We start from the raw sequence: 231,715 nt of genomic DNA, 5'->3' as shown, positions 1-231,715 counted from the left end.
GTCAGTTAATGTAGGAAAAGACATATATTTAGAATATCAAAGCTTATTCTACGTTAAAATAGAACTGTACGTATAAATTCATCAATGATCAAAGGCTTATTGTTTGGTACGACAGACCCGAGTTTCTTTAACAGAAGACTCATCTGGGGTGCTTGCATCAAACCAATTTGAAGGCCTGAACAAATATGAAGTAAAATCGCATTAAGAAACCGAAAATAACAAAAGTTTGCTAAATAAGGCTTTGTATAAAATCTGTTCCATGGGATAGAAAATCCTTAGTGTCATTTTGGTCTCTTGTGGACAGTTGTCTCATTGGCAATCATATCACTTCTTTTTTATATCAATATTTTTGCTGACGACTGGGTTTGTGATATCAGTATCATGAAAACTAGGCATTTTCTTTTCTAAATTTAACCTGATAAGACTATGTTTCAATTAACGTAAGATATGTAAATATCTACATATACTTTATATGAATTTCTCAATATGATAAACCTTTTCCCGTTGCTACCAAAGACTAATGCCTTGGTTGTTGGTGAATTGATAGCATATCGTTTCTGTTGAATGTAAATGTTAGGTTTGGAATTTCTAAAATGAAATGTCGATACAATGTTCATTGAACTTCAATAAAGAAAAATATATATGTTTTTTCACGAATATAGAAATTCAGGCCTAACGTTTATGAACTCTTGTCATTAACTCTTTTTTGTAAGTAATGAGAAAATATATATAAGTACTAATGGTTAATTATAAAGTACCTATGAGTGAGAGGAGACTTGTAAATATAGACCCAATGAGAGCTGTGTATGCATTGTCTTCCTCAAACCTCTGTAGTAGAGCCACGTGGACAACACCAGCCCCGTAGATAAGTAATCCGTTTATGATACCAGCAACACATGCTGCTACCATAATAACCCACGCCCATCCTTGATCTAAATCTTTGTTCTTCTCTTCGTTGTATTTTGGATTCATTGTAGCTATAAAAATAAAAAAAAGAGAAACACTGAGAGGCAATGTGACAGTACAGGGCTAAGAGAGAAGAATTGAAGGTAACTATATAAATTCATCTCAAATTTGTCCCAACAATGTTAGATCTTGAATTTGCGTTAGCCACGTTTATACGATGCAAAATGTCTGTCTTAAAGTTGTCACATGTTTAGACGTATATAAAAAAAACTAAGTAAAATTCAATTATGAAATCACTGACTCTAAGATCACATTTCTTGATACTACTACCATGGCTACGCAAGTAAAGGAAAGGATAATGTATGTATCGCAAGCCCACAGACAAACATCGATATCGTTCTCGATTGAGCTGTCATCCTAAACATTCCTTATAGCCAGGTCATACGAATAAAACGGATTTGCATCATCAATGATACTGCAAAAAGGCGACTAAATATCGGGGCTATAGAAGAAAGGACATGTTTCTCTCGTGCCAACAACATCAACCGAGATGAACTTATACATATAAAGACAAAATGTTCAACAAAAACCTAAAATATGCTATGACATTTATATCTGCAATGTTACAACTAAAATAGTTCCCTGACATTGAAAACGAAACAGTTTACTTTTGCCTAAACACAAATTACTCTCAACATATCATAACAAACCAACATGTGCTCATAAGCACAAACACATTGAAATAAAGTCATTATATAAGATATGACCCAGTTGAATAGGTACTAATATTAAGCCTTTTGACAGGCCACCTACGGACTTTGTATCTTTGTTCTAGTCAATTCTTGCATTCTCCTAACACTGACCTATCGACTTTTAAAAACAACAAACTCTTCTTGCCGGATAAACTGTGTTGATTTTTAAAAGTACTCCGTGGTTTCCTTTTTTGTACACGTGATACGAGCGTGATACCGATAAAAGTAACTATGTTTTCAACATTTAAAAAGGTCAATACAAGTCTTGATTTATAATGCAATGCACAAATTCTAAGTTTAGATATAAAAATCGAAAGATCGGCTTAAAATTCTTTTTACAAAACTCTTATCTAAGTAAATTTAAATACCGAAGAAACGGTTCCGAGCTATTTATTGCTTTGTTGGCAATATTTAAACATGACATGTTGTTAAAACCAAATACCATGTTGATTATGTAAATGTGTTCTTTGTATGATAGTTTTAGATGACACATTTGCATCCAAACATGAACAGAATGCTCACCCCCCCCCCCCCCCTTTTCCCTTTTTCTCGGTAAAACTAATCAAAAGAGAGCACTAGGAAAGATGGAAATCATATTAAGAAAATAATTGTATGTCCTGGTATCGGCGTTCCTCAAATTTGCGCGTTGTGATTTCGTAAAGCATATATATAATTATAGGTCCAAAATTAATTACAGCGATATTGTTTCCTCTTTACTACCTACTCATAACATTGTCATTACTATGCATTATATCGTTTTTTCCTAAATGTAATGATGTTCAGGCGAAAAATCTGAATAATAAAAAACGAAATAAAATGTTTTGAAGGTCGACCGGTTTGTGTTTTATACACAATTAACTCATTAATTCTCAGATATTTAAAGAAAAAAACAGATACAGCTACTATGTGTATCTTTGCACGGCGAATCAGACCATAATCACTGTTGGTGTATGTCAACATCGGAAGCATGAAATAAAGTTATTGTTCTTACCTTATATTGTCTTTTATTGCAAACCACTGGTGTGAGTGCACACACATGTATGTTTATCACGTGACCATTATGAACTTTAAAATGTTGTATTGAAATACATATATCCGTTATATAAAAATTAATGCTGTATATTAAGGTAATTTAGGTTATTAATTTTATACATGTGTACAGTAACAAAAGACCATATATATTCTAGATAGAAACCATTATGTAAAAAGCGTTACTTTCAAATTTTCAAATTTTTATAGTATTGGTCAATAACTATGGTTTGGAAATTGGCAATTTAGAGAAACCGATATTCTCTGCAGTATCTTCACTTTAAAGTTGATAGAGATACATTAATTGGATGATGGCACTGAGTAACAAATTCTATCAAATATTTATAATATTGACCTCAACTATACTAAGTGTATATTCTGAAAGAAAATTTGATATAGAAAGGATATTGATATGTTTTTTTCTTCGTAAGTCACTTGAAATGTTTTATGTAATAATTGTTTCACATGAGCTAAAGAAATAAACTGTTGCTAGGGATACATCTTAGATCATATTAATTATAGAAACCATCGACGAACTGTCTGTCTACCAGAATAGTAATTCTTCATATACATAATGTCAGTTCAAAATTCATAAGTCACGTGTGTTTGTGTGTTCAATCATCACTGCAGTCACCTACTTTAGGGACGACATAAAAAAATAAAGGAAGGACAAAAAAAAAACTTAATTCCAATAGTTAGGGGGTGGGGTGGGGGTCAAAATTGCTGCAAGTTTTGTTTAATTGATATTGATTTTATATATATATCCTTATTGGTCAATCATTTTTTTTCCCAAATAAAGTTAAGAGGGGGTAGGGGGCAATGAAAAACTATCTGAATTAAGTTTTTCATTCTACATTGAACTTTTGATGTATTCATTAGTTAAGAAATGAAAAAGGGGGAACTCTAATTTGTTTCGAGTAAAAAAGACGAGAGTGGTGTCCCCTAGCTAGCTTACACTCTATACCTTAGCTCGTCGATCACAATCGTTATATAATAATCAACTCAAATCATATAACGCTTTGATAAAATTTACAATACCGGTAACCGTACACAACTCTATTTACCAATAATATTCCATTTACACATAAATCACACTACAAAAATCGTTAACTTGATGCGGATGTATTTATAGCTATATGTCTTTGTCAGTGCTTTGTCATTCTTATTCACAATGTATATATATATATATTGTAAATGTGTATTATTAAATAACAATGACTTACTGTTTAAGTAATTGCAGCTTAATCTCCATTTGTTTCAGTTTCAAACATAAAATTATTATTTATAATTATGTCATAAATGCGGTTTCATTTTGTTTCTGTTCTGTATTGGCAAAATCGATACGTGTCAATGCGCAGCCTCAATGACTTGATAGGTTAGTTTCCTATTTCCTTGTTCTTTGTTCATTATCTTTTTTAATCATTTTTTAAAATCATTCTTGACTTAGCTTTTGTCTGTGTTTTGTGGATTTTACAGCATATCAATAGCCTCGTGAATATAACTGTTTATTCGACAGCCATCAAAAGCTAGTTTTTGTATCAAAACAAGCATTATACATTGCTATCGAGCAAAATATAAGAAAACGAATGTATATTCCGTTCATCTGTTATAAATGATTTAAAAATATTTAAACGAGAACTTGTCTTATTGTCCATTAAAATACATTACTAGAACTATTGAAAGTTACAGATTTTTGCTATAACAAATCGTATAATAAAAAAAAATGAAAATCCGTTATCTTTGTAGCATGCCGCCAATATACGGAGCCCTCCGTTTGATAGAAAAGGCCTTGGTGTTATGGTAGCAGCACTCCCAGGAGAAGTTAAACAACGCGGACTTTACAGTGCATATATGGATTTAACATCGATATGCCGATCTATTCCAAGGGCATTTGTATACAATTCCTATGTGCATCTTGCCGCGTGCAAGTGACCAAGCTCATTCTCAGTACAAGTAAACACAATTTTTAGTGAACTATTCTTTTTTTTCTAGGATTGCGATTGTATTTATATAATGATGAACTGTGGTGATCATTATAAATTTCTAAGTAACAAACATTTTTTTTCAGAAGGGTCTTGACGGTTTGTCCAAAAAAAAAATACCTTTTGTTTTATTTCGCATATATATTCTAATTTTTTTTTTTCTATATTTCAAACGAATTTGCCTGTTTCATTTCTGCCGGTCACTCAATATGTCTCAAATTCCTCCACTATGCCACAGAATTTGCCATTTGGATATTTCTTTTTTACCCTTGCGAGCCTCTTCCCGCCAAAATTTTCGGAACCTTTCTTACTTTATTCGATTATTAATGATTGAGCAATAGTGATTGAACTGTAAACAAATATGACTGCACCAATCTTGTGGTAGTATATTGAAGAATGCGTTGTGTATGTAATGTGGGAAATCTATTTATGATCTTTAATGATGGCATGACAATGACGTTTACACATATAAACCATGATGTTACAAAAAGACAGCTGTACAGAGATCTACAGAGAGTTTCAATAAAAATCTATTCAGTCAAAATTAATGCTGCAGCCAGTGTCACTCCTCCATACATTAAATATCCGTTCAATATAGAGAGCGTAAGCAGCAGTGGCGGATCCAGAAATTTTCATAAGTGGGGGGCCCGCTCCAGTCACGCTTCAGTGATTCCCTATATAAACAACCAATTTTTTTCCCAAAAAGGGGGGGGGGCGGGCCCCCTGGGCCCACCCCCTAAATCCGCCTATGAGCAGTTCGTAGTCCAAGACTTTGTACAATATTTTTGATTCATTTCTGGCGTTTTATGCTGTTTTTCTTTCATTTTGCGGAATCGCGGCGGCACATTTATAATTTATTGACAACAAATATGACTATAGTTACTGTAACTTTAGTAAAACGAAATAATATCTCCAACTATATAGAAAAGACCCCTTTTAGACAATATGGATCTGTTCCTATAAGGTATGCCGATAAGTGTTTATATAATTCCGACGACATAGTATCAGTGACTATATGTTATTGAAGATTAGTAACGATAACCTCCCTTTTATTTGGATATTTGACTTGATGTAAACATTTTTAATTTTACTTTAAATTGATAAATTATACAGTTAAGTTAGCAGACTAATTTTTTATACATACTTGAAATTAATGAACTTGTTTATTAAAGAATGAAAGTTATATCAAAAGAAGCAAGTATTTGCAACAAGTTCTTCTTATTTGGTTTCATTTCAATACCATTGCAAAGAATTTATATTATTAATACATAAACTGAATTTTTCATTGTCGATGTTACTCTGGTTTCTCTTCAAACCACGAATAAATCTTTCGCCTTTTACTAAAGATTTCCGTGGAGAGGAACAATTTAATGAGTCTATAGACAATTTTTCTCAACCCTGTTAACTCAGGGTAATATTAAACAAATAAAGACTTCCCACCCAAACAAAGATAATCACATTTACAGGTGTAACTTTTCAAATTATGTTTAGTCGTGCAAATATACCAGTAATATCTGTGTAGAACTCTATCAAACCATCTTACCCTTTAAACAAAATAATATTTATATATTTTTCTGTCAGATATCATTACCTAGATATAGGAAGATGTGGTGTGAGTGCCAATGAGACAACTCTCCATCCAAATAACAATTTATAAAAGTAAACCATTATAGGTCAATGTACGACCTTCAACACGGAGCCTTGACTCGCACCGAACAAAAAGCTATAAAGGGCCCGAAAATTTCTAGTGCAAAACTAAGATGTTTTACTTTGTTTCAAATGTTTTCTTTAAAGCCTCAATCTTCAAGGATGGTTGTATGTAGGATATGACATTTTATACGTGCTTATAATATCAAAATGACACCATGCTGCAATAATTTATGAACTTAAATGTCCCGAATATAGCTTCCTATTCATTGTAAGAATGCCAGTCCACAGATCGTTCCTAGCTAGGTTTCAATTTAAAATAAGACAATACAATTAAAACGTAAAGATAGTTATCTGAAGTCGATTCCACACAAAAAACTAAGGGCTTAGACTGGTCGTAAGTATTCTGAATTTATCATGACTTACGATCAATCTTAGTCGTAAGTATTTTTGTGAAATGAACTCCTGATTCTTAAACTGATTTATATTTTTTGTAAATCAAAATTAAAATTTATCGATGACGTTTTATCCGCTTAGCACACTGAAAGGCGTCAGGGAAAACACCTCCCAATGATGTGCACGGCCAAACATGTTTCAAGTTTTGAACGTCTTGTTATGTCGTTCCTCCATTTCGAGAACCATTATATACATTGACGACATTAAAAACAGTAGTTAAATATTCATAGAATCAGCAGTGATTCGTGTAGGTGCATTTCCTCTAAACTTTTGTTAGAATTCTCAATAAAGACAACAGTAGTTTACCGCTGTTCAAAATATGATATATCAAAATCGACTTTGTACTTTATTTGGTCGTTTTATTCTTTTGATTCGAGCGTCACTTTTTAGAAGCGACACAATTTTGTATAATAGAGAAATCCGAGTTGTCTTTCTTCCAGTGATAAATCTTACGAATGCTGAACCGATCATACGATTTATGTTTTTTTTTTCTTTCCAAAGCTCTCCCACTGTTTGTATGTTTTGCCTCTGAAACCTTCGTCTACCAACGTATCTTACGAAACACGTTACCAAAGCCAGTTCAATACGTATGTAATTCATACAATAAGATTTGTACATCTTTTACAACTTTTATTCAATTAATCAAGGTAAACTCAAGGAACCACCCGACCTTTTTTTTTCTATTTGTGAGTAGCCATGAAGCAGACCTTCACTCATTGTCATATATATGGTATTAAGTTTCCTTCTTTTCAAACAATCGCCGCGATATAGCCTTTTTGTGCTCATGCGGCGTAAAGCAACCAACAATCAATCAATCAATCTTTTCAAACAAAGAAAATCAAGTTAGCATCCGTAAATTGAATATGACTTTTAACCTATTGAGGGTTACCCAAATAATAATCCGGATGCAAATTATTTTGGACTCACAGACTGCAGGACAACGCAATTTCGTAGTGGTGTAGTTTCCGTTGAGGCAATTGAGGAAGCTTCCTCGATAAATGTTATCCATAAAAAAGAAGACAAAAAGTACTTATAACCTCATGTGTTTTAAACAACTTTTTCTAATGAAACAAAGTATAGCAAGACATGAAGCTCATACTCATTGCAAAGAGCTACATACAGAATCATTGTTTTTGAAATCCTTTTGAAGTGTTTATTCAATTACAATCAGGTACAAGAATTTTACTCAGATAAGAAGCAAAATTTAGCGAAGTCTCCAAAACATTTTAACTGATGAACCAGGGAACATTGAAAACTAAAGACTCAGCAACATGGCCTCCGTCAAAAACTGTGGGTGATGCTCATGTAAGTACAAACCCGGTAGTTAGTCTATCTGAAGATACAATTCGGGAAAAGGGATGGGATTGTAGTTAGGACATTTGGATATATCCGCTATCATTTGTGAATGAAATCATCAAAGATACCAGTATTAAAATTTTATATTTACGCCAGACGCACGTTTCGTCTACAAAAGACTAATTAGTTACGTGAATATTCTATAACGGTCAACCAACTCGTGATGGCGTCTTTAAAATTTACTAAAGGGTGATGTCAACTTCACTTGGAACTCTTGTATTAATAGCTTTATTGTGAACAGCAAGCCTCTACCATTAACATAATTTTAGGAAATATAAGCCCTCGAACTTCGTATCAGATCGGAGATATATACTCCGTATACATGCGCTGCTTGAATCTGGGTACATGGAAAGCTAAAATCATCTCTTATGTCGTCATTTTTTCGATTGACCCCCATTTTCAAGTTAAAGATGTAAGTTAAGATATGACGCATACTTTACTGTAAATGTATAAGTTGGATATGATAGATGCGTTCAACGTTGTCGCCAAATTCTGAACTATTCAGTGAGAGAACGTCATTTATGTATCGGAAAGTAAGGTTAAAGAGTATTTCCTTACTTTATTTCTTAGAATATCTCGACTGAAGTCAGCCTCATATGAATGCAAGAACAAGTCGACAGGAAGAGGAGCACAGTCTAAAGCGAATCTAAAAACCCATATTATCACGTTTAAAGAATTACCGACCCATTTTTCAGGAAAGGTGCCGGCAAAATATTTTACATTATGCCATTGCTAAGTATTCATAACTTTTTCTATAGGGAATTACAACCTCCTGCTACATTAAATGATGTGGATTTACTTTAATTTCTAATTAACAATACTATTGTCACTAGTGAAGCAGAGTCTGTTTTTCCAGCCGGAGCACATGAGATCACCTCTATTTTCTATTGGGATTCGTGTTACTTTAAGTTTTCTTAGTATTCGTCTTTAGTTTTTGTCAATGCGTGTAAGGTCCATCTTTGGAGTTTTGAATGTCCCCCTTATGTCGTCAGTCTCTCTTTTTTTAAACGTAGCCCTGCTGTGTATACATTTAGGGGAATTTGCTCCCACCTCTTTGTAAAATTATTTCAATATTTTGATATTATACATAAATCATATGCATGCATACTTTACGTTATTCGAAGCCACTAAAATTTTCTACTCTTATATAATAGTACCTGTCGTTCATATCTAGTTTAAAATCTCTCGGTCTGTTAACTTTTCTTTGTAAACCAAATACATCGGATTTCATTCGTTTTGTCTTTTTGGTGAACTTTTGTTGAACTGTTTGGTTTGTTACATTTATTCCATCTCTCGATATGTTTATATTTTTTTCTTCTGTGACAATTTCTGTTGCATTTTTTTTGTATTTTTTAAACGATTTTTTTATTGTTTTTTTAGAAGTAATTACATATAACGTTAACTGTGCAATTTCCAAACTGTTCTGCTTTGAATTATCATATTATATGATTCTTTGACAAGTTGATTCTCGTTGTGTTCTTTAGAAGTCGCTACAATTGGTCGCTAGCTTGATTGGTCGCTAGGATTGGTCGCTAGCTTGAGTCTGGTTATTATATGTCTCTGGTATTATTTTATATTCTCTATCAATAATTAATTTGGGTGATACAGAAACAGTTTCATGGATACTTCATTTTACATACATACTTTGCTAAAAATGTTTTTTCTAAACATTTCATATGGCAGAACCATGGGAACTGTTAAAGAAATGTGTTATTTTAAGATTATCTATATTTACATTACAATGGGAATGGTCCACCACGGACGTGTGTGCATAGTCATTGCAGCAACATTTTATACTGTTTCTGATACATCAGACCCTCTCGTCAGAAGAAATTGAATCAAACCAGTTTGAAGGCCAAGTTAATTACGAATTTGAAGAGCAATTGTGCCAATTACGGAAAAAGCAATCTATTCCTTGAGGAAAAAAATTAGTATTTATAATAATCCAACTTTTCATAAACACTACATTTAAAGGAAAACATATCAATGAAATTTCCTATCAAAACGAAAGTTCTGACTACTGAGCTGGGGATAAATGTGTTACACTAAACATTGTCATAAATGAAGGCCGTAATGTGACCTATATGTTTAGCTGCTGGAATATACGTCATATTCATGGGGATATTTAAATTATTGGAACTTATACCACATCTCCTTTTGTGTAAAAGGAAAGAGGAATAGTAAAGAAACTCAACATATTTTATGAGATTTTAACCCTATGCCTTTAGTCAATGCAGAATAAACAAACACACAACAAGTGTTTGTGTGACGAACAGTTCGTGGTTCTGTTGTGCTGTTTTTGTGTGCTATCCTAGGTTGTTATACGTGTTCGCTGTTATTATGTGGTTAGCATGTCGAAATGTACTACTGTATTGTTTATTTGTGTATTTCCCTGTCCTGAATTTTCTTGCATTTATCTGTACTGAGTTCCTGTCATGTAATGTTGTAATGTTAGTGGTATATTTAAATTGCAATAAAAGCGCGATGATTGGCTAGCCACATAACCAGGTTCAATCCACCACTTTTTTTTAAAAATGCCATTTAATAGACAATGTTTAAGATTCTCATAGACGATAGTTATAGTAATTACTAATATTTCCTAGTGAAACATTACTTCTTAAGAGTTTCTACTATTTTCTTTTCAGGGGCATGCCTTTTGCTTTAAACAATGGTCAACAATGCATAGAAATACAATTTCGACTAAGTAAGAAGACAACTCTGAGATTCTGACATTTCTGTAGATGCAAACATTGATAACAAAAAGCAAAATTTAATCACAAAAATACCGAACGCCGAGGAAAATTCAAAACAGCAAGTCCCTATAATCATATGGAAAAATCAAAAGCTCTCACTTGTAAGACAGTCGCATAAAATTCCATTATATGGACAATGATGTGTGTAGAAAAACAAACAGGCATAAGAGGTACAAAATGTTAAGAATTAGGGTTAAGCCGTACACATTGTGTTATAATCCTAATCACTATAAAAACAGCAGAATGTGTAACAAAGGAACACAACAAAGGCATATAGACAAAGCACATTAGTAAAAATGACAGACAAGAATAGAAAAATTTAACATTGCACAATAACACAATAACGGGATGTATAAGTACAGAGCCACATGAAATTGATATAACCAAAACAGAATAAAAAGTAAAAGTAATACTTTTATAAACACCCTTTATGCCATATGCACTTTGAAGTTTCGTAAAAAAAATATATCCTAGAATAGACTGCACTTTTTATTTAATTCAAAGGACAAAACATAGGGCTGTGCGACATATTTTTAACATTAATATGTCCCTAACTTCTATGAATTTGAACTAAAGTGCTGTACTACCTCTCCCTTTACTTTGGGTTTTCCTCAGAATTCAATTGTAACAGGAGGGTTGGGTGGCTATGCGTCACCGTTCCCTCTTGTCGATTCAAGGTTCGTTCTTGGTATGACTGAGCTCTGGCAAATGAGACCAAATACAGATGTTCAGAAATTTATTAAATTGTTCCACATAATGTACATGTGAACAGTGAAACTAAAACATATAATTAGTTAGGTAAGGCAGAATATGTTGATCGGATTAATGATAAATCCTTGTAGTAATAAATGTATGGTAGATGGTAGCTTATTGGTAAGTTCAGGTGGTTTATTTGACGTCAAGTTTAAATATTTCTGTAATAAGTCTATACTTTTTACATGTCTAGTTAACAAGGTATAATTCCTCCAGAAGAATGACAAAATCTTCTTTTAAATATCCAGTAAGTTGGATAAAACGTTTACCAAATTATTACCATATAATCTATCTAAAATATACACTTTGTTTTTTCTTTCTCTGACAGTGAAATAGTTCATTTTGCGTTATCCCACATTTAGCAAAGGGAGATTATTCCACAGCATCTCCGTTACACAATATTCGCCGCTGCCATATGTAATTATGCTGGTAACATTCCCATGTTATGTCTCTCTATAAGATGAACCAAAAAGATCATATCTGGGAACCGTAAACAAAATACTAAACACCCATTAATCAATCAATCAATCGAATAAACGAGTTCATGTGTTTGTTCATGGATGCTTAAAGAATAAATTACCTGGAGTTCAAAGAAATGATTATGTACATGTGTTGATTGTACTTTTCTCAACATCCAGTTGCAAATTTTCGAGGATATTCAGGACGCATATAAATAAAAAGTTTAAACAATGATAAGTGGACAGTGCAAAGTAGGTTGGTCGAGTTGAGGGACAGTAAACTTAAACAACCACTGGTGTGTTGAAAAGGAGCAGCTGTTTTCCATACAACAGGAATCTTACAGACCACTCACCATGCTAAAGAGTCGGAGAGCTGTTGCAAGGGTTCCTAAACGTACAGAAAGCGTGACATTCACGCTAAACGATGCACAAGCTTTAATGTTTAATTTTAACATTGATGATCTACATATCTTAAATTGTATATAAAGATGTAAAAAAGCTATTACAATGTGTGTTACTGTTAATTTATCATGATGAGTGGATGCAATTCAACACTCGTGACAATTTAAGAGGGTGGTGAGTAATATATTTGTTTCCTTCAATGTGACTTGCAGAGGAAAATTACTCATTCTGTTAAGGTAAAACGGTTTCTCTTTTTACGGTTAAAGCGAAATTAGATATTTAATTTAGACAATTATAGTTACAAATATAGAAAGTATTAAATGTCCATATACATTTCATGAGTTGTCGACAAATGAAGGTCATCTTTTTAATCAATAATTGCTTGAATGAAAGAGGTAGGTTCAATTTTCCTTAATTTATTAGTATTACAAACAACTATTTTGAAAAGAATTTCATTTTTTACTTTAAGTTACTGTATCAGTAATTCAAGTGTGTTCTATGTGGTTCTAGTTATTTCCTTATCAGCAGTTTTGTATAATTTTGGCAAATTGTGCGTACTGATATTTTTATGCCCCACCTACGATAATAGATGGGCATTATGTTTTCTGGTCTGTGCCTCCGTTCGTCCGTCCGTCCCACTTCAGGTTAAAGTTTTTGGTTAAGGTAGTTTTTGATAAAGTTGAAGTCCAATCAACTTGAAACTTAGTACACATGTCCCCCATGATATGATCTTCCTTATTTTAATGCCAAATATAGTTTTGACCCCATTTTCATGGTCCACTGAACATAGAAAATGATAATGCGAAGTTCAGATTAAAGTTTGGTTAAAGTTTTTGGTCAAGGTAGTTTTTGATGAAGTTAAAGTCACATCAACTTGAAACTTAGTACACATGTTTCCTTTGATATAATCTTTTTAATTTTAATGCCGTATTAAAGTTTTGATCCCAATTTCACGGTCCACTGAACATAGAAAATGATAGTGTGAAGTTCAGGTTAAAGTTTTGGTTAAAAGTTTTTGGTCAAGGTAGTTTTTGATGAAGTTAAAGTCACTTCAACTTAGTACACATGTCCCCCATGATATGATCTTCCTTATTTTAATGCCAAATTATAGTTTTGACCCCAATTTCATGGTCCACTGAACATAGAAAATGATAATGCGAAGTTCAGATTAAAGTTTGGTTAAAGTTTTTGGTCAAGGTAGTTTTTGATGAAGTTTTAAAGTCACATCAACTTGAAACTTAGTACACATGTTCCCTATGATATTATCTTTTTAATTTTAATGCCAAATTAAAGTTTTGATCCCAATTTCACGGTTCACTGAACATGGAAAATTATAGCGCGAGTGGGGCATTCGTGTACTATGGACACATTCTTGTTCTTAATTAAATAAAAGAGAAGGACATTCTTAACCAAAACCAAAACTATTTTGGTTGTAAAGCGTTATTTTGTTTTTCGGATTCAAATCAATTTATTTTTGTTCAGTGACGTTCATCTAAATGCTCTTTGGTCGGATTGTTGTCTCTTTGACACATTCCCCATTGTTGTCTCTTTGACACATTCCCCTTTTCCCACTTGTATCTATCCACAATTTAACAAAAACATGTTCAATGTGTTAATTTGTATATCAAAATGCCTTTAACAGGAAAATCATAAATCGTTGAATAAAATTATTATTTTATGGAAACGTGCTGAATTGTTGAAAAAAAATATTCCAAGTATACAGTATAAACTCTAATATATTCAAATTCCAGTTGGATTTGGAAACTTTAAAATTTTTACAATGTCAATGTGAGTGATGCTGATGCCTCGGAAATAGTCCCTACTTCTTTGTTTATGGTATTGTATGTATAACCTTTAACCGCTGATCTATTATTATGTAAACTCAAAGTTGATCAACCTTTATGTTTTGAAGTCATTTTATAGATTAAATGATTTAAAACTTGGCTACGAAGGTATTACAGAATGACGTCTAAATAGAGGGCTGTCTTCTTAAGGTAAGAATATATTTAAATGTTAACAAAGGTTGAAATAAAATTTTAAAACTTTAAGATCCACAATTTGTGTTCCGTAAAGAAAGTCAGATAAGGTTAATAAAGACATTGTGCTAAATAAGTAATGTAATTAGTCAACAAATAAATATGGGCTGACCGCTAACAATCTTTTTAACCCATGCAAACTTTTTTCATATTTCAAGTGAGAATCTCGTAAGCAATGGTCTTTGAATGTTACTTTTCATGTTTGTCTACCTTTTGCTAATTGTAGCGAACCAATGAATATGATGTCTCAGGTCAGGTTGGGTTGAACGTTAGCGATCATGTTTAACTCTAAGACATTGTGTATACCTCAAGTAAGGTGCCCGTTAATAATTTTCGTTGGATGCTATGTTTCATGTTTGTCTTTCGTTTGCTAATTTAGGCGAACAAATGAATATGCTGTCCCAGGTTAGGTTGGGTTTGTCGTTTTAAAACGATCATGTTGAACCCTGCGATTTTTTATCTTAAGTAAGGTGCTCGTTACTATTTGTCGTTGTATGCTACTTGTCATGTTTGTCTTTCGATTGCTAATTTGAGCGAACAAATGAATATGATGTCTAAGGTTAGGTTGCGTTGATCGTTAGCGATCATGTTTAACTCTGAGACATTGTGTATACCCCAAGTAAGGTGCCCGTTAGTAATTGTCGTTGTATGCTTCTTGTCATGTTTGTTTTCCTTTTGCTAAATGAATATGCTGTCCCATGTTAGGGTGGTTGATCGTTAATGATCCGTGCAGTAGTACCATATAGTTGTTCCGATTCTAGTATTTTGGGTCTTTGTTTGGGAGGGGATGTCTCATATTGGCTCAAAGTTAGTATCAATCAAATAATATAATGAGTATACGAAATTTCAAAATAACGAAAAAATGAGAAACGAACGTTCATTCGAGATTACACATTCATACCATAATTCAATTAAGCATATCGTCAGAGACAAATGCCATTATGTTTCTTTGATAGATATCATATTGATCTTTTATCAACATCCACCATCAATCGATTTATACGGTAAAGATATATCTGAAAAAATTCCTAATATAAATAGTTCATCCAGAGACGTATATATGTTTATATATCTGATCCATCTTAACGAAACATTTACAAACCAAGAGAAACATCACAGCTACGGTACCTAATGAAAACTATTTTCCTTAACAATTAATATAGAAAGATATTACATATTAGAATGTAGCAGGTGTTCTTCCGGTGTCATAGGTCAACAACATTATAAGGTAAATATTTTCCGTTTGATTAGTATATTATTGAATTTATTGGTGATAATAGGTACATTCATTCAGATTAAGCCAATATATTCGATTTACCGAACGTATTCTTTATTATTGATGATGTGTTGCACTGTGTTTGTGTTTTTTTAAAGTAACCTATTATATGTTGTAAGGTATGTTATGATTAATCTTGTCTTCTCTAATAACAATATTTATTTCTTCTTTTTCTATTTCTTCGGGTGTTTCAATAGTTAAAATTGTTTTAAATAAAGTCAAAACACTAATATACGTTAACTTATAATTTTATATGAAAAGTTTGAAGTGTTTAGTCGTTTAACTTAATTTGTTTATTTATTTTTTGTTTGTTAAATCTAGTTTGTGTTTATTGTTGTCTCAGTATTGAACGAGGTGTTTCAATGTTTTGATTGGCTTAACTCTTTCGCTTCGAATCCATGCACCGTTTCAATCTTTATTACTTATCAAATTATAAAAATAATATCTTACTTTTTGATAAATTGTAAACATAAAATACCTTAATACCATATTATAATAACATTCGGTATCCACCTCCCTTTTTCGCATATGCAGGTTGTCAGTACACTGTCTTTGAACTTTGTCGGATAGTTGTCTCATTAATAATCATACCACATCTCCTTTTTTTTAATAAAGTAATTTTCATACAATCGATTATGTATTAATTTGTTTATCATGTATATCACTCCGACGTACTGCCTTGACATTTTGAACTTCAGTTATAAATGAGACAATTACTGGTCAACTACGTCAAATGTATACATGTATGATGGGTCAAAAGCGGTAACATATGAAATGCAAAACACGGTGCTTCTGTGAAGGACGATATTTAACCTTAGCGGATGAATATTTGGAACGTTTTTTTCTTTATCATAAGTTAGCTAACCTTGATGTGCTGTTTGTAGTTAAAAATAAATCATATCTACGGTAGTAAGTGGTAATGATAACAGCAACAAAGCATGCATACATGTAATGTCATCACCTGCTATGAATTAGCATTATCTGTCTGTTGTAAACAAATATTAATCAAGCTTTCTTAAAGCATATTACTCTTCATATGGAAGCTAGGTAAAAACATTATACGTCTGTATATTTTAAAAGAGTAACATTATCAACAAAGACACGTTGTATGAACTATTGTCTTTTTATATAATCACTCGCAAATATTAACAAAAATAAACCATAAGCCTGCATGACAACAACCTGGATTGCCCTCTCTATAGGTCTGACGCTTGCCACTTATGAAAAATACATATCTAGACAACAACTGGCTACTCAAACATATCAGTTGATTACATCCCTTTACTCTTAAAACCCACTACCATATTTATATAATAGTTCTTGTAAAACTGTTCATTATCGTGATATATGGACTGCCCACAGGACGGTGGTATTGACTAAGATAGTGATAATGACTGAGCCGAAGGCGAGGTCATTATCGCTGTCGCGTTCAATACCACTGTCCTACGGGCAGTCCATGTATCACAATAATGACCAGTTTCTCAAGAACTATTATGTTTATTTCATTGAGAAACCATGTTTTGGCAAATTCGCATAATTTCAAAACGCCTAAAGCAAACTCGATTAGTTGTATATTTTTTATGGCAAAGAGTGAAGACCAGTCGTAGTAATACTGCCATTAATTTTAGTTCAATTTTTCAGTATATATAAATACTTAATCAAGTTCTGTATAATGTTATAATTAACGAAAACATATAATAAACAATTCAACAACTTAAATATAGTATTGAAAACAGGAAAATGTTTTATTTAAGGGACATCTCTCTTCTAAACAGAGAAACCACGCCCCACCGGTCATTAACAGAGAAACCACGCCCCAACGGTAATTATCAGACGTAAACTACGCCCCAACGGTCATTTTCAGACGGAAACCACGCCCCAACGGTCATTATCATGTCAAAGTTGGTTAACGACCGGTTTTCTGGTCCGTTTTGTTCTGTTAATGACCAATTGAATTTAATATTAAAGATTATGAATGTCATGTGGCCCCTTTTTATCCAATAATAAAAGCTTATTCTTAACCGATATGAAATAATAAAAAATATTCTCTAATAAAAATAATGATGCTTTCAATAATATTAACTCACAAGTCCTAAAAACACAAGTCAATACTCTTACAGTTCGCCAACTAAATAATCAAAAGTCCTATAGAATCATTTTTATATTTTACATCTCACTGCTTTAGATTATGTATTACCCATCTTTCAACTCGCAAGCTATTTTATTTGTATTTTTTTTATAATTCTATTCGAACAATTGTCTTGTCATTTTATCGCCCATATGTTCGTTGTACGCATTATGAAATTTTGACATGTTTTTTTTTTATGTTCCTTGCGTCGTACTTGCCATTTAATGTGACTGAAAAGTCTAGAGACGAGACTTTAGAGAAAAGACTGACCCTTTCGACACACCTTGTCTCGCTACGTTTGAAGTTCTTTTGCTACCGATTCTCCCCACCACATTCATATAGAAATAAAGAGATTTGGTATGATTTAAAGAAAACTATCAACAAGAGATCTACGCAATAAAGGTCCCTGTATTGCCTTCAACAATAAGAAACATCCATATATATATATATAACTGAATTGGCAGCAATATAAGGCGCAGACATAAAAAAAAAAAAAAAAAAAAAAAAAAAAAGAAAAAAGAAAACAATTTAAAGGAGAAAACCAGTGGGCAAAAAGTAAAGCGAATAGAAAATAAGGGTCAAAAAGTGTGAATAATAGAATAAAATGGCATAAAAATGGCATAAAAAATTAAAGAATACAGAAATGAAGTTCTTCCCATCCAGACCCTCCATCAAATGCTCTTTTGTAGGCTGCAATTTTATGCTCATGTTGGAAGAGCTAGAGTTGTGGTGTACTGTCTTTTTTTAACCTTATCTTTATCCTCTTTCATTTAAGGTGCCACACAATGAGAGATGTTGACGAGGGACACGCTTGGTTGTGTTTAATTGGAGCTATTGGAGCACAGTTTCTAAATGGAGCCATGACTTATGGTTCGGGGATAATTCACGTCGGTCTCCTAGATTATTTCAAAGAAGATGTGGCAAAAACAGCTTTAATAGGATCTCTTTTTGCAAATATACTATGCTTACTTGGTACGAATATAGTTTACTTCAAAAATTGTATTCCTACTCGATTTAATGTACTTTATGCGCAAAGATAGTTGACATATAGCAATACTATTTTTCGCATTTGTACATCTAAATTGAAAGAAAATAACTACTAAATATCTCATTTATAATATCAAGAATTCTTACAATGAATGGTTTACTTTTCTTTCAAAATTTATAATAATTTATTATACTTTTAAGATGTATGAAAAACATAAGATAAACTTAAAATGTTCGACAAAAGGTGATTAATATTTATATATAAAATTTCACTAGTAAAAATCACGAAATGATTATGTAATGAGCTCTAAACATAAGTATGCAGACACTTTTAATAAGAAAGTATAAAGTTCATCCGTTTCTTATGAAAAATGAGGTAATTTATCGTTTTCACAACTCCTTTGTAAAGATATTTTCAAAAGATTCATTTTCAATGATATCTCTTCCGAGTCTGGCTGGCGTATATATAAACCACCTCTCCCTTTATTCAATTTGATACACACATATGTTTTCCATTTTCCTCTTTTAAAAGCCGTTATGCAGTTTATATAGACAATAACTGTTTAGTGTCTTTAAATATCAGCTGTATTTGTACGAGGCTAGGAAACAAGGTGTATGCGAGCTTTTAGCGAGCTACTACACCTGTTTCGAGCCGAGTACAAATACAGCTGATATCTAAAGACACTAAACAGTTATTGTCTTTATCCTGCAATTAGTTCTGTATATTGTTTGTGTTTTGAAAGACACAAAAACTAACATATTTAGCATTTATTTTCGATTTGTAATCCCTTGAGGCCCGCGTAGTAATATATAAATCACACATTACGCTGAAGACGGGTTCGCAAAAAACAATCTCGAATGGTCAACAATTATACATCGCTCAAGGTGAATAATTATCTATTTTAACATAACAACTAATTTCAACAGTAAAAACAAATAACAAAACATTGTCAAATTTGAAACAGAAGTGTACGAGTTGTCCTACGCTTCAGACTTGACATTCACTAAACATGCATGCTGAAATTGACATGGGTGATTTTGTAACACAATCATACACATTCAAGTTTTGAAATCGACAACTGGAATACATATTCTGAGGTCACACAGGTTCAAACAATACTCAGTCCGGCAGTGGGCGGAGCTTTAAAGCGATATCTGTATAGTATACAGATACAGCATAGCGATATCTGTAGGGCTGTATCTGTATAGTAGGACACCCAATTGCAGGATAAATATATATTATTTAAGAAGATATGTTGACTACTAAATGTAGGGTTTTTTTTTTGTTTGGGTGTCCACAACTGTTAATCTGGTGTACGTTTAATTTCGTTAATTCCAACACGGACCGTAGTCTTATATTTGTTCCTTTTTAATTAAGGGGTTTTATTTTGAACTATATATATAGAAATGCATTCAGGACTAAGTGATTATTACGAAAATAAGGAGATGTGATAGAATGAAATTCAAAACAGTGTGGCTGTGGCCATTGATTGACACATTAAATTCATCCATTGACTGGGACAATTTACGTGAACGTTTGTCTGTAACGACCACTGTTCACGACGTACCTACGATAGACATTTAAACTGTGGGGTCACCAAAGGTTTCTTAACGCCTTTAATTATAAAATAATTCGAAAAATTAATCAGGAATAACCTTTATGTTTTGATTTATATAATTGATATAAATAAAAAAACATCGTGTTATTTCTGATTAATTTTTCGAATTACTTTATTAAGGTGTTGAGAACCTTTGGTGACCCCATAGTTTAAGTGTCTTTAAAAAGTACATAATGAGCAGTGGTCGTTACATACAAACGTTCACCTAAATTGTCCCAGTCAATGGATGAATTTAATGTGTCAATCAATGGCCACAGCCACACTGTTTTGAATTTCATTCTATGTTTTTACAATGATACAATATGTTCATAAAAAACAAAGATATGAACAATAACATGTTATCGTATGAATGAGCAAACCCATACCGTAAATATTTTTGTTGCAGTTTCTAGAAGTTTGTAAATATTGTTACTTTGTCAAAAAGCAAATACAAATTTATGATTTCAGGGCCACTTGCAAGTATAGCTATCAATTTGACAAGCTGTAGAGTTTCTATAATGATTGGCAGTTCTTTAATCATCATAGGATTTGGTGCCAGTTTCTTTGCCAAAAATTTGAATGTATTATTAGTAACCTACGGCATCATTGCAGGTAAAGCTTAAATGTATTTATCTGCCCAGTATGCATATATAATTGATTAACAGAGTAAAGAGTGCATTTTCTTTTCATATTTTTTTTTTCATTTCAGTTTAGATTTTTAAAGTTGTCTATTAGGTGCTAATTATTTCTCATTTACATTTAAATTTCAGTGCATGTCAAACTACTTGATTGAAACAGAAACTAGTCAATATTGAACAAAATTACAATTATAGTACACGTGTTTCGTTATTTCGATCGTCATATCGAATTTTAAAGAATATTACATTTATTTTGTAAGTGTTTCGTTATTTTGGATATTATATTGAATACTGAGACAACAGCTCATTTACAGAATATGCATTGCGATCAATCTGTGAGGTTTCGTCTCCTGTTATATACTTTTGAATTAAGGCATAATAATAAAACAGTTAAGAATTTTATTTCATTTCTCTGTGCATTATTAGTTAAAGAGAAACAAGAGAGATTTCAAACCACCAAACGTGTATTGACGGAAGAACTGTTGTCAATAATTGCTAACATTCACTTCATTTAAGGTGTCAGACCACCAATTACTCCCTCCAGTTTAGAACGTAAATGTAGGAGTCCTACTCAGACACAAAATAGTCCTTAAGGTGTCATTGTTAACTTAAACTAACCTACAAATTTGCAGAAATGTAACTTTTGGTGAAAGAGAAATATATTTAGACCATTTAGAGCCAAAATTTACGTGTATATGAGTTTGCATTAAAAAACAATCAGGATTAATGCGCCCCATAGTATACTAGTTTAAGATTTCCAGAAAAATTATAGAGTTATATTTGTAGTACCAGATGAGTTCCTAAGATCAGATTTTTTTTATAAGTGTTTAAAGTAGGTTGAAAATTGGCCTGTATAAAGGTGGTACGTGTACAATTCATGATATTTCTGGTTACTATGAAGTTAAACTTAAGGTAAAATATTTAGAAAGCTGTAAAAATTGCTTAAATTTGGTTGCATAGATAGGATTTTTAATTGGTGGTCTGACACCTTAAACTTTTGTAGATAGTTGTGTTAATGGTCATTGTTTATAGAAACCGTTATAAATGACATCTTCTAAGTGACAGATTGATAGCTGTCAATATCAACACATATGCTGTTAAAAGAATCGATTAAATACTCCCACAAAAATCTTTATTTTGTCTTTCAAATGATATAAGTTTCTCACGAACATCAAACTATTGAATTACTCTGGTGGTGTATACGCTCGCAGAAAAGTAGTTCTTGAGTAGAGCAAGTATCTTGTGATACAAATCCTTGAGTAGAGGCATCTAACAATACGAATCAATAAATTGAATTATTCTTTATTAGAAGCATTACAGTGGGCCCAAGACCACAATTAATGACCCCGCTTTTCGTTGTCTACGAATATAGTTCCTTTTAATTAGAGTGTATTTTTCCTTATTTTTTTTTCTTTCCCTTCCTCACTCATTTCTTAGATTTTTTGGGGTGGAAATGAAAGAAGAGAGGTGAAATAAATTTTTGGATGTTGTATTTAAACTGATTTTGATATGGAATGAGTGATTAGGCCAAGTGCAAAAAGGTCATATTTACAGTTTTCGGAACATCTCTTGACTTGTCAATAGGGGTATGGATGTGTATTGGCTAAATTTGTAAAAGTGATTGTTTCAATCTTTCTGAATTTTGGATATATATTTGGACTAGGGCTATACATTACACACACAAAAAATTTGACAAAAGTGCATGGTGCAATTTTTTTAATGATACAAAACGTTATAAAGAACTGATAGAGGAATTAATTGTGGTCTGTGGCCAGTGTACGGATCGATTTTCAAGAATTTTGAGAATTACTACTCAAATACTCTATTTTAAGAGGGTAGTACAATAAGCAACAATGAAGCTAATATTCCATGTGCAGTTTTTGAAATAAAATGGTTCAATCATATTATTTTATTGGAATATCGTATGGATAAACTGAAGAATACACTACATAAAGATAACTATTCAAGTTGAAATATTAAAGAATATTAACTCAAAAAAGTAAAACAAAACAAATAAGAAATTGATTACATCCACTTCATTTGATCTTTGGTCTCTTGTGGAGAGTTGTCTCTTTGGCAATCATACCACATCTCCTTATTTTTATATAAATGAACAATTGTTGGTCCATATTAAAAAAAAAATATACCTATCTAAAAAAAAAGCAAGTTCTAATCACTGCAGAATATAAACACCTAAGAAGGTTGCATGCTGAAGCGAAAAAATATGCATTCTCCTGATATTCCTATGTCATAATGCATTTAGTGATTTAAAAACGGTTTAGAATAAATCAATTAATTCATCTCGAAATCTACCATTTAACTTTGTGCAGTTATTCCCAATGACTCCGATTGTCTTCTTTTGCATTGACGGAAGATGTCATGACATGATGAGTTTAAAAGTGACGTTCTATATCGCATTGCCTTAGAAAAAAAACTCTTCATAAATTGCCAATCTTGATTTTTTTTTTATCAATTGTAGGTACTGGCTTTTCATTTACTGTTACAACATCGATAGTGATTCTAGGATATGCATTTGAAAAATACAGAAGTGCGACTGTTGGTTTAAGTATGGCGTTTGCTGGTGCCGGAATGTTTGTATGTGGACCGTTAATCCAGTCTCTTATCGACCATTATTCTGTACTTGGAGCTTTCCTTCTCCTTGGTGGAATTGCGAGTAACTTTTTTGTATGTGGTGCTTTGATGAAGCCATCTGGACTTGAGGAATGGCATGCATATTTCTTAAAACAAAATAAGCAGAAAGCAGGTGCAAGTAGTATTTTGAAAAGGTTTCTTCATTTTGGAGTTTTTAAAAATGTATCATTTGTATTTATACTATTAGGTGCTATATTTGTAGGACTTCCATATAGTCTAGTACTTTTACATTTACCAAATTACTCTGTGACTGAAGGTTATACACATGAGGATGGTGCCTTTCTTATGGCCATGATAGGACTTGGTAGCACAGTGAATCGAATACTTGTCGGTATTGCCAGCGGAGACGGTGGACTTGATGTTTTATTGTTATATTTTGGATCACTTGGTTTAACCGGTGCCAGCACTTTGATATTTCCGTTGTTTTCTGGATATTATATCGGTCAGTGTATTTATTCTTTTATATTTGGATTATACAGTGGTGCTTTCTGTGCCCTGACGAACCCTATATGTTTTGAAATGGTAGGATTAGATAATCTTCCTACCGCCATAGGACTTTATTTCTGTGCCATTGGTGTAGGTGGATTAATTGGACCCCCATTAGCAGGTATTTATACAAAATCATAATTATGGCTATTTATCAAAATGCATATACCCATGGTTTTAAAAGATAAGTTCATAAATACAATATCTAACCTACTTAAATGAAACTTTTCACATAAATAAATTGACATTATCATTCTTGAGAACTTTTATTGAACTCTACCCTTTTCAAACCAATAGATAAATTGGACCGTGAAATTATGTATAGTTATTTTAAGCTACTTAACCTGTCATCTTCCTGGTGTCTACTGTTGTGAGAATATTTCCACATATTTTTTATACTTCAGTGCATCCCCTTCTGATTTATTTTATCTTAGCTGTAATAACTGAAGTTCAAAGTAGACCTATAGCTGTTTATATTGAGAAACCATAGAGTGTGTGTTGATGTGTACTGAAAACAGCGTCTATATATATTTTTGTATATTTGTTTCTATTAGGTATAATAATTGATAATGGTGGTACATATGAGCACAGTTTTTATATCTCAGGTAATAGAAATAAAAATGTTGTAGCAATTCACACAAGGTTCTCCATAATGATTCAAACATCTTCAGATACGCTTAAAACCAGAAGTTGAATTGTCATCTCCACACAATATACATAGCAGAATAATAAAAAGAACACGCCGAAAGGTGACCTATAGTTGTTAATGTCTGTGTCATTTTAGTCTCTTGTGGACAGTTGTCTCATTGGCAATCATACCACATCTTCTTTTTATATATAATGAATAGAAAAAAAACAAAAAATAAAAAAAGAAGTTATAAAGGAGTTCACCAAACGGTTTGATAAAGGTTAGAACATTATATTATTGAAGAGAAAAGAAAAATAACTAAAATACCGAACTCAAAACGGAAAGTTCCTTATCAAACGGTAAAATCAAAAGCTCAAACACACCAAACGAATGGAAAAAAAAACTGTCATATTCCTCGCTTGGTAAAGACATTTCCTTATGCGGAACATATGAAAGACCGGTGTTTCTGTATAAACAAATCATTTCAAAAAAATTGTTCGTAGATAATACTTCTAAAGCAATGTTTTTTCTATCTACATAAGCTCATAGTGCTTGTACTTTGTGTTGGTGTGGTTTTCTTTAATACTTTCTACGAATAATCTTTTAAATTTTATATTTTAGGTGCATCCTTTATATTAGCAGCACTTTTGACACTAATGGCCACAATAAATAAGCCAAACATTCCAACAAACCTTATACAGAATGGAAATATCTCATTGAGCATAGATTCCAATGTTGGAGAGTCAGCAGCGCCCGCCATGCAAGGTTCGGGCTTCCTTAAAGGCTCTGGATTCTTCCGCGGATCCGGATTCATGACAGCACCAGAAATATTTGGTGGTTCAATATCACTGCGCGGATCTGGGTTTCTTTCACTAAGTCAATTTTCAGATTCTAAAGATAACATTAGACAAGCAAAAGTAGTGGAAATAACCCCTCTAACAGAGTAACTTGGTTGGTTAAATGTTGGCCAGGAAATAATAAGAAATAGACCGATATAGTATACACCGCAAATTGAAAAGTTTGTGTTAATAATAAGGTTCAGTTGTATTTATTCAAGACTTCAAGACGAAAATGCGCATTGTCAATGAAGCAACTTTGCTGTGATTGCCAAAAAGTCAAAGGAGAAAATATACAGATGACCTCACTGTCTTAAATGACTACTAAAGACTTAGCATATGGTAACATTTTAAAAAGGCTTCTGGAACGCATTCAACAGACCATTAATCAAAATATTAAACCGAATAAAATGGCTGTCGTCATTAACTCGCTCGTCTTCCTCTTGAAAGGGTAGCAGGTTGTTACTAAGAGAAAACAAGGCAATTGTTATTTAATTTTTTATACTGCATGTTTTGTTAATAATGTTATCCATAAAAAAATAATCAACTTCTTCTTTTGTGGGCAGTACTGATATTCCAAAAAGTTTAATTTTCAGATTCTAAAGATAACACTATACAAGCAAAAGTAGTGGAAATAACCCCTCTGACATTCCAAAAAGTTTTATTATTTGTTATATAAAAACTTTGAGTTTGCATATTGTCACAGGAAGTGATTTGACACCTTGTTGGAATATATAAAAATACAATTATAGTATGACTTAGGAATAGAAATATTCATGACTATCTGGTAAACTCTCGTCCGACAATACTAGTGCAGACTGGGTGTTGTGTTTAGCTCCTGGAGATAGAAACAAGGAAACACTTTCAGTCGCATAAATTCAGGCAACAAAAGTTGACCGATGTTTATATTTCACAAATCAATTGCGCGAATAAAAATTAATAAATAAATACGGAGGGAATTGCACGAACTCCAAATTGAGCGAGTGGAGGTGCGTCGACAGTGTAAGTGTATATCAAAATGTCATATCGGGAGTAAAACTAAATTGGTAAAATCACAGATGGTAAAACTCTTAAAAAAAAACAACAAAAAATAACAAAAAAAAAAAAAACAAACTGAAACATTTCGCTAGCGAGTTGAGACACAACAAACATATCGTATCGGCCAAACGATTCGTGATAGTGACCAGAAAAACTTGCGTAGTGTCATTTTCTGTTGAAACAGTTTACATGTAAGCCCATTCTGTTGATAAGGTGTGAATGATGAGAACATTCACGCGTGTAATTGACTCGTTATAGATACCAGGATTGAAATTTTGTATTTGCGCCAGATGCGTGTTTCGTCCACATAAGACTCATCAGTAACGCTCGAATAAAAAAGAAGTCAAACCTTGAAAGCCAAATAAGTATGAAGTTGGAAGATCATTGAGGACTTATAATTCCTAAACGTTTTGCCAAATACACAACCATACACTCAGTAAATGCCAATATGCATGGCGCATAAACCGGGTAAATTAAAGACAACTGTTTGGCTGTTTGAAAATATGTGCTTAATGTGCTTAACTGTAACTTTACCGGTTTACTAATATTTCAAAGAGATACAAATCCAGGAAACTAACAAAAATGAGGGAATTGCATGAACTACAACAGGAGGCATATCACGTGATTTGACAGGGAAAGCGTTTCCTGATATACATGCATTACCTGTAATTTGAATTCACACTCAGTGAACAAATTGTCATCGGTAAAAATAAAGATCAGACTTTTCATGTATCTATGAGGGCCCTCATGGGGTTTTTGATTATGTGATTACTTGGCCGTTTTTTTAATGATTATTTGATTATTAAGCCAAATATTTCATGATTATTTGATTACCTAGGACTGTATTTTTAGTTTATGATTATTTGATTACTAAAGATAAGCAAATATTTAATGATTATGTGATTATATTGGCAAAAAAATGGTGATTATGTGATTACTAGGACCCCCCCCATGAGGGGCCTCATCTATGTCTGCGGAACATGCCCCTATTGAGTTTAGAAACTGACACCTCGGTCAACAAATGGTGGTGACCGTATAACGTATATATTGTCCATTTCAGTCCTTTTTTCCATTGGAGCAGGGTTTTTGTATGCCGATAAAGTATATGTTGCCCGAATAGATTTTTTTTTTTCATAAATCTGTTGCCATGGTCCAAAATTTTAAAAAGTAAATAGAATTCCTTTGACACCTGTACTTAAAGATATACATCTTAGTAAATCATTTGCACGATTATCGTTCAGTTAATGCAGTGCCTTGTACATTCAAACTTTTGAAAAAGTATAATTGAATCATTCAAAGCATGCAGGAGAAAGATGACAATATTTGAACATTTCTCCCACTTTGAAAACTGATACTATAGTTTTAGAAACCAGGTACAGATCCTAAACAGTGCGTTGATTTTGATAGAAGATTGATTTATTTTTCAATAAGTAACGGGATATAAAAGAGATTGAACATAAATACTTATCTCGCATCTTTAGGAAAAAAGATTTAAAAGATATTCTGGTAAGGATCAAATATCATAAAAACAACACATCGTTGCTAGGTCAAAACAAAGAAATACGTACCGATTATCAGGTTATCTGCATGTTGATATCGTAAAATATCAGCTGCGAGACATAATATGAAGCTTTTTGTCGAGTGAGCGTAGCGAACGAGATCAAAAAGCCTTCATATAATGTCAAGCAGCTGATATTTTACAATATCAATATGCAGATAATCTGATAATCGATTTATCGGGCTATATTTGCGTGTTTCAGAAGTGTTTTCGTTGTTTCACCAGCACACAAAAGATGACTTGATAAGTTCGGGTCAAAGTTATTAACGTCGGTTCAAACATTATGACGTCGCTGATATGTCCGGGTCAAAGTTATTAAGGCCGGGTCAACGTATTTGACGTCACAAAGACATGATACGGAATAATATTTAGAGCTGAACAGAGTGATATAGACAGTGGGACGACCGATAAGTTCATATATAACTAAATGTAACAGAATGTTAGCGTTCAAGCATTTCGATTTTGTAGAATGTGATTATGTGTGACGAAATATACAAAAAAGTATAAAATTCACATTATGAATATATTTGTTAATTAGCATTCGAGGTAATAATCATCACATTACTATAACATTTTTCGACTCCAAATGATATTTGTTCCTAAAGCTATGACTACCTTTGTCGTGACTTCTTTCGAATACTTACAGTGGCATTTGTGTGTATCAATTTATAAACATAGGCAACAGTAGTATACCGCTGTTCGAAGCCTGGTGTATCAAATTATAAGCCTGGTACCGTTGATAACTATTTACACCACTGGGTACCACTGCTGGTAGACGTTTCATCCCCAAGAGTATCACCAGCACGGTAGTGAGCACTTCGATGTGGATATGATTATCAATTACATGGTCTTTTTTTTTTATAAATAAACTGTTACAAAAGTATGAATTGTTCGAAATACTAAAGATTTTCTTATCCCGGGCATAGATTACCTTAGCCGTCTTGGTACAACTGTTTGGAATTTAAGGTCCTTAATGCTCTTCACTTTTATACTTGTTTGGCTTTATACCTATTTTTGATCTGTGCGTCACTGATGAGTCTTATGTAGACGAAACGCGCATCTGGCGTATCAAATTATAAGCCTGGTACCTTTGATAAGTATCTGCCTAGGTATAGACTTAAAGGTTATTTCCCATTTTATTCAAGTTTGACATTTGTGTGATTATTGGAGATATATTAATTCTCGATGCTGCTTTTATGTACCTTTTCCAATTCAGCCTACACTTATATCTCAACGATAAAGAGTTTCCTGGGATATTTATAGATTATCGCTATTTTGTGCATTTTTCCTCTATCTTTTTTTTGTGATAATTTTTCATATCATGCTACTCGCTTGAGTTGGGAAGTTATCGCTAGAAACTAAGGAGGCACGTGGCGTTGCTAACGAAATTGACATGAAATTGACAACGTCGTCATAGGTAAAATAGCGATAAACAGATTAGCATTGGTCATCTCAACTCGATTGCATTTCTCGCTTTCGCCGTCCCGGCTCAAGCGAGAAAATCAATCTCGTTGAGATGATTAATGAATGGCTATTATCTATTTTGATTTTATTGAACCATAAAACTAATTTTTGACTCTTCACATTGAATAATCCGCGAAGCGGATTATGTAAAATGTGAAGAGTCAAAAATTAGTTTTATGGTTCAATAAAATCAAAATAAATTATTGCCATTCATTATAAATAAATTTATATCAAAAATAAGGCTCAAAGAACTTTTTATATTATTCATATTATCAATAACAACGTACACACATGTTGGCGTATGAATACACAACGTCAGAGTGGGCGTGTCGCCATCAAAATTGACAACATTGAAAATAAAACTAATAATTTTAACCAATCAGAAGACAGTAAAAACACCAAATTTATTTATTCAACGATAATCTATAATTATCTCAAACAGATTGATTTTCTAGTTTGAGCCGGGACAGCGAAAGCGAGAAAAGCAATTGAGTTGAGATGACCAATGATAATCTGTTTTTGTTTTCTATTAATTGGTTTACGACTTTTGAACAGCGGTTAACTACTGTTGCCTTTATAAAACAAAAATTTTCAATCGCCAGTAAATTTTTATCTCAAAATGTCAACTGAAGTAATTTCCTTTCAATCTATATCCTGTTATTCATAAAATTTTGTAACTTTTCAACAGCTTAAGTTCATGTTTGAACCACTTTTTATGAAATTTTCACCAGTAAGCTCGATAATATTGTTTTGATAGTGTGCATGTCATTAATTTTGTTTGAATATTGTCAGGTGTAAAAAGTTATATTTGAAAACTACAAAGAAAAGTGTGAACTTAATAACATAAAATTTTCCGTTCTCTTTATCTCGGTCGACTTAACCCCTTTGAGAAAATCATAGGCATTGTTAATTTGTTTTCCTTTCGAATATGCATGATGTGTACATCCGTGTGTTAAAAAGTCATGTTAAAGCTAACTCATGTTTTTCAGTCCGAGATTACTGTGACGTCCATACGAGGTCAGACGTGAGAGCAATCTTTGAGAAAATAATGTTTGGTGTTCACATATCTTATCCTCGTTAGAGATTATTTTTTTTAATGAAATTGTATTTTAATACAAAGTTATTTACCATCATCAATTCTCAGTTATTCTCATTATGTCACCACACAAACGGAATCCTCAACTAAAATTGAAAGTTATTCGCATGGTTACTGAAGATATCCACAGTCCTAGTTTTATTTACTCACAGTGAAAATGAAAATATGGCGATTAGGAGGTTAATAATTTATAATGGTAAACTATTTCCTTACAAAATTTCACGACACTTTGACATACTGTATTTGATTGCAAACCATTAATTCTGAGTAAAAGAACAGAATATGGCGCAAATATAGGAGGATATGTATTACTCTTTGTGATATAACTATAGCCTGACGCACCAAGAAAAGCTTCACCACAAGTGCAGACATAAAAAAAATATAATTCTCATTTTCCAGAAGTCAGAGTCTTTATTTAGAGTGATAGTTTCTAGATTTAAGAACCGACACTTTCATTAATGAATAAATCTAAGATACCTATTCAAATAGGTAAAAAAAAATCTAAAATAGAGGTGAAAAATACCAAAGGAGTTTTCAAAACTGTTTTTGAAACAACGGAATGATTTAAAAACAACAACAACAACAGACTACAAAACACTACAAAAAATACGAAAGAATGAGCAACACAAACCATGGATGATCTCATGTGATCCAGAAGGATTAAAAAATCCTCCTTCAGACATGGCATCCGTTGGGCAAGTAAACATTCGGTGATTAGTCTCGTTTGATAACGTAAGAGTCGACAACATTTGAAACTAAATCTTAGACTACTAGTTATGTTAACATATAATGACAGAATTCGAACTGGACATAGGAGTTGAGAGTCACAATCTGAAAAGATTATAGGGAAAAGTGCATATCCTAAAATTTCATCGGAAAATATATCGGTTAGTATAGTACTCAATACCTGTTGATACTGAGACAAAAATAGGACACTGACAACGTCTTTATTTCGCATATTTCGCATATTAAACAACAAATGATATATACTACAGTTTCAAAAGGAACAAGATTTTAGACTTACAATACTAAACCTCATTCTCAAACAGGAACAAGACCCCTTAGCTAGGTTGGAGAGGCATTTGTGTGCAATTTATTATATAGACTTGATAGTATAAAAATAAACAACATTTTCACCGAGAACCAGCACTGGATATGAAAATTTAGAGATTAAAGCACTAAAATAGGAGCTTTCTACTCTCTGAAAGCATGAATTAAATGGCGCTGATCATGAAACTGAAAATGACAAAGATAAAGAAGCCCGAGATGAATTATATCTGAGAAAACAGACACAGAAAGTGCGGGAATTGACGCACAGATTCTGATTAAAGGTTTTCAGAAAAAGCATTAATTTTGAGAATAAGATAAAAAAAAAATCTCATTCCCAAGAAGTGTAGGAATATTCTCGTATAAAATTTTGAAAAAGATCCACAAACAAGAAAATATGGACAGAAAGATTTTATTGATTTTATCTGTCCGAGCGTTCTGGTATTCAAGACAAATATCTTCGATTAAACAATCGTCCAATGTGCAGTATATACCTGGATAACCTTTTAATGAAGACAACATGAACTGTGGTTTGGGATATAAAGGAAGTGTTTTAAACTGTAACAAATTGTTCCAGACAAAACGTACTTCCCGAAATAAGCGGAAAATAGTCATATGAAAAAATACACGTTAAAGCTCTGATGGATTTTCTATCTTAGGAATAGATTACCTTCGCTGTAATTGGCAAAACTTTCAGGAATTTTGGTCCTCAATGCTCTTCAACTTCGTACTTTTAACTTAATATTCGAGCTAATGAGTCTTTTGTAGACGAAATGCGCGTCTGACGCAAATACAAAATTTCAATCCTGGTATCTATGATGAGTTTATTTATAGACGTAACATGTGGTAAAAATGTCATTAACTAGTTTGGACAAAGACACATCGTATGGATCAACCAATGCGTGATGGTGTCCGTAAAATTTACGGAGTGTCAATTTTAATCTGTCCTCCTCATAACTTTGTTGGAGCAGTTTCTGCGTAAGGAGCACACTCCTGTATATCGTCGTCCATCTGCATCAATATTGAGGAAAAGATTCTTCTAGTATCGGTAGTATCCTTAATTTCAAGTTCACGGGATATACGAGATGTAAGTATTGGCTGCCTCATACGAGTACAAAAACAAATCGGCCAGTAGGGGTGCACAATTAGTACCCATTGGAATACCGACTGTCTGTTGAAATATAAATCCTTTAAACTCAACAAATATATTGTCGATCAAAAAGTCCAGCATTTTGATAATATCATCTTCAGTATATTTTTTGGTAGATTTAGTGTGATTCTTCACAAAATGTGAGGATTATTGTAACCCAAAACAAGAAATTATATCTACGATTTCCATTTTTATAGAAAAAGCTCTGTTTAATAAGATGGTGAAGTCGATCTTTCAACTGAGCATGTGGAATAGTAGTGTAAAGTGTAGAAAAATCAAAAGTCTTTATGTTGCTGCAATATTGTAAAGATTGTGATCGAAGATTAAGCAGAAGATCTTTCGAATCTTTGAGAATCCACATCTGGTAAACACCACTGGTAGAATATGTCTCATCACAATATTTTTAAAGCCCATCTTTAACTGTAGAAGGAATAGTAGTCAGTACTTTAGAAAGATGTTTAGTCGAACATTTTGAAGACCCAGCTATGTATCGTTCTTTATATGGAGTTTTGTGTAATTTGGGTATCCAGTATAATGATGGTAAATTTTCTTCGTTTTCTTTAATGTTGATACCAAAAGAAAGAAGGACAGATTGATGATTTTGTAAAATTTCGTCCTTGGTAAATGATGTTAAAGAATATGTAGGGTTACCAGTTGTTTTGTTTATTCCAAGACATTGCAAATAATGGTTTTTACATATGAAAACAATATTATTGGAGGCTTTATCTGCTGGAACAACGACATATTTGTCATGCAAAGAGGATTAAGCATCCACAACATCCAGATTCTTGAAAGGATTAGTAACTCTAGTACTCATATTGCATCGTAGTTTTTGAATGCGCTTCTGCATGCATGATCGAATAGCTTTGATCCATTCAGACAAAGTGTCCAGTTATAGTTCGTCTAGTTCGCGCGTTACCCATTTTCTTGCAAAGTTCTCAACTGCATCCATCAATAACTTGAAGTTTTTTTCCAGTTGATGGGCTGGGGGATTCTATATTTTGGTCCCTTGGCTAACAACTCTCTTAGTTGTTCATTGGTAACGATGCCAAGGTCACCAGTAATAACATGACCAGCTGGACTATAATTGTATAATTAGTAACATTGGAAATAAACTCATCATAGATACCAGGATTACATTATTGTATTTGCGCCAGACGCACGTTACGTCTACAAAAGACTGATCATTGACGCTCGAATAAAAAATGTTCAAAAACGCCAAATAAAGTATGAAGTTGAGGAGCATTGAGGACAAATTCCTAAAAGTTTGGTATATTCCTGAGGTAGATAAGCCTGATTATCCCCGTCTTAGTATATTTCTAGGATTTTACGTCGTTACAAAACCCATAACACCTGAGTGTTGCTAACCCATATCCCCGGACGTTGCTACCCATTACATCAGGAAAATTCACGCGCGTTTTCCTTAGTTCCATGGTTGTTCCTGATGAAATATCGAATTTTGTAGATTATCCATGATGTCTGTATAATTAGATACTAAAATACACTAACGACTTTATCTTATCATGTCGATTATTTGCACTCATTTTAGTAAATGCATCACTATTCTGCCACATTGTCAATGCATGGGACTACTGACCTAACTATGCAAATTACCCACCTTGACGTCACTATGTCTATGATGTTACTCTCACAAGTTTAAGCGCCATATTCGACCCATTTCACTTTCTCTGTCTTTTAGATTAAAAACGTCTTATATTTGTCTACCTGTAGGGTTTTACCAAAGGTAGTACCCTACATCCCGTTTTAAATATGCCAAAATCCGAAATTTCAATAAAAGATTTTTAAAAAATGAAAAAAAAAGTTACTTTCACGTTAGACTTTGTGTTTGAATTTCTCTAAAAATCACCAGCTTTAGACTAAGACCGGGAACAAATTCGTTATCTACGTTCATAGCCGTAGATATTTTAACACTCTTGAAGTATCCAAGCACACCCTGAGGCGCAAGCCTTGTTATTTCAAACATACCCAGCACAATGCTTTAAATTCCGTATATTAACAGCATTTGAAGATTCAGATGGTATGTGGTTGCTGAGAAATGGGAAGTTGCCAATTGAGAATATAAAACTTTGTCATTGTTTGACGACGTCCACGTATGAATTAACTTGTTTGATCATCTAAACATTTACAAAAAGACATGCACACATCTTCAATACTAAAAAAACCCAAACATTTTATTCTAGTTTGAAATATTTAAACACAATATGTTTACCTTCCTTAGTGAATGTTGCTAACATTGTTTCGCCATTTGGATATTCTATTAAATTTCAGTTTTTACCCAAAGTGAGATGCACATCTCATATGTGTATCATTTTTATTCAAAAACATGAATACTCTGGAATGAAATGTGTAGGATTTGATCACATAAAACAAGTATCCCTTATTCCAAAATCTCAAATTGTCCTGCCTATCCCAACATTTACTAAACATGTAATAAATATCAGATTTGCACTTAATGCAACCCTTTAAAAAATAAAACTCATATAATATCTATGTATTCTCGTCATTCGATTATATACTAGTAATAAGTGTATGCAAGAACGGGGAGAAACTATTTGCTTTCATAACATTCTTAAAGTCTGATAGTCAGAATTAAGTCAAAAGTAGGTTACATACTCATGTTATTTTTACCACATATCCTTGAATCAACTAAAGACTGCAAATGCCAGTCTTGTCACTAAATGTATTCGTGTTGGCGGCAACACAGCAGGAGGAGCAAGAACTACTTTTCTTTCTTAAGCACCTTGGTTCAACTCTGCTGATTATGGTTGGGTTCATATTGCCCCATCTTTATTTTTATGAACATTATGTTGTGGACTGTTGGAGGTTTTTATTCAATTGTTCAGTTTTGTCCGTCTTTCTTCACCATGTAGTTTTAGATTTTCACTTAAGTATCTTCTGATATTTACCACTGGGTCAATGCCACTGCTGGTGGACGTTTTGTCCCCGAGGGTATCACAAGCACGTATCAGCACTTCGGTGTTACATGAATATAATTATCATGATTATGTGGCCATTTTTATAAATTTCCTTTTTACAAAACTGAATTTTTCGAAAAACTAAGGATTTTCTTATCCCAGGCATAGATTACCTTAGTCGTATTTGGCACAACTTTTTGGAATTTTGAACCTCAATGTTCTTCAACTTTGTACTTGTTTGGCTTTATAAATATTTGATCTGAGCGTCACTGATGAGTCTTATGTAGACAAAACATGTGTCTGGGATACTAATTTATAATCCTGGTACATTGATACTATTTGTGCTTAAATATTAATTTTCTGATCAGGTAAGTTTAAAAGCACTATGTCACTGATATGGACTAGTATATGTATACAATTATTTGGCACATAAACAAAAACTTTATTTTTTTGTTCATGGTTTGAATAAAAACAAAGACATACATATACTTGTAAAAATAGATTTATGTAACATAATAAATAGTCATACATAAATTGTAAAATAAATAAATATTTCAGACATATAAATTACAACCATATCATTATAAAAGCTCCAATTTCATTATGCCTTTATGGAAAAGTTAATTAATGCCTTATTCAATTTCATTTCAAAGCAAAATGTGTACAAAAATATCCAAATCTTTTCAGAGTTAAAAATTGGCAGTCTTTACTTTGAACTAAAAATTCATTAAATAAAACTTCTCATAAGCAGTATCAATTGTAGTTTTTTTAGATTTTTACTACTACAAATTTGGAATCATTACACAAATTGATATGAATTATCTATTAAGATACAATCACTAATCATTCTTCTTGTACAGATCTTTAAAATGAATATGTAAAATTTCTTCATCATTTCCATGCATTCTTTCCTTTATTTTGAATGTGTCTATTAGGGCCAACAGATGCTACTTTTCTTTCTATTTTCTTTGACTGCCCTTGAGATTTGCCATTTTGACCCTGACTGGTATCCGGTCTTGATTGAGCACTATCTGATACCTGAAATAAATAATTTAAAAATACAGATTTTCTTATGACTTTTTAGAAGACCAGATTTATGAATTATACAAGTTTACTTAATACAATGGACTACATACTCTCAGTGGATGATTGATGAATGATGGTTATATACTGTCAGCACAAATCAACCTGTCAATGACTTAGAGACAGATAGTTTAATTACTTTAAACTTTGAGGACACATTTAGCACTTCTTTTCTATTTCAACATTTTTTCATCTTTGTAAGCCTTGTTCTAATATTTTGAAAAACAATATGATATTAAAATTAGATTATACAGTAGAAATAAATAGTTGCTCTTTCTCCCTCTCCTTATGTTGGGCTTATCCATCTATCATAGAAGTAGTAAAGGCACATTTACAAAATATATAAGACCTCCTTTCTAGCTCTTTTGGAAAGTTTGGTGATATATGCCATACATATATTCTTAATCATTTTTGTTTAATTCTTTTGTTCTTAATATGAATTTCAACAGTTTTTTCATCATTATAGATACTCACATTTGTTTTAAGCATTTACATTGTGATACAACACATAATGTTTACAAATCTTTTCCACAAATTTTCCCTGAAAAAGGGATGCAGAAGGCTTTCTTTATATACAGAAAAAAGTTTTGGATTTTAGTGATTTATATTTTTCTGCAAATCCACGGGGTTTGTTGGGATTTATTATGATTATATTTCAATACTAAGGTTAGTTTTCTCACCTTTGACATCTGACCTCTCAAATTTTTCTTCACTTTATCCCTTGGCGACCTTGGTGATTCAACTTGTTGTCTAAAATTTACTGTTTTTTGTGGATTTCTAAAATATATATTTTCTAAAGTATTATAATAGCTAATGTCTGTAATCTAATATAGCAATAACAGTGTACACTTAATAAAAAATCACAAATTATTTCAATATTTTTATCAATGCTAAAAATCTGACAGGAAAATCTGGTAGTCATTTGTTATCAAAATTCTACCTCATCATATTTTCTAACTTTAATTATCAATCTTGCATTATTGTTAGTTGTCAAAGATTTGTTTTAAAATAAATCATAATTTCATAGGTTTGTTGATTTTTTTTTTATAATTTGGTATCTTATACGAAGTAGTCAAATTTACAGAAACAATCAAAACTTATGCATGCCAACATATATTGTCCATAATATACAGTGATATATGTTTTGCAAATCAAATGAATATTATACATATGGGAGAAAAAGCTTTTGTCATTTACTTCATTCATTCATTAAATAAGAATGTGTCTATGGGGCCTTTTATCTTGTGGTGATTTGTGTAGGGGTCTGTTGTTTAGGGCCTTATGTATTAGACCCTTAACATATTTTCTATCCACATGATATAATACATACTGTATCTGCATATTTCTAAGTAAGCTGACAATTTCTACTAAATGTTCATCCTCATTAGTTTTTCCTGATAATTGATCCTTATGTTTCTCAAGGTATTTTGAGATTTCTGCCAAATGTTCTGGCTGTAGTACTCCTTGGAAAGAATTGCCTGAAAGAATAATAATTCCAATACATTGTATCTCAAATCGAATAGCTAAACTTAAGTAAACAAGTAAATTGTGATTTAAATTTAATTAAGAAGTAATCATGTTTACTCCATTGAAACATAACTTATATCATGGAAGGCTACAATTTTACTGATTTACCACAAACTAATCCCCAAACACAAAGAGGGCTGAAATAATTTGCACATGGATAACCAAGTTTAAAATTAAAAAAAGTTATTTCACCACAATTTTCCCTTTATGCTGATCTTCTTGTCATGTTACACACCTTCTAGCAGTGAGTAATAATGCTTAATTTCATGATCTAACTCCAAGAGAAAGGAAACAATGTGTGACAGACCATCAAGCTGTTTACTATAGGTCTTCCCCCAATTAATTAGTGGGCCCTAATAATTCATGATATACATACCAACAGCTTTACTGCCCTGTGCCATGGGTACTTTAACAGCTCTCCTGTCTGTTTCGTCATGCAATGCTGGTTTCTCCCGTAATTCTTGTATCCGTGACAATTCTCTCTGTATCTGTGCTGCTTGTGCTGTATCATTTAAATCTAATTCTTCTACAGTTAAATAAACAAATATAAGTTATGATAAACACATCAACACTATACTAGATCAAAATCTCCTTGAAAAGACCAGGATTAAAATAAAAAAATAACTAATGAAATAACTGAAATACCTTGTACTAAATTTTGTTTTTAAATTTAATTATTATGCACACCACCTTTTGATAATAAAATAATTATTTATGCATTATAGTTGTTAATTTAAAAAAAAATAATTAATTAATAATTAAGTTTTATACTTGAAAAATGGTTGTATTGAAAATGAAAATTGTTGAATGTTTAATAACCTTGATTAGTAAATTGTCCTATATCTATTATACTACTAAGAAATATACAATACATACCTGTTTGATCATGAGAAAATATTGATGCATGTTCATCTTGATCTATTACTGGATCACCAGGGGGTTTCTGTAAAAGCTGTAAAGAATGATAACAGTTTCATTTTGTGATCATCACTTTTAAGCACCTCATTTGGGCTATTTCTTGGCAGCAAGTTTTTATTGGTGCAGGAAGCCAAAGTTCCAGAGAAAACCATTGACCTTCGATAGGAAAACTGACAGTCCTAGTCAATTAAGATTGAAGTCGAGTTCACCTGCACCAACAGTATTTGAACTCACAACCTCAGTGTTGACTGGCTGGTGATTACAGTAGTAACTACTTAGACCACTCGGCCACGAAGGCCTTTCTAAACTTTAACCTTGATAATGAACATTCAATCTCCTGTTTTAATTAGCTAAGAAGGAGTCAACCAGCTATTATAGCCATGTTGAAACTGTAGATTTTGTCCTGTTGATAAATCTTGCTAATTTAAAAGTTTTTTTTGCATATTATAGTTTTTAATCTAATAAATAAAAACACAAAAAAAATAAAAATCTATAGATAATAAACAACCCTGTTTTAAGCCATGATGGCCATGTTGGTTGACATTTAAGAGATTCACAAAGCAGAGCATCCCCTTAATAAGTCAACATAAATTACTACCTACCATATGTATATAATGTTGTAACTCTCCCTGTCTGTACTCATGCTCTTCAACTTTATCTGAGATCTCATTGTATTCATTGGCAAGTCTGAAAGTTAGGAAAAGAAATTAAGACATGATGTATTTTTCTAAAGCTTAATTTAAGATCATTTAAGCCATCTATTTACAACTTTTTTATACTATTTTAAGTATAAAAATATACGTTTAGTGTTGTTAAAATGTAAATGGTGGCAATTAAAAGGTAAAATATAACGTATTTGACTAACCAGTAACTTTAAGTTCAGATCATTTTGGCTATCTTTATAATATGTTGGGGCCTTTTATAGTGTACAGTATAGGTTTTCTCATTGTTGAACGCTGTACAGTGACCATGTTTATCTATGTTATTTGAGCTTTGGTAGTTATTTATCCAATTGGCAATCTCACCACATCTTTTTATTTTTTTTCATATACATTTAAAACGTGGTTAAAATATAGATGGTGGCAATTGAACAGTTATAATGTATTTTTTTAAACCTCAATTTAAGATCATTCTAGTCATCTGTATACATCACTTATATTATAAAGTGTAAAAATATCCTTAAAATGTAGTTAAATGGCACAAATAGTTTTCGCTCTAATCCAAAATAGTGAATGCCCTTGCAAGAGGCTTATATTTCTTATTCTAATAATACAAGACATATTACACCATTTTGATCTGATGACATGTAAGGCTAATTCAGGGTTTATGGAAAAAAATGTAAACTTTTGGCATAAAATCATCAAAAAAAAATTTGCCTTACACCACTCTGCTTCATTTTCAATAAAAACAGACAATAACACTCCCTCCTTTTGTAATATTTCTGTTCCACCTCTAACATCTGCCATCAAATCTACAAATACAGTCATTGACAACAGTGTCACACTAATTTCTTTTTTCAAAGTAAATAATTACCTGACAGATTCATTGAGTAAAGGGTCATGGTCCTGTTGTAAAGCTTGCGTTCTTGTCTGTTTGGTTGGTGGGGAGTAACATGCTGAGGGAGGTTGCTGATGAAGATGGGACATATCTGTAATCAAATACATAAAAGATAAACAAACATGACACAAAAGTAACAGAATATTGAACAATATATTGTACTGTCACTGAACTCTACACAGTTTAGCAAAAATTATTAACAAATATGAAAAAAGAAACTGAGGAATCCAAAGCTTGATTTATTTTTAGATGTTTATTAGGTCTTTCCACTTTTCTGTGGAAAGACCTATTGTTTTTCTTCTGATTATTTTTTTTTTCTTCCGCCTAATTTTGTTCTTGCGATAAACATTTGTTTCGCAATATGTCGCTTAGATATTTTGTATATGATATCGAACAGTTTATGCGCTTTTGAAATTTACCCTGCGTAAACGAATACTTTTCTTTGTAGGAGTTATCTCCCCAAACACTGTTTTCCTTGTTATGGCATCTCCTTCGCAACCGTTAAAGATTATGACAAATTTATTTTACAAAATTGTTCGGTACATCCTCAGTAATTTTTGGCGTATTTGGATCGAAGCGATTCGAAGAAATTTTATAGGAGTTATCTATCTTTTCGGAATAAATTTGTCGGTATGTTTTTTTAACTCATAAACCGTTAACCGTATAACCCTGGAATGTTTTTATTTGAGTCCCCTGATTCCTAACTTAGAAAATTAGGTCAAGGTCAGAGGTCAAGGTCATATTTTAGATTTTCATATGTCTTTGATTTCCCTATAACTCTTGAACGGTTATAGATACAAAAAAATTAAGCAGTGAAAAATGCTTGGTACTTCAAGGGGCAACTTTTTTTACATTATGACTATATTGATTTTACCATCATGTAAGGGACATAACTCCCATCGATGGTTTTTAAAAGGCCATTTTTAGGCAAAACTCTTAAACAAACGGTCCTTGACCCATAGGGTCTTTTGCAATGACCTTGTGGAGCAATGACCTTGACGAAGGTTACAAGGTCAAAGGTCAAGGTCATCAAATTATGTGGTTTTGGCACTATTTAAACAGTTTTATGTGTGTTTGAATTTCAACCAACCAACCAACATACCAACCAACCAACCAACCAACCAACCAATCAATCAATCAATCAATCAATCAATCAATCAATCAATCAATCATGATCATGACCAATCAACCAATAATGATCATGATCAATCAATCAATCATGTTTCCGTCTCATGTGTTTCTTATAGGGTTCAACCAACCAACCAACCAATCAACCAATCAATCAATCAATCAATCATGATCATGATCAACCAATCATGTTTCCGTCTCATGTGTTTAATATAGGGTCCAAGATCTTCTTTGTGTCTTTTTCCGTGTTTCAATTGACCCTATCCAATGTGTTTAACCAACCAACCAACCAACCAACCAACCAATCAATCAATCAATCAATCAATCAATCAATCAATCAATCATGATCATGATCAATCAATCATGTTTCCGTCTCATGTGTTTAATATAGGGTCCAAGATCTTCTTTGTTTCTTTTTCTGTGTTTCAATTGACCCTATCCAACGTGTTTAACCAACCAACCAACCAACCAACCAACCAACCAACCAACTAATCAATTAATCAATCAATCAATCAATCAACCAATCAATCAATCATGATCATGATCAATCAATCATGTTTCCGTCTCATGTGTTTAATATAGGGTCCAAGATCTTCTTTGTTTCTTTTTCCGTGTTTCAATTGACCCTATCCAACGTGTTTAACCAACCAACCAACCAACTAATCAATTAATCAATCAATCAACTAATCAATCAATCATGATCATGATCAATCAATCATGTTTCCGTCTCATGTGTTTAATATAGGGTCCAAGATCTTCTTTGTTTCTTTTTCCGTGTTTCAATTGACCCTATCCAACGTGTTTAACCAACCAACCAATCAACCAACCAACCAACCAACCAACTAACCAACTTATCAATCAATCAATCAATCAATCAATCAATCAATCAATCAATCTGTATGACTGTTTAATCATGACAGTTTATTGAAGGAACAAACTCTCAATTATTCAAGAAAAATTGAAATTTAATATTGTTCTTACGTCACTTCTGAAAAAAAAATCCACATGTTCTCTGAAACTACAAGTACAATCGACCTCAAAATTTGCAGTCAGCAGGGCATACATGTACTAAACGTTTATAAAAAAACTTGGTGCAGATATCTCTCAAAGCTTTTCCTAGAGAAAAGAAATGGCAATGCCGTAAAAATAGCTTGCTAGGTCCGTAAATCTCAGTAAAAACCTACAATAAAATGTCCGCTCCGAGTTTGAAATACTAATCTGTGTTACAAACAGGTGCTGAAAAATGTACATTATCAGAAAATAATCAATAAATGTGTTTTAAAGTTACACCGGATCAATTAAATCCAAAACATGCACTACTTGTGAACTGTCATCAAAATGTCAATTTCCTACAATGACAAAAGAAATTACATTGTGTACATTCCATCTCTATAGATGTTGTCTGTTTAACGTCCCCACCTAAAAAGAAATAAAAAGACTATCTTTTCGTTATTATAAACCCGTGTCACGTGATGTGGCGCGCGCGCTGTACCTAAAATAAAAGAAAAACTTTCCAAACTAAACATGAAACTTCTCCGGTAACAATAATATAGACCCCATACAGAAACAAACAAACAAACAAACAAACAAACACCCCCCAATTCAATTAATTTTACAGGGGGAAAGACCCCCTACAATTGCTTTTTTAAAGCAATTGATTTATATTTTGTAATAGTGTTTTTTTTTTATTTACATTAACCTACACAGCTTCTATCTTGTAAGCTACAAAATTTTCAAATTGAGAGATCCCAAAATAATATAAATGCAAAATTTACTATATGCACTTTACTATAGGTAAATAACAAAAAATAAGTTTACAATATGAAGTCTTGAAAACTGATTTCAGGATATCAATCTTCCTTTGATAGTCATACTAAAATTAAATTTACCTGGGTGATGACTAGATAGCTCAGAATCTGGTGGAGCTATAAAACTCTCTTGTTGTTGTGGTGGACGGATAGGCACAGCCATTCCCATTTGGCCAATGTAATCATCCTGATGACTACTCACATGACTAGCATGTGACTTGTTTAAATCATGTGACTGATTGTCCTGTGACCTCAATGATTGTCTAAGCCAATGATCAACAGATTCACTATAAGTTTGTCTATGAGGGTGTTGTTGAACTTGACATGCATTTGATTGAACATGTCCATAGTTTTGTGAATCGTTTTTTGATCCAACCACAGAAGACATCTGGCTCATATTAAGAGCATGTCCTTGATTAACAGAATCATTCCTTGACCCTGTAAAAACTGGAGGGTCAGGTCTGTTGGCATTTAGTAACATTTGTAGATGATTATTAAATTCATCTGTTTCATCTACAGGATAACTAAGAGGAGGATGTGAATCCATAGCAGGAATCTGAGGTGCATGACCTTGAGAAATATTTCCTTCAGGATAACTTTCAGATACATTTTCTTGTTGATAACCTTGAGATATATTTCCTTGGTGATGACTTTGAGATAAATGTCCTTGGTGATGACCTTGAGATACATTTCCTTGGTGATGACCTTGAGATACATTTCCTTGGTGATGACCTTGAGATATGTTTCCTTGATGATGACCTTGAGATACATTTCCTTTGTTATAACCTTGCTTTGAGTTGGGTGAGGATGGATAAGATGCAGGTTTAGTCTCCTCATGGGTACTGTATGACATTTCAGGTCTCAGAGGAAGGGTCTGGTGAGGATCATGGTAAACATCATTGTTCTGTTGGTTAGCAGGTTGTCCATTACCATAGGCAGGGAAAGGTTGTGTTGTGAAGTTTGACAGACTGAAATAAAGAAACAATACTATTCAAACAGTTTGGTGAATAAAGCATGTATGTATATTTTAGCAGACTTTGAGAATCCTCAATATAAAAGCAATAAAGCAATGCAAGGAGGGAAGCTAAAAGAGAAAGAATAATTGAAGCATGTTTTCAAGATCAGATGTGTAAACATTATTTATATACAATAAAAAGAGTCTAGTACTTTCAATAACATACAAATTAAGTTGAATAAATTTACAGAGATTACTTGAATCTAAATACAACACTGTAGATATTTTCTGACTCAAGAATTGTGAGATTGGCATACTGGTAATTATGTAGTTCAAAGATTTTCTGAAATTTTCTTTGCAATAACTTTTAAATTACAAGAACAACCCTCATTTCATATGTGGTCACTTTAAATATCTATTTATTAATTAGGCAGCAAGTCAACAACAAAGTGTAGCTTACCTTTGTAAAAGTTGTTGCATATGCAAAGATGTCTGAAAATCTGTTAGATTTACTTCAGTGGAAACAGGAACTTCATCTCTTGTTATACGAGAGTTATTTCCCCTTTGTGCAGCAGATGGTGCCGGTTCTCTGCTACTAAGGTCAGAGAGTTGAAGTGAGTTGTCATCTCTAGCTCTAGAATCAGTTTCATTTTGAGATAGGCTAAGCTGAGCAACTTTTGATGGACCATTGAACTGTCCTCTCTGTAACATATACATACATCCAAATAAAGTACTGTTTATATAGGATGGACACTTTTTTATAGAAATTATGTGTAAACTTGATCTATTCTCTAACAAATAAATGTAAAAGTCCAGGGAAATGATGCATTTAATCCTATCAATTCTTTTACTATTTTGTTTTTTCCAACATCCTTTATTACCACGTTTTCATTTTTTCATATGTAACTAAAATTAAAATGGTCAACTTGTTTTTATTGGAAACAAAAATAGTCCTGTGAACAGTCTGTCCGAAACAAAATCCAAAAAAAAAATCATTATACCAGAGTGCTTGTAATCCATCATAGTTAAGGAATCTTAATTATGAAAAACATATAAGAATAAAAAGGTAATAACTTTTTCTTCATTTTCATCACTATGCAAGACTTTTTTCGGTGCTATAATTCCTCTTATAAAACTGTGTAAGCTAATTCATATTTTCCATCTTTTAAAATAACTTTTAAATTAACATGCATATGACAAAATTAATGTGAGTAGAGAATTGTAACTATGTTTTATATCTAATAAAGTACCTTTCTCTGAGGAGTAGTAGCCAGCAGACTGAGAGCTTCATTCCATTGTGACTGCATCATTTGTTGAAGTTTCAGCAATATATCAGTTCTAAAATTAAACACAGAGTACGTCAGTGGATAAGCATTGTAAGAGTAGACTGATTTCTGATTACTATCTCTGGTGACAAGTACAAGTGTTAAACAAAAAAATGATTTGCAGATTCAAGAAAAGTGTTGTACTTGCATGAACATTTTTTATCACCACCATGGCAACATAAGGTTGTTTTTACATAAATTACGCTGTTAGTTTTCTGGTTTGAATGTTTTACATTTGTCATTTCAGGGCCTTTTATAGCTGACAATGTGGTATGGGCTTTGCTCATTGTTGAAGGCCTTACATTGACCTACAAGTATTAATTTCTGTGTCATCTGGTCTCTTGTGAAGAGTTGTCTCATTAGCAGTCATACCACATCCTCTTTACTATACTGACTTACAAATCTGCTCAAATGTAATTTTTGATTGATTGTTAGGTGCTTAACATCCAGTGGCAAATATTTCATGCATATTCAGGACGAGAACAAGTTAACAATAAATACAATAGGAAGATCTTGTAATAGAAGCCATCTGAGATGAAGGTGCAGGAAAAAATTAGGGTATATTGGATAGGGACAGGCAACCTACGTAATCCCTCAAAGAGTGGTTGCAAGGGTTCGTAACATGCAAAGACTGGACGTGGCTACAAACTTGATACATCCCTCACAGCCAAACGGACGACCCACTTAGGCAAGCGTTTTACTGCTGGTTTGAAGAATACTGAGTGATCAAATTTCTATTCGAGTCACCCTTGGGAATAGCAAATGTAATCATCTTTTTAATTAATCATAAACCTATTAAAATATAAAGGATTTTTTTCTACTTATGTGCCAGTCTTTGTAAGAATCAGGCAATTTAGGTAAAAATTAAAACATGATTAGAAAAAACCCACCGAGCTAATCATGCTATTTAATACTAACCATCATCCTGAGTTAAAAAGTATTAGTCTTTTGTTTATGTATGTCTGGTAATATCAAATAACTTGGTTAGAAAATTGGTTAGAATGATAGCAAATTACAGAGTTATCTCCCCTTATTTGTTAATTTCTAGTGCATTTCAACCAAATTGTATCTTCTATTACCAGAACAGAAAATGAATGTTATTTTTGTGCATAACTTCATTAGTTGTGTACAATGAATTAACATTCTTTATTTACCTCTGTTTCTCTAGTTTTTGTTTAGTATCCTGTAAATTACTGATTTCTGCTCTGTATGCTTGTAGCCTAAAAATACAAAACTCTTCAAGTTAAGACTTAAGTAACTGAGATCAACATTTTTTATACTTAATCATTCAGTTGCATTTCAAAGTTTGAGTCAAGCTGATAAATTCATATCATTTAAGACAGGCAAAAAGTCTAAGGCTTGTGAAATGATAGAGGTTAATAGTTTATGCATTGGATATGTCAGTGGATTTTGTGGATAAAATGTATTCAATTTTCAAAGTAAAATCAATATTCTTTTGGCTTGTATGCAATACACAACTTTTTCTCAATCCATGAAAATAAATGAATTTGCATTAACCAGTCATTGTTCTCCCCACTGAGCTATATAATGTATTCAAAACAAGTTATCTATAAAAATAATATATGCCTTTAAATAAAGACCTACTTTTCTTCATATTCTTGTATTTGTCTACGATTTTCATCATCCCTGTCTTTTAGCTGTCTATGAAAGTTTGCCAAGTGTTTCTCTAAATCTTCTTTATGACGTTGGTTTAATTCCTTTGTATGTTCATAATGTTTCTCTCTCATCTCACTGTCATTTTTTTCAACACGTTTTTGAAGGTCTGACATCTGATCTGAAATCTAAAATGAACAAAGTTAATAATAAACACTGTTGTATAATACTAAGCAGGTAAGATTTCATGAATATTTTTATATTACCATATTGCAAAATTCAATGTGTAATTAAAACAATATCACTGAGTGGAAATGTAGACATTTGTCTAACCCCGTGTGAACTGGTACCAATATTGTGAAAATTCTAGATGCTGCATGCATATAGCAGGAGATGCTTACACTTTCAAAGCTGATGAACCCACTCAACTTTTAGGCAATATGCATTCATTTCCACTCTGATGTTTGTATTCTTGTTAGCTTAACTTTTGATATATACTGAATACCTGTATACTATATTTATATTTGCTTAAGCTAAATGTAATAAGAAACGACTAAGAAATATAATAAATATTGTAAAACATTAATACATAGAATAAAATTCTAATTGAAGAAAAAAAAATGTAATTTTTCTCAGCATTTTGTTCTTTCTTTTTCTGATTAAATAATAGAGAGAGAATTAAATGCAATACATGTAGTAATTGTCTTTGAAAAAAGTCATAATCTCTCATCTAAGTATCTGCTATCAGCTTTAATTTTCTGTTGTTTGAGTGAAATCACTCAATTACATCAAAAATCTTCTACTTCGACAAATATATGTATCTCTTTTTAAATTTTAACAAATGCAGAATTTTTGTTTTTACCTCTTTTTCCATCTGTGAAGCTAGCTCTGCCTCTAATGTTCTCTGTGAACTTTCAAACTTTGCTTCCATTATACCCATCTCTACTTTGAGGCTTTCCTAAAACAAACAATCGATAACAATAAATGTATAAGGGTTCTTTTCTTTAACTAACTAATGCATCACACACCCAACTAGGAGTAACTACCACCTTGGCAGCTAGATCAGCTAGTAATATGACTATCTATATAACAACCCTTTATCAGAATTTCAATCTTTGCTTTGATTTTTTTTAGTTCTTTGTAAGAGGATAGTGGCATTATCCATATAAGCAATACTTTTTCCTGGCATCAATAACAGCCAACCATCATGTAATTGGATTAGTATGTGGTCTGATCAAGCTTATTAAATTATTTATCAATAATGTGTATTGATTGTTAGTTAGCCGTCTTGGTGAAAATTACCCCATATCTCCTTTTAATCATATTACAAAATCCTCCAATACGAGGTAGAAGGTACAGTTTAAGGCTTACGTTCTGTGCAAGTATTATTATGGCCATTATTATTTCTACACTACAACTCATTTCACAAAAAAATCTTTTGAGAAAAGATACTTGTAAATCATGAACACATCAGTATATTTTACAAATTATTTCAGTTGTAAGATTTTTTGTAAAAAAAAACCAAGGGATGGGTCAAATAGTAAAGATTTAAGTATTATTTTAATTTCACTTTTTCATGGTTGGGTAAATTGTAATGAAAATGTTTTATTCAAAAACAGTTATGTTTTCTTGATCTGCATAGATTTAACATTCAATTTTAAATATTAGAGAAGTTTCAAAACACTTCTGATTTTAGATCATATATAATATACCTTTTCTCTCAGAACAGCATCATGTTCCATTTCCATTTTCTTTATAATTTTCTGTATTTCATGTATTTCTTCTTCCATCACTCTGTTGCGATTTGACAATTCTTCATTTTTGTCCTGATATTAAATATAAATTAGAAAATTACACTTATTTTGTATAACTTTCCAAAATGTAATGAGGTAGTCCAATTACTCACTCACAAAGATGGTGAAGGTTAATATGCCAACTAAGATATATTCATAATATTTTGGATACACAGCAAATTATCCTTTGTAGCCCAGTTTATTAGCATTTTTCTGAACAGTTTTTTTTAAACTGCAAAGCAAGTGAAGATAAAATTTCTATATATTCTAAATCAAGTTAAGAAATTCATAATTTTAAACCAAAATAATAGTTTTTCTGATAGTTTTAAGGACAGAAATTAATTCCAGCAAGTCTTGTATCTTTCTACATGTATTTAAGCAAGCTTCAAATGTAAAAAAAAATATTCTACAATCTATTATAATCATACACATGTACCAACCTTTTCTTGTTGAACAACTTTAACATTAGATTCAGACACCTGGTCTATCTTGTTCAACAGTTCCTGTTCTCTTTTGAACCAATTATCTTGTTCCTAAGAAAAAGAATTAATGGTTGAATATGAGAGAATAGAATTTAGAATAAAAGTCAACATGTCAGGAGTGAATATCCAACTATCCTTGCATGTTTATTAATTCTAATATGATGATCAATCCAAAGTGTTCATGTAAATGAAGCTACACGAAACAACATCAAAGATAAGTGACATAAATCAAAATAGCAATAAACAAAGCTTTCCCTTTTCTACAATAACTTTTTTTAATATTTACAATACATATATGTTTCATAAGAATCCATACTTTCCAGTGACTGACAACAATTGACAGGCATTCGAAAAATATATTTTATTTCTTAAAATCATTTTACATTCCTGACAGTGCATGCCTCCAGTGACAATGTCACAACAATGCATAGGAAAACCAAAAAAAATGTGACATTACTCGTAATTTCACAGCTGTAGCATACAAAAGAAATGAAAAGAAATGAATGCTTCTTGTTAATATAACTATAGGTTGTAAAAGTGTTGATTGTGGACAAATTTTTGTATGAAGCGCAGAAACCTAAAAACAGTACCTGATACATCCGGTCTTGTAGCTGCTGGAATTTTTTATCCATCTGTTCTCTGTTATCCTTTATCATATCTAACTCCTGTTTTATCAAACTTGACTTCTCTCTCTCTGTGTCTAACATCTCCTCAGCATGTCTTCTATTCCTTTCCTTTTCTTCAAACTGCAAGATAAATTACATTAAAAAAAGAATGCAAAGCACTAGACAAATATGTAAAATGTGTGTCAATATTGTTAATATGTATAAAGAATATAATTTATCTTTCCCCTTTATGACAAGAGAAATAAAGAAAAAAATCCACAAAATCCCACCATTTCTTCTTTCTGATTAATTAAAGATACATGTGTATTCTATTCATTCAGTGAACTGCCAATCTGAGGAAAACCCTAATATGGCATATATATTTTTTTTATAATCCACATAATTATTAATAGGTGTACTAAGTGTCAACTTGATGTGAACCACAACAGACTGGAGACAACCTGAAACTAAAATTTGAACCTGACAGTAAGGATGCATGGACAAATAAACTTATGGACAGACAGACCAGACTGGAAACAATATTCACCACTACTAATGAGGTCAAGGCAAACCAGATGCTCCGCAGGGCCCAGCTTTATACAACCGCAGAGGTTGAACCCTGAACGGTTGGGGCAAGTATGGACACAACATTCAAGCTGGATTCAGCTCTAAATTTGGATTGTGATTAAATAGTTGACACAGCATAGGTTTCTGACACAGAATGAATGTGGTCTAATAAACTTAAAATTTGTTTTTTGCCTTTGAGCAATTCACTATGCTGTTGAATATTAATCCTCTCAAAAAAAATGTTTGAAGAAATTTTCTTTTTATTTATGAAATCTGAAATGAGAAAAATTGACCCCCCCCCCCCTAATTTTTTTTTCACATCCCCTTTACCTTATTCCAAAACTGATCTCAATTCAAATTACTAATGGAGTTTTCAGCAATAACTACTCATTTAAATACATCCTAAAATATTAAAATTAAAAAAAGTGCTTGTTATCACTGAATGGTAAAGATTTTTTTAATTTATCAGTTGGTAGTAAAAGTGAATATACATTGTATATTGTATAAGTTGATTCAACTACTATTCTGGACAAAGAAAGATAAGTCCAATTGAAAATCTCTTGCTATTGTGCAATATTGTGCAATTAGATATTTCTTGCTATTGTGCAATACTGTGCAATTGAAAATACTTGCTATTGCACAATACTGTGCAATTGAAAATTTCTTGCTATTACACAATACTTAATATAATAATTTTGAATCCTGATTTGGACCAACTTGAAAACTGGGCCCATAATCAAAAATCTAAGTACATGTTTAGATTCAGCATATCAAAGAAGCCCAAGAATTCAATTTTTGTTAAAATCAAACTTAGTTTAATTTTGGACCCTTTGGACTTTAATGTAGACTAATTTCAAAAGGGGACCAAAAATTAAGAATCTACATACACAGTTAGATTTGGCATATCAAAGGACCCCAATTATTCAATTTTTGATGAAATCAAACAAAGTTTAATTTTGGACCCCGATTTGGACCAACTTGAAAACTGGGCCAATAATAAGAAATCTAAGTACATTTTTAGATTCAGCATATCAAAGAACCCCAAGGATTCAATTTTTGTTAAAATCAAACTAAGTTTAATTTTGGACCCTTTGGACTTTAATGTAGACTAATTTCAAAAGGGGACCAAAAATTAAGAATCTACATACACAGTTAGATTTGGCATATCAAAGGACCACAATTATTCAATTTTTGATGAAATCAAACAAAGTTTAATTTTGGACCCCGATTTGGACCAACTTGAAAACTGGGCCAATAATAAGAAATCTATGTACATTTTTAGATTCAGCATATCAAAGAACCCCAAGGATTCAATTTTTGTTAAAATCAAACTAAGTTTAATTTTGGACCCTTTGGACCTTAATGTAGACCAATTTGAAAAACTGGACCCAAAATTAAAAATCTACATGCACAGTTAGATTCGGCATATCAAAGAACCTAAATTATTCAATTTTTTGATGAAATAAACAAAGTTTAATTTTGGACCCTTTGGGCCCCTCATTCCTAAACTGTTGGGACCAAAACTCCCAAAATCAATCCCAACCTTCCTTTTGTGGTCATAAGCCTTGTGTCAAAATTTCACAGATTTCTATTTAATTATACTAAAGTTATGGTGCGAAAACCAAGAAAAATGCTTATTTGGGCCCCTTTTTGGCCCCTAATTCCTAAACTGTTGGGATCTCAACTTCCAAAATCAATCCCAACCTTCCTTATGTGTTCATAAACCTTGTGTTTAAATTTCATTGATTTCTATTTTCTTATACTAAAGTTATTGTGTGAAAACCAAGAATAATGCTTATTTGGGCACTTTTTTGGCCCCTAATTCCTTAACAGTTTGAACAAAAACTCCCAAAATCAATCCCAACCTTCCTTTTGTGGTAATAAACCTTGTGTCAAAATTTCATAGATTTCTATTTACTTGAACTTAAGTTATAGTGCGAAAACCAAGAAAATGCTTATTTGGGCCCTTTTTTGGCCCCTAATTCCTAAACTGTTGGGACCAAAACTTCCAAAATCGATCCCAACCTTCCTTTTGTAGTCATAAACCTTGTGTTTAAATTTCATAGATTTCTATTTACTTAAATTAAAGTTATAGTGCGAAAACCAAAAGTATTCAGACGACAACGACGCTGACACCAATGTGATACCAATATACGACCAAAAAATTTTCAATTATTGCAGTTGTATAAAAAGCTACTCTTCCTTAATGTCTATACTAACATGATACTGACTTTATTAGGTGAGCAACACATACCTGTGATCTAAGTTCCTCTACAGTGGTTTCTGCTTCATCTCGTTCCACTCTCACCACTTCTAAAGCTTGAGCCATGTCTTGTTCAAAGGAATCTATCACCTGTAATGCAATATAAAATTCACATTAAACTTGAAGTGTTTCATATTAGTTCACTTTAATATAAAATCTTATGGCCAAAATCCATACCCTATCCCTCTTTCAAAATAGTCCATTGTTTTCCAGTAACAATTGACCCATCAAAGCATCTTGCTATCATCAATATCTAAATAACAGTATAATAATGAAATGATATATTGACAAGTTGCAATCAGTCCTGAAATCCTTGAGTCTTAATATTTCCAGTGCCAATTTTTTTTTTTTTTTTTTATAATTCAGACTTCAAATGTCACAAAAAAAAAGTATTAAATGTCAAATATATTTTAACCCATAGACTGGACAAAAAAATTAAAATTATTGCTATTCAAACTTCCTTTTTTATACTGTCAAAAATATCATTATTGAAGAGCATTTAGACTCTCTAAACTTAATGTTCTGTATGTGCCTGTCCAAAATCAGGAGCCTAAAATTCAGTGGTTGTCATTTGTTGCTGTGTTACATATTTTTTGTTCATTATTTTGTACATTTGCTCATTGTTGAAGGCTGTACAGTCTACTATAGGAGTGAATCTATGTGTCTTTTTTTCTATTAAAACTTGATAGGCTATAAAACTGCAGCAGTCATTGATTTATTACTGTTTAAAAAAAATAAAACTATACTTTGTTTTTTAATTTACTGAATCAATAAGAGGACACTCATAAAAATGCCTTGCTTGCAGCAATTTATTTTTTAAAAATCTGCATAATGTAAAAATATAAAGAAACAAGTTTAAAAGAATACCGTAGAAAGGCGTGTAAAGTCCACGGTTTTTTACCCTGGGAATGAAATTGATGGAAGGGGTGCGGACTATGCAGTACTATAGGATTTCATGACATTTTTTTCCAGAGTTGGGATATGATGTTGAACGAGGTTTGGCCAAGTAAACAGAAACATCATGTGTTGTCAACGTTATAATGTATTCTTGACAACTCTTTGTATTATTTAGAAATAAAATAAACAATCTAACTCTATTCTTGACTACTCTTTGTTATTTTTGTTAAATAAAATAAACAATTTAACAGTGTTGACTTAGTAATTTGCATAAAAATCAGCCTTTGATCGAATGTCCGCTTTGTTTTGGATTTGGTCAAATTTGTGTCATTGCATCTTAACAGTGTACCTGAATACTGAATATCAATGAAAGATCGATCTCGGCAAAAAAATATATATAAAAAATACCCCAAATTCGGCATTTTCTGTCATTGTTCGCGGACCTGATCTTGTCAAAAGTTGCCGTGGACTATACAGGCGAACTAGACTTTTTCTTCGATATTTGGGGATGAAGAGGGGGTGTGGACTATACACAAATGCGGACAATACAAGGCTGTATACGGTACCTTCTGTTGTTTGTTTATTGTTTCCTCTAATTTCATTTTCTCCTGTCTATTTTTCTCCAGTGATATTGTCTTCTCATGATCTTGTACCTTCCATCCTTCCAATACTTTACCTAATTGCTAGAAAAAAAGAAAAAAAAAGTCATTTAGTTTATGTCACATACAGATTCATATAGATAATCAGTAACTCAACTAACTAATACTTTATTTAATTTGTGAATTTGTTAAAATCATCTTTTTTTACATGTGAAATAATCAACTTAAATATATTTTTCCATTAGCTTTCAGTTATCATGGTTACTGCGTTTTGTTAGATGTCTTTAAGGGGTGAGGTAAGGGGGATGGGTTGAGAGATCTCAAAAATATTTAACCCGGCCACATTCTTTATGTGTCTGTCCAAAATCAGATGCCTCTCGTTCAGTGTGATGTTGGCTCAAGTCTGTCATAATTGTTTTTTCATAAATTGTTACGTTAAAATTAGTATTCAGAATTGAATTGTTTTAAATTTTTCATGCCAGGACTTTTTATAGCAGACTATACTGTATGACTTTCCTCAATGTTGAAGTTTGTATGGTTACCTAATTTTGTGGACAGTTTCCTCATTGGCAATCATACCTCATCTCCTTATTTTTATACTATTCAAAAGTCTATTTGGTGATTTACCTTGTCTAACTGTTCAATCATTATATCTTTCCGTTTATCTGTGGACACAGCAACTGCTAACTGTTGTTGTGTTTCTAAATGCTGTGAAAAGAAGTATGAATTGTATTAAAATGTACTGTATATCCATGAAAGGGGAGATAATTCAAATTGTCAGTGTTACCTACATATCATGCATATGGAAGGCATAAAACATATATATAATAAAATATCAAAACTGCCTGATATTGTTTTATAAATACTTGATCATAAATACATATATGGCAAAATATAAACATTTGTATAAAATAAGCCTTTTTTGGTTCATTTGTCATTTTTGATTTTATGAGAAACTAGCCAAAGATATCAAAATTTAAAATACAGTGAAAGTAGTCCTTATTATCCAAATGACATGCATATATGCAAAGTTATTTTAAACATCAGTACAAAAACTCTACACATGAAAATTTAAATTCAGAAACATAAATATTTTTACATAACATGAAGCAACTTACATCACTGTTACCTAGAACTAACCTTTATATTCAGCTTCTGTATTTGTTGTTCACAATGCTGAAACAAAACAAGATATGATTTTATACATATGTGGATGACATTAATTAACAAATAATAATTCATACTCTGCATTATACACAATGTCCTTACATATTAATTCCTTGATTGGGACATCCCAAATGTGACTGATCACTAGATGTGTACTTGCCATGAGAAACATGACAGGTGAAACTAGTGGAGTAGGAACTGTCTACCCTACCAGACTCAAATCTCAAACCTATTTTCTTCTGGTCATGAGGTTGTGATTTTGTTCTACTTAAAAGTTTTTGAATACCCCTTGGTAACTTTTATATAATATTTAAAAACATTATACCTTTCTTCTATATCTTTCTTTTTCTAAAATTTCTCTCAGTCTTGTATTTTCATTCTGTACAGATACATCATTTCTATTTATAGAAGAGTTATCTGTCCACATACAGGCTGTGATACTTGGAAAATTCTCCAGTAACTCGGATACATTGTCCTGACCATTTCCACTAAAAGAACAATGGGGATAAAATGATATTTAACTATCAAGAAAAAGAATTAGATATATTAATCAATAACAGAAATAGGTTATTTTTGGCTATACTCATTTCCCCTCATTGTGAGGTCCATATCGCTTCACTATATACTCAGTCATCCTGCTAGTGAGATTTATAAGCATTCAAATCAAAAAAAAATTTAATGCTTTAGTATTTTTTTGTTAAAGGAGTGTTTTTCAGATGCTTTTTAAGTGTATAAATAGGAAAGGTAAATTCATAAGACAGCCCTGAATAACCCATTAAAAAATTTAAAAAGTCTTTTCAAATATGAATGACACATTAGACTATGTGCAATTGGAATTAGAATTAGATGTGACTACCAATTGTCCTTTTGAATGGATTTTGCAGTCATTCCCTGCAATAGATGCCTTTGATTTAATATAAAACAGTAAATATGTTACCGCATTACTGAATATTCCACATTTCCTGGATATTGTTCAATTTGAACTTCCTCATGCTCGTCATTGAAGTCAAATGATTTTGCTCCTACAAATAAGAAAGAAAATTAAGTTAGTCAACTCACCATTTTCAAATTTTATTGTGTATTGAATTGTTTCCAACCCATTAAAATGTATTTCATTAAAAAAATAATGTCTACTGTTTAAATTGTATTCAAAGGATAAGTAATGATGACATTTTTTTTTTATAAAAAAGCCGGCTTGTTTACTATATTCTAACATAACAATACATTTTAAATACCAAAATGCAGCTATTTTACTCTGTTCAGCTGTTATATTTGCTGGCACATGAAATGCAACCATATAATAAAATTGAGAATGAAATGGGGAAACTACTGGCAACAAGAGGATTAAATAATAAATATCATATTTCATTCTTTACTTAATCACACATTTGACTGACCTTCTGGTATCTTTCGTCCCTCTCTTCTTTAACAAGTTCATAAATTACATCAAACATTTTGTGACTTACCCATTATAGAATTAGATTCACTAGTGGATAATTTCAACATATTCTTCAACTGACTACGAACATCTTCCATTCCCTGTACATCTAAACTACTATCCTACAATGGAAGTTAAAAATATATAAAATAAGATACCTGTAAATTGATTCAGTTATTTTTCTTGACAAGTTTGTGTCGCTAGATAATCTCTAAAATATTTTTATTTCCTTACCAATATTTCTAATTCAATTCAACTATGATTGCATTATTCTTACATGAACCAGAAAAAAAAGGCTGACAAAATTTTACCTTTAATATTTGTTTTTAATCTCACAGAGTAACAAACCTACGTTAGAGATTAATTCAAAAAATCGTAATTTTTAAGTTAAAAAATAATTTTGCCAAATCATTTTCTACGCATGATAATCTAAATCCAAGCCATCAGAAAATCAACTCAAAACTGTAACATAGCTTGCTTTAAATCCAATTCTTATGAACATGAAAACTTACATGTGCTTCAGAATAATGTTCCATTTGTGAGACAGGTGAGTAATCTTCCTTTGTCTTGTGTTGCTCTGAAGTCCTACCACGGTCTACTTTGTTTCCTCCTTTATTCACTGGCACACCACCATATCTACTTTGTTCATCTGTAGGCTGACCAATATTACCTCTAGTTACTGGTACACTATTAACTCTACTCTGGCCCTGTACAGCCTGTCTAGTATTCCTGCTTGCTGGAAAAGAATCTCCAACTTTGTTTATTCTTTCAGTTGACTGTCCACTACCCATTCTCACATTTCCTTTAGCTTTGACAGGTGGCTGAGAAGTCTTTTCCTGTGCTCTTCCCTTTGGTTCCTCTCTTACTAATCTAGATTTTGCATGCTGGGCAAGAACTTCCCTCTTCTGTGCTCCTTTTTCCAAGTAGGATTGTTGATCTCTGTTTCCTTGCCCTTTTGCATAATTCCATGGTTTTTTATCGACAGGCTTTCCCTCTGGTTTGTTGCTTGCTGGCATCTGAGACCTACTTGTGTCCTTCATCTGTACATCATGTGTTGTTGAGGTCATTGCCTGCTCTCTTCCACCACTGGGTGCATGCTGATTTACTACTGCTGACATTTGAGCCATGCTCTGTACTTGCTGGTTCCTATTGACTGGTACCTTATTTTGATGAGGGTTATAAACTCTATCCTGACCTGAGTGAATACTGGCAGTATTTGATTGAAGATTTTGTTGTGAAGGAAGAAACCTTTGGGTTTGTGGTTCATCAAGGTCAATTAGTTTCTGGCTGAATCCTCCACTCTGATTTAAACTATCAGGAGTCAGAGGACTATGACCAAACTGATTTTGTTGTGGAACTGACACAAATATTTCTCTCGTTTCAAACAGCTGTGAATGCTGTAGACTTGGACTTATACTGTGATGGTGGGGAGACTGTCCATGACTTGGTGAATACTTTGGTGACCTTCTATCCCCACCAAATGTTGGAATAGATTGTTGTGGTGAATTTCTAACCACTTTCTGTATATTCTGTCCTTGTGTTTGGTAATTATCTTTAAATGGAGAAATATCTGTTTCATTAAGTGTTTGTTGAGTAAGTTCAAAGTTTTCATGTGTGTTTTCATAGTTAACGTTCGAAGAGACTTTTGGTCTCATTTGTTGTCTTGACAAGGACGGAGATTTCATACCTGAATCAAAATGCTCTTCTTGATAATTATTTAGATCATGTAAAGGGGAGAAAATAACCTTACTATCCAGTTCCTCTTCTGGATCACTTTGATTTGGGGAAGTTTTCAACTCATAAAAATTTCCATCAGGGGAGTCATTACGGTTCATTCCTGAATTTTCAATAAACTGTTCTCTAGTGATCATTGAAATACTTCTGTTATTATGTTCAGGAGTTGATGCAGATCTATTGATTCCTCTTGGCAGAATAACATCAGTCATAGCAGTTTCATCAAGAGCAGAGAAATCTAGCTGTTTGATTGGACGAAATACCACTGATTCACTATCACCAGCCACAAAACCTGAGCTCTGTGAAAACATTGGGCTTCCATCTGGACGAGATCGCTGATAAGCTGCATTATTTCCTGTTTGCTCTTGTTGGTTATTACCTATTTGAATGAGCTCTTCATCTCTTAGCATACTTTCATTTTGAGAATTCAATCCATCTCCTTTACTCATAAATGACTGTCCTGGGAAATCACTAGGATCCATGTCTTCAAAATTTTGCCCAAGAAATTGAGAATTTGGCTCTAAATATCTTTGAAAGTCAACTGCATTGTCCTCATCCATATAAAGCTGTTGATCATTTTCATATGGTCCATCCTGGCCTGTTTGTTGCAAGCCATGTATTAAACGGTTAGTAAGTTCCTGGTTAAATTGGCCTTCCATCTTTGACCCTCAGTAGCTAAAAAAATAAAATAAGAATAGTGTCAAACTTCTTGTACTAAATATATATACATTTTGTACATTAAAATTAAATATCAATGATTTTTATTTATAAATATTTTTTATATTGGGGCCTGCAAAGTTTTTTTTCAGTCCACCTTTCATATTATTATAAAATTCATAAACATTTATAAACTACACTGAATTCATATATACACGATATACATGTATTTATTTTTATTCCTTATAAATATTTTTCATATTGGGCCGACCCACTTTGCACAGATCAACATGAATGCAATGTTGACAACACTAATGCCTGACAACTAGCATGTCTAGGATAACTTTTTCTTGCTTTTGCGACAAACACAATGCACACTTGAAAAAACAAATCTCTGTTCAAGGCACTTGCTTCAGGCAATGATGAAGGCAAAATGAGATTTGAGACCTTTAACAATGCTTGAAACAAGAGCCTGTGATCTCTGTACTTCCAATTCTACAACATATTTTAAAGTAACACTTCAAGGTATAACCTTGTCGCTTTTGAAATTGGTGCCACTTGTATATCATGAACACTTGATGTCTTACAACAATCAGTTTTCCTATGAGGCTTCAGACATTTACTATTGTTACAGGGATCTCCATGACCTGTTTTATGATGGAGGCCCGCCACATTTAAAATATCAACTGCCATTGCAAAAGATCCCTGCGATCGTTAAACTATCTTCCTCCATCGTCAAATGATACATGTACACACCATTGTCAGAATTTGTTTTTCGTTATTCTAGCAGCAGTCATTTTTGTAAGCAATTATAATGAGGTCCAAGTGAAAGTCTTGGGGTTGTATAGAAGTGGACCTGTGAATAACTCGGATGGATGGTATACAGTTTGAAAAAAGGGGGAAAAGTGTTGCACATGTTGTAGACCTGGAGATATAAAGGTAGTCCAAATAATTATGACGTCTGTCAAGGCAGACGTCATAATTATTTGGACTAACATAAAGATAGCCTAACGAGGAAAATATTCTTTGGCTTAATTGATTAGAGCACTGCTTTTAGATCCTGAGATTGAGGGTTTGTATCCTGCTTGTACAATTCATGGATTTTCACAACTTAATAAAGTTAATATTATAAAATTTTAAAAATGATATCATTGTCATTGATCCAGTAGTCAGTACTGACACAACTGAGAAAGACTTCTGTAGACTCCCTATGTACCTGGACTCAGCTGGTGTTAATCTATTGCGAACCCTGAAAGTTGATGAAATTTAAATTTCGAACACCAAGTTTGTTAAAATTACATGTTAAATGTTTACAGATCGTGTAGAAACACGACTAATTATTCAAAAATCGACAAAAATGTTTAACGGTTTTTATATATATTTGCAGTGTAAGGGGAGGTACGTGATATGTTTCTGTCTTACTTTAAAGTGTTGTCAATAGTGGTTGAATATCATTCTAATCTGAGGATGGTAAGATGGAAGAAACTGTCAAACAAAAATTCATAAACAACTTTCCATGTTTGTTCATGCGCAATGAAAGCTGTTCGGTGGTTTCTGACTTTTTCTTGGGTGCGAAGGAAACAGTCAGAGATGAAATAATAAAATAAAAACACAAACGGGACAGTCAAACACTTCCGTGTTTGTTTCTAAATTAATTTTAAAACTCTTCAAAAGTAGAAGTGAACCACTGTGAAGTGAACCGACCGTGCTATTTATAGTAATACCGACTGTGCAAGGGTTGTATAGCCAGGTATAAACTGTTTGATTCTGAAATGTCTTGATTATTTTTTTTATTTCAGAAGTGATGTTTGTTACCATTGAAAACAGACGGAACATGTATTCGAAGTTAGGGTTTTCAAGTAAAAAGTTCTTGCTACAGTTTAAAAAAAAATTCCTTATCCATCGGGGGAGGGGGCACAATCCTATATAGATCAATATAAAATGTGATAGGACGTGCCGCTGAAATGATCCTGAAATAGGTCGCATTATCCAGCTTGAATATATATAAGTAAATACTGAGGTTGGGAAACTATAACACATATATGATAAAGTAAATAAAGTTTTCATTACTTGGTATATGCCGGAAAAGCCCTGTACCTTGTAATCTTGGTCTTATTGCTGTGTTTTTATCCACAAACTTCTCCTCTCTTGACACTTTGGTATTCCACTTTTCCAACACACCGCACACAAAACAAAATCAATATAGATACAGGTTACATTTTTAATACGCAATATATAAAAAAGACATACATTAAAAAAATCTAATTATATGAAAAAGGGTTGGTCAACAGAACCCCAACGACTCTTCAGTAAACTCTTGATGTGCCCCATTCCCCCCCCCCCCACCTCTTCGACCCCCCCCCCCACCCCCCCCCCCCCCCACCCCACCCCAGCCCTTCAGCCTTTTCCCCAACCTTTTTTGCCGCTTAGTTCTGAATAATGTTTTCAAGGGGACTCCCAAAATATCATTGTGACTTGATGGATCTGACTGGGGTTCTCTACAATAATAGCATGTATTAGAATGCTACCATAAAAACCGCACTGAAAAGGTTAAGAAAATGGATAAGGGTATATCTTTGAGAAGGTTTTGTATGAATTCTGCTTCATATGAGTATTAAAGCAAATCGACAGTAAGGGTTATGATTAGTACCCATTTGAAAGGAGTATTTCTTTTGAACTATATATCCACCAAACTCAGCAATTATGTTGTCGATTTAAAAAAAAAAAAGCTCACCACTTTGCTTGTATCGTCTTTGTTGTTAAAATCAGTGTGGTTCTTTGCAAAGTAAGAATTGTCATGATTCAAAGTAAAGAATTTGCATCTTTCACATTTTTGTATAAAAGACGATTCGATCTTTTCATTTAGCATTCAAAATAGTTGTTGAAAGTGAGAAAAATCAAAAGTTTTGATAAATGTTAATTGTAAAGATTGTAATTGAAGAATATGAAGACACCGCATGTTGAATAAACCTCATCGCAATATTACTGAAGGCCATCTTTTGAAAAAAAAGTCAACTTCTCAAAGGCTTATTATTTTATAAAGCAATTTTATTCTTTATCGTCCTGAACATGCATGAAATATTTGCCACTGAATGTTAAGCAATATACAATCAATCAATATATTCTTTCTCGCTATTGATGCGAACAGCCATAACTTCTAATTTACAAATTTGAAGAGACAATATGTTTATAGGCAAAAACTAGATCGATGTTTACGAAAACATAGTCGTTAAAAATCGATATATTTCAGGAAAACTAATCACGATTTTAACATTGATATATCTAAAGAACTCTGGATTCCGTAAATGTTTATGTTATCCAGATTATTACAGATTAACAATTTTCTGGTCAGTGAGGGATCCAGAAGGGGGCTCCGGGGTTGGAACCCCCTTTTTTGGACGATCAATGCATTTGAGGCAAAAACTAAGGCATTTCTACCTCAGGAATAGATCACCTTAGCTGTATTTGACACTACTTTTAGGAACTTTAAGTCCTCAATGCTCTTCAACTTCGTACTTTATTTGGCCCTTTAAACATCTTTTGATTCGAGCGTCACTGATGAGTCTTTTGTAGACGAAACGCGCGTCTGGCGTTAATATAAAATTTTAATCCTGGTATCTATGATGAGTTTATTTGAACGGGGACATATAGTTGGACGTGTTGCCCCCCTTTTCAAAATAACAGAATCCGTCCCTGCTTTCTGTAATTCGTTCAACCATTATCAGATTACTAGGTTAAACGGATACTTTTAGTAAATATATACCTCACAGTAGTTTACCTTCAAACACTTTATCAAAGAAAACACATCGTTGACTTTTGTTTACCAGTATCACAAGATGGTGTAACTAAATCTTGTCTATTGTTCCAGATTCACCAATATTAACTAAGTCTACAGATCGTATCAATTCGTAATCTGATCAAATTCACATCCAGCCAAAGTAAATGTAACGCAAGTTTGAATTATTTTGGAAAAGCACTTTTTTATTTATTTATTATAGAAATAGGACTAATTCAATTGAAATTAGAAAACATTGCATTGTTTAACGGCAATGTTTATTAAAGATAATGAAATTTCTGCTTTCAACTGCATATTTGCAATTTTAAAAATCATTTACACTGACATATTGAAATTGATTTAGGTCTACTTCATCAATTATTGGGACAAAATCACAAAGCCTCCGCACAGCTGTTGTTAGAAAGGATGAGAAATATTGACGTATTGCCACGTTCTTTTTAGTTACGTCAAAATACATATAGTACAGGACAAAATAGTAATGGGTAGAAAATAAAGATGACTTTATCATGAAGTGATTGGTTGACTGGTTTAATATTAAAAAAATGCAAAGACGAAGGGGTCGAGATCCTATGGACAATCTTGAACTTGGAAATCAAATAAATTTTTCAGGATCGATTCCAATGAGGAAATTAACCAGAATGAAAATTGTAAAATACTTGATTTTGATATTAGCAGCAGTACTTATTCACACAACTTACAGATTTTTTTGGAAGGTAAGTAATTAAACCACTGTAGAAGATTTACTTACAGGACGTGCGAATTTTTAACCTGCAAGGCAAAACCAGTGTGCGAAGAATATACTTACTTCGTACAATAAAATTAGGGCAGTTTTTGAAACGTTACCGATTTCCCTTGAAATTTCTCGACAAATGCGAGGATTTGAAACACATATTGTCTGATATTCAATACGTTGATATAACAGATTATTATTGTCGAACCGTGGAACTTTAATTGTTGTTGTCTAGTTTTGCATAGCTAATTTTCACGGGAAGATTCCCGATATTGCCTTGCGTTGAATGTTGAAAAGAAAATAATAAGGGGGGGGGGGGGCATTAAAAATAATTATAGAGGAGTCAATGACCAGACCAAAAGAGGTAGCCGTATCTTTAACGGGCATACGTCAGTTGATTCTGTTTTGGTGGCAATTAGAGGTAAATGCGATATTATGGATTATCATCAATTCAATTTGAAATCAAAGTTCTTGGGATATTGGACTTGCATTTTAAAATAATAAAAATTGATGAACTAAAAAAAAAATATATATATACAGCAACAAACGACAACCACTGATTTACAGGCTACTGACTTGGGACAGGCACATGCAGAATGTGACGGGGTTAAACTAGCTTTAAGGCATCAACCCACCCCTAAGCTGTAACAAAAATCACAGAGTGGACGTTGCAGGGTACTTTTACGTCCCAACAACAAAAAAGACACAAAGAACAGACATGGGAGTACTCGCAGTTACTGGTAATATTAAAACCATTCCTCTAATACTAAAATATCAATCAGTGGACATCCAACATTCACTGCATGGATTGAGAGTATATTTGACGTCATTACAAATCAGAGAAAAACATGAATGTCTACTTATGCATACCAAATAAACAATATACCTTCCTTTTTAGAGTGATGACAATTTTAAAGATGTACCTCAAAGTATACCAACAATAAAAGATAATCAAGATAAGAAAGTAAACGAAGAAATTGATTCGTTCAAAGCTAGATCGGGAAACAATGAAAATGTATATAAGGATTCGTTGATGGAGGAAAAACAAATACTATCTAGATTAAAAGAAAAAAGAAAAAGATATGAAAGTTTTAAAAAATCAATAGACAAAGCTAAAAATGAAATTCATATTGAACAAGCCGTTGATACCAACGACATTATGGACCTAGACCAATCAGACCAGTCCAAGTATGAGATTAAGCAAGAAAACAAAGATGGTATAAAACAAGAAACTGAATACGATATAAAACAAGAAAACAAAGGAGACATAAGACAAGACAATAGAGACGATATAAGACGAGAAAATAAAGACGATATAAGACGAGAAAATAAAGACGATATAATACACTTAGAACAATTAGAAATTGTTGAAGATAAACAACAAGAGGCCAAAGCATTAGAACGGGAACACAATATTGAAAGCAAAATAGCAGAAATTTTAGATGAAGTTAAAATAGTGTCAGAGGAAAAGGTAGAGGACGAAATGAAGGTAGATCTCGTCGCACTACAGAGAGAAGAGGAAGAGTTGAAGAAAGCAGAGAAATTCATAGACGACAAACCAGCCGTAATACCATCAGCAAATCCTGTTTTCTTGGAGAAAGCAAATAAAGTAGTCGAAAAGATGGAGGTTGAAATTAAAGGTACTATGGATGTACACGAGGAACACGGAATCCCAGAAATAGTCACTGCGGCGAATAGCAAAGATTTCGAAGCAGTAAAACAATTGGTCGTATCTCTCCAGAAGTTCTATCCAGATAAGAAAATCTATATTTTTGACCTTGACCTTACAGATAGACAGAGAAGACATGTAAGATTTAGACTATTACATAGAAATTATAAAGGTTAAAGAAAACAAATTTCAAAAGCAGCACAACTGCAATTACTGCTCGTGTGGTATTCTCTATTCGTAAACACCAAAACATTAATTTGTTGGAGTTTCTTTGATTGAAATGTAGTAACAGTTATGCTGTCAGTATGTTGAATATTGGAACTTTAATTTGATTTATTCAAGAAAAATAAACAAATTTGATTGAAAGCATAAAACATCAGTGGTATGTCCCACTTTCACGTTTGGAACGGTTAAATCGGGATCGGAACTTCTGAATGTCTAGTTAGTATGAATGGAGTTGGTATAAGAAAACACGATCCTATATAGAAAATGGAAAGAACGACTAAGTCAAACATAATTAGGAGAAAAAACAGATTTTCATGATACATGTATGTCAATTTCCAAAATATAGCCATGCATCACATTCAGAAAGATATACTAGTAATCCAATGAAAATTTTCACCACTTTTAGCGCAGTCAGTTATTAAAACATATAATTATTCAGTCTGATTATTTGATGCGATATGTTAATATTTTATAGTTGATGGCAGCATGCAACGTGAGGATACGAGAGTTTTGGTCCAATTTGTTCCCCGACTTCGTTTCCGTTTGGAATCATTATCACTGGAAGCCACTTATTATTCAGGTGAGTAGCTGTTGGAAAACATGCCTTTGTTTACATGAAATAAAGGGTGGTGAATTCATGCACAAACGGCCGTATAGTTCCAAAAAAAAATAATTCAAGTTACTCAAAGGTATAGACGTAAGTAAGCACCTGCAAGGTATCATACATCCTTCAGCAAACGAAAAAACAAGTACTGTATACTGGTATAGTTAGCCTTAAAAGGCACAAATCTATTAAACAAAGAAAAATATTTATGACCAAGCATTAAACGAAAAACAAAATGACAGACAAAATTCCAACACAACCACCGAATAACAAATATTTTATAGGCTTACGATTGAATACTCCATATTTATAGAAAATTCAGTCAATTTTAGATTTCTCGGGTGTAGACCTTTTAGGACTAGTGGCAAATATTTCATGCAAATTCCGTTACTGAAGATAGTGCTTGAAAAAAATGAAACAACATTTCCAAAGTATTTTAAGAGTTCTTAATATTTTACCATAACGACATTCATCTTAACCACGTCTTTACTTACGACTTAAGGGTACAAAAAAAAAAACCAGTGGAGCTTGACAACATGCATGGAAATGTAGTGCATCGTTTTACTTTAAAGGTATTCGAACATGTATTATGCCTAGTTAGTTTGTTTTTCTGTTTTCTTTTGTTTATTATTTTAATGTTTTGTGTATTATTTCAGACTGCTTTGGCGGAGTTTGGTCATATAATGTGGATAAATCCTGGTTTCGTGGCAATTTCTCCAGCTATAATGGATGTTTTTAAAACATCGGCCGATCTTCAAGTGAGAGTTCTTGGCCAAAATTCGCCACACACGACACACGCCGTAACCCATCGTCAGATGTACAAATACTTACCAACAGATAGAAAGAAATTGTATCACACGCCACATATGGAAATATTTGCCTTAATTCTTCATAATTCCGACAATGTCATTAATAAATTTATGAAATTACTGGTTGCCTGTGCGATGGAACCAAAGTGTTTAGCTCCACAATCAGCCAAATGGAAGTGTGATTTCGACTTTTCAGGAAAAGAGTATGCAGACTGTCATAGATACGATGAATCTGCTATGAATATTCTCCTTAAAAACTGGTTTGAATTTGACAACTCGAAAATACTAAAATCTGGGACCATCTTTAGACCATTTGACCGGGATGATAGAATGCATTTGAAAATGTGTAGGGACGAACATGATATGAAATAGAATAAGGAGCAAAAAACTTAGCCGAGCAGTTCTACTTAAATCACTCTTCAGTTGCTGTTTATACATTATAGACAATCGTTTATGTTTGAACAACATTTTCATAGGAATATTAACATGATATTTCTGTAATATAAACTGTCTAAACAACTGTTCACATGTTCATATATGTATGCAGACCAATATTTACTTTGAACGTTTAAAGGACTATACTACTGTTCGCGGATATAGTTGACATAGTGGTAAAACATTTTGATATTTTCTCCGTGAGAAAAAAAAAAACACTGTTGAAGAATTCAACAACCATTCAGTGGGTTCAGCTTCATAGTGTGCAAAATCTTTCATTTCTAAGCAAAGAGTGACAAATCCTTCTATAAAATGACAGGCCTTTTTTCTGCATTTTAAAAGAATTTTTTTCAAAGGTCCATAGTAGTGTGTATACTGTGGCAATAGAGTTTTTTTCAAATATCTTGTCCTCTACCACTTAGATGGGACAAAAGCTATACCTTATCAAAACTTTGTGTTTGCGATCACGATAATATCGATCATTCCATCATGGAATTGGAGCTACTGGTTGTTTTCAGGGTGCAAATAATATATATATATATATCGTTTTTATATGTAGGACTATGTATTTACTTGACTTTTGTATGCCTCATATCAACGGACCTCTTGTACAAAGTGTTTAATAAAATGACCTTCTTATAATCACCTGGAGCCACCTAGCTCCTGTTTAAAATCAATGTTACCTGATCTGTTGGGTTTTCTACATATTATTTTGTAATTGTCCGCTGTTTGTTCAGTTCTTTCTGTAATTTGCAACATTGACGCTTCTGTTCTCTGGTCTATATAATGCACAATAGCAAGTTACAAGTCAATGGCGGATTTAACGGCAATAGGGGATTAATCAACAGCAATTTGAAAATTGAAGATTTTTGTATTTAAGTAAAAGTTTACGTTTATAATACAAGCCAACGTGTTTTTATTTTTCGTCCCCTACTACTTGTGACAAAATTAGGCATCAAAACTACCTCTTCCTATTGATCTGCCCGTCGCCTCTACATTACAAGTACAAACATTACTTTTTTCAATTTTGAATTTCTACATCAGAATGTTCATGTTTTATCTATTATACAATCATATATAAAATTATAACTCCCAGACAAGTAAATGAAAAATTATCAACAAACACAAATAGCATATCCAAATGATGATTTTATATGAAATGATGTGCCTTACATCTTATACTATAGTCTCAGCTTACATGGATAATTTTTCGGAATCTATTATATAAAAAAAGAATATGAAGATGCAAAACTATCATAAATATGATACAATTTTGACACTCATCGTCTGTAACATATATGACGTAAATATAAGTATTTTGAATTAATAGGAAAATATCCTCCAGTTCCATGTCTCCACTAATATTTGGGGTTTGTCTCAGGAGGTCCATCTAAAACTTTCTTGATGAAATCTGAAAGTGTATGATTACAATTTACTAGTATATTAATATTATTAATACATGTAACTGACATAAGAATAAATCGAAAACATCGATTCACTATTTGAAACAGCAATATGCTTATCTATTTTTTTAAAGAATCTACTGAGGCTTTTTATGTGATTTGCCAACACAAAACACAGGCGGTGACATATTGTCTTTGGCACAGAGGGCAATTAAATAGTGCTTAGGCTATTGTAAAGTTGAAATAATACGATGTTGGATGTTCTATGATTTAGGTTCTTCTGGTTGTTATGTTATCAACATTATTTTTGTCTTTCAAATTGTAAGTGCGACGAGTGAGTCTGACGAAGATCATTCCAAAATCGTGGGTTTTGAGCATGAACATCATTTCATTTGGTTTTTTTTCCCAAATATATGTAAAGATATTTTTTTAAATAAAAAGATAACGAAAAACTTTGTTGATTTTTTTTCTTGAATCCGTATTCCTGCAACAGAACACCATAAAAATTTCAGAATCCGTGTTTGCCATACTGGTATTACCTTCAAATTTAATGTTACCATCTAAATCCGCTTGAACATCAGTTTCTTGCAAAATTTCGTCTATTTCCTCGTCTTTTAACTTATCTCCTGTAAGATCAAAGAGTAAACACTTTATGTTACAGTGTAAGAGCCGGCGGAACATACTTTTGGGGAGCGCGGAGATAAAAAAAAAAATTCAAGTCAAATAACGTTATAAGTGAGTTTCAGAGTACAATTTAAAATATTTCTAGAATGAAATTCAAAACAGTGTAGCTGTGGCCATTGATTGACACATTAAAATCATCCATTGACTGGGACAATTTACGCGAACGTTTGTCTGTAACGACCACTGTTCACGACGTACCTACGATAGACATTTAAACTGTGGGGTCACCAAAGGTTTCTTAACGCCTTTAATTATAAAATAATTCGAAAAATTAATCAGGAATAACCTCTGTGTTTTGATTTATATAATTGATATAAATCAAAATATCGTGTTATTTCTGATTAATTTTTCGAATTACTTTATTTAGGTGTTGAGAACCTTTGGTGACCCCATAGTTTAAGTGTCTTTAAAAAGTACACAGTGAGCATTGGTCGTTACATACAAACGTTCACCTAAATTGTCCCAGTCAATGGATGATTTTAATGTGTCAATCAATGGCCACAGCTACACTGTTTTGAATTTCATTCTAAATTTAAAGATATAGTCCATCTTCTTTCATACATAAGTCATAAATGTTCAACTTAAACCGCAAATAATTAAGATATCCTCTTTTCTACAAACAGAATTTCTATTAATTCAGTCAACAATTTTTCAATGGATATTTTTTAACATTTATAACGGATGTCAATTTTTTAATAAGTTCTATGAAAATCAAGACCTAATTGACCATGCACTATGTGAAATTCGAATAGGTTATAAAATTCAAATATACCCATTACTGTTAACATATGTCTCATTTCACCAAGGGAGATAAATCCCATGCCTTCCCTGTCAAACGACTTGAATGCCTCCATGAAATCTTGTATAGTTCCAGTGTCTTTTTCTTTTTCTATTGCTTTAACTATTGGAATAAATTCTTCGAACGAAAATTGTTTTTCTCCTGTAAATACATGTTATATGCTTAATTGAATAAAATGGACAGATAATATTATTAATATAAAAGCAACCAAGTTTTGGGAGTAACCCTCGGAATCTTTCATTTAGGTTCTATATGAAGATAAAGAGACGTAGTTTGGTTGCCAATGAGACAACTATCATTAAAGACGAAATTAATTCTCAGTTAACAACTAAAGATCAACATACAACCTTCATGCGCAGTGTGCTCCCATAAAATGGAACAAGGATGAAACAGCAAACTGTAAATATCAGATTGACATGAAACATTTATACTTTTAATTACTGTTTTTATTCTTTTCGTTTATTAAAAGTTTGAAACAAGACTTGAATTTTGACATTCAAATTCCGTAAAGATCTTCTTCAGGAAGAGCACTCTATATTACTGTTCATAACGTTGCAGTATTCATTCGGAGTTTAGTATGACGTCCATTATCACTGAACTAGTACATATTTTTAAGGGGCCAGATGAAGGACGCCCCCGGGTGCGGGAGTTTCTCGCTACATTGAAGACCAATTGGTGGCCTTCTGCTGTTGTCTGCTCTAGCCTCTATGGTTGGGTTGTTGTCGCTTTGACACATTCCCCATTTCCTTTCTCAATTTTACTCCAAATTATAGCCGCCGACATGTAACATTGGTTCTCTTATGTCGATTTTTTTGTATATATTTTTCTTCTATTTTACCCATTTATTTGTTTACCTATTTTGTCCGATAAGAAGAGGAAATAAAATGACATTGAGTGTTGTTCTTTTTTCATCTCCGCAAACTTAAACCAATTTCATTCAGAGTTGAAAGATTGATGGATGTATAAAACACTCAAATGAACGTTGGGTACTGCAAGTGTCTATATTTTTGCGATATAAATAGAATAAAACATACCAGCCTTTTGGGTTCCTCCAACTTTCTTAACAAATGATTCTGTTGGGTAATATCCACAACACCGTAAAAGGTCACCAACCTTTTCAGCGTCTATCAAACCATCACGACCGTCCCAAAAATCGTACAAATCAAATACTTCTCTCACTTCTGTAAAAAAATAAAAGAATACAAAGCATTTTGCTTAACATATCAAAGTCAATATAACACTCGTTTCTTAAAGTCATTTTGCACCGTATTTTTCCTCAAAGAATATACATGCTGATATATTTTGCACCCGTCGCCGATGTAAAGACGTACCCACTATGTGCAAGATTTGTCCAGGGATAAAAAAAAACAAGCTTACACACAATAGCGTTATTGCCTACTCTTATATAATATGTATGCGTGGAATCCCACATTCTATTTTGTTATTTTGTCAGCTCAAAATTTTAACGTTTGCTCCGTTTTGAGTAGTTTTCTGCCTTGGAAAGACATTTGATATTCATTTTTGTCCCTCTAATATCTATGAACTAAATATAAATTGACGTGTCACTCAGTAAAGATTGCAGATTGACACTTAAATTATTCCCGGGCTTGTATTTCCTATCATGATTTTTCTTGATAGAGGATTGCTAGAAGCTATTAAACCAAGAGTTCCAAATGGTGAACTCGAAATCATCCCTTCGTAAAATTTTACGGACGCCATTACGAGTTGGTTGACCGTTACGGAATAACGGTCTTTTTATTTTTAGCCATGGCGTCATCAGTTTATTTTCAATCTAAGAGTTTGACTGTCCCTCTGGTATCTTTCGTCCCTCTTTAAATTAAAACCCCACATACATGTAACTCTAAAAATATTTATTTATGCACCAACTTAATAAAATCCATATTAACCAAACTGGTTTGAAAATAAAAAAAAAAGAAGATGTGGTATGATTGCCAATGAGACAACTCTCCACAAGGGACCAAATGACACAGGAGTTAACAATTATAGGTCACCGTACGGCCTTCAACAATGAGCAAAGCCCATACCACAAAGTCAGCTATAATATGCCCCGAAATGACAATGTAAAACAATTCAAACGAGAAAACTAACTGTATAATTTATGTACCAAAAAATGAACGGAAAACAAATATGTAACACAACTAGAGGCTCTAAAGAGCCTGTGTCGCTCACCTTGGTCTATGTGAATATTAAACAAACGAAGCAGATGGATTCGTGACAAAATTGTGTTTTGGTGATGGTGATGTGTTTGTACATCTTACTTTACTAAACAGTCTTGCTGCTTACAATTATCTCTATCTATAATGAACTTGGCCCAGTAGTTAGTTTCAGTGGAAAATGTTAATAAAAATTTACAAATTTTATGAAAATTGTTAAAAATTGACTATAAAGGACAATAACTCCTTAGGGGGTCAATTGACCATTTCGGTCATGTTGACTTATTTGTAAATCTTACTTTGCTGAACATTATTACTGTTTACAGTTTATCTCTATCTATAATAATATTCAAGATAATAACCCAAAACAGCAAAATTTCCTTAAAATTACCGATTCAGGGGCAGCAACCCAACAACGGGTAGTCCGATTCATCTGAAAATTTCAGGGCAGATAGATCTTGACCTGATAAACAATTTTACTCCGTCAGATTTGCTCTAAATTCTTTGGTTTTTGAGTTATAAGCCAAAAACTGCATTTTACCCCTATGTTCTATGTTTAGCCGTGGCGGCCATCTTGATTTGATGACCGGGTCATCGGACACATTTTTAAAACTAGATACCCTAAAGATGATTGTGGCCAAGTTTGGATTAATTTGGCACAGTAGTTTCAGAGGAGAAGATTTTTGTAAAAGATAACTACGATTTACGAAAAATGATTAAAAATTGACTATAAAGGGCAATAACTCCTAAAGGGGTCAATTGACCATTTCGGTCATGTTGACTTATTTGTAAATCTTACTTTGCTGAACATTATTGCTTTTTACAGTTTATCTCTATCTATAATAATATTCAAGATAATAACCAAAAACAGTAAAATTTCCTTAAAATTATCATTTTAGGGGCAGCAACCCAACAACGGGTTGTCCGATTCATCTGAAAATTTAAGGGCAGATAGATCTTGACCTGATAAACAATTTTACCCCTGTCAGATTTGCTCTAAATGCTTTGGTTTTTGAGTTATAAGCCAAAAACTGCATTTAACCCCTATGTTCTATTTTTAGACATGGCGGCCATCTTGGTTGGTTGGCCGGGTCACCGGACACATTTTTTAAACAAGATACCCCAATGATGATTGTGGCCAAGTTTGGTTTAATTTGACCCAGTAGTTTCAGAGGAGAAGATTTTTGTAAAAGTTAACGACGACGGACGACGGACGACGGACGCAAAGTGATGGGAAAAGCTCACTTGGCCCTTTTGGGCCAGGTGAGCTAAAAAAACAAACGAAAACCACTGAATTACAGACTCCTGACTTGGGACAGGCACATACATACAGAATGTGACGGGGTTAAACATGTTGGCGGATTCCTAACCTGGGACAATATGGTATAGCAGTACAACATAACTAGAGTCTCTAAAGAGCCTGTGTCGCTCACCTTGGTCTATGTGAATATTAAACAATGGACACAGATGGATTCATGACAAAATTGTGTTTTGGTGATGGTGATGTGTTTGTAGATCTTACTTTACTAAACATTATGCTGCTTACAATTATCTCTATCTATAACAGTACTTTCTGTGGAAAATGTTATTGAAAATCTTCAAATTTTAAGAAAATTGTTAAAAATTGACTATGAAGGGCAATAACTCCTTAGGGGGTCAATTGACTATTTTGGTCATAGTGACTTATTTTTAGTTCTTACTTTGCTGAACATTAAATATTGCTGTTAAAAGTTTATCTCTATCTATAATAATATTCAAGATAATAACCAAAAACAGCAAAATTTCCTTAAAATTACCATTTCAGGGGCAGTAACCCAACAACGGAATGTTGTAGATCTTACTTTGCTCAACATTATTGCTGTTTACAGTTTATCTCTATCTATAATAATATTCAAGATAATAACCAAAAACAGCAAAATTTCCTTAAAATTACCATTTCAGGGGCAGCAACTCAACAACGGAATGTCCGATTCATCTGAAAATTTCAGGGCAGCTAGATCTTGACCTGATGAACAATTTTATCCCGTCAGATTTGCTCTAAATGCTTTGGTTTTTGAGTTATAAGCCAAAAACTGCATTTTACCCCTATGTTCTATTTTTAGCCATGGCAGCCATCTTGGTTGGTTAGGCGGGGCACCAGACACATTTTTTAAACTAGATACCCCAATAATGATTATGGCCAAGTTTGGTTAAATTTGGCCCAGTAGTTTCAGAGGAGACGATTTTTCTAAAAGATTACTAAGATTTACGAAAAATGGTTAAAAATTGACTATAAAGGGCAATAACTCCTAAAGTGGTCAACTGACCATTTTGGTCATGTTGACTTATTTGTAGATCTTACTTTGCTGAACATTATTGCTGAATATAGTTTATCTCTATCTATAATAATATTCAAGATAATAACCAAAAACAGCAAAATTTCCTTAAAATTTCCATTTCAGGGGCAGCAACCCAACAACGGAATGTCCGATTCATCTGAAAATTTCAGGGCAGCTAGATCTTGACCTGATGAACAATTTTATCCCGTCAGATTTGCTCTAAATGCTTTGGTTTTTGAGTTCTAAGCCAAAAACTGCATTTTACCCCTATGTTCTATTTTTAGCCATGGCAGCCATCTTGGTTGGTTGGGCGGGGCACCAGACACATTTTTTAAACTAGATACCCCAATGATGATTATGGCCAAGTTTGGTTAAATTTGGCCCAGTAGTTTCAGAGGAGAAGATTTTTCTAAAAGATTACTAAGATTTACGAAAAATGGTTAAAAATTGACTATAAAGGGCAATAACTCCTAAAGTGGTCAACTGACCATTTTGGTCATGTTAACTTATTTGTAGATCTTACTTTGCTGAACATTATTGCTGATTACAGTTTATCTCTATCTATAATAATATTCAAGATAATAACCAAAAACAGCAAAATTTCCTTAAAATTACCATTTCAGGGGCAGCAACCCAACAACGAAATGTCCGATTCATCTGAAAATTTCAGGGCAGTTAGATCTTGACCTGATGAACAATTTTACCCCGTCAGATTTGCTCTAAATGCTTTGGTTTTTGAGTTATAAGCCAAAAACTGCATTTTACCCCTATGTTCTATTTTTAGCCATGGCGGCCATCTTGGTTGGTTGGCCGGGTCACCGGACACATTTTTTAAACTAGATACCCCAATGATGATTGTGGCCAAGTTTGGTTAAATTTGGCCCAGTAGTTTCAGAGGAGAAGATTTTTGTAAAAGTTAACGCAGGACGACGACGGACGACGGACGACGACGACGGACGCCGGACGCCAAGTGATGAGAAAAGCTCACTTGGCCTTTCGGCCAGGTGAGCTAAAAACGAAGTATAAAAATCAGTTGAAAAGGGCTTAACTCATTAGATAAATACACATACAAATACTACACAAAGTTAACATGGCCGGGTACTTGTACATCCCAACAACAAAAAGACACTTAGTACAGATCTGAGAGTACTCGCAGATACTGGCAGCTATATAGTTCAAAGCCACTAACAACTGATAAAAAACAATGCATCTAAAACTAAGTTCAATTAATGGACAAACTTAAAGAAACTGTTGATAAGAAAGATTTTCTGATTTAGATTTGTTTCCTTCTTAGCTAATGTTCATTTATTTCCCCTTCTTAATTATTTGGTTAACCACCGCATGGTTATATATTAATGATTGTACAAACTTGTGCCAACACAACGGTTAACAGTCTTTGACAGCTTTGTGGTTTTAACAAAAATATGGTTTATCTTTTTCTTTCAACTCGATACAACAAAATAAACGAAGCAAAATTAAGCTTTAGTTCTGAATTTATTTTGAAATAATTACTTTTGATATAGATTTCTTCACCAGTTAATAACATTTACCAAAATTTGCTTTAGGGAAAAGTAAAAACAAGCGTAATGACCTGTTACAAAATCTACCGCACCAATTTTACTGCACCAGATACGCATTTCCACTATTAAGGACTCTTCTGTGATGCTCGAGGCATACATATTCAAATGTCGAAACTGTAAACAAAACGCTTAAGAGCTGATAATACCAAAAAGAACTAAAATGAATTCAAACCCGTACAAGGAAATCATGTGAATTTAAAGATTGCTGATACCGGAACAATATTTAAGAATAGTTTGAAGCTGCTGATCTGGCTGTAAGGAACCACTGAGCTTATATATAGTTGTAATCGTGTACGAAAGATCCTTAAATGTTTTCTTATAGAATCGTGGTTTGTTGCCTGTATGATATTAAAGAAGGCCGCCATAGCGGAACGAAGTTGAACGATATAAACCAAATGTCTTAATTTTTTTGTTTGCCTTTTGAGAATTTGGTGTATGTGTAATAAGTTGTTTACTTTAATTTATTTCTATGCTGTGTAGATTTAAGTCTAACTTGTCATTTCGTGCAAGCTGTGTTGTCGATGTCCCTCTATAACCGGGAGACCAAATGATCTTTTGATGTCTAGTTTAATTAAATTTAATACGTTTTTTTGTATTTGTGAGGTTTGCATAATTGACGTTTAATCAAGAAATTATTTATTCTATTCACATGTAAACAGCATGTCGTAGATTAGAAGCAAGTGCATGGCGAGTAATTACAGACCTAATTCATGTATCGTTCCAGATAACCTACTAATCTATTCGCAACAGCTCGTCTTTCATTCATTCTGAAATGTTATAAATGATGACACTATCCTAGTGGTCCTTCTTTGAGTTTTTATGTTAAAAACATGTAAAGATTTTTTTTTTAAACTGTTACACGATTTTGATTGATAGCATGCGTGGCTGGTGGTATGTTTGTTCTTTTGAAAACATGACATTTTTCAAGTTTTAAATTTCAAAGGAAAATGTGAGTCAAAGTAAAACACGTTGAACCATATGATGCAAACTATGTTAATAAAGTTCGTCTATTGGTAGCTGTAATACGTATCTCCTAGCTCTAAGAATCCACAAAGCCAAACAACCAAACATGAGCATTAGGGAAGTACATTGCTTATTTCAAATGACTTCCTAGATTACTGTACAATAAAAGATTTAGATCTTGTTTCATTCAGGATACAAAACAACTTTTTTTTTAATTTTTCTTCAAAACGAAATTAAAAAAAAAATCATCGAGCAAATAAACTTTTATCATATCGTTACGTGTCTAATTGATGTTTATTTTAGAAATTTGTCTTACTGAAATTGGAATTGAAAACCAAGATTTTTATGAGCTTAAATGTACATTATAACTGTAACAAAATCAAATACAAAGAGACTGCTTCAAAGGCAATGTAAAGTATAAATAAACTGAAACATAGATATATTACATCGAATGTTGGTGGTCAGACTTTATATCGTTTAAAGATATTGAAGAACTGAGAACTAATTTGATGTGGTGCATACTATGTTTACTTGTTAAATAGTTAAAGTGGTTGCTATCTGATCTTTTGCATCTTTTATCTATTTGAATTAACCTACCATGTGTAACCGAGATTTACATCTGTTTTACTTCGTGTTTTTTTTTAAATGTTAACAGCAACTGGATAAAACTTAAAACATATATATTTGGCAGTTCGATACACACACATCCGCTAAAAATTACTAAAGCCAATAAATCGAGAAAATCAATTTTTTTTTTATTCAAATTATTTACTGTACAATTTGTATATATTTTATGATAAAAAGTAATGAAATAGTCTGGTTTTCATTTGAAATTCTTCCTAACTCTTTGTAAAACCACAAAATCTTGATGATATGGAATAAATACATCATGTTTTATGTTAATGTCTCGCATTTCATAATTTTTAAAGATAAACGACGCTTCTTCGACACGAAGGCGGATATGATTTAATACATGCTCCTGATAACAATTCACGTTGCTGTTAAACTGTTTGAGATCGAGATATAATATTTTTTTGAAGACACTTGCTGCATTGAATTAGTTGGAAAAGAAATCGTCTCGATCAGATTAATCGGTTCCAAAATATATGATACTGAGCCATTAGGGTGAATTTTTCACAGGCGTTGCGGTAAATTCCAATGAATATTTTTTTTTATAAAAGAATTTTTCATTTATCTGAGAAATTAAGAATCTTCGAAAATGATACTCTCATCTCTTTCCAAAATGCATGTACAAAAATGTAGTATAAATCTCGATTTTCTGGTTCTAGTGACCTATTTTCTGGCCAGACTTTTAATATACATACAATATCTCCTTCAGAGTCAAATTGATATTGCTGCGAAATATTTCAAACCGGTTCGACTAGGGACTGAATGAACATGAACACAGTCATCTTAGCCTTCTACAAGATAATCAGAGCATTATAACCCCGAATTGTATCAGAGTTGGGTGACTGGTGTTCGTTACAAATATTTTTTTCCAGTATTTGATAATTTACTATATGATACAAACATGTGTTAAAAATTAAATGGGTTTGTATATATTATTTTTTTTACTTTTGATTAATTACCTTTATCTTTTAAATGATTATTAAAAAACTTACCTTCAATATCTATTCCATTGGTACTCATCTTTTGTCAAATCTCTGCCTTTTCTTTTGTTAATGCAGAAAAAGTGTTGTAACGAAATTATGAAGTTCATAAATTAATCAGGCAGTTGATATTTAAATTGTACTCTTACGGTACAGTATCTGGTTCTGATAAGAACTCTTAAATTCTGTGGTTTTTTAATTTCCAAAACAAAATAAATGGAATGTACCATCTAATTACTTTAACAGGGGTGTTATCGAAATATTGTCTGTTACTTCAAATTAATCTGGCAATGAGCAGCATGTTCATTGCAAATTTGAATCAGAACTAGATATTTAATTTGTGAAACATCTAGGTTTGGAATACCTTCGTCTGACCATGTGAAATAACCAGAAGTCAATTCACTATTATAAATATACTAATTTATCCTTAAAAGAGTTAGTGTCAAACTATGACATATGATCTAAACTGTTGTATAAAAGGTTTTTATTGTACGTCAAAGTTTAAATGTCTTTGAATGAATCGTATACGAAATCAGATTTGGAATTTATTTTCAAAATTAGACGTTGTAAATGAAACATACGATGTAGAAATATCCTCGAGAATGTATTTGGAACATGTGTTTGGGTCTTTTGACCTTATAAAAGGTCCAAGGTAGCTCAAGGAAACAAAATTTGAAGGTATCAGATTGGTCTTAATTTCAAAGATCACAGACAACCATACTTTGTAAAATAAACACTCTGATTCCAACAAAAAATACTCTTAAAATAACATTAGCCGGAACCATCAGTGGTCCTTTTTTTCTGAAAATGTTAAACTGATCTACCCCATCGTACTTCAAATAAAGGATACTATAGATATATACATTTAATTCTGTTTCATTTATAATGAAATCTAGAACGCCAGGGTAGGCTGAGAACAAAACTGAAGACAATAGAGATGATTTCAACCTCCCATTTCTATGTACATGTAGCAACATCTCTGCAGCGCACATATACAGAGTATAATTCTCAGACCAGTTGATAATATATTCCAAAGCTTGTATTTCCTATTATGATTTTGTTCTTGATAGTTTGCTGCTTACAATAAAGCTATTAAACCAAGGGTTCAAAGTGGTTATGTTGAAGTCATCTCTTCGAAAATCATACGAATGCCATCACGATTTGGCTTACTGATCTGGAATATCTTTTCGATAAATACCATATGTTCCAATTGTAACCGTAATCACATTCTCTTCATCAAACACAACAACACTGAATCAAAATCATCACCAAGTCTGCACTTACATGACCAACACGATCACTCAAACATGTGGACCAGGTCTGCTTATCCTTCAGAAGCATATAGGATACTCCCAGGTTTTGGTTGAATCTTTTAGTGTAGTTTTCTATGTTGTGTATTGTTTACGGTTCTTTTCATCGTTTTTCGTTTTTGTCAATGTTTATCTTTTCTATTTAGATTGATTGTTTGACAAATGACTGATTCATGTCCAGCTGTAAATATTACATGAATATTCAATCAAATACCATGTTTATTAAATATGAATCATAATTATGCTGTTTTGTTCTAGGCTATCATATTGAATCCTGTTTATAAAAAGTTGCATTATTATTCCAACTATTACCAAGCCAGCTTGTGCCCTTGCTATTAAATGTGCATGCTAAATAGCAATTCCCAAGTATTTGATTCAACTAAGCTGCAGATTAATCCAGTAAACCTACCAGACTCAACTCAAGCATGCTACCATATGAGTCAACTACCAAGGTTGTGTATTCTGACAGAGAGATACCATATTACATTCTACTACTAGAACAATCCACTTCATTCCAGAATAAACTAGAGGTACTGTCAGTAAAGCTCACACCTATGATTACTCTACCCCTTGCAAATAGTTATCAAAAGTACCAGGATTATAATTTTATACGCCAGACGCGCGTTTCGTCTACATAAGACTCATCAGTGACGCTCAGATCAAAATAGTTAAAAAGCCAAATCAATACAAAGTTGAAGAGCATTGAGGATCCAAAATTTCAAAAAGTTGTGCCAAATACGGCTAAGGTAATCTACTCCTGGGGTAAGAAAATCCTTAGTTTTTCGAAAAATTCAAGGTTTTGTAAACAGAAAATTTATAAAAATGACCATATAATTGATATTCATGTCAACACCGAAGTGGTGACTACTGGGCTGGTGATAAGTTAGTAAGTTGCAAAAGTATATTATATGATTCAGAATCTGTGAAAGTTATAAATATTTCAGTTAAGTAATTCAGGGGCAGTCATGGACACAAAAATGAAACAGAAGGAGAAATGGACTGACGAACCAACTCCTTATCACTGTAAACCGCCATTTTAAAAAGAGGGACTACTTATATTATAATAAGATTTTTACCTTTTTATTATTTTGTAGTAATGTAGTGGCAAAGATAATCTCATAATAGCTAAAAGAACAAAATTTCTAAGGTCGAGCTGCACTGTGTGGTCTATATTGCCATTGTTGTTTTAGCATCTAATCAGAATAAATAACTTTTCAAGAGACAACCAACAAATTGTTATCAAATAGGTTGTAGTAAAGGTTTGTGTTTATATTGCTCCATAGGAAAGACCAAGAAAAATTATTATAACCTACATTAAACTATAAAAGGAAAACCAAACATGAATGCATGCTCTGTCGTGCAAACATACTCATGTTTGTAATCAAAGTATCTGAAAACATAAAGTTGTTGTCCAACAGATTCAAAAAGCCCTTTTTTTTTACAACTGATCACTGTCAAGTTGCTGACCAAATTTAAAGTTATTTTGTACAGTATAAGATAAATTTGTGACAATTTTTTTTTTCCAAGTTTATTTAACATATTGGGAGATTCAAAGTATCAGCAAAAAGGTATCATAAGATCCATAAAGAGATCACCATTCAAAATCATCACTGTCAAGCTGCTGACCAAACATAGAATTATTCTACATGTATTCAATAGTACTTGCGAAAAGTGTGACTAAATTATTTGTTGGACAGACGAACAAGGTACATGTATTTGCAAGCGTGCATTATCATAATTATATATTTTAATAGATATTTCTATTTAATGTCAACAAAGTACATTCAAGTTCATTATAATTTATATCACAGTTTGAATATGTACATGAAGCTTTTCTTTCAACATAAAAGGTAAATTATAATGTTAACTTTTGATAACAAAATTAATCTCTAACAGGTGGTCACAGTCACTATTCATAGGTAGTAATACCCTAGTATTGTTGGTGAAGATGATTTTAATGTTTATGACCACAACATCTTAATGATACACAGTCAATAGTAAAAACATCCAAATGCTGCTGCCACACAGAATAAAGAATCCTGGAAAGAGAAAGAAATAGAAATTATCATTGTTTTTCCAGATAAATAGGCTTCAATGCAATCTCAACAACCTCCCAAATCACTTTTTAGATATGTACCAACAACTAAGAGTCTCTCTATAAGCATTATTATGGCTTAACATAAACATAAATCGTCAGAGGAAATCAGTTTGGTTTATAAACTGTATGAATTAGTTAAGAGATTACTTCAAATAGCAAATTAAAAAAAAAAGACTGGCTAACTAGTATAGTGAAAGAACAAAGCCTATTGACATCTATCTTTATTTAAGAACAAATATCATTGTAGGGTTATACTACAGTATGCTTCAAATTATGAAATTAATCTTATCTTACATTAGATTTTTAAAAATATTCATTCAGCTATTCCAAAGACATTTTGTTACAATCTTACAAAGCAACCAGAGTAATCTCCCTTTTGAATCTTACATAAAATTATATTTAAAAAATTTTAATTTTGAGATATGGAACATTAAAGGTGAAGATAAAGGGAACTTGTACATCATGCACTCATTGTACAATTTTTTTTTTTTTTTTTTTATAGTATAATACATTTAGATTACTGTTAACAATGAGTATGCACATGTCAAATTTAGCACTTCTATATATGCCATGAACTTCTTCAACAAAGTGGTTGTGATTGATTGATTCATGATTGTTAAGGATGTACTTAAGTGAGGGTTTGTGAAATTAAAAAAATCAAAAATTTAAAATTGATACTTTTATCATGAAGCTTCTTTTATTTATATATGATTTTAAAAATATGGTGGGGAAAAAGCTGACACTGACTTTTACTTTATATTTGCATTGGTATTAATTGGGTCTCAAATCAGAAAAAAACTAAAAATTCTGCTTAAATTTTGGCAAATGACCCATTATGAGCCATCAAGTCTTATATGAACAGATAAAAATTTGTTATGGAACAAAATATTTTACATTGTCTTGTATGGAAAAAAACCAAGGAGTCAGAACATTTGACACTAATTCCAAAACCTCCCCTAAGAACATCCTAAAGGTATTTTTGTTCATTTAAAAGTGATTAAAGAAATCTAAACTGATCATTTCCTTAAATATGTTTCTCATAGTAAACCAATATTCAAATATGACAAGTCATGTCAATTTTAATTTCGTATCAAAGAATAAATATATTTTAATAAAATAATCTCCTTCATCATTCTTAATTATAACTTTAAGATAATTTTAACATTGATAGATAAGTTTCATTGTAGGCATTGATACAGTTTAAAAGATTTATAATATAATAAGTTACTTACATTCATAAATATATCTTGTGCATAGTTATCAGTATCAGAATCCCAGAAACATCGACATCCCATTCTAAAAAGGAAAATAAATGTTATTAGTTATCATATGATGATTTTATCAAGATTGTGTTTGTATACCTACCTATCTGTATACTGTATAGTACTCTTATTTGTAAAATAAATGGATGTTACAGTAAAAAAATACATAAATTGTGTGCACTCAAATATATTTATGCATTTCGATGTGTCTGAAAATGTTCAAAAATATCTCATCAAATTGATGGTTCATTCTTAGTTTTACCTGGAAACAAGCAGCTGCCTGGATATAAGGAGAGTTGTATTACCTGAGACAATTGCTTGTTTACCTAAATAATGTGAACAACCAGCTGTACTCTTAATTAACTTTTCATTTACTTGTAAAAATATAAAATATAAACAAGTCTAGCATTTTCCTTTGAGGGATGTAGAGAAAAATATTTTTATAACCATTCAAAATAAATGAGGGCAGAATTCCAAGGAACACACAATATTAGTTACACTATGTGCTAGTGACCTAACAGGTTGTATATAGCATCAATAAATTCCATAAGGGGTGAAAGTGAGAAAAGCTCAAGCCGGGGGCTGCCCTATATGGAATAACGGTATACTGATCCCATATTTTATAAATCATATTAGGTCACTCACACACTGTGCAACAAATTTATCTTACAGACTATCGGAACATGTGAATTAAAAGAATAATTGTAAACCTTCACATCACATATTTTGTCTAAAGCTCATAATTTTTTTTAGTTATGTTTGTTCATTTTAATACAACAACAGTTTGTATTTTGGAAGGCAGGCATCTTGTCTTCTAACCATGTAATTTATAATAAACCATTGACCATGTCTTTAGGATAAAACATGCCAACTGACCTAATATTGAAAATACATGCTTCTCGCATGTTTACTTTAAACCAATGATATTCTCAGAGGACACAGGTAATATAATACTGTAAATTCACAAATTAATGCGATGTTTTTGTTATTGCTCAAAATGTGACACAGTATTAATCGCAATAATTTTGAAAATTTTTATATGAATTGAATACAGGATTTTTCTCAATATCACAAAAATTAAAATTACAAATCGCAATAATAAATGCACGCAATAATTTCTGAATTTACAGTAGCCATTATCTGGCATTTCAGTTTTTTTTTCCATTGGGGAAGGATACACAGGCCTTGGTTGTGTGTATTTAATTACATTTTGTGTAAATAAAGGGAGGTAATACTTACTTGACACCTTCTCCTTTTTGTTCCCCAATGACTACTTGAACTACAAATTTATATCTGTCATAACCTAAATCTGGAAATGTAAAACAAAAATCTTAATATTTGGAAAATATCATTTCATTCATTTAAATGATATCACTTCATACACCGTTAAAAGTAAGAAAAACTGAAATATGAATAGGCCATTGATAAAACAACTCACGAGTCTCCTTAAGAAATAATTAAAATGGGCTCATAATTCTTATTAATAAATTTAACCACAAGTTGGTCTATCATGCTGAAGTATTTGAACTTCAGCGATAGCTTTTTTCCAAAGTGGAGTAAATTCATTTTGAAATTTTTCTGAAAACCACTAGCTCCCTCATGCAAATCTGACCTTAATCCCTTCCATACATTCTTATTCTGTAATTTGTATCCAAAACAGCGTCCAATGTTTTGATTCCAATGTTTTTATTTGTTACTGGGTGTTTCTGGTGAAGATCTATCAAGTGTGAATAAATTCAAATCTTAATTCATTTTTGTGCATCATAACGAAAATCGCAAAAATCATCTGTAGATTGTTGAATTTATAAAGTATATCACTATATGGCAAAATTTATGTGTGTCAGTTTACAGATACAATTAACAAGTAACATGTTCATAATAATTTGAATGTCTTTTGTAATGTATTTGAATATTTTATATTTTGTTATCTAATTAAAATATAAATACCTTTTAATTTTGTTTTGATTTCATCTGATATAACTCTACATAAGTCTGTTGTTTCATCTACATCATAAACTTTACCAGACAATCTATCATTCAATACTGTATGAATTGTTTCTTTTACTATTATTGGTCTAAATCTGTAAGATAAATATATCAATGGGTCTTAGTTTTTTAAATGGTCATAGTTGGTCTAAATCTATTATAATTTTATAAATGTATAAAATACAGTATTGCATCAAGGATTTTAAAGTAGGCTTGCAGCAGGGTACAAGAGTGAAGGCTCTTTGTAGAAGAGGATTTTTTTGATAAAGGATTCTTCATCATATCTATAGATGAAAAATTGAAATAATTAAAAAGTATTTGATTAGGTAGATCCCTGGTATTTAAGGCTTAGCTTGTAAAAAGTGTTTGCAGCTCTTAAAATGATAAATTTCAATAAAAAGGTATTTCTTTTCGTTCAAGCAAAACTCTGACAGAAGTAGAGTACATTTAAGGCAGAATGTGCATAGAAATGGACCATAAATTGAGGGACCATACATTTATGTCACCACATAGAGGGCAGACAAGCTAAGCTCTTTTAATTTAGGTTAGATATGTCACTTTATATAAAATATCCGGAATATTTATGGCAAGGCCAGATAGAGTATTTTTCCTGTTCCAAACTATCCTCACTTTATTCATTAATACATGAACAAAATGTATATCTTAACAAAGGATTCTAAGATGTCTTCTATTCTAAAAATAATTTACGTATCAATATATTTATATTATATAGAAACTAAGAAACCCCCTTTCTGGAACATGACTTATAATTAACACAAATGGGAATCAAGGCGGAACAACAGACAAAACAATAAGTCACAACAAAAGGTACAGCGTAACAGCATACTAAGTCACAGCTACGGTATCCCATTGACCAAGTGTAATTTATACAGTATGTATTGAACAATGTTCATAAGAAAATGAAGGGAAAAAAATGTTCCAAAAAAAAAGCCTGTTCTTCATATATGTTTGAGGGTAGTAATGCCCTTTACCCTCAGACGTCAAACGGTCATTTTCAGCTACCGTTAGCATCAAATTGGTTAAAATAATACTGTGATTGGTCAGGGTTCTCAAATAATTATCGTTACCGTCATTTTTGGGAAAAGTTTAACGTGCTCCGTCAAAATCAGTCATTTTTTTTATTGTCATGCACTAAAAATTACTGTTAACATCAATTGGCAAGAATTTTTACGGTTCATCGTCATGATGGTACCCCCATTATCACCCTCATGTTTGTATTGCTGATCACAAAATTAAACTATAAGAACTGAGTAGGCCAAACCAACATCATAGAGTTATGCAACTGTGGAGCACCTGAAACACCTGACCATTTCCTCCCAGAATGTCCATGAGAACATATGAGAAATATGTTCCATCAAATATCAAGAGCTTCAGATCAGAAACCTGAACTTTAGCTACCATATGTTAACCAGAAAAGAAGGCCAGAACATCAAAGAGAAGAAAGCCAAACTACAAACAGTGGCACATCATATTGATAGCACTGGCAAATTAATACTGCTGTTCCTCAATCCCATACACCTTCAGGGATCTCCATGGCCTGTTTAACGATGGCGCCCCGCCATCGTTCAAATGTCTCGCGCCATCGTCGAATGACTCACGCCATCGTTCAAATGTCTTGCGCCATCGTCAAATGTCTTCCGCCATCGTTCAAAACTGTGATCGTTTTTAAAGCCTGACACCATTTTTTTAGCAATTATAATTAAATGCATGTAATTGCATAACCCTCAGGCTTTTTTATAGTATAATCCAATACAGTTCTAACGCCTGAAGGATATCCGGATTAAGATCGCTAATCACTTGTACCTGAGCTTGTACAGGTAGATCAACAAACCAAACAGAATATTATCTGAAGATAGACGATTCATTTGTCGAATTATTTACCTAAGTTTCCACAAATGCTTATGGTAATTTAGATTAAATAAATAAATCAATAATCCAGTTACAAAGTTTAACAAGTCGAACACATGCTTTTATTTTGACTTACGCAATCAGCATCCCCCTTTTTAAGAAGTACAAAATAAGACGTAAAACAGTAATTATTATTTCATCGCAAATAACTCGGGTACTGCTGTATTGTAAGGATAATATAGAATTACTTTAAAAGTTAAAAAGTAAAAACTTTTAATATTTCCTGTAAAGAAATATCATATCGTAATTCCGAATTCATTTCGTAGTTTACAATCAAATTGATACATCCATGTTTCCGGTTTCTATTCAGACTCGAAAGATGAATGTTGCATAGCATCGATTTGCTAGATAAATTCATTGAAAAACTTTTCATTTGACAACGTTTGCTTTACAAATCTTTTTACATAACCCGTACAACTCGTTTTGTCGTTGCTGCAAACCAGCCATACCAGTAATGGGTTCATGACTTCTGAATTTGACAGTGTCCGTGAAAAATAAGCTCCACATGATTTTTAACCCCCATATCAATTACCAAAAATAGCAAAAAAACTAAATGGGGACCTTCGTGATAGCTATTGGTCATTCTCGACTAAGGGAAATGGAGGGGGCATGAGGGCTTGGCCTTTGAAGGGTTACAAACGGCAATTATTGAAAATATATAATACTTCTATATAGTATTTATAATGAAAATTCAAACAAATATAATTTAAATAAGCAATGAATTAGCATGTTCACCTATCCCTATGTGGAGGGATGAAATACTTTCAATCGCGCTACACTGTATGGCGTAGATATGGTTTATGATGGTGAAAGTTCCTCCATCGTTCAATTTTCATCTATGGAGATCCCTGCACCTTATCGCTAATCCCGGCTGCTTGCACTTTTGACGCATACAACAATCAAATTTCCATTGTGGCGTCAGATATTTTGTTTTACAAACTTTCAAGCACAGACAATACAATCTAGCCAGACACATAACAGAGGCAGAGAGGAAAATATGTTGCAAAACTCACAAAGGAGAAATTCTGCACATTGAGACAATTTGTGCCAACAGGCCTTAAGATTATGGATTGAAGACTGTACCACAGAATTTGAGATAGTTTATCAGTGAAGCTTGTTATATCAATCCATGATTCAGATTGGGAAATTATCTCCCCTATCATTGGAATGTCTCAATCTATGCCAGTGCACGTTTTCTTTTATTTCATGAGCTTCACTTACTTATTTTGAAAATTAGGACGAATTATATATGTATTGCTTGCTGTTGATACTGGTGTTTCTTCAACTGCCGTTTCTGACATTGTTATAATTCAAATAACTGCAGATTTCAAAGGGTACACTTTTATGAAGGCATCAAAACATCAAATATGGCGGCCTTAACAACATTGCAGTGCCGTCTATCGGTAATAATGCAACTTCAACTTTGACCTTTGGTAATGACAGGTATATGAAAATGGAAAATATAGGTAATACAACAATATATGACATTATTTACAGTTTCATTAATGAAACAGCTAATATTCTTTCAGTTTAGAGATATTGGAAACAAATATTCATTTGAAAATGTCTATTTAATTGATATTACCTGTAATGACAGGTAGGCGGTCATTAGTCAGGTGAATTTTTTTTCAACCGTGACATATGCAACCGGAAGTGGAATCTGGGATTCCTAAGATGAATTTTCGATAGAGAAAAACAAATACACCCCAAAATATAATGATCTATAAGATTAATCCTATAATAATACTTAACAGGTGAGTTTTAAAACATTACTGATGAAGTCTTTACACGTAACAGAAATGAAGGTAGTTTAGTCATCAATTATACCACTCCTCCCAATCAGTAATTACAGTAGCTCATTAAGGTTTATGACCCCTTCCTATAGCCATTTTTGTACGAATTTTTCAAACATCAATTGTGTCAAAACTACAGATATGATGAATAATTGAGACAGGCCATTTTGTACATGTACTAGGGGGAAACTTGATGCAAAGCATTATTATTTACTGTTTCATTGCATTTAATAGAAAAAGAGTGCTTTGTGGCAAATAAACCAAGATTTTTATAGAAAATCCACAGCCTTTAATACAGGGTTTTTTGTTATAAAATTTGAAGCATACATTACTTACTTGCTTTTCTATGATGTGCTAGTGTTTATTTTTTACGCAAAGTTCTAACCAATCTGTAAATTCCAAAATACCTCGTGCAGAGTCACCAAAGTCGAGCGCACCCTACATGATGTACTTGATTTGGTCCATATGTTTATTTGATTTAACCAATTACTACATTAATAAACTTGTTTTATGGAAATCAATACTAGCACTGCATGCAATTATGCTATATCTATCAGTCATCAAAAGCTAAATATGATAGTACACGGATAAAAGTCTGTGGATTTTCTATAAAATTTCCATATGTTTAGCATTGAATCAACAGAAGGGTACCTAATCCTTAATTGATTGATGAAATTTATGAATGGTCAGTTTCCAGCGTCATATTCAGGACAATTTTATTTTATATTGATATCATCATTTATGAATCAAACATGATGAGTGGTAGCTGACATGGAGCAGGATGATTTGTTACAAAATCTAAACCCATTTTTTTTAAAACTCTATTCTATCCTTTTTGCTGTCCCTCCTACATTTGCATTGAAACACTATGTCCTTGGCAGAAAGGATGCAAACGGTGTATTGTCTCAGCTAAGCAGGGTGGTTATATTAGATCTTATTATTTATACATTGTACATCAACATCTGTAATATACATTTGGCGATAAAAACATCTCACTTCAAAATAATTTTAGTTTTCACAAGAAAATATCATTATTTAAAGAATATCTGGCTTAAAATGTGTACCTTAAATTTTGGTTTTATTTGAAATATTTAAATGTCGGATTTAAATACCATCATGACTTGAAATTTTAATAAAATTTACATATGAAGCTTTAAACTTGAAAAAACAAGGTTGTTGTCTTTAACGCTAGATAGTTAATTTACTTTAAATATATAGTTCTCACAATTATAACTCAAATAAAATTTATTTAGAATATCTATATTTGAATCTAAGAATGAATACTAAATGTATTACAAATTCAGATTTACATGAAATGTAAAACAATAAAATTTACATAGAATATTTCCTTTTCCATTCTCTTTATGGACACCTACAAAATATTTGTTTCCCTGTCATTCAATTCAAAGTTTAACTATCTTTGTACAAGCAAAACCATACACTTCAAGATACATCTGATTCAAAGTAATTGCTTGTTCCTGCATATAAAAGGGGAGATAATTGAACGTTCCTCATCAAATAATTTTTTAATATTAGAGACTGAAATCTTAATAAAATAAATATTGTCAGATGGATTTCAACTCAGTTAACATATGTCTTTCGATTTTTTCCCCAAATGAGTGTATGCACCAGCAGTTGAAAGTCATGGTAAACAACTGCTTTGAAAACTTTTCCTATCTTTATTCTTATGGATTGAAAATAGCTGCATGTACCACTGTGTACTTTTGAAATCTCTAAAATGAACTCTGCACAGCCATTCGTATTGAAGAAAAATTGTCCTGTTGATATTACAAATGTATATACGTCAATTTATTGAAATATCAACATGGGATTGTAACTATCAAGGATTTGTACAAGTCTAACAATACAAATCCTTGTAACACTATAAAAAAAGAAAAACGTGAAAAATCTAATATTTATTTTGCTCTGTTATCACAGACTTGTATAATTATAATTGACCATGTTAGTGGCATTTAGTCAAACAATATAACTTGATGCCAACTGAGATTGCTTAAGTTCATCCTCAGTTATTATCATTAATAAAAGGAGATGTACATGTATCATGTCAGTTGCACATCCAGGAAGCCTATGATATCCTTTGATATAAAAAAAAAATCTTGTTTCTCACACATTTTATTTTTGTCAGCATAACATCAGCCAAAATATTTTGTATATGTTACATTTTTAGGAATTACACCATTTTGAAAAATCCTGGATCAAAATCTGTCTCTCAGAAAGCAACCTACAGGTATTGAAACAAAATTCCAAAAGATATTGGAGGTCATGATCAACTTTAAAAATATAAAAAATACTTTCAAGATGTCATGTATATAGTATTGTCGATGGTGCATCCTTGATAAGATATTTTAATTTGATGTATAGGTTGTCCTAGCTATTTGTTTTATTTCATGTGACATGTTACTGGAGGTTAACTTTAAAATTTATTTTAGTGCTTTAAAGATGCATACAAGTATCGTAGATGGTGAATCTTTGATTAAATATCTTGGTTTGGTGTCTAACTTTCCCTAGCTGTTTGTTTTATTTCAGGTTATGTTTGCACAACCTTTCTCCCTTTTCAACTGAGCATCATACAGGATATAGAGTATATAGATACACATCTGTGATAGTATTCAATTAATTCAAAACTTCATGTCAAAGCTCAGGCTGATGTAAGGTTTGACATATGGTATAGACATAAGTTTATTGTTTGAGGACAATGTTTTGTCCTCTTGTTGACTTTTCTGATTGTATCATAGTGTTTAGGGTTAAGATATCATCAACATGTTAACCTTTCATATCTTAATATGTAAAAAAAAAACACTTTTGTCAACAGCTAAATCTTTGATGGACACAAAAAAAAACCCCAAAAAACAGTGATTTTTAACTAAAATCACTCAAGTCAGACCATTGTTGCAAAAATAAACAGCATATTTTTTTTATGTAAAAAATGAATTATTTACAGTTTAACATTTTCTGCTTTATTTGAAAAATACTTAGCTCTAGGTACATACTTTATTTGCATATGAACATATTACTGTGTACCTAAGGGTACACAATATGGACAATAGATTTTTATGTACTTGTATTAATTCAAATTACAGTTTTATTGATATCAGTAAAGATAACTTGAAAGGTGTTGTCAAAAAGTACATGTACCCTGAGATGGTCAAAAATGTTGTATCAAATAGAAAAAAACACCATATTAAATATGTTTATAGGCATGTATTTTACTAGTAGAAAAACCATGTGGAAAAGTTATACGTCTTAAATTTTAAAAAGGACTTAACATTGTAAATACAAAGTAGACACCTGTTTGATAAATTTAAAATGTAAGTGTTGCTGCATTTAAAGTAAGTTTGCAATCTAAAGGTAAATATTTTGCCATGTTATATAATTTTGTTTGAATGACTGCAATTGAACTGAAACTGTCAAAGTAAGTAGTTGACTTTAAATGTGATTCAAAAATTAGATTTAAAGGCAAATCAGATCTTCTGTCTATCAAGAGATACATCTTATAAAAAAAATGTTTCATTCAAAATTTACTGATAAATAACTAACTATCAAACCTAGCATTTTATACAAGGGGGTTGTAGGGAAGGAGAAGAGATGTATATTAGGGAACAAATTGGACCATAATGATGATAAGTTTACTATCAGTATCATATATGCATGACAGAGAAGGGATGATAAATGCCATAATTCTTTTGCTTCTCTCATTTTCAAAATAATAAAGTGCCACAAATCTATCACAGAACCCTTCAGTTATTCAGAAAAAAAATGAAATCTGTCTGACAGATAAATATATCTGTGTTTATGGTTTGAAATTTGTCTTGATAGGCACAGGCACTTGTCTCAGAAAAAAAAAATCCTATACATGTATACCTTCATATAACACTGTTTTTATATGAAGGTATATAGGATTTTTTTTCTGAGACAAATGCCTGCGTTTATATGTCATCAAACAACTTGAATTTTTGGTACATTGTACTTGACATTTTCTCTAAACATTAGAGAAGCAGATTCTGCTTTTATACACCAATGATTATAACATTGATTCATTATCAATAGTTAAATATTCACATTTTTTATGTTCAAAATTTTATGATCTTTTGTTGTGATATAAAAAAGAAGATGTGGTATGATTGCCAATGAGACAACTATTCACAAATGAACCAAAATGACACAGACATTAACAACTATAGGTCACCATACAGCCTTCAATAATGAGCAAAGCCCATACCACATAGTCAGCTATAAAAGGTCCTGATAAGACAATGTAAAACAATTCAAACGAGAAAACTAACTACCTTATTTATGTTAAAAAAAAAAAAAAAAAAATGAACGAAAAACAAATATGTAACACATAAACAAACGACAACCACTGAATTACAGGCTCCTGACTTGGGACAGGCACATACATAAATAATGCGGTAATGTTAAACATGTTAGCGGGATCCCAACCCTCCCCCTAACCTGGGACAGTGGTATAATAGTACAACATAAGTACGAACTATAAAAATCAGTTTAAAAAGGCTTAACTCATCAGATGGACAAAAATACAAGTGGACGTGGCCCGGTAGTTGTCTGTCTGTAAGAATTTTCTAAGCTTACTCTCGTAACAAGTGTCAAAATAAGAAGCCAACTACACATCGTGATCTGTAATCAAATATATATCCCCTCTTTGACTATTAAAATAAGACTTACATTATTGAGGCTGAGACTCTACCAAACATTTAAATGAACAAAAGATGAAATAGGCTTTCATTTTTTAGGCTCTCAACCAAAAATTTAAAGAAAAGATGAATTTTAGAAAGAAAATTGGATAAGTAAACCATTGAGATATTCTAAGCAATGAATAATCATTCAGTTGAAAGTAAACTTTAAATGATCAGTTTGCCATATTATGTAGATATTATACAAAGTCTTATTACGTAAAATGGCCATTATAATATTCTACATACTATCTTATTCATCTCTCTGTGTTTGACTTGATTATAAACTTTGAAATTGATGTAGATATGCTGAATAATTATTTCTATGATTATTGCAGCCACAATAAGCCTATATAACAATCAGTGATTGAAACATCATAACAAATGCATTGTAAATTTGTAGACATCTTTTAAGTTTTAACGTTGGTTTATTTTTAAGAACTTTCACTCTAGCTGGAATCGGATTGAATTTTACATGTTGTAGATGAAAATTTCAAATATTTATTTCATTGGTGAAGTAGTTAATTCATATATTAAAACAAAATTTAAATCTGTAAATTCATGCTCCGTTCCTTTAAGATTATGCTCTCTTATTGTATCTTGCACAGAGGTTTTTTGACTTTTTTTTTAAGTGAATAATGTAATTTTCATATTTGTACCTGATGCAAATGATGACAATCTTATGCTATATTATTATATCTTGCGTAAATTAATCTTTTTATTTTCAGGTTTTTTTTTTAGAACTATTGTTTTTTAAGTGAATACGTAACTCTCATATTTATACCTCAGATGCAAATGATGCCAACCCCATTAGCAATAGATACAAATGTACTTATTTAAAAATTAAATAATTAATGTGTTTATTTGCACTACCTGTATAAATTTTACTAGAAACCCATCAAATCTGTTGTTATTGATTTAAACAAATTCATTGATTGGACAGGTTTAAGTTTAACCTTGTCTCTGCAACATGTTTTCATGACTTCATAAAACATGGCCGTGTCAGCCAATTCTTTCATCCGGACAAGCGGAGATTTATCATTTTTGGGGGAATTTTGATCAAATCAATAACTAGAGATATATTCTGTCATTTTTCATTAATGATAAAACTGAATAATTACAATTGTCGGACAGTACTGCTATGAAATGGATTTTGTAATTCACCAGATATTGATTCGACAGTTACGTTTTTCGTTTTATCCTACATGCAGCTATGATGCAGATAGTAGATACTTTGTGTGCAAATTTAGAAATTAAGTCTGTTCACTGAATCATGGAAATAGGTTTGGATTGATTTTTGGTGTTAACATTCCTTCGTATGAAACAATAGACTTTCATTTTGTTATGGAAGTGGATGTGTTTTATTTCTTATCAATATTTGATATTTGGTTTTTGGGAGAAACTTTACTGGTAGATTTTCTGGAAATGGCTATTTATTTTGTTGACATAATTTTCCAAACTTTACAGGATTTTGTTTATGAAACCTTGGACTTGTCTGATGATTATATCACATCATTAGCTTAGTATAATAACAGGAATTATATTTGACACTTGCAGTGAAATCAAGTGAGGAAAATTAATACTTGATGGTAATTATTGATTTAATGAGGGGAGATAACTCTATTAAAAGTTAGATATGATCAAATTAGCATAGAAAACTGTTATCAGGAAGTTGTGTTATTAGTTTTGGTTTTAACCAGATTTATTTCTAAAGATAGAAAATAAAGATTTTTATAGTAATTCCTGACTGTCAATATAAAAGAAATTGACATGACAGCAAATTTTTATGTATGGATTAAAACAATTATTGCCATGTAAACAGGTGTGCATGATGAGTCAGACAACCATGTGACAATCCTCAAACAGGATTTTCAAAAAGAACGTTTTATCTGAAATATCATGTCCAAAGAAAAAAATATTGATTTGTTTTGACTTTGTTATGCAACCATATTAGACTTAATGCAATATAAGGATGCATCCATTATAATTGGATAATAGTGACTTTTCAGTATGACAGAACCTCGTATAAGATCATCTAAACTCCCAGGAATACCTGGAAATCAAGTCGCTAAAATTGAAAAGCAAATTGACGATTTTTTAGAAAACTTTAAGAGGAAAAGTTCGATTCTTGATCGTCAGACTAGTGAAGAGTACAGGGAATATTTAGGGGTTCCTTCACTTCATCCTGGTTATAGTTCTTCCCAGGGTTCCACAGAAGATTTTACAGATGATTACAGTCCAAGCACAGACAAGTCATATTACTTGGGAAATAGCCTAACATTTCACCGGTCTCACAAACGTCAGTTCAGTAATACGACGACCACTACCACAGGGACTAGTGATTCAGAATGGGGTCCTGATTATGAAGAGGATAGTATATTAAAGGATAAATTTATTGTGTCTCCTGCATCAGACAATGCATCTTTACCTAAAGCTGAATCTGATATTAGGGCAACTGGTAAAAACTTAGTTATATGTCTGATTATAAATTATAAGTTGCATGTGTCTTCTCCATCCTAAATACTTGCGATATGAACTTAGTTATATGTCTGTTTATAAATTATAAGTTGCATGTGTCTTCTCCATCCTAAATACTTGCGGTATGGACTTAGTTATATTGTCTGTTTATACATTGTAAGTTGCATGTGTCTTCTCCATCCTAAATACTTGTGGTATGGACTTAGTTATATGTCTGTTTATTCATTGTAAGTTGCATGTGTCTTCTATTCTGTATGGTTGTGTTTCTTTTGATTGGCATGTTTGTCCATTAGTGTATGCTGTAAAATTGATTGTGAGACTCAAATTATTAAATCTGTTTTTTAACTGTACACCACTTAAGCTATTCTGATTTTCGTCCACTTAACTTTTACTGCTTAGAGTTTCAAAAAGATTAAAATCTTCTAGCAATAAATTGAACATCTAGCAAACTCAAACAATTTTGACTTGTTATGGAAATAACATGAGTTGAGTTTGATTGTTTTGTTGATTTCAATTGTACTATTCAAGAGTTGAGTCTCTTGAGTCTTGATAGTCCCTTTACTCCTAGTTGTTTAAGAACGATAAATTAAGATTCCCTTACCCTGATTCATATTATAACTGATATCCCTATATGTTATTAGAATTTATAGCAGCAAACTTTTAAACCATTTTTTTTTATGAAGTTCTAATGTAATTCTCAAACCAAAATTCAGATTAAGTAAGATTATCATTATCCATTTAAATTTACTAGGGTTATGGCCCTTGGTTTTCCAAATAGTTGTTGAATTTGTGGTTTTTGGTTGGTAAATACATAGATTCACCCAGAACTGAATGGCTTGAAATGTGGTATGAAGTGTTGTGAACATATAGAACAAAGTGATTGAATGATAAACTGCTTTGTCTTATTATATTTGAAATATGAATAAATTCTGAATTGTGTTTTTAAAAACCCATATAGAGCTAATAATGTAAAGACAGTTCAGTTTGTTAGCCGACTGTGCAAGGGCTGTATAGCCAGTCAAGGTCCTTAATATCTCCCATCATCATGTGTAAGCAAAATATATTGAACTTAAAAATAAAAAGTTTGTCATTTTTGGGTTACATTCAGATAAAGATTGCATAAATCAGGGTTATCTTTTATAGTGACGTCAACTTTTTCATGCCAAGTTTGTAAATATCTTGCAGTTACTTAATTTGGCAAGTGTTAAGTCTTGTTTGATTTTAGTGCCTGATTATTGATATTTAGAGAAATGTTCTCTTGTTGCCATATATTTTGTATACTTAATATTTCATGACTAATCTGAACTAGATATTACTGATCCTTGATTAAAATCTGCCAAAATATTGTTGGGATCTAACAGGCACCAGAGCAGGAATATAAAAAGGGGATTTTAGGTTACAGCATAGTTGTCAAGTTTATACAGTACTAAAAATTAGCAGCTGAGAGAAGAAAAGGTACATTGGTGTACTTTTTACTCAAGCTAGTAATATATAATAAAAAAGATATTTTGTTTGATGGTAGCTAAAAATTAGGTTTAAAAATCACAATTATAAGAATTTCAGATGCATATGACAAAATTGGTTTAAAAAAAAGGGCATTTGATATAGAAAAAGAAATAAAGAGATGTGCAATGCATACATATTAAAGACCTCTCCTAACCCTATAAAAAGGGCAAATGTCAGATGCACAGATGTTAAGAGAAATCCTTTTCTTATCAATTGATGCAATTGAATGCAGAATGCATACAATGTACATGTACAATGTATTTTCTTGTTCAGATTCATTTTCTTTGTTCATTAGGAAGAAAGAAGAGTACAATTGGTTTGTCTAGCATATTGTTTGGCACAGGTGTTAAACATAGCAAATATATCAGGAGAAATCTCCTTTTAAAAAAGCATTGAGTCGTCTATACTACAGAGATGTTTAGGAACAGGATATTTTTATAAGGTCTTGAAGATTATCCAGAGAAAATATCACATTGGCCCAAAAGAAATTCTCCAAGTTCTATATATAGTACTATTGCTTTGATAACATTTTTTTCATGAAATAAAATAAAATAGTCATTGCATCTGAAGATAAATTTTCATTTATAAAAAAATAGTGAGACTTATAATTTGACTGAACACAAATAAAATTGTGTCTTTTCACTAATCGTAGTAGTGGGGTTTCGAGTGGGGTCAGTAAGAGAACTGAAAAAGGTTAAGAGTTCAGACTTGCTTTTATTTTCAACCCTTATATAATTAATGAAATGAAGTGTTGAAAGTGGTCATTCAAAATAACATATTTTTATGGTGTATTTCCTATTGTAAAGTACTATACTTATTTCTTCGGGATATATTGGGTGTTTAAACACATTTTAAACTATTTGTATGAGTCTACTTTACATTTTTCAGTTTTTTTAATATAAACTAGAATTATTAATACTTTGAAACAAACAATAATTATAAGTGATATCCTGGATTTGTAAAATGACTTGTATGAACTCTCCTGATTAAAATGAAATTATTTTCTAATGATTAAAACTATAATACTTTTGAATTAAACAATATTAAATTGGTATCCTGGATGCATAAAATTGATTTGTCCTAGTTTCTATCTTAAAATATAATGGATTTAAGGTAAGTTTAATTTGATTAAATTTATCTTTTTTTTCCAGGGGAGTAGGGTGGACAGAGGTCACTGTTTTGTTGTACTCTTAAAATAGTTAAAATACATGTACATGTATAAGGTAATTTTTATGTTCCTAAATTGGTATATCCAAATCTTTGCATCTATTGTAAAGTTTGCATATCTGAATAGATGCAAGCTATATTTCAGTTTTATAACTCATTTAACAAAATTTTGTGTCCCTTTGATGCAAACAGTGGATAGAAATAATGTTCAATGCTTTACAGTAAAGATCAATCTACATTTTACATCTGTTATAAATGCTGTCTTTGTATATTTTCATATTTGGTATTGTTATGCTGCAATTTGCCTTGAGATTGGGTTGTATTTGTACATGTAGATAATTTCTGTCGATTATTTGTGCACCCTCTACTAAACACAAGAGAACATGTTGTCCGATTAGTCAGAATTAGTGTGACTCATCTGAAAAATCACTGTTTTTTACTTATACTTATATTATTGACAATCAATAGATATATCCCCCTGTCAATGAATAAACAAGACTTATGATACAGTGTAAGATATTATGTATTTGCATATCAAAGATGGAATGTTTTCATCAGTTTGAAGACTTTAAATAAAATAAAAACAAGGAAATGTGGTATGATTATAGTACCATTTAGACAACTATCCACCTAGGATGTATATTTAATAAGCAATGCAATTTATTGCTTTTTAGGCAGATATATCACCAGTATAGAAGTATATAGTAAAAGCTTTGTATTTTAGACCCTGCCTCTTAGGGGGGCCTTGGTGCCCGAGTGGTCTAGGTAGTTACTACTGTAATCACTAGCCATTTAACACTGAGGTTATGAGTTCGAACCCCACTCAACTCCAATCTTAATTGACTAGGATTGTCAGTTTTCCTATCGAAGGTCTGTGGTTTTCTCTGGGCACTCCGGCTTCCTCCACCAATAAAAACTGGCCGCCTTGAAATAGCCTAAATGCGGTGTTTAAAGTGGGGTTAAAACACCAAAAATCAAATTAAATCAAATCTTAGTGATAAGGATATCTTCAAGCCCATTGATCTCTGCTTCTTCAAGCTTACACTTTACTCATACAAAACAAATGAATAGGTTTCAATTTCATACTCTGATTCAGATGGCATTGTGTATTTTTTTAGTCCATCTGTTTTTTTCATTACTTTACTTTGAATTGTAGGGTTTTTTCAGTTGATAAATCATTCTGTTGTCTTTCCCACTGTTGTAATTTTCTGAGGACAGTGAGTTAATTTTACCTATAGATATGTTAAGATATTGTCCAATAGATGACTTGATGACATTAGGAACTTCTTGCAGATAATACTTTATTAGCTCATACATTGCAATCGCATGATTGTGTTTGTTATCTGTATACTTACTGTAACAGTCATCTTTTGGGTGTTTAGATTCCAAATTTAACAAAATTGCTCACATAGATAATTTTGCTAAAAATAGATCGTGAATTAGTAATTGCATTATTATCTTTGCAATTATAGAGGCTATATGAAGAAAAATGTTTGTCAATTGGTCCTTTTGGTTTTATGTCAATCCTTTAACTTATTTTGGTAAAACTACTATACCACTATATGGTCTTTGGTAGCATTTTTGCTTTGAGGACAAGAGATTTACGTTTTTAATTCATGGCCCTGGAAAACTTTCAAAGACTTTAAAAGTTGCTTCTTTTTTGCTTACAATGTGTCATACAGTAGTAAGAGTGAAATTGGCCAACTACTTGTCAGAATAATGTGCCTGGATGAAGTGAAATGTTTTCCAACCATGTAAGACCCTCATGTGAAGTCAAGGTTGTTAAAATCCACCCTCAGCATGTTGTTCTGAAGACTGTTACCATGTGATAAGTTTTACAAAATTTTGAGTCTAGTATAACATAAATCTCTTTAAACAGATATTTGATAATCTGTGATTTATTCACAACTTTTTAGACTAAGGGCATATAATATTGTTGATGACCTTATATTGACCTCTAGATGTCATTTAAATTTTTGTGTTGTTGATAGCTCAGCTGCTTTCTTTCTAATCTTTTATTTATTGATATATATATTTGAAATTACTGATAATGTTTAATTAATAAAACATGATTTAACTCAATTTATTAGATCGTTTTTTAATACAGGATTTATATAATTAAAAAAAGTTAAAAGTACAAAAAAATAAACATAAGTGGAAATGAATGAAGAAGTTCCTTAAAATGTTCAGGAAATTCTTTTTAAGATAGTTTGTCACATTGCCATTAAATGTAAACTGTACACTACAGTGACTTAAGTTTAACCTTTGCAAAGGTGAAAATTTATCAAACAAGGAAAATTCATATCCTATTATAGTACTTTATACATGTATAAAACTTTCACCTTGAAATTTTCTGAGATTTGTTCCTTGTTTAAAGAATGTATGGAGACATATTTAGGAAGCAGTATCTATCTAAGTGTCATCCTATTTCAAATATACATGTAGATTCAAAGGCATATACTTATACATGCTTAAACTTCGTAATCATTGAGGTGTTTAAGTATTATATAAACTATACTGATAAAGTGGATTACAGGTGTATCATATTTCGTCTCAGGTGACATAATTACGTATACCTAGGAAGTTTGAATCGTCACTTGTAAATATAAACATTGAAAGGAAACTGAATACAAAGTATTTGTATTGACGTATTTATTGACAAGGAAAGATGTGATTTTGTATACTTGTGGTTTGTTGTAGTGAAACTTGAGGATTTTTAGATAAGCAATATGCTTTCTGCTGAGCACGTAGGTAAGAAAAAAATCAGCTGATAAATTTCCATAATTTTCAAACACCCTTCCGAGTCCTTGAATTAAGATATATCATATTATAAGAGGAAAATGTAGTATTTGGGAATATATTTCTTATTTTGAAAAGCAGAGAAAGGGGAATTCATGTACAATATAGTAACAATTTCAAAGAGTAATAATTTGTTCAGTATACTAAAGTTTTATATGGAATTTGGATGAAACACATGAAAAGTTAATTTAATAATATAAATAAAAGGAGATGTGGGGTTCTGTCACAATTAGACAGCAATCCAACATGTTTGGATATTAGATTTATAGTTCTAGTTGACCCACTTTTGGCAGAAATATGTCTTGTGGACTTCCTGAAAATTGTGTATATTTTTTACTTTGGGTCTTTTAGTAATGCCTGACAGATCTTCCTTCACCAAGGGTTCTGATCCATGAGAAGAAGGGACTAGATTATAACCCTTGGCTAGGGTAAATGGTTTATACATTAGTATGGGCGTATTGCATTTCCGCTCATTTTTCAAAGTCCCAATACTACGTTTCCGCAAATTTAAATTATACGTTTCCGCAATTTGTATTTATTACTTTTCCGGAAATTTACCTGGTAAATTATAAATGTTTGATTATATATTAGGTAATTTTTTTTTTAATTTTTTTTTTGATAAAGGAAAGGTTCTGATCTTTTATCTACAATATACTAGATATATCTTGACCCAAAAGAAAAGAGAACAACGAATGGTGCTGAGTCTTTTCATGCCCACCTGAACGAGCAATTTCACGCTAACCAAACTAACAATTTAGTCTTTGTCGGTGTGTTATTGAAGCTGCAAACAACATCTTACATAAGGATGACAACTCTTACTGTAAAAGCACCCTTTCGGAAATATGAAAAGGAGAAGATGGACTTCTTTCTTGAACAAAATACAAAACTTGTAAATGGTGAATGTACTACTACATGGACTTTGTACGACGTGTTGGCTACAAATATTCTGGCAGAACTGACTTATGAACTCAGTCATATCAAGATATATCTGATTAGTGCTGACTTTTGAGCATACGTTTTCATACATTTTAATGATGAATTTAACTTGCATGTTATGATGACCTTTAACTTAATGAATATTTATTTTTTATTGTGGCTTTGCTTTCGATCAACAGGTATTCCTTAATTATTTGCGGAAAAGTAATAAATTATTTTTTTCCGGAATAGTTACTTTTTTTCCGGAAAAGTAAGATATTTATTTGCGGAAACGTAAACTTTTTTTTCCCGAAACGTCATTTTTTTTTTCAGGAAAAGTAATGCCAATTTGCGGAAACGTAAAGCGCTGATTAGTATATGATAATGTGCTACAGCTCATAATTAGTTCTGTTTGACCGAAGTGTCACAAAATTTTATATTCTACAAATGCAAGCACATTTAACATGTACTTTAATTTCTGTCATAGATAGACATTTTTCACTTAATATGTCAAAATTTTGTTATTCACTAGATTGTGCACATTTCAGTATAAGGAATACTGGGTTACTACTGTACTTTGAATTTTAGTAGTTAATTTAAACTAAATTCTAAAGTACTAATGAGAAAAGTACAAATTCAGTGTGATTAGGACCTTAATTAATACTGTCTGATTTTTATGTGATATCCTTCAATAAGGAAATGTTCTTCCCTTTTTTCAAATTTAAGATGTACATGTAGGTGTGAAAATGTAGCTTTAAAGTACATACTCAATGACTTTTTCCTTCCATGTTTTCTTGTCAAGGTAATTTTTTTTCCTTTTCATGTACATTGTATACACTAGTTTTAATCATCAATGTGTTTTTAAGCATGTACAATTTATTTTTCAGGAGATGAAATGGGGGAAGCCCTCTGTCCCTACAGTGTACTGGATGTGGCACCATTGCTGCAATCAAAATTTGCTTTTGTATCAGGTAAGGACTTCTAAAGTTATAGATATAGAGTTCCTCAAAACTTTCATAGAAAAGATGCTGCAATTAAAATTTGCGTTTGTATCAGGTAATGACCACTAAAGTTATAGATGTAGAGACTAGAGTTCCACAAAACTTTCATAAAAACAATACTGCAATCAAAATTGGCTTTTGTATTTTGTAACGACCACTTATGTTGTAAAGTTCAACAGCACTTTTATAAGAAAGATGTGTTTTTAACAACTATTGATCTTAGCAGATTTAACTAGTTAAAACTACTTGTCAACAACAATCACCGATCTAGCTTAAAACAACTGATATTTTTATTGAGAAAAAAAACATATAACACAATAAAAAATACAGATTGTTGAATAAAAATACTATAATTATTAATCTGATGATCTTCTAGAAAGCTGCTTAAAATTCTTAAAATATATATAAGTTACTAGACATTAACTTTATTTTTCTAAGCTGGAGTGCACTGAAGGGGATATTATAGTTGTTAACATTGCCTATATTTGTCTCACCTGATGAAAGTTGCAATATAGGGAGAAATAAGTATTACCTGTTGGTGACCCTCTGCTGTTGTTTTTTATTTGGTTGGGTTGTTGTCTCTTTGACACATTCCCCATTTCCATTCTCAATTTTATTACTTTACTGAAGGCATTAACCGTTTAAAAATTTGCCAATATTGAAACACATCTGTCTAACTTTAACCCAGATTAACAAACTAACCTAGTAGAAGTATCCTGGTGTATAAGCTAGTTTTTGTCATCTGACCTTGATCTCATTTTCTGGATCAAGGAATAAATACAGAATTAGGTATATTCCTCAGTAACTGTGCATTATAGGTGAATTTTATATTTGGTATATGGATTACTTTTTAGGAGTATGTCTCTCTAGACATTTGCCACAAAACTTGACCTCAATTTCATTCTCCAGTGGTAAGGTCTTTTGCTCAGAACCCAAAATAAACAAAAATCAAACAATTACTTAGTTTTATGCTTAAATTTTCAAGTTAAATTTTTCTATTGAGAATGTTTTACATATAAACTTCTTTGCTCTATTGATTGTTGTTTGCTTACTGTCCAGCGGCAAATATTATACATACAGAGAATGAGAACAAATAATCAAACAAATCAATGCAAAGTTTCTTAATAATAAGACTCCTGGAATAAAGGATGGGAAACTTATACATCCTAGAAATTGAATAAACAAATGTGGTCGGGTACAGACATTTTTAATTTGCCAATCAACAAGCCACTATGCCCCTCAAAAAGTTTTTGCATGAGATGCTTTACATGTAAAGATTAAGGCACATACCTAACACAACCTTCTTTTTAACATCCCCCTTCTAACTTAAAATGTTTGTGTATTTACATATCATGCGATGTTTTTATTATTGCGACAAATGTGACAGGGCTCTAATCGCAATAATTAAAACTCTCATTTTGAAAATGACAAAATTGCAATAATAACTGCAAGCAATAATTTCTGAATTACAGTAGGCCTCTAACAAAGGCGAACAGCAGAAATAACCATATATCCATTCTCAAGATAATAACTTAATATTACAATGATTACCATATATCAAAAAACTTTATTTATTGAAGAAAATTTTATAATATTTTCAGGGGGTAAAGCAATCAATGGAGCACCAGTTTTAACCATTCCAGAAAACCCTGACCAGAAAGAGATATCTGATGAAGATTACAAAAAGATTGTTTGTTATCTTTGTTGTGTACCACCGTAAGTTTGTTTGTTATCTTTGTTATATTCGGTCATAAGTTTGTTGTAATCTTTCTCATGTACTGCCATAAGTTTGCTGTTATCTTTGTTATGCACAACTTTAAGTTGTTTTTTGTTGTTGTTGTGTATGAACTTTAAGTTTGTTTGTTATCTTTGTTGTGTACCACAGTAAATTTGTTTGTTATCTTTGATGTGTGTAAGTTTGTTTGTTATCTTTGTGGTGTACCACTGTAAGTTTGTTTGTTATCTTTGTTGTGTACCCCTTTAAGTTTGTTTGTTATCTTTGATGTGTGTAAGTTTGTTTGTTATCTTTGTGGTGTACCACTGTAAGTTTGTTTGTTATCTTTGTTGTGTACCACTTTAAGTTTGTTTGTTATCTTTGATGTGTGTAAGTTTGTTTGTTATCTTTGTGGTGTACCACTGTAAGTTTGTTTGTTATCTTTGCTGTGTACCACTTTAAGTTTGTTTGTTATCTTTGCTGTGTACCACTTTAAGTTTGTTTGTTATCTTTGCTGTGTACCACTGTAAGTTTGTTTGTTATCTTTGGTGTGTGTAAGTTTTCTTGTTATCTTTGTTGTGTACCACTGTAAGTTTGTTTTATATCTTTGTTGTGTACCACTGAAAGTTAGTTTGTTATCTTTGGTGTGTGTAAGTTTGTTTGTTATCTTTGTTGTGTACCACTTTAAGTTTGTTTGTTATCTTTGGTGTGTGTAAGTTTTCTTGTTATCTTTGTTGTGTACCACTATGTTTTCTTGTTATCTTTGTTGTGTACCACTGTAAGTTTGTTTGTTATCTTTGGTGTGTGTAAGTTTTCTTGTTATCTTTGGTGTGTACCACTGTAAGTTTGTTTGTTATCTTTGGTGTGTGTAAATTTTCTTGTTATCTTTGTTGTGTACCACTGTAAGTTTGTTTGTTATCTTTGTTGTGTACCACTGTTAGTCTGTAAGTTTGTTTGTTATCTTTGGTGTGTGTAAGTTTTCTTGTTATCTTTGTTGTGTACCACTGTGAGTTTGTTTGTTATCTTTGTTGTGTGTAAGTTATCTTTGTTGTGTACCAATGTAAGTTTGTTTTTTATCTTTGTTGTGAACCACTGTAAGTTTGTTTGTTATCTTTGTTGTGTACCACTGTAAGTTTGTTATTTTTGTTGTGTACCACTGTAAGTTTTTTTGTTATCTTTGTTGTGTACCACTGTAAGTTTGTTTGTTATCTGTGGTGTGTGTAAGTTTTCTTGTTATCTTTGGTGTGTACCACTGTAATTTAGCTTGTTATCTTTATTGTGCACCACAGTAAGATTGTTTGTTATTACATTTCAAATATGACGTCACTTGGCGTTGAGGTTTTGGCTTATTCAGATGTTTTTAATTTTTGTGTTGCATTTTGTCGGGTTATGTAATGTATTTCGGTTGTTTCCTGTAATTAGTTAATACTTCAGTTTCATCATGTATATCTTTTGTATAGTCATTTTATAAAATTTACTACTTGCAAAAGTATATATTATTCTAAATAATAGGGATATTCTGGTACCTAACAGAAAACCCTGGCTGTTTTTGGCACAACTTTTTTGAACTTTTGGTCCTCGATGCTGTTCAACTTTGTACTTGTTTCGGCTTTCAAACTTTTGTATCTGGGCATCACTAGTATTTCTTGTGTGGACAAAATGCACTTCTGGCGTATTAAAACTTTAAACTTGTTGCCTTTTGTTAGCTATTATTCGTGTGTTTCTTTGTCAATTGTGTTCTCCTATTTATTTATGTTGTAGTCCTGTAATGTTGTGTTGTCATTTTAATGTTATATTTCACATGGCCATAAAAGAGGGAGGTTTGGCATGCCACAAAACCAGGTTCAACCCACCATTTTTTCCTTTAAAAATGTCCTGTACCATGTCAGGAATATGGCCATTGTTGTATTATAGTTCATTTCTGTGTGTGTTACGTTTTAACGTTGTGTTTTCATTGTGTCATTTGTTTTCTCTTATTTTAGAGTGTAAATTCACATTACTATAAGACGTGCCACGGTACTTATCTATTCCAAATTCATGTATTTGGTTTTGATGTTATATTTGTTATTCTCATAGGATTTTGTCTAATGCTTAGTCCGTTTCTGTGTGTGTTACATTTTAATGTTGTGTCATTGTTCTCCTCTTATATTTAATGCGTTTCCCTCAGTTTTAGTTTGTTACCCTGATTTTGTTATTTGTCCATGGATTTATGAGTTTTGATTAGCGGTATACTACTGTTGCCTTTATTGATATTGTTTATCAATTCTATTATCTAAAAACTGATTGTTTTTCAACAAAAATGTATTTTCAAATGAATGTGATGCCATGAAAGACATAAGACCCGTTAGTCCATGACTTGTAGAATTTCTGATATGTGAAAGGAGGTCTTTATATCCTTGTTTGTTTCCCTTCAGTAATATATATGAAAGACTTAAGACTTAAGGTTAAATGTGATTTTTCTCACAGTTTTGTTATTGGTAATAAGTTTGTGATAAGGTCAGTTTATGGTGGACCAATTGTGATATGTCAATGATATTTGGTATGCATTTGTATTGGCATTGGCACATCTCATTTTCCATGGGGACTATTTAATCATGTCCTCTAAGTCATGGTCTAAAAACTAAAATGGTCTAAAAAGTTGATTAGTTTGCCAGTTAAGCTGTGTGCATAGGTTATTTGTAGGAGCCCCAAATTCCATAGTGATTTTATGGCCCAATGCAATCTCATACATGGAACATTAATTTTGAAAGTTACCAGTATGCATTGTTCAGATGTTAAAATTTTACCAGTTTATTTTCCAACATTTTTATTCTATCAGAATTACAGCTTGATACAGGTGAGGCTTATCTATGTCAACTATTTATTATATAATACTTATGCCTGGTGAGTTAATGTTCATTTGTGATATTTCAGGTTACATGAAACAGAACTGGGATTTGTTATAGTTATAGACAGAAGAAATGAAAGTTGGGGTGATGTGAAAAATTTACTTCTCAAAATAAATGTAAGTTTTATAAGGATTTACCAGTAACTGTTGAAAGGCCTTTTATAGCTGACCATACTGTATGGGCTTTTCTAATTGTTGAAGGCTGTACAGTTGCCTATAAATGTAATCACCACTTACATCCACTTCATTTGATCTTTGAGGGAGAGTTGTCTCATTGGCTACCGTACCACATCTCCTTATTTCAAAATTGAAGATAAAATCAGAATACATATACAAATATAATATTTAGGAATTGTATTTTCATGTAAACAATGCTGTAAAACTTTGCATGTATTTCTATGTCAATGAAAATAGTTCCCGTTAAAAAATATATAAACATATAAGTAGGCTCTAAGGAGGCCTGGAACATAAAAACCAATATAGCTTTTGTAAGTAAACAATAGAAAAGCATTTGGGAATGAGAGAATTATTGCTATTGATGTAAGCCAGTTTGAAAGAATTGAGCAAAGTGTCTCTGGTTCTATTGTTATGTGATGAAGTGTCAGATAATTCTGATGATTAATGACGAAACACATCAATGTATATCTACATTTTGTTCTGTCTGAAATATTTGATGTTTTATAACCATAAAAGGGTATTTACACAAATATTGAGGAATAATATTTCATTGGGAATGAAAAGCTCTGCTGATTGCATGAAACCAAAAACCAAAAGTAATTTGAAAGAATAATTGCATTATACATGAACAAAAAATTGAAATATAGGTTTCCAAAGAACAAAACAGCCAGTATACATTGCACTTTTTATGACATAGCACTTCAGTTTTGCAACAAAGTAAGAGAATTGTGTCTGTGTTTATAAATGAATAACAGTATTTTAAATAAATAGTTACTTTATGCCTGCTCATCTAGATGTTTTTTTATTGTCCTTTCACATTAACCTTTATGAAGATAGCTTACCATCGTGTTGATGCATTATACAAGACATAAGATTTTTGACATTCTCCGCTGAATTATTCTATTCAGTGTATTTTTAGAATAATGTTCTCTTGGATGGACTTTTGGTACAATCATTATTTTGAAATATACTCTCAATAAATGGATATTTATTTTTAAGAATATAAAAATGTTTTAGAATAATAGGTTAGAAATTTTTATTTACATATTTTGTTTTTTCTTATTTACAGCAATATTTTCCCAAGCATGTTCAAGTTGTGTTTCTGCTGCAGCCAAAAGGGTTTTTCCAAAGAGCATTTTCTGATATGAAAACAAAGTTTATCAAAGAAGAACTGGAATATAAGGTGATAATTTGTTATTTCACATACTTAACAAATGGTGCAGATTATGACTAAAGAATTTGCATAAAAAACAATATCTTATTTTTTGTCTCAATCAAGTTTATATTTCATACTTTTCATAGAGAGAGAACAAAATTATCAAACTGTATGTAACTATATTGGTCCCAATATAGAATTTAAAGCTGTGAAACTTCTGCCTCTGGTTGCAGGCTCTAGTATAACTTTATATAATAAAAAAAATAAAAAAAATCATACTATGATGTTTTACTTTTTTTACAAATTGTGAGTTGGATGGAAAGTTGTCTCATTGGCACTCATACCACATCTTTTTATATCTATGTAAAAAAAATGTCATCTCATGTTTAATGCCTAATAGTGAATTGTTACCTCTGAATAAAACTCAATTTGGAAAATAGTGCTTGACTTCCTTAAAATCTACTTTATTTGCAGGTTAAACTGAGCTCTAATTGAGTACATTGTATGTCAAAATGTAATAATTAGCTTCTATGGTGTAAGATATGAATTAAAGGTAAACAAGAATGTGTCCCCAGTACACGGATGCCCCATACGCACTATCATTTTCCTATATTCAGTGGACCGAGAAAATGGGGAAAAATCTCTAATTTGGCATTAAAATTAGAAAGATCATATCATAGGGAACAGGTGAACTAAGTTTCAAGTTGATTTGACTTCAACTTCATCAAAAAACTACCTTGACCAAAAACTTTAACCTGAAGCAGGACGAACGGACAGACCAAAGAACGAACAGATAGACAGATGTACAGACCTAAAAACACAATGCCCATAAATGGGGCATAAAAATCTTTAACCAGAAGAATAGAATAAACCCTCTAACTTATAATTCTAATATATTTTTCTGATTCTTTTTCAGGTTGTTCTTTTACATGAACCAGCTGAGTTATATGAACATATAGACATTCAACAGTTGACAAAAGAAGTGGGTGGAGAATTGGTTTATGATCCTAATGAGTGGACACAGCACAGATCTGTAGGTTTAATCAATATATGGAATGGCAGCCAATCATTTCCCCAATATTAGTTGCTTCCCTATCAAAATGGAAACCACTTTCTGAGACAATCATAAAAACTATACATTTATAATTTCAGAATCACTTATAATTTAAAGTTAATAGTTTAATGATTCCCTTTTGAATATACATGTAGTACAAATTAAAGCATGTGATTCTATTTGCTATGTTACATTTATAGGATCACATACTTTTGAGAAACACTATGTTAAGAGTTCTGTTAGTAACTTTTACCGATTAGCTTACAGGCATTTCCTATGTTACTTCATATTCACCTTGTATATGAAACATGATAGTGACGATACAGTTTCTCAAAATGGATGTCATGAATGACATTTTAATGGAATGATTCTTTAGGCTAATGGGAAGCCCCATTTAAGGAAACAAAAAAGGGGGATAGAGCTATCTGGAAAAAATACCAGATTGCAGTTTAAATGAATTTCATAAGTGATACATGAAAGAGACATACATTTGCTAAAAAAACTTATGATAGTGTTTGGTCTTCTGTCTGACCAAGGTCAGAGATAAGGTACATGATGTAAGTGTTCTTGGATTTTGTTTATGCCATCTAAATGAAAATGATTTAGGGTAATACATGAACATGTCTAATATATATTTAGATATTATACTTTTATCTTGGGACCATTACTTGACATTAAAATTTTCCACAGTGTATGGGAGATAACTCTGGATTTAAAATAAGTATTTTACTGTGTGAAATTTATTACAAAAACAACCATTTCATGTGAAATCCAACACTGGCATTACATAAAAATCAAAACAGATTTTAAGATCTGTGTCCATTAGTTTTGAAAGATATATTCTTTTTTGAATCAATGTTGATGGGCAAAATTGGAAATTAATGTGTTGTTATCTTAGCATGCATAACATACTTAATCTGTTCTATGAATATTGTATTGATTGTAGTTTTAAGGTATGAATAAATAATGAAGTCAACTAAAACATAATGCATATTGATCTTTGTTGACATAAATCTAGATTATATGTAACATTAAAAGCTGTATCAGAAAATGTTAAGCTCTTAAAAGGAAATTGGTTAATGTTTATTTGACATAATTTATTTTTTTCCAAAATAATACATGTACTACAAATTACCTTCACCTTGCAAAATTTTGTTTGGATAAGTGGATATGATAATAAACATAAATGTATACACTTAACTATTTGGAAAATCTACATGCACTTCTCAAAATAATCTGTAGGTTTTTTAAACTGCCCATTATGCGTCGATAGACCATTGCACATCAGCAAGGGACCATCACACTTCAGCTTGACCATTGCACTTCACGGTCCCCATCGCACCCCCTAGTCCTACATATGTAATAAAGAATCAAGTAGATTGGAAAACATTTTATATTAGGAAGAGTTGGAAACAATCAGACCACAAATTGTTTATAAAAATATCTGGATCTTGAAAGAAAAATATTGATGCAGAGTTTAAAAAATTGGAACTCTTTTACCCCGAAGCGTTATGTGTAAAATGAAGAAAGCTAGGTTCTTGGCCTTGACATTTTTGAAAATGGAATGGTTATTTATACATTTATACAATGTACTATAATGATGTACAATATAATTCCTTTTGGAATTTCTATACAAGAAATTACTTTTCTGATATAATGTTGCTGTTGATAATAGATGTCAAATGTATTTTACAAAGCAATAACAAAAGAACTTTTTTAATTCACATTACCTCACATGTTTCATCAATATTATACATTGTCAAATAGGGATTACATTGTCAAATAGGGATATTATTGTTAAATAGGGATAACATTGTCAAAAGAATAACATTGTCAAAAGGATAACATTGTTAAATAGGAATAATATTGTCAAATATGGATAACATTGTCAAATAGGGATAGCATTTTCAAATACGGATACCATTGTCAAATAGGGACAACATTGTTTTAAAAATAGGAATAATATTGTCATATAGGGATAACATTGTCAAATAGAGATAACATTGTCATTAATATAATTATCATCATTACCATTGTCAAATAGGGATAACATTGTCAAATAGAGCTTAAATATTGTCAAATAGGGATAACATTGTCAAATAGGGATAACATTGTCAAATAGGGATAACATTGTCATTAATATAATTATCATCATTACCATTGTCAAATAGGGATAACATTGTCAAATAGAGCTTAAATATTGTCAAATAGGGATAACATTGTCAAATAGGGATAATATTGTTAAAGAGGGATAACATTGTCAAATAGAGCTTAAATATTGTCAAATAGGGAAAACATTGTCAAATAGGGATAACATTGTTAAATAGGGATAACATTGTCAAATAGGAATAACATCTTTAATAGGAATAACATTGTCAAATAGGGATAAAGAAAATACCTAATTACATCTTAAGCATCCAAGTAATTCTTTTTAAGTTTGAAATTTCATGTTTTTCAGGCTGTTGAGAAATTCTGCTCCAATACTGAGAAAATTGCTACAGCTATGACAGTCCTTGTTAAGAAATATGCAGACACAGAAATTCCAAATAATATGGAAGGTGTAGAAAAGCTAATCCATGACCATCAGATGGGTAGGCGAGAAATGTTAGATGACCTTGACTCTTCTGTGACACATGGACAAACTCTACTACAGTGTATCAAGGGCGATAATGAGCATACTCCTCTAATTCATCAAACTCATGTTATCAACCTACAAAGGTTAGTTATTTCCCCTTTATATGCACTCTATTGTTTATAAGATTTTAAAGCATCTTTTAAATAGATATCACTGTAAATGTTAAATGCCAAAAAATCAATGTCACTGCTTATTTTTTGGATTTTTTTTTTATTTCAAATAATGTCATATGACAGTTTTTTTTAAATTATGTTTATTGATATTTTAATTATAATTTGCTGAATTTAAGTTGAAAAAAATAATCATATGTACATCACAATTAGACATTCTCTTAAAAATATAACATTTATCTTCAGACTCTTGGTACAACTAGCAGAGACAAAAACAAATTTTGAGGGATTTTGGGAAAAGCATGAAAGCAGGTTAAAATATTCATTGGAACTGAGGAAATTTGAAGACGAGTTTAAACTGGTTTGTAAATTAAATGCAAATTATAAAAATATGTTTAATTGGCTTTGTTCACAACCATACTTTACATGTAGCTCTCTTAAAAAATATAACTTACACAAGTTTCTAGAAGAAAAAAAACTACTGTTGATAATCTTTTTAGCCGACTATATGGTATTGGCTTTTCTCATTGTTAAAGACCTTATGGTTGCCTATAATTGCTTACATTCACTTCTTTGAACTTTGATGGATAGTTGTCTCATTGGTAATCATACCACATCTCCTTATTTTTATATTTGGTATTTAGCTTGAATTATCTCCCTTATATGCCTGAGATTTATTTTCAGAGCATGTAATTAAATGAGTTTCTTTTAAATGGCTTCTTACCTGTTCTGTGTCTATTTCAACTTCCCCTTTCTTTTTTTGAAACCAGGATGTGATTTTATATGATTAAATTGGGGAAAATAGTTTCACTATCCATAAAATTATATCCTTATATGAAAATAATGAAAATTTATTTGTTGTATATGAATGGGAATATTTTAAAGAATCTAGCCTTTTCTAGCTCTTTAGGTAATAGTTCTAAGTAATTTATAATATGAAATTATTGGCTTTTTAAATCAATTAAGTATAACAAATCTGAAAAGTAATAAGTAATTTGTAAATGTTCTATGATTTTCATGAAACTAAGTACACACATAGCACCATCATAGACAGACAATGATGTTTATAGTCAGTCTCATTGTAGTTCCAGTACACAATAGGAGAAAAATTAAAATGGTTAGAGGAGAAGTTATCTGAAGTTGGAGAATCAGTGGCACAAGTAGAAGCTCTTTTTAAAGAATTTGAAGACTTTGAAACCGACGCTGAGGTAAGTTGTCTAAAATACATGTTTTAGAGTTTTGTATATACTTTTTTGTCAGCTTTGACTTTTATCCTCCCCTTTAACACTTTGTCAGAGTTCTAGTAACAGTACAGGATCAGATTGATCTAACAGATTCTGTTCTTACATTTAAATTTGATTGACAGATTGTTCAGTAACAGATAAAAAATATTTACCCATTTCTTTGGCTGCCAGTAAAAGTTTAGTGAGTTCTGGTAAATTTTCTGATCTTATATGTCTATAATTCTTTTTAAACAACTATCTTAATTTTAGATGTAATTCACATTTTGTTACATATTATAGACATCTATAATGGTATATAATAATAATCTACAAGTTAATATGTATTAATTGTATAACATGGTTCTTGAACGTAATTTGTATACGCCCATCGTAGACGAGACATATTATGGTATACCAATATTGAACAGTTTGTCGGTCTGTCTGCTCACTCTTTGAATGAAAAATCAAAGTTACTTTAGTTCTCATGTAACTTTAAGAAGACATTAGAGTTATCTCCCTTTGTATCTTTTATTGTTTTGAATTTGTCATTCCAGAGGCAATGTTTCATCGTTCATGCACTAGCTGTAGTATTTCTGATTTGATTTCCTTCAAACTTTACAAAATGGTTGGGATAAATGAAAGCATAGATGTACATCTATGATGAAAGGAAGCTTTCCTTTCAATTTTATTAATGTTCCTGTCTATTGCTCTAGAGATATGAAACTCTAATTGCTATATTTTAGTGAATTATTCTTATATTATACCCTAACTTGAGTTTTCTTTGATTGATTCAGTGGAAACATTAGGTAATTGTTGGAATTGGTGAACATATGATTCAATGCCTTTGAAACATTCTATTTTATTCTTGTCACAAATTCAATATGGACAAAAAGGGCTTACCATGTGTTCTTGACCAAGCTGTTTATTAAGAAGATGGAATTGATTTATTTAGAACAATTATAAATTTATAATTGCTATTTTTCTGTATTATAGCAATTTTAAGGTTATATTTTGATTTGAATTTTGAATTTGATTTACAGTGTAGCTCATGTTACCAAACTTCATAGCCTGCAAAATCATACCACTTTAATTTATGACTACCTAATACTAACAGTTTTACTCTGTCTGAATGTAATGGGTATTTCTTCTGATTGAGTTGAGCCTGATTTCAATTGATATTTTACAGTGTGGGTTTCTGAGTTGTGATGTTACATTATTGTTTCAGGTAAGGGTGAAGGTTGGTACCTATTTTAAAACTTTTAAACCCACTGCATTTGTTTGCACCTGCTCTTAGTCAGAAACCTGATGTTCAGTGGTTGTCGTTTGTTGTTTGGGTTTATAAGTGTTTCTTGTTTCTAATATAGATAAGATCGTTGGTTTTTCTCATTTGAATGGTTTTACTCTAGTAGTTTTTGAGGCCCTTTGTAGATTGCTCTTCGTTGTGAGACAAGGCTCCATGATAAACTGTACTTTGACGTATAATGGTTTACTTTTACATATTGTGACTTGGATGGAGAGTTGTCTCATTGGCACTCATACCACACCTTCTTTCTATTTATAATGTGAATCTTTTCAAAGAATCCATAGAATAAATTCAATTAGATTCAAATGTTTAATTAAGTTTTGTTTGATTGGCACTTTAGCTGGACATTACAAAACTGAAATCAATAACCTGTCTGGATACATGTAGTGTTTTATTATAATTTAAATGAATTTTTATTGACGATTACTTGGAAGTTTTTAAAATGAAGTAATATGTCTATTGGAATTACATACAAATACAAGCTGTATATTGAAAATGAAATTTGTAGGTTGGCATTGCATTTGAAATCAAATGTGTGTGATTTGTCATTGCAAAGTTCAATAAATGCAATTCTTGCAGATTTTGTAGAGAGAAGAAAGAATAGAACCTCTGTGTTTTAAATTTTAAAAGAAAAAAATGTATTTTAGTCTTGAAATTGAAACAAAAATGAAATGAAATTAGAACAAAAAATTAAAAAGCTAAAAAAAATGATTTTTTTTCTTTAAAAAGACTTTCTCATTTTCTTAGATCAGCAATAAAACCAATATTTATGGCCATGGTCATATGTCTGAATAGGGTAAATCATAGCAGTCTGCTATAAAGTTAGGCAATGTACTTTTAAATCAAGATAAAAACAGGGATATTTCCATTAAACATTACTTAAAAATATTACACAATTTTGCTGAGGCGTACAAAGGGGATTAGTTTTTAATTATTTTTTTCAAAACAAACAGAATTTCGTTAGTTTATAAATAAAGACAGATCTGAGTAATGTTGTGATATTTTTCACTCTGACCCAAATCTAATCGTTATCATTGATAAGATAATTTATCTGAGGACTTTTTGTTCTAAATTAAATTATCTCAAATGAGGTCAGTGAGTTATCATAAGTTTAATTGGACATAAAACATATTTTATGGTTTCATAATTGGATTTACACCTGAGAATTAAAAATAGGTGGATTTTCATCAAATGGTAGGAAATTAAGTAGATAGAAGAGTACTTATTATGATCTTTTGATCTGTTTCCAAATGATTAAAAGACATCAATGAGATTAGAGGATAAATATTGGCATCTTCTCTTCATAAAATCGTTGAACAATTGTTGAATTTATTTAATCAAGAATATCTGCCGATTAAACCTGAAGAACTAGCTGCTTCAGACTGACATTGAATTTCAATAAGAATATATATCTGTCGATTCAACCTGAAGAACTAGCTGCTTCAGACTGAAATTTAAATAAGAACTCCTGCTTCAGACTTAATTGATTTTTATGGGGATTGATATTGGAGGAAAGAAGATATTGATTGTTTTTGTGTTTTATGACAAAGTTGCTTTTCCCTTTAAAAAGTTTTAGCAGAATCCATTCCATGAAAACAAATATTAGAATATAGGAATAAAATTCTGACACTCTAGTGATTGCTCTATAAGGATAGGATATAAAATCCAGTGTATAGGATATTTGTTTATTTCAGTTCATAAATTCTGATTTTATTCTGTGCTGGATTGTTAAACACCATTATTATGCAACCATTAGGTCAATACCGTTGTTGATAATTGAATAGAAACTGATCAGTAGCAAGCCAGTTATTGAATTTTTATAAACTTGATTATAAAAGTCATAATTGAATTGATCTGGCTCGACAGGATATGATTGTCAGTTGCTTGCTATAGATTGTTAATCAATAGTTTTGTCTATAATTTGCTACAAGTCCTGACAAACACTTGTCTATATAAGTGTCAAACAACATGGATTTGATATGCAGGTATTGAGTGTGATCAAAATAAACCAAACTGTTTGGGAGGTGTTAGAAACAAAACAACATGCAGTTGACCAAATTGATCCGTAGAATTCTTTTGTTGTTCCATTAATTCAGACCTTCAAGAACAAAAGTCAGAAAGTAAAGTGCCATTGGATTAAACTTTTTAAAATAATATCTTAATCTCATTATCTAATTATAAACTAGACCGTATAATTCGTTAGACCTGTGACGAAACTGATTTGACTCATACATCGTGGGAATATATAAGATATGAAAAGAAAATTCAGTATAATGGAAAACTTCAATGAAATATGTACAGGAGACAGGATTTTATTTTATTCCAAGGACAGTGCAAAATTATTTAAAAGTAATGATTATTTGGTGAGTATGAAAAATATGAGTTATCTCCCATTTGTTGAAAAATATAATTGATTAATAGGTTGTGAAATTATTGCTTGTTTTTAAGTCTTTTTAAATTCAAAGTTTTCTAACAGAATCACAAGTTGAAAATGATAATCTAAATCTAATTCTGACTTATCCTTTAAGTTGAAGAGGTTTCAAATGTTGGGTCTCTTATCTTGGTACTTGTTCAAAATTAAAAAAAGTACAAATGGTGCCTCCATATTGCTGTACCATTAATATTTTTGTAATGTTTGAGTTGTAAAGATTGATAAAGTTTTGACTTTTCTTTGATCAAAACACAACTGTTTCTGTAATCTAAAATTCCAGAAATCAATGCTCTTATAAGTGCAATAAGAAAGTATGTTGATTATGTAATCAAAAGGAAAGATAAGGTATTGTTATGACATGAAATGACTGTAGCTTTATTTCAACTTCAGACATACATGCTTGGATTTGAAGAATTTACATAGACATCAAAAGGCAAGGAATTTGTGAGTTTCCTCCCAATGATAACGGTTCCAATGAAACATAAGGAATTATTTCAATGACTAAAAAAAAAATCCTAATTATCCGTACAATTAAGTTTATGTTAAGTTTACTTTAATTATGTGAGAATCTTGAAGTGGTTGTCAAAACATGTCATCCATTCCATTGTATGTCACTTCATTTCTATTTTGACAGTTTAGAATTTTTAATTGTGATAAATTATAACTTAATTACTGTTCATCAAACAAAATCTAAAATAGATTTGAAAAAAGTTTGAAGTTAGTAGGTGTGATCAGAGGATATCCTGTTTTTCTTTGGTTAAGGTTTTATAAATGGAGATTCTTCATGGAAACACACGGTATGTTTTATGTTTTAATTATGAATGTCTAAACAATCTTAACATCTCTAATATAGATATATACCTGTGACAACAATACTGTTCCAAAGTATTTTTTATTGCATATTTTCGTCTAAAATTTGGAATAATTTTGAAGAGAAAAAATGTGTGAATTGTATATGTTGCATTTCTTTTCATGTATTTATTATTTGAACAAGGGTTGACATTTTTGTCTTCATATGCTTTAGGATCTCTTTCAGATTCTTTCAATTATCTGTGATGATACTTTATTCCTTAGAAGAAACAAGATAATCAAATATTAAGAGAAAATTGTGTCAGGTTTAAATGACAAATTAAAGTCAGATAGAAAGGTTCTTTTTAAACAGATTTTTTTATTTGGTCATAAATAAAAAAAGGAACATCTGAATAGAAATTTGAGACATCATTTTCAATTACATGTATCAGCAAAAAGATCAGTGTTATTAAAAAAATAATGACTTCTTCAAGTAAAACTGTTGCAATTGATCGCGATTAAAGTATTTAATTTTATTTAGAACTTCTTGTTTTGGGAGGTAAGAAAAACATAAAGGTTTATTCGAGTAAATCCTATACATCGTCATACATAGAGCCATAAAGTTAACAATGTAATTCTAGAAATCCTATTATAGTTTTAATGTTTTGTCACCTGTCTTTATTGCGCATGTAATAAGCTTTACTGTTTGTTTGGTATAATGTTGTCATAAAACAAAAAATGTAGGCAAATGATTGTGGTGTCCCAGTAGTAGGATTACAGATTCCTGATATGTCTAGAATGTTTATTTCATGCTGCTGTACATTTCTATTTTCTTAAACGTAAATGACAAGTGCTAATTTCAGGTATTTGGGCATGTCTGTTGAATTTTTGCAGAACATATCAAGACTCAGGGCTATTTTTATTTTTCTGTGATATTAGTGGAGCAAACTATAATGTCACTAAACAAGTTGGGGTGGGGGGGGGGGATTCCAGGGGTTGGACCGTTGGAACCCCCCTATTTTTTATGATCAATACATTTGAATGGGGACATATATTTTGAACTCTCCCTTTCTCCTGGGTTGGAACCCACTTTTAAATATGTCTGGATCTGCCCCTTCTTATTAATGTTTTTATTTAAAATTGCTGTCTCATTCTCATTGTTGCTCACTTTTCATCTCCTTTTCTTCAGATATAAAGTATTGAATTGAATATAATATTGAATTTAACCCCTCACCAAGGACAACTATTATGAAGCTACATTTCCTTTCACTAGTAGTTAACAAAACGGAAATTATTATTTTTGTCTTTCAAGTGGTATTATCACTGTACATTCTGTAGTACCTATACCTGAAATTAAAATAAAATTATTTTCCCCCATTATGATGATTTTTTAAGATTTTAGATTGTTTTGTTTGATAGAGCTTTTTAAGGATATAACAAAATACAATATTAAAAGGCAAGATAATTGCACATTACGTGTTATGTTAAAGAATCTAGTTTTAAGTGCATTGCCTTCCAGATATAGTTTTATTAGTTTTCATTTTGTAAGCTTATGTAAACTAAAAAAAAGAACATATATAGATCATTGAGCAATATATATAGAGTGTTTTTAAATTTTAATGGTTTCTGCAGCCATTGTAAGGAAAAACAACTCATTGAAGCACGTCCTAACTTGATGGAACGGATATTCAACGATACATTATATTTTGTACAAACAATACCAGATACTAGTAGAATTTTAATTACACAATTGAAGAATACTGATTTTAAAGATTTAATTTTTAAACTGCGTCAGTTTTTAACAAAGTTAAAGATATATTATCTTTTGTGTTCGAGTATGCAGTTTGTTATGGATAGATACGGACATTGTGCTTAACTATCATCATATTTTTAGTAGTGATATTGTTAGACTTTTATAGTGGACATAATTTTGAACAAAAGTAGACTTGTAAAGATTGCAGATAGTGTTAAGATAGTTTTGCTGATAATAGTGATTTTTCCATTTAAGTTTCTTACATTTGACAGGGATTTTCAGAAGTTTTAGATGGAATTTGGTCATTGGAAAAACATATTTACAGAAAACTAAAAACATTTTCTTTTTGCATATGTTTGCATGTGTGTAACTAATAGTGGTTTATTTTGAATAGAGTTTTGTTTTGGGATATGAAAGCTATATTTTGTGATTTATATCATGCTCTGAATAAACTTTCTTAAGGAAACTTACTGACAAAATTAGATATATCTTACAAGCAAAACAGTGTGGCCTTGTTCTGACTTTTGGAAGAATGACAGAAAATGGTATATAATTTGTGTAACCTTTCTTAACAAAATATTTGACATGAAATTTGAAAATTAATACCTGATATATCAGTATTTAACATTGTAACGGTTGTATGATTAGCCTAATAGGATTTCCATGTGACTTTCAATAATTACATGTATTTACCATATAATAGCCCCTAAGCAAAGAAGATCAGTAAGAATCGGTTAAAAACTTTCTCCTCCAATCGGTGAAAGGGGATGTAAGATGTTCGGATAAACTTGTGAATTACAACATTAACAAGATGAAATGGACAAGCTTAAGTTTTTATCTAAGATTGATCTACGATATTGATGACAGCTTTGTGACATTTCGGTGTTTATGGATTAACGAGTTAATGGACACAGCTACCTAACATTACTTTTGTTGAATAATAATTAAACAGTGACCTTAGATTTATAGTGGAGTTAGAGGTTACTAGTCTTGTCTCATCTTGTCCTGTATTTGGATAGTTAAATCAATTGGATTTATTCTTTTCTTGAATATACATTTGGGTAAATGAGTAAGGTATAGAAAACCTGAAAGTTTTATGTTTTAAATTTAAGTAAAATTTTGAAATAGAAGGTTGTTTATGGATGTGTCTGCATTGTGAACTTCTTTTGTAAAGTACATTTAGACAAGAATAGTTACTGATTAGCAGAATTCTTTTGTCTAATTTTGCATTTAAAAAGAAAAAAGAACTTGAAAGGGATTTAGCCATATAATTGACTAGAAAATTAGCGTATTATTTACAGCTTAGTGATGTCTGATTTTGATAATTGAGTTCTATTGAATTTTTTAAATGGAAATACGAACAATTAGTAAGTGACATAAACAAATAAAGGAGCTACTGAGATTTAATTTTACCGATTGTTGAAAGTGATTATTTATATTGAAGACATGAACGACAAAGTTGTTTGGGTATAACCTAGTGAAATACTAAGGATTAAAGCATTACTGATTATTTTATATGAAGAAAGACCTACTTTGTGAATTTCTATATTTGCCAAGAGGCTTACATAGGTAAATAATTGTTAGATTTGTTACATTTACAAATTTGACAAGTTTACACCTTTGCTGGCAGGGATAGACTGAAGAAAAATGATAAATTTTCAAGATCATTTGAAAAACATAGGGAGTATAGTTTACATAAGCTGCAGGTGAATTGTGATATACATTATCAATGAGTTGGAAAAAAGTTCATTTGCATATGAGTTTGGATATCTAATATTTGATAAAAATCAACATTGTCACGATATTTGTGATCACTGTCGTCACCACAGCTGTTCAGGTGGAAAGACTATTACTTTTGATAAAACAAGGAAATTTTTATGACACTGCAGAATATCTTGACTTAGTTTCACATTTGCTTCAGCTACATGATATTTGTTGGATATAGTTTAAAAGAGAACAAGTCAGGAACATGGGATGAATTCAGTGCTTGAATATTAAAATCATTCTTAGGAAGTCTCTATTGAATAGTGATAATTATAACCAATTTATTGCGTTCAAAATCTGCTATAGAAAATAACAAAGAGACAGAGGAAGTTGTGGTTTAATAATTCAATGATTCATATACCCCGTTTAATTCTGAAGATTAAAGAAAGAAGTGGTGTCTTCGAGTAAACTTGTGTTGGAGAAGGCGAAAACACACCTGTATTTATTTGAATGAACGACTTTAATGCAGTTTTGTTTATCAAGTGTTTTAACCTCTTTCCAGAATAGTAGAGTTGTCTAGTCTACCTTTTAATTTTAATTCATCAAGATGCCGTTATATCGTAGATGGCGTTGGTCGACTTCCTGTATGCCCAACTTGTACCCTTCTCAGGTAAGAACAGATTTGTCAACAAAGAAACCTCATTGATGTGAATTATGACAAATCAATTGAGGTACAAATAAGGTTACAAAAATGTTTAAATTCCCAATCCATTGTCTTTCTTATAGTCTTTTCTGTATATTTTTGTGGTTTCTAATGCACATTGGATATATAGATTTTAAAGTTTTGTTCTCTTTGAAAATTTGATTTTCTAAGGTAGCTGCTCCTTTTCTGGCCTCCGACAGGAAATACAATCTCCAAGCTTAGATTGTTGGATGTATTGGCATTTTACAAATGATACTTAGGATGATAGTATTTTTATAGTCTACCTGGATTTTAACGCTTCTATAGTAACATGCTTTGTGGCAGGTAGGACTCTTTTGTTTTGTTGCACAAGGTTAAACATTTATTGATGCATTTGCAAATATGCCATCTTTCTAAAACTTATTAAATCTATTGATCATGAAAAACAGTATGAAACAAAAGTTAAGTTGAAGCTTTTATCTAATTTCTGAATTTTTAATGTGAAAATCAATTACTGTGAACTAATTTTTGAATTATTTATGATTTCTGTTGCATTCAGAATAAAGTTTATGTACTGAAAAAAACAAAAAACAAATGGTCCATAGCTCATATACAAGTATATACATATGGTGTTGTACACTTTGATTTAGGCCAATGGTCTGCATATAAAAAAACATGCACTGTCTTTTGAAAATGAAAAACAAATTAGGACAGGAATGTAAAGATAAGAAGTAATATATTTTTTTACAGTTGTCAAACTTGATATATCTACATAGATTTATTATTTCTTTAATATATGTGCATAAAAATGTTTTGGTTTTGATGTCTTCTCATTACTAAATATTTTATGAATTTGATGCTTCTAGAATACATAATTGAAGACACTTGTTCTGTTTAAAACTGTAGATATCTTTCCATTTTACTTGTCTCCTCATTGGGTTGCTATATTATTAGCATAAACCAACCGCATCCTTTTACTTATACAAAAAAATAAAAATATGAAGGCCTAAAATCCTTTAAAATTTATTTATTTTCATTGACTGTAGGGACATACTGGTACCCCTCCAATCACATTTCTTTTTCTTAAAACTTGGTAACAATCAATGATATTAAGAGACAAACTTACATAATCATTAAACTGTTATTATTTGACTATAAACTATTATACAATAAAATTCAATTACTTTTCAGTTATGTAACAGGATTTTGTGTTTATCCCAATTTAAAATATTTTCTTTTTGGAACTTCGAATGATCATAATAACATTTAATCTTTTGGCTTATTGGTCAATTCCCAATTAAAATATTGTTCATTGTACCTTTTTCAGTTCAGTAGATCATAATTGAGTCAGTGAGATATGAATTTAATCTAAACTTTTGTAGGTGTCAAAGAGAAAATTGGCAAGGCTAAAATTTTTGTCAAGGTGTTAGACCAGCCATTCATAAATTGATATTTACTTATTAAAATTAAGCAGAAAACAGAAAATCAAAAAGTTTAAAACAAGCTGCATGACACAAGCTGCACACAGAAAAGTAAAATCCACTAATGAGAAATGACAAAAAGTTGTAACGTTGAAAGAAAAATGATTCAGGTGTCTTTCTGGTACATAAATAAATGTTTAACTATGCATATGACCCATTAAATTTGTTACATTGATAATTCTTTCAATACCTTATCTCAACCTGCTTTTGAACTAATTTTTACATGTATGTAATCGGTTTCAGATTGGTGCTACTATGTATACTATGTATAGTAGTCCAACAGTGTTACGTATTTGTTGATTACGGGATTATAGTATATATTGTTGTTATAAGCATGAACAAACATGAATAGGTACCCACAGATAAGTATACAAAACACTTTACTGTTAAAAGTTAATAGGAAAATGGTGTTCCATCCTATGTGATCAATTTCAAATGAAATTTATTTAATACCTATTCACCTGTACTTAAAAGGTAAATATTAAAATTTCAGGCCATGTCGACAAGATAAATTTATAGGTATACCGTTTTGTCATTTATTTGAATAAAAAAGACGATATTCTTGTGTGAAATTTTACGTAAGTAAGTTTGTAGTTCAACGATTTGTAAAGCGTTGATTAGTTGACTCGGATAAAGGAGTGAAGTTGTGGTTTGTCTTCTGTCTTTTTACAAATATAAAAAATCAAATAGTGAATGATCATGTTTTAGTAGGTAGGTAAAGTTTTTACTCTTTCGTTTGTTTTAAATAGTAATTTTACAGTTCCTTGTTTTAGTTCTTTGCTTTTTGTGTTTCTTTTGACTGAATTTGGTCGATCAAGACTATACTGCTAAATAATATTGCTTTGGATGGTCTTTTATTTATAAGAACATGTTTAGAGAGGATTATTAACTTGATTTGTAAAATAATTGTTTTCAACATTAGTGAAATAGATATTATTTTTTTTCAAGAATCAACTAAAGTGTAGTGATTTATTGATTAAACTAATGGTGATAATTGTACAATTATTGAAATATGATATTTTAATGGTGTTTTTTATAAGTTACATTATAGTATTCCAGGTGTTTGGTATAGATAATAAAGTGGAAAATTATATATATCAATTCCATTAAAAATTATAAAAAAAAATCCTCTTTATATCTCTTGGATAATCTTGACCTGTTTTACAGCTCACCTGGTTCAGAAGGTCATGTAAGGTTTTTCAATAACTTTGCTGGTGTCAACAATCAAACATTAGTTGAGATTATTTGGAATGATGAATGAATCTCAACTAATACCTTTTTTTGAAAGGCAAAGTAATTTCATCATTATTCAAATCCCCAACTGTAACTCTAGTTTCACTTTCTTTTTGAAACATTAAATGTACCTGACTCACTTCTTATTCCTCTGTAAAAGACCTCTCAAATTACACTTAGATAGGAAGTTATCATTTCTTTTTTTCTGTAAGTTTGAATGGACTCCCCCCTAAAACATCTGTAAAAGTCACCACTCCAATTATTTTGATTATTCTTAGACCAGTTTTTTCCTGAAGTTTTAATGGTCTTGTTTTTTAGAAGTATCTGTTTTCTTATTTCTGATGCCTTTGATATTGATAATGTTTTCTTATTTCATCTGTTCTCTATTGCTTTAAAGGCATTATTAAACTGAATTAAGAATATGCAATATATCCCCATAATATATGTTCCAGACAAGATTGTACGATAAATGTCTGTTGAAACATTTGATTCATGAGGTTGACTGAAGCCTCCCAGCAAACTTTTCAAGCTTGGTTCAACAACACCATATCTCTCATAATAATGTAAATTAATCCCATTTTTCCTAAGTTCATGACTATCAGTGCATTATTATTATTACCTAAAGTTGTAGGCAAAACAATAACGGATAAGCCCGCAGCCATAACTTGTATAACTTAAAGAAATAGAAAGTATAGAAATGTGGTAATGTGGCCGTGTTGATTAATGACAAATTACCTAACAAATCATGTCACTACATTATCTTTATCTCCATCCATTAACAGGTGTTTCTCTATTAATATTAATGGAGTACCTCATGTAGAACAAGACAAAAAAAAAGCAAAAAGGCAAAAAAAGTCACAAAGATTTATTGCTTTAATGCTGTCCTTTATAAGAAAAAGTACTGGTGTACTCTAATATCTACATGCATGTTTATACTTACTATAATTCATATTCAGTTTATATTAATTACAAAATTGAGGTCATGTGTACTCATGCAACTTAGAAAGGAATGTCATCATGACCTACATTTCATGCTTGGTTGTCATTAATCAGGTCATAGACTAGAGATCAGTTGAAATACATGAAAACATGTCTACATCAAACCATTGGAAACTTGTCTGCATTTGACTCTGAGGTTTGACTCTTGTATCAGAAAATGCCATGAATATTATGTAGTAATTTGATGGTTTATGATTGCATAATGTCGAGTCAGCAATCAGTTATTTGAATATTTCAATTTAAGTTTTTAATGTGACTTCAAAAGTGTAAAATGTATCTTATTTAGGTAATTTAAGATACCTTTTATGCTTTACCATAAGTAGGCCACTTTGTCCTTATTTCTACACTTAAGGACCATTGTAACTATTGCATACTGGTAGTTAGTTTTGGTCTTCTGAAATTAAATAAGTTTTGATGCTATTCGATTGTAAAAAACAATTTGCATACTAGGAAACCTTCTTTTTTTAACAAACAGGATTTAAATACGATACTATAAATTCCACCCAAACCATATTTATTTATATCTTTATTTTGATTTTATAGCTTGATTGACTTTGATTCAATATCAAAGTCAAAATTTCATAAAAAAAACCCTTTTACAACAGGTAGCAAACAGTTGCTTATTATAAAAAATTATGAAAGTTTAGTATTCTTGATAGATATTTATGATTTTTTTTTAATGACACCACTTTAAAAGATTTAATGGGTATTGATAAAGGCACACTGACTTTATATGGATGTTATTCACTTTACTCAGGAAATATGCATCGTTGACTATTTCGTTGACTATTTCGTTATGATGTGTTTTGATAGTTACATATAAAAAATGAAAGAATTTCAATAAATATTGCACACATCTGTATGATATTAGTCATGGTGTATGCATAGTGCATAAGTTGGCTTATTAAAGAATGTGAGACAGTTAAAAATGAAAATGTGTCGGTACTGGTTCTCATACATAACCGAAATGTACAATTTTGAGTAGAGAAAATCAAGCTTGTTTATGATATAATTATTTGCATTCTTATAAAGTAGACTGCATATACTAAAAGTTATGTGCTAAACATTCAAGCTCTGTATTTATTTTTAAATTTGGGTTGAGGCTTAATAGCTTTACATGTCTATACTATTTGAACTAGGGATTGTGAGAACTGTGTTTCTTTGATCTTGAACCTCTATATAAGCATCGTGAATCAATGAAATTAAAATGACACCTCTCTGTTTTGTCAAAGTCAAATATTGTTTCATTCAAATATACTGTTCAATTATTTATGGTGTTTAAATGAGATTCAATATTTAACCGATTCAATTATTTGCACCTTTAAGTTGGTACCTAACACTACAGGGAGATAACTCTGTAAAATCAGCAGAACGTTTAATGACGTTGTGTTGTTAAGGGAATTTTAAGCATCTCAATGATCAAAATAAGTGTTTGTCAAACTGCTATATAACCAGTGTAAATTTTCTGATCAAACGGTTGGTTCAAATGTTTTGATTTTTTCAAAGTAAATACTGTGTCAAAATTTTATTAAAATTAAACGAGCCAAATTAATTTTAGTGAAAGTGTTGGGTACCACCTTAAAATGAAATAATCATGATTAAATTGTAAAAAGAAAGGTTAATGGCTAGGCTAATGGGCAAAAATCTTTGGTAAAAGTTGTTTGTATAAACTTTTTACCTATGTAAGGTAAATCTGAGGGACGAAGTTTGTAAGACTTGAAATTCAAAGGAAGAGGCGACAATCTTTTTTTGCATCTTTCTGTGTAGATCCTGAATTTGATCATTAACAGGACAAATTAATTGTTTACTCTAGCTTTATAGTCTATAATCATTTAACAACAAACCATCAGGATGCTATTAGCCTCAATTGTGAATACACCATTAATTTGAGAGACATTGTTTGTGTTGCTGGTTTTCTGATTTACATGTGTTCAACCCACATCTCCTTTTATATTTGATATGCCTTATTCAGTGTTAAAGCTTGAAACACAGATGTGATCTTGGAACTTTATGCTGAACCGGTGGAATTAGTAATGAAAAATAGTCTAGTATATATATTCTAAATAAAAAGGATTTTACTCTTAATATATTTATTGACACAAAAAAACACAACATGTTTTTGCCTGAATTTAAAGTAAAATTGATGTTTTTATATTTAGCATTTTTTATTCTAATTAAAGTAAAAAATCTTATTAATTTTTTGGCCCAATGTTCGTGTTAGAATTATACAAGTGACCCTGAGAAGTAATTTGTCCTATGTTAATTGCTGATACATTATGTTAAAGTGGTTTTAAAAAAGTAACTGTTGACATTTTTATAAGAAATCAATAGATTTTTCCTGATAGGAATAGAAAATTGAATTTCTTTTTGAAATTGAGTCTATTTAAATAGTTGCACTGCATAATTGTTGTTCAGCAATTTGAGAAATGAAGCAACTATAGTAATTTACCCAGCGACAATAAACTTGAGACCAGATCCAACATGTGTCTGGGGTTCTTTTTGTGGTTTCGGTTGACTGGACATGTTGAGCATGCAGTAAGATGCTATTATAGGAAAAAGTAGATCACATGTTTGTGTATTGATTTATATGACATAATAACATCTCAGGACAACTAGGTCAGGCATGTGGAAGGAAGGTAAATGAATTATTTTACATCTATATTAATATGTAATGTATTGACAGGTTGTAACGACATCGACAACATTATATTTGACAAGAATGTCCCTTAAGGTACAAGTATGGAGATCTAACCTCAAACACAAAAAGTGAATAAAATGTCACTCAGAGGTCATTTAACACGTTCTTGTGGTTTTTAATTCGAGGTCAATTGATTTGAACAAAAATCAAGTTATTTTATTGAAAATGCTGTTGTGTTTTGTCCCAGAGCATCTATTCATCTTACTGTTCAAGGGGAGATAATTAGCATTCAGCATCCAAAAGTCATGCTTTAACATGTCAATTTGATCAATGAAATGATGAAGATCCTATTTTTAATCTGACAGTAGCAGAGTTACTATGAACACATCACACCTTCAATCAAACATAATTGAATCAGAAATCAGGAACCTGAAAATCAGTGGTTGTCTTTTGTTGATGTGGTTCTGTTCAACTTCATAAGTGTTTCTTGTTTGTCTTTTTTACAGTTTATATTGATTAATATTTATGGTTTTCTTGTTTGAATGGTTATACACTAGATATTTTTTGGGGTGCATAATAGCTTGCTGTTTGGTGTGAGCCAAGGCTCTCTTTTGAAGACTGCACTTTGAGTTAATGGTTAACTTTTATAAATTGTGACTTGGATGGAGAGTCAGTTGTCTCATTTGCACTCATACCACATCTTCTTATATCTATATAAAGAAGTAATCTACTTCACTATATTTTTTTTCTCATTTCTTTGTTTTCTTCCTTAATACATGTAGTGTATATAGTCAGGTAATTTTATGAGTAGGTTTAAATTTTTAGAATATTCATCTCAATGTAAATTTAAACAAAAAATAAATATTGTTGTAATGAATTAATATTTGTTTCTTTTTAAATTTTTAAATTCAGGAACAAAAGCAATGTTATGTTTGTTGTTACAAATTTCTTTTGTAAAACAAATTCTTATGACAAAAAGTACAAGAATTAATATGTATATTACAAGGACAAAAGTCAAAATTAAGCTGCCAGTACACACAACACTCCCACTTAATTAAGCTAATTAAAATTCTTTAACAGAAATAAATACCATTTCACAATATAACCAGATCCCACTATTTTTTTCCAATGCAGGCTCAAACTTGCCGCCTTCTTATTTTACTTGATACTTTGGAAATATACAGTTGAATACATGGAGTCTCATCATTCTTTAGAAACCATGTTAATCAAATGCTTCAAGCATTCCAAGTATAACATACAGTTTTTGGACATAGCTTGTTGAATCATATGAGATTTGTATTTGGATTTCCATACAGTTGATTTCTATGGTTTGTGTGTGTTTTCAATTTCTTTGTGGTTTGTGCACATCTGAGTGACATAGATTCTTTTTAAACAATGAATGAGGAAGGGGAGTATGTGTTATTGAAATGGGAGGAGGAGGAAGAAGAACATTATGTCGACATAGAAGTCTTTATGTCACGCTTAGAGGTGATGTACAAATTAATACTCATTTGAAATAGAATATAATTAGTCTTAGTAGTTGTCGAGATCTACAAATTGCAAACCGGTTTTAGTTTTTGCCCATATTTTACTGCCTTTAATATGAAATCTGGATGAAGAACAGCAATAAAAGTTATGTTCCCCTTTCCTTTGAGTTTTGTCAAGTACATATAGAGATCTTGTGTATGTATGTTTGTAGAATGCACATATTGAATTTTAGAGCTCTTTGGTTCATTATCTGTTCTGTTCAAAACAAATGCTTTAAAAGTTAATTGATTGCTTTTCCTGTTTGCATTATTTATTTATTTGTACTGCATTAGGAGTAAAAGAAAGTACTGGGTTGCTGAAAAACTGATGTAGCAATTTATCTTTATGAGCCAACAATTAATCACTTAAATCTTGCTCAGCATGTCAAAATTAAGTTCAATAAATGGTTCAAATTCATATTTAAATGTCATGTCCTGAATATGTTTAAAAGATCAGGATGGACACTAAAGATCCAATTGATTTTCAATTGAAATTATCATATTTTCTCCTATGTATTGTAGTCCCAAAGAAATCCATTTAAAGTAAATAAATTTGAGTTAATTGGTATAACATGATATAATGATGGTGGCAAATATCAATAACCAGTATTATGTACCATCTTTAACATAGAAAATCTATTATTAAAGCAATTGATTTGCTCAATTATAGTAATCTTTATCATATACAGAAATTGACGTAATGTAATTGTACACGTTGTTTTCATGTCCTGTTTTATGTCAGGTGGAAAATCGTTCTACACAATTTCTTACTTCACATAGAATCTTGATATGTTTGTTCTCTAAAGTTATTCGGTCATGTTTATTGTGGGAAAAATTAAAGTTTTGGATGAAATGGGGAAAAACATAATAGAGTAAGTTGATACAGTAAACTAGGAATAGATTTTATGTTTGCAGTCAATAGTTACAGAAAGTAGTCGGTATATCTAAATGTATAGGGTTTATTACTTATCAAGACTTGCACAAGTTTTCTTTGTGGTTATTCATCCTTGTGGCATATTGCATGTTTATAATGTTTGTTGTTATAAATTTTTAATGCAGAAATGGGTGGATCTAGATTGTAGTGAAAAAAATAACAATGGAAATGAAACAAAAAACTGGTACATATAAAAATAAACCAAACAAATGGCAAGATCTTGCATATTAAATGTCTGACCTTCCAATTTATGTTGTTAAGAAAATGTTTATTTTTTGCTTGTATAAGACTTTTTTCTTTGCAATCTATGATCATTGTGAATTGGTAAAAGAGAATACATTCGTGATATTGAAACAGAGGCGGATTTAGGCGGCCCCCCCCCCCCCTTTTTGGGAAAAAATTTGGTTGCTTATATAGGGAATCACTGAAGCGTGACTGGAGCGGGCCCCCTCTTAGGTCAGTCAGTGGGCCCCCACTTATGAAAATTTCTGGATCCGCCAGTGTGAAATGTTTCAGAAATTATAGGAAAAGCTCAGAATTTTTTTATGCGCAATTCGGTCTAGATTTCTGTTCATGTATCAACAAATTTTGTAAAGGCATCTGTACAATAATAGCCTACATGAAAGCTTTCAGAAAAACAAATGCAACTTAAAAAAGTAACATCATGACATATCAGCAAACTGGAAATTTTAATAAGTTGATTACATTTTATTGGGAGAAAAACATTGATTGTAGATTTCTTTGCTCATTATATTATATAGACTGCAATTTGTTTATATGACCCTTATATGTGTGCTTCCATGCACACATCTAGCAGTGTGGACATTAAGCAAAGAATTGCTTAAATTGAGCCAAAAACTAGGGGTTGTCTTAACCGTGAATGTGGATTTGAGCTTTTGTTCTGTTTTGTCAAGCACATGTAGGGTCTTTGATATATTTTCATTTCCATTGTATGGATAATACTATCATGGTACCAGATTAACATTGTAATAATGTATTTTAAACGCAGGACTTTTATTTTAAGAAAACAAAATTTACCCTCTATATTTTCATATACTTATGGAATGTGCATGTCAAATTGATGTTATTCTAAAAAGACATGTCATATTTTTACCTTAAACTTATAGTAGACTTCATGGCATCAGGTTTGACAAAATATTGAATGATTAATGTATATATAAAGTCAGTTCCTCTCACCCTATACATTCTATATGACAACTTAATAATACTTTGAATCTTTCTTGAATACAAGTACATGCATGAGGCCTTGATTATGTTTATGCTTCTATTTTTGTCTTCACATACTTCAATGACTGTAAGCATATAAGTTTTTTTATATAAAAATGTTTTTCTGTTACAAATCATGATGTATTGTTCTATGTGTACATGTTATGCTGCCCATCAAGGGCCCTTGATTGGAATAATAAAATATTCTATTCTATTGTATTCTATAAGTACCTCAGTTTATTCTGTTTTGCTCAGCATTGTGTTATTTGCTTTATTGGCTATGTCAACAATGTTTCAACTAGTCAATGCCTGTACCATGTAAGGTATTTGTCAGTTGTTTTCCATTCATTTGATGTGTACCAGCTTTTGATTTTGACATTTGATACACGGACTGGAATATTCCTTGGAGTTCTGTATTTTTTTTTATACTTTTTATGGAATACCGAGGTTTTTTTTCAAACTATTGCAATTAAAGCTATAAATTTGTCTTCTTTTTTTACAGAAGGATTTAGAACAGGCTGATAGAATGAGAAGTACAGGAGAGAATTTAATTATGGATGATAACTATGCTGTAGATTCAATACGTCCTAAATGTATCGAGTTACAAAGAATGTGTGATCAGTATAAACAGCTAGTCCGACAAAGACGAGAAATCTTACAGAAATCTAATGATTTACAGGACAGAATTGATAAGGTAAGGTATAGTCACTATAGTGGTTACTTGGAGTTTGTGATAGTCTATTTAGAAATCATATTCCATCTTCCTATTTTATATAGACTCAATTTTAATTTTGAAGCTTGACAGTGATGCAGTGTATGGTTTTAGCAATTTGTCAGAAATCTGTTTTTCCAAACTCTGCATCTATGACTCTGGGTATGCTGAATTTCTGAATATGTAATTGTCAACTTTGCATATTTTTTAGCATTGATTGCAATAACAGGTCTAGGATAAATGTTTCTCAGAAAATGATAAAAAAAAAAATATATAAAAAAATAACTTTTTTATTCTTTGCCTAAATGAAATCAACTTCTCATTAGCAGTGAAATGGCCTTTTTATTATTTTATTCATGCCATAGATAGATATAAGAAGATGTGTGCCAATGAGACAACTCTCCATCCAAGTCTCAATTTATAAAAGTAAATCATTATAGGTCAAAGTACGGCCTTCAACACAGAGCCTTGGCTCACACCAAACAGCATTTTGATATATGACTGTTTGAAAGAGTATCTTGAAAAATTGGCTTGTTTCAGATATACTTTAGGGGTCCTTTTGCCTGAAAAACAAACAAATGTTGAGCTTGCTTTCTAAAAGCAGTGAAAGCTCAAATTGTAATAAAAGTTCAAATTTGGCAACATGAATTAAACATCGTGCTGCTCTTTAAGTTCCCTAAAAGTTCTTTGATCCTGTATTTTTTATTGAAGTCACAAATAAACTCTACTGAAAATTACACTACTAACATGACAAACAAGGCGTTATACGGTCAGTGACTATATATTACAAAAAGTTTATTGGATGGAGATGGATGCAATTTGACCGCCCAAAAAGCAAAGACGCAGTATAAATAACATTACGCAGTTGAATGTCCTGATTTTGTTTGTTTTATCTATGATGTTTTCAAACTAAGGTTAAACCACTATAATGAAATTAATTGTTATCTTTATAGACAATTACACTCAGAAATAATTGCCCCCAGCATATACCTGTATATAAAAGTCCAAAATATAACAGTAAATTTGTGAAGTTAAACACCTACACATGTTATCAAATTTATCACGGAACAGACCTTCTATCATTTATAATTGATAGATATTACCATGCATAATCTAATAATTTAATAATTAACATAATATCACATGGTTACAACATCATGATCATCAACTTAATTTGATCTAAAAACCATAATCCATGTCTGAGAGACAATTGTCTGATAATAATGGGTCAGAAATTCTGTTTAAGTTTGACCAAAGTTCTATACCAATACTATATATGTCAATGAATAGATTTTATTGTAGATAATAGGACAAAAACTTGAATAAAAATAATAGAACTGTAATTTGAGAGGTAATACGATAATGAGGGCTACGATGTATAATATAGTTTATATTGGTTAAGGTATGCCTATAGGATAGGAATTATATTTTAGTTTGTCAGTTAGATAAAGATTTGTTCATTCATTAAGAAGGCACTTATTGTTGTACTAATTCCTTGTAGGTGTTCTATAATGATGTTAATTATTTTAATTATCTGATGTATAAGTAATTTGATGGTTTGCTCCTTAAAAATTTTATCATAGAGTATTTGTCAAAGTGCATTTTAGTTCACTGAAAAGTGTTTAGGCCTTTTATTACAGAATCCAGAGTTAGTACACTAACTGTCAAATAAGGTCTTTCAAATGTTTCGGGAATAAAAACTTAAGGTTCTAATTCTTCTATCTTTTTAATGGTGTATTTTTCACCAGATGATGTGAAAAGATTACAATTACACACTATACCTGCACAAGGGTCCAAAATATAGCTTAATATTTGTAAAATATAATCCTACACAAGTCATCAACCTTCACTCGGAACTGACATTCCATCAGTTTTCTAATGATGTAAAAAAAAATACCAAGTGTTTGACCATTTCCCTTTTATATTAAAAAAAAGTACTCAACACAATTTGCAGTTTAACATGATGATCAATTTTTAATTTCCAGGCAAACAAATGGTGTACAAAAGGTGTAGACATCTTAGCCAATCGACAACCAGAGCAATGTCAGACACATCTACAAGCAGAATCTGCTCTCAAAGAGATAGAGAGTTTTATGGCCAGTGCTAAGGAACTGAAATTGAACAATCCTAAAGAATTTAGACAGTTATTTGAGGGCATGATGACTCCAGATACTAGAGTAAACATTTTATTATATGTTGAATTGAAAAAAAAATAATAGAAATGCTTTAATTTTGATATCAGTGGCTATTTTGATGTTATCCAATAGTTTAAATGCTGAACTGAAAATTAATGCTATGAAAGAGGAAATTTAAAAATTAATTTTAAACTGAGATACTACTTACTATCTTATATTTCGTGCTTTATAAAAAAAGGGTTTTATATGGGGAAAGTTGATGATTTTGAAATAGAATTACACCTAGCAACTGAGTATGACTAAACTAGTATTAATGACATTGGCTTGTCAACATATACTTAGTACTCATGCTGCTTAAATGTGCAACAGAAACGTTATGTCAACACTGTAAGACACAGACGTAGGTTACTAAATCTAGCACAATATGTCAATCTTAAGATATGCCCTAGTTGAGGGTTTTAAAACTGCCTTAACACATATTGTGTACTTTCTAGGTTGCTGTACAGAAAGTACTAAAGAGAATAGAAGATGTTACAGGGATGTGTGCCAAGAGGAAGGAGGCATTATTAAGAGTAGTAAGACAGGTTCATCCTGCTCCAAAACATCCACCACCAGAACCTGATCCTTTACGGAATAGTCGTAGACCTAATAATATTTATGAAAAGTCTGCAAGGGTGAGTACTGGTTTAGTGTTTTTAGATATAAGAAGATGTGGTATGAATGGCAATGAGACAACTCTCCATTTAAATGAGAGTTTTGGTTGTGTTTTTTCAAATCTTTTTCATCTTATAGGGTCAAACCTGTCTGAGACTGGCATCTCTGTATATATATTTCATTGACAAAGCTTGTAAAATGGATTTTTTTTTATTAAGTAAAGGACATTACTATATATACAAATTTATAAGTGACTAGTAATTTTAGAATGGACTTAATATTCAATTTAGATAAAATTGTTATTTGCCCTAAATATTTATTTATCTAATTATGTCACTGAATTTATTATGGATTTAAATTAACTAATAAATTGGAAACTTGTTATTTTTGTCCTAAAACTGTAATCTTTAATAAAAACAAATGACTGTAATACTATTAAATATATAGTAGTTTGTTGTATACTTATACCTAAGGCAGTATTAACCATCAAGTGTAAACCTTTGACTTAGGATCAGGAGTTGCCCTTACTACAAATATACCCATAAGAAAAATACAGAGTAAAAGTAGTAAATGATTCAGCAACAAATGTATAGGCTTTTTGTCTGCAAATTTCAAGTTCAATTAGTTATGATATGCGCGGCATAGTAAAATCAGTGCCCAGCACGTTATCATCAGTATGTTGATGGAGTGCTGAATTATAAAGAAGAAGAAGAAGAAAAAGAAGAAGAAGATAGTACATTTGTACATGTCCAATTTGACATTAAGACTTCTGCCATAAATGAAGCTAACTACCAAACAGAAAAGACAGGAAAATAAGCATCTATACTTGTACTGCAAACAGAGTCCTGACACCTAATAGTCCATCATATCTATTAGAAATATTACCTTTAATCACTTTTATAAAATTTATTTGAAAACATCAATTATTAACTGAGACAGGCAGGTGTATTTATTATTTCATGGCTTTCTGAAATTAAATTGTCTCTTTACCAGTAAATTTCTTTTATTATCAGGTACGGACAGACGTGTATCCTCCACACCAACAATATATTTCAAATAGCGTAGGAAATATTTCTGACACTAGTAGTGAGAAAACGAGGAGTTCCTGTTCTTCAATGTCGACAACGGTGTCTTCAGTGTCATCATTATCAGAAAATGATTGTCTGTTGGCCAAACGAAGGTATGTTGTCTTTAAAAATCTAACTTTAAGTTGTTTGCTTACTTATTAAAAACCGATAAAGAAATCTGTATGTAAATATTGGTTGAAAACCATATTGAAATCTTATCAGAAAGAATATGTTGATGGCAAAAATATATCTTTACCTCAAAATTAAGTAATAAGTGTTTACATGGTGTCTTGTAAAGTGGCATATAATTTGTGTGAGGGCATCATTATAGGTCATTCTCTGGGATACACAGGCATTCTGTACTTAGGTTTAGGCTCTTTGAACTGACTGTAAATAAAAAGTTGAAGCGAGGATTAAACTGTTTGTAACACAACATGGTACATAGTTGTATCCTAGCATTTTGATGTGGACAAAACTAAGATTAGTTTCTGTCAAACTCTGTTTGAAATATGAAATTTAGAATTTGGTTATAATAGAAAAGGTACACAATGACCATCCTTAATTGTCCTTTTGTTTCATGACAATTTGTACTTGCTCAGGTCACCAAGACAGTAGATCATAGAGAATAAGTGTAATGGGGGTGGGGGGATGTAGTAATTGCTTTCATAGAATGGAACTCCTCATATGCATGTTGGACATACCCAAGCAAGATCAAAACAGACTGTACTATTATTGCAGTTCTTCATCTTGAGAATACAAATGTAACAGTTAGATAATGTTGATGCTATAATACAAATTCAAAGTTCATTTAAGCTGGAAGCTTTGTTATGTAATGGCCAAAGCCTTGTAAGCCTATATGATTTGGTGTTGGGTTAAAAATTATCATATATCTCATGTTTTACGGTCATCGATTATCAATGAAATCTGCATCTATTTATGTATTATATATAAATGAGGAAAAAATTCCAACCAAAGGGATTTATTATGTAAATAAATTTTGAATATTGATTTGTAGACAGCTGTTACTAGATAAAATAGTTATTTTATTTACAGACATGTGTTGAATGAACTTATCGAAACAGAAAAGACATATGTTGCCCAGTTAGAAGATATTGTGCAGGTATGAAAAAAATTCAATCTACCATAGACCAATGATAATTTGAATTCAAAATTTAAGATCGATAAGCATTCCTTTTTAACGATATCAATCAAAGTTGAGCTTAATAAACAATCTTTTTATGGGATTTTATGAATAAAGTCTTTTGAAATTTTATAGCGTAGTAATTCATCTTATGAAAAGGTAATTAAAAGCAATAAATATGCATGAACTGTTTTAAGTTTTGAAAGTTAAATATCCGACAATGAATTTTATGTAAACAACCTAGACAGTTTTCAAAATGAAAAGTTAGATTACTGTATCTTTATTATAATTTACTATCTTAAGATACACCTGTTGTGATAGGTAAAAGATATAAGCACAGGTGAGAGAACCAGGTAACCTCTGATAACAAAGTTTTAACAGGAAATTCTATAATTTACATAAGCTACCTGATAAATTAAACGGATGCCGATTTAACTGATCCCCTACAATTTTATTAAATTTATAGACATTTGGTATTCTGAACTTTATTTTTGTATTGGGTTATCTTTGGCTTATCTTAATCAATCCTTTCAAATTCATCTTAAGAATGTCTATGAGTTCAATGCATGTAAGGAATGATTCTATATTAAGACCAATCTTTTGTTTCAATTCCACTTTAGTTGCAGATTCTTGCGTAAAAAGCTTAATTCTAAAATCTGGACAACTGTATAATAAAAAATGCTTTTTTTATTAGACAAAGTTACGAACAGTTAACCCATATAAGAATTATAGGTAATAGAGGATCAAATCCTTTTTTCCTCCCTTCATTCCCTCTTCCACAACAACATACTAAAATGTAAAATCATAAGTATTTATTCTTTTATTGCAAGAAATCAACTTCCTATTTGAATATATACTGTGAAATGTTTTTGTGGGTAATCATTTTCTTTGATTGATGAAAAAATTGTAATTTAATGGCTTCTTGATTTCAGGGTTTTACCAATTCTGAATGAACCTTCAGAAGACTCAGTTGAATACTTTTAATTCATTATTAATAAACCTTAACCAATATATGATATAAAAGATCATTCCACTTTTATTTTTAGGGATATTTCCAACAAATGGATAACCCAGCATTCAGAAATATGATACCAGAACAGTTAATTGGCAAGAAAGATGTCTTGTTTGGAAATTTAGAGCAAATTTTTGATTTCCATAGAAAGTAAGTTGTTATAAATTTTATATCATATTTTCACCTGCAAAATCAAAGAGATATTTGCTACTTCCACAACTTCAGTTAGCATTTAAGAGTAACAGCAAACACTAGTTGGCTCAGAGAAGAAATAAATTACCAGATAGGGTAACAAGTCATCCCATTTACGATTACCTTGTGAGCATTTACTTTTAAAATCATACTAAGCATGGACTGTACAAAAATTTAAGCATGGCTATGGTATATAGATTGATAAACTAAGATTTCATTACAATTTTGTTTAAAGCAAATTAGGGAAAGGCACTGTACCAAGAACTTTCAGGTCATGATGTCATAGACCTGTAACTTTACTCCAAGCATCAATAAAACTTTGGTAGAACTCCATAAGAAAGGATTTGAAAACCTCCAAACTCAATATGAATGACGTTATTATTAAATGTAACTATTTTAAATCTTTTTCAGTGTATTTTTACATGAGTTGGAAAACTGCCGAGATGCACCAGCAAAAGTAGGGAAATGCTTTGCTAATAGGGTAAGTCAAAGGAATTAATTTTAGAGTGGATTGATAAGTAACACTATGGAATAAAACAGTTGAAATAAAAAAAAATAAAACATTCAAAAAACAAACCATTTGTCAACTGCCTGTACTTAACAGTTTTTTTAGGACATTCTGTATATCAATTTAAAAGTCTTGGAAAAAAGTATACCAATACACAACATAGTTAAACACAGAATTATTTAATTTTATACAGTATCAATAAATATACCTCCAAGAATGGTGTCGTTTAATGGAGTTAATATGAATGATTGAATTTTTTTATTTTCTTTCTAACATTGAACATCTTAAGTTATATTATGTCACTGTATCTTTTAGAAAGAAGAATTTCACTTATATAGTATTTACTGCCAAAATAAACACAGGTCTGAAGAACTACGCAATACCATTGGTGATCAGAATCCATTCTTTATGGTAAGTAGTCTAAGGGAGACAATTTAGGAAAAATATTGTAAATTGTGACAAGGGAGATAATTATAAAACATCATAACTATTTTACCATGGAATTTTTTTTTATCATTTTCTACAGATATTTCTTTGGCTTATTTTTTATTACAATTTTATGAATAAATTTGTATTTTTATTTAATTGATTTGGTTTTTTTGCTTGTTTACAGGAATGTCAAAAAAGATTAGGGCATAAGTTACCATTAGGGGCATATTTACTGAAACCTGTACAAAGAATCACAAAATACCAGTTATTACTTAAGGTAAGTTAAACACATTTTTTCACTATTTATTTATATGTTAACCCAATAGATTTAAAGTGGACTTTTAAATTTTATTTTAAAATTTTCTAATGATTTCGTCAAATAGGTGTTTGAATAAATACAAGTAGAATTTGCTGTTCAGCAATCTATAGTCCTTTATCTCATATTTTTTATTTAGGAAATGTTACGGTTTACTGACCATGACCAAGCTTGTGCGACACAGTTACAGGAGGCTTTAGATTGTATGTTAGCTGTTGTACGATATGTCAATGACAGTCTACATCAAGTCTCAATTGTTAATTTTCCGGTAAGTTTTATTTAGTGAACACATTTAAAGTACTAATGAAAAAAAAAAATATTTAAATCTAATTTTTAACCTGTGAACCATTATCATGAAATTTTTTTTAATCTTTCTTTTTCCTATAAAAAGTGAAGTTGATAGTTATTTGATGCCATTTCTATAGTAAAATTTAGAACTGTTATATGTCAATAATATTATAGTTAAAGTAGCACAAGAACCAAGATAACTTATTCAAGAAAACGTGTCTAATCTGAACCCTGCATAAATTGGAAACCAGAATTAGTGGAACTTACAAACAATTTGACCTGTTCCAATCAAACATATGTCTAATGTCTACAAAATGTGCAGTATCACAGAGGCTCAATTTAGAGAAGATATATTTATATATTTGTTTTTTCCTATTCTTACTTATTTGTATAGAAGTGCAATTGTCGTCTTTTCCTATATTTTTTCGAAATTCAACAATGAAGAGTTACCAGGTAATAAGTAGAACTTTGAATTAGTCTTGCATGTGATATTTATCAGGATCTTATGGGATTTTGAATGATAATGTTTATCTTTTTCCATTTTCAGGGTAATATTTCTGACCAGGGTAGATTACTCATGCAGGGCAGCTTTTGCGTTTTTACAGAACATCACAGAGGAAGAATTAAGGATCTTAGATTTAAACCAATGCATCGACATGTGTTCTTATATGAAAAATCCATATTACTGTGTAAAAAGAAAGAAGAATCTCCGACGGGTGTGGATAAAGGAGTTTATGTTTTTAAGAATCTCTTACAGGTAATTTTTTATCAGAATTTTATGCAGATTTATTCAATTATAAGCAATTTAGATGCAAGCCTTGTTAGCACTTTAAATCAAGCTTAAAAGAGCTTCATGCTTATACCCATGTACTGTGTCACTTACTTCTCCATTGATTGTAACATACAAGATTGGCAATCAACATTTATTATTTATAGTAAATATTCATATAAAAAGGAAATAGAATGATACTGAAATTTGATTGATAGTGTTAATTAAATTTTGAAAAATTACTTAATGTTTACCATTTATCTATGGTACCTTGTGTCTCAAAATGGTAACAAGTTTTCATAAGGTATGAAAGTTTGTAACATCACATGGCATATGTTTCAATCTGTCAATATACTGTGAAAATAAAGATTATTAACAAGATTGCTTAACAGATATAGGCCTTACAGAGACAATTACCAATTGATGAAAGATTTTTATTATTTAACAATATTCAGAAGCCGACAAAACCTATTTTATATTTAACAGTTGATGATGAAATTTATTTAAAGAATGACTGTAATTTTTTTTTTTTTTTTGTCTATGAAGAAATAACATCAAAAATGTGGTGCACACTGAATAACCCACGTAGCAGTTATTTTAAAGTGTGCATCACATTATTTACGTTATTTCGAATATTACAGTCATTTCTTATAAATTAATTCTAAATTCCATTTTAAACCGGAGTAAACCATAAAAAAACGTTGATGACGTCAGGGTCACATGACAAAATTATGTCTATGAGCTGATAAACATAACAATGTCAGCCAATCAGAGGAAACATTACATCCAAAATTAAATTATATACCTGTGATTTCATAAACAGTCATATGTATCAGGTTCAGTAATTCAAGATCTAAATCAATTTTACCAATAGTTAAGTACAGATATATAATGTAATAATTTATATTTGTAGATGGTCCAGGTTGGTTTAACAGAAAATGTTAAGGGAGATAAGAAGAGGTTTGAGTTATGGTTGAGGGGCAGAGAAGAAGTCTATATAATACAGGTTAGTTGTTAAGATAACGCTTCTTTGCTTCATTTTGATTGTTGTTCAATTCAATTATGGAGAAAAAAAAATGAAAAGCATTTGATGTAACCATTCTTTGGGATGATGAAAAATACACAATGTGTAGTATTGTCAACTTCTATTGCAGTCTTATTAATGTGTACCAAATGTTTTAAGCGTTTGATATTAATGTTGAAAGACAAAAAAAATCTTCTTCTTTAAATCAAACCCTTAAGAATAGAATTGTTGAATTGCATATCTTATATTTCATTTCAGGCACCCAATATGAATTGTAAAGACATGTGGGTAAAAGAAATCAAAAGAGTACTTATGAGTCAGTTTGACAAACTGAAAGGTAAGCAGTATGATTATACCAAAGACATATTTTCCCGCTGGATTCTCATATAAGCAGTTATTGAATGAATGGTTATATCTTTTAAAAAATAATAATTTCATTGTTCCAAGTGAACTTTAATAAAAAATAAAAATGGTACTTGTATTGCATATGCTCTCACCATTTCATATTTTATTTGTTTAGTACATTTTAGTAACTTTGTTCTATTCTGAACTTTAAACAATCTTATTTTCTATAACTATCAAATAGAATAAAAATGAAATTTTCTAGATATTTTAAGATATAAAATATATTGTTCTTGAAAATTATCAAATTACAATGATTTTAAATGTACAAATTTAAAGGAAATGAAACTCAAATAATACTTATTAAACAGAAAATGACTTTTAACATCATAACATTTCTTTGTAGTCACACAAAAGACCTTGAGACAGTCTCAAGAAAATCTTGTATCGATCACAGATCAGGAAACAAAATACTCAAAGTAAGTATATAAATATATCTACTGATAATATACCTTTTGATACCATAAACACCATTTTCTATAGATTGGTATCAATGAACTCATATAATAGTAGCATGCAAATGCAAATAGTAAGATGATTCTGGGTTTTGAATTTTCAAACATTAGCGCTTCTAGCTTCACTGAAAAAACACTAATTGTCATAATACACATTTGTTGCAGGAAATTGGTGCTGTTAACATTATTTCAACTGTTGAGACCATTTTTTTATCTCCTGGTTTTGATTCAACATTTTACTTTTCAATCATTCTTATTTCTCATATTTCTGTTTCAGTAGTAACTTAGTAGATAATTGGAGAAATCAACATCTATTGAATAACAACACATCAACATTGCCTGTAGGGATAGAAATGAGATCTCCTGAATCTCCGACCCCTGGTAACCATGATGGGGCGTGGTCAGACGAAGAATATACAAGTAGTAATCCTGATGAAGAAAGTATAGGGGAACCACACTCACCTTCATCTCATAATGATGTAAGTAGTATGTCAATAATAAGGGTCATAATTTTATAACTCTGGTCTGTAACTACTAGGGGGTGTTTAACGACCATGACCACATGTGAGGGTCTTGCAAAGTTATTCTGTAGCTTTAATTTATTAAAAGGTCTTATATAATTTGCTATATGGTATGGTTTTTTCTCATTGACATTGCTGGAGGTTGTACAATGACCTATAGTTGTTAACTTTAAGTCATTTGGTCTCCAGTGGAGAGTTGTCTCATTTAAATTATACTTCATCTTCATATTTTATATTTAGCAATTTTACCTACAGTCTTTCTGTTAAAATAGATAGGTAAATTATAAAATATATTTTATGAATTTTTTAGTATAAATTTTCATAATTTTTTTTTTACATTCGTAAATACATTTGTAAAATATTTTTTTTATTAAGTTGTAATGCATGTTACCCTAAATGTAAAACAAGCAACATGCATTTCAACAGTCTTTACAGTGAGTGTATTTTTTACTTTTCAGAGATACAAAGCACTAGGAGATTTCCATACCAGTAATCAGTCAGAACTATCATTTAGAGAAGGAGATCTCATTGAAGTAGTACGAGCAGGCTCTAATGGTTGGTGGTTTGCTAAACACCTCACTACACACAAGGAGGGCTGGGCTCCATCTAACTACTTAGAACCAATACCTAGATCGAATTCACAGTTCTCTGTCTCAAGTATAGGTTAGTATACACTCCCCTTATTTAATAACATTTTTTTTTCAAGTATAGGCTTGTAGTTATCCCCCTTTGCTTAAATAATCAAGCTTTAATTTTGTACTCCATCATTTCAGTTCATTACAAGTAAATCATCTAAAATTTCAGATTTTTAAATCTTTTATTGAAATACATCATTTTTGCAGCCTGTCTATAGCAAACTACATGGACTACATATATGTGTTCTGTTCCTTAATAGTTAAGTAACTGAGGAAAGAAATGGTCTCTTCCAGAATTGGTTGAGATAATTCTCTGTTGCCCTTTGAGTTTTTACAGAAGGGATTATTTTCAAAGATTTTTTCACTTCTGGCTGTTTTTCCATCACCATTGCTATTGTAAACCTAAATTCCTCCAAATTTATTTATTGTTGTATCCTCCCTATAGGTACCCCATTCAGACAACAAATGTTGTGGTCACCAGAGGTATAACTTATATTTTGTGTAATCACTCAATTGCATGGTGTGTATTTTTTGTAATTTATAGCAATACATGTATTTGAATTTCAAAATCTCAAATTTTTATTTCATTTGTGACTACACTATATCAATTTATTATTTATGGCACATTTGCTTCTAAATATGAAGTGTAAATTTTCCTACTCACTGTAACATTGTAGTGTCTACAGTAAATAGGCAATGATAAAGGAGAAGATATAGAAATATATTCATTAAAGAAGACATATATTAGGCCAAACCATCTGGAACAAGACTAAAATATCAGCCATTGCCTTTTGTTTAATATTTTACGATAAAATCAACTGCTTCAGTTTATTTTTTTTACATCAATATTTTTGTCATTGTTTTAAATATCTATAAACATTATAAACCAATTAAATACTTAATAAAAACACAATTTTAATAAGTATTCAACTAAATTTTTCTCAGATACACTTTGTTGATTATTTTTGTTTAGTTTAAAACCTCTTTGATGTCATATACTTCTTTGTCTTCTGTGGTATTATTTAGTACACTTTTATTTAGTTTCCATAGAGTATATCAGTCTGTATATAATTGTTTTTATTATCACCGGCCTAACATCTATAATCCATTAATATGAACTTTAAATTGAATCAATATACAAAAGAACAATTGATTTTTAGTTAGAAATCTTAGTGTAATGCTTATAGAAGATATGTCTAACTACCAAAGCATGTTGTTTGAATTAGTACTATTTAATGAAAATATGTTACATTTTTAATGGTAATTCACAGCATGCCTGTAATATAGTGCCACACTGACATAGTTAATAACATTATAAAGAAAATAGAAGATATTTTTTACAAATTATGTGGGAAATATAGTTTCAAGTAATTTTGCTGTGCAGTAAAGCATATATTAACAAGTCATGTGTAAACCTTTCTTACTTATAACTTTCTGATTAATCAATTCTATAGTCTAACTCTCCCACAATGTCGTTTTTGATATTTTACAATGACAGCTTTTATTCTATAGTTGTCAACAAGTACTTTAGTTGTGCCTCAGTTAAATTAGATATTGAATATCCATATATGAAATTAACAAAATATCTATATGATGAAGATGTTTATAGCCAATATCTTGCACATTACAAACCAATTATAATAAAACAGACCTTTTCTATTTTGCTGAATTTGAAATATTTATTGACATTTCTATGGTAGGACATAAGAACTATAACCACATTTCTATTTAAATTTCTTAATGTTTATTATTTTAATAATATTTTTCTCATTTCAGGATCCCCCGACTACAGTACGAGCAAGTCTAGTTTGAATAGTGGGAAGAACAGTACAGCAAGTCCCATAAATTATGAGACTACAATTTGAAGAGTTGCCTCCCCTAACAAGGAATTTCTCCACATTCTAGTCCAGATATTTGTGATATGTTAATGTTTAGAAAGTGCAATTGTTATGAAGAATGTTAACTGTTGATATTTATAAAATTTAATAATGACTTATTGTGAAATTTCGTTCTTCTTCTGATTGTCCCTTGGAATACCAGTTCTTCGTAGTGCTACATGCAGTTGTTAACTTTTTTGTGGACTTTCTTCTATTTCAGTATGACGAAAAAAGTTCTTCAAGTTTTTATATAGCTATTTATATTAACTTTTTGCAAAATTTCTATGCATATTTGTAAATTTCTAATGTGATCTAACTTATTTAACTTCAGAATGGCTGTGATCATGTTTAATTGCATGATATTTTTATAAAAGAGATATTATATTGTGCTAATACAATACTTTTGTATTGGAATAATGTCCAATTGGTGAAGCAAAAACTAAGTGATTATATCACTGTCAGGTGATAATTCTATATTGAAAATATTAAAAAACTAAAACAGAGCAGAAACTACCAAAAAACACTAATACATCATTTGGATACAGATAGTTTAATAAGCAATTTAAAATTTATTTATTTTTAACATATACCATACTAACTTGACTCTTTCCATACAAAAAAAACAACATTTCAACCTAAAAATGTCTGTGACATAAAGTCAGTGTATTTGTGTAAAGTTATTGTATAAGAATCTTAAAGCTAGTTGCCTATCTGCACTGTATTAGTTTCTGAAAAATGTGACTTAATTTGTATCAAATAAATAATATGAAATGCATAACACTTTAAAGTTGTTCATTATAATCAAATAATTTGTTTGAATATTGTGGAATTGTTAATGTTATGACAATGGTTGTGAAAGCGTATTAAATGTACATGGGAGTAATAAAACATGGTTAAATCTATTGCATCAATCAAATAACAAGCGGAGTTATGTTCCCCCCCCCCCCCCTCCCACATTTACTGGAAAGAGAATTCTTTTGTGGAACTTGTTTTAGTTGTTTTACATTTATTTTTGATAAGTCATTAAATCATGTTTAATACCTAAAACTGTTTAAACTGACATGATATGTTATTCTTTTGTGTAAATCTACATTTGATATTTTACTCCTTTTTCCTCCTTTTGAACTGAGCAGAACGGATTTCAAGTTGATTTAGAACAAATGAATGAATTATTCTTGTATGGACGTATTGTTGAAAAGTAAAGTTATAATGTGAAGGGTAGTGACTCTTTGTATACTTTATTTTCTTTTGTGAAGTATATATTTGTTACTGTAAGTTATTTATTTTTATTGTTTACTATAGATATATAATATGAAATGTTACAGTCTCTGTTGAATATGTACTAAATGCGAATAAAAATATCTAAGCTATTACTTGTTCATTGTTTAAAATTGTTCATGATGCTCAGTCTTTAGATTATATGTTGTGTTTTGTGAAATGTTGTTTGTTTTTGGTAGTTGTCATTGCCAGTTTGTTTTGGACTGGGGAGTTTGAATATCTTTTGCCTTTCTTTTTACACAACAGGTGCTGCCACATGTGGAGCAAGATCTGCTTACCTTTCTTGAGCTTATGAGATCATCATCTGATGAGGTTTGTGTTGGTTAGTCTTTTCTATTTTGTGTTTTTTGTTTTGTTTTTGTTGTGACACAACTATCCATGAAAATAAAGACAGAAATGTGAACAATTGTATATAACTGTAGAACTTTTAACAATGAGTTAACCCAAATCATATATGATAAACGTTCAATCAAAATTTCATCACTTTTACATGATGACTTTAAAACTGTTATGACAATACTTTTATTTTCTTTAATAGATATTCTGTTATTTTGTCCAAAATATGATCAAAGGGTTTTTATTTAATGGTTTCATAGTGCAAGTGAAAATGAAAAACAAGCATTTTATTGGGTAATTACTTTTTTGCAGTATACAATGTTTGTTTTATTGTCATTAATACAACAAACGACCTCAATGTGTTTATTTTCAAGTTGCAGTTTGTCCAAATATTCGAAAAAGCTATTATCACCAGGAATACATATATTATTTTGAAGTAAAAGCTATTTCACTAAAACTTATTTGTAAAACATAGGACACATTTAAACCAATCAAATCATATCAATTTAAATTTGGATCACTACATTCCTCCTTTGAATAAGGAGACAACAGTTATAAGATGGAATAAAACTCATTATAAATTTGACGGAAATTCATTTTGAATTATTACAGTGGATGTTTTTTTTTATAAGTTTCTTAGATTATCTCTTATTAAACCAACTTTGAGAGAAAATGTCTATAAATGAATAACTTTTATATTGCACTCAAAAGACAATAATATAAGGATTGTTGCAATACTTTCATCTTAAAGTTCGTGTTTTTATCGTCTTGAATATACGTGGAATATTTGTCACTAGACATTAAGCAAACAAAAATTACCCTATCAATCTTGGAATTTCAAAAAGAATCAGACTAGCGTCTTTATAATTTCTGATGATCAGAAAAAGGAAACGGATAGTGGTCCCTGAATGTGACATACACGTTTGCCTTAACGTATCAATGAAAGTTCCTAAACGAGTTCTTGCCTCCTCTTACCACGCTTTTTCTGAATGGTTGAGTATCCAACGGATCCCATTGGCGGATTCAGGGTGGGGAAGGGGGGGGGGGTGGTAGTTGAAACCCCCTTTTTGGCCGATCAATGCATTTGAACGGGGACACATAGTTGGAACATCCCCTTTGTCCTGGGTTGGGAAACCCCGCTTTTTAAATGGCTGGATCCATAGTTTTCTAGGCAGTTTCTGAAACCAATTTCAACAATGAAATATGCCCTCATAAAAGTTTGTTCTCGGTCCTTCATTATTGTCTATTTCTAGGTGTCGGTCATGATATGAGATAGAATAACTTATCTGATATACCCTTTATTTCCTATTCGATGGGTTAGATGCGTTCAACATCTTCACCAAATGTTTGGTAAGAGGACATCATCGATATAGCGGAACGTATGAAGTCTACCTCATGTGAATAAAGGATATGACAAGAAGAGAAGCACCATTAGTTCCCATGTGAACATCGATGTTTGAAAATTACGTCCTCCAAATGTTTCAAACATGTTGTCAATAAAGAAACCAAACCTCTTGATAATTTCATTTTCCGAGTACAGTACTTTTGGTTGAAATTAGAGTGTTATTTTTTTGTTAAGCATAATATATCCCTTGTTTATTTTTGTATCTACGTTAGCCATTTCTTCTTATGAAACAAAGTTGGAAATGGGGGATACTTGTACTTTTTTACAGGATAGAAAAGATTTTTTAATTTCACAGCAGAAGGAAATTAAGTAATAACACCAACAGCCGGCTTTCATTGCTTATCAAATTAATGTAAACAGTTAAGAAAAATATTTCGTGGAGTTTATTGAAGATCAGTGAAACGGGGATTCTAAAATAACGTTAAAACAAGGTTGAACATCTATCGAAGCTGGACCACTTGCACACCCCTTTTGAATGATTCAAGGGTTGTACAGCTTACTAGTTGTTGAGGCACTCCATTCCAGATTCTGATGGTGTCTGGGAAAAACGAGTATCGATATACTTTAGTCCTGGCAAAAGGAACAAGGAATCGTTCTTTGTTCCCTCGTACTGTTGTTGTTACTGGCTGTAAGTTTGTAAATGGTATGGCAATGAGTTCGTGCAGTACTCTTTTACACATGATGGCTTTACATTTAGCTCTCCTCTCCTGTAATGTCTTCCAATTTAAAGCTTGTAGCATTGATGTTACGCTGCTTGTTCTTCTTTAACCATTAAGTGCAGATCGTGCGCATCGTCGTTAATACGTTATATGGCTTCTAGTTTGTTTAAATCATCCTTAGTAGCTTGATCCCAGATGGTACTGGGGTATTCCATTAGTGGTCTTGCAAGCGTTTGATAACATAAGGCTTTTGTTTTACTAGGATAATTTTTGATGTTTCTTTGAAGAAAGGCTCGGGTTGAATTAGCTTTCTTTGCGATGTTGTTTATATGTTTGTTCCAACTCCATGTTTTGTGTATGGAGAGGCCAATTAAGGTATTTCGCCAAGTCAACTTCTTCTAGGATATGGCCGTGGATGTTATAATTCGCCTTAACCGTGTTCCGCTTTGTTATTACTCTTAGGATATGGCATTTGGGGGGGGGGGGTTCCATCTGCCAGTCTGCCTCCCATTGTTGAAGTCCATCTAGGTCGTTCTGATTGACGTTCGTAGCTTCTTCGTTCCTTGTTTGGCGGCAGAGGACACAGTCGTTTGCGGAAAGTCTAACGTTTGATGCTGACACATACTCTGGGAGATCATTTATAAAAATGATAAACATAAACGGGCCAATCACGCTACCTTGTGGGATTCCAGACTGCACTGGCGAGGTTTCTGAAGATTCACCTTCCAGGAGTACACATTGCTGTCTGTTGTCCAAAAAATTTCTCAGCTAGTTTAATGTTGTCCCTCTTATGTCATAATGGTCGATTTTGTACAGTAGTTGCTCATGTGGGACTTTGTCAAAAGCCTCTGAAAAGTCTTAGAAGATGAGATATATTTGCTCTTTATTGTCTATGTTCTTTGCTAGGTCTTGAATTGTGAGAATCAGTTGGGATTCACAGGACCGTTCTTTTCTAAAGTCGTGTTGAGCATCGGTCAAGATGGAGTGCCATTCTATGTGTTTGATGATATTGGTACAGATGATATGCTCCAATACTTTACATAGAATTGCAGTTAGAGACCCTTACCGAAAAATAAGCCCTGCGGCAAACATTTGCCGCAAGTTTGCATCAAACATTGCCGCAAGCTTGCAAACTTGCCGCAATCATTTTACCATGCAAATAAAGCTTACGGCAAACTTGCTGCAACATAATTATGCAAATTAAATTTGTCACAAGTTTGAGACAATTGTTTGCTGCGAGCTTGTGGCAATTTTTTGTTGTAAACTTGCGGCAAACTTGCAGGAACTACACATACTATACACCATCGTCATGTGTGTAGACACATTCAATTGATCTCTTTCAAATTGCACAGCAACATTTTTTAAAAAGAATTCCGGCCTGTAAACATACAGCCATTGAAAGAATTCTTGCAAACTTAAAGACTTAAGGACTTTTGATTTGACAACATATTTGTTGAATTGGGAGGTTTGGTCTTCCAACAGACTTTTGGAATCTCAATGGGTACCAATTGCGCTCCTCTACTTGCAGATTTGTTTTTAAATTTATATTCCTATGAAGCAGAATTTATCCGAGGGCTTGTACAGAGGAGAAAAGGAGAAAAGAAATTAGCCCAGTCTTTTAATTCACCTTTCGGTATATTGATGATGTACTGTCTCTTAATAATAATAGATGCAGTGATCACTTACATTTAATATATCCAAGTGAACTTGAAATTAAAGATACTACCGACACTGATAAATTTGCTTCATATTTAGACCTTTTTCTCGAAATGACTACTGATGGTAGGTTGAATACCAAAATTTATGACAAACGCGATGATTTTAATTTTCCTATAGTCAACTTTCCATTTCTGTGTAGCAATATCCCAGCGACACCAGCATATGGAGTATATGTGTCTTAATTGATACGTTACTCTAGAGCTAGCTCAAAGTACGTTGCTTTTGTTGAACGAGGAAAACTGCTTTCTCAAAAAGACAGGGATATGAATCAATCAAATTAATGTCATCACTCAAGAAATTTTACGGTCGCCATCATGAGCTGATTGGACATGATGACAAAAGTGTGTCAGAAATCATATTTGATATTCTTCCTCAGTCATAATAACCTTCCATCATTACCGAACTGAACAAAGAAATAACACGACAGGTGCCGTATACGGTGCAGGAAATGCTTACCCTTCCGGAGCACCTGATTTCATTCCCAGTGGAGTTCGTGTTGTTTCTTAATTATTATTTATAACTGTTGATGTAAAATGTCCTTCGGTTTTGTGAGTCCTTGTTTACTCCTTGGTTTTGATTGTTATTGTCTTAGGGGAATACCTTCATGCATTTGAGTTGTGAAAAGGCGCAGGGGTTATTCTCGAATGACATCATATACTTGTATTAAGAAATGAAAAAGGATAAATCACAAATGTGTATTGGGTATAAAGCTAGGTAATAATTGCATTACATAATTGAACTTAATTTTAATAAACATGGTACAGTACATCAGTTACAAAATTCAACTTATGATAGCAGTAGTTTTTCAAGTACACATATATAGTTGCTTACTTAATTATGTATGATGTTACATTAAAATTATTTTATTAAAACAGTTCTATGAATTATTTGTACTTACAAAATTACATATTGAATATCTTATGTTATTGAACCAAAATGCCTCCTTGATCTATAACGGTCAACTAGGCATGCCCATTTAATGTTGTATAATTCTCGCAATGTTATGACAAACATATTGAATGGTCAAAGTTTACTGCAATCTTGCGGCAAACATTCTTTATTATGTTACCTTTATGGCAAACTTGAATATTGGGACTACGTTTGCATTTTCCCAGTCAGGTGGTAATGTGCCTTGATCAACAGATGATAAGTATTGATGATATATCTGGCACTATTGCTTTCAATAATCTTGTAGAAATTTCATCTTTATGTATGTTGAGATTGAACAGTAGTTTGTGTATTCCGTTTTCCGAGAAAGTGTTATCATTTTCTTTATGGTAGATTTGTTTTCATTGCTGTTGAATACTGAGGAGATCTGATTGTTAAATATGTTTGCCTTCATTTTGTTATCTAAATACGTGAGCCCGTCTGTGTTTACTTGTAAAATCCGTTGGAATATTTGCTGAGGTTTCATGTAAATTGTCAAAACAGAAAGTCTATACGAGTATTAAGCAACTTACGTAATATGATTTTCATACAAATTGATGTTGTGTTTTTTTTGGGCTTTATTATCTTGAACATGTTTGTTATGGAAGTTAGACAGGTGATAAAAACCATTGTTCTTTAAAGATTGATATATCATGTGTATTCAAAGTCTGATTAAAACCAACCTCCACTAGCTTCTTAATTATTCATAGACCTAATTGGCCTCATTTCTCAAAACAATTGGGCACTTGAATAGTTATCAAAGGTACCAGGATTATAATTTAATACGACAGACGCGCGTTTTGTCTACACAAGACTCATCAGTGACACTCAGATCACAATAGTTATAAAGCCAAACATCGGTCAATTGCTGTTGCCTTTTCATTCTGGCTTCATGTTTATATTCCATCTTTTTAAGTTAGTATGACCCCAAAAGACAAATCATGTTCCAAATTGTTTTCGTGTCACAACTTACAAATGGAAGAGTCTTTTACTGTGAATTCATTTATTTTCGTGGGTATCAATTTTCGTGGATTGCTGAAAACTTTCATATTTGTGGATATTTGATTTCATGGTTTTGCCAATCTCTGTATACAAAACCTATTGAAAATATGTTATTCGTTGATCATTTGAATTCGTGGTTCACCTTGTTCCACGAAACCCACGAAAATTGATATCCAACGAACAATAATGAATCCACAGTAGTTATCGTACTGTTGAACTATTGATCTTTCAAGCTGAGGGTTAACTATCTACAGTCAAAACAATGAATTTATAAATAGTCAATTTCTATGTATGTTGGCGTTGTGTTTTTGTAGCAGTTCAATGTTTCTGTTGTTCCGTTGTTTTCCTCTTATAATTATTATGTTTCCTGGGTTTTTGGGTTGTTACTCGGACTTGTTTTCGCTAAATCGGTTTATGACAATTAAAAAGTGGTATACTACTGTTGCCTTTGCCTATGTCATTCTCTCATAAAACATGACTCTTAGTGTTCATTTGACCACCAGTTAGTTGTTGTGAAGTTGGTAAAGATATCATCACCAATAACATTGTTTCATCGACAAGGTGTGTCTCAATTCACTAGTGACATTTTTTCGTCGAAGTCTAAGATATTTGGTTACCAGAAAAGTCGTCTGATTTTTGAAGTCCGGTAAGCGCTTATACTGGCCTAACATAGGACGTACATCACATCAGATGAAATATTTTTTAAAACAACTATAAAAGTGTCAACGTGAGACGATTAAATTAAGTTATATTAAACATTTGAACTGAGTTTGTCATAAAAAACATTCAAATTCAAGCTGAAATATGTTACATCTATCTAATATGCCATAACACGTACATTTTCAGATTTTTCCCCTAAAGTGTAAGTGGCCACATTCGTGTTAAGTCTTATACTCTTTAGATATGCTTTGTATTATCATCAAATAGAACATATGATTAAAAAATTAAGACTGAATAAAAGTTCGGACACTTGCACTTAAATTGGGAAGATTTCATGATTTTTTCATGAGTTTATGATGCTAGTACCATTGTTTTGTAAAAAAAACAGCACATATTTATGTAACAAAAGTATCCTACCTTTCAATGAATAACTAAAAGTTAACATTTTTAACAAATTCGTAAAAATGTTATATATTGGGACCCCAAAAAAAGTCTTACCGAGTCTACCTACCGATTTTGTCATATTTCCTATTGTTGATTTTGCATGAATTATACAAGCATAACTAAAGATGCTTTCATCACCTTTATACTTGTTTGGCTTTCTAACTATTTTGAACTAGGCGACACTGATGAGTCTTATGTAGACGAAACGCGCGTCTGGCGTATCAAATTATAAGCCAGGTACCTTTGATAACTGTTAAAGCTACACAAAAAGTTTCGCTCCAGTTAGAGGTCATGCGATATCCGCAGATTGCTTTTTATCTTAGTTTGTATATTCTAGAGAGATTTACAATACATGGACATCGATAAACTACTGTTATCTATAATTTGTAATAAGATAGAATGTTACTTTAAGTTTGGAACTGGTACTGTACCAAAAAAAACCTGCTAAAACTCTTTTTCCATCTGTGTCGTTAGTGTATCCAAACGATACTTAAACTGTAGTCAGCGATACAGCCGTATTTGGAATTTGTTTTAGGAAGTATTGGTCCTGAATGCTCCTCAACTTCGTACTTTTTCTGGCCTTTTTAATATGTTTTGATTCGAGCGTCCCTGATGAGTCTTTTGTAGACGAAACGGTCGTCTGGCGCAAATGTAAAATTTCAATCCTGGTATCTATGATGAGTTTGTTATGTACCATCGTATCTTCATTAACCATTCAAATGTTGAAGTCTCTAAAACAATTTCTTCAGTTTTTAACTGTTTTTCTGTTTGGACATCTTTTAATGTCAAAAAAGTAAATTTTAAAATATCAAATACAAATATATTTAAGTCCAGTGATGACAGCATTTATATCACATTCTGTTATGTATCTAAATAAATTTGAGAATATTTATCAATGTATAACGAGACTTTTATGAGGTTTAACTAAAAAAAACAACATCGCAACTAAAAGAAACAAATAACGAAAAGAAATATATACTTTGGATTCATTTATTTTCCTTGATACCAATGGATTTCGGAAAATTTGCATTTTCGTGGATATTTTACTTCGTGGTTTTGCCAAAGTCTGCATACGGCCTGATAGAAAATTTGTACTTCATTGAACATCCTATTCGTGGTTCACCTGTACCCCACGAAAACCACGAAAATTATTATCCAAAGAATAATAATGAACCCATAATAGATCAGATATATTTTTCAATAAGCTAATATGACGCTCGTCTTCTGCCTAATAAAGAAAGTCAGGTGCCCATTCAAACATTGCAGTTTTGTTTTTGTGCTATTTAAATTATTTAATAGTTCAATCATACCTACAAACCTAGACCCTTTTAAAAAAAAAACAATAGTATTTTTTTAATCTTTTGATTTATGTTTCCAATTGACCGCCAGTATATTCACATTTAAATGAGAGTATACCTTATTTTGATCAAAAGATTTTAAAACTTTATATTTGTGACTTATGCAAAGCAATTAACTTTAAAATTGGTTAATTAAAGAAAGCGTCGTTTTAAGATGGCGGTGGGTACCGGTATTATGTGGACAATTTACATTTTCAATCTGTGTATTTTTTCAGGCATACATGGTTCCAACTTTTCGTTTAAGTCCTATCATTTGGAACCCGTTAACAATCGTCACAGACGGGACTCCCATGAGAACTATAAACTAGCCTGGATAAAGCCTTGCACCATCACGTACTCCAGTAATGGGACAAAACCTGATGGAATTTCATTCGAACTTGCTGCAACTCAGTCAGTTCAAGATTCAACACTATATAAGGTTTGTTACGTAAACTACAAAACTCTGAATGAAAAGAAGTATAAAGTGTTACATCTGTAGATTATTCTTTCAACTTATCTTTTATTTCCGTTGTTCGTAGTACGGATGGATTGTTATTAGTGTTTTTTTACAATTGCTATTATCAAACGTAATAGTAAAAATCTATGAAAAATAAGCTGAAGTTGTGTTTGGCTGAAAATGAATATTTTTTTATGTTTCATGATAATATCAATATTATTAAGATGAGGCAATATTAGTTAACAATGTTTCAAATTCGTACATTCATGTCGATTATTCAAATCAATTTAACAAGAACGGGTGCGTCATCAATGCGCATCTTCTATGAATGTATTCAGACAACGATGCACTCATATCGTAATCAGTGGTGGATCCAGAAATTTTCATAAGTGGGGGCCCACTGACTGACCTAAGAGGGGGCCCGCTCCAGTCACGCTTCAGTGATTCCCTATATAAGCAACCAAATTTTTTCCCAAAAAGGGGAGGGCCCCCCTAAATCCGCCTCTGGTAATACTATTGTCTTGCTACTGATATTTTCAAGACATAATCATTGTAGTCAACATTCAAATTAACAGTTTTATATCACGGTCAATTAAAATTGATTTTATACTACACAGTAAAAGTAGTGCTCAAATTAAATTATGCTGTTTAAGTAAAAAGTTGTATAGATTTGTATGAATAATTTTGAAATCCGTTTTGATTTTCGAAGTAAAGAGACTATTGGTAGATAATGAATAATAAATGAATAATTCGTATTAGAAAAAAAAAACGTCAGTATTGATATGATTTGAATAATTTCAGGCATCCAAACTTATTCAACTAATGATACGATTTATGTCAGCTGACACACTATGGCCAGTTTCACAAGTCAGTTTTGGTATCTTTAGTTCTAATGAACTGTTAACAGATGCCTTCCCTGACTATGCTGTTTCGGATGAATGTAAATGTAAGTTGTATTACTTAAAAGGCTTCTTTTTTTGAAAGACAGACAAACTCTTATTTTACAATACTCGATTTAACATACAACATATCACCTTATGTTACAAATGTTGCACGTTGCATGAAGGTGTAAATAAAGATGAAGGACAAACAAGACAATGAACAAATTGCGACCCAAAGAAACCAAACAAAGTCCAGACAATTAAAACCGAAACAAATAAATATCATAGATAAAGGCAAATATGAGTATACCGCTGTTCAATAGCCGTAAATCGATTAAGCGAAAACAAATCCGGGTCACAAATCAAAACCAACGGAACCCCATCAACTTTAAGAGGAAAACGCGCCTAACTTTACAATATCACATAGTTCGTATCTATATTAATAACAAATGTATTATCAGTTATGCCATGCATAAACTTAGCTTTTGTTTTCATGTTGACCAAGCATGCCAGTTGGCATTGGAGTTCGGTATTTTTGTTAAACTTGTTTTCGCATATCTCTTACTGGAAGATATCCTGAAAATTGAGTGACAGTTGTCTGTTAAAATCCCAATGGCAACTATTGCTTGTAGTTGTCTATTTCCATGAGGTTAAAGATATAAATAGATCTACTCTTTTAAAATGAGGACATAAGTTGTTAAAGTATAAATATGTGTGTTCGTCCTGAATATGCATGAAATATTTACCACTGGATTTAAACAAAACACAATCAATATCCTTACCAAGTTATTAACGACAATTCTGGTCCCAAGTTATGATGTAACAGTTATAATTTTCATTATTTCTGTAATAAACTTATGCAAATCTCGACAACAATTAATTCTGATACTAACTGAGCCATAAACTACATAATATTAATACCGTTTTATCGATTTAGTTTCCTGTAATGATGAATGTTCTTCCTTATGCTACAATGGACTTCCAAGAGCGAACAGCTCAACTTATCCGGGAAGGCGGATCGTTGTCGTCGACGCCAATATCGAATGCAGGGAAGACGACCCACAGAAAAAGATGGTTAATCTCCTTGTAAAGTCTTTTGCAGAATCTATATTAACACATTTATTTCCATCACAAATAATCAGCACAGTAAGTGGTTTTCACGAAGGTTTTATATCGAGTAAAGAATTCATGATTGCACGCTTACTCAAATAAATGATGTCTTAAATTACAGTTTAAATACCAACAATACCGCACATACAAGACAAACAATGCGGTGTGGGCTTTAATTATTGTTGATTGCCATACGGTGACCTATAGCTGTCAATTTCTGTGTCATTTTATCTCTTGTGGAGAGTTGTCTCATTGGCAATCAAACCACATCTTTTTTTTTTTTTTTTTTTTTTTTTTATAAACAACACAATTTGCAGGTCGAAAAAAGCGTTTATCTAATTTTATTGAGTATACAATACGGAGACTCCAGGCAGAAATGACCGGAAACTATACAATTAATAATATTATACTGTATTTGTTGTTAGTTAGTTTTATGCTCCAGTATGTTAGATATTCATTTTTAAAAATCACCTTTTTCTTGTTTATAAACGAATCTGTTTATTTAGTTATAAATGATTGTACTGCTCTATTTAGGGAACCATGATTAGAAGTAATACACTACATGTATGTCTACGTCTTTGTCTTAACCAATGAGAAAACTCTCCAATACTGTGAAAATGACGTGGATTTTAGCACCATCCATCTGTTTGATGTTGCCATTTGATTATGAACTTTCCGTTTTGAATTTCCTTGGAGCTTATTAGTTTTGTTATTTTACTTTTTACATGTAAAGTTTTTTTAGGGGAAATAAATGGGCTCTTTTGAATAAAAAAAAAACCTATAGAATTGTTAAACTATTTCTTCATGGAAACAATACACTGATAGTTTCCCTTTCGTCTTTTTTTGTTTTTTCAGCTGGAAGAAAATTTAAACAGAACGAAAGATGTTTGGAATGTTCAACCACCAACAGCAGTAAATTACTGGGTGGAAGCAGTTTTAACTTGGTTTAATTCAAGAAGTTCTAAAGGTAATGCATGATTGTTGTATTTGAATTATAATAATATAATAAAAAAAAGAAGTGTAATTAATTGAGAAATAATATAAAATTGATGATTGAAAAGGAATTTCAGGAAAACAAATTTATTATTAAATAGATAAATACTTTGTATTTGTGGTTCCGACAGAATTATGCAATGAATTGAGATATAAAAAAAGGTAAAAAAGGAAAAAATACTTTTATTTGTCTTTATTAATATTACTTTTACTGTTAAGTCTGTTTTTATGATATCCATTTGATGTAACTCTATACTTATGCATTCCGTAATACTTTGAACGACAAAATTATTCTATGTCTACCTGTGTTACGTCTAAAATTCAGAGTTACTGTTAATCTAGTCATGTGCTAGGGTAAGGATTCGGTCCCAGTACTTAAAATCTTTCAATCCTTTACGGGTTGATTTTGCATAGATAATTAAAATCGTACAATAAAAAAGCAAAATGAGGTTGAAAAATTTGACGAAGTACAGAGCCACGACTATATGTAACAAAGAAACATAAAAAGGAATATAGACAAAGCATATATGACAGTTGTTATCCATTAGTTTGATGTGTTTAAGCTTTTAATTTTGTTATTGATTTATAAGGACTTTACTTTTTGAATTTTCCTCGGAGTTCAGTATTTTTGTGATTTTTCTTTTCTCTTAATCATTTTAGCACTATTTATTTCTAAAATGAAAACTGTTTTCTAGGTGCAATGAATGTATGCAGTCCTAGTGGAGAGCTATGCTCATCAGAATATGAGAATCGGATGAACATGAAAACTAAAGACCTCTTATTATTTACAACACTAAGCTCGTTATTCAATTATGAAAGGGAATACTTACTTGGAAAAATATCTACATGTGAGTGGTAGAACCAACTGGATGATATGTAAATATTGTGTTTTTGTTTTTTTCAATAAAGTATGGTAGTGTTCCGATATCTTAGATCGAGAATAATTCCAATTGATTAAGAAATAGATAGAGAAATTAAGTATTAAGCCAAAAGATCAGTACTTCAATTGACAAAAATAATTCATTATTGATTTGGTCATAACTAAAAATTAACTGTTTTTAAAACCTAGATTTTTTTCAAAATACTAAGGATTTTCTACTCCAGGAATAGATAACTTGAGCTTTATTTGGCAAAATCTTTTGGAATTTTGGGTTCTCAATGCTCTTTAACTTCGTTATTTATTTTGCCTTTAACATTTTTATGTGAGCGTTAATAATTAGTCATTTTGTAGACGAAACATGCACCTGATGTACACTATTTTAATCCAATAATTCAAGAATGATAATTGCAATATTTTAAAATTGCATTTTGAAAATTTTATATGAATTAAACAGGATTTTTATGAATATCGCGAAAATTCAAAACACATTTTGGTCTTAAATGACAAATCGCAAAAATAAATGCACGCAATATTTTCTGAATTTACAGTCCTATACGAATTATTGTTAATGATTTGTATTTTGATGTCACTTTTTGTAATTTTTAATCTGAAAGCATTCGTTAAATGAGTTTTGTTTAAAAAATATGATAAAAAATATATATGATTTTAGTTAATATTAAGATAATTTAATGTCTGTACTTTGGTTATATTCAATATGTCGTTTGATTGTTGTATCAAAGGCATACAACTCGCCTCTGTTATATGAATCTTTCTTTTTATTTTGCTTGAGATCTAAGACGCTGCTATTTACAGTCGTTGTTTTTCATTGTATTGGTTAATTTTGATCATAAAGCTCCTAACGTTTCTACGTTTTCATACATTGTTCACTTTCAAATACTTTACATCCAATTAAAAATATTCATATTAAATAGAGTGCATACATTCAATTTTATTTTATTTCACATTTTGATAAAATGATAATGTCCTGTCACTCAATAACCCATATTTCGTCAGCGAGTAGTGACACTTAACGTTAACCAATGGACTTGATATTTAGGATACCACCGAAAGGAGAGGGGGCGAAAGATACAAGAGGAACAGTCAAATTCATAAATAGAAAATAAACTGATAAAGTCATGGCTAAAAATGAAAAAAGGCAAACATGCAGAAAAATAATAGTAAACAAGAAACAACATAGAAAACTAAAGACTGAGCAACACGAACCCCACCAAAAACTCGGGGTGATCTCATGTGCTCCGGAAGAGAAAGCAGATCCTGCTCCACATCGTTACTATGTCCGCTTCATATACATATTTAGGTCAATTTTATTGAAATAAACATTGATTGACGACTTCACACTTCACACTAGGCTATAGGACAAATCTTAGCATTGAAATTTTCCCATTCCTTTTTTCATCTTTTTCTTTCTTTCCGTTACGCGGATGCATGTATGTTAATATCATACAGGGTGAACCATTATACAGCGGTACACTACTGTTGTTTGTATTTACCAACAATGTGATCATTACAAAACAACTTTTCAAGCTCGGTTATAAGGAAAAACAACTGAAGTCGAAACTAAACCAGACAAGGGGATTATTTGACACTGTCAATGAAAGAAGGGTGTTAATGGTATATTCTAACCGCATGCTGTTATGTATTTATAATCCCACAACCAAAAAGACAAACCCTTTGAAGGTTTCATTCTTGTGGACGGTTAAAGTAAAGATTGCAACAGTTGTTACCCTGAATGTATTCTTGAGAAGTGTCAAAATCGTCTGATTAGAAAAAAATCTAAAGAGCATTTCATTTCGAAATAGGTTGTGTAACTCTGAAACGTCAAGAGGATTTAACGTGCAAAAGATTAATTTCTAATAAAATCTTATTAAAAGGATTATTATTATGAAAGCTGTCAATATGTAAAGGTGATTTTATTGCATTTATGTTTAGTTTATCCGGATAAAATATATCTGCTTTATTGTTTTAAATGATATTGGCGGTGAATTTTCCCTTTATTTTGCAGAACCTAATCTGATCTTATTAAAAGGTATAAATATGTGTTTAATCACTGAAAGACCATGACCTTCTTTCTCATTCGAAAACTGACCACTACGGTCAGTCAGAACATTATGTGTTTAATCATTACATATACCACGAAGAAGATCAACAATTCAAACATAATGGTTTTAGTGTCCATAAGACGGTATTTTAATAATTTGAGGATACATTTTATTGTAGTTGAATATATATTAATACATAGTTAAAACTTTTGGCACAACAATTTTTAATACGATTGATCAGTCCTCAACTACTAATCCTGTTTTCTTGCATTTATTGAAAACAATTCCATTATTCCTTATCAAAGCACTAAATGAAGTAGAAATAATCTGATTTACAAATTGGTTCATAATGTTTATAAGAATGATAAATTAAAGTCAAAATTTGATAAGCTTGGAATATTGTTTTTACGAAATTTACTGTATCTACGATGAGTTTATTTACACTATTTGCCCAGAAAGTACTCCAGAGACATTATTTGTTGTATCATTTTTCACAGTTTCCATTGTTTTGATTTAAAACGCAACTTTAATACATATATCCATGTATACATATATGCATGACATGTGGATAACAGTTAATGATCTTTGCATACATGAAATTATTATTAACCCATATCAAAAGATTCGTCAATAGCGAACTTTCGGTGGTGGCAAGGACTTTTCAAATTTCGATTTTCCCTGTGAATGCATTTTCTTCACATCTCCGAATCCATGTGGCATTTGTGAGTAACGATCTAAATGTCTTTTTTCTAGTCTCACAGGTGCTGTTACTAAACCATTGCTCATCATGGGATGTCGACCTGAAGCAGCTTCAGATGTGCCCATGGTAAAAGGTTTCGGTTTGGGAAGGTTTCGTGGAGTCGTTGGACTGACGGCATCCCGTATAACCTTGGTGTTCATCGGTGGAAGAAGTGATTGTTTCTTTTTAGAAACGTCCGTCCTGCAATCGCTGTAATTATCTAAAGCCGTTTCTAAGCCTGCACTATTATCAGAATTAATGGATAAACGACCATTTACGTCTATACTAAGTGTATGACGTGTCTCACTTGAGGTTACTGATTGTTTATCCCTCTTCACACGTTGAAGATCCTGTTTTAGATCATTATTTATATTCTTTAACCGCGCCGCATCTTTTTCACACATTTGAATTCTAGATTCTTTCATTCGTATATCACGTTTTAGATCTTGTAGTTGGTTTCGCATTACATTCATGATGGCTCCCTGCCAGACTCCTGCTCCCATTTGAAACTTTTTCCTTTCCATTGAATCTTTTCCTATTTTTTCGACTTGTTCCTTTTGTCCTTCTATTATCATTTCTGCCTCAGATACTTTGTCCTTCAGGTCAGTGATGGATTCGTCAGTTTTTATAAGATATTGTTTGAACTCTTCTTTCAGACTTTTCTCATCTAGGTCTTTTGGGCAATAACCTATTATATAGGTTAATACATATTCTTTTTCTTCTCTCAGAGCTTCGTATAGCATTTTAATGTTAAGAAGTTCGCGGTACTGCTCGAGGAAAACTTCAAAATCTGGTATCATGAAAGAGTATTTATAATGTTCGAGAACCTTCCGTTCTTTGTCAGTCAAAATTCGAGGTTTCTTCTTCAAATACGGTGCCATTTTCTGATTTATTTCACCTAGAACCATATCTGCTGCTCCTACATTTTCTTGTACCCTTTTTATTTGATTTTCATTTGCTTCATTAAAATGCATTTGCTTTTGAAAATCAGCTCTAAGTCGTTGTTCTGTTTCTCTAACCGCTTGGTTAAGAGATTTTATTTGAAGATTTAATAACATGATTTCCTCATCCTTCGATTTGATTTTATCTTCTAATTCTTTTTTGAGAACTTGCCATTTCTTTGTTTGATCTTTGATTTCATCTGACATTTCAATCTGTTGTTGACGAGCTAGAATGGCTTTTTCTTTTTCTCTGAAGTCATGTTTCCATACCTGTCGTAGAGATTCATTTCGAAACTGGAAATATAAATGATAATATTATATTGAGGTTTTGGTCACTATAAAGGACATAGCAGACAATGAATTTATAATAAAAAAGGGAACAAATACAGGGTTTGTTTGTATATAATAGAAATACAAAGTTGATATGGTTAACTCTTGACGATTCAATTGTGTATTTATTCATGGAGACAATTTTTTATTATAAATTTCTGTACGTGTTATAAAAATATTCTTATCAGAAAAATCATTCAAATCTTGCAGAAATAATGCGTCAGCACAGAAAAAAACTCGGATGCAAATTATCAAAACAACCTCACGTCAGTTAAAATAACAATTATCTGCTTGAATAGTTAATGTAAACTTGAAGTTGGACAGCAATCTGAAAACTATCGATTCTGATTGTTGATGCGCATTAAGCGATTGAAATTGACTGACATTTCATACAACTTGTGTGAATTGGACAATATTCGTTGACAACTATCGAATTTGGCAACTTGTGTGATTTATTTCAATTAGCAATGACCACTGTTGATTTTCAATATTTGTGAAAGAGTTCATTCGGTATTTAAGAGATTGCAGATAATAAAACTTGGAAATTTTTTGTATTCTTGTCTTTCGTTTTTGCTACTTGTGTTTTGTCTAGATATACCTTTTTGTTTTGGTTGCTGACATATTTGTTTCTTTTTATAGTGATTAATAGTACATGTGTATAACATAATATTAACTGCTGTACCCCTATTTTTAACAATTTTATCTATTATGTTTGGTTTCTTTTGTTCACACATTTTTGTCAATATAATGGAATTGCATGCGACTGTCATTCTGCTGAGAGATTTAGCTAGCTATAAAACCAGGGTTAATCCACAATAATCAAAATCAGAAAATCCCTTTACCAGGTCAGATATATGACGTTCGTTTGGCGTGTTTCAGCGTTTGATTTAATTACGGAATTTCCGTTTTGAATATTCCTCGGAATTCGGTATTTTTGTTATTTTACTTTCTATTATCAGTGAAAACTTCCAATCCTTCACTACTGTTGTAAGAGTTGTCGATATGACTGATGTCGTTGGTTTCGTATACCATGTGAATACGGTTCTACATGCTATTTTTAATTCAATGCTGTGTGTTGCAATATATATGTAATGACGTAAGCCTTAGACAAAGTCGCATTAAAATGTCAGCAAAGAAAGCCAAAGTTAACTACATTCTTGTCACTTAGTTTACACGATTCACACAGTGGATGTGTAAAGATAATAGTTATCAAAAGTACCAGGATTATAATTTTATACGCCAGACGCGCGTTTCGTCTACATAAGACTCATCAGTGACGCTCAGATCAAAATAGTTAAAAAGCCAAATAAATACAAAGTTGAAGAGCATTGAGGATCCAAAATTCCAAAAAGTTGTGCCAAATACGGCTAAGGTAATCTACTCCTGGGGTAAGAAACTCCTTAGTATTTCGAAAAATTCAAAGTTTTGTAAACAGAAAATTTATAAAAATGACCATATAATTGATATTCATGTCAACACCGAAATGCTGACTACTGGGCTGGTGATACCCTCGGGGACGAAACGTCCACCAGCAGTGGCATCGACCCAGTGGTGTAAATAGTTATCAAAAGATAAGATTTATTCAAAAAAAAAATGGGAAGGGGAGATTTGTAACTTCATTTCTTTAAAAATGAAGTAGGTATCCAGACTTTAACATGTAGAACTTCCTCACCTTATCTATGAAGTATTTATCCAATTCAGTCTTCTCGTTATCTTTTAAACGATTCAGGAAAGGCATTGTTTTGTACATTTCTTCTGTGTTTAATTTCTTTTGAATGATATCTACAAATAAAGATTAAAAGTGTTTTAAAATAAATGACGAAATTCACAATAAAATCACATCAAAATAACAATCCTACGTTGAAACAGCATATTACAGATTTTTTTTTTACAAATTTAAATTTAACGATCTGATCATCTATTTCTACGTATTTTCTCCCTTGTCAGCACAGGAATTCTTATTCAGTGGTAAAAAAAAACCCACCAAGTATTCCTTATTTTAAAGAATATGTGCTAGTTTTTTTTTATGAAAACTCGTAAGACTGCATTTGTCTGGTTTTCGCAAATTTAAAAACACTAATATTACTAAGAAACATAACAACCAAATGAAAATGAAATGTACGAAGGAAATATTTGAAAAAATAAATGTATTTTACCTTCTTCTCTCATAAAATCAGCGAGGAATGTGTGACCTGTTGCATGCAGTATATCACTGAATTTTCGGTAACCCTCGGGTCCTCGCATAATAACAAACTCCAGTATTTTGGAGACTTTCTCCTCTTGTGTTTTGGCATTCTAAAACAAAAGGAAATAACGAATTACTCAACAGAAAGAAGACGTGGTATGAGTTTCATCGAGACAATTATCCATCCAAGTACATACGTTACATCATAATTGTCATTATTAAGCTATACGAGTCAAAAATAACTGAAAGATTGAAACACTGACATTCAATGTCACAAGTGTCTTGCAAAGAACAAATATACACGAGATATTGGTGTTATACTCCGAAATCTATTACTTTACTCTTGTAGCAAACGAATATCATCGTCTATCGAATAGAGACATACTATTCAAATCTTAATACTAGTAGCTTATTTATTTTACAAAGAAAATGCCATGCAGAAGCTGCACGGTATGCAAAATAACGAACGGATCTTCTTGCCCATCGTATAAATTAAAGTGCCCCCACCCCCTTTTCCCCCTTACGAAAATGTAAGTTGTAGGTTACTATAAACGTTAATTATAAGGATAATTTTATACGACGCAAATTATATGGCTTTACTTAAGTTATGACACTTTTTTCTGTGATCATTCATTCAGCTTTACACCAATTAAACCGCTGATAACACAAAATAACGACCTTAAATAACAGTCACCAAGATAATTGTGTAAGCAACGTGTTTAATTATTGCTTTTTTGTTCATTTGAGTCTCAACAAGTAGCTACACTTTACTCGTGGCATCAATTATTAAAAGGTATAAAAGAAATATGAATACTTAGTTTGCTTTTAATCAGACGTTGGCGTATATCAATAAATTAAAGCATCCGCTTACCAACTGTCAATATATTTTAAATGGATAGAATTTCGATATACTTTTCATTGTCAATATTGTAGTCGGAATGGACATGTTTTCATAAATCATATGTATGATAAATTAAATATGTAATTGCCTTAAAATGGGTATTTCTTTAAATCTTTTAAATTCTCGTTGTAAAATGAATTAAATCCATTTTAAAGTACACGAAAACAATTTAATGTCCTTTTTTTATTTAGAAAATATTTTATATACTGGTAATTCAAAAGTTTCTTAAAACATGTTTATCTAATACGTCAGAAAACTTAGAACATTAAAGACATCAGTTTTATATCGATATATTAAATTAACATATTTAAGCTATAAATGATCTTTTATACGAATCGATCTATCAAAGCGTTCTGATAAAATATACGTAAACACAATTTTTAGGAAGAAGAACAAGATATTACAAAGGAATAGTAGAATTAAATGTAAAATACCTCGATGGTAGAGATATTTAATAGATATTGAATGTCCATTAAAGTCCCAATTTGGGATTGTTTGCGTTAAACTGACAGTCAGACAACAGTTTGGAATTTTGCATTTGTATACTTTCAAGATTTGTAAATAGAATGATGAGTTGACGATAGGGTCAAGTGAGCTTTTCTCATCCCTTTGCGCCCTGCGTCCGTCGTCGTCCGTCGTCGTTAACTTTTACAAAAATCTTCTCCTCTGAAACTACTGGGCCGAATTTAACAAAACTTGGCCACAATCATCATTGGGGTATCTAGTTTAAAAAATGTGTGGCGTGATCCGGCCAACCAACCAAGATGGCCACCATGGCTAAAAATATAACATAGGGGTAAAGTGTAGATTTTGGCTTATAAATCTGACGGGGTAAAATTGTTTATCAGGTCAAGATCTATCTGCCCTGAATTTTTCAGACGAATCGGACAACCGGTTGTTGGGTTGCTGCCCCTTAATTGGCAATTATTAGGAAATTATGACATTTTTTTGGCTATTATCTTGAATATTATTATAGATAGAGATGAACTGTAAACAGCAATAATGTTCAGCAAAGTAAAATCTACAAATAAGTCAACATGACCAAAATGGTCAATTGACCCCTTAAGGAGTTATTGCACTTTATAGTCATTTTTTACCAATTTTTCGTAAATTTTTTTTATTTTTACAAAATCTTTCCCCTAAAACTACTGAGCCATATTTTACCATACTTGGCCACAATCATCATTGAGGTATCTAGTTTAAAAAAATATGTGGTGTGAGACAGCCAACCAACCAAGATGGCCGCCATGGCTAAAAATAGTACATAGGGGTAAAGTGTAGATTTTGGCTTATAACTCTGAAACCAAAGCATTAAGAGCAATTTAGACAAAGTTAAATTGTTGTGCAAGTCAAGATCTATCTGCCCTGAAATTTTCAGATGAATCCGACAACAGGTTGTTGGGTTGCTGCCCCTGAATTGGTAATTTTTAAGGAAATTTTGCTGTTTTTGGTTATTATCTTGAATATTATTATAGATAGAGATAAACTGTAAACAGCAATAATGTTCAGCAAAGTAAGATCCACAAATAAGTCAACCTGACCAAAATGTTCAGTTGAGCCCTTAAGGAGTTATTGCCCTTTATAGTCATTTTTTAATAATTGTCATCAATTTTGTAAATTTTTGTAAATTTTAACAAAATATTTTCCTCTATAAAAGAGGAACAAAAGATACCAAAGGGACAGTCAAACTCATAAATCTAAAACAAACTGACAACGCCATGGCTAAAAATGAAAATGACAAACAGAAAAACAATAGTACACATGACCCAACATAGAAAACTAAAGAATAAACAACACGAACCCCACCAAAAACTAGGGGTGATCTCAAGTGCTCAGGAAGGGTAAGCAGATCCTGCTCCACATGTGGCACCCGTCGTGTTGCTTATATGATTACAAGTCCGGTAAATAGTCTAATTCGGTAGGTCACATTCATGAAAGGGAAGGGGATTGTAGTTACGACGTAAGGAACATATCCGATATCATTTGTGAAACGGTTATTCCATAACGGTCAACCAACTCGTGATGGCGTCCGTAAAATTTACGAAGGGATGATTTCAACTTCACCATTTGGAACTCTTGGTTTAATAGCTTCCTTGTGAGCAGTAACCCTCTATCAAGAAAATCATGATAGGAAATGCAAGCACGGGAATATCGTATCAATTGGGAGATATATACCCCGTATGCAGGTGCTGCTGGAATGTTGCTACTTAGAAATGGAAAGTTCACAATTGGAAAGCTGAAGTCATCTCTTTTGTCGTAAAGTTTTGTTTTCAACCGACCCTCATTGTCAATTTCTAGATGTAAGTCAAGATATGAAGCCGACTTAACTGTATCTGTAGTATCCTTTAACTCCAATTCGATGGGATAGATGCGTTCCACATAGTCAACAAATTTTGAATTGCTTAGTGAACGAACGTCATCTATATAGCGGAAAGTAGAGTTGAAGGATATTGCTAACTTCTTATCTTTCTTCCTAAGAAGTTCCTGCATGAAGTCAGCCTCATAATAATAAAGAAACAAGTCGGCAAGTAGAGGGGCACAGTTTGTTCCCATTGGGATGCCGACAGTCTGTTGAAAAACACGTCCTCCGAACGTTACAAATATGTTGTCAATCAAGAAATCAAGCATCTTGATAATATCGGTTTCAGCGAATTTTTTGTTTGAATCAGAGTGATTCTTTACAAAGTATGATTTATCCCTATCTAAGACAAGATACTTGTATCTACGTATAATTAATGGGCCAAAATAAAAAAAGAAGATGTGGTATGATTGCCAATGAGACAACTATCCACAAAAGACCAAAATGACACAGACATTAACAACTATAGGTCACCTTACGGCCTTCAACAATGAGCAAAGCCCATACCGCATAGTCAGCTATAAAAGACCGCGATAAGACAATGTAAAACAATTCAAACGAGAAAACTAACGGCCTTATTTATGTAAACAATGAACGAAAAACAAATATGTAACACATAAACTAACGACAACCACCGAATTACAGGTTCCTGACTTGGGACAGGCACATACATAAATAATGTGGCGGGGTTAAACATGTTAGCGGGATCCCAACCCTCCCCTAACCTGGAAGTTCATTATAAATAGAGGTAATTGTAAGAAGCAAGAATGTTCAGTAAAGTAAGATCTACAAACATATCACCATCACCAAAACACAATTTTTTCGTTAATCCATCTGTGTCCTTTGTTTAATATGCACATAGACCAAGGTGAGCCTCTAGTTTTAATTTTAGCCAGACGCGCGTTTCGTCTACAAAAGACTCATCAGTGACCTTCAAATCTAAACTAGAGGCTCTAAAGAGCCTGTGTCGCTCACCTTGGTCTATGTGACTATTAAACAAAGGAAGCAGATGGATTCATGACAAAATTGTATTTTGGTGATGGTGATGTGTTTGTACATCTTACTTTACTGAACATCCTTGCAGCTTACAATTATCTCTATCTATAATGAACTTGGCCCAGTAGTTTCAGTGGAAAATTTTAGTAAAAATTTACAAATTTTATAAAAATTGTTGAAAATTGACTATAAAGGACAATAACTCCTTAGAGGGTCAATTGACCATTTCGGTCATGTTGACTTATTTGTTAATCTTACTTTGCTGAACATTATTGCTGTTTACAGTTTATCTCTATCTATAATAATATTCAAGACAATAACCAAAAACAGCAAAATTTCCTTAAAATTACCAATTCAGGGGCAGCAACCCAACAACGGGTTGTCCGATTCATCTGAAAATTTCGGGGCAGATAGATCTTGACCTGATAAACAATTTAACCCCATGTCAGATTTGCTCTAAACGCTTTGGTTTTTGAGTTATAAGCCAAAAACTGCATTTTACCCCTATGTTCTATTTTTAGCCATTGCGGCCATCTTGGTTGGATGGCCGGGTCATCGGACACATTTTTTAAACTAGATACCCCAAAGATGATTGTGGATAAGTTTGGATTAATTTGGCCCATCAGTTTCAGAGGAGAAGATTTTTGTAAAAGATTACTAAGATTTACGAAAAATGGTTAAAAATTGACTATAAAGGGCAATAACTCCTATATGGGTCAACTGACCATTTCGGTCATGTTGACTTATTTGTAAATCTTACTTTGCTGAACATTATTGCTGTTTACAGTTTATTTCTATCTATAATAATTTTCAAGATAATAACCAAAAACAGTTAAATTTCCTTAAAATTACCAATTCAGGGGCAGGAACCCAACAACGGGTTGTCCGATTTATCTGAAAATTTCAGGGCAGATAGATCTTGACCTGATAAACATTTTAACCCCCATGTCAGATTTGCTCTAAAGGCTTTGGTTTTTGAGTTATAAGCCAAAACCTGCATTTTACCCCTATGTTCTATTTTAAGCCATGGCGGCCATCTTGGTTGGATGGCCGGGTCACCAGACACATTTTTTAAACTAGATACCCAAAAGATGATTGTGGATAAGTTTGGATTAATTTGGCCCAGTATTTTCAGAGGAGAAGATTTTTGTAAAAGATTACTAAGATTTACGAAAAATGGTTAAAAATTGACTATAAAGGCCAATAACTCCTATATGGGTCAACTGACCATTTCGGTCATGTTGACTTATTTGTAAATCTTACTTTGCTGAACATTATTGCTGTTACAGTTTATTTCTATCTATAATAATATTCAAGATAATAACCATATAACGGCAAAATTTCCTTAAAATTGCCAATTCAGGGGCAGCAACCCAACAACCGGTTGTCCGATTCGTCTGAAAATTTCAGGGCAGATAGATCTTGACTTAATAAACAATTTAACCCCCATGTCAGATTTGCTCTAAATGCTTCGGTTTCAGAGTTATAAGCCAAAAACTGCATTTGACCCCTATGTTCTATTTTTAGCCATGGCGGCCATCTTGGTTGGTTGGCCGGGTAACCGAACACATTTTTTAGACTAGATACCCCAATGATGATTGTGGCCAAGTTTGTTAAATTTGGCCCAGTTGTTTCAGATGAGAAGATTTTTGTAAAAGTTAACGACGACGGACGACGGACGACGCCGGACGACGACGGACGCCAATTGATGAGAAAAGCTCACTTGGCCCTTCGGGTCAGGTGAGCTAAAAAAGTTAGAAGGCCAAAATAAAGTACGAAGTTGAGGATGGTTTCTCCTCTTTAATAGATGTTCAACAGGTAGAAAAGTACCTCTCTATTATCTTTGACGCATATTTTACAGAGGCTAGTATTATTGTCTCCACAAAGATGCATTTAATGAAATCGGGTATAGTGCATGTATAATGCTTTTTAATAACTTATGGTCAAATTGCTCATAGACCCTGTCCTAAATCATGGAAAACTATCTGATTTTATCGAGGATAAAATAAGACCTTAACTTTTCTACAAACAAGAATTATATGAATTTCCCTTCGTGAACTTTCCATTTCTATGGAGCAACATTCAAACGATACATATCATATTGAGTATATATCTCACATTTGAGTTTAGTAAGCACTGAAAGAGTCGAGTCTGCAAAATATTAAAGATTTTGACAGTTAATTTCGTTTGTATAATCAGAATTGTTATTGAAAACTGAATTCTAAATTGATAATAACTTGATCTTCATACTACATTTTATACATTATAATCGCTACTGAAGAGCGTAATACTATGTACTTCAGTTTGATCAGTATGAATTTCATTCTGACCTATTTAGTATTAAAGTATACTCTTATTTTGTTGTAAGATTCTTAATTGGTATTAAAACCAAAGGTTGAAACGATGATTAAAAATATACTGTACTTAAGTTATGACGCTTTCCATAATTATAGTTCTTGGAAATACTCCAAGCAAATTGTTTGTAAAGCCAACGAAAGGTCAAATCATAAAAAAATATCAAAGTAAAACATTGTGCCTTCAGACCGTCAGAACTGGTTCAACGACGATAACAACGTATCATAATCTAGAAGATTGCGAAGTGTTCAATTAGCAAGAAATCAAATATCTTAACTAATTCATATATATGTACCTAACGTACTTTGTCCAAAATAAATCCCATACTTTAAGGACAGCTTAAAATAACAATAAATCTATATTTGATAGTTTCTCAACCTCGTATGTCTTGGGTGAGATCCCTGATTCTTGGCAATGATAAAAATATTTTCATTTTCACAAAATATCAAGATTAAGTTTTGTGGTTTTTGTAGTGTTAACAATTCAAGAATTACTTTTCTGTACCCGTTTAAATCACTTAACTAAATATTTAAATTTGGAATTTATAATCCAGGTCAATGGAAGTATATTGTCCTGATAAGGCAAATAATAGTTACAGGACCTCATGTATATATTGAAGATACTTATCAATATCATATATCAATGTCTTTTCACTTTCAAACATATAGAAAGAAGTTCAGAAAGAAACTACTGAGGAAAGAGTATTAGATTAAATGAAACAAATGATTTTGGTTTCGTTAGTTACTTTGAAATTTTCAAATCATTATTATAGAGCATTGGTTTTGCACCTGGGACTATAACAACAAGTCCTAGTTTGCACTTAATCAAATTACAATTCATTTCTACTACTTCAGTAGTTTGGGATCTTCTGCTACGATTAAGGAAGTGTTTGTATAAAATGAAATATTGATTTTATATAACATCTTGACAAAACAAGAATGTAACGAAAGTAAACTCTTTGGTAAAACATATTTATCGGGATTACTTAAAGCAATTTACCGTCAATATTTAAATTTGTAACAATTTCAATCGTTTAAAACCGTTTGGAATTTAAATTTTATACATTTTAAAATTGATGAACCGTGTAATATAATCAAGTAATAAGCAAAAACTACAGAAACCAAACAATGTTACTTTTGAAATTTGTTAAATGAAATATATGGTCTATATCACGGTATAAACCTTTCGAATTATAAATTCAAATTTTTAGACATGCAGAAATGAACACGTGCTGTGTTTGAAATTCAAGTTTTAAAATTTTAACAAGTCGAAATGAAGCACTGGATTAAAGTTTTACATTGTATAATGGCAGTATCTTTTTAATTGAAATATATTTTTCTCGTCGTTTTCAACATTTTTAGTTGAACTAACAAGTAATTACGTAACACTAGATATAATTCACCGTGAGAATGGAAATACAACAGAGATGTCAAGAAGTAAACAGAACTAAACTGTGCGTCAAATAAGTGATCATCTATTAACAACCAAACACTGCATGCAAAACGTTGCAGGAGAGTCAAAATGTGTATAGAATTTATTTATGTAATAAAAACCCATAAAAAAGGCAACAGTAGTATACCGCTGTACAAAAGTTATAAATCGATTACGAGAAAACAAGTCCGCAAGAAAAAAATAAAACCGAGTGGAACATATAAGATGAAAACAAAGGAACAACAGAAACACTGAAGTGCAACAAAAAAAAATACCAACACTCATGGGAACTAACTATTTGATAACAACTGCAATATTCCTGACTTTGTACATGACATTTTCGGAAAAGAAGGGTTGGTCCTGGTGTTATGGCTAACCAAACCTCCCGCTTATATGACAATGTTATAATGTATTGCTTAAATGACATCACTGCTTGACAACATCACAATTAATCAATTAATAGTGATCGGTATAGAAAGAGACTGACAGGATATTTATAAACAAAACTCCATAAATCACATAATCTACTGGAGCATTTAAAACACAACCAAACAGCACTTAAAACATGCGTGAAAGTATGGTAGTCATTACTCAAATCCACAAAGATATTATCACTGTGAAAAGAAGTAGTTCGATTCAACGAAAAGCATATTACAAAAAATCGGGTCCATAGTAACTGCCAGTAATTTTTGTCAAAGTAAAATATACTGAACTCCGAGGAAAATTCAAAACAGAAAGTCCCTCTCTGATTCAAAACATTAAAGAACTTTAGGACTGCCTAGGGGGATATGCATAGGACTATAAGTTATTGACACAATAGTCATATAATATATCGTTTTGATTCTTTAAAGTACAAAGATCGTGACACTGTCCCAATACGTGCCTTGCTTAAACTTTATTTGAAAAATAAAAGACTGGTCGTAAAACATAATGGTTTGATTATTCACAACAACTCATCGAGTACGATTTCAATAACACTTGAATAAAAAAGAAATTATTAAACTAATATTCACAATTAATCCTACAATAAGCAGGAATTGATTTTACGTAGACGAGCAAACCAGAATGAAAAAAGGTCGTTTGAATTTTAAATTGATATTTAATTCAGAAAATATCGACATACCATTTGCTCTTTTGAAGAACTTTTATTTCATTAATGATTTTCAGTCATCAAGTACGGTATTAGCCGTAAATCGTATGACCATCTAAAAGCTAACTTTCTCTAAAACTTGGCAACTTCCGATATAAATTGTTTTTATTGTACATGTATGGATTTAGAAACATTTCGTTTTAAAAGCCTTTTAGAGTGCATTGTGTTAAATAAAGCAAATATCGTAGTCATTGGAAACACTAAAACTGATATTAATAAACTATAATTTTAATTGAATTATACTTGAGACGGAAAGTCATACGTTGTATATGCTCTACTAATTAGATAAGAATGTGTTGCAATTGTTACAATTATGTTTGATTATAATGTTTTCGCGCCGCTTTTGAATTCTGTGGTTATCGAGTTTGAATCTGAATGCTTTCCTATTTACCAGAGTATGTTGCAACACAAAACGAAATATAAAACTGATTTATAAAATATGTTATCCTCACAATTTAGTTTTTTCCCTAAAGGTGTCCGATGTCTGAGGGCTGTCAACAAATGGAAGTTGTTAACGACCTTGACTGGCTATACAGCCCTTGCTCGGTCGGTGAGGGCTGTCCGTGTATCGCTGAAAAATATATTTTAAAAAAAGCCCCCCCCCCCCCCCGTCGGTCGGATTTGATACCTCATGTTTACAAGATAAAATGTCTACAATACATTTGCAGTCTGAAATTTCTGATCTTTATCAAGGTTGACTTACTGTGAAGATCAAACCTTTTAATTTCACTGTTATGAATAAAACGTGATGTGTAGTATTCGTACACATATCATTTTTATATCTTGAGCTCTATATACAGTCTTCAACAAAGGTGAGGTGTCTTATTGTATAACTTAAAAAAAAAAGATTATTAGATTAAGAGGATACGCACAATATGTGAAATCTTTAAAAGATACAAAACATATTATCAATAAGACAACTACTATCAAATTAATTATTTTCCTCCTGGACATGCATAAAATATTTGCTTCCAGACATAAAGCCAAACCAATCAATCAATCAATCAATCCTACTGAAAATTATAAAGAATTAGCATTCCTAAGATTCTTAGGATTGCTATGAATAAAACACAGGGAAACGTCCATTTAAAAATACAAAGATTTGAGCTCAACATAAGGCCTTTTCAATATAGTCAGTGAGCCAAGTTTTAACCCCATCTGAGACAATTATTTAATATGATGAGCAAATAGATCAGTTTCCAACTCAGGCAGCACACATTTTAACCTGGAAAGATTTGGAAACATAATAAGTAGGCTGATTTTAGTTTGAAGCCGGGTGCGAACCGTCATACGGGATGGCTGCATGACTAAAAATTTCAGACTAAAGTTTTAAAGAAACAAAACAAAATTCACGTCATTTGAATTTTACAATCCTCAATTCGTTGACATATCAAACAAAAAGTGACAGTTTGTTTGGTTAAAAAAGTAAGTATACAATTAACTACCTTAAGTGTTACAATTAAAGTACTTCGTAGGTTGTTCGCACATGTTTCATACCTGTCAATTTTTATGATGTCATTTAAAAAATATACCTATTTGACGTCATTCTTAGACTCAATCAAGAAAATAAACTGAAGTATCAAATTCACAAAAGAAATTATCATATTACGGGTGTAGTAACACCACTTAAAAATCAAATTGTAATTATATTTGTATTGAGATAAAGAATGATGTGATTCAACCAAAAAGATAATCACCACCCAAGTTAAAATAGTTATCCAAATGCCGGAAAATGGGTAACTTTTTTTAGCTTTTTGTGTCCCAATGCAGTCTTTTTCAGAAATTTAACTTATTCATAAATCTTTTAAGAATTTATTATTTGAATAGAGTCGAGTTTATGTGTGCTTACTTTGACAAATAAAGGCAACAGTAGTATACCGCTGTTCAAACTCATAAATCCATGGACAAAAAACAAAATCGGGGTAACAAACTAAAACTGAGGGAAACGCATAAATATAAGAGGAGAACAACAACACAACACTACAATGTAACTAACACACACAGAAAATATAAAATCTGTAGTAGAGTTGTCACTGGTTTAGACGCACTTACTATAAAAAAAAAGTTATATATATATATATATATACCAATTAAACGTCCAGGGCAGCTAAATATACAAGTAGTCTGGCATGCCTTGTATTTTGACCGTATTCAGCCTATAGAGTTGTTGTTGGAACTAAATCAAATTTAGTATTTTCGATGGAGACCAAATTTTGCATCCGACCGAATAAAACGAAGAATTTTCTTCCATACGTTATTCAGTCTTGAGAAATTGAAAATAGTTGGTATCAAAAATTTCAGGTTTTTTGAAAATGAATATCGTTAAAATAAAATGCGGAAAAATTAACGACAATGCGTTGTCAATAACTGAAATAGTGAGAAAAAAAATCTGTCTATGATGCGGGGGTGGTTTTAGACTGTCGAAACTTTCTTATATTACATCTGCTAGTGCTATCTGCATTCAATTGGTTTGGTCTTTTCACATTATCAATTGATAGTTTTCAAATTTGGTTTTTATTTTCGTAATAAAATAAAAAAATAAAATAAGAAATACCTTTCTTTTACAAATGTTAATTCTATTTTCTTTTAGCTTGAGAGGGGGCAAAATATTGTCCCGTTCTATTTTATACTTAAAGAGTGACATTAATTCATCAAAAATAATTTTAATCTCACAATACCATATAAATTTATCATGTCTGTAGGAAGGCTTTAGACATACTTGTCATGCATTAAAATAATTGTAAAAATGGCTTTATCATCCTTATTTACAGCCTGGTATATATCAAAAGTGACCGTAAGGGTTTATTGAGTATGTATTATGTGATAAATACATACTTTCAAGATATATAAATGTCTGATTATAATTCAAACTTTCCTTTGGCATTTAGATGATATGTCCCTTTCATATTACTAGGAGATACAGCCAGTAAAATTTCGCACACGAATAATTGAAACTCTTATGCATCTAATTTCAAAAAGTTATAGTCTTAAATTTTGATTTATTTGATGAAAATATTTAATAAGTCGGAGTTAAATCTAATCTACATAGGTATATATGTCTTTGTATTGAACTACATAAACTGAACAAAGAAGAAATCTTAAACAAATTTAAATATTGAAAAAAAGCTTATGTTTTAAATATGACCCAAACTAAAGACTAAACTTCATATAAGACAGTAAAATGATTTACAGTCACCATTTTCAATATATATGTGCAGTAAATCTTTACTTTAGTGAGAACTTTGACATTTATATCATATAAGCAACCTTTTGAAATGAGTTTGAAACGGGAATTGAAACATAGAAATTTTACTTATTTAGAGAGGAAGATTTCAAATAGAAAATGCAACATATATACTGTTTTTTCATTCAAATTGGTCTAAGGGGAAAATGAAATTTTAAATTTTCTAAAGATATTCACTTCGAACTAATTTCCATCATTTGTTTGCTGCTTTTTTGTGTCATATTGTATATATTTCGTTTTTGGTTTTTTTTATTCAATGCTTCGATCGCTGCCACGATGGAACCGAAAAGTTTTAAAATTTACATTTGCTGCTTCTTCGTCAAGCACGTGATATCTTTGAGTAAGTATATCAGTTAGAATAATTGCACAAGTAGGGCCACGTGTCGTCTTGAAAACGGTTCCGTGTAAGCTAGCACATAAAAATCTCAATATAAGGAAAGGTACAATAACAAATATATTCATATTCATTTCACATGATATAATCTTTATCGAAAAGCTTGTAATGTTTGACGATAGAATGTTATACTTATCTTTTCTATATTATATTGGTTTAGTATTTGCTCATCAATTAAGGTAAAAATATTAACAGATATTCATTAAATTTCAATAGTTTAAATAAGCATTATAACTTACCTGAATTCCTCGTATTACGGATTCAGTCACTAAACCTTCTGCTGTTAATTTATTAGCAAGCTCAGAAGTCCAAATAACATTTTTCAGTAAAAAGTTTCTATGAACACTTAATACCTCTCGCTGTTGGGTATTCATGGTTAGCGCTTCTCTTGATAACTAACCACTTTGAATTCAAATACCCGAAAATATTTTATTGATTCGAAAAATTGATATGAAATGTATGAGTTGTCATTGTTGACAGGATCGAAACACTTTATTTATCCGTGTCATTAATTTCTAATATACAACTATCTACCATCAGAACTGAAATTTAAATATGTTTAAATAAATGAAGTCAGCATGAATTTATCTTTCACGGTCCATGTTTGAATTGTTCGGTGACAATAAACAGGAGAATTAAATACTCGATTTATTTAAGTTTATGACCTCTGAAAATATTAATACTTATGTTGGACTTAGGTGTGATTTTTATCCAATAGTAATACACATAATCCTTTAAAGTTCTTGTATGTAGGTAGGGGACAACCAAACAAATCGATCCTACATATTAAGGTGAAACTAAAAAGTCTTTAATCAACTGAATCTGTTTTCCTTCTAAAATCCGGGTATTGAGCGTTGTACATATTTTCACTTATTCAAAATATTTGATGTATTAGTCAGGGAACTTCCATTTATCATATCACGAACGAATATAGTATATGTGTTTGATATACAAATGATAAGCGGTTAGTTTTTTTTAAAAGATACCATATATGTCTCGTAAATGAACTATTTCTGTGACGACTTTTCCGAATTACAATTCCTTTTTCAATAAGATAACTTAAATAAACACTTAGTTCTATTAAAGACTTGTATTATATGTCTTTGGTTCTATACACTACTATTTAATTATATCTGTACGATTTTAATAGTAAATGAAAATTTAATAAAAATTCATATAAACTTAAAGTATAAGAAATACGATCGAGTAATTTGTCCATTATTGACAAAATAAATCATTATCAAAATAATTTCCCATTAAAACATAACGATGATAAAAGAAAGATCATTTAAATCTACTTCTCTAGTTACAATTTTTATATTTATGTTAAAACACATCAAACTATCAAATTTCTTTTTTTCCTATAAATTTATGAAATGGTTAAAAGTAATCAAATAATCAACCAGATTGAGATCTTGTCTTATTGCTAAAAAAGTGGCGAAAGATACCAAAGGAACATTTAAACTCATACGTCGAAAATAAACTGAATAAAGAAATTACCAACAGACAAACAACAGTACACAAACCACTACATTGAAAACAGCAACACGAACCCAATCAAGACATGGGGATATCTCATGTGCTCCGGACATTCAAGCAAATCCTGCTCCACATATGGCACCCGTCATGTGCTCGTGATAGTACAAATCCAGTGATAAGTCTGATTCAGCAGGTCACATTAGGGGAAAAGGGGGTGCAAATCAATGATTACACAAAATAATTAGGGAAAATGAAAAGCCGAAACAGAGACTTGAACTATGTCTACAAGTGTAGCTCAGTCTCAATGTCGATTCTACAAATCTTCCTAACATTGCGGCTACATACTATCTCTTAACAAACGTCTTTTTTCCTTAATTTATAAAGACATCTGTTATGCTGTATCGTAATATCATGATATGTATATGTAGATAAAGAACATGTCAATATTATCCGATTTGGTAGGCGAGAGAATTCGTTGATGTGTTCATGAATAATTACACATTATTTAATCATAAAGGGAGTTCGACCACCATGCAATTACGGCAAACGAAAATTTGCAAAAGTTCAAACTGGTAAGTTTTCAAACATATTCCTGTTGTGAAAAGAAATTGATGGCATTTAGTATGCACAGTGAACATTTGAATATACTGTTATGACTTATTCAGGGACGAATTTTAGAAGCGTTGATAGAAGTAGGAAAAAACGGCAATAAATGAATAAGCTGACTTCGTAGCAATGGTCTGAAGGTGAACCGGTATTCTGGTGTTGTTACTAAAACCGCTTATTGTTTTACGGATAGGGCAGTTTTTTTCATTCCTTTTTTTTTGCTCGCAAATTGTATGCATCGAGTCGCGTTATTCCGTCCTATGAGTATGAAAATAAAGAAACAGTTTATGGTACTGGCCAAAAAAATAGATTGGCATATTTCATACACCATCATGTAATAAAATATCAAAAGATAAGATTGTTGCACATATCTTAGCATGAGTTTGTTGTTGTTGTTGGTTTTTGTTTTAATTCTTTTGATATTTTCCTTTGATGCAATACATTTTAAAGTATAAAGCAAATATGCAAGACAAAATCAAATAAAAATAAAAGATAAAAATATAAATGCTTAGCCAGACAGATTGGTGTCTTGTTTACTTCGGATGACATTTGATGGATTACTAATGCATTTTTTTCTTTTTACTTAATTGGCCAATATAAATGGCTTTATTATATCCTCTGCTTTTGTTAAAGTGCCTGTTATTGGTTCTTTTAATGCTTGTATGAACTTGGAATAGTGTTGGGTATGTCACCAACTCTATATCCTATTTTCAATTTTGCATAAATTTAATATATATAAAGATGAAAATTTGTTTTATTTTGCTTACACACAAAGTGGTTGGTACTATATCGGCATGTTTTAAAGTTCATCATGATATGTAGTTACACTTTATGTTTCCCAACTTTTATTTTTTTTTGTGATCGAGAAGATTTATGTTAACTAAAAATGAGATAATTTATAGGAATAATACGAGTAGCTTCTCCAGAAGTGAATACATTTGTTAGGCTTATACAATATTCAACTATTTACCTCTGTACCTAGTTAGATAACAGTTACCAATTTGATATTCATGCCTCGTCCACACGTACATTTAATTCGAATAACGTTTGAACTCAGCATTAAGATGGTATCAGTTGTGAAAAATAAAATAACAAAAATACCGAACTCCAAAGAAATTTACAACGGAATGTTCTTATCAAAATCAAAAGTCCATGTATCAACAGTTAACAATAAGCAAAGACAAAACAACAACTAATAACATGTAAGTAAGATGATAAACAACGTCAGTACCTAGACTATATTCTTCAAGAATAATGTACTATGTGTTACGATCACACGGAATATTTTTCAACCATGTCTTGGTATCTTTTGATGAACGATTTTTTTTTAGGAAAAAACAACTAGACGTTCATTGGCACAACCCTGGTTCATTAACTGTTTGTGCATACATTGGTGACGTGTTACACAGTTTTGGTAGCATCTGTAAGCTCTTCAATACCAAATGAGTTGGGAAATGTATATCCCAATTGCAAGTGAAATGGGTGCATTGCTACTAAGGTAGGGGATTTGGTCATTTCAAAATTAGAATCGTCTCGTTTGTCATAGATTCTGGCACAAAGAAAACGGCTGATGTCAAATTCGAGGTAAAAGTCTAAAAAAAGAGGCAGAGGATTAGGCCATGTCTGTCTTTTTTTTATCTGGAGGTCATATCAATGAAAACCCGATCAACAAAGTTTGGAAAGTGACTGAATGAACTCTGACCCATACAAAAATATGAATAGGTCGGCAAAGAGAGGCGCACAGCTCGTTTCCAACGGAATGCCGAAAATTGGTTGAAAAAGTCTACTTTTAAATTCAACAAATACATTGTCAAAAAGAAACTCTACCAAACTGATCACTCGTTCCTCTGTGTGGCATGTTTTACCTTTTTTTTTCTCTATTAAGCAAATATGCTGCATGGTATCCCAAAGAGTTAAATTTATAGTGTATGCTACCTTTTGTTTGTTGAAAAGCATTGTGGATTAATTTCTTTCAACGTTTTTTCAATATCACATAGAAATAGTGATATACAGAGTTGAAAAAAACAAAAGTTTTGATAGAACTTATTACAGAGAAAGATCAAGGTTTAAAACTATCCAGAAGTTCTTAAGAATTTTCAGAATCAGAATTGTCATAGATTCTGGCACATACATGTTTAAATTATGCAGAAATTCTTGAGAATTTTTAGAGTCATCATATGCTTAATACCACTACGCGAGTTAAAAGGTTCACAGTATTCTTAAAGACCCTCTTTCACTTCGGACTTTGTCAATCTAATGGATTCTTGTCTAAGTGACACACTTAGGTGGGTGTATATCATGTTTATCTAAATAAGAAGAACAAGATACCGAAAATATATTAAAATGTATTACCATGTTACCAAAATCAAAATGTTTCGTGTGTCATGTAACCAATTTTGACAGATAACCGTCTTTGAAAGCTTCTGTAACATTTAAATAGAAGTAACGGCTTTCAAAAACATGGAATATTAATACATGTACACACATGGTGTATAATTTAAAATAAGCATACTAAAAAAAAACATCTCGTCAAAATACTACACAGGAATATTCGGGTTAATCAGTTTAGGCCAGGGCTAGTTCAAATAAACTCATCATAGATACCAGGAATACAATTTAATATTTATGCCAGACGCGCGTTTCGTCTACAAAAGACTTACCAGTGACGCTCGAATCAAAAATGTTATAAAAGGTCAAATAAAGTACAAAGTTGAAGAGCATTAAGGACCAAAAATTCCTAAACATTTTGCCAAATACAGCTAAGGTAATCTATTCCTGAGGTAGAAAAGCAATGCACTAAGCAACGGTTTAAATATATTGATATGTTAAAACCATTTTAATCGTATTGTTTGTTTATCAATTGGAAGTTCATTCTTTGTTTAGTTTCACACTTGATCAACTTTTTGTTGAAACATAACATTTCTATTCTAGTTATGCCCCGTACGGAAATGAAGTTGTCTTTTCTACATTGGCTAGAGGTATAGGGGGAGGGTTGAGATCTCACAAACATGTTTAACCCCGCCGCATTTTTGCGCCTGTCCCAAGTCAGCCTGACAGGAGCCTTTGGCCTTTGTTAGTCTTGTATAATTTCAATTTTAGTTTCTTGTGTACAATTTGGAAATTAGTATGGCGTTCATTATCACTGAACTAGTACATATTTGTTTAGGGGCCAGTTGAAGGACGCCTCCGGGTGCGGGAATTTCTCGCTACATTGAAGACCTGTTGGTGACCTTCTGCTGTTGTTTTTTTCTATGGTCGGGTTGTTGTCTCTTTGGCACATTCCCCATTTCCATTCTCATTTTTATTGTAATTTGAATCTAAAGTTATATTCTCTTAGCTCTTGTTTTGTAGTTTGTTGTTAATATACACCATAGAAAAGTTCACAAAGCTAAAAAGTTTATATTTAATAAAAAGTCTACAATGATGCACTGCGGATGAACTGTGGTCTGACAAGTAAGAGCCTAATGGTTATGAACTACCATTATTACAGCAATCGTAAACACCTCTGAGATAAACTTTGAAAAAGTTATATACTTTATCAACAAATCTGTGTACAATAATACACTATACATTATATCCATTATAATTAAATATGGGCAATTCGATGAAAATCTTATCAATGAATATAACAAAAGCTATTTTTTTCACCGTCAATATAACGTTAGATAGGAGAATCAGACAACCAAGACATGTACATATATACATGTAACCAACAAAATGAACATATACCAGATAAAAAGGTGTATAATGAAAAATCAGACTGCAATGTATTTAGTTGTCTTTACCAACCAAAATTATTGATCAGTTTCTTTCATCTGTCGTTATCTGAATGCAAGTTAATGTGGGTTGCATGTAAAAGAAAACAAAACAAGAAGATTAATTCTGACATGCCATACAAATGATTTATCTAAACGATTTTCTACATTTAATAGATCTTAATGTAAGCCGATGTAATAATTCCGACAGGTATTTGAGACAGGGCAGTTTTTGTTGGCCTGCCCCAATTTTTTCCAAAATCTATATATACTTTTGTTCTGTCAGTTTCACCAATTTATAATTATTTTCATACATTTCTGTATTAGACTTACAGACAGAGATAAGTTCTTCTTACGCAAGTATACGACTATCGTTCTCCAATATTTTGTGTTTCAAGCAAAAGTTTTGAACTCCAAATATTTGGGAGAGAATAAGTTCTTTTTTTAAAATTTTTTTTGGTGTTATTTCTGTACTTAAACTTACACAAATCTACAAACAATAGCATGTCTTACTTGTTTGCTAGCAATTGTTTGTTTATCAACAGCGACCACTGATAATATATATGAACCCTTTCAACCTTCGTATAATTCGGGTGCCACATGTGGAGCAGAATTTGCTTAACCTTCCGGAGCTGCTGAGATCACCCCCAAATTTTGTTGGGGTTCGTGTTGCTTAGTCTTTAGTTTTCTAGGTTGAGTCTTGTGTACTATTATTTGTCTGTTTGTATTTTTTGTTTTTATCCATGGCGTTGTCAGTTTCTTTTCGATCTATGAGTTTGACTGTCCCTCTGGTATCTTTCGCCCCTCCTTGACTTTTTACTTCTCTGCTTACTGGATGGTGTCAAGGAATCATTGTATTTAATAGTCAGCGCGTGTGTTCCTTCGTCCGCACTTAATAACTAGAATATTCTCATGTTTGGAAGCGGAATTTTGAATAAATAAATATCTCTGATCATTGTCTATTTTATCTTTTGTATCTGGGCGTCACTAGTAAGTCTTGTGTGGACAAAATGCACTTCTGGCGTATTAAAATTGTTAACTTGTTGTATTTTGTTAGCTATTATTCGTGTGTTTCTTTGTCAATTGTGTTCTCCTATTTATTTATATTGTAGTCCTGTAATGTTGTGTTGTCATTTTAAAGTTATATTTCACATGGCCATAAAAGAGGGAGGTTTGGCATGCCACAAAACCAGGTTCAACCCACCATTTGTTCCTTTAAAAATGTCCTGTACCAAGTCAGGAATATGGCCATTGTTATATTATAGTTCGTTTTATGATTTTTGAACAGCGGTATACTACTGTTGCCTTTATTTAAAGTAAAATAGTAACATTGAGTCTTTCACGCGGATCTGCAGAACATGAGGCTTAGGTTATAATTATATTTTTGGGGATCGAAATATTTTATTATAAAAAAAATAAACATAAATATGAGTTTTTTCTAGAATCTTCTGTTGTCTTCAGCCTCGTTGTGTCTTCCGCCTTATTAGTGTTTCACCTAATAGCTTCCTACAATTTCAAAAAAGAAGAATAAACAATAAGATGAATTCTATATAACTGTTTTAAGAATTTGATACACTGTTTTCATCATAGTCAATTACTTTAAAAATTACTCAAAAACGATAAAAAATATAATTTAAAATTTTTATTCAGATGTAATGATAATTCAAATTCACAAAAAGTATCTTTCAAAACATCATATAATTCTATTAAGTTAAAAAAAAAACTTTAACTCCATATTGTATCTAGATGATAACAGGAAAAAAATAACTAGAAAATATCATCAGAAAATAAGAATAATTCCTAAAAATTCTCATTATGCTAGAACGGTGTTTTAATGATGAAAAGGCTTCTGTTCAAGTTTCATAAAAGGATGTATTGATGTCTTAAAAACAATTAAACCATTTACTTACCCTAAAGGATGATAAAGAGGCCGACGGAATTTAGTATATCTATGTTTCGTTCTACTTGCTAGATAAAAATAACTAATTAATATCATGTACAGTCTATTTGTCTAATGTTTTTTCAAGAATTTAAAACATGTAAATTTTTAACAATAACAAACCTTTCTTAAATCCTTTAATACCATATGCACCGCCCATATTTCCAAATCCGTTGTTTCGAAATATTGGATAACTTCCGAAATCTTGAATCCCCATTCCTAAATCAGCGCCATGATTGTTCCATCCTTCAAATTCAGATGGATACGCCCCAGAATCCATCATTCCTTTAAGATATCCACCATTTCCGCCATTAAATTGTCCTCCCATTCCACCTTTGAAATATCCTCCGATTCCAACTTTCAGATATCCACCCATTAACCCACGGTTCTGGAAGCCACCAGCGCCGCCATTTAGATATCCACCATTGAACATGTCATACTGATTTTTATATCCTATCATGCCAAAGTAGGAGTTCATTGGTCCATATCCTCCAAATCTCTGATATCCAGAATGAGGTCCAAAATTTCCTACAATTTTAAGTAATCGTTATAAATGTTTTAATGTGTGTATATTTACATATATTTAAAACTAATTTGCGTTATATTATGGAGAACTAGGTTGCACGAAAAAATGTAGAAACAGGACATTCGTTAAGGGAGAGGGTAGGTGAAAGCATCGAAACCTCAAACACAAATCATATGAACATCCGGTGTGCATGAAGCATGAAGGTTGGTATGTTAAATTTTCCCAGAATTTTGTTCACATCATTTAAAAAAGTTCTTTCTTTTTCTACCAAAAAAAAATCACAGTATCATTCATTACAGGGGTTCAAACACAAGTTATTACTTTCAACTGTAATAGATGTTGGCACATTGGAGTGTTTAACTATCAAAATCATATAAAGTCCTGTCAAAACTATGAAGTACAACTTATAAAGAAAATATGTGAATTTGTATTATTCAAAGTTGTTTCATGATTGTCTTACATAGCAATATGTAGCGCTGATGATATTTTTTTCTTTTTAGAAATGCGAAAAAAGGATTTAGTAAAAAATAAGTAATGGAGTAGGTCCGGTAACGGCCGATTTTCAATTTCAATTTCATCTGACGAGAGATTTTAGACACTTTTTAAACACTTAAGTGTTTATTTCAGTTGATTCAATTAGTTTATGTGAAAGATTTTAACTAGATATGAAAAATCTATCAAATATGCCAAAAATTGTCACTTTTCGGATGGTTTTTGTCAAAAGTGAAAGTGGCCGCATCCGTGTTCATCCTTAACCTTTATATATGTTATGTATTATCATCAAATGCAACTTGCATTTCAATATTAAGAATGAACACAAATGCGGCCACTTTCATTTAAGACGGAAATTTAACTAAAAAGCTAACATTTTGAAGAATTCAGTTATTTAGCATGACTTAATGATGCTTGTACCCGATATATGAACATTGTATTGTAAAAAAACCAGCCCATATTTATGTAGCAGAGGCATTCTACTTTCCAATAAATAACTAAAAGTTAACATTTTAACAATTTTGTAATACTGCTATATTTTGGGGCCAAAAAGGGGTCTTACTGAACCTACTCCTTTTATAAACTTTTTAACATTCAAATTTTCATCATGTTTCGACAAGTTTTTGCATTTAAATGTGATTGACACAGAGGTAGGAGAAATAGGCACAACCTCTTTTTACTGTTAAAATTGTCTCAGATGTTAACAAAACAAAAATATAACAACTGATTGCCATTTTCTGATCATTTCTGTATGTACTTCAAATATGAAATATTTTAACCCACAAATCAATATTTTTCATGAAATTATGATTTTGACAAACCATGTAGTTTTTAATTTACCTTTGTAGAATGTAGCAGAGACACAGGCAAAGAGGGTAGCGACTACAACCGAACTCAACATTTTCGTCTGTATCTAAAATTCGAAAATGAATAGCTATATAGGATGGTCATATATTCGGTTTAAGCATAACTTTAAAAAAAATGCACTTCTAAATTTTAAAAAATGCAGATTATTGAAATAAATCTATAGCCTGACAAAAGATTTGAAAAATGTTTTCAAGCAATAAAAGAAGAAAAACTAGATGAAATCAATGTTTTATCATATATATTGAAAACATAGGAAATTATTTACCTTAAGATATTTGGCAATTCAAGAGGGGTCTGGATTCACTTGTGATTTGTCCGGTAGAATCTTTCTTCTTTTATATACGTTCAATCACAGCCGATGTATTAATGCATTAGAACCCATCATTTATAATTCGGTTGTCAGAAAACAAATTATAAGGATGCAGCAATTAAATATGGTCTTTTGTTCTAGTAGTCTTAAACTATAAAGGTACGGGAAATTGTGGTTACGTATATGGTGGTCGGAAACGTAAAACGTAATAAACCCTACGAATTGTTTCTTGTGACATTGACACCTTACGTATTTAATTACAACATAAATGTCTGAGGGCCCTCATGGGGTTTTTGATTATGTGATTACTTGGCCGTTTTTTTAATGATTATTTGATTATTAAGCCAAATATTCCATGATTATTTGATTACCTAGGACTGTATTTTTAGTTTATGATTATTTGATTACTAAAGATAAGCAAATATTTAATGATTATGTGATTATATTGGCAAAAAAATGGTGATTATGTGATTACTAGGACCCCCCATGAGGGGCCTCATGTCTCTACAACATTTAATACAATGACTTGGTCATATATGGAGGGAAACCTTTTAAAACGGACAGTTCTTTATTTTTATTTAAACAATTGCATTTTGACAATTATCTTTGCTCTTGTTCTTAGTTTAAAAAAGTAGTTATCAAAGATATCAATCGGAAATGTTGTCAACGCAAATTACTATACTTCTCAACACTATCGTTACTATTAACATTTATGTTGGTTATATTGAGTGAATATATCCCTCCTACTGTGTTAATATATACCAGTACTGAATGGATAACAAACATAAAAATGTGAACCTGCAAATTTGTCTTTGTTTTAAGCAAAACATAACTAACAAGAATGTGTTCATAGTACACGGATGCCCCACTCGCACTATCATTTTTTATGTTCAGTGGACAGTGAATTCGAAATTGGGGTCAAAACTTTAATTTGGAATTACAATTAGAAAGATCATACCATAGGGAACATGTGTACTAAGTTTCAAGTTGATGTAACTTTAACTTCATCAAAAACTACCTTGACCAAAAACTTTAACCTGAAGCGAACGGACGCACGGACGGACGAACGGACGAACGGACGGAAGCACAGACCAGAAAACATAATGCCCCTCTACTTTTGATTGTCACATTTGTATCATACATTTACAAATTTGGACAAACAAACAAAACAATTCTGATCTGGGCGAATGATACGTATATGTGTAAAAATATAAAAGTCAAATTAAATGTATCAAACCAACAATGGCTCTCTTCAATTAACAACTGATCTTATAAATTCGGACTTCCTTAAAAAAAAATCAATGTCGAAACTTTATGTGAATCAGTGAAACAAGAAATTGAAATGAAGGTCAATCGTTCTTTGTTGGTCAGCGATGTACTAAATATTACGATTATGTAGACCAAAAGTAGTTACTTGATGATACTATGAAATGAAATGAGTGGAAACTGGCCGAATTACACTAAAAATTACAATCCCCTTCTCTTTCATGAATGTGACCTATCGAATTAAACTATTTACTGGATTTGTTATCACATAAGCAACACGACGGGTGCCACATGTGGAGCAGGATCTGCTTACCCGTCCGGAGCACCTGAGATCACCCCTAGTTTTTGGTGGGGTTCGTGTTGTTTATTCTTTAGTTTTCTATGTTGGGTCATGTGTACTATTGTTTGTCTTTTTCATTTTTAGCCATGGCGTTGTCAGTTTATTTTCGATTTATGAGTTTGACTGTCCCTTTGGTATCTTTCGTCCCTGTTTTACCTTAGCCGTATTTGGCACAACTTTTTTGGGGTGTTGTGTCCTTAATGCTCTTCTACGTTGTACTTATTTTGCTTTATAACTATTTTGAAATGACAGTCACTGATGAGTCTAATGAAAACGAAACGCAAGTCTGGCGTATAAGATTATAATCCTGGTTCCTTTGATAACCAATTATAGTAATTCTAGATAAAATACAGTTAACTTGTATTTGTCAGTATCTGCAATATTGAAACAAGCTTTAGCACTTATTGCTGGTTGATAAGTTACAAAAATGAAACTTAAGTAAGACGACGCCTTGAGACATATAATACAAAGCATGAATAAACAGATCAAATACAATTGATGCATTGTCTATATCAACTGAATTCGAAATATTTCTTTGCATAAACACTTGCTGATCAATAAATCATACTACTCAAAGGCAAATGAACAATGATAAAATAGGCCAAATATATAGTTTTGTTTTTAATCTTGGAAAAAGACAAAAAGTAAAAAACTTAACGTTCGTCAAATAGCACTGAAAACAAATTGAAAGCCGAAACAGAGATTTGTCTACAAGTGTTACTCAGTTTTTTAACTCACCCTGAAATTGCGGCCACCAACTGACGCTTTACAAATGTCGCCTTTTTAAATAAATAAAGTCTTATGTTTATGCTGTATCGTATCATCCTGATAGGCATACATGTATATGTAAAATCGACATGTCAATATCTTCCGATTTGGAAGACGAGATGTTTCGTTGATGTGTTTGTGATAAGTGGACACATTATTTAATCAAGAAGGGAGTCGGCAAATGAAAATTTCCAAAAGTCCAAATGGTAAGTTTTCAACATATTCCAGTAAGTTAATGACAAATACGCAGGGAACATTTGAATATAATCCTATTACTTTTTTTTAGTAACGAATTAAAGAAGCGTTGGATGAAGAAAAAATAAACCATAGAAACTTCAAACAGAGAATCAGAAATCATCGTCTACATATCTTTGTTGGTTTATGACCTTCACTTAAAACTATTTTGAAAGGTTTTACGTTTATATTTGCCAGTTTGTATGAATAAATTTTAAAAAAAAGTCCTTTTGGTCCACATCTTCCAGACCATTCCCATCATAATATTAGGACACAGTAGAATACAAACCATGTTAAATAAGGCAGATAATCGTTCTTCCATCAAAATATTGAGTACGATTTATCGTACTTTGACTCAATAATTAACCAAGCAAATTACTGCATTTCGTTTTCGAACAAAAATGAGTATATTTCAATAAGACAGCAAATAACGACAAAAATAACCAACCCTATACAGCATATTTTTAGGAATAATTTTCAAAAGAAGAAGTACACAAATATTTCTGATGCAAGTGGATGCCTATCAGTGTATAAATAGTGTACAAATAGACCTGTCATGTATTAGAAGTGGATGCCTGTCAGTGTATAAATAGTGTATAAATAGACCTGCCATGTATTAGAAGTGCAAGTACATGTAGGTTGAATATAAAAGAAAACAAAACAAAAGGATTAATTCTGCCAGGCCATGCACATTATATGTACAGGATTTAAAAAGTTAATGGATCTTGGTGTAAGCCGATGCAATCATTTCCACAGGTACTTGGGACTAAACAGTTTTTGTTGGTCCTCCCCTATTTTTCAAAACAACATATTTTTTTTGTTCTATTATAATAGCACTTATTTTCGTATTTTTCTGTGTCAGACTTACACAAGTATACTATTTATCCTACTCAGGATCAGAAGCAGCAATTTACTAGACCTACGGTTATTACACTTTACTCAGTACTTGAAGTATAGAATGTGTGCACAAAATCAAGCATTTAGTACTCTAATGCTTTTTTACCACAAATTTGAATTTTGTGTTTTGAGCACTTTTTTTGTTGAAGTCCCCTCTCTTAATTCTAAAATCCGTAATGTTTGTGTTTGGTTTTCGAATGATTACACTTATTTTCTTGTTTTTTCTGTGTTACACTTATTATGGTGTTCAATAGAAAGACGAATGAAAGACAATGCGTGGTTCTTTTGTACTGTTTTTGTGTGCTGACCTAGGTTGTTTTACGTGTTCGTTTTTATTCTGTGGTGAGGTACGGTCTTTGGTATTGACATGTATATCTATTATACGTTCATTTTTATAAGTTTGCTGTTTGCAAAAGTATAAATGTGTCTAAATACTAAGAATTTTCTTATATTAGACAGATAACCTTAGCTTTATTTGCCACAACTTTGTGGAATTTTTGGTCATCAACTTTGTTTGGCTTTCTTCATTTATTACTTCTTGGTACTTAATTTTTGGTCATCAACTTTGTTTGGCTTTCTTCAAAGATACCTGAGCGTCACTTATGAATCTTATGTAAACGACATACGCGTCTGGCGTATTAAATTATAAGCCTGGTACCTGATAACTATTACCATGTCGAAATGTTCTATTGTTTTGTTTATTTGTGTATTTCTGTTCTAAATGTTCTTCCATTTATTTGTAGTCCTGTCATGTAATGTTGTCACGTTAGTGTTATGTTTAACATTGCCATAAAAGTGCGAAGTTCCTTCCCTTTCATGAATGTGACCTACCGAATTAGACTATTTACCGGATTTGTAATCACATAAGCAACACGACGGGTGCCACATGTGGAGCAGGATCTGCTTACCCTTCCGGAGCACCTGAGATCACCCTTAGTTTTTGGTGGGGTTCGTGTTGTTTATTTTTTAGTTTTCTATGTTGTGTCGTGTGTGCTATTGTTTTTCTGTTTGTCTTTTTCATTTTTAGCCATGGCGTTGTCAGTTTGTTTTTGATTTATGAGTTTGACTGTCCCTTTGGTATCTTTCGTCCCTCTTTTCTTGGCTAGGCACAAAGCCAGGATCAACCCACCATTTTTCTTACAATGTCCTGTAGCAAGTCAAGAAAATGTTGTTATCTCATAATTCGTTTCTGTGTGCGTTGTATTGTCGTTTGGTTTTTTGTTGCACTTCAGTGTTTCTGTTGTTTCATTGTTTTCCTCTTATGGTTTATGTATTTCCATCAGCTTTAGTTTGTAACACGGATTTGTTTTGTCTATATCAATTAATGACTATCGAACAACGGTATACTACTGTTTCACTGTTCTATTATAAATGATTTCCATGTCCCAAAATATAATATTTTGATTGTAAAGCATTTCCAAATGAGGTGCTAAAGGGACAAAGGACATAATGTGTTAATAAATTTCTTTCCCGCATATATCGAAACATGCAGTCATTGCTTAGATAAACACATCAAAGATACCAGGATTAAATTTTGAGTTGACACCAGGCGCGCGTTTCGTCTACAAAAGATTCACAAGTGACGCTCGAAACCAAAAAAGTTAAAAAGGCCAAATATTTTTAAACAGTTAATTTATAAATATGACCATATCAATGATAATTCATGTGAGCACAGAAGTGCTGACTACTGAGCTGGTGATACCCTCGGGGAAGTAAAACTCCACCAGCAGTGGCATCGACCCAGTGGCTGTAAATAAACTCAATATAGATACCAGTAATTGAATTTTGTATTTACGCCGGACGCACATTTCTTCTACAAAAGACTCAACAGTGACGCTTAAGACAAAAAAAAGTACGAAGTTGAAGACCACTGAGGACCCAAATCCCCCCCCCCCAAAAAAAAACCAATACAGCTAAGGTAATCAATTCCTGAGGCAGAAAAACCTTAGTATTTCAAAAATTCAAAAGTTTTGTAAACAATGAATTTATAAATCTGACAATATCAATATTCATGTATACCTAATCTATATTCTACAAATTGTAGTTATCACAAACTTTATGTCTTGGCATTTGATTTTAAAGTATGACTTTGTTTACGTTGTCTTTTCAAGTGACCTCATAACAATGGCCCTTTATTTTATTTTGACTCTTGGCCAAGATGTTAAATCACAACCTGGTTTCTACCTTCAACTAATTTCTATCGGGTCTGAACATATCATTTGCAGCCTTTTATGTTTTGTTTTGTTTTTCGTTTTCCTTTAACACACGATCAAATTATAAAAAACAAGATGGCATATCCTTGTTTATGCTGTTGATGTGTTTCCTTTGGTTTTAATTTTAACTGTTTTCTCTCAATAGATTTATGACTTTCGAACTGCGGGTATACTACTGTTGCCTTTATTTACCGTGAGACTATTAACAGTTCTACAAATTATGTCATGTGTCAGTATTATTAATCAACAAATCTAATATTTGTAAATACAAAAGCAACATCTATCATGCAATAGTGTAAAAATAACATGTGTGCTATCAATTGATAGTTTATCAACAGCGGCCACTAATAAAATATATGCACCCTTTTCAACTTTCGTATAATACTCTGCTTACTGAAGAGATTGTGTCCAGTGGCGTTGTGTTTTAAATTCAGTGTGTTTGTTCCTTCCATCGTTCGTTCGTCGAACGTTGTGCTTGCAACTCTTCCTTACATTGAGACTGTGTTTCATTTATGTTTGAACTTTTAAACATCATCGGTATCGTATAACATTTTGCACCTCTAATTCTATTTTGATGAAAAGAAATTTTTGGATTACCCCTAGCAAAACATAGACTTTGCTATTTTTATAAAAAGAGAAGACATCTTTTAAACCATTATCTTACTATGGAACTTACTTACTTAGATCTTTTTTATTTATATAGAATGAAATTCAAAACAGTGTGGCTGTGGCCATTTATTGACACATTAAATTCATCCATTGACTGGGATAATTTAGGTGAACGTTTGTATGTAACGATCACTGCTCACTATGTACTTTTTAAAGACACTTAAACTATGGAGTCACCAAAGGTTCTCAACACCTTAATAAAGTAATTCGAAAAATTAATCAAAAATAACACGATGTTTTGATTTATATCAATTATATAAATCAAAACATAAAGGTTATTCCTGATTAATTTTTCGAATTATTTTATAATTAAAGGCGTTAAGAAACCTTTGGTGACCCCACAGTTTAAATGTCTATCGTAGGTACGTCCTGAACAGTGGTCGTTACAGACAAACGTTCACGTAAATTGTCCCAGTCAATGGATGAATTTAATGTGTCAATCAATGGCCACAGCCACACTGTTTTGAATTTCATTCTAATGTCATTGTAATGTTTTTTTTTATTTGAATAAAGCGGAAAAGGGGGATGGGCGGAAAGCATTGAATATTTCCCTATTTATAAGCAGGATGTAATTTTATTCTCGTTTTTCTACTTTATAATGGCGTCATGGCATTTAGTCTTTCATGGGGATCTGCAAAAATTGTGAAACCATTTACTTTGTTTACAATTATTTACTAACTAATGTTTGAAATGAGAGCAAAATATTTATTATATAGAATAAACATAAATAATTGAGTTTTTTCTAGAATCCTATGTTGTCGTCAGCCCGTTGTCTCTTCATCCTTTCTCGTGTTTCATTTAATAGCTTTCTACAATTTACAAAAAGAAGAATTTAAAAATAAGATGGACTCTGTAGTACTATTGTAAGAATTCTATGCACTATTTTTATCATAATCCATTGTTTTAAAAATTACTCCAAAACAATAAAAATATACTTTAAAATTTTTATTCAGACGAAATGCTATTTCATAAATAATTTTTTTTTATTAAACTTCATAGAATTCCATAAAGTTTTGAACAAGCTTTAAATTGTAATCCCAGATTGAATCTAGATGATAACTGCAAAAAAAACATGGAATAGATTTTCATTAAGAAATAAGAGAAAAAAAACCAACTAATTATGCTCTGCATAGATGCGGTCTTTTGAATATAAAAAAAAACATCTGTTCACGTTTAATGAAAGGAAAGTTGACAAAAGTATTGATATCTAAAAAAAACAATTAAACCACAGACTAACCCTAAATGATGACGCCGCCCCCCCTTTTTTTTTGTAAAATGATTAATCAGACTAGACTTCGTGAACTTTGCCATTTCTCGTGTCTTTAATTTTTATGCGACAAATCTTTACTTATTAAGATATTTTTCGCTGGTATTTACTTATCATGTCAAAGTCATGTGTTTAGCCATGCTGGAGTTGACGAGTGCGTCGAAAAAATGTCACTCAGTCATTTTGAAATTCAAAATACAGTAACACATTGCTTACGCTGAGACTGACAATCATGGCACCTTCAAAGCAACACAGGATTGAGAATGTTTAACCCCAAACACCCCATTCTATTCTAAAGAACATCAGTTAATTAACTCTCGTTGTATCTTACTCGGTTGACTCGAAAGTTTTCACGTGGTCTAAAATAACATACATGTAGCTGAATAATGATCCCCACTCAGTATAAGCTCTAGATATATTTGAAGTCTAAGGTACGACCATTTGATTTGAGGGGGAAGTATGAGATATATGAGTGAAAAAAATCTGCCTTGAACAAAAATTCTGGCCGTACCTTTATTGAAAACAATACTCCTATCCACTTTTTTGCTATAAGAACTGAAAATTTCCAACAGAATAATTTAGCATTAAATGAACATGATGAATAAAAAACGGGCGTATATTTTTTTTTTTTGGGGGGGAGGGGGGGAGTTTGCAGTTCTGCTGTTTCGCCGAACTGATATATTGTTTTTTTCCCCTCAAGACGAGACTGCAACCTGACTGCTGGGTGTGGTCTTTCTGTCTCCATTTATCGACCGTCGTTCATAAATTCGTTGTTACTTCAGACTCATTCATAGCCTTTTGTTGATTTAAAAACCCTCACTTCCCTTCATCTTGTTTGGTGAAACATAACAACCAAACATTTGAATAAAATTGCGTGTTCGTCTGTTTTAACTCGTGTCGGTCGTATTGTAAATTCCTTTGAATAGCCCGGCGTATATCTTTTTTATAACAAGAAATCTAACGAGGTTATGCTCACTTAACATACAACAAACGAGAATTTTCCCGGTCTTTTTTTCACTGACAAGTCTCACATCAAATATATCAGTACATAGCTATGAATCCATACTATCATTTTATGATAGACAATTAATAGGGAGAATAAAGCATAAAAAATGTCCTACCCTAACACTTAACAGCAACTATGAAAAAAAAATACAGGCCCCACGTCAGTAACCGTTTAAAAAGTGCATATTACACTTATTTTATGTTTTTTTAAGGCTAAAAAAAGGTCCCAAAAATTTTTCGCCTCGCTACGCTCGCCAAATTTTTAAAACTTCGCCCTCTCCCCTGTAAAAAATCCTGGATTCGCCCCTGTTTTATGTACTATCTATTTGACTAATAGTATTTTTTTAGTTAAGGATGAACATGTAAATAATGATGAAATATAACAAACCTTTTTAAATCCGTTGTTTCCAAATTTTGGATAACCTCCTAAACCTTGCATCCCCATTCCTAAACCTGTGCCGGGATTGTTCCATCCTTCAAATCCAGATGGATAAAATCCAGGATCCATCATTTCTTTAAGATATCCACCATTTCCATCATTAAATTGTCCACCTATTCCCCTTTTGCCATTTTTATTCCAATTTTCTAATTGAAAAATGATATCTTGTGTTAAAATGTGCTTTATTGTCATAATATTACTTTTTATCATGCTAAAATACATTATCTTTTATTCTATCAATTAACTTTCCGCTGGTAACATTTCTATATAAATCTGTGTTTTGTGAAGAATAAAAGCTCGTTCATATTTTAAAAAAAATCTCCTTTTTATGATGAAAAAAATGTTTGTAGGTTATAATAAAATATGCCAAACGTACTGCTTTCGAACGGAGTTTTCTTGAGGAACATACATTAGAATGCTTAAGGGAAACAAAGAAAAATCAATGCATGGTGAGAAAAAATTTTATGATGACAGCCATAAAAAGAAGGAAAATACAATATGAAACTAATTTTACTCGAGGCAGTGAGAATCTTACTACTGTTAAAATGTTATGAATAGTTAACAAAAGTACCAGGATTATATTTAAGTACGTCAGACGCGCGTTTCGTCTACATCATCACGCTCATATCAAAATAGTTATAAAGCCAAACAAGTAAAAAGTTGAAGACCATTGAGGATCCAAAATTCCAAAAAGTTGTTAAGAAAGTGTCAAATACTAGTATATGATAATGGTGTACTAGGGAAACGAATAAGAAAAAAGTCATTGAAGTTATTGAAATAATATTTTGATGAACAAACAGAATTTCATGCAATAAGTAAAAATTAATGAGTCCATACACCAAGAATATACAGAAAATCCCATTTTTGTTTTTAAACCAGAAGAAAAAAAAATTAATTTTCAAAATATATCGGATGTGTTCGGTTCAACAAGATTTTTTTTTTAAATTACTATTCCCATTCACATAGGTATAAGAAAGTAAGTAATTTACTTTTTTTTTGTAGTGACCTGTATAAAAACAATGTTTCATACAATTATGTTTTTAAAAAAACCCACACCAAACTATACCCGACCCATTGTGCCTAAAAGATCAGGCTAGAAATTGAATGCGACTCACTATAACCTGGCCATCTGGTAAAGTCCATTTTTAATCCATACACACATGCACACAAAAGTCCCAATAAATACACAATTATTTTCTGCCGCCCGAATAATTGCATCTGAAAAAGAAAATGATACAGTTGTTTGCAAAATAATAATTAAAAAAAGTTACTCAATTAGATGAATTAAAAAAAATAGCTACTGAAACTACTACAAAATGAAGTAGATACACAAATTTATCATTATCTTTATAAACAGATTCAAACCTTTACGCTTCAAGTACACAGTGCAGGAATAACTTTGTGGAAACTACAGAATAAATTCTTTTTATAGTCAGACAATAAACAGCAAAACAATTGCGCATTCTATTTGATGTGTTTCAGCTTTTGATGTTGCCATTTGATTAGGGTCTTTCCGTTTTGAAATTTCCTCGGAGTTCAATATTTTGTAATTTTACTTTTTTTTCTAATTAGCTAACTACGACTGATATCGTTATTATTAAAATGTTTTGATAATTTGTAAGTTTGGCTTCTGAATTATTAAAACATTTTAATAACTTATAAGCTTGGCTTCTGAATTATCAAATCATAGTAATAAACAATTTTCAATAGCATGAAAACATAAAATTATATAATATGAATCATAGTACTCATTGACTAACAAGAGAATAGCGTTATAGATCTAAAAAATAAACACGAGATATAAAACTTGTAGTTTTCAAACCCGCTCTATTGTCAGGTACCTGTTCCACGTGAGGAACATAGGCATACGAACACCATATCTTAATGTTTAGGATTACTTAGAGTGTTGATGGTAGATCAGTGCGTGTTACTATAAAATGTATTCGAAACTATTTTGAGCTTGACTCTTTGCATTGATAAATAATGTAAATTGCCCTGAAGATGTGTTTTTTGTATGTCGTTGGGTTACTGTCTCATTTTTCGGACTTTTTAATTATCATATGTTTTAATTGTCATTATTAACTCAAATATTCCCACACAATTATCTTTTTGTTAAAAATATATGTTTCTACTATATCCGATAATGGACTTTAGCAGATTATCTTAACATTCGACAATAATTGCTTAATCCGTACTTACATTTATTTCTTTATTATTCTGTTTTATATACTACTTAAAAAATAGTTTATTTTCAGTTTTGGAAATGTTCTCTAACCATAAACATCGGGCTCAATATTGTAACATCGTAACGATACTTGTGCATCTCATAATTTTTACAACATTTCTAAAGACTAGCAATGTTTCTTCAGCTTATCTGATTAACAACATATATTTATGTTCGCTCATTAACTATATAATACATAATACATACTCAATAAACACTTACGGTCACTTTTGATATATACCAGGCTGTAAATAAAGATGATAAAGCCATTTTTACAAATTATTTTAATGCATGACAAGTATATATAAAGCCTTTCTTCAGACATTGAAAATTTATATGGTATTGTGAGATTAAAATGAATTTTGATGAATTGCTGTCACTCTTTAAGTATAAAATAGAATGGGACAATATTTTGCCCCCTCTCAAGCTAAACGAAAATAGAATTAACATTTGTAAAAGAAAGGTATTTCTTATTCTATTTTTTTCCCTTTTATTACGAAAATGAAAACCAAATTTCATGTTATAACTTGTATTTTTGTATTATACAAGTTATAACATGTACAATATTTTTGTACATTTTATAACCTGTACAAAATCGCAACCTGTACAAGACATATACAATGAATGACAGATTGATAGATCGAAAGATAGATGAAAACATGTAGCAACAAAGACAGCTAGATATATAGATAAAAAGAAAGAATGATTTTTTTTGGTGGTCATTATCGTACTTGTCATTGTACCATTCTTGTTCGGTATTTGTTGATATCACACATAGTTCACACACATACACACACACACCTTAAAAAGATCTATAAGATATATTGCGCTTAAAACTAGAAAAAAGAAAACGAAAATAGTAAAACATTTAATAAAAAGTGTCAACAATTTAAACATTTAAAACGCCTTTTTTGAAACAAATTACATTTTCGTTTTCATTATTACACATTTAAATAATGCACATTTTTCAAATTTGAATATTGCACAGTAAAATGAAAAATGAAAAATTGGAGCATTTTTCATTTTTCCATATCAAACGTCAAATTGAAAAATGCTCCACGTTGGAGTATTTTTCATTTTTCAATATTTGAAGTCAAATTGAAAAATGCTCCATGCTTGAGCATTTTTCATTTTTCAATATTGTAAGTCAAATTGAAAAATGCTCCACCTTAGAGCATTTTTCATTTTTCAATATTGTAAACTAAATTGAAAAATGCTAAAGGTTAGTATTTTCAATATTTGCTTTTAAGAATGAAATTGAAATCTGTTTTGTTTTCTAAAGCAAACAAATCCAAATGTTTAAATATGTTTAAACTTTTGACAAAATAAAATCATTTTTAACACAAACTTATTGTTATTTGTTTCAATATCTTCGTAAAATCAAAAATACAATTCCATGAAAATCACAAATTTCAAATCTCACAGAGAAAATGTTTTTTCGAAAGTGATTTCAAAAGATTTTTGTTACATTTTTCAAACCAACTACATTTAAAACTTGCAGAGCAATTTGAAAATTTATTTTTCATTTTAAAATGATAAATGTTTGGCGTAAATGTACACGGACGATATACGATCGAGTAATTTGTCCATTATTGACAAAATAAATCATTATCAAAATAATTTCCCATTAAAACATAACGATAATAAAAGAATGATCATTTAAATCTACTTCTCTAGTTACAATTTTTATATCTATGTTAAAACACATCAAACTAACAAATTTCTAATTTTCCTATAAATTTATGAAATGGTTAAAAGTAATCAAAAAATCAACCAGATAGAGATCTTGTCTTATTGCTAAAAGAGTGGCGAAAGATACCAAAGGAACATTTAAACTCATACGTCGAAAATAAACTGACTAAAGAAATTACCAACAGACAAACAACAGTACACAAACCACTACATTGAACACTAAAAACAGCAACACGAACCCAATCAAGACATGGGGATATCTCATGTGCTCCGGAAACTAAAGACAGCAACACGAACCCAATCAAGACATGGGGATACCTCATGTGCTCCGGAAACTAAAGACAGCAACACGAACCCAATCAAGACATGGGGATATCTCATGTGCTCCAGAAATTCAAGCAGATCCTGCTCCACATGTAGCGCCCTTCATGTGCTCGTGATAGTACAAATCCAGTGATAAGTCTGATTCGGCAGGTCACATTAGGGGAAAAGGGGGTGCAAATCAATTATAACACAAAATAATTAGGGAAAATGAAAAGCCGAAACAGAGACTTGAACTATGTCTACAAGTGTAGCTCAGTCTCAATGTCGATTCTACAAATCTTCCTAACATTGCGGCTACATACTATCTCTTACAAACGTCTTTTTTCCTTAATTTATAAAGACATCTGTTATGCTGTATCGTAATATCATGATATGTATATGTAGATAAAGAACATGTCAATATTATCCGATTTGGTAGGCGAGAGAATTCGTTGATGTGTTCATGAATAATTACACATTATTTAATCAAGAAGGGAGTTCGACAACCATGCAATCACGGCAAACGAAAATTTGCAAAAGTCCAAACTGGTAAGTTTTCAAACATATTCCTGTTGTGAAAAGAAATTGATGGCATTTAGTATGCACAGTGAACATTTGAATATACTGTTATGACTTATTCAGGGACGAATTTTAGAAGCGTTGATAGAAGTAAGAAAAAACAGCAATAAATGAATAAGCTGACTTCATAGCAATGGTCGGAAGGTGAACCGGTATTCTGGTGTTGTTACTAAAACCGTTTATTGTTTTACGGATAGGGAAGTTTTTTTCATTCCTTTTTTTTTTGCTCGCAAATTGTATGCATCGAGTCGCGTTGTTCCGTCCGATGAGTATGAAAATAAAGAAACAGTTTATGGTACTGACCAAAGAATAGATCGGCATATTTCATACACCATCATGTAGTAAAATATCAAAATATAAGATTGTTGCACATATCTTAGCATGAGTTTGTTGTTGTTGTTGGTTTTTGTTTTAATTCTTTTGATATTTTCCTTTGATGCAATACATTTTAAAGTATAAAGCAAATATGCAAGACAAAATCAAATGAAAAACAAAGATAAAAATATAAATGCTTAGGCAGACAGATTGGTGTCGGATGACATTTGATGGATTACTAATGCATTTTTTTCTTCTTATTTAATTGGCCAATATAAATGGCTTTATTATATCTTCTGCTTTTGTTAAAGTGCATGTTATTGGTTCTTTTAATGCTTGTATGAACTTGGAATAGTGTTGGGTATGTCACCAACTCTATATCCTATTTTCAATTTTGCATAAATTTAATATATATAAAGATGAAAATTTGTTTTATTTTGCTTACACACAAAGTGGTTGGTACTATATCGTTATGTTTTAAAGTTCATCATGATATGTAGTTACACTTTATGTTTCCCAACTTTTATTTTTTTTTGTGATCGAGAAGATTTATGTTAATTAAATGAGATAATCTATAGGAATAATACGAGTAGCTTCTCCAGAAGTGAATACCTTTGTTAGGCTTATACAATATTCAACTATTTACCTCTGTACCTTGTTTGATAACAATTACCAATTTGATATTCATGCCTTGTTCACACGTACATTTAATTCGAATAACGTTTGAACTCAGCATTAAGATGGTATCAGTTGTGAAAAATAAAATAACAAAAATACCGAACTCCAAGGAAATTTACAACGGAATGTTCTTATCAAATGGCAAAATCAAAAACCCATGTATCAACAGTTAACAATAAGCAAAGACAAAACAACAACTAATAACATGTAAGTAAGATGATAAACAACGTCAGAACCTAGAATATATTCTTCAAGAATAATGTACTATTTGTAACGATCACACGGAATATTTTTCAACCATGTCTTGGTATCTTTTGATGAACGTTTTTTTTTTATTTAGAAAAAACAACTAGACGTTCATTGGCACAACCCTGGTTCATTAACTGTTTGTGCATACATTGGTGACGTTTTACACAGTTTTTGGTAGCATCTGTAAGCTCTTCAATACCAAATGAGTTGGGAAATGTATATCCCAATTGCAAGTGAAATGGGTGCATTGCTACTAAGGTAGGGGATTTGGTCATTTCAAAATTAGAATCGTCTCGTTTGTCATAGATTCTGGCACAAAGAAAACGGCTAATGTCAAATTCGAGGTAAAAGTCTAAAAAAAAAAGAGGCAGAGGATTAGGCCATGCCTGTCTTTTTTTTATCTGGAGGTCATATCAATGAAAACCCAACCAACAAAGTTTGGAAAGTGACTGAATGAACTCTGACCCATACAAAAATATGAATAGGTCGGCAAAGAGAGGCGCACAGTTCGTTTCCAACGGAATGCCGAAAATTGGTTGAAAAAGTCTACTTTTAAATTCAACAAATATATATTGTCAAAAAGAAACTCTTCCAAACTGACCACTCGTTCCTCTGTGTGGCATGTTTCACCTTTTTGTTTACAATTAAGCAAATATGCTGCATGGTATCCCAAAGAGTTAAATTTATAGTGTATGGTACCTTTTGTTTGTTGAAAAGCATTGTGGATCAATGCTTTTCAACGTTTTTTCAACATCACATAGAAATAGTGATATACAGAGTTGAAAAAAACAAAAGTTTTGATAGAACTTATTACAGAGAAAGATCAAGGTTTAAAACTATCCAGAAGTTCTTAAGAATTTTCAGAATCATCAGAATTGTCATAGATTCTGGCACATACATGTTTATGAATCAGAAAGTCAGAATGTGAATATATATGTTCAAACTCTTTTAGGTCATTTTTAGTAGCAATAAACAAAAAAACTATGTCAATTGGACATGCTTTGATACTATATATGCCCTTGAATTTTTACTAGATAACATTTTTGTTCGCTTTGGAGATTCCGTATATCATCAGATTATCGGAATTCCAATGGGGACTCAATGTGCACCACTTATTGCGGACCTGTTTTTGTATTGCTATGAGTTACAATTTATGACAAAAATAAGCAAAGACCCATCGAAACAACATCTGATAAACAAATTCAATAATACTTTTAGATATTTGGATGATATTTTGGCTCTCAATAATGACGACTTCAGTATGTATATTAAAGAAATTTATCCTGTTGAACTTACTTTAAATAAAGCTAATACTAACAATGACCACTGCCCTTTCCTCGATATTGATATATATATCACTAACGGAAAGCTGAATACTAAATTTTATGATAAAAGAGATGATTTTTCATTTCCTATCGTTAATTATCCATTTTTAGATGGTGACGTTCCCTTGTCACCATCTTACGGTGTTTATATATCTCAACTTGTACGATTCGCTCGTGTATGTAACAATGTTTTAGATTTTAACGAGAAAAATTTATGTATTACTGAAAAATTATTACACCAGGGTTTTCGATATCACAAACTAGTCAAAACATTTACTAAATTTTATCATCGGTATAAGGACATCATTCGTAAATATAGCTCAACATCCAGACTTCTTATACGTTCAGGTATTTCACTTCCAATTTTTTATGGAAATATTCTTTATAAATCACAAAGGTGGCAGTATTCACCTCAAAAACTAACAAAACCTTTGAATAGACTTATTAAGAAGGGATATAGTTACGATACTGTTGACAGGTCATTAAAGATTGCATATTTTGGCGTTAATATTGATTCACTTATAGGGTCTTTGCATCGGAACCAGAGACATGTATGTATTTATATGTCTCTGTCGGAACTAAACACATTTATTCAAAAACCAGTTGTTGGCATGACACGGGTTATGTTCTTCTCATAATGTTATGATGGTATGATACTAAACCCCTAACGGGAAGGATTGTGCCTGATGTTCATATGATGAAATCATAATCTTTCAGTCAGTTTAATTGAAGTCTGGAGCTGGCATGTCAGTTAACTGCTAGTAGTCTGTTGTTATTTATGTATTATTGTCATTTTGTTTATTTTCTTTGGTTACATCTTCTGACATCAGACTCGGACTTCTCTTGAACTGAATTTTAATGTGCGTATTGTTATGCGTTTACTTTTCTACATTGGCTAGAGGTAAAGGTGGAGGGTTGAGATCTCACAAACATGTTTAACCCCGCCGCATTTTTGCGCCTGTCCCAAGTTAGGAGCCTCTGGCCTTTGTTAGTCTTGTATTATTTTAATTTTAGTTTCTTGTGTACAATATGGAAATTGGTATGGCGTTCATTATCACTGAACTAGTATATATTTGTTTAGGGGCCAGTTGAAGGACGCCTCCGGGTGCGGGAATTTCTCGCTACATTGAAGACCTGTTGGTGACCTTCTGTTGTTTTTTTCTATGGTCGGGTTGTTGTCTCTTTGGCACATTCCCCATTTCCATTCTCAATTTTATTAAACTATGCAGAAATTCTTAAGAATTTTTAGAATCATCATATGCTAAATACCATTACGCGAGTTAAAAGGTTCACAGTATTCTTGAAGACCCTCTTTCACTTCGGACATATTTTTTGTCAATCTAATGGATTCTTGTCTAAGTGACACACTTAGGTGGGTGTATATCAGGTTTATCTAAATTAGAAGAACAAGATACCGAAAATATATTAAAATGTATTACCATGTTACCAAAATGTTTCGTGTGTCATCTAACCAATCAAAATGTTTCGTGTGTCATCTAACCAATCAAAATGTTTCGTGTGTCATCTAACCAATCAAAATGTTTCGTGTGTCATCTAACCAATTTTGACAAATAACCGTCTTTGAAAGCTTCTGTAACATTTAAATAGAAGTAACGGCTTTCAAAAACATGGAATATTAATACACACATGGTGTATAATTTAAAATAAGCATACTAAAAAAAACATCTCGTCAAAATACTACACAGGAATATTCGGGTAAATCAGTTTAGGTCAGGGCTAGTTCAAATAAACTCATCATAGATACAGGGAATACAATTTAATATTTACGCCAGACGCGCGTTTCGTCTACAAAAGACTCACCAGTTACGCTCGAATCAAAAATGTTATAAAAGGTCAAATAAAGTACAAAGTTGAAGAACATTGAAGACCAAAAATTCCTAAAAGTTTTGCCAAATACAGCTAAGGTAATCTATTCCTGAGGTAGAAAAGCAATGCACTAAGCAACAGTTTAAATATATTGATATGTTAAAACCATTTTAATCGTATTGTTTGTTTTTCAATTGGAAGTTCATTCTTTGTTTAGTTTCACACTTGATCAAATTTTTGCTGAAACATAACATTTCTGTTCTAATTATGCCCCGTACGGAAATGAAGTTGTCTTGTAATTTGAATCTAAAGTTATATTCTCTTAGCTCTTGTTTTGTAGTTTGTTGTTAATATACGCCATAGAAAAGTTCACGAAGCTAAAAAGTTTATGTTTAATAAAAAGTCTACAATGATGCACTGCGGGTGAACTGTGGTCTGACAAGTAAGAGTCTAATGGTTATGAACTACCATTATTACAGCAATCGTAAACACCTCCGAGATAAACTTTGAAAAAGTTATATACTTTATCAACGAATCTGTGTACAATAATACACTATACATTCTATCAATTATAATTAAATATGGGCAATTCGATGAAAATTTTATCAATGAATATAACAAAAGCTATTTTTTCACGGTCAATATAACGTTAGATAGGAGAATCAGACAACCAAGACATGTACATATATACATGTAACCAACAAAATGAACATATACCAGATAAAAAGGTGTATGATGAAAAATCAGACTGCAATGTATTTAGTTGTCTTTACCAACCAAAATTATTGATCAGTTTCCTTCATCTGTCGTTATCTGAATGCAAGTAAATGTGTGTTGAATGTAAAAGAAAACAAAACAAGAAGATTAATTCTGACATGCCATACAAATGATTTATCTAAACGATTTTCTACATTTAATAGATCTTAATGTAAGCCGATGTAATCATTCCGACAGGTATTTGAGACAGGGCAGTTTTTGTTGGCCTGCCCTAATTTTTTCCAAAATCTATATATACTTTTGTTCTGTCAGTTTCTCCAATTTATAATTATTTTCATACATTTCTGTATTAGACTTACAGACAGAGATAAGTTCTTCTTACGCAAGTATACGACTATCGTTCTCCAATATTTTGTGTTTCAAGCAAAAGTTTTGAACTCCAAATATTTGGGAAAGAATAAGTTCTTTTTTTTAATTTTTTTGGTGTTATTTCTGTACTTAAACTTACACAAATCTACAAACAATAGCATGTCTTACTTGTTTTCTAGCAATTGTTTGTTTATCAACAGCGGCCACTGATAATATATATTAACCCTTTCAACCTTCGTATAATTCGGGTGCCACATGTGGAGCAGAATTTGCTTAACCTTCCGGAGCTGCTGAGATCACCCCCAAATTTTGTTGAGGTTCGTGTTGCTTAGTCTTTAGTTTTCTAGGTTGCGTCTTGTGTACTATTATTTGTCTGTTTGTATTTTTTGTTTTTATCCATGGCGTTGTCAGTTTCTTTTCGATCTATGAGTTTGACTGTCCCTCTGGTATCTTTCGCCCCTCCTTGACTTTTTACTTCTCTGCTTACTGGATGGTGTCAAGGAATCATTGTATTTAATAGTCAGCGCGTGTGTTCCTTCGTCCGCATTTAATAACTAGAATATTCTCATGTTTGGAAGCGGGATTTTGAATAAATAAATATCTCTGATCATTGTCTATTTTATCTTTTGTATCTGGGCGTCACTAGTAAGTCATGTGTGGACAAAATGCACTTCTGGCGTATTAAAATTGTTAACTTGTTGCCTTTTGTTAGCTATTATTCGTGCGTTTCTTTGTCAATTGTGTTCTCCTATTTATTTATATTGTAGTCCTGTAATGTTGTGTTGTCATTTTAAAGTTATATTTCACATGGTCATAAAAGAGGGAGGTTTGGCATGCCACAAAACCAGGTTCAACCCACCATTTTTTCCTTTAAAAATGTCATGTACCAAGTCAGGAATATGGCTATTGTTATATTATAGTTCGTTTTATGATTTTTGAACAGCGGTACAATACTGTTGCCTTTATTTAAAGTAAAATAGTAACACTGAGTCTTTCACGCGGATCTGCAGAACATGAGACTTAGTTTATAATTATATTTTTGGGGATCAAAATATTTTATTATAAAAAAATAAACATAAATATGAGTTTTTTCTAGAATCTTCTGTTGTCTTCAGCCTCGTTGTGTCTTCTGCCTTATTAGTGTTTCGCCTAATAGCTTCCTACAATTTAAAAAAAGAAGAATAAACAATAAGATGAATTCTATATAACTGTTTTAAGAATTTGATACACTGTTTTCATCATAGTCAATTACTTTAAAAATTACTCAAAAACGATAAAAAAAATATAATTTAAAATTTTTATTCAGATGTAATGATAATTCAAATTCACAAAAAGTTTCTTTCAAAACATCATATAATTCTATTAAGTTAAGAAAAAATCTTTAACTCCATATTGTATCTAGATGATAACAGGAAAAAAATAACTAGAAAATATCTTTAGAAAATAAGAATAATTCCTAAAAATTCTCATTATGCTAGAACGGTGTTTTAATGATGAAAAGGCTTCTGTTCAAGTTTCATAAAAGGATGTATTGATGTCTTAAAAACAATTAAACCATTTACTTACCCTAAATGATAAAGACGCCGACGGAATTTAGTATATCTATGTTTCGTTCTACTTGCCAGATAAAAATAACTAATTAATATCATGTACAGTCTATTTGTCTAATGTTTTTTCAAGAATTTAAAACATGTAATTTTTTAAGAATAACAAACCTTTCTTAAATCCTTTAATACCATATGCACCGCCCATATTTCCAAATCCGTTGTTTCGAAATATTGGATAACTTCCGAAATCTTGAATCCCCATTCCTAAACCAGCGCCATGATTGTTCCATCCTTCAAATTCAGATGGATACGCCCCAGAATCCATCATTCCTTTAAGATATCCACCATTTGCGCCATTAAATTGTCCTCCCATTCCACCTTTGAAATATCCTCCGATTCCAACTTTCAGATATCCACCCATTAACCCACGGTTCTGGAAGCCACCAGCTCCGCCATTTAGATATCCACCATTGAACATGTCATACTGATTTTTATATCCTATCATGCCAAAGTTGGAGTTCATTGGTCCCTATCCTCCAAATCTCTGATATCCAGACTGAGGTTCAAAATTTCCTACAATTTTAAGTAATCGTTATAAATGTTTTAAAGTGTGTATATTTACATATATTTAAAACTAATTTGTGTTATATTATGGAGAACTAGGTTGCACGAAAAAATGTAGAAACAGGACATTCGTTAAGGGAGAGGGTAGGTGAAAGCATCGAAACCTCAAACACAAATCATATGAACATCCGGTGTGCATAAAGCATAAAGGTTGGTATGTTAAATTTTCCCAGAATTTTGTTCACATCATTTAAAAAAAATCTTTCTTTTTCTACCAAAAAAAAATCACAGTATCATTCATTACAGAGGTTCAAACACAAGTTATTACTTTCAACTGTAATAGATATTGGCAATCATATATGAAAATCATATAAAGTCCTGTCAAAACTATGAAGTACAACTTATAAAGAAAACATGTGAATTTGTATTATTCAAAGTTGTTTCATGATTGTCTTACATAGCAATATGTAGCGCTGATGATATTTTTTTCTTTTTAGAAATGCGAAAAAAGGATTTAGTAAAAAATAAGTAAAGGAGTAGGTCCGGTAACGGCCGATTTTGGCCTCAAATTTCAATTCCATATGACGAGAGATTTTAGACACTTTTTAAGCACTTAAGTGTTTATTTCAGTTGATTCAATTAGTTTATGTGAAAGATTTTAACTAGATATGAAAAATCTATCAAATATGCCAAAAATTGTCACTTTTCGGATGGTTTTTGTCAAAAGTGTAAGTGGCCGCATCCGTGTTCATCCTCAACCTTTATATATGTTTTGTATAATCATCAAATGCAACTTGCATTTCAATATTAAGAATGAACACAAATGCGGCCACTTTCATTTAAGACGGAAACCGTCTAAAATTTAACTAAAAAGCTAACATTTTGAAAAATTCAGTTATTTAGCATGACTTAATGATGTTTGTACCCGATATATGAACATTGTATTGTAAAAAAAACAGCCCATATTTATGTAGCAGAGGCATTCTACTTTCCAATAAATAACTAAAAGTTAACATTTTAACAATTTTGTAATACTGCTATATTTTGGGGCCAAAAAGAGGTCTTACTGAACCTACTCCTTTTATAAACTGTTTAACATTCAAATTTTTATTATGTTTAGACAAGTTTTTGCATTTAAATGTGATTGACACAGAGGTAGGAGAAATAGGCACAACCTCTTTTTACTGCTAAAATTGTCTCAGATTTTAACAAAACAAAAATATAATAACTGATTGCCATTTTCTGATTATTTTGTACTCCTGATAAAGTGTAATACTCCATCTAGATATAAAGCAAACAGTTATATCATTCTTGTTTACAATTGAGGAATATTTACTGTATGTACTTCAAATATGAAATGTTTTAACCCACAAATCAATATTTTTCATGAAATTATGATTTTGACAAACCATGTAGTTTTTAATTTACCTTTGTAGAATGTAGCAGAGACACAGGCAAAGAGGGTAGCGACTACAACCGAACTCAACATTTTCGTCTGTATCTAAAATTCGAAAATGAATAGCTATATATGATGGTCATATATTCGGTTTAAGCATAACTTTAAAAAAAAAATGCACTTCTAAATTTTAAAAAATGCAGATTATTGAAAATAAATCTATAGCCTGACAAAAGATTTGAAAAATGGTTTCAAGCAATAAAAGAAGGAAAAATAGATAAAATAAATGTTTCATCATATATATTGAAAACATAGGAAATTACTTACCTTAAGATATTTGGCAATTCAAGAGGGGTCTGGATTCACTTGTGATTTGTCCGGTAGAATCTTTCTTCTTTTATATACGTTCAATCACAGCCGATGTATTAATGCATTAGAACCCATCATTTATAATTCGGTTGTCAGAAAACAAATTATAAGGATGCAGCAATTAAATATGGTCTTTTGTTCTAGTAGTCTTAAACTATAAAGGTACGGGAAATTGTGGTTACGTATATGGTGGTCGGAAACGTAAAACGTAATAAACCCTACGAATTGTTTCTTGTGACATTGACACCTTACGTGTTTAATTACAACATAAATGTCTCTAAAACATTTTATACAATGACTTGGTCATATATGGAGGGAAACCTTTTAAAACGGACAGTTCTTTATTTTCATTTAAACAATTGCATTTTGACAATTATCTTTGCTCTTGTTCTTAGTTTAAAAAAGTAGTTATCAAAGATATCAATCGGAAATGTTGTCAACGCAAATTACTATACTTCTCAACACTATCGTTACTATTAACATTTATGTTGGTTATATTGAGTGAATATATCCCTCCTACTGTGTTAATATATACCAGCACTGAATGGATAACAAACATAAAAATGTGAACCTGCAAATTTTTCTTTGTTTTAAGCAAAACATAACTAACAAGAATGTGTTCATAGTACACGGATGCCCCAATCGCACTATCATTTTCTATGTTCAGTGGACCGTGAAATTGGGGTCAAAACTTTAACTTGGAATTACAATTAGAAAGATCATATCATAGGGAACATGTGTACTAAGTTTCAAGTTGATGTAACTTTAACTTCATCAAAAACTACCTTGACCAAAAACTTTAACCTGAAGCGAACGGACGCACGGACGGACGAACGGACGAACGGACGGAAGCACAGACCAGAAAACATTATGCCCCTCTACTATCGTAGGTGGCGCATAAAAATGTTCCATCTGTTTATGACTATTGTCCGCCTTTTCGTATTTTTCCTTTGTTTTTTTTTTCAACATGTTAATTTTGATTGTCACATTTGTATCATACATTTACAAATTTGGACAAACAAACAAAACAATTCTGATCTGGGCGAATGATACGTATATGTGTAAAAATATAAAAGTCAAATTAAATGTATCAAACTAACAATGGCTCTCTTCAATTAACAACTGATCTTATAAATTCGGACTTCCTTAAAAAAAATCAGTGTCGAAACTTTATGTGAATTAGTGAAACAAGAAATTAAAATGAAGGTCAATCGTTCTTTGTTGGTCAGCGATGTACTAAATATTACGATTATGTAGACCAAAAGTAGTTACTTGATGATACTATGAAATGAAATGAGTGGAAACTGGCCGAATTACACTAAAAATTACAATCCCCTTCTCTTTCATGAATGTGACCTATCGAATTAAACTATTTACTGGATTTGTTATCACATAAGCAACACGACGGGTGCCACATGTGGAGCAGGATCTGCTTACCCTTCCGGAGCACCTGAAATCACCCCTAGTTTTTGGTGGGGTTCGTGTTGTTTATTCTTTAGTTTTCTATGTTGGGTCATGTGTACTATTGTTTGTCTTTTTCATTTTTAGCCATGGCGTTGTCAGTTTATTTTCGATTTATGAGTTTGACTGTCCCTTTGGTATCTTTCATCCCTCTTTTACCTTAGCCGTATTTGGCACATCTTTTTTGGGGTGTTGTGTCCCTAATGCTCTTCTACGTTGTACTTATTTGGCTTTATAACTATTTTGAAATGACAGTCACTGATGAGTCTAATGAAAACGAAACGCAAGTCTGGCGTATAAAATTATAATCCTGGTTCCTTTGATAACCAATTATAGTAATTCTAGATAAAATACAGTTAACTTGTAAGTGTCAGTATCTGCAATATTGAAACAAGCTTTAGCACTTATTGCTGGTTGATAAGTTACAAAAATGAAACTTAAGTAAGACGACGCCTTGAGACATATAATACAAAACATGAATAAACAGATCAAATACAATTGATGCTTTGTCTATATCAACTGAATTCGAAATATTTCTTTGCATAAACACTTGCTGATCAATAAATCAATAAATCATACTACTCAAAGGCAAATGAACAATGTTAAAATAGGCCAAATATATAGTTTTGTTTTTAATCTTGGAAAAGGACAAAAAAGTAAAAAACTTAACGTTCGTCAAATAGCATTGAAAGCCGAAACAGAGATTTGTCTACAAGTGTTACTCAGTTTTTTTAACTCACCCTTAAATTGCGGCCACTAACTGACGCTTTACAAATGTCGCCTTTTTAAATAAATAAAGTCTTATGTTTATGCTGTATCGTATCATCATGATAGGTATACATGTATATGTAAAATCGACATGTCAATATCTTCCGATTTGGAAGACGAGATGTTTCGTTGATCAATGTGTTTGTGATAAGTGGACACATTATTTAATCAAGAAGGGAGTCGGCAAATGAAAATTTCCAAAAGTCCAAATGGTACGTTTTCAATATATTCCAGTAAGTTAATGACAAATACGCAGGGAACATTTGAATATAATCCTATTACTACATTTTAGTAACGAATTAAAGAAGCGTTGGATGCAGAAAAAATAAACCATAGAAACTTCAAACAGAGAATCAGAAATCATCGTCTACATATCTTTGTTGGTTTATGACCTTCACTTAAAACTATTTTGAAAGGTTTTACGTTTATATTTGCCAGTTTGTATGAATAAATTTTAAAAAAGTCCTTTTGGTCCACATCTTCCAGACCATTCCCATCATAATATTAGGAGACAGTAGAATACAAATCATTTTCAATAAGGCAGATAATCGTTCTTCCATCAAAATATTGAGTACGATTTATCGTACTTTGACTCAATAATTAACCAAGCAAATTACTGCATTTGGTTTTCGAACAAAAATGAGTATACTTCAATAAGACAGCAAATAACGACAAAAATAACCAACCCTATACAGTATATTTTTAGGAATAATTTTCAAAAGAAGATCAAGTACACAAATATTTCTGATGAAAAGAGAAGTAAAAGTGGATGTCTGTCAGTGTATAAATAGTGTACAAATAGTGTGTAAATAGTGTACAAATAGACCTGCCATGTATTAGAAGTGGATGCCTGTCAGTGTATAAATAGTGTATAAATAGACCTGTCATGTATTAAAAGTGGATGTCTGTCAGTGTATAAATAGTGTACAAATAGACCTGTCATGTATTAAAAGTGGATGCCTGTCAGTGTATAAATAGTGTATAAATAGACCTGTCAGTGTATAAATAGTGTACAAATAGACCTGTCATGTATTAAAAGTGGATGCCTGTCAGTGTATAAATAGTGTATAAATAGACCTGTCATGTATTAAAAGTGGATGCCTGTCAGTGTATAAATAGTGTATAAATAGACCTGTCAGTGTATAAATAGTGTACAAATAGACCTGTCATGTATTAAAAGTGGATGTCTGTCAGTGTATAGATAGTGTACAAATAGACCTGTCATGTATTAAAAGTGGATGCCTGTCAGTGTATAAATAGTGTACAAATAGACCTGCCATGTATTTAGTTGTCTATACTAACCATAAAAGTGGATGCCTGTCAGTGTATAAATAGTGTACAGATAGACCTGCCATGTGTTAGAAGTGGATGCCTGTCAGTGTATAAATAGTGTACAAATAGACCTGCCATGTATTAGAAGTGGATGCCTGTCAGTGTATAAATAGTGTACAAATAGACCTGCCATGTATTAGAAGTGGATGTCTGTCAGTGTATAAATAGTGTACAAATAGACCTGCCATGTATTAGAAGTGGATGCCTGTCAGTGTATAAATAGTGTATAAATAGACCTGCCATGTATTAGAAGTGGATGCCTGTCAGTGTATAAATAGTGTATAAATAGACCTGCCATGTATTAGAAGTGGATACCTGTCAGTGTATAAATAGTGTATAAATAGACCTGTCATGTATTTAGTTGTCTATACTAACCATAAAAGTGGATGCCTGTCAGTGTATAAATAGTGTACAGATAGACCTGCCATGTGTTAGAAGTGGATGCCTGTCAGTGTATAAATAGTGTACAAATAGACCTGCCATGTATTAGAAGTGGATGCCTGTCAGTGTATAAATAGTGTACAAATAGACCTGCCATGTATTAGAAGTGGATGTCTGTCAGTGTATAAATAGTGTACAAATAGACCTGCCATGTATTAGAAGTGGATGCCTGTCAGTGTATAAATAGTGTATAAATAGACCTGCCATGTATTAGAAGTGGATGCCTGTCAGTGTATAAATAGTGTATAAATAGACCTGCCATGTATTAGAAGTGGATACCTGTCAGTGTATAAATAGTGTATAAATACACCTGTCATGTATTAGAAGTGGATACCTATCAGTGTATAAATAGTGTACAAATAGACCTGCCATGTATTAGAAGTGGATACCTATCAGTGTATAAATAGTGTACAAATAGACCTGCCATGTATTAGAAGTGGATGTCTGTCAGTGTATAAATAGTGTACAAATAGACCTGCCATGTATTAGAAGTGGATGCCTGTCAGTGTATAAATAGTGTATAAATAGACCTGCCATGTATTAGAAGTGGATGCCTGTCAGTGTATAAATAGTGTATAAATAGACCTGCCATGTATTAGAAGTGGATACCTGTCAGTGTATAAATAGTGTATAAATAGACCTGCCATGTATTAGAAGTGGATGCCTGTCAGTGTATAAATAGTGTATAAATAGACCTGCCATGTATCAGAAGTGGATACCTATCAGTGTATAAATAGTGTACAAATAGACCTGCCATGTATTTAGTTGTCTATACCAACCAAATTTATTGATCAGTTTCTTTCACATGTCTTTATCTGAATGCAAGTACATGTAGGTTGAATATAAAAGAAAACAAAACAAAAGGATTAATTTTGCCAGGCCATGCACATTATATGTACAGGATTTAAAAAGTTAATGGATCTTGGTGTAAGCCGATGCAATCATTTCCACAGGTACTTGGGACTAAACAGTTTTTGTTGGTCCTCCCCTATTTTTCAAAACAACATATTTTTTTTGTTCTATTATAATAGCACTTATTTTCGTATTTTTCTGTGTCAGACTTACACACTATTTATCCTACTCAGGATCAGAAGCAGCAATTTACTAGACCTACGGTTATTACACTTTACTCAGTACTTGGAGTATAGAATGTGTGCACAAAATCAAGCATTTAGTACTCTAATGCTTTTTTACCACAAATTTGAATTTTGTGTTTTGAGCACTTATTTTGTACACTGAATATTTGGGAAAGAATAATTTTTTTTGTTGAAGTCCCCTCCCTTAATTCTAAAATCCGTAATGTTTGTGTTTGGTTTTCGAATGATTACACTTATTTTCTTGTTTTTCTGTGTTACGCTTAGTATGGTGTTCAATAGAAAGACGAATGAAAGACAATGCGTGGTTCTTTTGTACTGTTTTTGTGTGCTGACCTAGGTTGTTTTACGTGTTCGTTTTTATTCTGTGGTTAGGTACGGTCTTTGGTATTGACATGTATATCTATTATACGTTCATTTTTATAAGTTTGCTGTTTGTAAAAGTATAAATGTGTCTAAATACTAAGGATTTTCTTATATTAGACAGATAACCTTAGCTTTATTTGCCACAACTTTTTTGGTCATCAACTTTGTTTGGCTTTCTTCATTTATTACTTCTTGGTCATTAATTTTTGGTCATCAACTTTGTTTGGCTTTCTTCATTTATTACTTCTTGGTCATTAATTTTTGGTCATCAACTTTGTTTGGCTTTCTTCAAAGATACATGAGCGTCACTTATGAATCTTATGTAAACGAAATACGCGTCTGGCGTATTAAATTATAAGCCTGGTACCTGATAAATATTAGCATGTCGAAATGTTCTATTGTTTTATTTATTTGTGTATTTCTGTCCTAAATGTTCTTCCATTTATTTGTAGTCCTGTCATGTAATGTTGTCACGTTATTGTTATGTTTAACATTGCCATAAAAGTGCGAGGTTTGGCAAGGCAAAAAGCCAGGATCAACCCACCATTTTTCTTACAATGTCCTGTAGCAAAGAAAATGTTGTTTTCTCATAGATCGTTTCTGTGTGCCTTGTATTGTCGTTTGGTTTTTTGTTGCACTTCAGTGTTTCTGTTGTTTCATTGTTTTCCTGTTATGTTTAATGTATTTCCATCAGTTTTAGTTTGTAACCCGGATTTGTTTTGTCTATATCAATTAATGACTATAGAACAGCGGTATACTACTGTTTCACTGTTCTATTATAAATGAATCTATGTCCCAAAATATAATATTTTGATTGTAAAGCATTTCCAAATGAGGTGCTAAAGGGACAAAGGCCATAATGTGTTAATAAATTTCTTTCCCGCATATATCGAAACGTGCAGTCATTGCTTAGATAAACACATCAAAGATACCAGGATTAAATTTTGAGTTGACACCAGACGCGCGTTTCGTCTACAAAAGATTCACAAGTGACGCTCGAAACCAAAAAAGTTAAAAAGGTTAAATATTTTGTAAACACTTAATTTATAAATATGACCATATCAATGATAATTCATGTGAGCACAGAAGTGCTGACTACTGAGCTGGTGATACCCTCAGGGAAGTAAAACTCCACCAGCAGTGGCATCGACCCAGTGGTTGTAAATAAACTCAGTATAGATACCAGGATTGAATTTTGTATTTACGCCGGACGCACATTTCTTCTACAAAAGACTCAACAGTGACGCTTAAAACAAAAAAAAAGTACGAAGTTGAAGACCATTGAGAACCCAAATTCCTCCCCCCCTCCAAAAAAAACCAAATACAGCTAAGGTAATCAATTCCTGAGGCAGAAAAACCTTAGTATTTCAAAAATTCAAAAGTTTTGTAAACAATGAATTTATAAATCTGACAATATCAATATACATGTATACCTAATCTGTATTCTACAAATTGTAGTTATCACAAACTTTATGTCTTGGCATTTGATTTTAAAGTATGACTTTGTTTACGTTGTCTTTTCAAGTGACCTCATAACAATGGCCCTTTATTTTATTTTGCCTCTGGGCCAAGATGTTAAATCACAACCTGGTTTCTACCTTCAACTAATTTCTATCGGTTCTGAACATATCATTTGCAGCCTTTTTTGTTTTGTTTTGTTTTGTTTTTCGTTTTTTCTTTAACACACGATCAAATTATAAGAACCAAGATGGCATATCCTTGTTTATGCTGTTGATGTGTTTCCTTTGGTTTTAATTTGTAGCCCTAAATTGTTTTCTCTCAATCGATTTATGACTTTCGAACTGCGGGTATACTACTGTTGCCTTTATTTACCGTGAGACTATTAACAGTTCTACAAATTATGTCATGTGTCAGTATTATTAATCAACAAATCTAATATTTGTAAATACAAAAGCAACATCTATCATGCAATATTGTAAAAATAACATGTGTGCTATTAATAGATAGTTTATCAACAGCGGCCACTAATAAAATATATGCACCCTTTTCAACTTTCGTATAATACTCTGCTTACTGAAGAGATTGTGTCCAGTGGGCGTTGTGTTTTAAAGTCAGTTTGTTTGTTCCTTCTATCGTTCGTTCGTCGAACGTTGTGCTTGCAACTCTTCCTTACATTGAGACTGTGTTTCTTTTATGTTTGAACTTTTAAACATCATCGGTATCGTATAGCATTTTGCACCTCTAATTCTATTTTGATGAAAAGAAATGTTTGGATTACCCCTAGCAAAACATAGACTTTGCTATTTTTATAAAAAGAGAAGACATCTTTTAAACCATTATCTTACTATGGAACTTACTTACTTAGATCTTTTTTATTTATATAGAATGAAATTCAAAACAGTGTGGCTGTGGCCATTGATTGACATATTAAATTCATCCATTGACTGGGACAATTTAGGTGAACGTTTGTATGTAACGATCACTGCTCATTATGTACTTGTTAAAGACACTTAAACTATGGAGTCACCAAAGGTTCTCAACACCTTAATAAAGTAATTCGAAAAATTAATCAGAAATAACACGATGTTTTGATTTATATCAATTATATAAATCAAAACATAAAGGTTATTCCTGATTAATTTTTCGAATTATTTTATAATTAAAGGCGTTAAGAAACCTTTGGTGACCCCACTGTTTAAATGTCTATCGTAGGTACGTCGTAAACAGTGGTCGTTACAGACAAACGTTCACGTAAATTGTCCCAGTCAATGGATGAATTTAATGTGTCAATCAATGGTCACAGCCACACTGTTTTGAATTTCATTCTAATGTCATTGTAATGTTTTTTTTTATTTGAATTAAGCGGAAAAGGGGGATTGGTGGTAATGCAGGAAAGCATTGAATATTTCCCTATGTATAAGCAGGATGTAATTTTATTCTCGTTTTTCTACTTTATAATGGCGTCATGGCATTTAGTCTTTCATGGGGATCTGCAAAAATTGTGAAACCATTTACTTTGTTTACAATTATTTACTAACTAATGTTTGAAATGAGAGCAAAATATTTATTATATAGAATAAACATAAATAATTGAGTTTTTTCCAGAATCCTATGTTGTCGTCAGCCCGTTGTCTCTTCATCCTTTCTCGTGTTTCATTTAACAGCTTTCTACAATTTACCAAAAGGAGAATATAAAAATAAGATGGACTCTGTAGAACTATTGTAAGAATTCTATGAACTATTTTCATCATAATCCATTGTTTTAAAAATTAATCCAAAACAGTAAAAATATACTCTAAAATTTTTATTCAGACGAAATGCTATTTCATAAATAATTATTTTTTATTAAACTTCATAGAATTCCATAAAGTTTTGAACAAGCTTTAAATGTTAATCCGATATTGAATCTAGATGATAACTGCAAAAAAACATGGAATAGATTTTCATTAAGAAATAAGAGAAAAAACACAACTAATTATGCTCTGCATAGATGCGGTCTTTTGAACATAAAAAAAACCCATCTGTTCACGTTTAATTAAAGGAAAGTTGACAAAAGTATTGATATCTAAAAAAAAACAATCAAACCACAGACTAACCCTAAATGATGACGCCGCCCCCCCTTTTTTTTTGTAAAATGATTAATCAGACTAGACTTCGTGAACTTTGCCATTTCCCGTGTCTTTAATTTTTATGCGACAAATCTTTACTTATTAAGATATTTTTTCGATGGTATTTACTTATCATGTCAAAGTCATGTGTTTAGCCGTGCTGGAGTTGACGAGTGCGTCGAAAAAATGTCACTCAGTCATTTTGAAATTCAAAATACAGTAACACATTGCTTACGCTGAGACTGACAATCATGACACCTTCAAAGCAACACAGGATTGAGCATGTTTAACCCCAAACACCCCATTCTATTCTAAAGAACATAAGTTAATTAACTCTCGTTGTATCTTACTCGGTTGACTCGAAAGTTTTCACATGGTCTAAAATAACATACATGTAGCTGAATAATGATCCCCACTCAGTATAAGCTCTAGATATATTTTAAGTCTAAGGTACGACCATTTGATTTGAGGGGGAAGTATGAGATATAGTATGAAATTCAAAACAGTGTAGCTGTGGCCATTGATTGACACATTAAAATCATTCATTGACTGGGACAATTTAGGTGAACGTTTGTATGCAACGACCAATGCTCACTATGTACTTTTTAAAGACACTTAAACTATGGGGTCACCAAAGGTTCTCAACACCTAAATAAAGTAATTCGAAAAATTAATCAGAAATAACACGATATTTTGATTTATATCAATTATATAAATCAAAACACAAAGGTTATTCCTGATTATTTTTTCGAATTATTGTATAATTAAAGGCGTTAAGAAACCTTTGTTGACCCCACAGTTTAAATGTCTATCGTAGGTACGTCATGAACAGTGGTTGTTACAGACAAACGTTCACGTAAATTGTCCCAGTCAATGGATGATTTTGATGGGTCAATCAATGGCCACAGCTACACTGTTTTGAATTTCATACTATGAGTGAAAAAAATCTGACTCTGATTTTTGCCTTGAACAAAAATTCTGGCCGTATCTTGATTAAAAACAATACTATTCACTTTTTTGCTATAAGAACTGAAAATTTCCAACAGAATAATTTAGCATTAAATGAACATGATGAATAAAAAACTGGCGTATTTTTTTTTTTGGGGGGAGGGGGGAAGTTTGCAGTTCTGCTGTTTCGCCGAACTGATATATTGTTTTTTTTCCCTCAAGACCAGACTGCAACCTGACTGCTGGGTGTGGTCTTTCTGTCTCCATTTATCGACCGTCGTTCATAAATTCGTTGTCACTTCAGACCCATTCGTAGCCTTTTGTTGATTTAAAAACCCTCACTTCTCTTCATCTTGTTTGGTGAAACATAACAACCAAACATTTGAATAAAATTGCGTGTTCGTCTGTTTTAACTCGTGTCGGTCGTATTGTAAAGTTCTTTGAATAGCCCGGCGTATATCTTTTTTATAACAAGAAATCTAACGAGGTTATGCTCACTTAACATACAACAAACGAGAATTTTCCCTGTCTATTTTTCACTGAAAAGGCTCACATCAAATATATCAGTACATAGCTTTGAATCCATACTATCGTTTTATGATTAATAGGGAGAATAAAGCATAAAAAATGTCCTACCCTTACACTTAACAGCAACTATAAAAAAAAATACATGCCCCACGTCAGTAACCGTTTAAAAAGTGCATTTTACACTTATTTTATGTTTTTTTAAGTCTAAAAAAGGTCCCAAAAATTTTCGCCTCGCTACGCTCGCTAAAATTTTGAAAACTTCGCCCCCTTTCAAAAATCCTAGATTCCCCCCTGATTTATGTACTATCTATTTGACTAATAGTATTTTTTTTAGTTAATGATTAACATGTAAATAATGATGAAATATAACAAACCTTTTTAAATCCGTTGTTTCCAAATTTTGGATAACCTCCTAAACCTTGCATCCCCATTCCTAAACCTGTGCCGGGATTGTCCCATCCTTCAAATCCAGATGGATAAAATCCAGGATCCATCATGTCTTTAAGATATCCACCATTTCCGCCATGTCCACTCATTCCCCTTTTGCCATTTTTACTCCAATTTTCTAATTGAAAAATGATATCTTGTGTTAAAATGTGCTTTATTGTCATAATATTACTTTTTATCATGCTAAAATACATTATCTTTTTTTTCTATCAATTAACTTTCCGCTGGTAACATTTCTATATAAATCTGTGTTTTGTGAAGAATAAAAGCTCGTTCATATTTAAAAAAAAATCTCCTTTTTATGACGAAAAATCAAATTTGTAAAAACAAAATGTTTGTAGGTTATAATAAAATATGCCAAACGTACTGCTTTCGAACGGGGTTTTCTTGAGGAACATACATTAGAATGCTTAAGGGAAACAAAGAAAAATCAATGCATGGTGAGCAAAATTTTTATGATGACAGCCATAAAAAGAAGGAAAATACAATACGAAACTAATTTTACTCGAGGCAGTGAGAATCTTACTACTGTTAAAATGTTATGAATAGTTATCAAAAGTACCAGGATTATATTTAAGTACGTCAGACGCGCGTTTCGTCTACATCAGTCACGCTCATATCAAAATAGTTATAAAGCCAAACAAGTACAAAGTTGAAGACCATTGAGGATCCAAAATTCCAAAAAGTAGTTAAGAAAGTGTCAAATACTAGTATATGATAATGGTGTTCTAGGGAAACGAATAAGAAAAAAGTCATTGAAGTTATTGAAATAATATTTTGATGAACAAACAGAATTTCACGCAATAAGTAAGAGTCCATACACCAAGAATATACAGAAAATCCAATTTTTGTTTTTAAACCAGAAGAAAAAAGAATTAATTTTCAAAATATATCGGATGTGTTCGGTTCAACAAGAATTTTTTTTAAATTACTATTCCCATTCACGTAGGTATAAGAAAGTAAGTAATTTACTTTTTTTGTAGTGACCTGTATAAAAACAATGTGTCATACAATTATGTTTTTTTTTTAAACCACACCAAACTATACCCGACCCATTGTGCCTAAAAGATCAGGCTAGAAATTGTATGCGACTCACCATAATCTGGAAATCTGGTCCAGTCCATTTTTAATCCATACACACATGCACACAAAAGTCCCAATAAATACACAATTATTTTCTGCCGCCCGAATAATTGCATCTGAAAAAGAAAATGATACAGTTGTTTGCAAAATAATAATTAAAAAAAGTTACTCAATTAGATGAATTAAAAAAATTGCTACTGAAACTACTACAAAATGAAGTAGATACACAAATTTATCATTATCTTTATAAACAGATTCAAACCTTTACGCTTCAAGTACACAGTGCAGGAATAACTTTGTGGAAACTACAGAATAAATCCTTTTTATAGTCAGACAATAAACAGCAAAACAATTGCGCATTCTATTTGATGTGTTTCAGCTTTTGATGTTGCCATTTGATTAGGGTCTTTCCGTTTTGAATTTTCCTCGGAGTTCAATATTTTGTGATTTTACTTTTTTTTCTAATTAGCTAACTACGACTGATATCGTAATTATTAAAATGTTTTGATAATTTATAAGTTTGGCTTCTGAATTATTAAAACATTTTAATAACTTATAAGCTTGGCTTCTGAATTATCAAATCATAGTAATAAACAATTTTCAGTAGCATGAAAACATAAAATTATATAATATGAATCATAGTACTCATTGACTAACAAGAGATTAGCGTTATAGATCTAAAAAATAAACACGAGATAAAAAACTTGTAGTTTTCAAACCTGCTCTATTGTCAGGTACCTGTTCCACGGGAGGAACATAGGCATACGAACACCATATCTTAATGTTTAGGATTACTTAGAGTGTTGATGGCAGATCAGTGCGTGTTACTATAAAATGTATTCGAAACTATTTTGAGCTTGACTCTTTGCATTGATAAATAATGTAAATTGCCCTGAAGATGTGTTTTTTGTATGTCGTTGGGTTACTGTCTCATTTTTCTAACTTTTTATTATCATATGTTTTAATTGGCATTATTAGCTCAAATATTCCCACACAATTATCTTTTTGTTAAAAATATATGTTTCTACTATATCCGATAATGGACTTTAGCAGATTATCTTAACATTCGAAAATAATTGCTTAATCCGTACTTACATTTATTTCTTTATTATTCTGTTTTATATACTAATTAAAAAATAGTTTATTTTCAGTTTTGGAAATGTTCTCTAACCATAAACATCGGGCTCAATATTGTTACATCGTAACGATACTTGTGCATCTCATAATTTTTACAACATTTCTGAAGACTTGCAGTGTTACTTCAGCTTATCTGATTAACAACATAGTATCGAATTCATAACAGTGTGGCTATGGACATTGATTGGCGCACTTTAATATCCCATTGACTGGGACAGATTAGGTGAACGTTCGTCTATAACGCCCATTGCTCACGACGTCCTTAATATAAACATTTAAACCGTGGGGTCACCAAAGGTTCTCAACGCCTATATAAAAAAATTCGAAATACTAATCAGGAATTTGTGTTTTGATTTATATTGATTAATTAAACGTCCTTTACTTGTGTTTTTGTTATGTTTCGACAATCAATTTTCATAATAAGATATCGCAAAGCCATGTTCTTTCAGAAAAAAGAATGACTTACTGAATGCATGTATTGATTGATTATCTTTTTCGGATTTAACAATTGCGATTGTCGAGTTATGTAATCTTTTAACTTTTATCTGGTCTAATTTTATTTTAGAACGAATGCATAATCCACTTTCAAAAGTTGTGCAAATACGAAACATAAAGACAAAATATACTTCTGCCCTCAGGCTGTCTTTTTCGTACTTGAAAGTTATTGGATAGTAAGAAAGCTTTTTGGATTAAACCTTGTGAAATTTGCATGCATTTACGTTATTGTATTGGCAAAATGTATCATTTGGTGTATATAGGAAACTTAAACCGTTCTGCTATACTGCTTCTATACTTGTGAAAAACACTTGGCAACATGCAGAAACGCATTCATCTTGTCTTTATAAAAAAATCGACCCAATTTACATAGAAATGGACGTCTTCGTGCATTTGTGATCGCAAATAAAATATGTTCCGGACCTTATGAGTGTTTGGACCATACGTGTATGGTTGGACCATATTAGTATACCCTTATGGTCATGATATATGCGTATGGTCCAAATACTCATATGGTCCGGAACACATAGATGATATTCTGTGCGTTGTCGGTCGTCTATTAAATTTTTTCTTTTGTTGATGGATTTGACGTCTTTCTGTGAGTGATTATTTGTTCATGACTTAAAACTTACTTGCAAATAATTTAAAAACAAGACTTGATTTATAAAAATGTCCAAACAAACCATGATTTTTTTTAAGCATACATCACATCCATTGCAAAAGGCTAAAATTCGCCAGGTCTTTAATTTCAACTAAGTGAGTTGACTAAATTAATGTTGCGGACCATTTTCCAATTTCCATGCGGTATCCCTATTTTTTTTCTCGCTCATCTTTTATGTTTGTTTTTTTTTCATCCCAAGACCTCTTGGAGCTTTCATTCTATAAAGTGTGTATTTTGCTAATGGTCGAAGGCCATACGGGGACCTATAGCTTGATAACGCCTGTTGGTCCCTGGAAAGAATGTGTCTGATTGCCTATCACACTTCATATTCTTATTTTAACATGCAGTTATATCTATGATAAGAATGAAAATTGAATTGTCATTGAGACAAAAACCCAACCAAAGAGCAAAAAAAAAAAAGAAAAAAAAAGCCCAAGGCAACATGTAGATCTTTCGTATCAAGGGAATTGCTATAAATATATTTATTTCAGGTTAATAGTATTAGGCCATACTCAAGTTATAAAATAGATCTTGTCGTCAACTTTTGCAACCAGCTTCTATGTTTCTATAATGCACTGTTCATCTTTTTTGGGCTTCGACTTTTCCATTGGACAGACAATTTTGTTTTCGACTGTTTTAAAAAGATGCATTTTTTTACAAAATCATACAAGTAAGGAGTCTCTGGCCTTTGGTAGTGTTGTATGTTAATTAATGTTTGTTTATTTATTTGTTTAGGAAATAAGTATGACGTACATTTTCACTGAACTAGGACACTTTTTATAATAGTTTTTCGATATCGCTCGGGCAAAAATAATCACGAATATAATGTCTACCCATGTTAAAACTACAATAAAGTATAGTTTGCATCAATTATTTCTTGAACCTACCATTTTTTTTGTCTGTGTTGGATTTGTGTGGCATTGAAAAAAACGGGTATAAACTACACAGTGCAGCTTCCAACAAGAATACAAGATTTATTGATTTTCAAAATGCGACCAAAATTAAAAATTTGCTCGCAGCGGAAAAAATTCAACAGTTTGATTTTCATTGAAATAAAATAATTGTTATGATTTACACACCGTTACTTTTACCGGTTTACTTTTTCCAATATAAATATTCGAACTATTTTGTTTGTTGTTTCCTTTATAAATTTACATCATTTTTAAAAAGACCACGCGTCTTCGATATTTAGGAGACTATAAAAGCGATGTTCATTATCTTTCTTCTGCTGTAAGTTTAATTTAGTTATTTTGTGTCATAATTGCCATCTCGTATGTTTTAAATTTGAATAAAGAAGATTCAGGTTGTCTTATTCGTCAATGATACACACAAAAAAAAACCGATAACAAATAAAATAAGGTGCAACATTCATTCTCCATGAAAAGAATACATCACATGGATGTAATTTTTGTAAGAAAAATACCAATTTCGTGAGAAGTTGTGTGTTGGACTTGAAGAGCCAAGACAAACTGACAAATATCTGAATGAACGAATCGATTTATGGTATATAAAAAAACATAGCCCACATGGTTAGCATTGAATAAATAGAAGGCCACTCTTAAATGATCACAACGTAGAAGTTTTTGTTCTCTTAATCAAGAAGATATTTTCTGAAATAACGCGGGTCCCTATTAACTTTTTTTTGTTTTTTTTTTACCATGAATAAACTTTTTTTTTTATTATTATTTATTGATATCAGCTCTGGACATTAATATTCTTAAAAGTGAAACTGTTGTAAGTGATGGTATAACAATTATTTAAAATAAATTCCTTAAATGATATGTGAAAAGAAAGTTTCATTTTATGTATCAAAATGTGTAACAAATGATTATTTAAATCCCCACTTGAAGGCCTCCGATAGACTGAGTGAGCATAAAATCATCGCCCACGACAAACAAGTGAAAGGTAAACTTTTCAGTACAATTACTAATAAACGTTTTACTGTCGACCACACTGTTATGAATTTCGTTCTATATTTAGGATATCAACATTATTGGCATTATAGTTACTTTATTTTTTAAATATTAGATTTAGTAGAAGACTTATAGTGTCTGATCTTTGATATTAGCTTAAACCCTTCAAAAAGGTATTGTGTGTTTTCAATTTTACCACAAGAAGAAACACCAGAGTATCTTATTTGACTTATATCCAGTCTCAACCCATGTTTGTAATGGCTTAAGAGGTGGGTGGGATACAAGAAAATGAAAATGTCATTTACTGAAGAAAAAAAAATTAAAATAATAAATCATGAAACTATCGAATAATACATTTTC

At 31.6% G+C, this 231,715-nt stretch overlaps 13 protein-coding genes and 1 non-coding gene across 25 annotated transcripts in view; 5 read left to right on the top strand and 9 right to left on the bottom strand.

Annotated features, from left to right (window-relative positions):
* The window catches only part of LOC143068497 (monocarboxylate transporter 12-like), a 17,742-nt gene extending 13,685 nt beyond the window's left edge, over nucleotides 1-4,057 (bottom strand). For 3 of the 4 annotated variants that reach the window (XM_076242600.1, XM_076242603.1, XM_076242602.1), the window contains exons 1-2: nucleotides 3,911-4,057; nucleotides 759-977 (exon numbers count right to left, since the gene is read on the bottom strand). In XM_076242600.1, coding sequence (XP_076098715.1) covers nucleotides 759-972 — 214 coding nt within the window. In that variant the 5' untranslated portion in view covers nucleotides 973-977; nucleotides 3,911-4,057. Of the gene's footprint in view, nucleotides 1-758; nucleotides 978-2,649; nucleotides 2,737-3,910 lie in introns of those variants that run through there. The other variant, XM_076242601.1, reaches the window with a different exon arrangement.
* Nucleotides 4,058-5,963: 1,906 nt separating this feature from the next.
* LOC143069883 (U5 spliceosomal RNA) lies at nucleotides 5,964-6,083 on the top strand. The gene has a single exon (XR_012976502.1). It is a non-coding gene; the product is annotated as a U5 spliceosomal RNA (small nuclear RNA).
* Nucleotides 6,084-15,647: 9,564 nt separating this feature from the next.
* LOC143068496 (monocarboxylate transporter 12-like) lies at nucleotides 15,648-26,308 on the top strand. 3 transcript variants are annotated; one of them, XM_076242597.1, is made up of 6 exons: nucleotides 15,648-15,758; nucleotides 18,710-18,906; nucleotides 20,988-21,131; nucleotides 23,637-24,416; nucleotides 24,850-24,900; nucleotides 25,545-26,308. In XM_076242597.1, exons 2-6 carry the CDS (start codon nucleotides 18,720-18,722, stop codon nucleotides 25,868-25,870), a joined length of 1,488 nt encoding a protein of 495 aa, XP_076098712.1. In that variant the 5' UTR covers nucleotides 15,648-15,758; nucleotides 18,710-18,719; the 3' UTR covers nucleotides 25,871-26,308. The 3 variants fall into 3 exon arrangements, with proteins under 3 accessions (XP_076098712.1, XP_076098711.1, XP_076098713.1); XM_076242596.1 differs by lacking the exon at nucleotides 15,648-15,758 and adding an exon at nucleotides 15,777-15,925; XM_076242598.1 differs by lacking the exons at nucleotides 15,648-15,758; nucleotides 24,850-24,900 and adding an exon at nucleotides 15,777-15,925.
* A 10,226-nt stretch (nucleotides 26,309-36,534) lies between these two features.
* On the bottom strand, nucleotides 36,535-61,726 carry LOC143068491 (uncharacterized). Its single transcript, XM_076242587.1, has 25 exons — nucleotides 61,588-61,726; nucleotides 58,287-60,183; nucleotides 57,803-57,896; nucleotides 57,274-57,358; nucleotides 56,662-56,824; nucleotides 56,310-56,345; nucleotides 55,797-55,877; nucleotides 55,137-55,253; nucleotides 53,665-53,763; nucleotides 50,829-50,984; nucleotides 50,197-50,289; nucleotides 49,676-49,789; nucleotides 48,826-48,921; nucleotides 47,955-48,151; nucleotides 47,504-47,569; nucleotides 46,275-46,362; nucleotides 45,485-45,726; nucleotides 44,151-45,037; nucleotides 41,110-41,224; nucleotides 40,179-40,263; nucleotides 39,535-39,610; nucleotides 39,035-39,184; nucleotides 38,462-38,609; nucleotides 37,812-37,908; nucleotides 36,535-37,086 (listed from the first exon to the last, which is right to left on the bottom strand). The coding sequence occupies exons 2-25, from the start codon at nucleotides 60,165-60,167 to the stop codon at nucleotides 36,940-36,942; spliced, it is 5,313 nt and encodes a 1,770-aa protein (XP_076098702.1). The 5' UTR covers nucleotides 60,168-60,183; nucleotides 61,588-61,726; the 3' UTR covers nucleotides 36,535-36,939.
* A 2,659-nt stretch (nucleotides 61,727-64,385) lies between these two features.
* On the top strand, nucleotides 64,386-70,291 carry LOC143068489 (uncharacterized). Its single transcript, XM_076242584.1, has 4 exons — nucleotides 64,386-64,674; nucleotides 65,590-66,498; nucleotides 67,061-67,165; nucleotides 67,846-70,291. The coding sequence occupies exons 1-4, from the start codon at nucleotides 64,504-64,506 to the stop codon at nucleotides 68,368-68,370; spliced, it is 1,710 nt and encodes a 569-aa protein (XP_076098699.1). The 5' UTR covers nucleotides 64,386-64,503; the 3' UTR covers nucleotides 68,371-70,291.
* LOC143068490 (myosin, essential light chain, adductor muscle-like) lies at nucleotides 69,565-80,161 on the bottom strand. Its single transcript, XM_076242586.1, has 5 exons — nucleotides 79,977-80,161; nucleotides 72,354-72,500; nucleotides 71,293-71,460; nucleotides 70,376-70,462; nucleotides 69,565-69,844 (listed from the first exon to the last, which is right to left on the bottom strand). The coding sequence occupies exons 1-5, from the start codon at nucleotides 80,002-80,004 to the stop codon at nucleotides 69,792-69,794; spliced, it is 483 nt and encodes a 160-aa protein (XP_076098701.1). The 5' UTR covers nucleotides 80,005-80,161; the 3' UTR covers nucleotides 69,565-69,791.
* Nucleotides 80,162-83,003: 2,842 nt separating this feature from the next.
* Nucleotides 83,004-89,946, bottom strand: LOC143068495 (dynein light chain Tctex-type protein 2B-like). The gene is made up of 5 exons (XM_076242595.1): nucleotides 89,771-89,946; nucleotides 86,582-86,715; nucleotides 85,874-85,943; nucleotides 84,605-84,668; nucleotides 83,004-83,313 (listed from the first exon to the last, which is right to left on the bottom strand). Exons 1-5 carry the CDS (start codon nucleotides 89,848-89,850, stop codon nucleotides 83,266-83,268), a joined length of 396 nt encoding a protein of 131 aa, XP_076098710.1. The 5' UTR covers nucleotides 89,851-89,946; the 3' UTR covers nucleotides 83,004-83,265.
* A 41-nt stretch (nucleotides 89,947-89,987) lies between these two features.
* Nucleotides 89,988-150,083, top strand: LOC143068492 (guanine nucleotide exchange factor DBS-like). 7 transcript variants are annotated; one of them, XM_076242590.1, is made up of 27 exons: nucleotides 96,792-97,512; nucleotides 104,807-104,890; nucleotides 106,522-106,636; nucleotides 109,548-109,638; nucleotides 110,768-110,881; nucleotides 111,771-111,887; nucleotides 114,367-114,626; nucleotides 114,900-115,014; nucleotides 115,739-115,861; nucleotides 135,079-135,270; nucleotides 137,274-137,465; nucleotides 137,918-138,097; nucleotides 139,091-139,257; nucleotides 140,198-140,264; nucleotides 141,332-141,447; nucleotides 141,901-141,970; nucleotides 142,313-142,408; nucleotides 142,611-142,703; nucleotides 142,882-143,010; nucleotides 143,578-143,787; nucleotides 144,713-144,805; nucleotides 145,082-145,160; nucleotides 145,572-145,644; nucleotides 145,958-146,159; nucleotides 146,660-146,864; nucleotides 147,282-147,319; nucleotides 148,613-150,083. In XM_076242590.1, exons 1-27 carry the CDS (start codon nucleotides 97,065-97,067, stop codon nucleotides 148,646-148,648), a joined length of 3,705 nt encoding a protein of 1,234 aa, XP_076098705.1. In that variant the 5' UTR covers nucleotides 96,792-97,064; the 3' UTR covers nucleotides 148,649-150,083. The 7 variants fall into 7 exon arrangements, with proteins under 7 accessions (XP_076098708.1, XP_076098709.1, XP_076098705.1 ...); XM_076242591.1 differs by having other exon boundaries at nucleotides 147,282-147,356; XM_076242593.1 differs by lacking the exons at nucleotides 96,792-97,512; nucleotides 147,282-147,319 and adding an exon at nucleotides 89,988-90,015.
* An 8,591-nt stretch (nucleotides 150,084-158,674) lies between these two features.
* Nucleotides 158,675-163,710, top strand: LOC143066499 (uncharacterized). Its single transcript, XM_076239412.1, has 5 exons — nucleotides 158,675-158,919; nucleotides 159,739-159,883; nucleotides 160,756-160,964; nucleotides 161,784-161,895; nucleotides 162,617-163,710. Exons 1-5 carry the CDS (start codon nucleotides 158,677-158,679, stop codon nucleotides 162,778-162,780), a joined length of 873 nt encoding a protein of 290 aa, XP_076095527.1. The 5' UTR covers nucleotides 158,675-158,676; the 3' UTR covers nucleotides 162,781-163,710.
* Nucleotides 163,711-164,987: 1,277 nt separating this feature from the next.
* Nucleotides 164,988-182,703, bottom strand: LOC143068488 (uncharacterized). The gene is made up of 4 exons (XM_076242583.1): nucleotides 182,126-182,703; nucleotides 169,028-169,166; nucleotides 168,544-168,653; nucleotides 164,988-166,835 (listed from the first exon to the last, which is right to left on the bottom strand). The coding sequence occupies exons 1-4, from the start codon at nucleotides 182,258-182,260 to the stop codon at nucleotides 165,489-165,491; spliced, it is 1,731 nt and encodes a 576-aa protein (XP_076098698.1). The 5' UTR covers nucleotides 182,261-182,703; the 3' UTR covers nucleotides 164,988-165,488.
* A 6,356-nt stretch (nucleotides 182,704-189,059) lies between these two features.
* On the bottom strand, nucleotides 189,060-192,009 carry LOC143066498 (uncharacterized). The gene is made up of 4 exons (XM_076239411.1): nucleotides 191,816-192,009; nucleotides 191,524-191,596; nucleotides 189,789-190,193; nucleotides 189,060-189,232 (listed from the first exon to the last, which is right to left on the bottom strand). The coding sequence occupies exons 2-4, from the start codon at nucleotides 191,582-191,584 to the stop codon at nucleotides 189,222-189,224; spliced, it is 477 nt and encodes a 158-aa protein (XP_076095526.1). The 5' UTR covers nucleotides 191,585-191,596; nucleotides 191,816-192,009; the 3' UTR covers nucleotides 189,060-189,221.
* Nucleotides 192,010-198,931: 6,922 nt separating this feature from the next.
* On the bottom strand, nucleotides 198,932-202,448 carry LOC143066497 (uncharacterized). The gene is made up of 4 exons (XM_076239410.1): nucleotides 202,324-202,448; nucleotides 202,074-202,176; nucleotides 200,908-201,104; nucleotides 198,932-199,056 (listed from the first exon to the last, which is right to left on the bottom strand). Exons 2-4 carry the CDS (start codon nucleotides 202,174-202,176, stop codon nucleotides 199,042-199,044), a joined length of 315 nt encoding a protein of 104 aa, XP_076095525.1. The 5' UTR covers nucleotides 202,324-202,448; the 3' UTR covers nucleotides 198,932-199,041.
* A 9,761-nt stretch (nucleotides 202,449-212,209) lies between these two features.
* Nucleotides 212,210-215,270, bottom strand: LOC143066496 (uncharacterized). Its single transcript, XM_076239409.1, has 4 exons — nucleotides 215,071-215,270; nucleotides 214,776-214,848; nucleotides 212,952-213,356; nucleotides 212,210-212,396 (listed from the first exon to the last, which is right to left on the bottom strand). The coding sequence occupies exons 3-4, from the start codon at nucleotides 213,304-213,306 to the stop codon at nucleotides 212,386-212,388; spliced, it is 366 nt and encodes a 121-aa protein (XP_076095524.1). The 5' UTR covers nucleotides 213,307-213,356; nucleotides 214,776-214,848; nucleotides 215,071-215,270; the 3' UTR covers nucleotides 212,210-212,385.
* An 8,308-nt stretch (nucleotides 215,271-223,578) lies between these two features.
* Nucleotides 223,579-227,456, bottom strand: LOC143066495 (uncharacterized). The gene is made up of 4 exons (XM_076239408.1): nucleotides 227,412-227,456; nucleotides 227,163-227,265; nucleotides 225,994-226,184; nucleotides 223,579-223,703 (listed from the first exon to the last, which is right to left on the bottom strand). The coding sequence occupies exons 2-4, from the start codon at nucleotides 227,263-227,265 to the stop codon at nucleotides 223,689-223,691; spliced, it is 309 nt and encodes a 102-aa protein (XP_076095523.1). The 5' UTR covers nucleotides 227,412-227,456; the 3' UTR covers nucleotides 223,579-223,688.
* Between the last annotated feature and the right edge of the window lie 4,259 nt (nucleotides 227,457-231,715).

The sequence above is a fragment of the Mytilus galloprovincialis genome, chromosome 3, assembly GCF_965363235.1.
Source record: "Mytilus galloprovincialis chromosome 3, xbMytGall1.hap1.1, whole genome shotgun sequence".
Classification (NCBI taxonomy): domain Eukaryota; kingdom Metazoa; phylum Mollusca; class Bivalvia; order Mytilida; family Mytilidae; genus Mytilus; species Mytilus galloprovincialis.
Note: the sequence above shows the minus strand (reverse complement) of the source record. Positions and strands in the feature narration are given on the sequence as shown.

Excerpts from the sequence above, each read along its gene's own strand:
- LOC143068490 (XM_076242586.1), bottom strand. The coding sequence starts at position 80,004 with ATGAGTACCAATGGAATAGATATTGAAG. Across the intron at positions 71,461-72,353 it reads TGGAGGAACCCAAAAGGCTG|GAGAAAAACAATTTTCGTTC; the intron begins GTATGTTTTATT and ends ATGTATTTACAG. Across the intron at positions 69,845-70,375 it reads TGGTAACATTAAATTTGAAG|ATTTCATCAAGAAAGTTTTA; the intron begins GTAATACCAGTA and ends ATACACTTTCAG.
- LOC143068489 (XM_076242584.1), top strand. The coding sequence starts at position 64,504 with ATGCAAAGACGAAGGGGTCGAGATCCTATGGACAATCTTGAACTTGGA. Across the intron at positions 66,499-67,060 it reads CAGATAGACAGAGAAGACAT|TTGATGGCAGCATGCAACGT; the intron begins GTAAGATTTAGA and ends AATATTTTATAG. Across the intron at positions 67,166-67,845 it reads GGAAGCCACTTATTATTCAG|ACTGCTTTGGCGGAGTTTGG; the intron begins GTGAGTAGCTGT and ends GTATTATTTCAG.
- LOC143066497 (XM_076239410.1), bottom strand. The coding sequence starts at position 202,176 with ATGCAATTATTCGGGCGGCAGAAAATAATTGTGTATTTATTGGGACTT. Across the intron at positions 201,105-202,073 it reads TACCAGATGGCCAGGTTATA|AAAATTGGAATAAAAATGGC; the intron begins GTGAGTCGCATT and ends TTTTTCAATTAG.
- LOC143068495 (XM_076242595.1), bottom strand. The coding sequence starts at position 89,850 with ATGTCAGAAACGGCAGTTGAAGAAACACCAGTATCAACAGCAAGCAAT. Across the intron at positions 85,944-86,581 it reads AATCAAAACAAAATTAAAAG|ATTTAGGTTATGACAGATAT; the intron begins GTATTTATATTT and ends TTACATTTCCAG. Across the intron at positions 83,314-84,604 it reads CACAAGATATATTTATGAAT|GATTCTTTATTCTGTGTGGC; the intron begins GTAAGTAACTTA and ends TTCTCTTTCCAG.
- LOC143066495 (XM_076239408.1), bottom strand. The coding sequence starts at position 227,265 with ATGCAATTATTCGGGCGGCAGAAAATAATTGTGTATTTATTGGGACTT. Across the intron at positions 226,185-227,162 it reads GACCAGATTTCCAGATTATG|AAAATTGGAGTAAAAATGGC; the intron begins GTGAGTCGCATA and ends TTTTTCAATTAG.
- LOC143066499 (XM_076239412.1), top strand. The coding sequence starts at position 158,677 with ATGTGGACAATTTACATTTTCAATCTGTGTATTTTTTCAGGCATACAT. Across the intron at positions 158,920-159,738 it reads AAGATTCAACACTATATAAG|GCATCCAAACTTATTCAACT; the intron begins GTTTGTTACGTA and ends GAATAATTTCAG. Across the intron at positions 160,965-161,783 it reads CATCACAAATAATCAGCACA|CTGGAAGAAAATTTAAACAG; the intron begins GTAAGTGGTTTT and ends TTGTTTTTTCAG.
- LOC143066496 (XM_076239409.1), bottom strand. The coding sequence starts at position 213,306 with ATGAACTCCAACTTTGGCATGATAGGATATAAAAATCAGTATGACATG.
- LOC143068488 (XM_076242583.1), bottom strand. The coding sequence starts at position 182,260 with ATGAATACCCAACAGCGAGAGGTATTAAGTGTTCATAGAAACTTTTTA. Across the intron at positions 169,167-182,125 it reads CCGTAATACGAGGAATTCAG|AATGCCAAAACACAAGAGGA; the intron begins GTAAGTTATAAT and ends CTTTTGTTTTAG. Across the intron at positions 168,654-169,027 it reads TGATTTTATGAGAGAAGAAG|ATATCATTCAAAAGAAATTA; the intron begins GTAAAATACATT and ends CTTTATTTGTAG.
- LOC143068496 (XM_076242597.1), top strand. The coding sequence starts at position 18,720 with ATGAGAGATGTTGACGAGGGACACGCTTGGTTGTGTTTAATTGGAGCT. Across the intron at positions 18,907-20,987 it reads AAATATACTATGCTTACTTG|GGCCACTTGCAAGTATAGCT; the intron begins GTACGAATATAG and ends TTATGATTTCAG. Across the intron at positions 24,901-25,544 it reads GCACAGTTTTTATATCTCAG|GTGCATCCTTTATATTAGCA; the intron begins GTAATAGAAATA and ends TTTATATTTTAG.
- LOC143066498 (XM_076239411.1), bottom strand. The coding sequence starts at position 191,584 with ATGTTGAGTTCGGTTGTAGTCGCTACCCTCTTTGCCTGTGTCTCTGCT. Across the intron at positions 190,194-191,523 it reads CTCTGCTACATTCTACAAAG|GAAATTTTGGACCTCATTCT; the intron begins GTAAATTAAAAA and ends TTAAAATTGTAG.
- LOC143068491 (XM_076242587.1), bottom strand. The coding sequence starts at position 60,167 with ATGGAAGGCCAATTTAACCAGGAACTTACTAACCGTTTAATACATGGC. Across the intron at positions 45,038-45,484 it reads ATGCAACAACTTTTACAAAG|TCTGTCAAACTTCACAACAC; the intron begins GTAAGCTACACT and ends TCTTTATTTCAG. Across the intron at positions 38,610-39,034 it reads ACAGGGCAGTAAAGCTGTTG|GCAATTCTTTCCAAGGAGTA; the intron begins GTATGTATATCA and ends TTATTCTTTCAG.
- LOC143068492 (XM_076242588.1), top strand. The coding sequence starts at position 97,065 with ATGACAGAACCTCGTATAAGATCATCTAAACTCCCAGGAATACCTGGA. Across the intron at positions 97,513-104,806 it reads ATCTGATATTAGGGCAACTG|GAGATGAAATGGGGGAAGCC; the intron begins GTAAAAACTTAG and ends TTTATTTTTCAG. Across the intron at positions 106,637-109,547 it reads TATCTTTGTTGTGTACCACC|GTTACATGAAACAGAACTGG; the intron begins GTAAGTTTGTTT and ends GTGATATTTCAG.